This window comes from Salarias fasciatus, chromosome 14 (assembly GCF_902148845.1).
Source record: "Salarias fasciatus chromosome 14, fSalaFa1.1, whole genome shotgun sequence".
Lineage (NCBI taxonomy): Eukaryota > Metazoa > Chordata > Actinopteri > Blenniiformes > Blenniidae > Salarias > Salarias fasciatus.
Window position 1 is genome coordinate 6,883,217 of NC_043758.1, and position 244,592 is coordinate 7,127,808.

General features: G+C 42.3%; 13 protein-coding genes, 1 long non-coding RNA gene and 2 other non-coding genes across 26 annotated transcripts; 5 read left to right on the forward strand and 11 right to left on the reverse strand.

Annotated features, from left to right (window-relative positions):
• Nucleotides 1–13,556: 13,556 nt before the first annotated feature.
• On the forward strand, nt 13,557–18,010 carry LOC115401000 (mRNA decay activator protein ZFP36L1). Its single transcript, XM_030109123.1, has 2 exons — nt 13,557–13,704; nt 15,485–18,010. Exons 1-2 carry the CDS (start codon nt 13,651–13,653, stop codon nt 16,718–16,720), a joined length of 1,290 nt encoding a protein of 429 aa, XP_029964983.1. The 5' UTR covers nt 13,557–13,650; the 3' UTR covers nt 16,721–18,010.
• A 4,894-nt stretch (nt 18,011–22,904) lies between these two features.
• On the reverse strand, nt 22,905–27,395 carry trappc6bl (trafficking protein particle complex subunit 6B, like). Of its 3 annotated transcripts, none has more exons than XM_030109129.1 (7): nt 27,185–27,395; nt 26,788–26,885; nt 26,527–26,594; nt 26,334–26,451; nt 25,868–25,951; nt 25,643–25,736; nt 22,905–25,091 (listed from the first exon to the last, which is right to left on the reverse strand). In XM_030109129.1, exons 2-7 carry the CDS (start codon nt 26,881–26,883, stop codon nt 25,060–25,062), a joined length of 492 nt encoding a protein of 163 aa, XP_029964989.1. In that variant the 5' UTR covers nt 26,884–26,885; nt 27,185–27,395; the 3' UTR covers nt 22,905–25,059. The 3 variants fall into 3 exon arrangements, with proteins under 3 accessions (XP_029964989.1, XP_029964991.1, XP_029964990.1); XM_030109131.1 differs by lacking the exon at nt 27,185–27,395 and adding an exon at nt 27,135–27,155; XM_030109130.1 differs by lacking the exon at nt 27,185–27,395 and having other exon boundaries at nt 26,788–26,897.
• Nucleotides 27,396–27,555: 160 nt separating this feature from the next.
• bloc1s3 (biogenesis of lysosomal organelles complex-1, subunit 3) lies at nt 27,556–30,485 on the forward strand. Its single transcript, XM_030109127.1, has 5 exons — nt 27,556–27,607; nt 27,698–27,813; nt 28,928–29,111; nt 29,343–29,443; nt 29,944–30,485. Exons 2-5 carry the CDS (start codon nt 27,700–27,702, stop codon nt 30,148–30,150), a joined length of 606 nt encoding a protein of 201 aa, XP_029964987.1. The 5' UTR covers nt 27,556–27,607; nt 27,698–27,699; the 3' UTR covers nt 30,151–30,485.
• A 14,548-nt stretch (nt 30,486–45,033) lies between these two features.
• On the forward strand, nt 45,034–120,250 carry LOC115401007 (uncharacterized). The gene is made up of 3 exons (XR_003932849.1): nt 45,034–45,067; nt 83,516–83,656; nt 120,030–120,250. It is a non-coding gene; the product is annotated as an uncharacterized LOC115401007 (long non-coding RNA).
• On the reverse strand, nt 57,648–60,240 carry LOC115400999 (zinc finger BED domain-containing protein 4-like). The gene is made up of 2 exons (XM_030109122.1): nt 58,917–60,240; nt 57,648–58,602 (listed from the first exon to the last, which is right to left on the reverse strand). Exons 1-2 carry the CDS (start codon nt 60,095–60,097, stop codon nt 58,116–58,118), a joined length of 1,668 nt encoding a protein of 555 aa, XP_029964982.1. The 5' UTR covers nt 60,098–60,240; the 3' UTR covers nt 57,648–58,115.
• On the reverse strand, nt 65,839–84,551 carry LOC115400998 (HHIP-like protein 1). The gene is made up of 15 exons (XM_030109121.1): nt 84,386–84,551; nt 83,408–84,208; nt 75,719–75,983; nt 75,350–75,629; nt 75,120–75,245; nt 74,878–75,021; nt 73,071–73,183; nt 72,689–72,829; nt 72,256–72,330; nt 71,997–72,123; nt 71,624–71,769; nt 70,843–70,924; nt 69,598–69,680; nt 69,017–69,301; nt 65,839–67,463 (listed from the first exon to the last, which is right to left on the reverse strand). The coding sequence occupies exons 2-15, from the start codon at nt 83,702–83,704 to the stop codon at nt 66,727–66,729; spliced, it is 2,901 nt and encodes a 966-aa protein (XP_029964981.1). The 5' UTR covers nt 83,705–84,208; nt 84,386–84,551; the 3' UTR covers nt 65,839–66,726.
• LOC115401006 (uncharacterized protein C14orf132) lies at nt 97,101–114,869 on the reverse strand. Of its 2 annotated transcripts, none has more exons than XM_030109132.1 (2): nt 114,668–114,869; nt 97,101–97,329 (listed from the first exon to the last, which is right to left on the reverse strand). In XM_030109132.1, exons 1-2 carry the CDS (start codon nt 114,692–114,694, stop codon nt 97,111–97,113), a joined length of 246 nt encoding a protein of 81 aa, XP_029964992.1. In that variant the 5' UTR covers nt 114,695–114,869; the 3' UTR covers nt 97,101–97,110. The 2 variants fall into 2 exon arrangements, 1 of the variants encoding a protein (XP_029964992.1); XR_003932848.1 differs by lacking the exon at nt 114,668–114,869 and adding an exon at nt 102,425–102,510 and having other exon boundaries at nt 97,145–97,329.
• On the reverse strand, nt 118,756–131,533 carry LOC115401002 (GTPase IMAP family member 9-like). The gene is made up of 3 exons (XM_030109124.1): nt 131,146–131,533; nt 121,365–121,447; nt 118,756–120,421 (listed from the first exon to the last, which is right to left on the reverse strand). Exons 2-3 carry the CDS (start codon nt 121,420–121,422, stop codon nt 119,463–119,465), a joined length of 1,017 nt encoding a protein of 338 aa, XP_029964984.1. The 5' UTR covers nt 121,423–121,447; nt 131,146–131,533; the 3' UTR covers nt 118,756–119,462.
• Nucleotides 123,297–130,742, forward strand: yif1b (Yip1 interacting factor homolog B (S. cerevisiae)). Of its 2 annotated transcripts, none has more exons than XM_030109125.1 (8): nt 123,297–124,171; nt 126,197–126,299; nt 126,497–126,620; nt 126,726–126,830; nt 127,125–127,261; nt 127,378–127,533; nt 127,622–127,715; nt 129,637–130,742. In XM_030109125.1, the coding sequence occupies exons 1-8, from the start codon at nt 124,126–124,128 to the stop codon at nt 129,790–129,792; spliced, it is 921 nt and encodes a 306-aa protein (XP_029964985.1). In that variant the 5' UTR covers nt 123,297–124,125; the 3' UTR covers nt 129,793–130,742. The 2 variants fall into 2 exon arrangements, with proteins under 2 accessions (XP_029964985.1, XP_029964986.1); XM_030109126.1 differs by having other exon boundaries at nt 123,789–124,162.
• A 143-nt stretch (nt 131,534–131,676) lies between the features above and the next one.
• On the reverse strand, nt 131,677–147,027 carry LOC115400996 (probable E3 ubiquitin-protein ligase HERC4). Of its 2 annotated transcripts, XM_030109116.1 has the most exons (23): nt 146,775–147,027; nt 141,153–141,312; nt 140,728–140,804; nt 140,265–140,492; nt 140,062–140,153; nt 139,831–139,958; nt 137,348–137,502; nt 137,079–137,134; nt 136,888–136,979; nt 136,733–136,792; nt 136,538–136,634; nt 136,256–136,436; nt 135,944–136,095; nt 134,802–134,921; nt 134,576–134,674; nt 134,263–134,442; nt 133,940–134,080; nt 133,676–133,842; nt 133,336–133,402; nt 133,165–133,235; nt 132,697–132,880; nt 132,318–132,420; nt 131,677–132,231 (listed from the first exon to the last, which is right to left on the reverse strand). In XM_030109116.1, the coding sequence occupies exons 1-23, from the start codon at nt 146,989–146,991 to the stop codon at nt 132,014–132,016; spliced, it is 3,045 nt and encodes a 1,014-aa protein (XP_029964976.1). In that variant the 5' UTR covers nt 146,992–147,027; the 3' UTR covers nt 131,677–132,013. The 2 variants fall into 2 exon arrangements, with proteins under 2 accessions (XP_029964976.1, XP_029964977.1); XM_030109117.1 differs by lacking the exon at nt 131,677–132,231 and having other exon boundaries at nt 132,363–132,500.
• A 672-nt stretch (nt 147,028–147,699) lies between these two features.
• LOC115400995 (NACHT and WD repeat domain-containing protein 2) lies at nt 147,700–173,744 on the reverse strand. 2 transcript variants are annotated; one of them, XR_003932847.1, is made up of 11 exons: nt 173,547–173,744; nt 173,330–173,418; nt 172,088–172,195; nt 171,186–171,383; nt 170,801–170,930; nt 170,443–170,579; nt 169,853–170,176; nt 169,641–169,742; nt 168,089–168,878; nt 164,774–167,942; nt 147,700–147,946 (listed from the first exon to the last, which is right to left on the reverse strand). XR_003932847.1 is itself a non-coding variant. In XM_030109114.1 (10 exons), exons 1-10 carry the CDS (start codon nt 173,617–173,619, stop codon nt 164,851–164,853), a joined length of 5,043 nt encoding a protein of 1,680 aa, XP_029964974.1. In that variant the 5' UTR covers nt 173,620–173,744; the 3' UTR covers nt 164,609–164,850. The 2 variants fall into 2 exon arrangements, 1 of the variants encoding a protein (XP_029964974.1); XM_030109114.1 differs by lacking the exon at nt 147,700–147,946 and having other exon boundaries at nt 164,609–167,942.
• Nucleotides 149,796–163,836, reverse strand: LOC115400997 (probable E3 ubiquitin-protein ligase HERC3). 3 transcript variants are annotated; one of them, XM_030109119.1, is made up of 23 exons: nt 163,560–163,836; nt 159,793–159,952; nt 159,369–159,445; nt 158,918–159,145; nt 158,715–158,806; nt 158,484–158,611; nt 155,919–156,073; nt 155,650–155,705; nt 155,462–155,553; nt 155,307–155,366; nt 155,112–155,208; nt 154,830–155,010; nt 154,518–154,669; nt 152,925–153,044; nt 152,699–152,797; nt 152,387–152,542; nt 152,064–152,204; nt 151,801–151,967; nt 151,449–151,515; nt 151,288–151,358; nt 150,820–151,003; nt 150,439–150,541; nt 149,796–150,352 (listed from the first exon to the last, which is right to left on the reverse strand). In XM_030109119.1, exons 1-23 carry the CDS (start codon nt 163,774–163,776, stop codon nt 150,135–150,137), a joined length of 3,021 nt encoding a protein of 1,006 aa, XP_029964979.1. In that variant the 5' UTR covers nt 163,777–163,836; the 3' UTR covers nt 149,796–150,134. The 3 variants fall into 3 exon arrangements, with proteins under 3 accessions (XP_029964979.1, XP_029964978.1, XP_029964980.1); XM_030109118.1 differs by having other exon boundaries at nt 152,387–152,566; XM_030109120.1 differs by lacking the exon at nt 163,560–163,836 and having other exon boundaries at nt 152,387–152,566; nt 159,369–159,441; nt 159,793–159,895.
• Nucleotides 173,745–173,925: 181 nt separating the features above from the next.
• fchsd2 (FCH and double SH3 domains 2) lies at nt 173,926–233,108 on the reverse strand. Of its 2 annotated transcripts, XM_030108555.1 has the most exons (22): nt 232,822–233,108; nt 228,842–228,939; nt 216,960–217,005; nt 205,388–205,467; nt 204,756–204,900; nt 204,475–204,608; nt 202,779–202,833; nt 202,458–202,586; nt 197,888–198,010; nt 196,815–196,910; nt 195,852–195,926; nt 191,845–191,961; nt 191,573–191,677; nt 187,064–187,153; nt 186,802–186,864; nt 181,687–181,821; nt 181,382–181,465; nt 181,100–181,277; nt 180,046–180,266; nt 178,722–178,914; nt 178,549–178,643; nt 173,926–178,418 (listed from the first exon to the last, which is right to left on the reverse strand). In XM_030108555.1, exons 1-22 carry the CDS (start codon nt 232,840–232,842, stop codon nt 178,326–178,328), a joined length of 2,376 nt encoding a protein of 791 aa, XP_029964415.1. In that variant the 5' UTR covers nt 232,843–233,108; the 3' UTR covers nt 173,926–178,325. The 2 variants fall into 2 exon arrangements, with proteins under 2 accessions (XP_029964415.1, XP_029964416.1); XM_030108556.1 differs by lacking the exon at nt 195,852–195,926.
• Nucleotides 216,668–216,741, reverse strand: trnat-agu (transfer RNA threonine (anticodon AGU)). The gene has a single exon. It is a non-coding gene; the product is annotated as a tRNA-Thr (tRNA).
• trnat-agu (transfer RNA threonine (anticodon AGU)) lies at nt 219,880–219,953 on the reverse strand. The gene has a single exon. It is a non-coding gene; the product is annotated as a tRNA-Thr (tRNA).
• Nucleotides 233,109–238,709: 5,601 nt separating the features above from the next.
• Nucleotides 238,710–243,879, forward strand: p2ry2.1 (purinergic receptor P2Y2, tandem duplicate 1). 2 transcript variants are annotated; one of them, XM_030108744.1, is made up of 5 exons: nt 238,710–238,990; nt 239,943–240,296; nt 241,517–241,685; nt 241,778–242,108; nt 242,190–243,879. In XM_030108744.1, exons 2-5 carry the CDS (start codon nt 239,960–239,962, stop codon nt 242,382–242,384), a joined length of 1,032 nt encoding a protein of 343 aa, XP_029964604.1. In that variant the 5' UTR covers nt 238,710–238,990; nt 239,943–239,959; the 3' UTR covers nt 242,385–243,879. The 2 variants fall into 2 exon arrangements, with proteins under 2 accessions (XP_029964604.1, XP_029964605.1); XM_030108745.1 differs by having other exon boundaries at nt 238,710–238,872.
• The last annotated feature ends 713 nt before the right edge of the window (nt 243,880–244,592 follow it).

Genomic DNA, 244,592 nt, shown 5'->3' on the forward strand with positions numbered 1-244,592 from the left:
TTACTATAACCTCTGGAGGCAGGCGTGATAGGAGAGACGATGAGGGACAAAACACTCAACAGCTGCCATAGCTCGCCCCGATGTAGCTTTGTTTACCAGCAGACTGTGAGATGATGCTGGTAGATTTGAGCAAACAAGTCTCCCACTGATGCAAATTTACATTCAGCACAGTCAAAATGTTTATGGTAAGACTTTTTTTAACATTCATATACACAAAATGTTTGTCAGAAACCCATATTCACAACATTTAGCTTTTTCATTTTACATCCAGGGAGTTCAAAGGTACTGTTTGTTACTGGGCTTTTGTATTTTCACATTTTATGAACAGAAATATTAGCCTCATCAACCCCCTTGTTAGTGTGAAGAGGCTCAGCTGCAGCGGGCCCTTGATGTCTCATGCAAGCAAACTTGAGCACATAGAACCTTTTTTTTTTTTTCAAGTTTCCTGGATACTAAAATCTAAATAAAAGAAGGCTTAAAGCATCACTTCACGTAAATTTCGATATGAATCAATATTCCTCTGATCAAACACACTCACCAATATTATGTGCCGTTGCTTGGATACAGTGGATGAGCACAACTTTTGAGAATACACAGACCAGGAATCATCCTTTTGGTGCACAGCCAGAGCTGGATGGAGACACATGCTAGTAGACAATGGCATCATCCACATTACTGCAACTACTTTATCCAGACTTGGAGGGAAAGGAGGCCCGTAATATATTCACATCAAACTCCCACCGCTGACATGAACAGAGATTGGAATGTGATGGGAGTGAAAAAAAAAACAACAACAAAATAACACATGAGGGTGAATTACTTTGCTACGAATGAGTTACAAGCAGACGTTTACACCAAAAACCTCCTTTCTTATGTTTTTATGAATACAGAGAGACTCAGACACTGCAAAGCACACAAACAGCAAACACACACATAAAATACACAAAGCTCTCTCACCTTCATCTTTGTGATGAGCATGCAGGAAAAGCCTGACACAGATACCATATAAACAAAGGTTTCTCAGTTATATATCAAACCTATTGCTTCAAATGGCGGTTTCACGTGCACGAAAACTCATGCAAGTGCTGACATTTCACTGATTCACTTCTTCGATCACATGTCACAGTTGAGGAGATGCAGAGCTGCTGTCTCTCTCCATCATCCTGGTAATGAATAAACCGTCAACTTCCATTCACCCTTGGCACATGACAATGATGATTACTGTTATAGCGTTATCAATGCATTTATAGTTAAGGTGAGCTTGAGAATACTTCCTTTAGTGGTGAACTGTCTGAATGTGTACAGCAATAAAGTATGCTTCTGTTCAAAAACCAGACTCATTTCTTTGTTGTTGTTGTTGTTTTCAAAGTGAGAAACCAAAATTATATATAAAAGATAAAGCAGGCTATTTTTTTTCTTTTTTTGTATGTAACTGCACCTTCCTTGTTTTGTTCAATTAAAGGTTTTCACATGAGGTTTTTTGGAGTAGTTTCTCTGACTCAACCCAACTTCCTGAAATGCAGATTTACCATCTGAGCTCTCCACAGACATCTCTTACTGTAAGCCATTTGACAAACAACATACACACCCATCATTTTATCAGTATCGCACTTTTATCAAATTATCAAAGGCCTGAGATCTGCCTGGCTTATTTTTTTTTTTTCCTTCTCAAGCACTGAAACAACCTGCTCTCTTTTTGCTTGTCACACCAACTAATGGCTTGTTGTTTCCTTCATCTTTACCAGCCTTGACATTAAACCAAAAAGCCTGTGGTGAAACATCTTAGAGAATTTTACACTCGATGAAGGGTTCGAGCGTGATAATGGCATTTTTATCTGAAACAGATTTAATAAATAAATATTGCGACACAGCCGGCGATGACGTTCATGCTGCGTTTGACTGCTTTTGGACATTCAGACGTCTGACATCACTTGCATTCTTGTTATCAATGAGATTGTGAAACTTCTTTTATTCTGTTATGTTTTGTGATGAGTGGAATAACAGTTTTGAAATTTGAGTTCAGACAAGCCTCTTCTGTACAAGGTATTTCTCTCCAACGCTCATGAACATTCCGTCTCTTTCCATATAACGTCGGGTCAAATATTTCACAACACCCAAATCTCCGGAGCGATCAGCTGTCACATATTTCATGAGCTCGTCTTGCTTCCAGTAAAGTTCCTCTCTTTGCTCCACGCTATCTGCCATCCCCATCTCTTCCCTTCTCCCCATCTGGCTCATCACCATCTCGCCCTTGATTTAAAGATGTGTTTTTCACAGTCATCAAAATAAATTGCTCATGAATCATAGCTTCTGCTCAGATGAGATGAAAGAACCCGAGTTTCAGATAAGTGATCTTTTACAGGAACTTTGCAATCATATTTCCTCCTGTGTGTTTTATGTGTTTTCCTGAAGAGCACACACTTTGGACCTGTGCTCTTTCCTCTGGTCTCACACACACACACACACACACACGCACGCGCGCGCGCGAGAGGTGATAAATGATTCCTCTGTTATTGAAACAAAGATTTGGCCGTTCTTTTTGTTTTGGGGTCAGCAGGATCTCCAGGAACTGTTGCTCAACATGTACGCTGTTGTCTGGCTTGCTTCCAGGTTGTGCAAGTTGACCTATCTGCCAGTGCCTCTGCGTTCCCTCTGCAGCTCTGGTTTCCTGCAGGGGCCTCCTCTCCTCCGGTGTCACTGAAATCACACCTTGTTCATGAGAGAAATGGTTTGAACATAAATATGACAGAGTTAATACACATTTACAGCTTTACGGTGCAGCTGGTGGCTTGTAACTGTGCTGATTTAATCAAATTAAACTCTTCTAATCAGCAGCGAGGACCACCAGAACTAACACTCACTAATGTGGTGCAACGCTACCCCCTGCTGTTGAAGCTGACAAATAGCATTTCTGATTTGTCCTGTTCATCAATCCTGCATCAGTCTTTTTCAATACATAACAATAGGAATCAGATGATTGACTCGTATTCTACATGTTATATTTATTAGTGTAGATTGTATTGATTACTTTTTTTTATTGTTTCTTAAATTAGAAACATTCCTCATAATAAAAAAAATATGCAAAGATATCCTGCAAGTTCACTGCCTCCCATAAGAGTACCCTGATGTATGATGATCATTAAATAAACATTGGTGCATTTCTGATGCCATCCTTTACAATGAGGGCTGCAGGTGATGTAGTCAGATTACCCATTAGATTCCAGGTCAAAGGTTTTTTTCTGTATGGTGCTGTGGGGTATGGAGCCCCAGGGTGGCTGCTGGGGGCTACTGGGCCTCTATAGTGTTGGAGCTGAGTGTCTTTACTCAGCCTTGCTCATGGTGAGCATTGGACTCCACCGAGGTGAAGGTGCATCCGAGGTCAGAACAGCATCATGCAGGACGATCAGAATGTGATGCCTGCCGTTTGCAGACGATGTTAACCTTTTGGATCAATCTTTAAAGGGCCTAAAGCATTCACAACAGCAGCTCCCAGATGAGTGAGAGTCTGAGTTCATGGTTCTCTCAGAAAATAGATGGTATACCCTCTTCAGGTAGAGAGACAGATGCGACCCCAGGTGGAAGAGTTCAGGGATCTTGGGGCCTTCTTCACGAGCGTTGGAGGCAGGGATCATGAGATCAGCTGTAGGTTTTTGCGAGCGGCTGCAATAATGCAGCAGACTGTTGAGGTAAATATGGGAGCCGAGCTGTAAAGTAAAGCTCTCTGTTTACGTCCCCACTCACCTCCGGACTTGACTTGGGGAATCAGATTGTAGATACAAACCACTAAAAAAAAGTTTTCTCCTAATGGAGACGGAGGATAGAGATAGAGAAGAGCTAAACCACCAGGGGGAGACAAACAGCAGAGCTACTCCTTCAGACTGAGAAGAAGCATGAGGTTGTTTGGCTATATGATTAGGATCCTATTGGTCTCTTCTCAATGGAGGCGTACCAGACGAAGTCAACTGGAAATCCCAGGATCTGATTAAGAAATGCTTGTATATGTGTGGGAGGGGACTCAGGGTTTCCTCCAGATGAGCTGAAGGGACGTCCAGACATCCAGCTGAGTTCCTTTGCTTTTCGTATTGCCACCAGGGCATTATTGGTAATCAGGCAAGAAGATACACACTCTGTTTTCCTCTCATGGTCCAAACACGTGGCTGAAGTCATCCTGTGACTTTGAACTGTCTGTACACTTGCTTACTGTCTAAATGTGACAGTTTATTTTGTGCGAGTCCGACTCCCTGTGTTGACTGAGGATGACTGACCTGTACAGGATGTACTGTGGATTTTGTCCATCACCAGTCTCTGTGATTCTGGTCCTTTGCTTGATTTTTTTGCTACAAGTGATAGTTCAACTGTTGAGTATAGTTGAAGTTCATACTAAGAGCGTTCAGACAATATGAGCAGTAAATCCCTGCTTTGATTAGCAGGCCATGTTTTTATCACGTTTCACATGATATTACTACTTTATGCTTTAGGAGGAACATTGTGTTTATCTGTTCTGTAGGACTGTGGTAGCTGAGACCTTTGCCCATCTGCAAAGGATTTACTTAAGTCTGTACTTATAAATATGAACAAGGGACCATTCTGTGTGGAGTTTGTATGTTCTCCCCGTGTGTGTCTGGGTTCTCTCTGGGTACTCCGGCTTCCTCCCACAGTCCAAAAACATGCATGTCAGGTTAATTGGTCACCCTAAATTGGCCCTAGGTGTGAATGGGAGCATGGATGGTTGTCTGTCTGTATGTGTCGGCTCTACAACAGACTGGTGAACTTTCCAGGGTGGATAGGCTCAAAGAAGCTGGGATTGGCTCCAGCCCCGTGCAACTCTGAAAAGGACAAGTGACTTGAAAAATGAACGAATGAATGGAACATGTCGAAGGTGCATTAAGGAGTTTTTCAACTTTAAAAATCCTTTTTTTCCACCATAAATATTTTACAAATATTCAATGATGTGTAGAATGTGCCCTGACATATTCATTGTAAGTACTGCTAACAGCACTAAATTGTCACTTAAAAGTTGCAGTGCCGGTCTGGCAATTTGTATTTCTTGGGGAGAATTTGAGAGGATGTGACGTAATGCGCGCTCCTGCTGGCCTGACTCACTTAACTTTTCGTTCTGCCATTACTCCGCCAGATGCTTAGCGAGCAACAACTGAGCAATATTGAGGATGGAGCTTCCAGAAAGTAAGAAAAGACCACAACTCCAGCACAGACCCCACCGGCAAAAGAAACTTAAAGGTTACTCGAGCGCTACTAAAAGAGCGAGGAAGGAGTTCCCCTCTTCTCGTGCATGGATGAAAGCCACAGGCACGAGCATTTCACTAATACCCCTTTCCCTCTGCAACTAGCAGGTCGAACCATGTTTTCGACCCGCTAACAATCAGCTTCTAGACTCCTTTCCCACTGCCTGCAGAAACAACCAATTAGCGCGCTAACGTAGTCACGCTGCGTCGACGTCAACACGTAAGTTCCCGGATGTATCCCCTCTACTCAAAGCGGTTAGAGGGAGGAGACGGTAAAATCGATTGCAGGGTTGAAAGACCCGGGTCTAAATGCCGATTAAACCCTTTCACACTGCCATGAGGAGACGATTATTAGCGGGTTTAAACGGGTTTTTTTTGGCCATTGTGAAACTGGCTTAAGCTGCAGTTACCCCCAAGGCCTGCAGGGGCCGTTGCTTCGCATGAAACGTGCAAACTCCTTAATGCACCTTTAATGAAAACCTGTGATATGTTAAATCAATATACTATTTAATCAACGAAAAACTGTTTCACAGTTCGATTAACTCAAATTTTAAAACATCGAAAAGTCATTCATAATATCCTCAATTCTTAATATTTAATCAGGGAAAAATGATCCTCTTTATCAAAGTGACATCTGCTCTCTTTCAAGAAGCAAGTCTTCAATTAAACACTGATTCATTCAGGGAACAAATCTCATCAGTGAACTGATTTCAGTGATTTCAGTCATTGGAGACAACATGGTGCATATTGAATTAAATCTTGAGTTTGAAAGGACTCGAAATACAAGAAAACTGGACAGGAGTATGCCGGATGTGCTGTTTTGAACAATAACTCAACGGAGTCCGCAGGTATGTTTACAGCAGGATGACTTGTATGGTAAAGTTTATCAGAAAATAAATTTCTCAAATTAACAGAACACAAACAATTTTCAGTACATAGAACCCCCTTCTATTCTATTCTATTCTATTCTGTGCTTTGAAAGGCAACGTTTGTGAAATTTAAGTAATTCTCCTTTTGTCCGCTGGGTGTCAGTAGTGAGTCACAATCTTGCCCAGCTTGACTTCTGTAAGTTTTGGATCGTTTGTTTTTTTAATAGGTACTTTCTAAATCCTGCAACTTCTGTTTAAAGCCTTTAAAATGTGTAATTTTTCAGACTGAACTGAGAACAAACTAGATGCTGAATCAGCAATACATCCTGAGACTGATTAGACAGCAGACGAGCTTCAGTCCGAAGAGTTGGCATCAGTACACTCAGGTGAAAGTGACAGACTTTTTGTGTTGGTGTACATGAAAAACCTGTTTTATCTTTTTTGAAAACTTAAACAGATGAAAAGCTGTGACAGTTCAGTTGCAGTGCAGTTGAAAGTGTGACCCTATCATATAATACTGCAGAAATATTACACACAAATACAAGCATCTCCAAACCAGTGAGCCAAACAACCCGTGTGTGAGCGCGGCGGCGCTCCCTCCACTCCGGACCACTGTCTCTGTTTCTGCGTTGTGCTTTTCGCCGACATTTGTCGCTGTTTTCTTGTTTCTCGAGGTCACTCGTTCTTCTCCTAATGCTTTCTAATTGAATCCACAGAAGTGAATTCCAGCGGGTCGAGAAGGAGGAGAGGAGGAGAAGTCAGAGGTCAAAGGTTGAATTATGACCTTTGCCCTGTCAGTAGAATCCTACTGTTTGGGGCTTTTGTGTGTGTGTTTGTGTGGGCGTGCATGCGTGTGTGCGTGCGTGTGTGTGTGTTTGGGTGGGGATGGGGAATATTATAGAGAATCAGAAGACAATGTTTATTTTTTTCTCCCATAAGTTACACACTGTTTTCATAGTGGATGGAAAATGACTGATTCCCCTCACAGAGCTTGAATTATTTAGTCTTTTAGCAAGTAGTAATATTTTGTTAAATTTTGGACTGCATACATCAGAAGTCATAATTTTTCATTGTTGTTGGGAGTCAAATGAAACAGTGATAGCCTCTCTTGTGGTCGGTGCTCACCCTAATGATAATTCAAAAAAAGTATTTTATTATTTATAGCATTCAATTAATTCAGTTGTTTTGTTACTGATGCTTATTTGTTTTTTTTACTTTCTTTCCATTTGACAAAGTAGAAGGAGAAGAGTCACTTTCACATCTACTGCACAATCTGTTTTTTTTTATTATTATTATTTCAACTATATACTGATCAAAATAAAATCAACTTATCCAACTGTTATATTATTCTGAAAACAGCTAAAGAAAGTTTTTTTGGATTGCTAGACATATGGATCAACAACTCAAATAAAAGTTATGCCTAATAAAATCATACTGGGGAAAAACTCAAAGCTTTGAACACTCTCGTAGTTTAAATCCAGATGGCTGTTCCTTTATGAAAGGAAGAAGTGTATTCGTACCAAAAGTTGAATCCTAATGCTCCGTCACACATGACTCCTCCAACATTGATGCTCTCAGTGGTAATTTTTCATGATGTAACCTTCAGAGTTTGCCACGATAAAGAAATGTTTCTCAAGAGCTCAAACAAATCTTGGGTTTCTCTCCAGGTGCTGCAGCTTCCTCGCCATGACTCTAAACTAGCAGGTCACTGTGAGTGTGTGCGGTTGTATTTATCTCTTTGTTGATGCACAGGTGGTGATAAAGCTGTGTGGAAGATAAATGGATCGATGCAAATGCCATCTTATCCAGGCAGCCGAGGAGAACAAAGTCACTCTGCATTGAATTAGTAGTTTTACAAACACAGAAAGCATGGAGGCAAAAGCAGCAAACTGGTGCTGTGGATGAAAACGACATGTATTTAAGAGTTGGCTGCATGTGAATGGACTGTGCATTCACAGCTCGCAGAGAAACTCCCCATCCAGTTCTGAACTCACTCACAAACCAAAAGGATCTCTGTAATCTCAAATGCACACAAATGCCGACACACACACACACACACACACACACACACACACACGCACACAAACTGTGAGTGGCGCAGGGGGTACATTGTTAAAGGAGGAAGGTGGGGAGGAGGGTGGGGGGCAGGAAAAGAGGAGCAGATGTTCATCAGGTCTACAAACCCCTCCTTCCCTCTCTTTATTATTTCACTGGTAATAGTAGCCTCTTATCTGAAGAAGCCTGTGTGGAGCTGCGGAGGAATGACTTCACTTCATCACAAGAGTCTCAATGGGCTGAGTGAGCATGGGCGTGTGCGTGCGTGCGTGTGTGTGTGTGTGTGTGTGTGTGTCACACAGGCACACATCAAATACAGTAACTGCTTCACTGGACTTTTTTTTTTTTTTTTGCAGATTTTTCAGTCACACACACCGTTATTTGACCTTGTGATGATTTTGGAGCAGTCAGCTGGCCTCGCTGTGCCACCATCCCTCCAGACATCTCTCCCAGTCTTCCCATTAATGGAAACACACCACACTGATTACCAAAACATGCATGAAACATCACTGTCAGCGCGTGCATTACTGTATTCTGTCACACCCCCTCCTCCATCCTTCTAAATCACTGTTTCGGATGAGCTATATAACAATACTTCTCTACAATCTGAAGTCTTGTCTGCAGCCCCACAGTGCAAAGTCACCTCCTATCTACCATCAAACAGATGTTGAGTCAGCTCACGTTTAATGACTCGTCTCATTATGCCGCAGAGCAAAGGAATGCATCCTTTCTGGATGATTGATCCAAAATCTCTGGATAAAAACTATGTTGTGCTTCTGATTCCTCCACTCTGAGTCCATCAGGGCCTCTCTCCTTTTCTTTTTTTTTTTCTTCTTTCTTCTCTCCCTCATTTCCCCTGTCTCCTCTAAATAGCCCCCAATCCTGCTCCTTCATCCTACTCCTCACCCCCATCTCTTTCCTCCTAACAAGCCCTCCTATCCCACACATTCACCGTCCTCTGTTATTTCCACTGTGTGTGTCGGGGGCGGAGGGGGTGTGGAGTCTCGGGGGGGGCGGGCCATTAGTTTGTTAGTTGGTTCTGCAGCTCATTGAGCTCATTGTGCTGCAAAGGCTCTTCAGCCCAGCTGGACTCAACAAGAAGCAAGAACTCTCTTTCAAAACTCTCACCTCCTTTCTCCTCCCATCCCCCCCTCTCCTTCAGCCCCACCCCCTCCATAATCCCCACCTAACCAACAAGATTTTCATTTACAGAGGTAAACTCCACTTTTTTTTTTTGTTTTACAGCTGACATTTGTTGACTTACCCAAATGAACAGGGGCGACTGCTTCAGCTCGAGATGTCCACGTTGTTGACATCTTGCTAATGGCTTGTTGTTTACAGTAATGATGTCGGTGGTAAAGAACAAGAAAGAAGAACAACAAACAGGGAATAAACCTCTCAAGATCATGAACTAATTGGGCCCGTGTCTCATAAGTGAGTTAATTAATAATCAAAGGTAAGTTGTAGCATAATTACCCGTGTTATCAAAGCCCCCTGGTTCGTATCATCACAAAGTAACATTGTTAAATGCTACGGACTCTAATCGCTTATGGAAGTGTACCTGCAGTGTGTAGTTCCTTGTAGCAGACACAGCTGAGTTGCAAACAGATTTTTGCATCGCTAAACAAACAGAGCAGCAAAGAAAGAAGCAGCAATGCTCAGGACGAGGCCTCGGCAGTGACACCAGTTCAGCTCAAAACCAAACAAGTCAAAACACAGGTCAGCAGCTCAGGCCTGCAGCCAGATGGACGGCAGCTCCAGTGTTACATTACATCATACAGGGGGGTAGACACACACACACACACACAGGAACACACCCTTAATGGTGGCCTCTTGGCGGGACCAAAACAAAGGTTTTTGTCAGACTTTGTTATCAGCTGAGCTCATCTTCACAAAGAGGCTTAGAGCTAAAAGTTGCATTCAAGTTGTATTCAAGAAGGGTTTTTTTTCCACAGGGAGGAGTCTGAACCAGGGGCTAAACTTCAGGGGGTTGTGAGGGCCAGCTGTACCCTGGCCCAGGGTCACTGAGGGCCTGGGCCTGACCTTTACCTCGTGACATAAATACAGGCAAAACACCACTGATTACAGTATACAGTATGTCTTGATAATTATTGATGCAGATGTTTTGAAAATCTGCAAAATGTTTTGCAAAAGTTGCTAGTTTATTTTCACATTTCCACTTTTGAGATGATGGTGGAGGCTGACAGACAAACAGAATAACTTCTGTAACATTTACAAATGTTTTTAAATGTTAAATTAAATAGAGATCAGCACACTCACATCATGTCAAGAACATCAGTTTATTTTTCAGCGTGTGGGTCTTTCCTTGTGGGGTCTGCATTGTTCCCACTCTGTTTCGCCTGAGATTATGAGATAGTGGCTGCAGGCCTCCGCGACCTTAAAGGACTTGTTGACACAGCAGCAACAGTGAATGCAGAATTAAATTTAGATAAATTTTAAAAGGCTACCATAGTGATCCTCCCTCTGCCTTGCAAAAAGCGATCACTGACCTCATAAAGTCATGTCTGCATCCTCCAAGAGATTGTGGTTGGACTGTTTTTTCTGTTCATTCCTCCTACCCTCGAAATCAACCCGGATTTTCCAACTTTAGCTAAAACTTGGAAACCAGCCAAAAAGTGATTTCACAATTTATTAATTTTTTTCTTAAGCTATAAAGACATCCTGTAACAGCACTTGTGAGCCAGAGTTTTTAAAAGGGAGAAAATGATGTGAAGTTTGAAAGACACTGCAGGCCATTTATAGTTATCACACCTGCTTAAACATGATCTCAGTTTTAGCAAGATCTTCCCTGGTGAAAAGTAAAACTTTAAGTGGAGGCCTGTGGCTGCAGCCAATTGTTTTCCAGCTCTTCAGCTGACTGGGCATGCTGTCACAGTTCCCTTTACGATCCCGGAGGTGTGGCAACATCGCTCCTGGCAGACCTGAACGGGTGTGCGCGCTCTTTAACAGTCCATCTTTGTGAGAAAGGTTTCTCCAGTTTTAGGAGAATACTCACTTTCAGTCTGCGCTGCAGTTTTTTCCGCAGGTTTAACTTCAGGACTGAGGTTAATCAAAGGCCTCAGACACATGCAAGGTTCCGTCCCCGGGGTATTCGGTTTGCTGTGACATTTGCGACCCTTGCATAGATAGAGGCGCATGTCTGTGTTTGTTTTGTGTGAGCGGAACTATCAGATGGCTCAGATCTGCTCCACGGTGGAGATTTTCACACATCTGCCTTCACCTCTGGAATCAAAGGCTTTGCTCCTCCTTGCCTGTCTCTCATGAGACCGTCTCCTCCTCCTGGCCCGTCTCCTCTCTGCTGCTGTTTCTGTAGTTTGTCCTGACAGTTACACTTTTTGTTTCAAGTGCTTGTCTCCACACTCTCATTTCTCTTGTACTTTCTAATCGTTGTTCTCAGTTTAACCTCTTTCATTCCCTTTGATAACTAACAGAGAGACAGATGCTATAATTGATGCCAACAAGAATTCTCCATCTCTCTTACAGCAATAAAAAAAACATGAAAATAAAATTACATTTACAAATAAAAGACAAATAGAATGAGACAAACAAACCACTGAAATGTGAAATGCACTGACGATACAGAAATTCAGCAAAATTACTCAGAAGATTAGTACAATGGAAAAAAAAAAAAACTTTGCCATGATAAACTTGAATTTGTTGGTGAAAGATATTATTTTGTTATGTAACTGTATTTTCTCTCCAAACAGAGGAGGCTGGAATATGTTTTAAATGATCGTTTCATTTAAGTATCTCAAGGTTGAACCAAGTGTCATCTTGTGTGAGTCGAAATAATGAACTGTTTTTGAAGAAACCTGGGCAGGATAACAGTTCCCAGTGTTTTAGTATGGAGAGGAATAAGTTTACATTTAACTTTTTATCTTTTTTACAAAACTTGTATAAGTTGAAGCTTTTAAATAAACATATATCAATCCAGCGCTGTGTTTTGAAGAATGCATTCAAACTCCGCCCATGATCTGCTGTTGGTATTTTCTCTTATGATTTAGTTGCTTCACACAATGCTGTGAATGTCTGAACTTTGTACTAAATTGATAAATCTATCATAGTCCATGAGCATCTGGCTTTGGGGTAAAAGTGCAAACTACTGCAGACCCAGAACAGTGACCCAGAAAGAGAGCTGTTATGTTTTTGTTTTTTTGTTTTTTTTTCTGATTCTCTATGCAGATCAAGCATTACATTATATTATTACTTCTAGCCAGAGGTATTGATTGTGGAATAAAGATGACCTTTGGCACAATAAAACAGGTTGACAAACATCTGACAAGTCTGAATGATGTAAAGAGACATCAGACAGATGAGAGGCCTGTCCATACAGAGGGGGCATGTTCGATCACTGGTTGCTGGAGAAGATCCAAGGAAACCACGGGTGAGGGCAGGGTAGACGCTGGACAGGACGCCCAAACACACACACTCACATTCACACCTTGAGGCAATTCAGGGTCACCAATTAACCTCGTTTGCCTGTTTTTGGACTGTGGGAGGAAATTGGAGAACCTGGAGGAACACCCCCCCCCCCCCCCCCCCCCCCCCCCACACCACACACACACACACACACACACACACACACAAACCCACACGAGGATAAGATACAAACTCCATTCCAGAAATGATAACAAGTTTTCATTTATGCTTTAAAGTGATCTCTCAAACACCTAATTCTGAATTAATGTGATTTTTCCAAACTAAACTTAATTCAGAATAAAGTGGCTGGTTAATTCTGATTTTTAAGTGGAATGAAATAGTCCTCGATCATGTACACCTTTACTCCTCTGAAAAGATGCAAATATTCTAAGATACCTGCCTGGAGAACCGTTGGACTTCAGATTAATTCATTTAGAATTTAAAAAAGCATTGTGAAATCATGCCCACAAAAGACCTGGCTGCAAAATTCCAGTATTGCGAAACTACGGTATCTCAATCATTTGAGATCTATGACCCTTAGCCATGTGTGAATTGAGAGCATCTGTTCACTAACTTATTGCAAGATATGACTGAATTTATGAGCATATGATGTCACTGTAATTTAGCTGATGTGTGTTTTACATACATGTGTTTAAATAATTTCTCTGTGATTTAGAAAGCCTCTCCCTGCCTCCTGGTCAGAAAAAAAACATCATTAAAGTTCTTGACACCTGATTCAAACTTTTGTGATGCTAGTTTTGGTCCGCAAACCTTATGTTTGACACCTCTGCTTAAGCTAGAGAGATGGGTGTGTGTTTGCGTGCGCGCGCCCATTCAAGAGGGGGCGGGTCTAACTGCACGATGAGAGGAGTGGGCGGGGCTAACCGCGCTGTGAGGTTTTAAATCTGCACGTGGTTCGGCTCGAGCTTGTTTAGCTGAGGCACAACAACCAGAAAGTTCCGAGCGACCCATGCTGCCTGCTGCCCGCGACTGTCTCTGCCGGGGCGGACGGGATCGGACCGAGGTTCTCACCGCTCAGAAGAATGCCGTCTTCCTCCCTCAATCAGTTCGCTGACCTGGAAGAAATGATGTGCAAGGTAAACGGAGAGAAAGTTGGGGAGAAAAGTTGGCTAGCTGGGAGGTGGTGGTGGTGGTGGGGGGGTGTTAGCTCTGTTAGCTGCACCGCGGAGCCGGCGGGGTTCACTCATTTCTGCGCGGACGTAACTTATTTGCTAATTTAAATTGAAGTTTTGAAAACGGTGTGCGGGTCCTAACAGTGAAAATGGGTTTATTGAACCCTAACTAGTCGCATCGTGGCAGCTTGTTGCGTTCCAACGCTGTCCGCCCCCCATTGAAGTATCTCGTAACCTGCTATATGTGGCTGATTTAATGTCTTATTTAGCTTCTCATGTAGCAGGACTCTCTGACACACCTCACGCTAAAGTAAAGAGACAAACTTACACAAGAACAGTTAAAGTCAATAAAGTATGTCCAAGTAACTTGATAGAGATGAGAGCCACGATGTTTAGGCGCTAGCTGGTACCAAGAAGAACCAGGTACTGTAATACTAGAAGGGTTTAATGCACTGCCAGTGTTGAACAAGAATGTACACAAGTGTGGCTTTGTTTATTATCCTGGCTCTTTAAGAATATAATATTTCTTTGTTTGTGTCTCATGGTGTGTGTGTTTTTTCTTGCTTTGGGGTTTAGTGTGACTCAGAAGTATGGTGCAGGTAAAAGTTTATCACAATGGAGCTTTTCCTCCAGTAAGGCACCAAAAGTAACTCATCTGCATCATAAAAAGTTGTATGAATGGTCAGACAATGACTGAGCCAGATTGCATCCAGAGTCCTTTGCTAAAGTTTTAGTCAATGTGGCGTGGGGCTGAAAGAGTGCTTTAAAAAGTGATGTGCTCGAGGTTTATTTTGTGAGTGAATTTGGTGGGGGAAATCAGGATTTGCTGTGATCGCTGTTTGCCTTCACGGCAGCATCAGTTGCACACGTTTCTTAGAAGTTACTTACACAAACATGGTTATGTTAAAATCAAGGGGCTCATTTTGATCCAGTCAAATGCCTTCATGCAGGTATTACATAAAGCACAAGAAGCATGATGTTATAGGAAAAAATTTATTTGAATATATCTCCATTTTTTTGATTGAGTTATAAGCTAAAATGACAAAGACTGCATACTAGAAGGTTGTCAAGGTTCAGCACAGATAAAGATGGGAAAACCCATAGCTGTTGTTTGTTGTGTTGCATCAAAGTAGTGAACGATATTGACCTGACAAAGTCACTGTAAATATTTCCATCTAAATGGATACATGTGGAGGGAATACACCTATATCAAATAAACAATGGTAGTTGTTAAAAATTGCCTGCTGCTTGTTGAGTCAGGGGCTCTACTATCTTTTGCTGTCTTCACCGTGGAAAACAAAGCAATAACATCCTCGTGATCTGTCCCCTCTTCTAAGATAACCTCATCTTCCAATAGCTGCTGGTTCAATAGTGCTGTTTTTTTCATCCACACAGAACTTCAGGTTACAAACCAGTGAATCTTGTTTGTGATTGGACAGTTCAGTGCAGATGTCCTGATGTTCACCATTAGAGCCACACGATATACCACTAATGTACTGTCAGTGTGATATTGACTGACTGAACTTCAGTGAATTGTTTACATGCATTCATATTCTGTGTCATGAACACTCCAGTATTTTAACATCACAGTCGTACCTGTTAGCAATGCAAGAATAGAAGTGTAAAGGTTAATGTTTCATAAATGATGGATGAAGAGCATGTCATTTCTTAAACTGCATTAATTGATCAAAAGGTGTCAATGGTTTTTTTTTTTTCTTCTTCTTCTTGTTCTGTTTCTGTGCAGCATTTTTTCAATCTGGACCTGAGAGAGCCCAACAGACTGCTGCCATCCCTCAGTCTGGCGATGCCGACGTCGGGCTACATCGGCGAGCCGCGCAGAAACACCTCGTCCTCCCTGTCCTCCCTCCCCTCCGACCCGTCAGACAGCATGTTCCTCACCTCCAGCCCGTGGGAGCAGCAGTCCCAGAGTCCGCTCCCCCCTCAGCTTGGGGGTTCTGCTCAGTGGGGAAAGTCCGGCCTCCTGTTCCAGCGCTCGGTCAGCATGGTGGAGACGAGCAGCGCCTCGAGAGCCAGTCTGAGCTGGCCCAGCGGCAACGTCAGGATCTCTCAGAGTGACATCAGTCCCATAGCGCTGAACGCCAGCTCCTCCTCCTCCTCCTCCTCCACCTCCTCCTCCTCATCTCGCTATAAAACTGAACTGTGTCGCTCCTTCACTGAGAGCGGCCTGTGTAAGTACGGAGGGAAGTGCCAGTTTGCACACGGGCCAGAAGAGCTGCGAGATCTGAACAGACATCCAAAGTACAAAACGGAGCTGTGTCGTACTTTTCACACCATCGGCTTCTGCCCCTACGGGATCCGCTGTCACTTTGTCCACAACGGCGAGGAGGAGAGCCGGCACTCCCTCTCCCGCGCCTCCTCCTCCTCGTCCTCCAGCATCCCCCATCAGCCGCTGTCCTCGTCTCGCCCACACCGGCCTCCTCTGGTCAGGCAGAGCTTCAGCTTCTCGGGGTTCCCCTCGGCGCCCCAGCCTGTCCTCGCCGGAAACGCCGCTGCAGCTCATTCGCCCGTCGCTCGCGCCCCTTCGGCCTCTCCTCCCTCGTGCGCCGATATCACCGACCTCCTCTCCCACGCGTTCCTGGAGATGGACTCCGCCTTCGAGGCCTCCCCTTCCTACCAGTACCTGCCTCCGTGTGGCGGCCAGGCCGCCGCCGCCACGGCCGACCCCAGGTCTCCGTTCCTGCCCTCCCCTGACTCTGGCTTCTCTCCCGGGGGTTTGTCTCCCACCAGCTCGCCGTCGCTGAGGCAGAGTCCCAGTGCTGCGGCGCCCCCCGCGGAGCCGCTGGGCCCCCGGTCCCTGTCCTACACGTCCCTGTCGGACCAGGATCAGGATGGAAGCAGCTCCACCAGCTCGCTCAGCGGCTCCGACTCCTGCGGCGGGCCCGGCGACGGCAGCGGCAGGCGTCTGGCGGTCTTCAGCCAGCTGTCGGTTCCCGAGGATGCCTCTGGGTTCTGCCTTTAGCCTGCCGTGGCCTGACACTCACACACACACAGCTCACACACTGACCACCTACACTTCTTGCTGACACTGAAGACCTTCGCTCCTTTGTGGCGCTGAAGCTAACTTAAGACTCGGATCTCTGCGGTTTAATTGTTGCTGTTTCATGTTCAGGCCACAGCCAGGGAGCAGCGCCATCATCAGATCAATACTTATTAAGCTTGATGTTTCAAAGTGCCAGAAATTTGAGTGTTTTCTTTTCTTTTTTTTTGAATAATTGAAATGTTGTAGTCACTGTGTGATCGGCCTGTTGAGTCTGTTCACGCCTTTCGATCACTTACATCGGCGTCGAATGATTGTGACAAAAGCCAAAGACATTGTTTTGTAGTGTAAACCTGATAATGGAACACGGAACACTCTCGCACACACACACACAGTGGCCTACGTTATGGAGCTATTCCACTGACTGTACACAGGACTGTTGATAAGCTTGTGAAATTATCGCTGTACCTGTGCAGTCCGAGGCCGCGGTTCGATTGCAGGCCTCAATCTGAATGTTTTTAAACGGCGTTGCCATGTTGCATTGTTGAGATTAGCTGGTCTATGTGGGGAGGAGTGAGATGTCAGGGATGTGAAGAGTTAAATAACTCCGGGGGGGACCCAGCTCGGTCCTACTCTTCCCATAAGCAGTGGATGTTGAAGTTATGGTTGAAATTTCATCACATTGTTAAATATCGGAGTTTCAGGGTCTTTTGGATCTCATGTAAAGTTTTTTTTTTTTTTTTTTCCTCCTCCCCCCCTCATGTTTTAGTTTCATACGTTGTGCTGATTTTCTATTTCAGAAACATTCCCAGACCTGTTTCTTCACCTTCTTCTTCTTCCCCTCTCATCCCCCAAAGCTGTGTTCCACCTTTGAGTGTGCTCCGGTTGCCTTTCAGTGTTATTACCCAGCATCCTTCCTGTGGAGGCTCAGTGCTGCCGTGAGCGTCCCCGGCCGTGCACGCCGCTCCGGGGCACATCCGGCAGAGTTACTGTAGAGTTTAGGGTCACGCTCGCTTAGCGTTTTTTACAAATGTTACTCGTGTGTTTATGTTGTAGTTGTTTGGAGACACAAAATGTTCTTCGTCTATTTAAAAAGTGGCTTTTTCATCGACGCGTTTGAGGGCTGGTTTAGTGGTTCAAAAAGCGATAAGCTTTAGTAAATTAATTTCTTTAATTTATTTTAACGTATTTATAGAGGACTTTGAGTTCATGCTCGTATCAACTTTAATATATTTTGGGTTTTTTCTGCTTTTTTGTACTGGAAATAAACTTCTTTTTCCCTATTTTTAAATTGCCTGTTTATTCTTTTTACGTGCTCAGTCTTGTCTTTTTTTATTTTGTTCCTCTGATTTCAGTAATTCATAATACAATATAGTTTGAAAATATGAAACTTTTTAGTTTGTCTTTAAATGGCAGATAACTCATGTCTCGGTGATGGTTTTGAGATCTGCCTGTATGTAATTCTGGGTGTTGCTGGCCTGCAGTGAGGTTTTTAATGCAGAGGGCAGGAAGGAAGCAGGAAACCAGCGAACTGTCACTTCTGATTTTAATTTCATCGCCCCCATGCTCTCGTTACTGGCCTCTCTTGAGGTTAACTACACAGCTATATTAAAACCAAAAAACAAAACCTCATTGTGAAAATACGGTGTTTTTACACAATAAAAAATAAAACTACTGGCAGAATATGAACCATACTGACGAGTTCTAATCACTTCCACCGACAAAGTGAATTTCATCAACAGGTTTGACACTTCAGACATTACAGCCCTGCTACTTTCTGAACCCAAACTGTTCAGATTGTGTCAAATCATGTGGATGTATAGTTATTCCACACATTGAGTTTGCATGATCTCTCCACACACGCTTGGTTTTGACTCCAGATCCTCCGACCTCCCGCAGTCCAATCAGAATTGGAGGTAAAGTGGCTCTGAGCTGCCCTCGGGTGTGATGGATCAGAGTAACGAGCCTCCGCCCGGAGCCAGCCGGGAGTCCGCATCTGACAAAGGAGTTTCATATTTCCAGGATTTTATTGCATGGAGGAGGAAACTGGACAAAGAGCATTGAAAGACATTTCTTCCTGTTGCAACTGTGGTGAGTTGATGACTGTCACCAAATACCGGATTAAGGAAGTGTTTGAAATTTGTGAGATTTCTAGAATTTCAGAGGCATCATGGAAAAAAAAACACAAAAATTATGCTTTGTGCTTCTCACAATGCAGCAAATGTTTTATTTCCTTCCATAAAGTGACAGTATGCCAGTTTGTATTCCGTTGTCCAGTTCCTTTAGCTGGTCACGTTGACATGGTACCACATCACGGTAAATGCCAGAGGATCCAGATGTCATGGTTGTTGTTATCAAGAGTGAATGGCATTTCCCAGAGATCTGGTGAGAGATTTAGACTCTGGCCGTGTTTGATTCCGGTCAGTTTAATTTGTTTGAAATACTAATGTTGCTTATGTAACGCAGAATGTCTATTTCTACTGTCTCACAAAAGTTAAATGTATATTTCTGTAAGTTTCAAATAGCTTTTTAATAATAATTTCCAAGTATTTCAATGAGTGCTCCATGAAGACTTGAGCAGATAAAAACTGGAGGCCGTGTGAATAATTCAGTAAATGCATAATCGTCAGATTAAAGAGAGGTCTCGAAGGTTAGAAACAAGAAACACACTCCGCCGAGGTCCTGCATTATTTAAATGTTGAAGTGTGGCGATTTATTTTGTACATTTGCAAATCTAAACTGGTTTGAGTTAACTTTCAGTTGGTGGAGTCTGTTCATGCACGTGTGCGTGCGTGTACATATGTGTGTGTGCAGTACTGCCACCAGCAGTTCATGTAGAGATAAGTCTTTTGTTGGCGTTTGAATCTGAATAATCCTGGATATCCTCTCTTCTTTCCTCGGCCCTCTCTGATTCCACCCTCCTTCCTTCACTTTGTTCTTCTCCACTCCTTTTTTTATGTCCCCCTCACCTCTTCGCCCTAATTCAATCTTCCAACTGAGGTGGCAAACACAAGGCCTCAAGCCCTCTGAGCCAGGTTAAACCACACAACATTTATTAAGTGCAAATCTCAGAAACGAGATGCGGACATCAGACTCGCTCTCTCTTCACAGGGAAACAGCCATACTTAATAAAATTAAAGTGAAATGACAGGCCGGGGTTTGAAATGCACGCTGATGGCGAACCCTGAAGGAATCTCTCTTTCACGCATACACACAAGGGCCATTATCTTGTCACTGTTAACATGAGATGGGCCGGCCGTCTGGGAGTGATTAGTGGTGGTGAAGGGGTTGAAGGCATGTGTGCGCTTGTATGCTCTCTGTGCTGCATTGTGTCCTATAGCCAGGCTCCCACACTCCTGCCCTGTGGGACATAGGAAAGACAGGCAGATGGCTGCATTCAGGTCCACTGCAGGTCAACATATGGCCCCAAGAGACAAAGTTTGAGTGTGTGTGTGTGTGTGTGTGCATGTGTGTGTGTGTGTGAGAGGGAGAGCGAAAATCTCACTTTTACTATGCATGAGTGGAGGAAGCTGAAAGAATTGTTGAGTAGGAGGGAACCGCAGAGGATGAATGTGTCGTTCGTCTTCCAGAAGAAACTTGGACTGACTGTGGTTGTTTGGAGGCTGTGAGGAAACTGAAACCGAAAGAGTCGATACGACACACACATGAAACATTTGAGTTACGAAAATCTAAAAAAAAACTTGTTCCCTCAGATGATCTGAGGGAACAAGTTGATTTGGTTGATTTCAACAATGTTGATTTAGTTCCCTTCTAGTGGGATTATGGAATGAAGTAATTGTTGTATCTTTTCATAGTTCTCTTGACTGCATTTAAATGAAATACGAACACAATACTGACAAGTTTTTGTCTGAAACCGCACACATTTCTGTTGAAAGGTGAGTGTTCTTTACCTCCTACCCCGGTGTTCACCCTGCCTCACAGAGGAACCGAACAGATGGTGGGAAAGTGTTTGTAAGCAGTGATTTAAACTTGTGATTTTGGTTTGTTTGGGTGGATTTCTTCAGTGAGCCGTGGGGAAAACGCTCCGGGGAACCTTCACCCCGATGAATTGTCTCCCTCAGCTTCTCGCGCCACAAAGGGCCGGAGGCGGCCTCTGTGTTCGGACAGTGTTGCTGAAATGTAGCAAGTCATCAATTTGAGAGAGTGAATGCTGGTTTTACTCTCATACCCCCAACACCTCTTTTTCTTGTTTCCTGCGGCCCTTGAACACTCCCCCACCCACTCCCTCCCTCCATTCATCCGCCCTCTTTGTGAGTGTGTTGGTGCAGGAGGATGGGAGCCGAGTCCTGCAACGCACTAAACAGCTGCTGGAGGTCTCTGATTATCATCGCTATCGTCCCTCACTTTCCACATTCCCTCAGTCCCGGATGCAGAAGTCGAGTCCGTCTCTGCTCCTCGCCATCATAACCTCTTCATCTTTCACTTTTCCTCCACTGCTTTCTTTTCACCCCCCGACTCCTCAAGCCTCTAATAAACTTCTCCTTTCTACCTTTCATCTCCGTCCAGCCTCCTGTAGAGGCTCTTCATTCTCTCCATCTCATTTTCCTCCATGCCCACAAAACTTCTCCCCCTCTGCAGACTTTCTCCAGCCCCCTCCACCTCCCCTCCTCTTTCTCTCTAATCCCTCCTGATTTTTACTTTTTTTTTTTTTTCTTTCCCTCCACAGAGGATTTGGGCTAAGTGTTTAATGGGTTGCAACAAATGGGCAGCAGAGTGGACCCTATAGTCAGGTGCAGCGAATTTATGCAGACGCCTCACTCAGTTTCCCTCCTTTGCTTCACAGCATTCCTGTGTTTGTATACAAGCAACCCAAAAAAAAAAAGAAGCAGGTAACCTTGTGCCACCCCTGGTGCGCCATGCAGCCGGTCGCTGCACTCATAACCAAGGATCGTTTTGAAATTTGAAGCTCATTCAAGCACTCTTGTCCTGAGAGCCTCCACACACGGAGCAACTTGCTCCTGAGTACCAGACTTGGCCGAGAGCATTGTTGTTACACTTTCATGATGCTGAAGGACATCCACAGAGTAGATGTGCAAGAGGAAAGACGTAAAACACTCTGAAGTATCCTCAGCCTCTCGGAATACTCTAAATCCCGTCCTTCCCCATTACTTAACCGGCCGTGAGCCTTTTATTAGACCCTCCTGTCAGTTAACCCATGTGCTTACAGAAACATCAGATCCAGGCTGAAATTACCTGGCTGTAGATTGGAGAGTCATGGTTTCTCTCTGCTCACAGACTCGTGTAGATATGAGAGTATTATTTAGGGATCTGTTGTGTGAGCACCATTTGATCCAGTGAATTTCAGTTTCAACAGATTAAAATGGGCCAGACCAGTAAATACACACATATTAACAAACACCTTGGTTTTCCTGCAGAATCCACCCTAAAAACTTTCATAATTGATATTTTTCTTCATAAAACCTCTTCCAAAAAAAAGTGCAAATCTACCCACCTACAGTTTCTCTCAAGTCGGCCTGAAAGATTCCTGCAGTCTTCACCGTTCAGGTTTTTACAAACTGACCCTCACAGAACAGAGTTCATGCTGACAGGAGCAGACTGGAACTGCAGCATCTTGTCCTCATCTGCTGTTCAGTGCTCATTCTCAGCGTCATTGATTCCACTTTCACTGAAACAGGGCGACACCCGGTGGACAAATCAGGAACAGCAGCTTATTTTTCACATGAGTGACAACTGAATTAGAATTGGTGTCTGTGGAATAGTTACAAAGATGTACAGTGAGTGACAGCCGCTGCCTGTTTTTCCAGGATAGTTTTATTTTTTAATAACTGGTAGTTTTTGCATATTAGAGCTTGTTTTTTGATAATACTGACACGCTTGTCTGGGATGTCCTGGGACTCACACTGTTGAGTATTATGTGGATGCAAAGCTCTGTTCATGTCATTCTGTTAGTTTTGGAGATGTTTTTGATTTATATTTGATCTCAGAGGTTTAAGAAGTATGCATGCCAGGGATGTGCTTATTGAGGGTAATAACCATTATGTTAAAAATTCAACTAAATGCAAAGGTGAGTCTCTTCTCACATAGAATATAAAAAACTTCAGCATTACATGAGTGATGAAGACTGTCGCAGCAGATTGTGCAATTATGGAAATGAGCCTCGGCTGAAGGGGTGAGGTTGTGTGGAAATAACTTTATTGTGTAAACGTCTTACAGTGATGGCAGTGAAACACTGGAGCTCAACCAAGAGAGCTGCATCAGCACAGAGACCGAAACTAAACCGGGAGGAACCACATCCACGTGCTGCCACACACACACACACACACACCTCTCTGACTCACAAACACACACACACACACACACACAAACAGACACAAACACAGTGCACTCAGGAACAGTAATGGAGCAGAGATGAGGTGACGTGAGGAAGACAGACACTGTAAGGAGAATATTGACATATTTCTGTTCTTTACAGAACCATAAAAAAACCTTTTCACGTTTCTTGATAAAACTGAATCCCGGTTATTTGAAGTGAATAAGGAAATAGATTTGGTGTCATGGTCAGCTTATCATATTCTGCCCTCAATAGGAATCAGAGGAGCTTTTTAAAGGAAAACGGGTAAAACATCAGTTTTTCAGATTCTGAAAACTCTATTCAAACAGCACCTATTTTATTGCGATGTAAAAAAAAAAGGTTCATGTCTTCTGTGACAGTTGATAACTCGTCATTTCCTTGGAAGAAACGAGAAGGAAAAAAATGAGGAAGTTCCCCGAAATGGGTTGAATGATGACTCCATCATTTCCTGAACCACCATATATCGAAAATTCACTTTTGTTACTGACAACTACCGTAATAGAGGTTGTGTCTGAAGACACAAGAGATTCAGAAACTGCGCTGCTGATTTGAGTCATGAAACAGCCTTAACTTACAGCACTGTGGGACCACAGTTACACAAAAACGTAAAAAGAAAATGTAGATTAGACACAGTTGGCAACAATGTAAAGCTGCTACAAACTATTGAAACAAGACATGAACCCAGTAACAGCTTTATGTCTCCCTCTAGTGGCACAAAGAAGCTGTGGCGTTCATGTCAATCTTTTTTTTCAGTTCAGATGTGAGAAAAGCTAAATAAATAACACAAACTGCACATATTTACAGCCTGGCAGCTCTACGTCTCAGTGGAGAGGAGACTTTTAAACACTGCCGGCTACCCGATAAGTAATGTAAACCAGAAATTCGAGTGAAGATCTCAGTCTTACAACATAAACTGAAGCTAAATATAAATAAATGACGCACGAAAGAGGTCAAATGTACACCATGGTGAGAAAAACCAAGATCTATTTTCAGTGGTTAATTTTAATTTATAATGCTGTAAAGAAATGTTTCTGCTCAGAGCTGGAGTTTGTTCAAAATGCCTTTTCCCAGCATGATTTCATTTTAAATATTGAGAAATAAGTGGAGGAGAAACTTTAAGCACAGGAGAGTAACACTGTCTCCTACATGTGATAAACATCAGGATGTTGTGTGTGTGTGTGTGTGTGTGTGTGTGTGTGTGTGTGTGTGTGTGTGTGTGTGTGTGTGTGTGTGTGTGTGTGTGTGTGTGTCACATCCTCCACACTGTGAAAACACTTCATCTAGGTTTAAAATGTTGTTTCATTACCACCAGAATTTAGGAAACACTGTTAGACTTCAGAACGAAGCACCAACTGCTGGACACAAGGTCTTTGTGTGTTTACAGAAATAGAAAAAGTTAAATAAAGAACCTGACATGTTGATTCCTGAAAGATCTCCCAAAGCTGCGTCTCACATTATCAATGTTAAAAACATTGATCAGAGCAAAAAGTGAAACAATGAGCAGAATCTATTCAGTTCTGGTTCTTGTTTTTGCACTAAGACTCATCGTATTGTGAACTAAACATTGCAACGCATTTAAAAAAAAAAGAAAAAAATAATAATAGACCACATGATTGACTAAACATTCACATTCTCAAGTTGTATCCATGGCCAGCTCAGTGATTTCTATCAGAGCAAAGCCAGGTGAGGTTGATCGCAGTCTGGCTCCACTTATTCAAAATGAAAACAAGAACTTTATACGTTATTCATCACCAAAACTACAATAAAAACATTTTGTTGTATCAGAATACCGAGCAAGAGAGACGGCGTGGCGGCCTGGTTCTGCCGGTCAGGGCTGCTCGCTGGTCAGCAGAGTCTGAGGAATCCCAGTTTAACCACTCGATCTGAATCAGGCTGATGGCTCACTCCCTCTGCGAGGCTCGGCTGGTAAACAGGAACTTCTTTCTCTTGTTTCAGTGCTCATCAGGACCAGAGTCCGAGGGTCACGTCACAACTTCTGGATGACCACCTGAAATTTACCTAGTAAGAACAAAATGAAGGAGATGTCAGCCAGACGGTCTGTCTTTAACCCCTTCATTATGTAGAAATGTTCATTTTAATTATCTTGTTTTAAAATTCTCAAAGAATGGACAATGAGTGCAGCTGACTTTTTTTTTTCATTGAGATAACTTCAACTTTTAATGTCTGACAGCTATTCAATTACTTTTACTGCTTTTGATGGAGCTGAGAAGCTTGTGTGACAAATGCAGGATAGACTTCTGGTCTGTGATTGGACAGTTGTGCTGCACCATAATGACAGACACATGGCCACAGGGCTTTATTAACTCTGCTTTCTGGTATTGTGTTGTTGTTTATTTTTTTAATAGATTCACTATGTTCAGTGGTGTAGGAGTTGTAGTTATGAGGAGCACAGCCAGTGTTTTGTTGTTAAATCATGAGTTTAAAAGACATATCCAGATGTAAAAGTCTAGATTAAAATACTGCATTATTTAAAAAAATGAAGTCTCTGCCATTTTGTGACTCCCCACTCCATCCTGTAGTGAACAGAAATGTGATTCGACAGTACTTACACGAGGGCATGACAGAGACCTCTGCTGTCACCACACTGTCCAGACCGAGGTTCGAGAGAGCTCCTCTCACCACACCACAGGAAAAAGCAAGGTACTGAGACATAAACGAAGAAAATCAATGACAGAGAAACTCTGATTTGTTTTATTGTACATTTGAAAACTTTATAGACTCCTTCCTCTAATCTCCAGCAGGATGAGTCTTAAAATGTGAGACTGAACACTGACCTTTGGAGCCTGATCCAGGTACTGTTTTCCACTGGAAATCTGAGTCAGCAGAGCAAATTTGTTGTCCTGCAGAACATAGGTGCCCTGTAGAGAGAGACAAATACAGTAAAAACCCAGACAACAAATCAAAGTGACAAGTTTTCACCGGTGATTTAGTTTATTTATCATCTGAGTGAAGTTTTTGACCACTCATAAATGCACTTTCTCCTCTTTACTTAATGTTAGTGTCTGACAAATGGCCTCATACACATGAAGATTCCAGCAACAAGGACATCAATAACGGCTCCAGCATTCACACAGTGACACTGGATTTTAATTACTTCTAACAAAGGCAGAGTAATGAAGAAGGACAGGTCAAAGAGGACAGAAACCTTCTGTAAAGCAGAAGGCCAAACGCTTGCATCTTCATCTCCAGCAACTCTGCACATGGTTATGTAGAACAGAGAATGGACAGATGTTTTTGTACCTGATGGTTCGTCCTGAGATTGTCGATCTGCCTCCTGAAGACTTTTGTCCAGAAGTCTTTACAGATAAACTTCATGATGTCCAGCTCGTCCTTAAAGCTGGGTGAGTCCCTGGTTAATCTGGTAAAAAGCAACACTTTCAGTTACTCACGTCTCTCAACCTTTGCATGAGCAGTTTGTTTGTGTTTAGTCTACCTTTCGATGAGTCCTTGACCCACCCTGAAGCCCATGCCCTCCAGGACTGAAACACACACGGCTCGGTCCTGGAGGGAAACAGGAGAACACAGATCAGTTTCAACTGCAGACACAAACTGTTTCTATGCTGTTCTCCTTGATATGACTGTGGTGGTCTTTTTTGCAGCTGTTTACCGGATGATGGTAGTGAATCGACCCAGGTCTCTCTGTGTAAGCTGAGACAGTTTTTGTACAAAACTGAATGGCGGGGTTATCACTCACCTTGTTGTCCAGCTCCGGTTTAGTGGACTGCTGCTCTTTGTAAATATGCGATACGATCTCCATGTGGAGGAATTCAAACAGAGCCTCGTCTGCCATTTCTGAAACACACAGAGAAACACACACATTGAAAACAAAATCTTGAACTGACTCCAGAGAAAACAACCAGCAGTCATTTAAAAATAACCAGCAGTAAATGAAAACACCCTGGGTCTGAATATTAGCAATAGCTAGCTAGCTAGTTAGCATACTGGGATTTGTCCCCAACACTGTGTGATTTTTTTTTTTTTTCACAAATTCAGCATATGGGCGAAACTACCAACAAAGTAAAACATGCATATGCGACCTACAATCAGCCAATCTGAAAATATTTAAGAGAATCGTGTCCAGTCTCATCTACCTGTCAAAGAACCGCAGAAGCCCACTTCCCGTTTGACACTCGATTTTCTCACCAGGACAAGCCTTCATTACTAGCACGGGCGGCGTTAGTCGGAATTAACCACTGAGGAAGAATATGTCGCAGGGGGAAATAGTCATGCTTGCTCTGCAATAGAAAAATAAATGATGTATCCACTTTTATCCTCGAAATCTCCTCACTGTCCAACCCTGTTTATGTGCCCGCTCCTCAGTTTTAATGCCAGGAAACCACATACCGGCATACGCTGGTTAATTTGTCTGAACATTCCCCGATTGATTCGTCCAATCATGATGTGTGACGTTTCTTGTCACGTGACAGGGGCGCTCACACCGGATTGGATGTTATGGAGTGAGCCGCTTCCTGCCTGCTACTCACATGACTTGTGTTTAGACTTCCACAGAGAAGGTCTGACTGTTATCAACAGAAGTAAAGATGTTGTATTCCCCGCGCGGGCGCAGCTAAAGCCGATTATTTTCTCTCGATCTGTCTGTGCAGTCATGTCCAGCAGGTACCCGATCGTGGTGCAGGGCGAGGCTTCTGAGACGGACTCGGACGATGAAGTGTACATCACCTCACTGCCTGCGCCGCAGCCTGCCGCCGGCGGAGTCAAGGTTGTTTCACACTCATCTGTGTGTTTTTATCTAGGATATAATCTGTACTTGTGTACTCGTCTTTGTCCCTAAAGAGAGCGTTGAGGAAGTTACATAGTAATTAGTTACTGGTTACTGTTAGGCACTGGTTACTTATTCAAAAAAAGTAACCGAGTTACAATATTTTAAAAGTAACTAATTACTAAGAAAAGTAACTATTGTGTCACTTAATAAAACGTGTTTAAATCTGTCAAAGAATTGGATCCCATCTGAATTGAACTTTAAGATGCATGTTCAATTATTTATTATAAAACTGAATATATGATTAATTAATGAAATGAATGGACGGACACTTGACAGAATAAATGACAAACAGGAAACCCCACATTAATCTAAATTATTCAAATGTTGCTGTGTGATAATGAGACAAGACACCACTCAAATTTCGTTTGTAGCTGTTGATATTTCTACATTTGTAAAAGAACAAAACAACAGATGGATGTCACTCTGTACTTCCATCTAAAAGCTGCCGTTGAATGATCAGGGCTCTCTATGGCTGGATCTCTGCCATGTGCCAAAACTAATTTTGCATCAATACATTTCATTTGCAAAAGCAATTAGTTTGATTACTCCTTACTAAAAATAGTAAAGCTGTTTATTTTAATGCAGTAACTTCCATCACTGGTAATAATTGACTCAGACTTTAAATTCAAGAACCACATTAAAATCAGCTTACTACCATCTGAAAAATGTTGGATTTTTGACCAGACAGGATTCTCAGAAACATCTTAACCGTTATTTTCAGCATGCTGGATTATTGTAACAGAGTGTCTACAGGTCTCAGTGAAATATCTGTCAGACCGCTGCAGCTCATCCAGTGTCCTCACCAACACAAAGAGAGTGAAGCATATGACACTGGAACTTCAATCTCTACACCTGCTGCCTGCGTGTCAAGGGACTGACTTCAAAATCTGACTTCCCCGCTATAAAGCTTTGAATGGTCTTGAGCCAAAACATATTTCAAATTTTCTAGCAGAATATGAAACACCCAGACCCCTGAGGTGTTTCTTTCATTTCCTGTATTGTCTCGTGTCTCAATGGTGCTCCATAAATAATTGGCCTTCCCTTTGCTCAGGTCCTGGGGGAGGCGTCTGAAACGGACAGTGAGGGAGACCCGGAGGAGGCCGCCAGATCTGCTGCACTGAGTGAAAGTGCTCAGATACTCCGGAGAGACCTGCCTCCTCTTATTGTTGTCAGAGACCATCCTGACATACAGTCTGTAGTGGAGGACAGACCCAGCCCCGTGCACAGGCCCTATGGTAAGGCCCATACAATGATAACTATTCTCGTTTTTTTTCTTTTCAGTTTGTTTGAGTGGTCCTTCAAGGCAGAAGCTCACAACTGTTGCTAACATTCATAAAGAAATGGATGAATACAAATATTCTATCAAGTTTCCTGTTTCAGATGTCTTGCTCAGCAGGTTTCCATGGTTGAGTTGAATTATGGCCGTTCCACTTTGCGGTAATATTAATCTGTTACTTTGTCAACAGGAGACACTCTTTTACAACAGAAGCTGCAAGAGTCAAACCACCGGCTGTATTCTGACGTGGGGCAGACAGTACGACAGATTTATGGCCATGCCAGCAAGGAGGTATGGGAAATTCACCTAGGCACAATTACATTACAGGCAAATATATGAATTAGATATTAAAAAAACCCTCTGTACATCAGTACTGTACCAAACGTTTAAAAAACATTGTGAATAAAAAAAGATTAAAAAAAACGTCTTCACCATATAAAATTGTATAGAGACATAAAGTATTGCAAACTCTTCTGAAGGTATTTTTATCTGCATCTTAAAAAAACAATGAGAACATTATGGAAAATATGTTTTTTCCCCCATAATTGAATTTTGATAATTAAAGTTATATATTTTAGATTTAAATTTGTTACACAGAAGTTGTGAAAACACAAAGTAATAGTCCATTAAAATCAAAATACACTTTCTTGAATATATTACATTTCATAACATCGGGTGTTTTTCCTTTGTTTTTATTTAACAAGAGGCCGTAATTATCACAAAAACATACATTTAAAAAAAGATTCTTAGAATGGTTTCTCAAAATATGTTTTTTTGTAATTTTGTGAAAGGTGCGCAGTGCGACGTCTCAGCTGAACGGATCGCAGAACGCCATCATCAACGCGTCCCACAGCATCCGATTAATCCTGGACGACCTGAAGGCCGTGTCCGAGAAGATCGATATCATCACCAGCTGTCAGATCCTGCCTGACATAAACATAGACACTCCAAACAGTTATCCCGCTGCTCATGTCCCTCAGACAAATGAATCCTCGTAATCAATATATCAAAGAGTAGGACGCCTGGAGAGAGCACTTCTCATTATTCCTGTTCTTAAAAGACATATCTTTGCCTTTAAGGAAGCACATTTATCTCACAGTAACATACAACAGTGCAGTAGTCAGAAAACATAAAACAGTTTGACGCCATTTGTAAAATTTGAAGTATGATGAATATGGAATGTAGTTTAAAAAACAGGGCAACATGATCTGATGAAAATACACCATCCTCTAGTGTTTTTGAAGCTTAAAATGTAAAAAAAAAAAAGAAAAAAAACATGAAACAGGATTAAAAATTTTCAGTTCAGCTCTAATAACTTTAAAATATGTCCCTGTAATTACTTTTTTTTTCCAAATCTTTGTTTATGATATAATTTAAGATTATTTCACAGATGTATGTTGACTAACGTGTCTTAATATTCTTTTGTAAAATATGATGTTCTTGTTTGACTTGGCAGAGTTTATCAGTTGTGTGCCACAGAGTAGTCATCTTATGTTTTTTTTGAGAGTTTCAACATTGTAAAATAAATGTCAATGTATTTATATCGTCCGAAAACATGTCAGTTTCTACCTGCAGAAATGTCGTCGGGGTGTCACCACGATGCTCTGCTCAAATGAATTAAAGAAGTCCTGATTAGGTTATCTCACATTTATTGACTTAATTGTATTGTTAAAAGTCAAACTTTATTGTACAAAAACTCAAACAGTCATCCACAAATTATGAAAATCTTAGTCTGAACAGTTTAAAAAAAAACTTTAAATAAAAATAATAGTGTTATTGTTCTACAAAACAGGAACATACTGAAAGTTGAGAAGTCATTCAAAATGCTAAAACAGTAAATCGACGGTTAATCCCACTTTTTTTTATAATCATATACTGGATAGGATTTCAGATTTCATAACTACAAAGGTTCTTTCAACACCAGTGAAAGATCAAACCAAACACCGGTCGAATCATCGGCTTCAGAGATGTGAACTTTTCCTATCTGGTATGAATCCATCCATGACCGTTAGATGTGTCAGACCGGCGTGTAGATGTACACCAACACCACTACCAGCAGGTTGAGAACCGTGCCCACGATACCCACAATGCCCAGCAAGTGATCCGGGTCAATGTTGCATCTTGCTGATTCAGAAAGTGTCCTGACAGGATCTTCAGCCTGGGAGGGAAGAATGTGCAGTGTGTTTATTATGTAGGGAAGCAGGAGGCCTCACTTTACTGTTACTGACATGTTTCAGCCACCCGATGGCGCTATAGATGCACAGACTGTGGAAAAGAGCCCACTTGCCCTTTCAGTCCCTCCTATTCTGTGAGGTATGAAGTATGTCTGACATAAACATACCCATAAATGAGCTCAGTTGTGGGTTTTTACCTCTTCAGTTTGTTTTTGCCTTTATTCAGTTGTTTCAGTTCAGTTAAATGTTTTTCAGGACACATTTTGCATCATGAATTATGAGGTTTTCTTTCCCTTATGTCCCAAAATAGTAAAAGTTTAACTTCAACTACATCAATTTAAGTAAAAAGATGTGTGTGTTGCGTCCAAAATAAATAATTTAATCTCTTGTGCTGACAATGTAATATTTAGCTCAGCTGTTGTCAATTTGTGTTCTTCTTCCTCCTGTCTCACATTTTTCTGTTTTAATCTGTATTCATCTTTAAGTATATTAAAACTAATTTTAAGTAAAGGAAATGTGCACGTAGAGAACGTCACAACATGCACTACAAAATGTATTCAAATGTAAATGTGTTTAATGGGATTCTGCTCTGATCTATTTAGTTAAAAAAGCACATCTTAAGACTAGAGGAGTTGTGTAATTTTTATGTGTGACTAATGCAAAATATTTATCAAAAAATATTCAATTGTTATTCTATTTTAAATCTTTCACATGCAGAGAAGAAAACGTGTTAAAACCCATCCAGAGCAACATCAGTATAATAATAACATGCATTATGTCTGGTGATGCATGCTGCAATAATAAAGTAACATTTATTTGTTCAGTTCTTTTTATGTTCGATTCTATTATGATCTATTGTAGTCTTTTCTCCTTCTGCATGTATTTTTTGGCCGCTATATATATATATATATATATATATATATATATATATATATATATATATATATATATATATATATATATATATTATCCAGTCAGACTCCCTCTTGCTGTATTTCGCTCTGAAAAGATGTTTCCTCCAAAAAAAGGTTTCAGTTAAATTTTCATACTCCTACCTCTGTGCCATGTTTCTGTCCTCTGGCGTCCCTCAGCTCCACACTGAGCTCCATGCGGCTCCTTCCAGCCTCACCTCCCCTCTCAGAGCAGCAAGCACTGCTTCAGCCGTATTTCAGTCCAGACCCAGATATTCACAGGGAAGTCGGCAGAGCAGTGTGTGGAGCCGGTAGCTCTCAGAGTTAAAGTCTTCAGTGTCCTCTTTTCTCAGGGCACAGAGACCCACAGGTCTGTAATGAATGAGGGAAGGAGATGATGCTGCTGTTTGGTTTTGTTGTGTGTCTCACGGCAAAAAGTGACACAGAAGGCCAAAAAAACTGCTCAGCCGCCCAGCCACTAACTCTGTGTGTGTGTGTATGTGTGTGCATGTGGTGATAGTACTTGTGTTTGGACTGGAGTAACACCATTTTTTATGCTTGAAGCATTTGTGTTTGAACTCAACTCCTCTTGATTCAGTTAAATTCACTTAAATAAAACCAACAACATGTGCAACTGTGAAAAAGGAAAAACTTATGTTAATACAGGAAGAAATCTCTGCAGAACCAGACAAAGGTGGTGGTGTTCTGCTGTTAAATTTGGGGTTTAGGGACAGAAAGAGGAGTTTCAACAACTTTTCCCAGGATTTTATAAATAAAGACATGATGGGATTTTGAGCTGTATCTTGCTAAAGAAGAGGTTTAAAAGCAGCGATCTTAAAAGCGTGTGGTGCACAGCCTGTTCCCAGGGATCAATGAAGCTGCTCCAGTGATGACCTGCTCGTCACGGGGAAAATGTCGTTCAACAGTCTGAGTCACATGTGGCGAATACTTAAACTACTGTCACTCTGTCTAATACAACATGAAAATGTGTCTTGTTTCCTCCAGGCTTGTTTACAACATTGTTCCATTTGAGAAGATCTTGCATTATGTAGCAGAGACACGCAGACATATGCAGCGAAATCCGGATTCATATTCGATCCATTCAATTGTTAATATTTTGATGCTACTTACTTCCTGGTTGTATCTTTGCTTCGTTTCCTGTATATTGAGGTACGTTGAGGTGCACAGTGTTAAAACATCAACAGATTCTGATATTCTTCCCAATGTCTCCAAGCAAGAATGAGCCGGATTGTTCTTGATTTTGTTCGTGGTGCCGTGAAAGAAAAGCTACATGAAATCTAATGAATCCAGTCTGTTGTCGCTTTCAGCCAAATTACGACTCAAGACGACTTTGTCTGAATTTGCATTACTGGGCGAGCCATCTCGTGCTCCAAAACACGGGAGTAAATTAACTGCACAGTGGGTGAGAAGTGTTTCCTGCGTTTTCACAAATCTATTATCTCTGTCTCCATTGTGCGCCTGTGTGTGTATGATGAGCGCGTTGGTGTGTGTGTGTGCATCCATTAGTCCCAGCTGTGCTGACTGAGCTCCAGGCTTCCTGAGCTTCGTCAGTGATAACTAATTTGCAACGAGGGCAAATACTAAAAACTCTACAGAGACTGCAACATCAAAGTAATCACTAGCCAAGAAAACAATGCTATCGAAAATGTGATCCTGACAGTGATGACTGTTATATCTCTCTACTGTCCGCTATTAGGGATGTGATTTAAAAGCATTAAAATAAATGAAGTGCGATCAGTTTAAGTCTTAATTATTAAAGTTATATATTTTCTGATGTAAATGCTGTAAACGTGCTCCTAAGATTTCAGCAGTCATGTTAAAACTGTAAAACACATTTTATTAAGAGAACTAGATATATGATTGAATGGCAACAAGAAGAGGGATTTAAAAATAAGTTTAAGATAATCTATCAACTTGAAAACAGCAGCATGTTGGCATTAATGTTGACTAAAGTAGCAGCTGCCAGGGTGCAGGATACAGAGAGACAGCGGCTCGACAACCATTTTCCTGCAGGCAGAGGAAATGGGTCGCAAGCTCATGGATACTTCAGTAACAGTAAAAGACCTGTTAATTATTTACATTCTAAAACAATGCATTACTTTACAGCAGATTGCACAGGGCTCCTGTGGGAATAGCAATCATTTCAACTGGGCTTTGAAATGTGAAAAAAAATAAAGCATTAAACGTCTGATACGTCATGGTTTGCTGAAAAAAGTCAGGGAGGATAATAAAGACGGGGACGCAGCTACAGGACCAGAAATCAGACCAGTCATCCTCTAAAAAAAGGATGAGCAGCAATTATCATTGTGAAGGTCGCTAAAATGTTGTCCGCACGGCCAGAGGGCTGGATTCTGACAGAGCACATTTCCCACAAGGTTTTAGGAGAAATATGGCCACTGATTTTATGAAGATGACAAATCTCTAATTTTAATCAGTGTGCATGTGTTTTATATGCCTTATCTTGAAATAAACTCAGTAACAGAGTAATATCATCCTGCCATTTCCTGTAAAACAAGATTTAAAGTGCCAATAATGGAACTCTGGTCTTTTTTTATTATTATTTTAAAGGTAATTTTAGGGCATATAGTGGCAAAGATGCAGTTTTACAGTCATGCATCCTAGTTTTATGGGTTCAATATTCAGTCTTGAGAAGAAATTATAATTGAAAGAAATGTATTCATGAAGATACATTATTCCTTTGAAACATTTTATTTTAAGTGTAAAGGAGTCATTAACTATAAAATGAATCTGTTGAGGAAAACTCACTGCATGTTACACAAATAAATAAATAAAAACTATTAACAAGGATTTAAAGACTTGCCTGTGGATGAAAATCCAACTTCTAAGAAAAGAAAATGACACCAGGGCATGAGAGTTGGGTGAGTCTGAAGGATGCAGTATGCCTCAGATTGTTTGAGGGGGGCTTAAATCTCACACTTTGAAAACCACTGTTCAAATAAAAGCATAAATAATAGTCAATGATGTGCAATCAACCTCAGCACAAGTCCTACTAAACATTTTATAGTTTCAGAAATCAGCAAATCAGTCTGCTCAGTTTGCTGCTTGTGCTTTGATTTCTCTCAGCGGGGGACTGGGCTTCAGTTTAAAAGTAAAGTTTAGTGTGAATAACTCAGATGTCTGCAGGCACGTATTGGTTTGCACATTCAAAAAACAAAAAAACAAAGACCGCGGCTCTTCCAAAGTGGTAAAGAAAAAATTAAACATGTGCAAATAAAAAGTGTGTGACTCAGTGGGTATTTTCCTTCAAGGTTGGGTGAACTTCCGAGGGAATCGTTACACTCAACAGGCAAGTAGGACATTAGATTTCTGTTTACATAAAACATCTTTTCCTGTTTCAGTGACAGTGGCTGGAGGCTCGCAGTCAAGGATGGGGTTCATGCTTCAGCTAGCAAACTAACTAAAGACTAAAATAGGAACACGGCAAACAATGAGCTGGGGCGGTGAGGAGAGAGCAGAAATATTTGTGTTTGAGAGGGAACGCCAGACGAGGGAGAGGGAGGAGGTGCTGCTTGATTATACTGTACATTTAAGGGGTAATCGAACCTACAGGAGGCCGTAGGCTGGTGTGCACGCGCCCGTGTGTGTGTGTGTGTGTGTGTGTGTGTGTGTGTGTGTGTGTGTTTGCATGAATATCTTAGTTTTTGTTGGGCTGTAGATGGGTGCGTGTGCACGCAGAGGGCAGCACCCACATTAGCCAGGTCACTGGCCGTCTCATGGGGCGCCTGAGGACACAGCGTTAGTTTATACGGATGGCTGAACATGGCTGCAACACAACAGCACAGGTCTGCCAAAGTCAGTCCTCTCAGAGAGCGCTGCTCTGTGGGTGATAACCCTGTTTCCTGACTGCCGGACCAGGACGCATCGCACAGGCAAACCAGAAGCATTAACAAGAGGAGGGGGAAGAAGAAAAAAAAAGAAAACCCAGAGAAGCCAAAGGGAGCGACGACACCGAGCAATCATGTTGAATCTGCCTGATAAAAAGTGAATCCACAGTGGGAGTGGATTTGACTTTAATTTAGTTATTCCAACTCATTTCAAGCATCTTCCTTCGAAAAGCATAAAGTGGAGGCGCTATAATGGCCTTATCTTATCTTTCTGGCGTACCGACTTGCTCTCAGTCTCGCTGGATTGTTTTAGAGGCTCCATCAGTGCAGGAACTCCACCCGAGTGTGAAAATCCATCCAGCACCAACTTAGGGTCACGGGGGGTCGCAGCCAATCCCAGCTGACATTGGGCAAAGGGCAGAGGACTCCCAGTCCATCGCAGAGAGGCACACAATTACACACACACACACACACACACACACACACACACACACACACACACACACACACACACACACACACCTGAGGGCAGCCTGGTGCAGTGAACCCTAACCTGAGGGTGTTTGAAGTTGGGGAGGATGAACTCCACAGTGAGCTCAGCATTTCTCTCACCAACCACTTTTTGTGTTTGTCTTCCAAATAGTTTTGTGAGCTAAGATGTTAACGTCGGTTGACTGCTGTGATCCATAATTTCAGAATAATTCTTGTGCTGGCTCACGAAATTTAATCTGAATGATTTGATTTCTGTTGACGTGACCAGCTGCTGTCACAGCTCTTACACTTATTCATTAATGTTTATGTTGAATTTCAATTTGTTTCCCCTGCACTCTGGTGCTGGGGTTAACACCACATCATTGTGTCTATAAATATGAAAATATTGAAAATGGGAAGACGTTTTACATATTTATAACTTCTTTGAAAAAGGATGTGGTCGTTTAAATAATTACAATCACAACAAATATACAGTATATCCAGAAGCCATTTCACATGATGTTCTGCCAGTTGCCCTCTGAGCCCACATTATGCCGTTAACCAACATCTGAAATCCCCTTTTCTGCTCTAAAATGAGAGTTGAAGCGTTGAAGCTTCGTGAATGTTGTAATATTATTTACCTCTCATTCAGCTCAGTGTCCAAAGTGTTATACTGAAGCAGAAGTCAGACAATAAATGGACTCTTTCAAAGTAGAATTTAATTAACATCTCAATGACTATGCATGATATAATTTTAATCATAACATTAAATCACATTTCATAAAACATGTTTTAATGAAAACTTTCAAGCATCATATCAAACTTTTTCTTACCGACTCCATCAGCAACTGAAGAGAAAAAAAAAAACACTTATAAAGATCTTTTTTTAATTCCCAACATTTTTTTCTTGGCCAGCAGCAGTCTGTAAATCACAATGTTGAAATATTTGCCAGTTAATATGTTATTTCCGCTGGATTTAAAGGTTTGTCATTCTCCGGTATATTGAAAGAACATCCTGAAATGTCACTGAGGTGTCGCTGTGTATGTATGAGTGTGTGAGTGTGTGTGTGAGTGTGTGTGTACATTGAGGAGGTCACTGGGTGTCCTTTAGCGGAGCAGATGGCTGGATTCAGCCTCTGGGCTCCTTCATCTCCTTGGTCCATTTAGCAAAGACTGACATTGTGAAACTGGTCTCAGCAGAGAGAAGTAACTGCATCAACGAACACAAAAGACTGAACTCGGTCATTTGTGATAGTTTTGGTTTCGTTTCACTCTTTAAGAGACAGCATTAGAGGATATTGAGTGCAGCCACTTCCAGTTTGTGTCTGCTGCTCCTCTTTAGTGCCCGTTTCAAAAGAGGACGTGCTTCATCTCTACATACAGAGTACAGTTTTTTAAGAGGGGACCGAGAAATAGAAAAAAAGAAATAGTGGCTATCTTCAGCTCTATGATATTTATGATTTTTCACCTGATAGTCTCTATTAAGCACAGTTACATGATAAAAATGTTAATTTTAAGATCCACTTATTCAGTTTGAGCATATTTTCTTGTGAAAATGAAAGAAAAATCGACTTTGAAATTGTCACCTTTGCAGAATCAGCAAATTGTATTTATTATATGTAAAGAATTTAGAAAAGCTCTCCTATTACGATGATATTCTACAGGACAAACCCAGTATGATCATCTCTGTTGATTTTAGCCTTTGACTTTGTTTTTTTTTTTCTTGAGTGAACACAGTTATGAAAAAAAAAAAAAAGGAAAAAGAAACCTCCGGTACTTTAAGGCATTTCAGCCTGTATTCAAATGTGTTTTCGCTCTGCCGTGCACTTCGCCTGTCACAGCTTGACAGGAGATGTCTGGCAAACCAAAGGTGGCTCCTTCTGTGCTTCGGTGCGCTCTTTAAAATGGATTTCGCTTCGCAGACTCCGCTGCACACTTATTAAATGTGACCCAAAGTAAATGTGCAAGTCACATCGATCTCAGCGTGCTAACGGTCGGAAAACCTGATGCGCGCTGAAAGATGGTGTAAAATTAAACTCATGAGGAGAGATGCAAGTGTGTGCACGTTTAGCTTCCTACCTTTGTGAGGACCTGTTTGAGAGGAAGCAGGTCTTTTTCCATTTATTTAGATTGATTCTAAGTTGAACCAGGATAGAAAACAATCAGATCAGGATTCAGTATGCTAATGATAATATCGGTAGAAGGCAATGAAGTGTGCATGTTTTTGCAAAGGGAGACAAATCATATACAAATTATACATCAGTTAATAGAAACCTTCAGATCAGTGGTTTTAAAAGTGTGAACAGTTCTCCCCATGCAGGGGCAAACCTGGGGGTCAGGGTGAGAGGGCAGCTCTCTGCATTATTTGGTCCTTTAGTTGTTGAGAATAAATCATGATTGAAATTAAACAAGTGGAGGCTTGGAATACTTCATTGGACCACATATTTCGAGACCAGGATTCATGAGAACATGAGCATAGTTATACTTTTTTGTCACCTGAACCAAATAATCTTATAATTTATAAAGGGGTTCTTATATCTGCTCACACCACTGGATTAGATTCAACACGTTTCAACCAGCAAAGCAACTTTTGGAGGACCATAAAGTTTTTTTTGTTTGTTTTTAAATGAATCCATCATCCCACAGTCAAGAGAATATTTTACCTGAACCCGCAACGTTTTATGAAAACAGGCCGTGGTCACTAAAACCATTCATACTGTGATTGATCCCAAACACTTTGCAGTGTGGTGACTGTGAATCTCAAATATGTTTGCAAATCAAACCAGACAGAACACTCAATAATAGGTTGCTACTTAAACTAAGAGTGTGCGTGCGCACACACATACACACACACACACACACACACACACACACACACACACACACACACACACACACACACACACACACACACACACGCAATGTAACAAGAAACCGTACTTGGTAATTATCAAAATGCCAACAATTTTTCACACAAGCTAACATGAAATTTGCGGTGAGCAGTCAGAGCTGGAGTCATCTGTGTGCTTTGTGAATCGGCAGCAGACGCAGTTTGCGTTCCTATGTCTTCTCCGGCGTGAGCTTGTTTGTGGAGAAAAGGATGACGAGGATCAAGTGCAGATTGGAGCAGGCCCTTCCTGCTCTCTTGTCTGCTCGACGCGCCCAGGGCTTAAACCGGTCACCGTGTCCCTGACGTGCATTCCCCGGGAGCGCGTCGTATCCCAGTCCCAGGGAGGTTTTTGTGCTTTCGATGCAGACGGCGAGGCGGTGGAGAGACGTCTCATGTCCTCTACGCTGGTTCTCCCTGATTTCGTAGTCATTGTCGTTGTCCTTTGTGCTGCGCTGCAAAATCATGCCGCTCAGATTTGTGTGTGGTCGTTTCCGTTTCACGCTCCGTCCTCTCTGAGGCGGCTCCGTGCTTGGTCTGCACATCCAATCAGAGAAACGCCACGGCGGAAAATCCACCATTATTTTGTGGCAGAGACCGTACACGAACAAATGTTTACTGACGCGCAGAGATCCTGCACCAGAGGAGATATCAACACCGTCCAGTTCCATGTTTTGGTGTGTCGATTATCAAGTACGAGCAAACTGAGTTCTGACAAACATGGAACTCTTTACGTTTTGACCATTTGGTTCAAAACTTATTAGAAAGTCCTTCTTCACAGCAATATCAGAGTAAGTAAACATCTCACAATGCACACCAGAGAGAATACCATGTTATAAAAACACACAAATCTTCACATAAAAGGTAAAATCTCTTAAAGTGTATTTTTGTCGAACCAATGTGTGCGTCAGGTCTGTTTCTTAAAGCTTCTGGATGTAGCTGCTCATACTTCTAAAGTCTCCCATTGCCTTTTCTTGACTATGTTTTCACTTTTCCGCGGCAGGAGTCATCCCCCTGTTATGATTCTGAGAGCTACTTCAAGGGCACTGAGTAATACAAAGGGCTTCTTCTTACAAATTTCCTGAATAATAATTAGACTTTCGAATCATGTTTTTCGTACTGACTATTTTTAGAGCACGTTCTGCAGGCTACCGGGTGTCGGCTCCCCCTTCTCCAGCATCACTGTGTTCTGCAGGCACCACAGAACGCCACGTTTTCCTCATGTAAACTCCGACCCAGCGTGCGCTCGGTTACAGTGATACAGGTGTGCTAAGAGAACGTTGTTGGCTTACATGGTTCTGAAGTACTTGGCAGGTTTTCACACATGGAGAACAACTGGCTCAGATGGAGGTGTATATGTATACGAAGGCAAGCAGCAGGAGGTTCAGAACGATGCCGAGGACTCCGAGCACAGCCAGGAAGCGCTCCTCGGGGGTGCTCAGGTACGGACAGGTCAGCTCCATGTAAAGGATTGGGCGTTTTTTTTTGTTTTTAAGCAACTCTTCCAATGAAACAAACTGAGATTGAGATTGTATTTGTTAAAGAACTCTATGGTTCTATGGCTCTATCTCCTGATTACTGTGTAGGTATTTACTTTTCAGTATTGGTCTTCATTACTTGTTTGAAAAGCGTCTTGTTCGTTGAGCAGTTCAGATCGGCTGTGCCGGCAGTGGTGATTTTGTAAAATGTAACACAGAAGGACACGAGTCAAACGCTTTCACAGTGTTATCTGACAACGTAGAAGCTGTTAGCACAGTGAAACATGACAGCCGACGCGCCGATCCAACTGTTACTCCACAGTTCGGTGTGAATGCAGAATGAGTGAATTTCCCCTGACGGGACGCTGCGTCGGCAGTCGTTTAAATATCCAGAGCTGACTTTAAAAATGAGAAAATACAGTTCATTACGGCCGCTGCAGATGGAGTCCAGATCATTCCACTAGCAGAGTGGGGCGTAGATACAGATCCAGCTGGGTGTAGAGCCAGTGATCCCCACATCACAGCGCCTCCTTCGCTAATCAAACCCGCTCTCAGTCCGGGAAGAATCAAGGAGAGGAGGGTGGCAGCTGATAGAAAGTCTCCACATCGAGTCTCGTAGGAATTCTTAGGTGACTGAGGTGTAGATGTAGACAAATATGACCACTAAAAGGTTGAGGATGGTTCCAATGATGCCCAGCACGGCGAGGATTCGCTCCTCGCGGTCGTTGGTGGAGTCTTCTTCTCTGGCGTGAGCGCTGCAAACATATCGGCCGCCGGGGACCATGGTTACCATCACAGACCCCCACCCCCACAGGGCGCGCCGCCTGGACACATCACGGCAGGAAGAGAAAGAAACAGGTGATTATTTCAGACACAGGAGCTGAAAATTGTTTTTCCCTTCGCAGAAGACTTCGGGCCATCAGAGATAAGTGCCTAACAGACACAGACACACACACTCACACAGAGGTGATGCTTTTGGGGCTTTTAATGTTGAATAAAGAAGACTAAAAGTTGAAAATCAGTGAAGTATGAAATGAGTTTTTGACTTTCTTCAATGCTTGACTCCTTTTTGCAATAAAACCTTTAGCTACTTCAAAACATTTCTTGCTCTGTCTGATATTTTTCTTCATTTCATTTGCAACTTTTGTATTATTTTCCCTCTCCTGTCTTTTGAAACAGTCTGCATATGTGTTCTTCTGTTAACCATCCTGGCAACCACCCTTGCGTCAGTATTTTTCAACTGATGCTTGGGTTGATGCATAAAACTATTCAATTGACACAAACTAAACCAATTTTTTTATTATTATTATATGTGTGGCTCTGCTCTATGATTAAATATAGTTTTTCAGGCCTCAGTCATTCCAAACATGATATATTGACCAATACAAACAACTTGGAAAAAAAAATAAATATATAAAATAAAGCCAGGTTTTGAAGGTTTTGATAGCTGGACAACTGGGTGGGAGAATTTGTGGGCTGTACGTTAACTGCATTGATCGGATTCCCCCAAAAAGTGGTCCAAACAAGGAAAGCCAGTGAACAACAAGAGGATGATTTGCACATGATGAATGGAGGCTGGTCTGTGTGCAGAAGTTCCTCTATTTGCTGCCTCACTGTTAGATGTGTTGCTTTTGTGATGCAAAAGGGGAGAAGTGTGCATTAAGCAGTTAGTCTGATCTTTTATCTTTATTTTTGATTTAGGACCTGCTTTTAAACACTTTATTGTCATTTTCCTTTTCTTTTTTTTTACTGACTAACTCACATTACTTTTGACTTTGTTTCAAATTTCAAATGAGAGATTTTGTCATTTTCGGACAACTATTCAAAAAAAAACTTTCAAGTTTTAGATTGAAATTGTAATCTGTAAAATTCATGTTTGTTTTCCTTTTTTCTTTTTCATCCCTGTGTGTTTTTCTTTGTCACTAATCTTTAACCCTAATGCAGGATCAATGGTATCTATTAAAGAATGAGCGAGGCTGGATGCTGATGAGGGAATTATCTTCACTCCTCTGAGAAGGAGAAGCTCGGCTGAGGACAGAGCATGGATGTTTGTGTGTGTGTGTGTGTGTGTGTGTGTGTGTGTGTGTGTGTGTGTGTGTGTGTGTGTGTGTGTGTGTGTGTGTGTGTGTGTGTGTGTGTGTATGTGGGTGGGGGTTAATGCGATTATCATCGTTGACTTTTAGTGAGTGTCCACTGCAATGAACCGCTCATAATTGCGTTCACTGCTCTGTTGCCTCGTCCAGTTTCGTCAATAACTCGCCGCCCTCCAGTGAAAGCGAAGACGAGCACAGAACGCAGGAGAGATCAGTTTCACGATGTGTTGAGATGAAAGATGACAAATTCCCTCTGACCTCCTTGGCATTGGTCACACTGCGGACCGCGAGAAAGCAATTACATATGCAACGTTCAATCGATTCATCCTCAGTCCTTTCCTCGCCCTCCACTTGTTGTTCTTGTCTTTGGTTTTGTTGGTGCGCCGGGTAAACATTTCAGCGTTGAGCAGCTGTTCGGGCGGCCTCGGGGTGTGCGTCTGCATGCATGTGTGTGTGGATGTACACATAGCCAGAGACATAGTGCAATCTTTTGATGCGGCTTAGCCATTCAGCGGTGTAACGAGATTATTTCCAGCCCACTTCGAGGGAATGCATGGCACACCTCAAAAATCAAACCCGTAAAGCAAGAGACAGGGAGAAAGGAGAGGAGTACGGCGGAGAATGCACGTCTGAGATGTGTTGCAGTCATCATCTCACCACCAGGCCTGTTTGTGTTTAGTCTATATGAAACAATCTCGAAAAAAAAAATAATAAAAAAGGTTAAATTTTTTGGCAATATAACTCTGAGTGTGGTTCATGGAAAACAGTCGGCTACTTGTTATTAAATCAGTAATCAGATGGAGGCAGGGTCTGCACGCAGCTGGAGGTGCATACTTTTTCTTTTCAGTATCTTAATACACCAACATTTTCAAAGACTTTTTTGGTTGGAAGTTGTGGAAGAAACAAATTACATTGACTCAAATTTTCAGGCTGAGAATGTGTTTTTCCTCACACTTCAGTTCAATCACCAGTATTCTGCTTTTAAAATCATTAGAAACTGAACCAATTTGTAAAAAATGCAAAAGAATGTCTCAACTTGGCATTTAAACTTTCAGCTTTACATTCTTAGGGGTAAAAGTGATCAAATTCTACTGCAGTTTACTTAAAGGTAATTTCACTCACTTTTATTAATCAATCACCTTTCTCAAGCATCTCTATTGGATAGAGACTTACCAACTTGGTCTAACAGGGGTTGATGCAGCACGGGGAACATTTATATCGATAATACCTTTGCCAGCTTTGAAAACTAACTTTGAAGTTTAGGTATTGATTTATTATGGGATCTAAAAGTTTGAGATTTTGTGCATTAAACCAATTTTAGAGCTTCCTCTTCATTATCTCTCCTGGATTCTTTGCTAGATTTCAATATAACGTACAAAGTCAGGGTCTCATTGATCCATGCTCACATCATGAATACATACAGTACTCCCTCTTTATCTCTTGTTCAGGAATGATGAGAAAGTGGTCTCGGGATCCCTCTGTCAGATAAAGAGTGGGACACGGCCAATTCTATGTGCACAGCATGCATTAATACGATTCAAAGTGCTGAATCTGCTGCACTTCTCAAACGCTGAACTTGTGAGAACATTTCCAAACGTGAGTGATTTGAGTGACAGCTACACACAGAGCCCAGCCACAGTTGATCACATGCTTTATTCTTGCTCAAACCCTCTAGTCTTCCTTTTTGAATACAATTTCTAAAGCAAGCAGATGCAATATTTTGTTCTCTCCTATGATTGGTATTTTTGGTGTTTTCTCAGCTTTCTCAGTAACTGTAGCGAGTCTTTGGTAATCTTATGTCTTAGTGAGTGCTGCAGAGTGAATATTGCAGGTGAATCTGCTGCTTTGACCGTGTTAGTGGTGCTGATTTAATGTATAAATGTGTTTAACAACTATTGTAATCTAATTTATCTTCATAATTCTCTTTCCATCCACCAGAGGGCCTTTCACTCAGTGCCCTCCTCACCTGCCCCAACCTCATGATCCACTTCCTGGTCTTCACCTCCTCCTCCCAGTCAAACATTTCTGCCACCTGGTGAGTTTTCGGTTAAATCTATGTTATAATTTCCTCGCTCGCCTGCTCTTTATTGTTTTAGGTTTTCACTTCTGTTGCAGTTTGATTCTGTATTTCTAGTTTTAGTCCTTGTTTGTTCATCATCTCTGCTGAACTGTTGAGACATTTGGTTTGACAGTTCATCACCAGTAGTTTCCAGTCCTGGCAGGTTTTCTTGCACAGAAGCTTTTCTCATGTAGCCAACTGATGTTCTAATGTTTTTACTCCTAATTAAATATTTGATTAGTTCTACACTCATTGATTAAAGTGGAAGCCACAGAGCAGTTTGTTTGAATACATTTTTAGTCCATAATCCAGTGTGGTACATTAAAAAAAGGGAACTTAAAGTTGGATTTAGAATGAAGTTTCTAAATGAGCCTTTTTTATTTTAATTTCCTAATTGCATTTGGTTCTGTTTTTGATAAACAGATGAAAGAATGAATGCATGCAGAAACTGTATGACGACTTGGAATTACATTGCATACACACTGGGTGTATTGATATCTTTTCTCCTGAGAGAACTGAAACTAGATGATAAGCTCTTTTTTTTTTTTTAGTTAAACTTAAGCATCAGTCTTGTTTATGTATCATATCAGATCAGTGTTTTAATCTTTTGAAAGATTTACATTGATATCAAAGCACCTCTGTTTTGAATAAGAAACACATGTGTTTCTGTAATTCTCTCTGTCTACGTCTGACACACACACACACACACACACACACACACACACACACACACACACACACACACACACACACACACACACACACACACACACACACACACACGCACACACACACACACACACTGGCTATGAAGCACTTTTTCATTCTGACTGTTGTAGCAGGAATATGCAGATTGTGCCTTTTCATTTTTTTCAAAATCTCATTTCATCCTGTTTTAACTGGAGGGGTTAGTTAAAAAGTTTCCCCTGCGCTGAAAGTCAGCATTAAAAAGAAGCTCTGTGTCCTTAATCAGAACTAGTTCGGCTATTTCATGCAATCCAAGCATGAGTTCGGGAAAAAAAAGCCATTTTGAAATGTTTATAATTGAAAACTGCTTCTGGATATTATTAAAAGTAATTTAAAAACAGACGAGTTTAAAGTTGTTTTGAACCAAAACAGGAGGATAGAGTGCAGTGGGCTCTGGGAAATTCAGCCGCTGCTTGAGCAGTCTGCCCCACGAAACTCATGCATAATATTCATCACAATCGGTGCAGATAGCTACTCTGCTTCCTTCGCTGTCAGATTAATTTATATAGGATGTGATATGAATTCCCTACAGATGGTCCATCTGCAGTGCAGTGTGAGTGTGTGTGTGAGCGTGTGTGTGTGTGTTACTGTGGGAGTCTGCATATGAGGTCACATAGCGATTCATTGCCAAGTTAATCTCGTGAAAATATCTCAAACGGAAATGACAGCTGGTGAGATACATATATTAAATTTCTGTATTGTGTTATCAGTTGGGTGAAATGGTCTGCCTTTTAATCATTGATTTTTTTTTTAAAACATAATTATGAGCCCTTGCATTTGCAGCAAGTTTGAATTTTTTTGCGCACCCTTCTAAGGCTGTTCACTGAGCTCAAAAAGCTTCATGAACAGAATTCTTGATGTATTGTGAGTCTTTGAGGCCTCAGTCAGCGGAACACATTTGGTGGGTGACGTGCAGCCTTGAGAATACAGTAAGTGGAGACCGTGAAGCTTCCCTCCAGGGGGAAGAAGTGATCCCGTAGTGCCGCCACTGTTGGGGCCGAGTTTTGACTTCAGCTGACACAGAGCTGTGACGGCGCCTTTGAAGGGATCGCACGCTCGTAAAATGATTGACAGAAGCGTGCTTTGCCTGTAGCCACAGTCAGAACTTCCTGCTTCTGTTGGAAGAAATGTATCTTTTTGAGTTGTGTGTGTCTGTTTCGAGCACTCAGCTGTGTGTGTGTGTGTGTGTGATGCACAAGAACTACAGTAATACAGTTTTCTGGGTTTCTCTGTGTGAACCTGCTTCATGTATTTCGTCTCTAGGTTTTCCAGCGTGTTGGAGGAAGAGCTCCTCTTTACAAAGCATCGACATTTCCTCCAGCCACTCAGCTTTCAGGCTACACTCAGAGGTTTTTCCATATCTAATGAAATAATTCACAAAATAAAGACAAAGAGGACACTTTAGTGTGATTGTTTTGTTATGACTCCAATGGAAGCATCCAGATCTGACTCTGACCTTGGTCTGAAACATTAGCTATGTGTTCCACATTGTGCAGTTACACAGCCTGCATCCCCTCTTCATTTTGCAGCAGAGAGAGGATTATGCACTAAAACGCGGTGCGGTTGATCCTAAATTAATGTGGTGCTCTCGTCAGACTACCCGCTGCATCCAAAACTTTTTACCGGAGCTGACTGACGCTGAGGACAATGCTGCTAATGAGGAACTGACAATGCAAAAAAACTTTTGTCCTCTTCAACATCTTAGCTGGATATGATCATTTCTCTCGACACTAATAAGTTTGCAGTGATTCAGACTGGGGTTTATCATCAGATGCACAGTGTGCTCATGACATTGCTCAGTAGCCGTCACAGGATGGTTCTTAATCTATAAATAGAACACATGAATCTGCATTAATTTAGAAAAATTGAGCATAAATAAAAAGTGACCGACCCCCTTTCCTTTGAAAATAAAAAACCTATGACTTGCACGCTTCCAATAAAACATTTTTAATGCTTGGTAGAGCCCAGTAATGATTCAGAAATACATGTTTTAATGTTAAATTCCTTTGGAAGTCTGACATCAATGGAAATTGCTTCTTGGCGTGAGGCTAAGTTTGTGCTGCATGAGATGTTCGAGGTAATGTTGAGAGTTTCACTCTTGGCAGCCCTGCTGAACTGGGATTTTTTTTTTTTTAAATGTGTTTTCTGGTGAAGCAGCTTTGATCACTGTGACAGGGAGATAGATTTTATCCCCCCTGAGATTTAAAAACAAAATTTAAAAAATCAGCAGAAGAGGGAATGAGGGATTAATCCCTTTCATTCCTAATTCACAGCATAAATATATCACACCGGGATGTGAAGCGACACGATCACACTGGATGAACGCTGGGCTTCATTGAACCGGAGTCGTTGCCAGTGCTTTGGTGACTGAGGTACTTTATTTCTTCAGATTTACTTATTTAGTCTAATTGAATTTAATTTCCCATCCTAACATGAGCAAAGATATTTCATTCTTGATTAGAATTTCAACCTCTTCATTTTGAAAGCGGCCTCCTACTTTTTCTACTTCTCTCTTAATGGCACCTTTTTCGCTCTTCACGGTTCATTGTCCTCTCAAATGATTCTTCAGTCTGTCAATAAAAAGCTGATCATCGCTGTAATGTTGCTGTGATGCTTTGTCTGAGCTGGCGGTGCTGCGTGCATCAGTGTAATGATTCACTCAATGAGTTCGGCTCAAGTTAGACGTCGTTTGTTCGTTTTTATTTATTATTTTTTATTTATTTATTGTCTGGTATTTTCTACTGGACGTAATCCAGTGAAATGGAGTTCAGGAATAACACTTCAACAAGTTCATAAAACTTAAGTATTGAGTTACCTACTGGTGGTAAAGTTCTTTATTCTGACAGCAAATTAGCTTTGTAGATAAGAACGTTTTACATTAGCTTGTAGTTAACCAATCCATTGTCTTTCTACATCATTTAAGAGGAGCTTGAGCCAAGATGCCATTATGGGCGAAAGCAGAGACGTCCTGGACAGATCAGCTTTACAACTAGTAGTTTACTTTTAATTAGATGATCGGATAAACAAACCCGGGTCAGATGAATTGGTGTTTTTTTAAGATCTGCATAAGCCTCACTGAAGGCTTAAAGCTATAGTGCGTAACTTCAGTCGCCCTCTAGCGGAATTCTGCGTTCTTACAACAATAAAGCCGGCGCTTCCACATGACGTACGCCCAGGTGTCCCCCCTCCCCCTCTACCCCCAACCTGCCACGGTGATTCGCGTTTCCACAGCGTGAATAACCGCTGGAAACGGTTTTTATTCTGTGTGAATAAGGACAGCTGGTGATGCCGGTGTTCGACTGTCGGAGAGTTTTTTTTTCTTTTTCTCCTCTCTGTTGTCCAGGCGCTGCACAATTTAGCGTGGGCGGGGCACCCGGACTGAAAAGGTCTGGCGGAAACCCTGAAGTAGCACGTCGCTTCCTCGGTCTGTCTGAGCTCTGCCTGTTGCTATGAGACCCTCTGCTCGTCCTCCCCCTCCCTTCTTGCCGTGACGTAAAATGCGTAATTTCCTGCGCGCCAGCGGCGGAATGTCGCCGGTTGACAAGCAAAGCAAGAATTATATATATGTTGAACAATCCCGCGAGATGTTAGAGGAGCCGATCGGCTTAATCTGCATTTTGTCATCTCCACGAGGAGTGGCTTGGCTAAAACGGACATTCATAGACATTTAAAGTTACGCACTATAGTTTTAAAAGTGATAAAAATCCACCCAAGTGTTTTCACACTTGATTCTTCCCAAGAGAGAACCTGATAAAACTAATATGGCTCAAAACAACTGAATTTTTGCATGTATACAAAAAAATGATAATTTATCAAAAGTGTATTGATGTTTTTGCAGTAAAGGGAAAAAATAGACTGTTGTCCAAGCTCACACAGCAGTAATATTATCTGATGTGGAGAAAAGATTTGTTAGTGATGCATTTATAGGGGAGATATTTATTATTTATCATGCTGCTGTGGGCCTGATGTGTTGACTGTTTCTTGTTATCACAAACCTCTCAAACGCAAAGCTAGATTTTCTTAACTGATGATTAATAAAGAAAGTTAGATTTTGTGTCTAGTAATCCTTCTATAGGTGAAAGCTTTATCCATCTCAATTAGCCTCAAATGCAGTGGGATGAAACCAGAGTATGTGGGGAAAAACCACAGGGAGAACATGCAAGCTCCACACAGAAATGCCTTCAAGCCGTTGGATCAGTGATTTCTCAAGTTCACAATGAAGAATCTGAATGCCTTAAATCAACAGAACGCAAACTGTCCTGCAAGAAGCCAGACTGAATGGAAATAACGTCACACACAACATGACGAACAGATTGAGCTGTTCAGCCGTGACCAGCTGTGCTCTATCTATTAGCTGTCCGTGAAGTAGCGATCTGGGAAAGGTGGAAAAACAAACACTGATCGGTGTCATCGATCGATGGTCTTATTGACTTCACTAAAAGTCTCAAGCATTGATCTTTACAAATGATGTCTGCTACACTGCTCAGACCACTGGGAAACTCAACAAATAAAGCTGGTAGAGGCTAGAAGACATCCATCCAATAGAGAAATGCCCCAGAGAAGCCATATCTGTAGCTAAGCTTACAATACATGTCATATATTCTGTATATATGTCACAATAGTGAAATATTCAATAGAGATCAAGTATTAAAAAAAGACACATTTTGCATCTTTCTTTTCCGGCTGCTTCTCGCTCGCTGAGCTAATTTCCATGGCGATGGTGTGGGAGCCGGATCCTTATGACACTAGAATGTTCCACCGCCTCATTACAAGCTGGGCTGGCCAGCGCTGCGAGAATACAAGGCCAGCGGCCATCGAGCGACTGTCACTTCGCCTCAGCCGCAGCCACGCTCCCCTCCGTGGCGATGCATGTGCGGCTTTAACGGTGTGTGAGAGGAAGGGACTGCTCGGAGTGTGGGAGAGAGCGCAGCATGTATGCATTCTTGATGGCAAGGAGAGTGCAGTCCTGTAAGTGAGAATAAAGGAGAGGTCGGGTTGACCCAAACTTCCTGCTTTCACTGACTTTAATGTGTTTTGATTGTGCAGATTTCTTTTGTCTATTTCTACTGTTTTGTGGTTTCATGGATTTAATTGGCAGATTGTTTTCAGGAAGAGGTGAACTAGATCATTTACAGAGCTTATTCTCTAGCTGTAGGGCAGCTCACCTCTGGGGGAATTTCAGGAGGTTTCAGCAACACTTATCTGGGGGTCAAGGGACTACCTTTTCCCAGCCTGATGTTTTTCTGACTTGAATTTATGGGAATAAGTCACAGCAAAAAGTATTGGGTATGTCATTAATTTTAGCACTCTTGGAAGGGGATTTAATGTAAAATAAATGGAGATGACTCAAAATCATAAACCATGCCTTGGTGTAAAGTCAACAGTCACAGACCATCTATAGAAACCTCCCAGCTGTTCTAAGTCAAAAGCATCCAGTTAACAAGAGTTGAGCTTTTTATTGCTCATCAACATCAACACTTGGTAATGTTGATATCTTAAAATTTGAAAAATATGAGGAATGCTGACATTTAATCGAACATTACTATGATGAAACAAATGCTGCTCAATTTAAAAGCCGGGTTGTCACATTCTGTAATTCACAGCATTTGTATAGTCCAACAAAGTATGGATGCTTCCAGTGAAGCTGTTCATGCCTGAAGGTTAATATAACACAGCATTTTATTCAGAGCCGCAAACTTCATCCACACAGGCAGCTCTGTAGCACAGCTGTATGTACAAATCACTGAGACGGTTGAAAAAACTTGTATGTGTGGCAAAAATCATTAAAACAGCCTTTATGGCAAATTTTGGAAAACTAAACTCGAGGTTCACAAAGCAGGCGAGTCTTTTATTACTTCAACTGTCCAATATGAAAGAAAGTAAGAAAGTTCTCAACTATAAGCTCACTGGGGCGCAGAAAAAACATGTGCAGCATGTCAGAGTCTGCAGAAAAGAACACCCTAGGTTAATCAGATAATGTTTAAATGAAAGAACCACAAACAGTTTCACTTCAGCTGAATTCCCTTCACGCTTTACACCTTCTCAGCAGCACCGGAGTCCTGGTGGCGCCCTGCAGCATGTGACACATTAGTGGACAGTAGTTCACAGAGACCTTCAGTGACGAGGAGTCTTTGTTTGTGGAATAAAAGCACTGATGCAAACCAGAGTTCACATCCTAATTTTGCCTTGAAACATCGATGATGTCTGGCTTTGTAGCTCTCATTCCGATGTGACTAACATGCCACAGGCAACACTGGCTCGACACACCACCCCCTTCACTGGCGACAGGTGACATAATGTGTTGATGTGACGTATTTTTCATTAGTCTGCTGAATGATTGTCTAAAAAGCTTCCATCTCTTCAGCACAGGTAAAGTCATGATGATGCATGTTTGGCTGTGGTGAGATAATAATCAGAGTTTATTTGTAAAGATCTAGGAGACATAATGTGAACCAGTTCACTTACATATTGTCAAAAAATGTGACCTGTGCTAAATATGATCAGATACTTTCTTCTGAACTTCTTTCTCTCACTAATCCTTCACCTTTGACCTTGGCCAACCTCAGCAAGAGACACAAAGCTCATGAGTAGATCCAACACACAAACACAAACACACGCGTTCTGCTGTCAAAGGTAAAGAACGATGGTGTAGAAATGTCTACTTACCACACATTGCACCAGGAGGGCAGCCGAAGACTCTTTTCCTTCTTCTCTTTATTCAAGCATGTTGTCGAGTTTTCCTTCTCCTCGGTCCTGCTGGTTTCTCTCTCCTCTTCCTCCTCTTCCTCCCCCTCCCTGTCCCCCCTCTTACCGCTGCTGTTCAGGTCCAGCTCTGTCGCTGGTGGGGAGAATCCAGGCGGCACACACACACACACACACACGTGCACGCGCGCACACACACACACGCCTTCAGGAGACTCTTTGAAAATACACTCAGACACAGCTGGGCTCAAACCTCAGTGCACACACCGGCGCGCGCACACACAAACACAGCTGAGCTCGTCCTCGACAGTCCCCTCACACCCCCGCGCTGCCCCACATACACACACAGCTGGTCCGTCCGCAGCTGGATGGAGACTGTGTCATTGTGTCTTCCTCCGGTTTTTTGTTTTGAAGAATCGGAGCTTCAGATCTGAGAGAAGGCTGCTCTCTAACTTAGCGTCTGCATTGTGACTTTCCTCCGATCTCCAGGTGAGCGATCCTTATGAGGTGATGCACATCCCCCCCAAAAAATCCCCACACATATCTCCTCACACAGTCCTCCTCAATCTCTGTAATGAGGCCATTTTCTTCGACTTTGAAACGGCTCCAATCAGCACAGGGCAAAGCGGCATCTATGCCCCGGCGCTGTTGCTCTTGTCATCTGGCAGCGATGCAGAGCGGTTAATCAGAGCAGGTGAAGCACATCAATCCCAAACACAGATCTCTGTTGTTCTCACAGGAGAGAGGAGGAGATGATTCCGGTTCGCTCGGATCGGGTCCGGGTTTCCTCCCCGAAGCACCAGTCTCTGCTGTTATTCCGCACTCCTCCAGACAGCTGGTCAAAAAAGCTTCAGGAAGTCGGCGCTCGTTTGTAGGTCTGCGCTCTCTCCGCGCTCATCTCCTCTGACACGCTGAGCAGCTTGTCCGTTCCAGTTGCAAAAAAAAAAATCTCTCGGAATGAATAATCAGCTGTATTTCTCCTGGTTTCTGCTGTGTGCTACAAGGAGCAAGTTCATCCCAGAGTGGCCTTGTCAGCATCAATATTTAACAGGAACTTCTTACCATGTTGCTGTCACAGTTAAACTTTCCATGTCCCCGTCGCTGTGCGTTGGATTTAATGTTGCTCTGCACTGTCCTCTCTCCCCATTGTAGCTCTTGCTCTTTGCTTGAATGGTTATTTTGCTAAATTGTCCCTTACCTCTCTTTAACCTTCCTGCTCTTCAAAGTTTTCCTCCTTTCTCATGGCCAGCTGTCTTGAAGCTTCTCGATATGCAAACCTCAGTCATGCTCTCCGTCCCTGAAGCTAAAGAGTCACCCTGGACTCTTCCTCCTCCCCCCTTGTAGGAGCCCAGGCGGTTTTTCATTAAATCCGTCCGTCTGTCTTTCTTCGTCGTCTGTCCACCCTGCAGCAAACCTTCGTCCAACCTTCCCTCAACTGGCCTCGGTCACACTCCACTCTCCACTTTCTGAACTCGCCCTCCTCTCGCCTTCGTCTCCCTCCAGCCAGCTGATTCACTCGGCCTGTATCACTCACCGCCTGCCAGTGGAGCTGCTTCTGTCCTCGTCCTGTCCTTCCTCTGTCTAATGACAACTCAGTTGCGGTCCGGTCCTCTCTGTTTTCCCTCTGATGTCTCCTTCATTGTTGCTCCATCTCCCTCCACCTCTCCTCTCGCATGCACAATGCACAGCAGACGAGCGCTGTGCTCTGAGTCATACTGCTCTGCTCTCTCCTCCCTTTTCCTTCCAGAAGCTTGCAAATGTTCCTGTGTGCGTGTGTGTGTGCATGTGTGTGTGTGCGCGCGTGTGTTTATTTCTCTCTTCTCTCTCACAGCCCGTCAGGATCCGTTCAACATTTCTTTGTATCTCAGGAACTGAAACGATGCCTTTGCGTCCTGCTGAGATCGACAGAAGGACAGCCTGTGGATAGACAGTCAAGCAAAGAGACGGAATAGGAAAGAAAGAGTCACACTTTCCCCGACAGGCACGAGTCAGCCTTCCAACACTCGCTTTCTTGGCCGTGATTTATTTACAGGTGGCTTCCTCTTTCCTTTTCTTACTGGAGAAATGTCCCGCTTGACCGGCTGTGGTCACCGATGCAAGTTTGCTCCCTTTTCTCCTTAGTTTAACCCCGGCCGCTGCTTCCTCAGGTAAACCTTTGTGACAGTCTGGAAATAAGAGGAACAATAGAAGGACAAAAACCGTGGTAAATGCTCCCTGAAAGCACGTAAGCACAAGAAAGAGAGGGAGATGGAGGAATTGAAGAAGGATGTGGAGGTGAGGAGGAGGAGATGCCCTCGGGGTCTGTGGAAGTGACAGCTGGGGAGATTTTGAGGGAGAGTGAGGAGGAAGTGGAGGAGGAGGAGGATGAAGAACGGAGTGGAGGAGGGAGGTTGTGGAGAGGAACTTGTGTGTGGGCGGACCAGAGAGGAGATTGTGGGATAGATACTGAAGCGAAAGGGGTGTGGCCAGATGGACGGAAACACAGACACAAGCATGGGTTTGTGGCTGGATGCACAGTTCCTGCAGCTTTTCCGTGTCGTCCAGGACGTCTGCGATGCAGAAAAAGGCCCGTCCCAGCCCGTTAATCAAAGCTACGGCAATTTAAATGACCCTCGTTTTATATTCCAGTCATTTAGAGCAGAATCTTTTACCTGCTTGGGAGTCCTGTAGCTGTCCCTGTGACAGTGCACTGCTCCTCTCTTTTCATTTCCACCTCTCTCATTGCTCTCTGCCTGCTGCTGCTGCAGCCTCAGACTCTGCTATCAATAAAATGCAGCATCCCTCTTCCCCCTCCTCCTCCTCCTCCTCCTCCCTCAGACTATCCCACTCTGTCTCCCTCCCTCCTTTCACCCGTGCTCTCATTCTCTCTATATTTGTCCTCCCCTGCCTGTGCCTGTCTCCCACTCTGTTTCCATCTCTTCTCGCTCCTCGTTTTTTTTTTTTTACTTCACGCCTTCACCCTTTGCTTCTTCAGTCTCTACCTCCACTTTGCTCTCTGTTCCTGCTTTCCGCCGCTACTCCTTCCCTCTGTTTCGCCGTTCTTTTCCACCCCTCCCTCATCGAGGAGAAGCTTCGAGAACACAGTGGAAAGACTGGGAAGGGAAAGCTCTCAGGACATGTGTTCACCATTCATAACCCTGCCTCATGAATAAAACACACAACATACATTCATGTTTTCTCATATGCATGCACACACAGACTATCTCTCTCTCTCCTTTTGTCTCCCATCTTAACAAGAACAAAAGCACATCCTGCGGGGATCTTTCATTTTTTTAATGCATGCATACCTGAGCGGCTCAGCCACACATGATGCTCGCCGCACGGCACACCGAAGGCAGCAGGAGGACAAACTTTCCTGTGGTGTGAGACCACAGCTGTAATTCAGTGGGAAACTGAACAGACAAATAGTTATTGTAACCGCAGCAGCACACTTGTACGCAGAAACGCTGTCATTTCAAATCCAGTGGGACGAACACGGACAGCGGACAAACAAATGAAACATTGACTCAAATAAATTTGTGTGAAAATAGTGTTTCTGTGTATAGACACATCTGTCACACTGTGTCTGTGCATACATGTGTAACCTATGACATGTACTTGTGTTGTGTGAGTTTAGTGAGTTTGTGTTACTATAAATGTGTGTGTGTGTGTGTGTGTGTGTGTGTGGCTGGTGAGAGGTGTCCTTTAGGCCTCTGGCGTCACCCAGTGCCACCATCTGTGCTGTCAGCCACATGGAACGAGGACGTTTCTTTCATGCACACGCATTTACAATGTGCGAGTGTGTAAGAGGAGCCATGTATGTGTGTGTGAGGGAGTTGGAATGGTTATTGGTGGTTTTCTCAGAATCTGTTTCCTAATGTTTTATAGGTGAGTTTATGAGACGAAATACATACTCGTGATGAGAATTGAAGCTCTCTTGTGAGACTTTGTCCTCTTGGCGTTTTGCACAGTGGAACAGTGGTCGACACTCTTGCTTTACAACGGGAATGTTATCGGTTCAAGTACAGTGTGGGGTTTCCATGTTCTCCCCAGTCTGGGTACTCTGGTTTCCTCCAGCCTCCCCCTGACCCCACACCCGATTAGGCAGTGTAGAGGATCGATGGATATGTAAAATGAGAGACGAATGGACAAAAATGACGTCAAACAGTGTCTGTTCACTCAACTTTGAATGCTACAAAAGCAAATATTAAAGTTCAATAACAGATACACAACAGTCCAAACTCTGATTGTGTATACTAATATTTATAGACTCTTACAGTAATCAAACCACATAAACAATCAAGATATAAGTTGTTTTACTGGATGACTAAGAAATCAAGTAGATAGTTTTTTGTTTCTTTTCTTTTTTTTTTCTTCCATGTTCTGCTTTGACATTTCACTTTTTTGTTTTCAATGTATTTCTGAATTTTTTTTCTGTATTGGCTTTTTTTTTTGGCTTATTTTTGTTTTATTTTAGTCTATTTGTATTATTTTACCAAGTTTTTCCATTTTCTCTTTTGAATTTCAAAAATTTTCCATTACATTCCAACTTCTAACTTCCTTGGGAACACTTCCTGTTTGGATTCTTGAGCTCCATGTAATATTTTTCTATTATCTTTTACCGTTGTTTTTGAAATTGGACTTCTTTTTGTACACATTTGTTTCCCTCTGGGCTTTGGAAATGTTTCAGTGTGAAGTTTGCATGTTTTCCCTCCGCTCCACTTTCCTGGTCATCTGATTCATGTTTTCTACGTGACGGCCAAACCCAAGGACAGAACATTGCAAATAGGCTTTACACGATCACGATTTTTGGGCCGATCACCGATCAGTGAGTTTAAATAAACCGATAACCGATCACCGATCCGATCATGTGAGGAGCAATAGTTAAACTACTTGTTTATGTACTTACATACTTACCGTATGTGCTGTTTCCTGAGTATCAATCTTGCCATGCCCCAATCTGACTGAGATACAAGGGTTAAACATCAATGACCTCTCGGGGGCATTAAAGGATTGACAAGTTCAGTTAAGTTCAGTCTGAACAATCAATAATATAACCCAAGACAAAATAATCAGCACAACTCATTGTCATTAAATTACTTTATTGTAATGAATTACTTTCCTGTAACAAGTAAATGCTGCAAATTAAGGACAGTAATCCTGCCTCAAACGTACTGCAGCATATTAATGAAATTAACAGTCACAGACTGTAACTCTGGTGCAAATGGAACGAAGGCTGCCTCAAAATATTCACATACATCCACGAAATTAACACTTACACACTTGTGCAAATAAAAGGCAGTAATGATTTCTCAAAACATTAACAGTCACACTTGTGCAAATAAAGGGCACAAGGGCAGTATTAGTAATGCTGCCCCAGAACACTGGCAACTGGCTCCCATTTTAACTAAAAAATAAATAATAAATAATGACACCCAGGTCAACAGAAAATATGGCACCCAGGCCACCTGTATTTCCAATAAATAAAATAAATAGCAGCCAGGTAGTACAAGTAAAATTAAATTCACAGTACAAGTAAAATAAAATTCAAAAGGGGATGGGGGATTGTAAACTTGCCATTACTTAGGCCAAATGCTTATGCCTTTTCAAGCATCAATGGCAGATTCTTCCTAACAAAGAGGAGCATCTCAACTTTCCTGGCCGAAAGCCTGCTTCTTTGAGCATCCAGGATGTTGGATGCAGTGCTGAATAGGCGCTCACTGTCCACACTAGTGCAGGGTGCAGACAGGTAAGCTCTTGCAGCAGTGGTGAGGGCAGAAAAGCGATCCTGATTGGCTCTCCAGTAAGCCAGGGGGTCAGCATCCTGAAGGATGACAGGCTCTGACAGGTAGAGATTCAGCTGTGACATTGCTGTAGTGGCTTTCTGTGGCCGTTCTTCTTGCATGATCTCACCCAACATCGATGACAAGGAACCGAGTCGTGCTTTCTTCTCAGCTGGCTCATCTGCGTTGCTGGCTTCAGGTCTTTGTACTTCATCGGCGACACTCTGTGCATCCAGCAGCTCCAAAAGCTGCTCCCGTGTGTGTGCCTTGAGCTCTGCAGAATAGCATCGATCCTTGTACCTTTGGTAAAACATAACAAAAAGACATTGCATTAATTTAACTTAGCATTTGTTCTTTTAGAGCAACTTTGAATCAGACTGACTGTAACTAAAAGGTCTGTTTGATTTCACTTGTACACTTGAGTTAAGTTGACACTGAGGCATTTGTGTAAAAGCAAATATATAAGCTAGATAAAATAAATTTTATCCAATTAACAGAACGTTTGATATTCTGAATCAGGTTGTAAGGCTATTCTCAATGACAATTTTATTACTGCATATTAATTTTAATTATATTTTGCAGATTATCTTAGTTTTTAATGTTTTTTTCCTCACCTTGGGTCTAACAGAGTTGCCAAACTGTAGAGGGGTTCATCTTCAATCCCATCGAATCTCCTGGTTACAGCTCTCAGTAGCTCAGCTTTCGCAGTCATCACACCACGATCTGAAGGGGCATCTCTGCTCAGGAACCGTTTTAACGCCAACACTGATGGAATCACGTCTGCAGCTGATGCAGTGGATGAGCTTATTGCTCTTGTGAGCTCCTCGAATGGTTCCAGAATTGTTATGATGTGTTCGATCAGACCCCACTGGTTGGCACTGAAGGAAGCAGGAACTTCATGCTCAGCTCCATAAGCAGCCAATGCGCGTTTTTGCTCCAGCAGGCTTTGGAGCATATAAAAGCTGCTGTTCCACCGGGTGGTGACGTCTTGCTGGAACTTTTTAACATTCTGGCCCAGCTGTTGTTGCACATCATGAAATGCACAATATGCTTGAGGAGAGCGTTTAAAGTGCCCGATGATGCGTCTCCCCGTCGCAAGGATGTCCGTTATCATGCGTTGTGCCAATAATCCGTCGTGGATCGCTAGTTGAAGCGTGTGCGCCATGCATGGCAAAGTCGGCAATCCTCCTTCACGCATGGCTTTTGCCATGTTTGCAGCATTATCCCGTAGTACGACGTGGACTCTCTCTCTGGGAATCTGCCATGTCTGGAGCATGTTCTCGTATTTTGTCACCAACGCTGCAGCAGAATGTGACTCGCGAAATTCCTGTGCGTGTAGGACCGCAGCTCGGAGTTTAAAGTTTGGGTCAATCCACTGGGCCGTTAAACTCAGTAGTGACATTGGGCTGACGTCTGAGGACCAAATGTCTGTAGTTAAACTGATAGAAGAACTGCTTTCCATCAGAAGGCTCTCTACACGTGAACGAACATCCCGGTGTAGCTCACTCAGACCTGTCTCACCGCAATATGTGTGCCCTGGGAGGCGGTAGCGTGGATCAAAGTAAGTTAGCAGCCGTTGAAATGCAGGGTTCTCCACAATGTTAAACGGCAGGTCAGACATCACAATAAACTCCAGCACCCTCCTTGTGCCACCCCTTGCCTTCTCACTGTCCCGACTGTACGGACGAGCAGTACTGTCCAAAGTTGTTTGCTTTAGCATCCGCTTCGGAGTTTGCTTTTCTTTTTCTTTCTCCGCGCTGCGTTTCTTGAACTCGACGTGCTCCTCCGGATGCATCTTTTCCAAGTGCCTGATTAAATTTGTCGTGTTGAAATTTTTTGCCGATGTTCCCCCGCGAGGTACTGTAGCGTTGCAAATATTGCAGATAGCTTGTGCTATGTCTGTTTCCCTCACTGTGAAAAACTTCCACACCTCCGACATCTTGATGTTGCTGAAGATTGAAAGAAACTTTATTGTCCGTCACATAGCGACAGTTCTCAAAACAGGAAGAGGCACGAAGACGAAAATGATTTTTTTTAAATCATGAATGATTAGTTCTCGGATACAAGCAAATTAAAAAGTCGATGCTGTGAACTAGTTAGGGGTAAATGAGACAGATTAAAAAAAATTCAACACGACCATGACGTCATTAATCGATCGGTGATTTATGACATGACGCCTGATTCTGATCATTACAAAAAATGCCAAATATCGGCCGATCCGATATAGCCGATATGATCGGTGTAAAGCCTAATTGCAAACACAAGCATTTTGACAATAACTTGAAAATAGTGGTATAAACGGATGGCAAACGGAGTTAACCGTATGAATTCAGTCTCCCTGATTAGATGCCAAAACTGTACATTTGTTTGTGTGATGATTCATGCATGTTCTCTGGGATTCATTCCTCAACATATGCATGAAAGCACATCTTCCGGACGCTAACAAGATGTCTGTCGTCCCAAGGGTCTGTCCATGACCTGCTGGTGACTCTGAAAAGATGGGAGCTGGCAGTGAGCCACATCTCCGCCTCACATCACACTGTAACTCCGTGGCAGCGTTCACTCATAGGTGCAGCGCAGCACAGTCTGCTGTCAGAGGTTACACTGGACCACAGGCGCTTTCACTGAGACCAGTGGATGGCATTTCCCCAACATAGTTTTTTTTTTTTTTCCCTTTTCTTGTGAAGAAGAAATCATAAATAAAATTTGAGTAAGGTAAAGTTATAGTCTTATTAAAAATGTGTACTATAGCAACTATGCTGTAAGTGTAATAGATATAGAAAACAACTATAAACTGAGGTGTAATTCCACTTTACAGTTGCAGATTACATGGAGGGACATACAGATATTTGGAATTGAAAAGCATGAGGGATAAAAAAAAAAGCTTTATTTTTTTAAATGTGGACAACAGACAGTCTGGCTTTTCAACAAATCTACATACTTTTTGTGTGAAACAAAGCATGTGCTGTGTTGAGAGCTGAGTTATGTTCCTCCTCCTCCAGAGAAAGATTAGAGCACAGAACAAGCTGTCTTTTGGAAATTTAGTGTCATGACTTGGAAATATTTAATAATCAGAGCTTTGGCTGATTATGACTGCAGCTGAGTGTGGATGAAAATGTAAATTAGTGTGAATTTTTCCACCCAAAAGAGAAAGTACCTGACCTTTAATTAGTCTCTTCCTCTCCAGGTTTACTGTAACTGCTCACCTCCTCCCATCTGTGAATTCACCTATCGCCACAGATGTTAAAAAAAAGTGAGCCCAAAAAAAAGTAAGTAGGTGGTTCCCATGATGCTCTTCAGGATCCGCCGCCTCATGTACATGTATGCTCTGTACGTATTGGATAAGGCTCCGAGGAGCAGAGCTGGCAGGCTGGTTAATCCTGCTAAATAGTTAAAAGGATGTGGCGGCTCTGGTGCAGCGGTCTGTGTAATGCGAGTTTAGTGTTTTATTTGGGAAAAACGGCAGAAAGGGACCGATGGAAACGGCAGGCGCATAATGAGGCCAAATATGAATAAAAACTCGGAGCCGATTGATGTTTTTCGCTCCACTTTCGTTGCGTCATTTTCCTCATCTGACCTTCACGGCTGTCTTCTGTCTCGTCTCTTCTGTGTTTTATTCACTCTGCTCACTTTACAAACCCAAACCTGCCTTCCGCAGAAGTCCGTCTTTAAAGTGTGGAGCAGTGATCTGAGGAAGAGAGCAATTAGGACCGAAATAAAGAAAAGACTGGCGAGAGAGGAGAGCTAATTTAGGAATGACAAATGGAGATGGGGGGCCTTTTGTGTATGAATGTGCACTCATGCATGGGTGTGCACGTGCATGCGTGCGTGTGTGTATTTTTACAGCCTACTGTGAAATCTGTGATGACTTAATGCAGTTTATTTCCAGCTCAGCCTTTCTATTTTCTTATATTTTCTGTAGATTCAATTCAGGATCAGTCAGATACTGAAATCAACTTGCACCTCAATCAATAATATGATTAACAAAATAAATTATTTCTACACACATAGCATATTAACTTTAGATTTTCAAGCATTTTTTTTTTTCAAATTCAGATTGTGATAAAGAGTTACGGCTTGCTGTTGCAGTTTTAGGGGTTCATCAGCTTCAGCTACCTTCCTCTTCCCACCTCCGCTCTCCCGGCATCGGTGGTTTACTGCAGATCAATAGGACATCCTGTCCACTTTTCTCACTGGAATCCAGTTCAGGGGTATTTATCTTCTTAATCGGGCACACAGTAGATCCATTAGGGGTAATTAATGTCACAGTTAAACTGTGTGCTGGTCAGAATCAGCATCATTTCCTGCGCCCCCTCTGTCCCTCCGTCTCTCCTAGTTTCCCTCTTTGTTTCTATCTGCTCTCCCTTTGCTCCAGTCGGCCAAGTGTGACGTGCACGAGCCACGGCTGAAGTTTTAATTAGATCATTTGCTCGTGCTAACTCAAGAGAAAAACTAACTGACAGGAGGCTACAGATATGTGTGTGTATCCAGGAAATACTGGCAGCTTAGCTGAATTAAGACCTATTATGTAATATTTTTCTAGTTTTTGCTTTTATTTAGGTTTTTTTTTATCTTGTTTAAGAATGTTAATTTTTTTATTTACAGCTTGTATTCTCGCTGTGTTTGGTAAATCACTGCTTCGAATCTTCATTTATTTACCAAATTTTTGGTTATTTCTTGAAGTTTGAGTCATGTGCTCGGATTGCAGTAAAATAACCTCACCCTGTTACTTGGCTGTTTTTGAACAGCTGCGCTAAGTTCATTTAAATAATGTAATCAGACTTTGCTTGAATACAAATTTTCAGGACTCCTTTCGCCTCTGCTTGTTTGGATGAGCTGTGGTTCATCCTGATGCCTTGTGTGAAAAAAAAAAAAATCTCCCACAAAGCAGTTCAGAAGAGAAACAACACACAAATACGAGTGTTGCAGAAGGATGTAACTTGGATAACAGCATGCATAATGCAATTATTTCCTTCACTATGGGTCGAAACAAAATAACCTTGAACTCTTATACTCTGTATGCATCAAATTTATCTAATATTCTTTGACTGGTACTGCTCATCCTTGTACATTCTCTTAGCTTGATTTTTTTTTTTTTATCCATTTAATGCCGGGCAGAGAAAACGCCTGGCCGCTGGGGCCCTCCCCCGTGTTGACGCGTGGGACTGGGGGATGTTTAGTGTTGGGAGCCACGGGGCTGCTTGTAGCTGGTGGATGATGTATGGAATCAATACATTTCAGTGACAGTAAGTCTGGCTGGGATCCTGCGAAGTGTATCTCTGGGATCATGGGAAACACGATCAGATCCTCCGGGCGTGAAGTGGTGCACAGCTTGTTTCTCTACTCCAGTGGAGCTGCTTAGTGGCCACAGTTAAATGGAGCCATTCAGGTGTGGCTAAGCATAAATGTTGACTACACTTCTTGCATCGAAGAGACTTCTTCCCGGGGCGATAGCTGAACCCGTGTTCAGTCACCTTGCCTGAACAAATAAGAGAAAACATTGTGTGTTTAAAGCGTTTCCCCCGAGGCTTCGGCCAGGACGGTATAGAACAAGGCGCACAGCTGTGACCAGCAGCCTAAAGCTTCCTCTCACTGCAAGTGTCGGTCTGCGAGCTGAGAAAAACCCTGCAGACGCTTCCCATCCTCCACATTCTTCAGTCGATTCTTTTATGAGAAGAAACTGTTCACATGATTCTTATGACAGATTTAATTTTTATTCTTTAAACACCACTGGAATGTTACACTATCAAATACTTTTTTTTTACTGATTTTAAAAAGTACTCTGTCCACAGGAAGATTTTATTTCAGTATTTCTATATAGTATAAAAGGACAGATACATAACTGTGTTCACTTGCCTTTACTGCTTTACTGGGTGACACTTCTCTGAGATCTGCAGATGATTTATAGAAAAGAAATTGAAACACCGTAGGAAAGCAAATCCACACTGTACATTGTAAATATATAAATGACATAAATATAATCATGAAACTGCTGGAATTATACGTTGCTTCCTCAAATCTTCCACCTCTGATGGAATAATACATGACTGCCTCCTTGTGGCCCAGGCAGAGAAGTAAAATTCATTTTTATCTGAATTGGAGTGCTTCGGATGTGTCTTCCAAATGTTTATTTAATTGTAAATATAAATAATAAATGTACAAAACCAAGCATGTGTTAACACTTAAGGCAGGGGGTTTTGTATTGTAGAAGGACAAACCACTTTTATAAAGCCTTTTTTTAAAGTTGGAGTTCCTGATATTTTCTTTTTAAATTGTAAGACAGAAACACTTGCTTAAGTAAAACAACTCAGAAAAATCAAATGCTACAAAAAATATTTTATTTCAAGTTTTTGTTTCATAACAGGTGTTGTTAAATCACTTTTAAACGTTCTGAGTGCTCGCTTGATTGTAACTGAATTAAAAGGTTGTTGATGGACGTGTTGATCACAAAACCACAACAGCATCTGTCAAAATCTGTCAAAATTTAGATAAGACTGGTGATGAGGAGCTTATAGTTTTCATGAAAAAAAATCTATATTTCACATATAGACAAACAGCAGACAGCGTTGCTCCAGACAGGGTTAAACACAATATGACTGCACTAATAATAAAGGTTGGACCACATGTCTCATCAAATGGTCAAACAAAGGATTATATGTCATTTCTTTCTGAATCTAAATCGCTGCGGCTTCGATTGTGTACGCGGAGGCTGGATCTGACTGTCGAACATCTGTAATGGTGTCTGATGATCTGTGTAGAATGCGCTCGACCTTTCACCCCGTCTCACAGACCTGTGCAAATTACAAACGAGAGTTTCCCAAATATCGGGAAACTTTAGCAGAATTCTGTGATTTCCTCACATCAGTCACAGGGCCTGGAAAATTTGTCTCTGGAATTTAAAACGTGCTCAGTTTAGTTCAGGTTGATTTGTTTTTTCTCCATCAATGTGTTTCTGAGAAAATATTTACCTTGATATTTTGGTCAGGAATTAACGGATATCTGTGACTTCTCAGAAGACTGTTTGTTATCTGGCAGCCTGATGTTTGGCTCTGCGGTCGGAGCTTCTGAGCGCCTGGCTGGAGTTTAGTAACCACAAAGACAGTTTCCTTACGGCTTAATCACAAACAATCATCCGTAATAACAGGCTACTGCTCTTTAATTCATCACAGTGACTTTAATGTCCTGCTGTAAACATAATGGATGTTTCTTTAGAAAGTAGCGGCACGTTGATCTTAATAATATCGTCCATCCTCATTTGAAAGCTGGCAGGAAAACTTTAGCTGTACGGTATAAGTGTGGAAATCAGCAGAACTGTGAGAGAAAAGGTTCCCAGGAGGAGTCACTCATTAGAAAGCAGTAAGAAACACAGAATCGCAGTGAGGTGATTTTGCAGTAGACTTTATTTGCGTGAAAAGCACCCTGTGCTCTTAAATCCAATCACTCACAAGTGGAAATATTCATTTTCATTACATTCATCACACAGAATGTCCTGCATTTCCTTTAAAAAACACTCTCTTACAGTAAAGTTACATTCAAAAGAAATCAAAATGCAAATGATTTAAAACCCGCGTCAAAAGCATCCTTTTATGGAAATACTGCAATACAAAATCATGTCACAGTTCATGAACAGGATCTCCTTTTACCATTAACCTTCTTATGACTGTAATTATATTCAGGTTGGTTTATTTTGACTTTTATTGAAGTACAGTCGTACTGCCAAAGAACTCAGCTTCTCTGCTTTCTAGTATTCTGAAATTTAGATATAAACTGTCTTGAAATGATGTTTATGAGAAGTAAATATGTCACATCCTGTCAGCAGACACACAGAACAGTGAAGGTTAAACACAGCGTCACCTGGAATCTCTTCAGTCCACTTTGACCCAGTTTCAGTAAATTAGACTTCATGTTTGAATTTAAAAAAAGCAGCTAAATAATCTAAAAAGGGAGCAAAATTAAACACGGCACAGAATTAATCGTTCAATTGTTTGATCAGTTCATGTAAAATCTTTGCAAATTTGATAAGATACAGAGATCAGTTCGTGTTTCTAAAACAGACGTGAAAAACAAGTGGATCATTTGAGCATATTTCCATGAATAGTGGGGAAAAAATGACTGTACGTTTCTGCATTTATTTCCATGTGAGCTGAGCAGTCTTCAACCCTCTTTCATTGAGGAGGACAGATTTTTTTCCAAGAGATTTCAGACTTAAGACAGACAGTTGAACATTTGGCAGTGAGTGGCAGTTAGAAAATGAAACACAAGTTTTGTAAAATACAACTGAGAAAAAAACAAACCCCGAATCATGTTGGCAGTTGTAACCCCTGAAGGGCCAGAGTGACATTTAGGCCTTCATATTGACTCCTCCAAACAATGATCTGAAATCTCCAGCCTTGTGAATCCTCTGTTCGCTTCCTAAAGATCCCGTTAGCCACAGATCACTCCGACATCCTCCCCGTGGGAGCAGTTGTGTTTCCCCACCGGGGAGCGTTTGCACTCCAGCAGCGTGCGCTCGCCGCCCGTGCACTGCACGTCGTCCAGCAGGATGCGGACGCCGCCGTCCGCCTCCCCCAGCGCCGCCCTCTTCATCACGGCCAGCGCCCTGGTGAAGCCGAGCTGCCGGCACACCACGCCGCCCGCCCTGCTGCCGAACAGGTCGTCGCACACCGTGCCCCACTCCCCCCGGATGAAGATCTCCACCCGGCCTCGGTCCGGCAGGCCGTCGGCGCTGACGAGCCGCACCGAGCCGGACCGCAGCCGCCGCCCTCCTCTGCCCCTCTTGTGGCCCCGCCCCCTTCCTCTCGGCCTCTTCTGCACCTGGTTTCCCTCTTGTGCGTTTTCCAGCTTCTCGCCGAGCCACAGTCTCTCCGCCTGCGTTTTGGGCAGCGTGGTGTTGACCGCCGGCCTCTGAGGCCTGAAGGGCGAGGCGGTGAGCTTCAGATGCGGCGACCAGGTGGTGGACAACAATTCAGGGTAGACAGACGCCGTCTGGGAGCGTCTCAGCGACGTGGTGGGTGGAGGGGGGCTTTTCGGCCAGGCTAGAGGCTGGGAGGTGGTGCTAAACGGGTACTGCAGAGGCCTTCCTTGTCTCCTTGTTGACGGTGTGGCGCTGACCGGAGTTTGATTCCTAGAGGAGGCTGCAGTCAAGACGGTTGCACGATAACCTGAGGGAGAGACAGAATCACCCTCTTTATTTGAATAGGTGGAGCTTAACTTTGTGCTAAAACCCGCGTGTCTTTAATTCAACGGTTTGTCTGTTTAGGGAAATGGTCACATTTAATTCCTGGAGAATGAGAAAATAATATCTGTTCTATAAAATGAAACGTAAGCTTCAGCTGCTCGTCAGCCTCATTATATCAGCTAACTTTGTTAATGTCCAGAGGAAAAGAAAATCCATCTGCCAGCCTTTGTGAGAGGTTATCTGGTTCAGGTATTAAAACATTACAACAGAATGGTTCAGCATATCGCTAATCTGCAGCGTTCAGGATAAAAGAATCAATTTCATGTTTGTACAAAGGATCAAAGGAGGTTATTCTGTGTTAGTTTTTAAGCATTAAAGATGTTTATAGCAAGATTGCATTAATTTAATATTTCTGATGGAACATCTCAAGCTTTCTGCCTTTACTTCATTGGACTAACAGCTCAGAAGCGTTTCTGTTCCACAGCACTCAGATTCCACTCATGTTATCCAAGAACTGCAAAGTGAGCACGTAAACACACACAAACACACAAGGATGAATGTCCAAACTGAGGCTGATGCAGAACCATTTATTCAAAATAAATAAAATCAAAGTATCAGATTTAGATTTCATGTAGTGCAAATTCCCAACACGTAAATAAGCACAAGATTTCCAGCTTTAAATGTGATTTAGTTTGGGTTTGAAAGGCTACTCCTTTGTTCTTGAGTTAAAAAAATGCACATTGTGTCATGATTTTGAGTGCAGAGATGTTGAAAAAAGTGCAAAAAAATGCATAAAATAACACTTTAATGGAATCTCGTATTATTTGCAATGCATAATAAGATATGTCATTGCAGTTGACTTGATTCTCTATTTCATGGAGTTTGTGTGCTACCTGACTGTTGAACAGTGTTTTGTTCAGCAGCCTTGAAACGATTAGACAGAATTAACTGAATCAACAAATAAGCCATTGCTTTATTTGATTCTGTAAATTAATTTACTGTTCAGATTGTAGAGAATAATATTTTGGATGAATAACAGTTGTTTTTTGCTCATAGTGAAAATCTTCTAAGCCAAGGTACAGTAATGCTACTTTGCAAAAGACAAGGAAGAGAATCCTAACAGACGTAGCTGCCAAAGTTTTTTTTTTTTTTTATTATTTTTATCTCTTAGTTTTAACATGAAAATTAAAATGTACATGCTGAAGCACCAAAGACGTTTGGTTTGATACAGCAGTGGTACAGCAGTCGCCAGAGCCAGTCTGACAACCAACTGCAAAGAAACTCCAAAATACATATTTTACCGCAGAAGGAAATGTTAATTTAGAGATTAATGTGTTAAAACGAAAAGCCAAAATACAGTGAAGACGAAGAAGAAGCCGCTCGTCGTGCCTCTGGCGGCGCCTCCTCGTGTGGAGGTGCGCGCTGGTCTACTGGTAGCTTCATTATGAGGCTGAAGGATAAACTCGGTGGTGGGGTTAACGGCTGGCGGACCGGTGGAACGAGAGCGATAGACGGGTTCGGCACCGGCGGGCCTACCAGTGGTCGTGGCGGGGGTCGTCTGGGCGGGTGTTGTCGCTGTGGTGGCTTTTACTGTGGCTCTAACGGTTGTTGCTGGTAATGTGGGCTTTGCGGTTGTTTTCCTCGTGGTTGCTGGCGTCGTCAGTGGCGGTTTTCTTCTTGTTTTTCTCGTCGGCATCGGCGGTTTTATAATTACGATGGGTTTTCTCGGTAGTGGTTTCCTTGTCGTCGTTGTCGTTGTGGGTTTTGTGGTGGTCGTGGTCGGCACCGCCGTGGTGGTCGGTTTCTTGTTGATCACATATTCTGCAAGAGGAGAAACGAATCATCTGTGAGGCGCCAAAACCTGTCAGATTTTTATAAATGATGAAAGAAAATGAGTAAATTTTTAACTTTACGTCCTTTATTGATGACAAATGTTCTTACTAAACTCCTGCTGAGCACAGTTTTATTCTAATGATGAATGTCTTCATTAAGGACAGCAAAAGAAAAAGACCATGAAATATTCATCTGATGATTTTTCTCTCCAAACAAAAAAAAAACAAACATTTTGAGTAGATTTTTTATTTTTCACTTTGATTAGTCTTTTTTTTTTTCCTTACCTTCTTTCGGGTAGAAATGTATGAGTTTCCCCTTTATTTTAACAGGCGAAGGTTTAATGCTGCATTTTCCTGGTGGAGCTCGCCTGTATGGTAGAGAGAAACATGATTCACATGGATATTCATCATTCCGCTCAGCTGCTTGTAAGGGTTAGAAGAACCCTAACAGTTTTCCACTTTTAGGATTTGGGTTTTTATTAGTATCACTATCAATTAAAAAATGTTTTTACTGAAAATCAAAAAATTGTAGATGACATTTTCTTCATATCCCGTAGCTTACGTGTGTTTCAACAACATTTCTGAGTTTTTCTTCTTTGGATTTCTCTCAGGAAATGTCAACATTTTGTGTTGATTTGAATTTTTTTTTTTATCACATTTCATCAACAGATTCATGATAAATCACACGGATAATGGATATTATGCTCTGATTTTAACAGGAATAATAATAAACTCGCTCAGTTTTCTAGCTATCAAAGGGAATCTTTAAAAAGCAAAAAAATTGTTGTTTATTTCAAGGCCACTTTGGGCGATATGTTCATCTTTTTGTTCACAGTTAAGTTTAATTTCTCATAAATCTCACAGCTGATCTGTCTTGACAGTGTATTGTTAGAATTGCTCTCCTTTTTGATCAGAAGTATCAAAATATTGATAAAACCAGGATGCGACGTGAGAATTAATGGAATCTAATCTCACTCAGTCCTCGTTTCTGTTGAAGTATTTTAGTCTTCCTCTCATATAGTGGCCACTGCTCTGGTCACTATGCTGTCAGACCACCACTGTGCACACGTGCACAGCCGTCAACCTCAACGTGCCTCAAAGGGCTGCGTGAGCAAAGACACACAGATCATTTGATTTAATTTGGCATCTCTGGAAGGGAGCAGCTCAAAATCCAAGAAAAGCAGATTCTGCATCTCACCCATGAGCGGAAGTCACGGTATTTACTCTTCGATTACAGGCTCAGGCTGAGAAGCATCAACCTCTCAAAGGAATTTTACAATTAAATGTTGTTCACCAGCTATTGGGATCCATAGACAGTTATAAAATGTTTCTTTGTCTTTTAATGCCACTTTGTCTTTTATTTAAAGATGATTTATTGTAGGCTCAAATGAGAGGGAATAAGGTTAGCTGGGAAAATAACATGTCTGAAACATCGGTCCCTCTGGCTTCCTCACAAATCACATCCCGCATACAATCCACAATGAAAGTATATTTATTACTGAGGAGAACCGGCTTAATGGTTTTCTCTACCTGGAAGGGTCGACTATCTTATAGATGACTCCGGCTCTGGATTTGGCACTCGGGACTCCTGTGGCTAAGAAATACAGTTCACCTATAAAGAGGGCAAAAGAAGAAAAACAACAACAACAACACAATCATTATCGTGACAATGAGGAGAGAAAACTATTCTGGCCAGAGTGAGGGGGGAAAAAAGGATTAAAGATGATAAAAGACAGGAAGAGGAAAGGGAAATATTTACAATGTGTACATCTGGGAGACAGAGCAAGAAACTGAGGGAAACAATAAGAAGGGGAACACAATGAAGAGAAGATAAGCTGGTGAGAATCTGGAGAAGCAGAAATAGAGCTGGACTTTCCATGAAGCCATCTTACATATGCTTCCTTTTTGAACAAAAACTTTAGACTCGCAGCATGTGTCCAACACACTCCTCAGTAAATCCGCAGCCTGGAATCTAAACCAGATTTAATGTACGTAAAACTGAGCAGCTCCAAACTTCTCAGAAATCCAGGCAGTTCAGTGGAAATGGAGTATTTCTCAGAAACAAACAAATAAGAACACATTTTTGGGCTAAATAGCTGCACTACGCCTGCCTCAGTACTAAGATAATGATGTCCAGGTTAACTCTGGAAGCGTTTCCCCTGAACCCCCGCAACACACAAACCGTGGCCTCTATCAGCCAGAACGGCAGAAATAGGAGCTTCAGTCGGCTTCAATCAGACCATGTCTTGGTCGTAAGTCTCATTTCTTTGTTTGACAGGTTGTCGCAATGCTATACGTGAAGTAAACACACCCGCTTCATCCTCGGCAAACGAAATGATGTATTTATAGTAGCTGTTGATCAGTTTGGGGAATCTGCAGGTCTGGTCAGTCCCCATGCAGATCTCGTTGTACTGCCATTTGCCTGTGGTCTCGTCCTCCTTCAGAGACATCAGACGGCTAAACAGAAACACAAATACACATAACGGACATATACAAACAGGCATGCACACATCATACACACGTACAAATCAAGTTAAACCTGTACACATTAAAGGTGCAACAAGTGTTTATTTTTAAAGGTGTAAAATGGTCAAATCTCTCAATTGATTGTAGATGATTCAATCTAGTTTTTAGATCTCTGCAGTAAAAGACAGGAGTGTATGAAGAAGAAAAAAAAAACACACCCACTCATGAAGTCCCCAAATATATAGAGGCCATTGAGGTTCGGCATCTGGCAGCCTCGATAGATGTATCCTCCGGTCACCGATTTGCCCAGCTTGTGAGGGTAGGCAAAGATGGGCAAGACATCGTCTGCGGACACACAGTAAGAGTACCGCATCAGCTCATACCGTCAGAGTAGAACTAGATCCCGCACTCTTTTGACAAACTGCCTGCTTTGATTGTAACCAGGGAATAAAAGAGCTCGGTTAAGCTCTCACTCACCCAACGATGCGTTGAGGCAGAGTTTTCGGTCGTAGCAGCTGAAGCCTTCTTTAGCCCTCCATCCATAGTTTCCACCTAAAAATAAAGGTAATAACACCATGAAGCTTCACAAAGCACAAAATAAATTGCAGATATACTTTTGGACGGTAATTGCTTTGTTTGAAGTCGTAATTTGAGGTTTATTTCATGCACAAAACCGACTCTGATTCATCTTAATTAATAGGAAACGTTCAGAGATCCAGCAGTTTAACATTAACCGGGTTTAAGAAGATAATAACAGTCATTTCACTTAAGAGTGAATAATTTCTTTTGAGGCTGTAAATAAAATGGATGCTTTCTGTGTGATAATTATGGCCGACATACTTGCGGTTGAAAAGAAAAGAAAAAAAATCATCTGAGAATGAAATGGAGTTTTGAACTGAAAACAGTCTACCTTTTACAATGAGGTCTACCTCCTCGTATTTGTTTTGGCCCACGTCGCCGCAGAGCATCCTGCCTCTGCCTCGGCCCGTCGCAGGGTCACCGCGGTCGATGGAGCAACGCCACATGTTGCGAACTCCATAAGCATAAATCTCTTAAGGGGACAACAACAAAAAAAAAAAAAAAAAAAGAAGAAGACAGATGATAGAAATAAAGATGCAATTATACGTTTGCAGAAATTCCACCCATCCTTTGGGAGCGTTGAATAAATAATTAAAGCAAACTGAATGCAGAAAACAAAAGCATAGAGCTCTTCTATCTCTTTGCACAGTAACAGAAAGCTGCTCCACTGCAGCGCCTTGTTAAAACACTCTGTGTGTTAAACGTTGATTTACCAGGAAGTGACGTCTTCTCCCACACAAATGGATTATCTGAGGGAATGCTGTACGGGGCGCCGTCGTCATTGTTGTCCACATCGATCCGCAGGACTTTCCCAAGAAGTGTTGACCTGTTAAACACAAACAACAAAACAGAGTGATCAGAGGGAACGACGTGAAGGCCGTGACTGTAACCAGTCGTCTTCTTTTATTACTGTTAAAAACATCCCCACCCCAACGTGTGGTGGTCCATGATGTGTCAGTGTTAGACTTGGCAGGTTTCCTCATTCCCAGGACAGTCCCTATAGCATATCTAGAACCCTCCACACAAACAGGTGAACTACAGACATGTTTAGCTATTTCCGAGGTAATACCTCAGCATGTTGCTGTTCCTGTAAGAACCATTTCCGTGTAGCTTGTGGTTCTACTGGAGCCTTCCTCTCGTTGCATACAGGCAGCATATAAATAATGATAGTTGCACTTTCCCCCTTTTTTCCTTTGGCTGTAATTGACTTTTAACCTTTTGTTTCTTGATCAAATGAAAATGAAAAATGACAGTTGGAGAAGCTTACAGCTGAAAAACAACCCTCGCAGCACCCAGGCATGACCATTTCATGTACGTATACACTTCGCCCTAGGATCCAGCTTAACTATTGAACGTAATTAAATCAGTATACTATAAAGGCCATGTGGTTTGAGAGGTGAGTAATAATGACGACTACAACACAGTAAAAAAATAAATGATGCCCTGCAGGGTGCTTAATAAAGGCTCCCGTGTCTGTGTGTGTGAGTGTGTGTACACTCTTGTTTGTTCTGCTCTTGGCAGCAACATGTCATGCCACCTTTCCTTGGCTTTTTCACTTCCCCCATTGTGGCTTGATGTGGCTGATTTGCTTTCTCTTTTTGCAGGCGGTCCAGATATAAACTGACAAATGGTAAACAAGAGTAGTATTCTCTGTTTGTTTTTTTAAAACGCTGAGATCTTGATAAATTCTCGCTTTGCGTGGCCTGGCATGTAAGAAAATTACAATTTTGTTCTACATGCGTAAGAGATTTTTTTAATTTGGATCCTTGAAGCAATCACTTGGATAATTGTCTTTGGAACGCTGTAATTTAAAGTTGCCAGTGAGCAACATTTTGGCTGTGTATGTTCTTCTTCCTTTTCATTAAACTTAATTTGGCTGCAATTTTAGTCCATCTTGGAAGAAGTTGGCATTTAGACTTGTTTTCATTCATATAGCCAAAATCTCCACGAGGAAGACGCAAAACAAGTAAGAGAATAAACACCTTATAGGATCAAAACAGAATCTGTGGGAATAAAATCTTAAAAAAATACTCTAGTAATGGCTTAAGTAACTGATTACTATTAAGAACAACAGGTCCTTCTTGAAAATGAAGGTTCTTCTGTCCTTCTCCCTGTGTTGGCGTTCACTGCGTCGGACATGCAGCTAAATAAAAACTGGCTTATTTCTCATCGTCTGTCGCTAATTAATCAGTTTTCTTTGAAAAATATGTGCTATGCAGGGCTTCATGTAACTGCAGAAAACATTGCAGAAAGTATTTTTCTCTTCAAGCGGACCGAAGTAACATATGTGCTTGAAACTCAGTAACTCTAACACTATTTAAAGACAGAGCTCTATTCAGTAACTTGTCCACCAGTGTTTGTTAAGAATACTTTGAATTACTGCTAAACCTTACACAGTATTTGTGGCTCATTTACAGATTACATGTCATTGAATTAATCAGCTAGTTTAATTTATTTAGATAAATTACAGTTTTCTGTAATGCTCAGATTGTCTATTGTTTACCCAATAGTTATACTGACTTGTTCTGTGAATTGCCAAACTTTCCAAACGGGTCCCCGGCCCGTCCGCCGTCCCCGATGAAGATGTACAGATAGCCGTCGTGACCGAAGAGAAGCTGCCCTCCGTTATGATTAGATGCGGGCTCCACCACCTCCAGGATGGTCCTACGGCAGGAAACGGACAAGAGGATCGGTATATATGAATCAGCATATATTTAAGATGAACAAAGACAAAGTGGAACAATACATTTTAGTGTAAATACCTCTCAGAAGAATGATCCAGCTGGTTGTCGTCATGTGTTGACAGTGTGAACTCGCTGATTCGAATCCTTTCTTCCTTCCTCACAGACACAGAGTAGTACACATAGGCTTTCCTCACTGTGGTGAACCTATGGACAAAATATCCAAGTCATATTTTACTTGTTGAGAAAAAAAAAAGACACTGTTTAGTTGGTATATGACAAAATATTTGGTTGGGGCTGGCCCGGCAGACCTCGGGTGCAGAGCTATGCAGAGGAATCCCCGCTCGTCGCCGGCCCACGGCGAGGTGAGGACGGCCTCCGTCAGGTTCAGGAAGGGCCGGTCGATCCTGGAGCCGTTGGCTAAATACACCCACACGTAACCCAGCTGCTCCGCCACAAAGAACCGGTGCGTTCCGTCGTCTGCGTGAATCATGGCCACGGGGTTACGCAGCCCGTTGGCCACTTCCTGCAGGCACAGCTCCAGACAGCCCTGAGAGTCCTCCCGTACCGAGCCCAGGTTCTCGTTCAGTTCTGACCATGGAAAAATAAAAGATGAGATTCCAGTCATTTTCCCCACCTATTTTCACAATCAGAGTCTGGATAAAATGCAAAGCCATTACCTGCGTTGGTCAAGACATTAGGATAGCAGTACTGTTTGTCCTTCAGCTCGAGGAAGTCGCAGAAGCCTCTGCGATCTTCCTCCATCATGCTGGTCTGGTTTCCAAACTGCTGTGGGCTCCCTATTTCCTCGAGGAGGAGGCTGAGTGTGTAGCGGCAGTTGTGCCAGTAGTCGGAGCAGTAATCCCCACACAGGCCGGGCAGCATCCTCATGGGCGTGTTGGCATCCTCAGCGTCGTACAGGTGAGCTGCATACGGAGAGCACTCCTGCCACAACATAACAGAGCCATCGAGCACAACTAGTTAGGAGGTTTTTCTTTTTTAATAATGAATCACTTTGATTACATATATCATTGGATTTATATGGGTTTTTAGGAAGGTATGCATGAGTTATAGAAAAGGATCAATCTGTGTCCTGTCTGCCTCGGTTTTTCACTGCATCACGTTGACTGGTCAGACTGGGGTTATATACAGCTCGTCTGAGTCCTGCATCGTATAAATGGATCCCAGGGAAGTCCAGTCAGTTATTAAAGTCCCGACCACATTGTCCACACCCTGAATGGGGAGCTGTAGGCACACAGACGCCTGACACTCAAGCCATTATGTGGTCAAAGTGGTGCTCTTTTCCTCAGCGCCAGATCACCCCAAACAGATCATCACTAAGGAACTGAGTCCAAACAACAAACACTTAACCGGGCACTCACAAAACCTAGGAAAGTAGAAGAAATGTGTAAACAAATAAACTCAAGTTAAACATTCTGATAACTGTGATAAAAACCAACAGTCAGGTGTGTTAAAACTGCATTAATGGAGTAAACATTTAAGTGGACTTCATTCATAGTTCACATTTTACTGTTTCAGTATTGACATAATCATCACGTAATCATTCTCACAGCCGCCATGCAGGGTTCTTTCACACCAGGTGAAGGTTTAATGGACACTTTGAAGCATGGAAAAGTGAAAACAGAGCTGAGGGATTCAGAGATGACTCTACCACCAGGCTCGCAGCCACATTGGAAAGTGGGGCATTAATCTGTTGTGGTCTCTTGAAGACATGAAGTTGATCTGAATTAATTCTTGCTGACAGCACTTTTCAGATCCATGTGTAGCTTCAAAAAAATCATAAAATAACCCAAGGCAAGAAGTTCTGAATATTTCAGCACAAATCAGAACTTTTATTTGTGATCTAAATGTCAGTTACCTCATGACTTTAAAACGAATGAAGTGAGTAAAGAAGATGAATTTCATGCCCTTTTACTAATCGTTTTCATTAATGGATATTCCTGTTGTCTGGGACGACACTAAATGTGGTGTAAAAGCACAGTTCACGGCGAACAAAATGTTTCTTGTATTTTTAATACGCTCACGTCGCTAAAACATAAGTCTACTACACAATAATTACACACAGCAACTTTGAAGTTGTGATTTATAGATGAGCTGAGAGAACACCTGCAAACTCAAACTCTTCGAGGAGAGCAGGCATGTTTGCTTGTACCTGGAATCAGTGCTTTAAATAGTTCCCCACTTTTATTTCTCTGTGCATGTCAAGGCCAAAACGCTTTATTAACTATGATGCGTTGTTAAATATTGATGCAATAGAACATTCAGAAAGTTGTGTGACGGTTAGTCTGTGTTTGTACCCGGATGTTTTGGATTTACTTATTTCATTATTTATTCCACATCCTCGCTGGTTACTTTATATGTGCTGGAACTTTAATTTGCCCACCTGTAGTTTCAGTATTTTTAGAGAGTTTGGTGATTTGGGGGAAATGCAGTTGTTTTTTTTTTATTGCAGGGTCTTATGGTTCTCCCTGTGCCTTTATAGTCCATCTCTCCACCATATATGATGTTAGATATAAGATGCCTTGCGGCTGCTACCTACCAGTGTCGCTACTGCAGATCATGTGATCTGTACGCTGGATTTATGTGAGATTCCCTTCCTGAACCAAACATGCTCACTTATCTGCCTGCAGTAGGATTCAAACTAGTTGGCGCCTGTCTACAACCTCGCTCCGTGAACTATTTGCATCATTCTGCACAGGGAAGACTGAGATTCCACCACAGGTTGTGTTTCACTTAATTCCTGGTTGCAGCCATCAAGAGTCAGTGGCAGGTCAGACGTCATGGAAGATGATATGTCTGTCCTTGGAGTTGAAAAACACTCAATTTTATTTGACCCCAGCAGCTGTTTTTACAAGAGCGCTGCAACAAAACAAGAAGGCCTGGACTTTGATTGCAGGAGTTATTTGGAGTGGGGCGTGAGGTTATAGCCCATTCACCGTCTACTGGAAAACAAAAGGACAAATTAGACACTCTGCTTCTCAAACGCTGCTGGTGGGAATTGCAGATGCACGCATGACGGAACAAAACCGCAGTGCGCACGCCATGACACAGATCTGGCAGCGGTGGAAAAACAAGTCCGGCTGTTCTGGACCGAGCGGCCGCACAGCTGCAGAGTGCTCCTTCATCACAGTGAGACCCCAGGTCGAAACAAAACCAAACACTGATAAATGAAACGTTTTTGACAAGAAGAACTGAGCTCCAACCGAAACAGAGATTTGTGTGTGCGGGGGATTACTTGAAAGCACTTTGTTGGGAGAAGATCAGAGTTTTCCTGGAGATCAGTTTGGGCCAAAAACAAAAGCTGAGTTCAGTCCGAACTGCAGGAAGTGTCGATTAAAGCAGTTTCTGGGAGAAAGTGGGACGAGGACCAGATGGGAGCTTGATTAACTGTATTTATTGTGCTTTATGAGTTGGGATTTATCTTTGTTCTGACGCAGTGGAACACAGACTTTTCAGCAGGAATCTTGCCGACATCTCATTTTGATTCTTCAGAAGGTGGCCGGAGTTGGGAGCAGCTCTGGCACCTATTATCCTAACTCCTTTTTGGCAGCGTAAAGCGAGTAACTGACGTCTCATGTTAGAGTTATACCGTAAGCCTGTGACTCATTACATTTGTTGATGATGAAAACTGCTGCTGATCGCTCTAAAAGGATTATCTGATCCGTCCTTAATCCTGTGCCGTTTGCTGCAGCATTAAGTGTTTGTCTCAATCTTTTCTTTTTTTTCAAACCTTCACAGTTCAGTGGAGGAGCAGTCTCGTTAACCTTGAACTAACTCAGTTCTCCAGGTAGCATCTGGAAAGATGTCTGAGCATTGTCCAACTGATGTAACTGACCCACACAGAAACATGACTGTGTGCTCATTATTAAGCTGTTTTATGCCCTCACCTCTTACTCACCATCAAAGCTGAGAACGCAGCCTTTGCTGGTCGACGGTGTTATTTTGGGTCCTGCTATCATAGGCTAGGATAAATGCATTTAACTGCAAACAGCTGTTTCTTAACAATGGAGCCACTTCAAAACACTATAATTTGGTGTTTACGGGTTAGAATAGACAGAAAACACAGCTTGAATGTAAATTAAAATGCTCTTTCTTCATTCTTTCTCACCGGCTTTTCATTCTGTACCGACTCATGTAAAGGACTCTTTTATTTCAGGTTTCATGGTAAACGGGTGGTTTGTAGTGAACCCTTAGAGCAGAAGGGAAACAATAAACAGAAGTCCAGTTACTTTTTTAAAGGTACTTTTACTGTCCTGTAGCTCATCATTGTCAAATGACAATGGTTGAAATGGCTGTGCTTTATTTTTCAGTAGTTTGTGGATTTGAGTGAGTCATAGAAAACAGAGGAGGAAAAGAGTGTCAACCTGGAACTTCACAGCAGGTCTCCAAAATATTTTTTTTTTTTTTTGTGCAGCACAGTTAATTTATTAATTTCATAATGACACGCTGTATTAAAGTAACATGTTACACTTGCAGCATGTCATTAAAACACTGCTGATGTGTGGTGTTGGGAATTTAAACAACTTCTGCTTCTCGCTGCTGTCAAAGCAGAAGAATGAGGCCGACTTCCGTCTGAAACATGCAGAAACTCCACGGCCGTACTTTAAAGTGCCTTTTAAAAATGCAGGAGGGGAACAACGAATTTAATGTTTACCTTGCTGAGCTCTCACTAAGTGCTTTTGACCTAAAACACCCTGAGGTGGGGCTTGTTGATTTAGACTTTTACTCAATAATTAAATGTCCTTTGTGTTAGTATGAATGCTAAAAACTCATTTTGAAAGCGTTCGGATCGGTCTCTGCCCTCTCTGTATTGAAAGGTGTTTCAATAGTTTTCATCCCTCATCAGCGCCACCGCCTCCTCGTCTTCTCTCTCCTGCTTGCTGGAGCTTCATATATCCTGCACCCCTGGACTGAGGAGGAAATGGTTGTTTGTTTGGTCAGTTAAGCTCAGAAACGATAACAGTCTCCCTCACTCACACACACACTCACACACAACCTCTCGGGACATGGCAGTGACCTCCGCTAATTTCCTGCAGACTCAATTCACCGTAACTAGTACTTACCCAGCTCTGTCATTAATCTAAATTTAAGACTTGTTTTTTCTTCACTTTTTGCCCACAAAGATCCCCGTAATGAGCGCCTGAGGAGATTTCTGCCTCTGCCGAAGTGATAAACACATCTGCATGCCCTCATTCATTCATGCTTCTTTCCCTTTCTGCCCGTATCTCTTTCTTTCTGTGTGATTGGTATCGGTGTCAGGAAGCTCCTGCAGCGGGGCTGGAACAGAGGGCCTCAGTGTGCTGGGTTTACCCAGGATAAGTGCCCTGGCAGCGGGGTAACTTAACCACCTCCATAGCTTCCTTTGACCTCAGACGATCGGCCCGGGAGTTCAAAACCACGGCGTGGGTGTTTGTCACAATAAAGACATTCTTACAAAGTCTAAACAAGGGCTTCATAAAAACTCAAATCCAAACATGAAAGAAAAGCACAGCCACACATCTTGAGACTGGAGACTAGTTTATGTAACTAACCTTCGGTCTGACAAAAAGATAGATGAAAAATGGAGGACTTTTGCAACCCTGAAAAACTTTGTTTATTCCTAAGATACTTGTGATCTTTTACCAAACTGTTTCTGTGAAGGAGATAGCGAACAGAAAAAGAAAAGACTGTGATTAAACCAGTTACCTTGACATGTTCACATTGTTCTGATTTAGGACTATAAGTGAAACCAAAGTAAGAGTTATGGGATGCACATGTGCAGCTTGACTGTATCATTACCCTCAGGACCCGCCTGCACAGCGCAGAAACAACCACAACCGGCTGGAATTTCCACAGAATACAAACCTATATTTTCAGAGTTGTACATTTGTCATGTTGCCTTTACATGGAGGATGACGTGCTGAACTGCCGGGAAGACGTTCGCTTTGTTATGTCACTGCGTTTCTGTCGATACGGAAGAGGAAGGAGTGAAGACTATGTGAAGATTTTATCTGAAGTTAATGTGCCGGGCTAAATCCGCACAGCACCTCTCATTCAATTTGTACGGATGAGCTGCAGCCAGTTAGCATCTGAGCACCACAGGCAGCACCTCATTATGTAACGGCTGAGCGGCCTCAAAGCTCATTCCTGCGATGGTGAGGGCAGATTTCTGGGGCCCGGATCTGTTTAAGATTAGAGAGGTAGAAAAAAAACTTAAAACACTGCAACGCTGAAATAGAAATGCTCATTAAAAGAAATAACATTCTCCACATAAATGAAGACTGAGAGAACTGCAATATGTGTGCTTTTATCTTATTAACGATAAGCTTATCACTATAGCACGCTATTTTAGGAGAATTATTAAGCCTGCAATTTGTGAGTCACTCAAAGAATTACTCGAATGCAAGAACTAAAATAAAGTTTTATTACACCTCTAGGTTATAATATCTTCATTTTAGAAAAAAATGATTTATGCAGACTTCTTGAAAACAAATGCAAGAATATTTTTAACCCCTCGTTGTCAGTGTGGTGGCTGTGAAAGTTCTAGTTATTCAATGTAGTCCAGTCCATAAGTGTAGTCCAGTCAATTTACATTACTATTGCAACAACACATCATCAGTAGGGTAAAACTGACCTGTCTCACGACGGTCTAAACCCAGCTCACGTTCCCTATTAGTGGGTGAACAATCCAACGCTTGGTGAATTCTACTTCACAATGATAGGAAGAGCCGACATCGAAGGATCAAAAAGCGACGTCGCTATGAACGCTTGGCCGCCACAAGCCAGTTATGAGGTGAGATACACTTCCATGCCATTCTCTCATCCGTCCTCTGAACTGCAGGATCCAGTGCAGCATTCAGCCTGATCCCGTCTGACTTTGGGTCAAATCAGGATACACTTGCCTGTTGTTGGAACTGAGTACTTGGAGAAAACCGATACAAACATCTTCATTTTTAACATGCAAACTTCAATGAAGTGAGAGTAACTGACCACTTCGCCACCGTGCAGCTTTGCCCAAAACATTCAGATTAACCAAATCATGTCAGGATGTGAAACTAAATCTGACAAAATCAGAGGCAAAATCATAATAATGAGGGAATAAGTGGAGTTTAACACTGATGTTCTGGTATCTACAGACATATCTGACTTTTCACAGTAAATTCCTTCCGATGTTTTCCTGCATTCCTTTTCATTCCTTCTGCATTACAACAACTACTAAATATGTGTTATTGTGAAAACACTGAAAGTTCAGCATTCTGACAAGAAGTAGAGCTTAATATTGAGCATGGTGCATGGTGAGTTTCACTAGTTGGAAGCCATGCTTTACTAAGAGTTTAGAAGAAACTCATTTTATAGTCTGTGTGCTGGTGAATTTGTATTGATGTATTGTATCGATGTCGTGGAAACAGACAATGAAAACAATGAAATGTTCCCTTTTATAGTTGAAAAAGTGTAAATAGGACCAGAGTTGAGTCACATTTTGAGCATTTCACTTTGAAAAGTCTGGCCTCATTATATTTCTCCACCCTAAGAAGCTCATGTTGTGGTTTAAACATGTATAAATTCTTTCCTCTGGACCTCAGTAACTGTGACAGCCCGGCTCCATCCAGCATATCAGAGGAGACGTGAGGTAAAACTGCGGTTCTGCTCTTCAAGCATGCGTAACAGCTGTCCGATAGTTTTCCATGTGGCCCCCAAGCCACATTTTATTGGTCTCTGTATTTTTTTTATTTTTTTATTTTTTGGTGGGGGGGGGGGGGGGGGGGGGGGGTTAAATTCTTACTCATGTTGAATCACGAAGCTTTTTCTCTTTGTCTGTCTTTTTGAATTGTGTCCAGATGAAGAAGATGATGACGAAGCTGTTGTTTCATCTAGCTGCTTTTTGTAAACACAGAAACAAGAAACTGTTTCATGGTTTACTAAAGTGACCTCAAAAGGAAAAGTCTGACATAATTGGTAATATGTACCAAGCACGTTATGAAATCAGCAGATTCAGGTGACCAGACTACTTTTATCTTTTGCAAACGCAAAGGATGATGAGGGGATTTTGTTAAGTCTCCATGTGAGATAACTTTGCTCTGTGGTCTTTTGAGTGGAATATATTTTACATAAAAAGTAGTGTATAGGATGGAAATGCAATTATTTCATTGTAATGGACACACTTTCATTATTTAGTGGTGCTGAATCTGGGATTTAATACTGAACACAGCACTGAGTGAAATAGATTTACTCCAAATTATAAATGTGTAACACAAAATGATGCAAAAGAACACATTGATCATCCTTCTGTATCCATCACATCTGGCTGCACAGGAAGATGCAAACATAGAGATGATGGCCAATGGGATCTTTGAAAATAAATGTCTTACCTGGCAGAGGATGCTCCGTATGTATTTGCCACAAGTAATGTAGCCGGAGTGGTCGAAGTTCTCCATGATGCGGTAAAACCTGCGCGATATCTCTTCATCTTTCTCCAGATCACAGCAGCCAAACTTGGAAGACTCCTTGCAGAAGATCAGTGGCTGCCTGGGCTCAAATGGAGGCTTGTAATCCAAGCACTGAGGGTGGCAGCTCCCCCGCCAGGCCTGGAGGAGCAGCAGCAGGACGGGGAGAAGCAGGTGAGGGCAGATGGGGGGCCGCAACAAGTTAAAGCTCTGCAGGCTCATGATGCTGAAGTACCGTCTTTCAGTTCAGGGTTTTTTGGTTCTTCATCCAGTAATGCAGAAAATAAAAGCAGCTTGTTTGTGACATGCATCAACAGAGGACTCAGAGTCAAAGGTGCTGTTCGCTTTTGGTCTGTTTGAAGCTTTCATTTGATGTCCAGGTCCCTCCACTTTCATGCGAGCATGTGTGTGTGTTGTGTGTGTAAGTGTGCATCAAACACACTGACCCAGCATCACACCTGCCCGCAACTTGGCCAGAAACCCACAAAGTGCTCAGGATCGCTCTAGTTAAATTAAAAACCCACACATCACACTCAAACGGCAAGCTGACCCCGAGATGTGTGCAAATAAAATAAAACGGGATGAAATTGGTCCCGATCCAGTCAGTTCCTTTGCTCAGGGGGGCGACTTGTAGTTCAGTCCACGTGGTTGTTATGATCAGTGTCCTCGGGGACGTCCTCTGATGGGAAAAGATCCACGTCTTTCACTTAATCCCGACGGACGTACCTGCAAGAAAGACATGTTCAGATTACCGAAGCTTCACAGAGCAGTTTCCTAAACAATCAGCATGCTCAAAACTAAATGACAGAATTCAAAAACCAAACAAGCTTTTGGAAGACCTCGAGTGAACCATCACATGATGAAAAGTTGCACTTTCAGGCAAGGTTTCTGAAAAATATTTACTTCCAGCTTGAAGTCTCTTGGAAAGTCTTGCTTGTGTTTGCTCTGGAAGCAGTCGTTTGCTGCGGCGGACGTAAGCCATATATACAGACAGAAAGCAGAGAGAAAGTGAGAGAGAGCGAGAGAGAGAGGCTCTTTCATTCACACACGGAGCCACGCTGCAGCCCCGGCTCAGATTCCACCCGCCTCGCTTCTCTCCTCCTCCTCTTCTCTTCTCTTCATTTGCTTTTTCACTCTCCTACAAAGACACGTGCATTCCTTCTCATAGCATGCGGTCCATATTGCCCTGAAGTTGCAACTTTTTACCTCTCCTCCCCCCGAGCTGCCCCCACCCTCAGCATTCCCAGACCTCGTCTCTGTCTCTGCCAGGCAGACTCACTCCCCTTGTGTGTGTTTTTGTGTGTGTGTGTGTGTGTGGTGAGAAGAGTCAGGACGTGTGCTGGAAGTAGACACAAATGGATTCCCCGGGCGCACGTCCAACCCTGAGTCTTATGGCAAAAAGCTGCACTGGCCAACATTTGCATCTAATTGCATTACTTCAAATATTTTCGGCTACTTTATGTTCCCCAGAAAGGAAATCAATCCCAAAATATTGCCCTGATGTTCTGTTACACAACACTGCACAGCTACATTAGACCCAGACTAAGCAGTGCTGTCCTCTTCTGACTGACTGAAGCAGCCACAGTCAACACGTCATGACTTTACAGATCCCTCCAGCATGGAGGAAAAATTTTTCTGTTGCTTATTGTTTGAGTTTGAGTGTCAAGACTATGCCGTCCTGATTTACTCTGAGTAATCTCAGAGCGAAGTCTTGCCAGAGCAGACAGCTGTATTCAGTTCAGTTTATATAGCACTAATAAGTGGCTGTTAGGAGGCACTTTTCATTCAAAGAAAATATTTAGAAAAAAATCTATCAATGCCAAATGAGGTGATTGTTAACATGAAAAAAATGTCAAAAGTTGGCCTTTTGAGGTTATGGGAAGGCAAAAGGAAAAAGTATTGAATGAACAAACTGACATGAGTTTTAAAAGTAATTAAATGGCTGCAGACTCGACGGGGATTCAAGTCAGAGATTTTGCAGGAAGCGACAAAGAGCAGAAATGAGAAAGCTCCGACTACAGGAACGAGACGCATGGTTGTCAATGTAAAACCTGAGTGCCTTAAAGAAGGTCACCTGGCAGTCTAAACCTATAGCAGCTGAATTAGAAAATGTTCCAGTGTCACTTTCGCCAACCCGAAATCTAAGCTCGATGGTGAATCACACAAAAACAACTAAACTCTACCACTTAAGATACAAAGGGAAACTTTAGTTATCGTAAAAGGAGTAGGGTTATCCTTACTGTGTACAGTTGTCATTGGAAAACCTGAAATGGTGTGTATTCGGCTGCTCTCATTACTGGATGAGTAATGCTTATATTACTCATACAGAGGTCGGCGCAGCCAGTCAGCGCAACTGGCTCTGAGCTCGGTGAGAACTGTTCGCATTGAGCTTTGTGGATATCCACTGAACTGTGAAAACCAGCCGATTAGAAAGCTAACTGGTACAGCCCTGTTATAGCACTTTTTGCCCAAAGATTGCTACTTTACTGAGTGGAGTTCATTGCATGTTCTTTCTCCAACAAATAAAGAAGGAGTCACAGGTTTCGGTGCTCAACACCAAAAAACCAAAAACAAAACAAAAACAAAAACTGGTTCTTCTACAAACTGTCAACAAACAGTAAGGTGCCAAACTGAGGAACCCAGAGTGAGGACACATGGACGGAGCAGTGATTCAACACAAATACCTAATGCATGTGTCACACATGCATCACTTACAACTTGCATATTTTACCTTAAAAAGCGATTTTTCTTATATTTCCCACGTTGTTGTGCCCTGTCCCAGGGAAAGTTACTTCTGGTCTCATCTTGTCTTGTTTCTGCAGAGTTCGTATATTTCGAACGTTCTTGACTGGTTTTGTGCTTTGTCTTTCCATATTTTCATCATATTTTTGAGAGGAGTACAGTTGATGTAAAAATGATATTTTGTATGAATGTAGTTTAACGAAACCACAGTAGTAACTTATTACTGTTGATCCGCTCGTGCATTTACTGATGAACTATTCACGACAGCCGTGGTGCGCAGGTGCAGTATCAGCATTTCAGAAAAATTGCGTTTTCTCCTGTTCCCAAAAGGACGGAGTTGTACAGTTTTCTAAATGTTCCACCTTTTGAGACCTTTTTCAAAATGTTTTCCGTGACTCTGAGCACCATTGTTGTGTAAATGAACACCCAAAACGCAACAAAGCTTTTCCGTTTTCACTTGAAAAGTGTAAATGTTGCACAAATGAGATGTGAGAAGCAATCGCAGTAGAAGCTTTATTTGATCCATATAGCAATCAGCAACAAGGCAACTAAAAGAAAAACAAAGGTCCTCTCTGTAACTACTTGACACTTTAAAAACATTTTGATCCGTCGAATGTTCTGCTGCCTTGACTTTTTATTTCAGACGCGACCTTATCAGAGCTGTTCAATAATGTGCAAGATCATTTAAAACAGGAAGTGATCACCATTAGTTTTAGTACAAACATCTGGAGCTCCAGCATTTCCTCCAAAGTGCAGTCGAGCCTCACTGCAGCGATTTTCAATAAGTGATCTTTTTCATCCCGATCGCGATACTAGAATCGGTACTCGCCCCGATGCTGGCCTGTTTTGCTTTACTCGTTAAATACTCGCTCCTGACAGCACTCGATACGCAGTGCCAGTGTGAACCTGCTGCCATAGCACGGCGCTTACGTGTGGTGGGGAGTGCAGCAGCAAGAGCTGGAGCAAGTGGTCACAGTGTTTGTTTGGAGGATTAAATAATGTCGGGAGTTTTCCCGACGCGCCGGTCCGTGCTGCGTCAGCCAACTGCATGTTGTTGGGTTTTTTTTTCCGTCTACCTGCTGCCACTCATGTGCCATCTGCCCCTCTGTCGATTAACTGTTCGGTTTGGTCCTCGCTGGCTTTGCTCATTGAGGAGGAATTTATTATTTCTTTAAAGCACATCACTTGTAAACTTTACAGAATCAATATTAAAATATATTTCTGAGTTTCCTGTGAAAAGGTGGCGGTAGGAGCAGTGCTTCAGACATTGAGCCCAACAGCTCAGAGCAGCTGACAGGTAAACATCTGAAAGATCATCTACCATGTGTCAGTATAATCAATAGGCTATTACTAATGATCAGTGTTATTAAAGTACAATTTAATTCACGTAAGTTGAAGCTACTGTTGGCTTTTATATTTGTTATTCCCTATTGCATATGGTATTTTGGCACACTGACTCAATATAAGCAGGTATCTAAATAGTTTTGGTTTTCCACTCGAGCATAACACCATGGCATTATTTCATTATTTCAGTAGTGATGCTGTGTTTTGGAAGTATTTTTATTTATTTTATATTATGAATACATGCATAGATTGATCAAGCTAAACTTGAAATGTTAAGTGAAACCTGTGACAGGGTTGTTATATTTGTTTATTCAATTATCGAACATGTGCTAAAAAACAAGTACTCAAATATCAGTGCTCGTATTTGTACTCGGTCAGCAAAAAAGTGGTATCAGGACATCCTTAAATACAACCAAGACTGATCTGATCAGGTGGTAATGCTCTCATACATTTTGATTTTTCCCGAGGGGAGCCAGTGCAATGGACAAACAGTACTTTCTTGCTTTGTGTGTGTTTGTGTGTGTGTGTGTGTGTGTGTGTGTGTGTGTGTGTGTGTGTGTGTGTGTGTGTGTGTGTGTGTGTGTGTGTGTGTGTGTGTGTGTGTGTGTGTGTGTGTGTGTGTGTGTGTGTGTGTGTGTGTGTGTGTGTGTGTGTTCCCACTACCATATGGGTCTCATTATTGCCGAGCCACCTTTCAGATCAGAGAGGGACTCCCATCTGGCCAGCCGGCTGTCAGACACTTTATCACTCTGCACTCGCATGTAGAAAAATAATCTACGGCCCCACACGTTCTGCATTAAGTAGATCAGTGAGCACTTTATCATGTTATGCAAGTTCAAGATTCATCACAATTCCACTCCCTCAACAGAAGCCAAACAGTGTTGTTGAGATAAAGATCTGTTCACTGTTGTCTTTAAACAGCCGCGGTACTCAGGCCAGCGCTCACTCAGTGATATCAGCCTTTATTCACGTGAGTACTTGTTTATCTTCAGTAGATTTTTACACGTAGAAATTAAGACTATGAACAGCTCCTCCACTGCAAGTCTCATCACATCTGTGGAGACTTGCTGAGGCCTGTGCTGTGAAGCAAAAGCACTTTCAGCAGAGTTTGCTCAACCTGTAAAGGGTGCGCATCTTTAGAATGACTGGGGTGAGTAAGTGAGTGAGTCATGTTTTACTGGAAAATAGTAAAACACACTCTCTCCCTCCCTCCCTCTCTCCATCTTCAAGACCCAGAATCATTGGTTTGAGAACAGATCTAAACTAAACTGCTGTCTCCAGCAGGCAAAGTGTTCAGATGGATTAAATGGAAAATACATTTGTTCGTCAAAAACGTCACCATCAAGTAGAAATTCATTTGTTTGTTGTTTTGATTTTGGCCTAATATCATTTGTACATAATCAGTCAGTATGAGATAATATCCGTGAATGTGTGTACGGGACAGTTTTTCATTCATGTAGATGAAAGAATTCATCTGTGTGTGTTTGAGGAGCTCTTGTCTCTCCGAAGACAACCATGTGTGGCAGGAGTACAGATGGAGCGCCTGGGATAGCCTCAAGCACTAACACACACACACACAGAAAGAAGAAGAGATGTCCCAAACTGAGTAAAAGAAAGATATTCTGGTCCTGTGTGTCGCTAAAAAGCCAGAAAACAAATAATTTATCCCTCAAGTTCTCCTGTAAATGTATCGGAGCACATGATATACTGTATGTGATGGCTGCATTAAATGAATATGTGGAGGTGCTTCAAATACGGCCGGCAGCCCGTTGAGATAAATGAAAGTTTTATGTTCAGCGGGGGGATGGCCATATTATTCCAAATGCAGAGCATCTTTATTTGTATTCTGAGTTATTTCTCATCAGGTTGTCACACTACCGATCCTAAAACAAAATGCAATACAGAAACCTCAAAGGTTTAGAGGGGTAAAAACAAAGCAGTGCTTTATATGAATGCCATATTTGTGCAGGAGGAGGATGAATTCTCATGTCTTTATAATGAAACTCAAGTCATAATAGATGACTGAAAATGAGGCCACATTACCATTAATTCACATTCAGCCATTGCCGGGGTGAAGCCCTGTCGTCCCACATTCACTGGTAGACGCGAAGGCCAACCACTTTCCTTTCATCACTTCATTCATACAAAGCAGAGGAGCAATTAAATGAATGCATCTCATGCGACGGTACAGTTTTTTTCGGAGCAGTAATTCACTATTCTGTCTTCTCCAGTTGAATTCGCTCATGCAAGTTCCCGTTGGCTCCCCTCCAGGAAGCAGTAGTGTAAACATTTACTTTGTAGTGAGAGGCATTGCCTTGTCAAAATTACCACGTGAGTGGTGCATTTAGTTCGCCCGCAGTCCGCGTCTGACTGCAATCAGTTGACTGGGCATCAGTGAAATGCATAAGGTAAGGGGGAGCTTCCCATTTGCAGTAATGCTGTGAATTTTGCATGTCTCGGGCATGTCTCCATGCATAACTATACAAGAGCATAACACCGGAAGAACATTTACTTATTCATATACTTTTATGTTATTTTAAAAACATGACTTTGACATAAGTTGAAACTGGCTTCCATCCATAAACAAATGTGATGCAAGAGACACTTACATTTTTTTCTGATTTAATGAAGTTATTTTACAGAATACGGTGAAAGAATAAAGTTACAGCAGCTGTCAGACAATTCCCAGTGTTATGCAGCATAAACATCTTGAGCCCCGGTCCCCAGACCACGAGTGAACCAAGTTTTCTTGATTAAAGATACATGAAGACAAGAACAATTGGGATGAAAACCCAAAACAGCAAAGTAAGCGTCGTCGTCAGTGCAGTCTAGTTATTTTTGCTGAAACGTTGGACGCTGGGACTTCCAGCCGATGCACACTCGTCTACCTGAAACATCGCACAAAGATCCACACACAGACGAGATCACTCACTACGACGCAGAAAACAAAAACAATACAAGCAGGAAAATACAGGAAAGCTACAGTGTTAAACACAGTAGCCGGGGAGCTCGGTTTGTTTCTGCAAACTAAGCAATATCACAAATGGTTTCACTGTCATTTCATAGTCGTTACCTAACTGAGCATCTGCAATGTTCTTTCACTCTTTTGAGCATGAAAATCTGCATGATGCTCACGTTTTTCACCGATTATGTTGTTCTGTATTTGCATATTTGACAAATTTGAGACAGAGAAGACACATTTTTTTCATTTCTGTCTGCATAATTTGAATCAAGCTGTTTCTCTGTCATCTCTTCAAATTGATCATAACATTTTTTTTTTTTTTACTTTTGTTCATCAAAACCTAAAACGGCAAAGCTTTTCAAGATTCAAGTTTTTATTTCTAGTGTTAATGTATTTAGTTTTTCCATGAGATGATAGACGCCGTTGAAACGTCACATCATGGTGTAATCAAGCGTTGATATGTTTACAGAAATTAGAGAAGAGGAGATACATATGTGTTCAGCGCTGATCCGTTCGGCAGCAGAATGCGTGCGCGTGTGTTTGGTTCTATTTATATATCGACCAAGGCTTTCACAATGTGGACTTCACGGTCTGCTGCCTCACATGCATGAAAGGAGGGAAGTGAGAGATGACAGAGAGCGAGACGATGACTGAAGGGAGACACATTTATCAGGCCTTCTGCTTATAGGGAGTTGTTGATGTTGAATGGAAAGACGTGCATTTTATTCATGAATGGAGGCAATGATAAGTCCTGCAGAGGACAATGGCCACAGTTAACCCAACATGCCGAGCGGCTGAACCAACACGGAGCTGAGGTGTTCAGGCTCAGAGAGGCTCCGCTCTGCGGTCAGCTCGCTTTTCTGGCTCATTTATCTCGCTGTGCTGCCACCTTGGGTTCATATCTAATCTAGATGACTGTTTTGGATTTCCTGAAGACATGTAAATGCTACTGATACTTTTTTAATTCGATCCACGTGTGCTTTTGTCGTTTATGTCACAAAATTTAAGCCTCAACTGTGTTTGATTCAGAGTGACTCACGCGAGAAAATATCTTCCCTCCGAGGGAGAAATGATGATTTGGTGACTAACGTTCGCTGCAGTTCTGGCTCATCTGTTTCACTGAGGGATGTAAACACTAACCGCTCATAGAGGGCATAGAAAAGTCAAAGAAATTTCTTGTTAGGGCAATATATACAGTAAGTCTAGCCTATTACTAGTCTATTCATCTTTCATTTCATTTCTGACTTTGTAAGTAGAACCAGAAAATTGTATCTAAGATGAATTTAGAACTTTTGTGTTAGAAATTTTGTGTTAAATTGTATTGATATGGCCTGAAATAAATAAGAATAAGAACTATTGTGCTTCATATTTACAGTCAAAAGCAAGCAGCTGTATAATAAGTGAGAGGGCGGCACAGAATAAAGAGATTCGCACTGTCACCTCACAGCAAGAGAGTTCAAATACCGGCTGTGGAGTTTCCATGTTCTCCCCATGCATGCGTGGGTTTCTTGTCCAAAAGCTGATATTGAATAAGAGAGGATTTTAAGAAACGTTTTAAAAATGTTATAAAAACTAAAAATATAATTTGTTGTCATACTCCAAACTGCCAATCTTTGCCAGCTGGGCTGTTTTTATGGCTGCTTCATTGTAAAAAGAGGATCAATGGAGAGGTATTGAAGTGATGAAAAAGCTGTGTGATTACATATAATATTTATAATGTGAAGTGTTTATCTCTTTAGTTTTTAACTGTTTAAAGATAGAAATGACTCAAGAAGTGGCGTTCCACATTTCCGCATTTTTTTGCAAAATTCAGTTATTATTAATTGTTTATGGTTTCCTCAAATACTTTATTGGGATTTCTGCCCAGATACAAAGATGAATGAATGAAGGGATGCATGTTGTCTGGTTGCGATCATGAAGTGCAGTCAGCTATTAATATACTGTATATTTTCTGTCCCGGGGCCTTGTGAATGACTCAGTTCATTCATTTTGATAAATTCCGGTGAGAATCACTCATTTTACAACCAAATTCATAAATATTTAAACAGTCATCAGCCTATCCAGCGCCGACACCCGCACTGGTTACATCAGCGTAGTTTGACACAAGGTTCGTAATATCGTTTGGTCTCACACACACTGAAGTCTGAGACGTCTCCACTCAACCTGACGTAAGAAGATAATACTTCCCTTTCCTTTATCTCCATCCTTCCATTCTCTCTCCGTCTCCTCTTACCCATCATCTCCGTTTCCCATTCATTTCCTTGCTCTCGCTTTTCATATCATGTCGCTCTCATTGTCCGGCGTGTTAAGTAACAGAAAAATGATTTCTCTGATTCATTTCTTTTGCACGTTGTTCTCATGTGTCAAAGACGTTTTCCGCTTCAGCTGACTGAGTTATCCTGATATTTCTGGTTTCGGGCCACTTTCCTGTCCTCTCTTTGACAGCTGTTGATAATATTGATGGATCCAACGATCCTGTTTTCTCTAAGATAAATCCTAGAACCAATCCCAGCTGACTTTAGACCCAGGACAGGCCACCAGTCCAGCACACAGGACACACACACACACACACACAAAAACAAAAAAAAAGTCTAATAAAGTTTGCCACAGAGATCCGGTCTGCCTCGGTTGCCTCTGGGGACACACTTCCTTCAGAGCAGAAAAGAGAGGAGAGCGGAGAGGAAAGAGGCACATTACAGCTCATTACTCAGCCGAGGACTGACAGTACGATGACGCAGTTCACTGAGGCTGAATCTCAGCGGAGGGATGGCGAGATGCATGTGAAAACACATACATATGTAAAAAAAAAAGACACACACACACGTGCCGCGGATCACACAAGCTGATAATCCGTTCTGACTGGAGTCGGTCGGGGCGGCGTAACACGGGAAAACATGTTGATGAGTCAACATAGCGGCATGAGGAATGGCCCCAGAGCATCGATGTATGGCTACAGACGGTTTTCACAGAAAAGACTGCGTGTGGGTCGTGTCCCACATCACAGCCCGAGGTTTAACCTCCACCAGGCTGAGCAGAGGCAGGAAGGCTTTTCATCTCAAAACTAAGTATTAATGTTTTACCAGAACGTTAATGACGTTTGACTAAATGGAAGTGGATTAAAGAGATTAAAATCTATCATTGTGTTTTTTATTATTTGTTCCAAGTACTTTTTATTTTACGCCATGTCATCGACTTTGGCTCTTTCAAATCAGAAGTTTCCACAGTAGCTCCACTATTTGAATTTCGATTCAAACATTTTTATCTACCGTTTGTCCACAATATATTCAATTAGTTGAACAATTTCCTGCTTTTATATCTGCATTCATTTACTTTACTGGACATTTTTAGATGTGTTTGTGTTGATCTAAGAAACATTAATGTAACTATTTTATACACTGACTATATGAAACATTTAAATATTAAAAGTAGTGATGCTCTGGTATGTTTGTAATTGCGTGTAAACATGCCTAGGCATTAAAATGATGTTTATCATGTTAAAGAGCAGATGTAAAGAGTATATAACAAACCTGCAGTTATAAAGTAGTTATTTATTACTTTTGCATGTTTTTTTTATGTCCAGCCATATATTGACTCTAACTCTTTGATCTGCACATTAGCAGCCTATAAGTTAATTATTTTAATAGAAAAAAACACCCGCTTCATATCCAAATTTCATCACGTGTTCTTTAATGTATGTTTGTCTGAGAAATTCACCTAATATCTGAGTATTACAAAATGATTTGAGTGAAAAAAAGTGAAGCTCATTGCTGATAAATTATCATTCCGTTCTGCAGTTTCATCGACGGATCGTTTCTTAGTAAGACAAAGTTGTGATTGAAGTTTCATTTCCTTCCCGTTCCTGTTTGACCTCCTGTGACTTGATCTTGCATCATCTTTATCAAATCCCGTCACGTCTCCCGTCTTTGTCCTCCTCGTTTCTTTCTCCCCTCTCGGCGTTACGAACAGCTAATTTCCCCGCCGACAGTCTCTCTGATCTGAAGCGAGCTGAAAGCGAACACCGCTGCTCTTTTTAATGGTGCATTTTTCTGTATATTGTGGGGAAAATATCTCTGACTGAAACAAATGTCCCTGTGTGACTTCTCTTACTTTGAAAATCCACACAAGTCACGGACAGAGTGGTTTTCCTCTGGGCTTTCTGTGGGTGCCACATCTTTATTCATGGCTCACCAGTGTTGTATTAGAGAACAGTTTAGAAAAGTCATATTCAAAAGTTGTCGTTTCCTGAACTTTTTCTCTTAATAGTTGGAACAAATCATGTTTAGATCTAATAACTGGATTATACAACTGTTTTAAGACAGCTTTTTTAAACCTCTCGTATGTCCTAATTTTACTTCAAAGCATGCCCATTAAAGTAGATTTTATACTTCTGCCATCGTAAATAGATAAATACATCAGCTCTTCAGTGAAATACCAGAACAACTCACTGGATTCTCATTAATATGAGTACCTGTCTCCGTTACTGTGATTTCAGATCAAAACACTGACAATCCAGCCTCAATATTCTAACAGAATAGGCTAAATTCTTTATTTTCAGGACTTTAAGAAATCGACAAAGCCATAAGGACATGTGACAATAAAGTTTACTTGTTTTATCAAAGATGCATAAAAAAAACTTTAAATGAATAACAGGTTCAGATCTGCTGATCAACACTTTCTTTTGCCATCAAGCACAAATAAATTTTTTTTAGGAAACTAACAACTGAGGATGTAGGCCACTGTGGCCCATGTCTGTTAATAAGACTAATATTTATTTAGTTTCCCCCCCAAAAAAGTTGAACATCAAGAAACAAGTTAACCAAAGAAAAAAAAAAAAGAAAGAAATCTTGTGTCATTTCACTTCTTAAACAATATTAAAATCAGAACTAGTAATTTTGCCTTTTTTTGTCGTCACTGTACAAGAGATTTGAAACATGAGAACAAAGCGACTGGAGCTGCTCGGAGGAGACGGAGCGGGTCGGAGTTAAGCGCTGGAATCGAGCATCATAAGACCGACTGCCGCGGAGTCCAGACCTCCGCCCTCTGCCGTCAGCTGCCTGAACTCTGGATCTGTTTCTGGCTTCTGATCCTACAACTGGATCACGCTATGATCCGGTGTAATCCTCGCCGGTTCGGACACAGACCTCCACTGATCCTGTGCTGTAAGCAGAACTCGGGGAGTTTATGTAACACCAGCTGCGCTTGCATAATCAGCTGACCAATGGCAAGAGCAGCACCACTACTGGGAGGCTGCATCTTTTTTTTGTTTGTTTTTAGTACTTTTTTTTTTTTTTTTTTTTTTTTAGCCCGGAATCCAAAATGAATAAATTGAGCTATTTGTTAAGGGACGAGTGCCTGTTGGAAAAATACACAAGGAGCTGTTTGGTTTTCCAGACTTGAAGGTCAAACCCAGACGCAGGTTTACCTGAGTGTAATTTTAGTAGGTTTGAATTGAACAGCTTTGTGGAGTTGTTTATAAAGAACAATGAAAGCTTATATCAAGTCATTTACATGTATTTTTAATACATCTTAGACAGAATATACACACACAAACCAATGTCTAAAAGCTGAATCGTGACGCATCTCTACAGGAAGTATTTAGAGGCTTTTTGTGTTTCCCTGTAGCAGGCCTGCCGAGATGCCAGTAGTTTCTCTCTTCTGCTCAGTTTCTGCTTATTCTTGTTGTTATTAGCTCTGCGAATCTGCTGCATGTGCATCGGATCCCCCTCAAAGGAGTGTGTGCAATCGAAAATAACAAACTCTGGACTGGTTAATTCAAGTCGACCACAATAATGTGCGCGCACCACCAAGTCAGTGATGTAAGTTGAACCTTATGAGTAAATGAGCGATCGGACGAACCCAGAGAGGATTTACAGCTCAATATGTGTGCAAAGTTAAAGATGACTCACTGAGAGAGGCTCTTCAAATGAATGCATATTAACTTTTCTGTGTAATTACTTTATTTTCAATATATTCAGTAACTCCACTGCTTTGTGGAGGAGTAACTATAATTAAATGGTAACTTTCGCTAATGGTAAGCTGAGAAAATATTTGTTCATTAATGAACGAGTGAAGAAATTTATTTAAAGCCGAACAGAGCTTTCAGGTAAAACCAGTAAAAGGGTATGTACAGGATATGTTGGAACACGTCGTTGGCTATGTTAGGCAGGTTTCACATGGATAAAGTGCTGGGCAGCAGTTTTTTTGATGATTACACGTGTGCGAAACTATTTACATGCATGGCATCTGTGTGTATTTGTCGTGACATTTTCCAGTGTCAGGGCTTTAATTCACACTCAGTCACCACAACTGAAGTCCTCCTTGACATTTACATCTCAGCACAAAAGTCAGACATGCACGTTTTTGTGTCATGACTGCTCCAGAGAATTTTTTTTTTTTTATATATATATTCTTGATCTTATTTACAGTTTATTGCAGAATCGTCAAAAAGTGTCCAAATGAAGAATCCCATGCAAACTCCGACAATCCCCGAGCCACAGTTTGCTCTTGAAAAGTCCATGTTGCCGATCTGAAAGTACATCACAGCTGGAGGAAAAGGGCAGGACGTCCCGTGTCCGTCCGGTCAGAAGGCGCAGGCGCAGACCACGGCCACCACCACGATGTTGCCGATGGTCGCCAGCACCGCAATCCACAACCAGATGGTGTCGCTGGACACCTTCCCATCATCCTCTGCTTCTGAGGGCCGCGAGTAGCCGGCGTTGAGGTTGGACGTGGACGTCTGCAGGGACGTGTTGCCGTTGTACGGAGAATCCATGAAGGCCCCGCTGACGGCCGGGAAATGCTGCCAGGAGAGGGAACAAGTGGGAAAGGACAGTTTAGATTTACAGAAGATTCACTTCAGGTGGTAAAAACGGATGAAGTTTATGTTGATATTAAAGGAAAATATGACATTTAGAATCAATACTGATTTAATATATACTCATAGTTACATTGTGTAATTTGATTGAGGGTGGCAGTGGTGAGATTTCAGGGTTTTTTTCTGTTCTTAAACTAAAAACACTGGCAGCGACTCACTTTGTCAGCTTTATACAAGTTGCTGTATAGTGGATGTGGTCGAGGCGAGCTGCCTCAGTCGTTAATATTTACCTCTTTTCTGCTTCTTTATTCAAATTAGTTTACATACAAATCACAGCTTACATTGGGCATGAGTGTATTCTAAACCGATCAATAGTCAATCACAGGGAAAACAGACACATTGACACCGACGCATGTTTTTGGACTGTGAGAATAAAGCAGCGCCCCACCATGCTGAGGGACACTATGCAAACTCCACACTCCACTTTCACAGTGAGACAAAGGACCAGTTCTTTTTCAATGTTTTTTTTTTTTCATTAGAATAATTACAGGCTGCACCTTTAAGGAAAAAAACCCAGGGTGGGTGAGAAGTTCGATTCAATTCCTGTTAATAGAAAAACAAGGAAATTTGCTCTGAACACTGGAAGATAAGCATTGATTTTTGTTTTAATGTGAAACTTTTAGTCATTTTATGCACACCGGTTCATTATATGACATTTTCTGATTTATTACACACTATGAAATATCCACCAAACGTTTTTACATGGGCAAATAATGAGCAGAAGCATCTTGATGTGCCTGCAGGACAGCAGACGATAAAACACTGAAACACTGAAAGGTGATCAGCGTGATGAAAATGTTTTCTCGGGTTGTTGTTGGAAGTTCACCACTTGAGTCTTGAAGACATGTGTGGTCTCAAAAGGCCAAAACTGAGATGTGTTCAGCCTTGGCTGAATGAAACAATAAGGAAAGGCTTGGCTGGACAATAACATGTTGTACTCAGGATATTAACCCCCCAGCTGTGCCTGGTCTCAGGACAGCTGTACTGGACGGTGAGGAGAGAGCGACCTCTCAGAGGGATTAATTCTCAGACGGATTAGCAAAATCTGTCACATGCTTCACTTTTTTTTTTTTTTTTTTTTTTTTTAAGAAAGAAAAAAAAATCTACAGAGATTCAGAGACTAAGAGAAGAGAGAAAAACAAATGAGGCAGATAATGAAGCATGATGATAATGAAGCGATGCACTAAAATATCCTCACATGTAAATGAACCCACAGCAACACACAACGCAGCCGTCTTCAGTTCAGCTGCTCTTTGTTCTGGAAGTGTGACGCCTGCACCGCCGGCGCGGAAGCGCAGCTTTCAAACAAAGGTGAGCAAACTTAATCTACTGTAACTTTTCACACTGCCTTACTGACGCACCGCCGCGACAAAAAAAAAAAAAAAAAAAGACACAGACGGCGAGCTGCCAGGCCGTCTTCCACACTCACACACCGCGCAGCACCGTGATACAAACGGACAGCTCAGTGGCCATTAATAATTCCAGCTTTCACCCTGACAGCTGAAAGGTTCAAGTGAGTCTGACCCTTTGACTAGAGGGCGTTTCAGCGCCGCTCTGGGTTTACCCAACTGCATCACTTTTACCCTTGATAGGCAAAAAAAACTCACGTTTGAGAATGCTGGCTTACATCCTCCTCTGCCAGGTGACATTTGTTGCGATCATCTTTTTTGTAAAATATAAAAATGCCTTTTCTTTTATTTGCTTTTACGGCAATGAAATGTGCAGTGAGTGAGTTGATCAGCCCCTTTTTTTCAATAACTTTTCTTTCGTATTATATATGTATTTCTTACAATTATATGATGTTTTTTGCCGAATTTGTTTGTGAATTGAGATATCATAGCCTAGGAGAAAAGTGCATGCCAAATCCTGTAAACAGCAACAGGACAGGAGTATAAAAGTAAATCAAACATTAAAGTTTTACCCAAACTTAAAAAAAAAAAACACTAAATATATGCATTTCCTGTGTTATGTGTATTACCTAACCATACGAATGTCTGTTTCTTTTTCTTACGAAATGCATACAACAGCTGACTGATGTCCCAGAGATGTTTCAAATGTGGAGCGAAATACTGTATTTTGATATTGAAGCACAGGAGGGTGTAAAATTCAATAAATAGTCTTCATTTTGTTAGAGAACAGTATTGATGTTTCTCAGACATCAAGTTGGCTTCAAACCGTCTCTCTCATGCTCTTTCAGTGTCCTCGTCTTCCCCCGTCTCTACAGCCCATCTGCAGATGTGCCTTCAGGACAGATTCTCACTCAGAAACCTCTCGCAGTGAGGAGAGAGTAAAACCCAAAGTGTTTAACTCTGAGTCACTGAGTATTACAGGGGAAAACCATTACAACGTTCCTGGTGCCCAAGCTCAGTTCGCTCGTATTATACCGTCTCTACAGGGAGGGGGCGAGTCCGTTGATCACTTTAGAATAATTTGAAAAAAAAAAAAAAAAAAAAAAAATCCATTGACCTTGTTGAGTGGCCTACTTTGAGGGAAGGTTCAGCGGGAAGTCATATGGAGCATAACATCAGGTCACCTGACACCTCATGGTTGAGTGGAGGTGATGGAAGATTTCTGCATGTAGCAAACATCTGCTTCTTCAGACTGACTTCACACCAGCGCCAGCTCACATGTTTTTCAGAGGTTTTTACAGATATGACGACGAACCGGCATTCCCTGCACGTACAGTTTGCCTCATTGAGCTAAAAAAAAAAAAAAGAATGATGACTTCCTACAGATATAAACAATTGCGAATAAAACATCAGATACATTATTGTAGCAGTGTAACCTGTAAAAGCACAGCAAAATAAAAAAAAAACGAGAAGTGAAGTGACTCCTGCAGCCGCAAGGAATCCAGACCTTGCGTATTATGCAATGCATCTATTACGGCGATGTACAGTATGATGGTGATAATATCCTCATTCGCTCTGAGAAGTGAAAAAAAACATTGTGCTCTCGCTGAGATAAAGCGGCATAATTTATAGGAAAGGTATATGCTCTCACATCAACCACTTAATATGTATATTTAATTAAAACTCCCTCCCAGGCTTTCTCATGAGTAGAGGAGGGGCTGAGCGTAAACACCGCTTCGCTCCGAGTCTGGAGGATCAAGCCCAAACATCCGAGATAATAATGCATGCGAGCAAACCAGAAGACAAAGCACATTCTAATAAGGAGCGCGCCCAGTTTGTTCACTCTCTCATTAGAAAGTCTCTGCCTGCAGGCAGTGTCTCGGTCTGAGAGTGAAACAGCACAAAAAGGTCATCAAACAAAAGCAGCAGTGAGCATGTGCAAGTAGCACATGTCTGGAAGACGGGCTGCACTCAAACATCCAGACTCTGTTTTTAAAGGTTGCACTGAATCCTCAACCAACAGTGTCTGAAATGTTCCTGATAGTTTGGTGTTGACAGATTGTTTTTTTCCTCCTCGGGTTTTCTGACATGCTGCAGAGTGAATGAATTTACTGTAACAGTCACAGGCTCTCTATAAACAACGTTTTCCGTGCCTATTTCTTCTACTGTCGGTTGACCAGCTGAAGACAGAAGCAATATCATTACCGCACACACACACACACGCACACATACACACACACTGGTGTGTTATTTTTACAGTTGCCGCACTCACGCTGGGCTGTGTAAAATAGAAGCAGTTCAGGCTGAAGTTATGTAAGTAACTGTGATCTTTCAGTGATAGGACAGCTTCACACAGAAGGAGAAGCAATAAACTCAACCAAATAGTCTTCAAAGGCTCCTCAACAAAAGGGCAAATTAAAATGTTTGACAAGTTTCCTCCTCTCTCAATCACTAAGATAAAGAAAAATCCAAATCGAAACACAAATATTTTTTTGATCTCCTACAACGAAGTGCTACAGTAAATGTTTTGATTTTTGATCAGCTCGCTAAATCCTCCCATAATGTATTTCATTGTATTCACTGCTATATATTCCAAATTATAAATATTTAATCGACACCATAATAGTGTTGCAAGCAGTCGGTCTATGATTTACCTCTAATGGGTAGCTTTATATAGATCCACACTTTTCCCTGATAGTGCAGACTAAACTATCCCGCATAAACTCGTTGTTTGTGTGTTTTTTTTTTTTCTTTTTTAGCACACTGAACTCTGAGCTGCTCTTAACACACTTCAAGTGAGAAAATGATTCAGTGAGGTGAAGAAAGCAACACCAGCCAACTAACAAAAAACAAACACTGAAGAAGAATTTGTGAAATTTCAGGAGATTCGGTTGAATGTCTGTTGATTTATTTGGCAAAAACTGAAGGTTTCTGCTGAATGTAGCAAAGTAACATGATGTGACAGGCGCTGGCGCTGAAACTAAGTACTGCTCACTGCATTTTATCCTCACAGTGATAATCGACGAACAGTTAATGGAAGTAAAGTCAGAGTCTTCTGACTGTAAAAAAAAAAAAAAAAAAAAACACCAGAAGAGCTTTAATCACTTCCTCTTTTCATTCATTTTGCATCTTAACCAGTGAGCCGGTGAGGGTGAGGTATGCCCTACCCAACATAGAAACTTCATTCATAGAATGAAGTGTTGAATTTTTACTTCAGTTAACAAAACTTAACTGCAATTCTTACAGAAAACAAGTCCAATGTCATTTATTTAAAAGCCTGTTGTACCATTGTGCAGTGTTTTAAATCTTGTCATTTATTTTGTTTATTATTTCTATTTAAGCGGTCTTATTTTACGTTCCTATATAGCGTATGTATCGGATGTAGCACATCAAATAGCCAGTATTTGTCTGAGCATTGACAATAAAGGTTTACTTATTCAGTCTCATCTATCTTATGTTTTCTCTTCTTTCCCATAAAATAGATCAACAAAAGGTCCGCAACTTAACAGATCATCGAGAAATCATGATAGGCTCTCTGATGTTGTAAACAAAATGTAGAGTGGCTTCAAAGTAACTCCAGGTACGAAAGATTAAAAACAGTAAAATTGCTTTTAAAAAGTCGATCGAAGAATTCTGATTACTGATAAAAGGAGAAGTAAAGAGAGTTGTACCTGTACCGGCTGAGTGTGGAGAAAGAGTTGAGCTCTGATGCAGCAGTCTGTCCCGTCCCACTCTGACTGAGACTGAGAGCCGAGAGGAGGAGAGGAGCAGCGCTCCGTGGGAGGGAGGAGGGGAGGGGAGGAAGCGCTGATAGGATGGGAGATCCTTCACTGGGGAAGAGTGATAAGCCTCCCTGCTGGGAGATGGACTCAGCCATCCAGCTGTAAATGTGTGTGTGTGTGTGTGTGTGTGTTTGGTGGATAGGTAGAGACACCTAAGACACCTGGTGAATGAAATTATGAATTTTCTGTGATTTTCGAGAAAATTAAATTAGTCTTACACCAGTGGTTCAAAACGTCCATGATGCTCTGGTTTCCAGTTCTTCGACACTATTAGTGAGAGTGGGATCCTCCGCTTTTCTTAGAGCTAATTTGAGTGACTCCAGGAAAAAAAATGGTAAAAACAAGAGCCAATTAGATAAAAAAACTAAATTAATAAATAAAAATGCTAACACACGTTGCTCAACGGAGCCTGCTGACTCAACAGAACAATCCACATTTCTGCATCTGTGTACAGCACCTTGTTGATATGCACAGAACCGCGAGTGAGCCAGGTTGAAGTACGCCTCGCATTTCTGACTGCATTCCACACGCATGCATCATATGGTTTGCACCTGTGTACGTGTGTGTTGTATGTTATGTCCATGCAAGGGTGCATCTTGGTGTGTTTGTGTGTGTGTGCACCGCTGCCACTATCAGTGTGCATCTGTACATGTGGGTGAACACACATACACGAGTCAGAGATGAGGTGTCCTGGAGCTTGTGTTCATTATGTTGTGATGCAAAAAAAACATCTTAACACATATTTTGCTTCATAATCAGGAATCAAGACTATTTCAACACCCATCTGAGAAAAAAAAAAAAACCTGCTTGTATTTAAATGCATGAAAACACTGTGGCCGTTACAGATGAATGTGTCAGTACAGCGTGGTTTCTGACAGCTTCACTTGCTGTGGTCAGTTTTTCTCTTCTCAGACATTCCTCTTTCCCTCTGTTATTTAGTTATATCTCATTTACGTTAAAACAGTATCTTCTTCAAATTTACTACATGCTTTCCTACACATTAAGTTGGGCTGACTGGGATTTGGTGCTTTAGGATGCAGTCTGTGACTTATGTGAGTTTCTGTCAGGAATCTACATTTTAAACAGTCAAGACATTCAGCAGTCAACTTTCAAGTGTGTCGATATCCTGTGAATCATGAGTTTGTACTGACGATGGCGAGTAAAGACTTCCTCAGCCTTGTATTCCTCTGGAAAGCTTCGGCTTGACGCTCCCCACAGCTGATGCTGAAATTGGTTTATTTAGCAGGGTAATTATCACAAATCAAAGATAAAATGTGGTGTTGTGAATGTTCCTGTGACTTGCTTCATCACTTCAGCAGAATAGCTGCAAGTTTAAAAAGAGTTATAATCTTTTAGATGCTCTCCAGAAAGAAAGCAGTGCATTTAAATACTTCAGTGTATCAACAGTGGTTCTCTGAAATATCACGATACACGAGTTATTCATGTGGCATTAATCACACTGAGGTAAAATGCACATCAGATATGTCACACATCATCTTAAGGTTGAGGTTAATTGCTTGAAATTGCTGAAATTGCAATAAATGAATTAATCAAATATAAGTCACTATGATTTCAGTAGTTTATAAAACTAGAAATTCACAAAGATAATGGTAAATAAAATTAAATTTTTCACATCAGACTGTGACATGACCTCCATGTCATGGTCTGAGCCGCCTGGTATTAAAGCCAGCAGGATTAACATCAATGAATGTCCAGTTCAGCGCAAGTTAACACACCTGCTGCATCCTCCACAGCCAAAAATCCTCCTTTCTAGTTTCCTCAAATGGCTTGCACATGTTTCCCGGCACGACGGCATCAACACGACAGCACGGCCTCCGAATGTCGGTTCCCTCAAAATACCACAACAAACAAACATTTATTTACACCCGATCTCTGTTTCACAGCACTGTCAAGGTAAACCTGCTTTTGGTTTTGAAGCACCTTGTGCAGGTAAAACAGCTTATATACCAGGCATGGTAGCAGGTCAACACACCCGCTGAAGCCACCGCAGCGTCAGATTTCATTGCTATCTTCCCGTCCTTGTATTTCCACAGAGGTCAGGATCCATAGGTCACCTTGTTAATCCTCCACAAAGCCATGATGTGAATCACATCAGATTTAGATGCACAGGGGACTGAAGCTGAATCTCCCAGCATACCCTTCATTCCTGCACCGTCACTATGGCTGGGTGCACCAGGTGATGCAAGTCAGTGGTTCCCAACCCGGGGTCAGAGGCCCCCTCAGGGGACGGACCAGCGGTCACAAGAGGGGGGCTGGATTTGGAGTTTTCATGAATCGTACATGTCGAAGAAAGTGTGATGAGACTCTTTCTGGAAAAAAAAGATTCCTGTGAAGCTGCCGAATGCTTTCACTCTGAAGGTTCCTGCTCTTGTTTCTGTCACAGTCGGTGTTTGGCTTCACTGCGATGTTTGATCCAAGAGGTGCTCCGAAGCCTTTCTTTGAGGCAACCTGATGGATTACAATTAAGAAAGTTTAGGAATTACAAGTGACTGTTTCTGTGTGTGTTATGATGTCGCTTCTTGTTTCGTTGAGCATGACGCTCATTGATGATGACCTGTCAGTGTCTGTGGTGACCTTTGACTTCTTGAAAGCATGATCTAAGATTTTCTATGTGTTTATTATCATTATTTAAAGATGCCTTTTTACCATTTTTCCCGAAATGCTGATTTTAGGGTGTGCTGTCCAGTGCACACCTCTTTCTCCTCAGTGGGGGTTATATCCACACTTAGTTCTTTTATATATCCTCCCTGTTGTAATCTGTATTTACCATCTCTGAAGTCACTGCTCTTACATTTTCTCAGGTCTCTTCACTTCCCTCCACTGTCGTTTCTATCCATCTTGGAATCCTCCCATGCCTGTGTGTTTGTATCATGCATTATTCCATCCCTCCATCCGTAACATCATCCCTCCCCAGTGGCTGGTCTAGCGTGCAGCGGTGCAGCGCCTGTGGAATTAGACACAAACATGCATGGACTCAAATCTCCCAATCTCTACAAATGAGAAATCCTTGCACTGTGACGTATTGAGTGCACAACACAAATTTAGTGTAGAATAAACGTCCACATGAGTGTATTTCCTGTGCCCATCTGCGAGTGTGTGTCCTGTGGGGGCTCAGAGGGAGGCAGCGCGTGTGTGCTCTTTGTGTATCTGTGCGTGCATCTGTGTTGGCATTATTTGTCTATCTTGATTCTATATGCTCAGGTGCATCCATAGCCTGTATGCATACATGCGCTGTATGTGTGTGTGTGTGCGCGCGCATGTGTGAGCGTGCGTGTCCAGGACAGTGATGGCTTTTAAAGTTATATAACGCTCTTCTAAGTTGAAGGGAGACAGAGAAACTGCCTCTGGTAATCCCCCCCTCCGCGCACACACACACACACACACACACACACACACACACACACACACACACACACACACACACACACACACACACACACTAGGCACAAATTATTTTGCACACATATGCTGCAGGAACACACATTCATCAATCACTGGGAGCACAGTCAGACACACAACCGCACACACGAAGCTGCGGGTTATTTAAAATGGGCAAAAATTTGAAGCCAGTGATGGGAAAATAATTACGATTAACAGAGGATGGGAGGGAGGGCAGATAAAATCGGGGGTCACTTATCATTTACGAAGCTTTTGTGTTACAAGCTATTTGTTCCAGGAGCTGTTAGTGAAGCAGCTGATGAGGAGTGCGCTCCCGGGTGGGGACATTTTACCCACGTTTGCACCGAGATGTGTGATTTCGCTGAAAAAAGAGAAGAATTACTGTGCCTTGACGTATATAATGGGGTTGGAAATTCTCCTTCATCTGTCGTCACTTTAACAGAAAACACAGAAGAAAGAAAAAGAGGGGGAGGACAAAGCAGAAAAGAAGAATAAAAAGGGGGGGGGTATAAACAGCCCTGCAGCAGCCAGCTGTTCCTCCTCTTTGTGAAACATCTGTCATTAAGTTTGAAACACAGACAAAGAGGGGAGCAGAATAAGAGATCATATATATGTGATGACGGAAAACGAAAGAGTGAAAACAGGTATTCCTTTAATTTCCTGTGTATCGTACTTTCTGCTGGCGCTAACTGGGTTTGACAAATCCGTTCCTCTGGTCATGTCGGCTAATGAGCTTCCAGAAAGCATCTTTTTTGACCTCCTTTTCATGCAATAGGAGAAGTAATTCCCCGGGATTCAGAAAGATTTGTTCAAAATCTCACTGCAGTCCCTCCAGGGTTTGCTGAGATCTCGGGTTTGTAGCAGAGTCGTCAACCATAAAAATCTGTCCACACTGCCACCCACCAGAATACATTTCAAGCGTGGGCGGAAGCTTCTTTCAAGTTTACATTTAGATCCAGTCAGACAGATTATGCCTTGTGACAAGCATCTAAAAGCAGCTTCAGCTGCACCGGGCCAAAGCCTCCAGCCATCAGCAAAGTTCTTAAAAGTGCCAAAGACTCAGGGAAAAAAAAAAAAAAAGACTTTCAACATGCGGGTAATTTTATTGAGTTAATATAGAAATCCATCAGTTTTCCTCAGTGGAAAAATGACCGGCGAAGTGTGGTAAGCTGGAATTTCAAATGTGAGCTTAATCTCACCATTCAATGTGCATTAATGGTGTTTTGTTTTAAATTATTCATACTTAATATCAAAGGTATGAATCATTTGTGTGTGTGTGCTTTTGTGAAAGAAATTGTGACAAAACAAAAAATGAATAAATTGAGTTCAAAATATTTAGAATTGAGTGTAAATGTAATGAAATGATGAACCTAAAATGATTTAAAAAAAAATGAACTTTTGCACAAAATCTCTCACATTTCATCTTATTTGATATATGTATTCATAGCTGTTCACAGCCACATAACCAACATAACCAAAGATTACTGAACAGAGGACAAAGTGTTAGTTTAAGATTAATTTGGCGAGTTTCATTATTAATGTTGGCAGTCACAGATTTTACTGTGCAGGAAAGTTTTCTATTTGCTATGAATGTGATGAAATTCTTTCCCAGCCTGTGGTGAAATTGATTTAGTTAAAGTGGGGATATAAACACACAGTCTCAACAACAAATTACACTGTGCTTATTTTACATAGAAACATACATCATCATCTCAGTTTCTTTTAAATTTACAAATAAAACCCTTTAAAAAATATTATATAATTAACCAATTATGAATTAAAACAATTAATAGGATATTTTCAAACTATATTTTTGAAGATGTGTGGTTGCAAATGTCTCTCCAGGTGGAATAAAGGCTAATTTGATTTGCTCCTCTGAAATGACTTTGTGGACGATGATTTGACCTGATATAATGGACATCCAGCAACTGCATCAGAAAGCACCAGCAGCTGAAAATAATTCCACAGTTATTGAGCCGTGTGATGAAAAGAAAATACTGCCTCTGGACTGTGTCTGAGGGCGACGAGGAAGAGAAGCTGAGGGAGGAGGAGGAGGAGGAGGACTTTCACTCAAAATCTACCAACGAATGCACATTGAAAGATGTAAATCACAGATGAATGAGTTAATTTGTGCCACACATAAATAAAGTTGATCTCAAACGGGTTCATGCAGTGAATTAAAAGCATAATAGCTAATAAATAGTGATAATGCCTAAATTTTCCTTTTCATTTTTTTTTTTTAGAAAAATGCAAGTACATCTTTAAAATGTTCACATTAAAATAAGATAAGGCAGCAGTGTTGAGTCACCTCTGAGTGGTGTTGTCATCAGATTTTTAATTCTTGGGTTCGTTGTTGCATAGTGCCCTCCACACTGAATGAAACGGCCAGTATCCACTGGAAGTGAACGCTCTTTCACACAAATCAGACTTTCACGTCATTGCTGATATTCTCTACTTTCCAAGCCATAGGATGTTCCTGAGTTTTAGGTTTTAATCTTAGCTGAACCAGTAATTCCAATTTTTCTGGCACAGTAGCAGTATTCTGTAGTCATACAGCGCCTCCTAGTGGTCCAAGATGGTATATAAATGGTTTTTAAACATAAGTCACATGACCATCCAAATGACTAATTAAAGTGTGAAAAATACAGAACAAATTTATGTCATTATCAAACTATGTATTGTTTGGTAACTTGTGAAAACATTGTTCAAAAATGTATTTGTAATTTTGTAGGAAAGTTGTCCACAAGGTGTCACCACTAAGTCTTTGGCCACATGTCTGTTAGGTGCTGAATCAGTTTACTGGTCGCTGCAGTAAAGCACGACACTCAGAGAACAGATACGGCTTTGGATTGACACTGATGTGTTTCTCGTGCCTGTAACACTCAGGACAGCGTGCTGAGCGATGAACCAGTCATCAATCATGAATGATAAATGGGATTGTTAATTCACAAGGCACAATGGAGTGGTGCACGGCAAACACACCCTTTCGGTTTCCATGTGGTCCTGGGTGGTTTCTGGTTTTTGGCTTCACCATTGAGATGTATTTCAAGTTCCTCCCCAAGATGATTCTGGCTTTACGCTCTTCGAGAGAGTTCTCACCAACAATGAAAAACACAAAGCCTAAAAAGCAGCTGCAGACTATTGAAACCTGAATGTAGAAGAGGCGGGGCGGATGGATGGGTCAGTTAAACATTGGGCCCTGAAGACGGACTCTTGCATCCTGTCTCTAAATTACAGCTGAAACTGTGCAAACCTGAACAAATAATGTCATCAACCTGTCTGTGTCGCTCTTTCACGTGCACATTTCAAACAAATGGCATTTTTCTTCATGAATAATGATTCTCCCCCAAACGTAACACAGTAGTTTATAGTGAAATATTAACCGCTGCATTGTTTTGCCACGAACAGACTGAAATTTGGGAACAGGACCAAAGCTGCATGACTTCCATCATCAGAATAATTCTTTTAGCAAGCAGAGCAAAATAGGGAAAACATTTTCATTCTGCATCTTGTTGCTGGCTCTCACGGCCTTTTGGTATTTATAGCTGGCTTATCAATATATAATAAATGTCAAGATTTTGTGAATAAGCAAGAAAACCTGCAGCTGCGGGACACACAGCCAGCTGATGCAACACAAGCTCCCCGTCATACCAACAGTCACACGACAGGCCTGCTCAGATGTAGATGCTCTTTGAGACACGCTGAGCTCCACGGTCGACACTTTTCACACATACTTCACATTGTTCGTGCTCTGTTAAGCTGCATGTGAACAACTGTGCTTATATTATTACAGACTCAAATCCTATTTCTGTTTCATGCTGTGTGATAGGAAACATTTCAGTGCATTGTCATTTCTTACATTTTATCATATCAAGAGTGAAGTGACAGCGATCTAAATCAGTCATTAGTTCATCAGCCACATCTTTTTAAAAGTGTGTTCATCTCCTGAGTTTTCAGAAGCTGAGAGAAGAGTTTCTGTATTGCAGACGGGTTTCGATACTTTCACTTCACACACAAAGCATTATTTCTGCTGTTAATAGTCGGCTCAGCATCTCAGACAGGATTCAGACCCTCGTCTGTGTTCTCGTGCTTGAGAGGAAATGGTCTGATGGTGCCTTTGAATTTAATCTCACAGATATCCAGTTCTGTCCATAACTGCAGTTGTACTTTATCCAGAGGTTTCAGGTGATTTGCATTGGAATGAAAAAATAGCCAAAGAAGTGCTGTGCAGATAATGACAATAAATCATATTTATACTGTAGACAAAAACAGTGGTTCCAAATCTGTGGTCTGGGTCTCCCTTTAGGGTCAGCAGTGATCAAAACAGGGTTTAATGTTTTTCCTGTTGTGGATTTTCTAAAGTAGATTTGTCCATCAACCATAATTATTACATTTTGTATAATGACAACAGACCAAAGCTTTTATTTTGAAGACTTCCGCTGAGGACTCAGGTTTTTATGCCACGTGTTTAGTAAAATAACTGAGGTAGTGCATTGAATTTTCAAAACCGTTTTTATTAGGTTTATGCCTCGTCACAATTCTACTTTTTAATGTTTTGTGGGGGAAAAAAAAAATACTTCCTTCATCTTATATGTTGCATTGAGGCCGGTTTAAATCCATATCAGGAATGTTTCTGGGGTAATGTAATGCAATATTCATAACATGTATTTAATACTGTCAGAAAGAGATTATCCCAATCCTCTAATAAATACACTTTGGATATTGACAACATTTGTAATGTAGTTTTTATTCACAGAACCTACTTTACTGTAATGTGATTACCGTTGGCCTGACTGCTGTTACAGCAGAATATGAAGCTTCAGCCCTGATGTGAAGTGATTTTGTGGTGTTTTTGGTTGAAGATCTGACATTTCTGAACATCATAGCATCGTGAAACAAACCTAATGCTCTAATAAAAACGTAATGAGCTTTCAACTCCGATCACATGAACCAAACGCCAGCATTGGAGGCGGTAAAGAGTTATGTCATCGTAAAGGAAGAGTTTAACCTCTGAGCTGAGATGTAGCTTGTTTGTACATCACAAAAGTGCAGTTGTGTCCGTCCACTCGCATGTCTGACTTGTTTGTTTGCATTTAATCTGTCATGCAATCCTGAATGGATGACTAAAGCACAGCAGAGCTTATGCTATGCGTGCCGACGCTGACTCACTGTCCTCAGTGCTTCATGGATGGCCGTTGTTGTTGTTTTTCTCCGGATAAAAAAACGCTTTTAACATAAATGCACATTCAGCATTGAACATTCAACTCGAACAAGTTGAGTATTTCTGAAACATTTTCTAGTCCCGACAGTTATTTTTGAGAAACGTGCAAAACAAACTCAATCGTATTGATTTGTAGCAGGATTATTTGTGAAGCACACCTAGGTTATTCACAGTACTTTCAATAAAGCAATAAGCCAGGGGTTGTGGGAGGATGACACCCCCCGATCACAGAGATGAAACCACATTGAACCCCCTGAATATTCCAGTTGACATGTCTCACTGATGAAACAGTGAAAAAACATGGTCTAAATGAAATCCGTTCAATCTGTGGTTGAATACCAGGCTTCTGAATGTTTCTATCATAGTTAAATTATTGAAAACAGCTGTTTTAATCCTTTGCAAAGACAAGCCAGTTGTTATTCAGTTGTTATTCTATTAGAAAACTGAATACAAGCTTCTATATATAAACTAAGAGAAAGTGCAGCTGGTGATGGATCAGAATCGCAGTCTGACCCCCTGAAGTACCTGATAAACTCTTTAGCAGATGGTAATCTGACCTAAATCTCCATCACGCACACTTTGATTGACAACAGTTAATTAGGACCGATCTAACATTCACCCTCCGAAAAAAATAAATAAATAAGAAAGAAGACAGTTGGGACAGAAGAAAGTTATCAACACAAGGTCGGTGCTGGAGGCTGTGCAGCTCAAAGTCATCTCATCAGTGGCAGAAAGAGCGCAGCTCATACACGATCACTGGGCGCGCAGTGTTTCCAGTGTGTCAAACGATGTGAGGTGTGTTCAATTCCTGTTTCAGTCTGTTGCGTTTAGCAAAGAGTTGCATGTTTCTGTTTTCCCATTCGCCCTCAGTATTTTTGTGTTTGGCTGCTCAGGTGTGAAGGAGATGCACCGTTTCAGGCTGCATCGCCGTCAAAGCTGCGGAGTTCGCAGACAGTTTGTGTTGGAGTGATTAAGGACCACACATTGAGCACATCTGATTAACCGTCGGAGGACAGATGGCTATCAGACGAGGCTTTCCATCAAACGCCGTCAGTGGGACAGGGTTCAGGTCTGGAGCACGGGGCTCCGGTGACAATCGTCGGAAAACTGAAGGAAAATATTCAATTCAGGACAAAACATGGGACACTTTACCCGTTTAGCAGTGCTTTAAGTTAGAAGTAATTTAAACTGATTTCAAACCATTTCTGTGAAAAACCTTCAAAATGGCCTTTCCTTAATCGCGCCTTTGCCTAGGAGAGTTATTTCAAGAATGATTAGGTGTTTATGGGTGATTTTCCATTAAATCCTCACATCTGGCTTCAGTAATTCAGCAGGTGTAATGACATAAAATATCTCCCCTCCTTCTATTTATGTTCCTCCACATCTTACTGTGTGATGCATCCCAAGCTGTTCCCCAGCGGGGGAAAGATGGCCTCTTTTTTTTCTGGCACAGACCAACAGATGGCGTCATTTTGCATTTAAGACGGCAGCTCATTGGCTAACTGAATGTCAGCAGGTGATCTGAGTCTTATAAATCTGCACTTCAATGACTGAAAGAGCCAAGAGAAGGAATGCAGTGCCTTTGTTTGGAGAAAATAATCCCTTTAAATGCACAAAATATTTCTTGTACTTGGAACTTAGTTAAGTTGACACTGAACGTAGAACTATTACTTCCATCACGTCAAGTCCAAACGCCCCGCTATTTATGTAATGCCGCACAGCCTCCTGTCTGAAATACACAGGATTTTAAGTCTAAAATTGTTGTTTAAGTCAGAAAACATTTGCCAGCAGCTCCAAATCTCATGTATGTCGACATGACAGCGGCTAAATTTACCTTTTGTGTGTCATTCAGTGGGAGCTTAAAGGCCTACTGGGTGTTTAGATTAACAGAACTAACATAAAGCAGAATTAAATGGATCACATTCACTCTCAGCAAATTTACGTTTTCTGTTCAGCCTATGAATAAATATTGTCATCAGCGTTTCACGGTTACACAATAAATATTAATGAAAAATCATATGTTGATAAAAGAAGGCATCCTCAAAAACACATTTTAACCATGGCAAGGGAAAATAATAACTTGAGGGCATTATTGTGAGGCTAAGGAAAAGAGCAACAAAGTCACAAAGACTGCGTGCTGCAAAAGTCAAAGCAGGACTTCTACTGCGCTGCGAAAGCTTAAAAGCTTTCATACAGTAATTATTTTGAAAACATTTCCAAAGACCTACAAGTCACTAAGGGCCTTTTGATGTAACATAAAGCATTGCCCTCGGGTCACAGCTAATGCTCAGCATCATAGGTCAGAGAGAGAGAATAACAGGCATGAAGTGGGGCAGGCTGCGATCCGCTGTGCTGGAAAGAACCAGACAGGGTTTCATGACTCTCTCTCTTTCTTTTCATTTAAGATGTTGAAGCTGTATTTTACTACATTTAATTAACATGAGCTCTACTGTTTCTCACGTCACACAATAGTGAGAAAAGCAAACAACACATTTAGATTAAATCCAACATTAAAAGCTGAATGTGTTCACTCTTTATGGGGGATTGTTTAGATTCGATAGCTTCTGCATTTCTTCCAGTTTCTGTCAGACTGAGGATGAGGTGTTAATGAAAGTCTTAGCGATGTCAACTGGTGTGCGAAACACTGAGAGAAGTCGAACTTGTGTACAACTCCCAGGAAAAAATAGTCACGGTGAATACTTCTGAAAATAACACTGACACTACGGTTATAAAGCTCTTGTTTCTATGATATTAAAGAAGAGGTCAAATGTGACAAAAACAATATTGTTTAACTTTTTACAGACTTTAAAAAATGAAAATGTTCCATTGAGACATTTTTAATCTGTCTAATTTTGATCAGTTTTACTCTTTTGCATATAAACGACTGTGTATTTAGCCCTGACTGTAATCTAAGTGAATAAATCCCGAAACATCCCTCAGCAGCGCACTTGCATTGCAATTTTATATTCCTGAACGGTCTCATGAGGTAACCTCATAAAGGGTTAAGCTTCAGTCATGCAAACAAAGATTGCATTAACATTATTACACTGACATCGAGAAAACACATCGTAATCTGGCTGATGCCATATTGGACTTGATTAAAAACTGACAGCGGGACAGCCGTGACAGGCTTGTAGTGACTCAGCTGTAAAAACTAAGAGTGAGTCCAAGCTCTCGCGTCTTCTTTTGGAAACCCGACTGTGCAGACTGCTCCTGAGTCATCTGTGTGTGTGAGTGTGTGTGTGCACTGTCTGAAAGCGTCCGTCCAACAGACTCGTTAGGACGACACAAGAAACTTTTCTCACTGTGACTCAGTGTTTTGGCACCAAGTTTGCCTTCCTCTACCTAAATACACACAATTGACACAAATTCTCTTTGAAAACTTGCAATCAGTATCCGACCGAACACATGACTTCACCTGAGTGAGAAACTTCACTGATCAGAATCCTCAGATCAAACCGAACGGAGCGAGTCTGTTTCCTCTTCCTTACCTGTGCAGACATCAGCGATAACTCCATAATCCCGGGATCAGTGGATGCCAGCCTGGCTCGGGTTGAAGAGAAGTAGTTTTCACTGCAGGGATGAAGAAAGAGACGAGCACGAGGAAGCTCTCTACGACAGCCCCGCTGTGCAACTGAGAGCCGAGTGGTGGACGTGCTTCATAATGACACAATGAATGCTTTTCATGCTTCATGTAAGAGTTTAGTCACTCAGCACATCTCTCTCTCTCTCTCTCTCTCTCTCTCTCTCTCTCTCTCTCTCTCTCTCTCTCTCTCTCTCTCTCTCTCTCTCTCTCTCTCTCACTCACTGTGAGAAACAGTGGTGAACATGCATGTGAAGCATTCCATGCAAACTGTGCAAAATTATTGATGCCATTGTTGCTTTTTGCATGGAAGTGCTTTTGCCACTCCCTCTGCTTTTTGAGATGAAAGTCATGATACCAAAGACTGACCCTTGAATTATTCAATTTGATAATACACATAAAATCCATGTGTGCATGTTCTGTACACCCACACGAAGTCATAATGGGCTCCTAGATCCTAACTGTGTAATGTTGGATAAAATATTTTCGTATAATTCATTAATGGCTGCAGTTGTTGACTGTCAAGGCCTTTTGAAAAATGTCTTTTATTTATTGACTTGAATTTTTCATCAAACCATTTTTTTAGGAAGAGCTGGTAGACAGTAAAAATACAATGGAGTGGATTGCTGATGAGCTGCTTTATTGTGCACTTACGAGAAAAGAGGAGATGGGAAAAGTCCCTCTTCACAGTCGGAAAAATCCACCGGAACACGGTCAAACTGGGAGATTCCCTAAAATGAAGTGTTGCTGCTGCTAGATTTGAAAATAGCAGGTCGATAACTCTTCTTTGGCTCATTACTTGTTACTAGTCTGAAGTTTTACTTCCGCTTAAAGGTGCATTGAGGAGTTTGCACGTTTTATGCGAAATAGCGCCCCCTGCAGGCTTTGGGCGTAATGCAGCTTAGTGAAAAACTCGTCCCTGTGGCCCGCGTGCACGGAAGAGGAGAAGTCCGTCTTCTCTCGTTTAGTAGCACTCAAGTAAGATTTAAGTTTCTTTTACCTGGTGGAGTCTGTGCTGGAGCTGTGGCAGTGCTAGAAGCCAGTTTTTTCTTACTTTCTGGAAGATCCTGCTCAGTTGTTGCTCACTAAGCATCTGGCGGAGTAATGGTGGACAAAATGAAACTTAACCAGCCGGAGCGTGCATTACGCCATTCCTTTCAAATTCTCCCAAAAAAATTCTGGTGCCGGACCGGCACTGCAACTTTCACGTGACAATTTAGCGCTGTTAGTGGTACTTGTAATGAATATGTCAGGGCACATTGTACACATCATTAAAAATGTGTAACATGTTTATGGTGGAAAATAAGTACTTTTAAGATTGTAAAACTCCTTAATGCACCTTTAAAATATCTTACTTTATTACTGATTATGTGATCATTGAACAGACCAAAGAAAGAGTTGAGCGCCAGCGTCTGACTTCCGCTGACGGATGTGATTTCAGCTGAACGGTGAATGGATTCCACTGATTATTCCTGAAGCGCTTTACATTGTTAGTTCCGTTTATACATTAATGGTAGTGATTGTCTTGCGTTCATTAGCGTTCAGTCTCATCCACATAGGAGATCGAATCAGCAGCCTTTTTTTTTTTTTGATTGAAGACAATCCGCTCTACCAAATGAGCCGCCCTCAGCTGAAGTGGGGAAGTGTGGTCGGTCCTCGGACTTGATCTGCGCAGTGCTGACAGCTCAGCTGCGCTACAGTCATAAAACTATGAGCACATTATAAAGACGCCCCGAGTGAGTCCATTTAAAGTGACGCACGAGGAACTTTGTCAAGTGTCTAATGACTTTCATTTCCTTTCCTGTCGCTGTCTTTGTCTCTGGCCTGTCCACTGCGCACCCTGCACTCAAACTGAACTTCACACGGGATTAAGAAACTGTAATCAAATACTGGTTTTCAGGCCCTAAACATTGGAGTCAACCAAATAAATGGTATGGTTTCTTTGTGGAAATAGCTGCCAAATGCATGACCTATTGTAATGTATTTTTGGAGACCAGTGGAAATGTGTTGTTTCTCTATGTTGTGTTATTTTATTAACATAACACAAACCAGGCTGTGGATTGTCATCTCTCAATTTGAAGGTTTCAGGTTTAATTCCATATCTGTTCTCACGTCGAAGTCTCCTTGACTCTGAACCAAAAACTGATCCAAACGGAGCACCTCTGCCCAGTGTCGTGTGTGAATGGGTGAATATGATTAACAATGGAAAGCGCTTTGGGGACCGCTCAAGCGGCAGAAAAGCACTATATGAGCGAAATCCATTTACCATTTATTTTAATGATTTAGTAACTTTTACTCCAGTTGCAGGCTTGCTGCAGATGAAGCCATGCTTATGCAATGCTCATAGCATATCAATAATAAACAGCTCCACACAGGGAACAATTTTTGATAAAAGCAGAACGGGGGTGTTTAGATAACGGCTTTACGGCTTCATGTTTCATTAAAAATGAATGCAATGAAGTAATCCATCCATTTTCTTTACTGTCCCTCCTGTTCAGGGTTGAGGAGCGCGGGAGTCGATCCCAGCAAACTCAGAGAAGCAAAGAGACAGACAAACACACTCACACACACACTCACTCACAGTCACACCTCAGGACACAGTGCATCTCATAGATTCATCCAAACTTTTCTTTTGAGTGTGAGTTCAGAGTTAATTGTGTCAGAGATGTTTTGCCAACATGCTGTAGCAATTCACTTCTTGAAAAAAGCCATATCATATTCATCTTTTATTGAAGGATTAAAGAAAAAGTTGAAAACACATTTGTAGGCCAAAATGCATTTCATGCATTTCGAGGTTTATTCAGAATCAGGAGTGAACATTGGTGTGTGTGCTTCGCCATGGAGGTACTCAACCTGCATTGTCCCTTCAAAATGTAGTGTGAATTTATTTAACCATAAGTATGCAGATGTGAGTATCTGGAATATATTGAGTTATTTCGGTGAGTTCAAAGTGCATTTTCATGTTAATTCAATGGCCTCAGAAGACATGGAGAGAAGGAATCTCCATCTTAACATGCTACTTGCTTTGTTCCCTTTTTTTCCTGTGCTTGAGCCTGACAAAGCTGTCAAAGTCAGTTTCTGAAGACATATTCTCCCCAAACCTCTTGTGTCTGCGATGTCATGGCAGACCTGGCGGTTCGCTGTGCTCCTCTGTTGTGCTCTGTGTGGCCTTTGGAACAATTACTACTGCATGACAAAATGTCTTAAAATAGTCCCGTCTTGGCCGTGTTTAGGTGTTAAAAATGAAAGTAAAAAAAAAAAAAAAAGCCCTTTCTGTTCAGAGTGTGCAGTGATTCCTTCATTAAGGCTACACACACGCATAGACACACACACACGTGCACATGGACATGTGAGTATAGACGTGTATATGTGGGTCAGGATGGTTTTCGAGCACAGTGAGCAGAGTTGGTCATTTTCCCCTGAGGGCTGCTGAGTACAGCTGTCAGCAGAGCGAGACAAAGACACAAAGTCATTTTAAACAATGGAGGAAGAAGCAGGCGAAACGAGGACTCGGGCACAAATTGCGATTGTTTTTCAACCTTAGAATTTTCTCACTATGGGCCACATTTATCAAAATATTCTAATCAAATGCGGGCAAATCCTATCTGATGACACTAGGGAGCTGTTAAATATTGATAACAGCCTTTAATTGTCCCACAGGCTGCAGTGTGGACTCCTCTGAGACACAAACAAACAAAATGAGAGGAGGTTAGAGCACCCAGAGGCATTGAAACCTTAATTTGTTCATCTAACGAGGAAAGTCCAGCGCTCACGTTGTGTTTAGAATGTCACACTCTGCTGAAGGAATTACTTGTGTGTAGCTACTAAAATGTCCTACTGTGCTGCTCACATTCAGTTTAGTTCTCATTCACTGACTGTTGACAGCTTCCTGAGACCGGAGGTGACCTCAATTTTTATACTCAGGTACAAATAAACAGCTTAATTTTACCCAATAGCAATAAATGCACTGATCTTGAAAATACTTTTTATTTTTAATGAATTATAACATTTTCACAAAAACAAACTGTCCACATATTTCACTATTAACAGTTGGATGTTTTATTACATTTTCCTTCAAAGGCATCAGTTTACTGATATTACATGTCCATTCTAAACTCACACTTCAGAAAAAAGTAAACTTTATGACAAACACATACCTGAATTTGTCAACTAAAATACAGGAATTTCCTTTCTTTAATAAAATGTTATTAGCTACAGAATGCGGATGAAAGTTTTTAATATTACCAGTAGTTTTTTTTCCCTGAGAAATAGTCAGTAATGACCTGTGGTTTGAAAAGTAAGGAAATATCTTACAAATGAAAACATACGAGGTGACTAAATGATGATTACATAATGACCGTCATGTATTTATAATTTGTAGCTCTATTGCTTCAGATGCCAAGAGAGTGAACAATAACCATCAGTGAAGTGCAACATGAAAATGAAACAATAAACATGTGAGAGAAGAAAAAGAGCTCGGAGTGTTGCTTCGGCCTTGCTGCTTTGTTTTCCACCGTCAGGATCATAAACTGTCAGCCACAGAAGATTCCAGCAAGGCCAAGCAGTGCAGGACAGAACAAAAAGAATAATTCACCTCAGACATACTTCAGGTCCAATTAAAACTGGCATGCTGACTATGAAACGGGATTAAGAAGATTTTATGAGGTTTTTCAGGCGTCTTCATTCCTGAGTGAAGCGGCTCTCTACTGTACAGAGCACTTCTTCTTCAGAGCTTCTGCTGCGATCGGCATCGTTGCTCCCGCCACCGCCCCGACCAGTCCTCCCACCACCGCTCCGATCCCGATGCAGACCGGACCCCCGGCGACTGCGGCGGCGGCGCCGATGGCAACACCCACCTCTGCCGTGGTCAATATCATGCCGCCTTTAAGAAATTTGTTTTTCTTTTCTGCCTTCTCTCTTGCGCTCTTCTCGTACTCGGCATCGAGTCTCTTGAGCATCGCCTGCAGTTCTTCCCCTTGAAGCATCTTCCTGAGTTTTTCCTCCTCTCTGTGTTTGTGCTCCGCTGTGGCCTCCTGAATCATCCTCTGTTGCTCTTGGATCGCTCTCTCAGCCTCCTGGAACATTGCGTTGGTGTAAAATTTCCCCTGGTTATCGCTGATGATACTTTTTATCTTTATAAAAAACTCGGTCACCTGACTCCTGGCAGCGGACATGTTGTTGAAAACATGATACCGCCACATACACTTGGAAATCAGATGGCTCAGTTTTCCACATTTACTGAAGTATCCTTCTATTGTTGTGTTTTTCAGCTGATCGCCCTGAGTGAAGAGAACCATGGAGTAATTTGCAGCTTCGGATCCAAACACCTGCTGCAGGAGTTCGACGGTGTTCTGCTCCTCCTCTGTGAACCTCCCCAGCTTCACCACGATCAGGAACACGTGAGGGCCGGGAGCGGAGAGGGAGACGCACTCCTTCACTTTTTGGATGACCTCCGCCTCTTTGTATTTGGTGTCGTAAATTCCTGGTGTGTCGATCACGGCGACCCTGCGGCCGTCCACCACCCCTCTGGCCTTTTTGCACTCCAACGTGACAGAAGTTGGAGAGAGCTGTGAATCGAAAGCCTCCCATCCGAGGATGGTGTTTCCTGACGCACTCTTTCCATTCCCTGTTTTTCCAACCAGCACCAGTCGCATTTCTTCACCTGAAACAACATTTTCAAAAGAAATGTGTTTAGTTCACGTTCGTGTACCAGCTCAATTTCTTTGGGGCTTTGTACAAAATATAAGTGAGTTTCATTAAAGACTTATCAGGAAGTCTTGACATTCAGACACTATAGATGTGATGCCCTCAGTTCCCAATGTGACAAGCTTCAGTATAAATAACTACAGTATTTTGATCCTATAACTGTAACTCTGACTTATCCTCACAGTGATAAAATCAAACAGCCACAGTATAAGGTATATGAAAAAGAATTATGTTTTCTCAAATTTAGAGAGAGACAATTAAAAAATAACCTTTTGATGAGATTTTTTGTAGCTTTTCTACAGTGTTGAAATTAGAACTGTAAGGTTTTCTGACTTTGTCTTCACATTATCTTTCCATGACTTTAATGTAAAATATATTCACACCAAGATACTCTACACTGTGTGTGATAAGTAAAACTGCTGATGTATAACACAGTAACATCCATTTACTGTAGTTGTGCACACTGTATCATACATTAATTTACTGACAGTAACTTCAACAATATTTGGCCAAAAACACAATTATAAATTTTTCAACACATTAGATAAACTGTTGTTTAATATACGTTAAGAGACAAAAATGCTGAAAGTAACAGGTCAGGGCTGAGATTTTTGCATTTTTTTGATTAAATCTGACCAAAATAATTAACAATTCATTCACAAGTATGAGAGATTACTGACTTTGTAAAGTGTTATAAAGGTTACATTTTAGCATCCGCTGTAATTTACATTGGTGCTCCTTCAGTTTTGTAGTTTTGAAATTAAATGGTTCAGACTGTATTCTGCATATTTATTGGCAAATATGTATTCTTAAAAAATGTAAATAGAAATCAGCTTTGACTTGCACATAACTGCACAAAAAGCTTAATGAATGAAATACTGTGATTAATTGCAGATTACCTGGGCTGTGGTTCCTTGAAGAATCTGGCTGATATCGTCTTAAGGAAGAATACGCCATGGCTGCACAGCACGACAGAGCAGATCTGCTGTGCTGAACACATTTATGAATGCACACACTTCATAGTAATCGTGTCCTGAAGTCACCATTCTAGTTTGACGACTCCTTACAGTAAATGTGAAGTGAAAATAAAAGTCGCCAGCTGGGGGAACTTTGATTCAGGAAGTAAATATTGTCTTAAGTAACTGTTATGTACACTTTCAAAGAAACACTTTCAGTCTTTATTAGAGGTATAATTTCTGAATTTTCCCACATGAATATCAGCAATCCAATTAAAAACTGTTTGCTGGGGGGGGGGTCTTTAATATTATTGATTATTGGCAAGATTGATGGTATTATTACAAGGTTGAATTAGAGGCTGGGAACAGGGGATTTCCATTTGGTAGTCTGAAACCTCACTGCTCAAAGGCTGTGTAGTGATGTCATGGTTCACACTCTCACCTCATGGTGGATGGGCCTTTCTGTATGGGGTTTGCATGTTCTCCCTGTGCAAGGGTTTCCTGTGGGTACTCATTTTTCCACCGACAGTTCAAAAACACGATTTCACTTTACTTGATGAAATGAGAAAAGCAGCTAAGGATGTTTGTCAACTCCTATTCGCTTACAGGAAGAAATTCCTTTGATTATCAGTTTCCAGTTATAGCTGATCTCTTTACACCAAGATATTCCACCTGGAATGTGGCTGCTTCTGTTCACAGACATGCAGGCATGTTCCTCAGTCTGAACGTCACAACAAAACACACACATCGAGTTCCGCAAAGGCAAAAGCTTTCAGTCCCAAGTCATTTCACATACATTTCATGATGAGGTGTATCAAGTTGAATAGTTTCAAATTTAAAATAAAAATAATAAGAAAAAGAATCATTTAAAATAAGTCATTTCCGATTTATTATCTCAATGAACTATTCATATCAAGTGCAGACATTTTCCTTCAGAGAAAAAAAGAACTTGTCCTGTTAATATTTAATTTCATCTTGGGAAATATAATCAACAGACAGAAAACTGGAAAAAAAAACAGTGCTGGTTTGAACAAGCTTACAGATTTACTACACAAGTGCCTAACAGATGGATGAAAAATAATGTTACAGCCATGCTAAAATACACACTGCTACTAGTGTACTACTAGTATACAAGTACTGGTATATATATATATACATATATATATACACACACACATACTGGTACTGTGTACTGGTATATATATATATATATATATATATATATACACACACACACACAAATATACCAGTACTTGTATACTAGTAGTACACTAGTAGCAGTGTGTATTTTAGCATGGCTGTAACATTATTTTCCATCCATCTGTTAGGCACTTGTGTAGTAAATCTGTAAGCTTGTTCAAACCAGCACTGTTTTTTTCTTTTTTTAGTTTTCTGTCTGTTGATCATATTTCCCAAGATGAAATTAAATATTAACAGGACAAGTTCTTTTTTTCTCTGAAGGAAAATGTCTGCACTTGATATGAATAGTTCATTGAGATAATAAATCGGAAATGACCTATTTTAAATGATTCTTTTTCTTATTATTTTTATTATATATATATGTATATATATATATATATATATATATATATATATATATATATATATGTATATATATGTATATATATATATATATATATATATATATATATATATATATATATATATATATATATATATATATATATGTATATATATATATATATGTATATATATATATATATATATATATATATACATACACCAGTACTTGGATACTTGTGTGTGTGTGTGTGTGTGTGTGTGTGTGTGTGTGTGTGTGTGTGTGTGTGTCCTGGGATTTATGTGGTGTTACGGATTACACACAAACTACAGATTTAAAAATAATATATATTTTTAAATCACACACACACACACACACACACACACACACACACACACAGTATACATCCATGCACCCTGTCAAGTCAAATTTATTTATATAGCACCATTTAGATGCAAAGACCTTCACAGTGCCTTTCATAGAAATACATTAAAACAGGACAATCTTAATCTAAAGAAGTTAAGATTATGACATCTATTAAAACAAAACGATTAAGAATCGCATAAAATTGAGAATAAATATAGTTAAAATTTTCTAAATTGCAATAATAAAATAAATAAAATGCAATTTTTAATGGAAAAGTGTGTTCATATAACAATATTTTAATTGCTGATTTAAAAAAATGCATATGTCAGCAGTTCTCAAGGTATCGTTTTATTCTGAGTGTAAACATATCCAGACCTGACATTTTGATTTCACTGATCTGAACCCATATTTGTGTGCTTTTAATCTGCCATTGCCATTGTGTTTTTTTTTACAGTGAGAGCACAAACATATTAAATCAACGAGCTGAAGAGGATTTCAAGTACAGGCTGAGTACATTTCCTCGAGGATTTAAACGCATCATATTTGTCCTCTCAGTGTGTGATTTCGCAGCCAGCTGAGTGAATCAAAATCGTAAAAGGATCAGAAAACAGACTGCAAATCAATGTGAAGATTCAACAGCAGATGGCATCAGCACAGGGATGTTTCCTCCTCCAAGCTGCAGCAAAGCGGAAGTAGAATTGTTTCACTTCCGGTTCGATCCAAGAATGACAGCAGCTGCTCGGCACTAGACACACACAGAGACACGAGAGGTGCAGAGTTTAGTTGGTTGTTTGAGAGCTGCTGCTGCTTTTCCAAATGGATTATACTGCAACTCAGAGTGGCTTCAGACAGCGTAAGTTACGTACGTGGTTTCAATGATCCGATCAGTAGTTTTATTCATTCGCGCCGCTTACTGTCTGCAGACTAACGTAAATGGTGTTGCTAACCCTCTGGTGTTTCGGATTAATTGGTTTCTTTGTTAACTGGTGGCCGACAGCCCTTTAGTGTGCTTTGTTGTAGCAGATATGACTGTATTGTGAATGCGGTTAAACGGTATTCGACTGAATAGCTTCGGATTCCTGTTCTTTTGTATAACATCTGCTATTACTAGCAGTAACGAAGGACGCTGGGAGAAATCGGCCATCAGTTACCAGGGAAACCACCTAACCCGCAACATCGGGTCGCTGCTGTCTGCCGGCTGAGGCTAGCCATTGATATGAAACACTTCAGATCACTAAGGTGGACATGTTCACCAATGTAAAAGGTTGGCCGTCACGAGAGATGGCTTTGAAGAAAAAAATAAATTAAAGTTCTGAGCGTGTGCCTTCAGTATATCGTGTTACAAAAGAGCGGAGTGCTGCCAGGCTAATTCTTGACATAAAACGGGGCTTGGCTGGTTAACGATCTTCTGATTTATTACACTTCTTTATTTTTGGCCACTGTTCTTATTGTTAATGTTTACAGCAAACTTTATCGTCATTATGATTCAGGTGACAGTGACCTATTTATGCTTTCTTCATAAAAGAGTGGTTGACGAGTGTTTTGGTGTCTGTGGTGTTTCGGATGAAGTGATTTCCCTGTTTACTGATGGTGTTAGTGATGTTTATTTCGTGTGCTGGGAACTCGTAAAGTTATCGTTTGGGAAAGTCTCTTTCCAAATAACAAACATTGTCATTATTAAACGAGTGAACGAAATTATGCTTGTAGATTCGATATCCATAGCTTCCGCTTACAGTACTGTTGTTTTCACTAGCTAGAGAGTTACATTGTTTAACTTAAAGAAGGTTGGAAGGTATTATAAAGTCCATCAGGAGGAAATCTAATTCCTCATATAGAAATTCTGTTGAGTGATGTTCTTGAGCTTTGGACGTGGCTTCCTATTTGGAAGTTTCTAACTGAAACTTTCCTGTTTGTTAGATTTTATTATACCCAGGTCTAGGTGGGACATTTCAAGACCTTCCAGGCATTGAAACAGAATTATAATAAATGTCAAAATACATGATGTAATCATCCTGGACTGTATTCTCACTTATTGTTCATTAAACGATGGAACAGTGGACAGTTTGGAGAGCAGTAGTTGCTTCCTCCTCCAACTCTTGCAATTTGTTTCATTTTCAAAAGAAGAAGTAACTTTGAAAACTGAGAGATTTCAAGAAAATATTGAATCTATGAGAGGAGACTTGTGGCAAAAATAATAATTTAAAAAGAAACACTCCATGCAGCCAGATCTGCCCCTGCATCAGAAATTGCATCAAACCACAGTGAATGTTTTTGTGTTGGTGGTGAGGAAACAGAGCAGTCTTGTCTTGTGATCAGTGTGTGATGAAGTGATCGCTCCCTCTGGTAATGATGGTTAAAAAGAGCTCTTTCTTTTGCTCAGAGCTTTGAAATCGGGAGTATGAGAACATTTAATGCATGTAAAATTTAACTAATCATCTTTCCAATTCACTTTAACTCATACCAGTGTTTTTAAAAACTTTTTCAGAAACGTACAGTAAACTTTCTGCAGGAGCTTTCACTCTAGTTTTCCAAGATTAGCTTGTATTAGTTGTAATTAGGAAACAAACCTCGAAGCACAAGCATTTCTGTTGTGTTGCATCAGTCTCCGCTTAGTTTAATAAACACTGAAGTACTTTTAAAGGGAAACACTGCTGTGTTGCACATCTACACAACGACTCGAGTGTCTGTGAATTTGAATATTTCTTGCCGTGCAGAAGAAAGCAAACAGCTGCTTTTCTCATTTCTCCTTTTAATTGTGGCTGCATTTGTTGGCTTTCCTTGTCCCGCTTTCCTAATGCATCGCCTAGAAATGCAGTGTCAAACAAATTGGTTAAGATCTAATGCTGAGTTTGACATATCTCCAACTCTGTGTTCATTTTTCCTGCAGAGCCTAATATGCGTCTCAGGAACAGCTCTGCAGACGGCTCAGATGGCAGCCAGCTGTTTGAGGATACCAGTGGAGCTGGAGTCGGATCACAGGCGGGCTTCAGGTGGGCGGTCCACTGTCAGTCAACAATCCAGTCTGAAGCACAGCTCAGACACCCCTCAGCATGGCTTATACTAGTTAAAAATGACACATAATTATATACAACTGTTACAATATGCTCAACATGAGCTTCAGTCTCTTCTTCGCTTCTGTATTGAAGTGTTCATTCAGCTGAGTCACTGTGTGGCATCGCCTGTACAGGAACCAGCAGCCCGGTCCTCAGGGGTTTCCTGGCCAGTCGATCCTCTCAGACCCCATGTCCAACCTGGCCATGGCGTACGGAAGCTCCCTGGCAACCCAGGGAAGGGAGATGGTGGACAAAAATGTAACCTCTTTTTCTTCTTCTTCTTCCTCCCCTTCATATTGTTGAAGTGCTTCAGTCTTCAAATCAAATCATGTGTGTGTGTCTCTGTGTTCCTGCTTGTTTCAGCTGGACCGGTTCATCCCCATTTCGAAGCTGAAGTACTACTTCGCCGTGGACACGGTGTACGTGGGGAAGAAGCTGGGCCTCCTTGTTTTTCCTTACATGCACAAGGTTAGTCTGCTTCCACCTGCTGACTTTAGATCTGCGCGCAGTTCCCTGGGTGAGACAATGAAAGAGTCTCTGTGGACCACTGCAGCTTCTTCTGCTGCTTAAAAAAGAAATCCAGGTCACACACACTTCGAGCTTTTACATGTACACTTCTGTCCGTGTGCATTATTGCATTTTCCAGCCACAGGGTCGAGCCGTTCTGTATTGTGTGTCAAATTACTTGAAACTCTATCAGGACTAAATGTCAAGCAGTGCTAAGTGTGTCACGGTGTGTGTGTGCGCGTGTATGTGCTGCAGAACTGGGAGGTGAGCTACCAGCAGGACACTCCTGTGGCTCCACGCTTTGACGTGAACGCTCCTGATCTCTACATCCCCACCATGGGCTTCATCACGTACATCCTGGTGGCCGGACTGGCCCTCGGCACACAGAACCGGTACACACACACACACACACACACACACACACACACACGCAGTGTGTCCCAAGGTTTTGAAGAATGTCAGACCGCCGACCGTCCCTCGTTATTCATTTGTCTGCTGTGGTGTTGAGGTTCTCGCCGGAGCTGCTGGGAGTCCAGGCCAGCTCGGCGCTGGTGTGGCTGATCATGGAGGTCCTGGCGGTCCTGCTGTCGCTCTACCTTGTCACCGTGAACACGGACCTCACCACCATAGACCTTCTGGCTTTCTCCGGCTACAAATATGTAGGGTATGTAACGACCTGCGTTGTTGTTGTTGTTCAGGTCCGTTCGTACCAGACCTGACTGAGCGTCTCTCTCTTCTCTCCGTCTTGTCAGGATGATCGTAGGAGTGGTGGCAGGACTTTTGTTTGGGAGGCCGGCATATTATCTCTCTCTACTCTGGTGTTGTGCTGCCATCTTTGTCTTTATGGTGAGTGTTTTGGGATTAAGATGTGCATTTTGAGATTAAGCAAAATTTGTGGTCTGAAAATAAAGCTTGATACTAAAATTAAAGCCGCAAGCGGCATTGGTCGGGACCGAGCCTCCGCGCCGGCCAGCGACTGAGACGTCCACCCACTAACATGAAGCTGTCAGAATCTGTCTTCCATTAACACAGAGTTGTTAGCATCTCCCATCCACTAACATGGAGTAGTTAGCATCTCCCATCCACTAACATGGAGTAGTTAGCATGTCCCATCCACTAACATGCAGTTGTTAGCATCTCCCATCCATTAACATGGAGTAGTTAGCATCTCCCATCCACTAACATGGAGTAGTTAGCATGTCCCATCCACTAACATGGAGTAGTTAGCATCTCCCATCCATTAACATGGAGTAGTTAGCATCCCCCATCCACTAACATGGAGTAGTTAGCATCTCCCATCCACTAACATTGAGTAGTTAGCATCTCCCATCCACTAACATGGAGTTGTTAGCATCTCCCATCCACTAACATGGAGTAGTTAGCATCTCCCATCCACTAACAATGAGTAGTTAGCATCTCCCATCCACTAACATGGAGTAGTTAGCGTCTCCCATCCACTAACATTGAGCTGTTTGCATGTTCCATCCACTAACATGGAGTTGTTAGCTTCTCCCAGCTGCTTTTGAGAGTCACTGAATGAAGGCAATCAGTGGCAGAGTTTGATTGACAGCTGCTGTCCGCTGTGTAACTGCAATACATGCCCATATATGGTCATTTCAGTTAGAGTGGAGAGAGGAGAAAATCAAAGCTTCTGTTTGGGAAACAACTGCTCCTTGTTCCTTTGCTGTTTGGCATAACTGAACAAAAAATATCACGTTTGATAGGAAAATTTGTTGTCTTTCAGTTGGTGAGGCTTTCAGAGCAGTCAGACTTTTAGTTTGGACCTCAGAGGCCTCAGCTTGTGAGAAACGCGAGATTTTTCCCCATCCGGCTCCATTATAACTGACAGGGAAAAAAATGCAGAGCGCACACCAACTTATACCTGTGAAAACGTACATAAATCATGACATTTTCCCCACTTATGTTACATCATCTTGTTCGGGAGAATCTGGTGAGACTTTACGTGTGCTCGGTTTGTTGATAGGAGTCACGGTTTAGCCGCAGTCGCCACTTGTTGGAGATGCTGAAAAAAGGCGACTTTTTTCCTTTTCTCCCCATTATAACGGATGAGGGCCGGAGCAAGGCAGGATTTCAGACTTCCAACTTTGTACGCTAATAAAATCCACACCGTTAGACTTTTGACAAAGTTGTTCACAACTTTTGTAGAGAAATTTGCCCTCTTTCACGTCGCGTGACTCTTATGTCTGTACGACAAACGGTCTCGGAGGAGATAATTTTTTCGTGAGGAGTGATTTTGATCATAATTTTACTTTGAAAGGGAAATGGCAGACTTCCTGTTGGATTTAGGTCAGGGGTGTCAGCGCGTGAAATGTAGACCTTGATGAGACGACCGCGTCAACGTTGGTTTGATCTCTCTGCGACATTCCTGCGGACTGTAGCGACAATTTTACTGTTTCTAGGTGGCGCTAGAGAGCAGATGGGGTTAATTTTTCCATTTTATAAAATTTTTCGCCGGTCATGATGTGTGTGCCAAATTTGGTGAGTTTTCGTGCATGTTTAGTGGGTCAAATTTGCGTTTCTTTGGGCGTTAGTATAATAATAATATAGAACGACGACAATAAACGAACGAATAACAATAGAGACCTTGCCCTACGGGCAAGGTGGCCTGCGGCCACCTTGCCCTCCGGGGCTCGGTCCCTAATTATTGGAAAATCAAAGAAATTTGGACAAAAAAGGGATTTTTGTTTTTTCAGTTTTCTGTTTAGCACTGTGATTAAAAACACATCTCCGTGTGTTTTTTGTGCAGATTCGCACAATGCGCCTGAAGCTGCTGTCCGAGGCGGCGGCGGAGGGCCGGCTGATCAGAGGAGCCAGGAACCAGCTGAGGATGTACCTGACCATGACCATAGCGGCGGCGCAGCCCGTCTTCATGTACTGGCTCACATTCCACCTCGTCAGATAAAAGCCTCCACACACGGACGCACTTTGGCTCACGTAGAAGATGAACTCTACCGTCTGAACGCCATCTCACCCCCCCTCCCTTTACACACACACGCAAAAAACAAACAAAAAAAAAGTCAAATAAAAACACCACCCCGCACACATATCAAAGAAGGTGGTCGCGGTGTTAGAGCAGAGTCCAGGACGACTCTCTCCTCGTGCGTGGAGCAGAGCGACACGCCGCCAGCCATCAGGAGAAGTGAGGCGGCGTCTCACAGCACAGCCATGTCAGCAGATTTGCCTTTTTTTCTTTTTTTAAACGTCTTCATAAATTTGTAGCAGAAAGCAAGCAGCTTTAAGTTGTTTTTTTCTATAGTATGTAATTACCTGTTAATTATGTTTTGTAAGACTTATTTAAATACGAATGTCTGTGTGTAGTATTTCTGTGGACGTCACTCCGGTCTGATTATTTTCTGAGCCGACCAAAAAGAAAAGCACACTAACCTCACACGAACCGTCCGTTTGGGCCGAAGAACGAAACTGCAGGGTTTTAAGTGATCATCGGGCTCTTCGTGGATGCGTTGACGAGAAGGACTTTCTTTGTGGTTTTGTAATGTGAATTATGTTTCAGGGGGGGAGGAGTACCGGGACTCACTGGAAATGAGGTTTAGCTGACCGGTCTGTGCTCGTGCAGTCGTGCGTGTTTGAGCTTCGCTGCCTCAACAGAAAGATCGGCTCTAAGGAACAATGTCATTAAGGTGTACACTTCATGATCAAATGTCAAGCTAACGTTGATGTGTTTTTTAAAGGACATAAATTATTAGATGTGTTTAATACTGAAAGACAATGGAATAAAGAAAGGGAAAATGAGATGGTTTGTTTCTGCAAAAAAAAAAAAAAACTCTTCTATGTCTGTTGAAGATACTTGAATTTACTGTCAGAAATGCTTTAATGTGCTGAGGAGTCGTCTAACGTCACTGTCTGTGCTTTTTACGCACAGCTGCATTTCAAAAAATCAAATTAGATCAATAGTTTTGTTTCTTAGATAAGGTTTACATGATTTTTTTCATATAGATTAAATAATTGAAGCCTTTTTTTTGTTTTATTCTTCATCTCGAAGTATTACAATATTTATCTTTTTTTTACAATTTGACTAAATCCCACTAAAATAAATTTTGAAAAATGTTTCACAGTAGTTCATATGTAGACATGACTGACAAAACAACTAACTCATCAATTCTCTCTTCTTTTCTTTCGAGATCTCTGTCAGTGTTTTGCTTCCAGTAGAATTTCTTACATTAAACTCGATGATAAACTCTTACACATTTTTCCAACTTTTTTAGATAAAAACTAACTGAAACAGAATACATCTCACCAAATCCGCGGAGTTCTTTCTACACGTAGCAGTGGATCCTCTTCCTCTCGGCCGAGTCGGACTTGTTCTGAGGTCAAGTGTCAAAATGAACACAGCCAATGAAGTGAACTGACGGTTAAATAAAAAATGATGAAGCTGCTGAGATGAGACTGGTTTTATGTCTGATTGTGTTTCCGAAGACATTTTTCAGCTACTTTTCCCTGAATGCAAGCTTAAGTTTTCACTCCCGATCACAGCAGGGCTTTTTTGTGTGCCTTGCATATTCTCAGAGAGCTTGATAGTTTTTTTTCCAAAATATTGCAGCTAATAAAATGTCCCCCGAAAATCAAATATGCAGATTCAGACAGATTCAACATGCTCTGAAGTTTAAATTATTCAGATTCACACAATCAGTAGCACAAAATGAGTGGGAGATAATGAGAGTATGAACATAAACCGGTTTTTCAACCTCATATTTTAGTTTATGAAACAATAATACGTCTAAAATTGCTCAATTTTCCACCGAATATCAGAAAATACAAGACAAAACTATGGAGATGATGATTTATTTTTTTCTTGGTAAAATGTAAATGAGAAAAGTGACTGTTATCTTGATTAAACTCTTGATGTCAAAAAGGAAATAAGGTTGCAAATCTATAGTATCTAGTTTTTGGAAGTGATTCTATAAGTTTAAGTTAAAAAGCATGCATGATATGAAAATGAATACAAATAGTTGCACAAAGTGTTAGTCTGTAAAACTGTCACAAGACACGGTTTACTTGTGTAGAATGCTTTCAGGTGTTATGACGTTGCGATAGTGTGGCGTACGCATTTTTAAAAAGAAAAAGAACTCTGGACAGGTTGCAGGTTGAAAGCCGGCAGAGTGCCTTCACTTCCAGAAGCCTCTGTTGTGATTAATGGCCTCCAGAAGTCTGCTCCTCATGGTTCTGTCCACCGGGTACCTGCCGTACATGGGCAGCAGCAGCAGGCAGTGGCAGGTGAGCGACTCCGGCAGGTGCAGCTCGGTGGCGTTGGGCAGGACGGCCACTTTCATCTTGATGCACTCCATCCCCAGGAAAGGCACGCGGTCGCAGCCGGTCAGGAACACTGAGGGAGGATGTTACTCGGTGAGGTGAGACGAATCGTGAAGTGTGACAGTGTTGAACTCGTCACGTGCTGATCGAAACACTCACAGAGGAATTTCTTCTTCTCGTCCTCAGTCAGGCCCTCAAACACCTCCCAGAAGATGAGGATGTTGGGATGCGCTGCGTGGTATTCGCCTTCATAAACAGTGTTCTGATCAGGAAGGATGAGAAGAAACGTCACTCAGGTCGACTGTGAGCAGGAAAGCTGCTCTCTGTACGAAGATCATGAGGCTGGACACTCAATACAATAACACAGAAAGTCCTGGTTGAGGTGTTCAAGTTCAGTCAGAACAAAAATAAAGAAAACTTTTATTCATGATTTTTGATGCCTGGCTTCCAACTCTTCAATAAAATAAAGATGTAATCTTGTAAAAGCGGTTTCTGTCTCTGTGTGCATTTCTCAGATGACTGTAATTCTTCTGCACACCTGCTTCAGCACCTCCCAGTCGGCGTCTTTGTAGCCCACCATCACCGACTGCAGCTCCTCCGGCTGGAAGAACTCCACCACTCTGATGTCGCACACTTTAAAAAACCCTCGCTTGAACGCCTCGAACACTCCCTCCACCGACTTGTTGAAGGCATAGTCAACATAGGCGGCAACAAATTCTTTCCTGAGGGGAACAAAAAAACAAAGAAGTTGACAAAAACGTTGTGTGTGAGGCTTGAAGTTTACCACACACTGCTCCAAAGTCATAAATGGCAAAAAGATGTTGCTCATAAATGCATCATTATGATCAGTCTATTGGACGGGTGCAGATGTGATGTTTGTATTCCGAGAACGACGCACATGCAGAACAGCTGTCAGCTCACAGGGAGAGCTGGATCTCATCAGAAACACACTGAAGACTAGAGTGTGATGCAGTGATGGTAGAGTCACTTCTTCTATGAAACCAACCTGTTGGACCCTGTGACCAGTTTCCCTGGTTGTTGGGGGTCCAGCTCTACTTCCTCACCACCCCAGGACACCTGCAATACATACAGCAGATGTAAATATTCCAGACTGGCATCATGCCACTGCATGGATAACATGTTTAAAAAATAAAAAAACTAACAGAGTGAAACATACGGTGAAAGTAGTCTCCAGAGTTTGCACTTCATGAGGAGAGCATTCCTCCAGAATGTTCCTGCAAGACCTGAAGAAACAGAAAACAGCTGAGGATAGTTTCCACAAGCACGCATTGGATGACGTTGCTAACTGTGCTACTGGACCACTACAGCTGCAAAATGACTCAAATGTGCTTTATAATATTTCTTCATAAACAAACACATCTGATCTGACTCTAACTAAAAAAAAGTCTTCATTTCTATAATTACCTATCCAGTATAATTAATCACTGCAGAGTCGACTGAACTTCAATATTTAAAATGGATCATATGAGTTGCACATCTTTAAAAATTCCTCTTACTCTGCCACCACAGGTTGGAACTCCTTCAAGTCGTCCAGCGTCGGCCGCACGCGGAGCAGCTTTTTGAAGAGAGCCCGGGGGAAGGGCAGGTGGATGATGGTTTGGTTATAAAGAGCCAGACCGCACAAGATCCCAAACAGGAAGTAGCGCTTTTCCTCCACTTTCGGCTGGTTTTGGTTTGGAAACAGAAAAACTGTTGTAATTTCACATAACTGACCAGTTCAGAACTTGCTGTATTTTCCTCTAGAGTGAACCTGGACCTACCCTGGGAGGGAACCAAACCAGTCTCGTGCTTTCGTTGTGCATGAACATCTCAGATTCAGGCGCGATCAGCTCATCAAAAATGTGAAGGAAAAGGTCCTTTTTGTTCACGTTCATCAACTTCCTGTCATCTTTAAACTGCACCTGGAATTCGAAAGCAAACAAAAGGATATTTTGTAAGTAAAGTAATCATGACCTATCATGTCTAAAAATTTCAGAAATGGATAGAGAGAAGTGTCAAGATATTATGATAAGAGTCACACATTTTAGCTTAAGACTGTGTCAGCTTTATTTTTTGATTTTACAGACTGAGACGTTGAGAGTACCAGAAGCTCCCTCCGGTAGGCGCAGTGCTCGGCTGCGTCCAGCTGTCGGAAGGTGTCCTCCACCAGGTGAGTTCGTCTCAGAGTCAGCTGGAAGACCGGCGGTGGGGCCGAGTCTGTTGGGCTCGTCAGCGCAATTTCAGGCTGAGCCAAAGCCATCTGATGAGCGAAACGATGCGCGTCCTGACATTTAAAAAAGAAAAAAAGAAGAAGAAGAAGAGGAGGAAAAACAGCTCTAAGACATGAAAAGCATCAATGGGGTCGAACTCCAAAAGAAGCTGGAAGTCAAACATAATGTCACTTTTAAAGAGAATACCTTCGTAACATGCGCACTGATGTTGAACATCGCCACCTTGGCTACCAGAGTGAAGAGGAAGGGGTAGCGACAGAAAATGGCAGGAGTCTGTTCTTGATCCTTCAATAGAACCACCAGTATGTCATCATTTCAGGAGAAGCTCTCAAACTGATGACTCGAGACAGACGGGCAGGTTGCTGATCTGAGACAATGTAACACTGTATAACCTCTAAAGTGAAGTTTTTACCTCCTCTGCAGCATACAGCAGCCACAGATTGAAGTCCTGAAATGGTTCCAGAGTTGTTTCTATTTCCTCCACATAAAAGGTGCTCAGTGGGACTTTGTAGGACCCTCCAACTTTGTTTGCCTGTGAATAAATATTTATCACAACAAAAAGGAATGATAATTAAAAAATAATAATTTGGCATTTTAGAAACAGTACTTATTATCTTTGATAATATAAGGTATGAGAGCAATGATAGTTTTTTGAAAATGGATTAAAAAACAATTAAATAAACCGAGATCTGTTTAAACTTTGCAACCAATGATGCTTGAATAGACCTACTCCAATGAAAATCATGTTCACATGTTCATGTAGCGTTTTTATGATGCTCGAGGACATATCTAGACAAAATGATGCTCAAAACTGCATTTCTGAGTATTTCTGGATACAAATCGCTATGAACCAATAAAATACAGGAGGGCAAAGACTGCTTTTCCCACGTAATAAATCCACTGGGCGGGATACAAGCTCGCGCCTGGCAAGCTGCCGCCCGCTACGACTACGAGGAATATGCTACAAAAAAAGAGTAGCCCAAACACAAGATATAAACCCTAAATTAAAGAAAATTACTCTTAAAACTAGCAAAATTATCTGTCCATAAAGCAACTACATTTTACTTAAAAAGAGATCTTGATAAGAGAATTTTAAATCAAGAAATAAGTCTCTCTATTTAAAATTATCTTAAATCAAGTGAGATGACACATTTTGACAGAAACAAGACTAATGAACTTGGTAAGACGTTGAGTTTTTGCCGTTTTTGCAGTGTAGCAACATGATGGCAGGTCAATACGTATGTGCTGCAGCGGGTTGCAGTGCTAAAAGGAAAGACAGGGTTCTCAGCTCTCACGCATTTCAGCCCATTCACAAGCCACACCTGACGTTTCTCACGCAACTAAATAGTTCCGCCATCGTCAGGATTTTAAAAAGCATCAGTGTCTGCGCTGTTTGGAGATTCACAGGCTGGAGTTGGATTCGGGGCACTAAGGGTCTCATGTCTGTCAGATCTGATGATGAGTCTCAGTCACTGTTACTCAACTTTTACTGGCCTCAGATCAGTGAAGTAATTCTAAACACCAAACCTAATGTGACAAACATTAAATACTGACTTTGTAGAGGAGCTTGAGAGCATTCAGCAGGCATCTGACTGAATCGTTGTGGGTAGCCAGGAGGCCGTTCGCCAGCATGAAGCCCAACGCCTGCTTGAAGACCATGATGTGCCTGATCAGCAGGGAAACAGGCAGCGAAGACCACCAACTTCCTGCAGACACAACAAAACACAGATACAGCATTTTAAAAAGAGAATACATTCCATTAATCAGAATCATTAGATGTTTGTTGTGTAGTAATTGCTGACATGCAAGCTAACAATCCAATCATTAATACAGTACATTCTCATAGTGTATTTCTGAGATATTTACTTAGGCTGGAGACAGTTTTCTCATTGAGATGATCGATAACGACCGCCACAGGTAAAGCCATGTTCATGACGTTGGAGTCCTCCAGCAGGAGGGGGCAGCTCAGCAGGACCAGCAGGATCTCTGGACACTTCAGGAGAGTTCGTGACGCCACCAGCAAGTTAATCAGGACCTTCATGTTCACCTGCATGGACGGAAGTGGGACATTTTAATAATCTAGTTCATCATTGTCTATATATCAGCAGCCAATTTCAGTCGAAATAACTGAGTGTTTATGCTCCTCACTGATTGTTTGATCCACGGGATTTTCAGCATCTGGTCGAAGGTGCGACTGGCAGCCTCAAGGTCCACAGTCAAGGCGTCGGCTTTCAGTGGAAACCCACTGAACGTAAAACATGAACACAGAAAAGTGACAGTTTTTCTTAATGAAACTTGCTTTAATTCAGCTGAAACTGGAGTGACTTGGAAAAAAAAACTCACTCAGCTTTTGTGAAACTTGCAACGAGACTTGAACTTGTCAAGAACATTTTTGCGATTTCTCTATCATAAAAAATACAGAAAAACATTATGAACATTTTAAAGTTGTGGGAATTATTTAATGCATGTCGGGACAATTGCAAAATTGAGTGAATCACTTCTTTGCTTCGGTGCTGCCATGTCTCTGTGACAGCCACTTCTGCAGTTTGGCCTCATCGAATCGACCGATGATCTGTCCATGGTGTCCCCTCTTTTAAGGGGGAAAAAAAACAAGATATTAAAAAAAGATTTTTTAAATCATTATTTTGATGATCATTACTGTAAAATCTATGAACTTTAGTATATTTACCTGTGCAGGTGAAGAGTATGTGAAGTTTGTGTTCCATCCAGCTGATATTTTCAAGTCTGGTAAATATGAAAGAAATCTGTTAGTCTTACACCTCATGACCTTCATCTACATATTAGGAGCCTCAAAATATTAGAAAATAATTTCACTGTGTGTCAAGAGGGCCGATGAAGAATCACAACAACAGTCTATTGGGTCCATTTAGATTCAACAACACGGGCCTCATTAAAATCCAACATCTGTGTTCAGAGCCGGAGCTGGAGCGTACGAACCGCTGGGTACGGCTGCCGAGCTGTCAGTGGTCCAGGGAAGCTGGACCAGAGCCGGACTCTGACTGCGATCCGCCGTTCCACTTCCAGTTTGACCTTTCGACCCATTGCCAAAAGCCCACAGCTGGCCAGAGGAGCCCAAAACCAGAGTGTGATGCCTGGGGGGACAACAAATGAAGTTCATGTGTGAATTCATAAGACAGATCTGTTTACATCCTGTATAAATCAATCTATAGTGAAATACATACATCAATTCATCCATTTTATACCGCTTATCTAGGACCGGGTCGCAGGGGCAGCAGTCTCAGTAGTGATGCCCAGACTTCCCTGTCTCCTGATACTTCCTCCAGCTCTTCCGGGAAGATCCCGAGGTGTTCCTAGGCCAGCCGAAAGACATAGTCTCTTCAGCGTGTCCTGGGTCTTTCCTGGGGTCTCCTCCCGGTGGGACATGTGAGGAACACCTCCCCAGGGAGGGATCCAGGAGGCATGCTAAAGAGGTTTCAGAGCCAACTGAACTGGCTCCTGTCAATGTGGAGGAGTAGCGGCTCTACTTTGAGCTCTTCCCTGGTGACTGAGCTCCTCACCCTATCTCTGGAGCGCCCAGCCATCCTACGGAGGAAGTTCATTTCAGCCGCTTGTATCTGGGATCTTGTCCTTTCAGTCATGACCCAGAGCTCCTCACCATAGATGAGGGTGGGGGCGGAGATTGACCGGTAAATTAAGAGCTTCACCTTTCGGCTCAGCCCCTTCTTCACCTCATTGGACCGATACAACATCACTGCAGCCGCTGAACCAATTCGCCTGTCAATCTCACGCTCCATCCATCCCCCACTTTTGAACAAAACCCCAAGATACTTGATCTCCTCTACTAGGGCCAAGGTCTCTCCGCTGACCTGGAGGGGGCAGACCACCTTCTTCCTGTTGAGGACCATGGCCTCGGATTAGGAGGTGCTGATCCTCATCCCCATCATTTCGCACTCAGCTGCAAACCGCCCCAGTGCATGCTGCAGGTCCGGGTTCGATGAAGTCAACAGGACAACATTGTCTGCAAAAAGCAGAGATGAAATCCTATGGCTACCAAACCTGACCCCCTCCAGCCCCTGGCTGCGCCTACAAATTCTGTCCATAGAAATTATGAACAGAACCGGTGACAAAGGGCAGCCCTGCCGGAGTCCAACAAGTACCAGGAACAGGTCCGACTTACTGCCGGCAATGCGGACCAGACCCCCCACAAGACACCATGAGGGACATGGTCGAACACCTTCTCCAAATCCACAAAACACATGTGGACTGGTTGGGTGAACTCCTACGAGCCCTCGAGCACCCTATGGAGGGTATAGAGCTGGTCCAGTGTTCTACGACCAGGTCGAGAACCGCATTGTTCCTCCTGGATCTGAGGTTCGACTATCAGTCAAATCCTCCTCTCCAGTACCCTGGAATAGACTTTCCCGGGGAGGCTGAGGAGTGTGGTCTCCCTATAGTTGGAGCACACCCTCCAGTCACCTTTTTTAAAAAGAAGAACCACCACCCCGGTCTGCCAATCCAGAGGCACTGTTCCCGATTGCCACATGATGTTATAGAGACGTGTCAACCAAGACAGTCCCTGCACATCCAGAGACTTAAGGTACTCGGGGTGAATCTCATCCACCCTTGCCACCGAGAAGCTTACCAACCACCTCAGTGACTTCAGCTTGGGTGATGGACAAGTCCCCCTTCGAGACCTCAGCGACTGCTTCTTCCACACAAGACGTGGTGATGCAGTTCCTTCCACCATCCAATAATATCCCCAGTTGAGGTCAGTAGCTCACTGCCTGCACTGTAAACAGTGTTGGTGGTGAACTGCTTTCCCCTCTGAGGCGTTGGACAGTTTGCCTGAATTTCTTTGAGGCTGACCGGTAGTTCTTCTCCATGACTTCCCCAAATTCCTCCCAGACACAAGTTTTTGCCTCCATAACTGCTCGAGCTGCAGTTCGCTTGGCCTGCCAGTACCTGTCAGCTGCTTCTGGAGTCCCACGAGCCAGCAAGACTCGATAGGACTCCTTCTTCAGCTTGACAGCAGCCCTTACTTCCGGTGTCCACCACCGGGTTCGGGGGTTCCCACCATGGCAGGCACCGGAGACCTTACAACCACAGCGCCAAGCAGTTGCTTCGACAATGGAGATAGAGAACATGGTCCACTTGGACTCAATGTCCCCAGCCTCCCTCGGAACATGAGAGAAGCTCTCCCGGAGTCGGGAGTTGAAAACCATGCTGAAATACAAATATTTAGACAATTCAGACTTCTAAAATCTGCAATGTGGTTAATGCTGTGTGACGGGGGCTCACTCCCTCACACTTTAAACCCCACTTTAAATTGTACCTACTCATTAGGAAACCACATTAAAATCAACTTAATGGAAGTCTTAAGAATGTCACTCTTGAAGTAATTATGAATATGATTCTGAACCAAAACAAGCAATCCTGTCTGAACTGGAAGCGTCACTTGCCTTCCACATGCAACCTGGCAGGCGGGTCCGTCCAGACCTTCCACCAGTCTGGGACTCACTTCATCTGCAGAGGAGCTGTGACCCAGCTGACCATAGAAACCCTCTCCAAACGTGAAGACTTTGCCATCCTGGAAATCACACAGTCGTGTTAAAACTTCAGACTAACAGAGCATGACTATCTATTATTTTGTAAATGGCAGCCGGGAAGTCGAGAGCCTGTTGGCTTTGTACCTTTGTCAACACGGCAGAGTGCGACTCTCCACAGCTGATGAAGGAGACACCCAGAGGTCTGAGAGCAGGCACCATGCAGACATTGAACCTGCCTGTTAAAGACCATGATCTTGATGATAACAGCATGTACCTCTTAAGATTAAGCAGTTATTAGTGCTAAAGAAAAAGTTGTCCTGCAGATGGTGTAAATGATTGATGTCTACCTTTATCATCCACCCTGTTGAGGCCCAGCTGGCCGGACTTATTGGCGCCGCAGCAGTACACCAGGCCCGGCAGCGTGAGGAACAGGGAGTGGGTCCCTCCGGCCGAAATCTGGGTCACGGCGACGCCGCTCAGAGCTCCCACCAGGTCAGGTACGTACTGCAGCGCCACTTCCTTCCCCTGGCCCAGCTGACCGTGACTGTTCAAACCCCATGAAAAGACGTCTCCTCCTGGACAACAGAGTGGAAAGAAGGAACTTTTGTTTATTGAAGATATTCACCAATATCTGTTTATAATGATAATTATAATGATAAAAATATTTGGGTATTAGGGGAGGATAATTCTATTGTTGACCCTTATTTGTGGAAGTGGTGAGAAAAGGGACCGCGTCCTGATTTCTTTCTCCTTAGGACTGAGATGTCCAACGCAGGCACACAAAGATTTCTCCTGCCATCGTCGTCTTACCGTTGGTCAATGCCAGGGAGTGCGAGTTTCCACAGGCAACCTGAATAATCGGCATGGCGAGCGGTATAGGCACCGGGCTGAATCATGGTGAGATAAAAAAACAAAAAAATTAGAGCTTCGCTTACCAAAGTTAAAGCGTGCATATTAACCACTTCTGTGAATTTGATACATTTCCACAAGTCGATGTTCTCCAAAACAACTGTTCTGCAATGAATTTCAGGACCTTACAGTTAATTGATCACAATTAATACATAAATAAAAGATAAGCCTAGAGCTTGACTGAAGCTTTTATTACACTTTGATTTTTTTTTTTTTTTGCAAATGCAGAAATAAAGTTGAACATGGATCAAGACTATAGAAGCAGATTGGAAAAGTGTACTTAAGTAGAAACCAGTGAGTGTATCTTCCAAAAGGTGAAGTTTTACCTTGGTCTGTTACCGATGGCTGCAAGTTCATTAGGCGGCAGTCCTCGCTGTCCATCCACCCCTGCCCCCCAGGAGAACACGTGTCCAGATCCACCCACAGCCAGACTGTGGTCCTGACCACAGGCGATGGCCACCACATTACCCAGGCCTTCCACGCGACCTTCCAGAAGAAGATGGACAGAGAAGTGAACATCAGAACGTCTCCCGGGACAATAAGAAGCACTGCACATTGGGACTGAGAGTTTACAGTGTGTAGAGATGTAATCCTTTAACAAAATATGTAAGTAAAAAAGTAAACCCTTGTCGCTGAGTGCATTGAAGGACGTCTTGTACTTGTGTTTGACTTGTTTTCAAGTCTGTTTACATTGTCTGATTTATTTATTTATTTATTTATTTATTCATTTATTTTTTATTTTATAGGGACAGTGCACATTAATAAAAATCTGCATTGCCAGACAATAACAGGCGTAAATATGCCGGATTATAGCCACAAGGATAATTTACATCCGTAGTCCCTATAGGCAGATACAAGAAGAAAAGAACACAAATAGTACAAAAGAAACATGTTAAAAATAGAATCAGTGATTACAAGACTGGTTTGCTTTAAGCCACACTTTGAACCAAGCTCTGAACAGAGGAAAAGTGGAGCGTTCTCTGACAGTGAGGGGGAGACTGTTCCAGATCTTACTGGCCTTCACAGACAGAGCATTTTGTCCAAAAGCAGTTCTTCTGAATGGCACCTCACAATCGCCCCTAGAGGTGGAACGTGTCCTTGCACCAGTCTTTATTTTAAAATAGTCCAACAGTGGAGGGGGTTCCAGTCCATGAAACACTTTATACACAAAACATGCAGATTTGAAAAGCTTAAAATTCTCTAGACTCAAGAAGTTGTGCTTTTGTAAAACATCACAAATATGGTGGGATCTCGGCTTTTTGTCAAAAACTTTTAACGAATTTTTGTAAAGAGATTCTATAGATTTTGAAGTACCCACACTCGTCAGCAACCAGCATGTGATACAGTATTCGATGTGTGACAGAATCATTGAATGTAAGAAAAATTTTGCGCCTCCAAGCGTTATATATTGACGAATCTGCCTAAAATTTCTTAGATTAAACTTGACTGTGTTTGATAGGTTCTTGACATGTTTTTTTAAAACTGAGTGTTGAGTCAATAGTCACACCTAAGTACCTAAAATCAGGAACAATTTTTAGTTCTTCAACTCTTAAAAATACACCAGACTGGGCAATGTTTAAAGACTGTTTGGAGAACATCATGCAGACCGTTTCTTTACTATTGAGCAACAGGCAAGATTTGAAAAGTCATTGATTTATCTGTTCCATAGTCGAGGTCAGGATGGAAAAAGCCTCATTAGGAGTTTTTGCATGTGTGAAGACAACTGCATCATCTGCATACATTTGAAAGTCCACTTCAGCTCATGTATTTGACAGATCATTTGTATACAAGGAGAATAACAGTGGACCAAGTATTAACCCTTGCGGCACTCCTACAGGGACATCCAGAGCAGGGCATTTGATACCATTAATCGTAACAAACTGTTTTCTCAAAGGTGCATTAAGGAGTTTTTCAACTTTAAAAAGTACTTATTTTCCACCATAAATATGTTACACATTTTTAATGATGTGTACAATGTGCCCTGACTTATTCATTGCAAAGTAAGAAAAGACTGGCTTCTAGCACTGCCACAACTCCAGCACAGACTCCACCAGTTAAAAGAAACTTAAATTTTACTAAAAGAGCGAGGAAGGAGTTCCCCTCTTCCATGCACGCAAGCTACAGGCACAAGTGTTTCACTAAGCTGCATTATGCCCAAGGCCTGCAGGGGCCGCTGTTTTGCATAAAACGTGCAAACTCCTCAATGCACCTTTAAGGATAAATAAGATTTGAACCATTGAACAGCACTGGGTGAGATACTGAAACGTGCTAATTTTGACAATAAAATTTCATGATTAACGGTGTCAAATGCCTTTTTCAGGTCTAAGAATACCGCCCCAACACATGTGTTGTTATCTAGTTTGCTTTTAATTTTTTCTAGAAACTAATTGCAAACTCTGTAGAGTGATTGGTGCGGAACCCAAATTGCAAAGGGTGTAGGGGACAAAGACCTTTATTTAGATGTTCATTGATCATTTTTGCAACCCATTTTTCAGCCACCTTAGAAACCACCGGAAGAATACTAATGGGCCTGTAGTTAGCTACATTTAGTCTATCCCCAGATTTAAAGATTGGGATGACTGAAGCTCGCCTCGTGAACCAGACCTGCCCACTCCTCATCCACATTTGGATTTGGATCTCCAAAATCCAAACGCGAATGAGGAGTGGGCGGGGCTGGTTTACCAGGCTAGACTGAAGCCATCTTCCAGGTGGATGGGACAACTCCACTCTTGAGTGACAAATTGATCATGTGTGTTATAGGCTCAGCTATGGAGTCTTTGCATAATTTCAGAGTGTAGGTGTCAAACTCATGGGCATCTTTTGCTTTGGAACTCTTAAGTGAGCCAGTGATGTTATTTACCTCAAGCTCTGTTATTTCACTGAGATAAAACACGGGCCTCGAGGGGTCAATAAGTCCAGATGAATCAACATTGTGAAATCTCACCAAGTTACACATCAACAGAGTCTTTCCTTCCTGGCTTTTGCTGCAATAACAGTGTTGCTTTTGGGCTGGTTAATGTGTTTGAATTCTTCAAAATTCTGGAGGATGCTTATCTCCTCTGTTACATAAGCTGCTCTGCAGTCTGTGATTGGTCAGATGATGCAAACTCTTCCCTAAACTGATTGCGACTGGAAAGGCCTGGTTGAATTAACCAGCTTCATAGCATTGCTTATCAAGGATGGCATGTGTCTGGGTTTATCAGTTCAGATAATGGACAGGTGCCACTGCATGACTCAGGTCCATGAAGGGTGAACCTCCCTCTACTCCCTCCGGGGATGCCCGAGAGTTTCAGAGAGGGAAGAAAAAAACTTTTGATAGCTCCAAACTATAAAACTAAAGTTGCTTAAACTTTAATCAAAACCATGAGTGCAACAGTTCAGAAAGAGGTAAAAATACTATATGGGTGATTCTCTGAATTCGGTGCACTTTGGTGTACCACGCTTTTACCTCAAAGATTTTCATATAAAGTGAATCACAAAAGGCATTTTAAAACAAGAAATTGAAGGATCCATGTGTATTTACATTATAGCACATGTGGGAATTTATTTCAGTTTCAATATCCTTATTCTAATACTTGCTTGCTCACATATGATACTCAGGGGAAAATATCACAATATAATATGCATTTAACTTTGTTTTGCAGCTGCTTTTGTATTTCTTAATGATTTGTAACCTTAACCATGAAAAAAGCACATGAGGTCCCGGGAAGTTTTTCTCGTCTGAGTTCTTGCAGATAACGCTTGAGGGAGTGAAAGACGGAGACTGTCGGGGCGAGATAACCCAGGATGCGGAACCTGGGAGATCCACATGCCTGGGAGAGAGGGCGGGGCGGACGATGGAAAACTACCGAGAACCACTGTTTGAGAACCCCGCCTGCGAGCGGGGAATCAGAAATAGACACACAGAGATTAGACATCGCTTTTTGCCTGCTGGACGCTACTTACGGGTAGACCAGGGACTCAAAAGACTACAATTCCTTGTCAGGGAAACAACATCTTCCTGTAATAAATTCACGCACTAAACAGCCAGAAGTTGGCAGGTCCTTATTGTACACCTTGATATTGGGATCCAAAAAGGCTCTGTGGATCGAGGCGTGATTGGAGGGGAAGCCTCGGCTGGAGCGGCCTCATGGAGACGGGCTGAAGATTTTACACCTCGACACACACAAATATATTTTTAAAATTATGTTTAGAAAAATTGTATGACTTGTTGAGGCCGAGAGGCCTGCCAAATGTACATGTCCCCACTTACCAAAGTTACTTTTTCATTGAATATAAACCAAATAAAAATATCCAGTAAATATATATATGTTTGCTAATATAATAATTTTCTTGTCTATGATTACCTAAATTGAAGAAATATAAGAAAAATACATTAAAAATGTATACAATTTATACAATGGCTATATTTAACCATGTCCCTCAGTCAACCCCGTAACACCATATCACCCCCCCCCCCCTTTTCAAAATAATGGTTCAGCCCAAGTTCTTCAGCATCCAGAAAGTGACATCTCTCATCATTTTCCCGCACATTCTGTTAAGAGAGGAAAGTGTTAGCATACTTTCTTTGTGATATTTAATTGTTTTTATCATCAGATTGACATCGTCAAGCTCAACCTTTCAACTCTGTTACATACGTAAATGATACTTACTATTGTTTGAGTAAAAGCAAATAATTGTCTTGGTAAAATACATGAATTTCTTGTTTTCCTCATGGTATATGATGCTCTACACCCTAGCTAATGATGGATGTGTGACTACTTTTAGCTAAAATCTTCAACCCCGTAACATTCAACTCCGTAACAAAAAAGTACTTTTACATGGTTGAAGCGCTGTTACGGGGTTGAATGTTGCACCAGCCAGTCCATTTTAAATCAATAATATTTCACATTCATTTGGATTTCATGCCTAAGGTGGGAATTCCTATTTTCTCTGAGGTTCAAATATGCCTTCATCAGATGCAATTATTAGAAACACAATTTTTTGTGGAATATTTTTCAATACTCAGAAAGCTCAAAGAGCACCGAATTCAGAGAATCACCCATATATGAACACTTTTGGGGTTTTTATTCTTATTCTATTCTTTTTATATATGTCATAAAAATCTGAAACACAACATCGAGAAAATTCATACTTCAGAAGATCAGAAGTTTTGCTGTGTTTTTTCAAATAAGGCTGAAAATTTTGAGGATATGAGTTTAGGAAAAAAGAAAAAAAAGAATTTAAGTTTCAGTGATGTTCTATTGTTTACTGAATAATCTGTACTGTCTGTGTTTACACTAAATGTTTAACTATCTTCTCTTCCTTGCACTCCATGTGTATTATTTATTTATATTCTCTCATTTTTATGCTGTGTGTGTGTGTGTGTGTGTGTGTGTAAGTTTGCTCCACACTGACAAAATGAAAAGCTGAGCAAAGAAAAAAAACATGAAGTTCAAGAATACAATCTGTAATACTGACTGCAAGTGTCAGCTTTCCCCCTGCCTCTACACACACCAGTCTAATGATCATATCATCCAGCTACTCTCCAGGACATTCAAAGACCTTTTCACTTTCACTATATATTTCAGTATTGTGTATTCCTGAGTAATTAAACATGAAGACTAATTCCCTATAACCATGATCAAACTCTAAAGACTTTGCTTTCCTTGCACAGCTGTTTCTGACAGGAGCTCCTCTGATAAGTTTCGTTCCTGGACTGAGGAGAATGAAACGAAACTGAAACTCAGCCGGTCAATAAAAACTGCGTAACTTCAGATGGATGCAATAAACCCGTCAGGTATCAAGTGAAAGAGGCAGTTTTTCAATAAAATCACAAGCCTCACGAGAGGCAATAACACATAAATACCTACAATAGTCAAGGTTTTATATCATTTATATTATTATTATTATTATTATTATTATTATTATTATTATTATTATTATTATTATTATTATTAATTACTCACTCAGTTTCTTTCCATCTGTATTTCTGCTCCTTCCCAGCTGTCCCTGCGAGTTTAGTCCGCATGACAAGACGTCTCCATCTGCGTTGAGGAATATGGTGTGACTGTCTCCGCAGCAGATACTGGTGATGGTCCCGGGGACAGTCCAGGACACCGGTCTGAGGCCCCCCCGGGGACCGAACTGTCCACTGGAGCTGTCTCCCCAACAATACAGCTGCATATTTCACGCTGACGGACTGACTGAGTTGGACTCGGGCTGCGGCAAAGTTTTATCAAACAGTGATGCCTTCACTGACTGTCGGACATTACACTTCCAAGCTTTAGAGAACACATTAAAACTCTGCATTTCGAAATAAAAATATCGGTTTCACAAAAGCTTATTATCCTAACAAGGTATTACACTTGCTCCTCAAAAGTATTTAGACATTTTAATACTCCAAAGTACGCAAAACCTTTATAAAGTTCAAATTTCCGAGCTTAATGATGAAAAACGCATCACGATAATCACAGCCACATAAAAAAATCAACTTCACATTTATTTTTTAAACTGAGTTTTATTACATGATTTTCAAACATTGTGTTCATTTTTCTGACATTTAAAAATTTTTTAAACAATTTTTTTCTTCGCTCAAGAACAGTAGACAAGATGTAACATAATAACATACAAAGCCCTGATTTCCGACAATAACATCAACATTGTATTTAAAACAGAATAGTATCTGTTTTACAATTGTAAAACCTTTTACATTGTAAATAATATCAGGAGCTACCACAAATAAGGCACAGAGCAACCAGGCAGAGGTTTTGTTTTTACAGAAATGAAACCTAGTGAAGACCCAGGAGAGTCATCCAATTCAAATCAAGTTTATTTAAGGCTAAGCTTGTTTACTTACCTTTGCTCTCTCACTTCTTGACTCACTGACTGTGCTTTTATTGTGAAATAAATATTTGACTGAGTGGGATCTGCTGAATATTAATAGTGAATGTGATAATACACTTGTGTTTGTAACCGAAAAACCACCTATAAACAAGAAAAGATGATTTTTTTTTTTTTGGAGATTTATTCATCACAATACTGTTTTAACTGCTCATACAATATTTGCTACAAATTTTGTTGGAAATTTCTTTTCTTTTGTGAAAAAATTTTGACAGTCGTCAAGCTCATCCTGCTACACCTGTATTTTATTGAACCTGATTTCCGTGTCATTTTTAATATTCAGTCCCTCTCCATGAATCTTAAGGCCATGTAACAGAGGCAGTGACTCGAGGAAACCAGCAGGTTACGTCTTTATCAAAAGGACACTGTTTGGCTTGACTGTTTAAATCCCCCCTGCTCCTGAACTGGTTCTCACTGACGGTGACGCTGGAAAGAGAGTAGACAGCGACGGATCCATCCTCCAAACCCACAAACACAAGCTGCCCGCACACGGCCAGAGTGAGAGGGTTCTTCGGCAGACTCACACGGCCCATTGTTTCTCCGTCAGACAGTCGGATGGCGGTCAGGACCGGCCTTGTGTGCAGGAAACAGGTACAGCTCTTCTCCAGGCTGGCTGGTTGTGATACGTACACGGCAAAACTTCCCTTTTTATCCAAACAGGCTTTAATGATGGGACCGTCACTTTTGAAAGTGCACAGTCTGACGTGAGAGAGGTCCAAGAGGTTGATGGTGTCGTGATCAGTGGACAGCAGAGCGTAGCTGCAGTCAGAGGACATCTGGAAGTCTTGCGGTCGACACAGAAATGCCTGCGGCAGCTGGAAGTGCCTGCACGCCGTTTCCTCGGTTACCTTCCAGGTGTACACCGCCCCCGAGGCGGCCATCACCAGCACGTAGTCCGGGTGCTGGGTGAGCGTGTGGAAGGCGATGACGTGCTCCGAACCTTCCACGCAGGAGAAGCGCTTGCTGATGGAGCCCGACCACAGACTGGCGGCCACCAGGTCTCCGCGGCGGCGGCCGATGAGGAAGGCGCCTTCGGGTGATACCTGAGCATCGGACAGGTACAGGTGGATGCTGCACACAACACTCCCCTGCGCCAACCTCCAAACCCGAGAGAGGCCCCGCTCAGAGATGCTCACTCCAAAGTGACTGTTTGGCGTGATGAGGATGTCCGTTGCCCTGCTGCCACGGATACGCACGACGTTGTCGCCGCTGGCTGTCTGCCAAACGTAGATGTCTCCTGCAGAGAGCGACACGAGGTGGACGCCGTTTGGAGAAAGCTGCAGCTTGTCCACAGGGCCACCGTGCAGGAAGCAAGCATGCGGGAGTTTGGAGTCTAAACGCCATCGCCACACCCGCTCTGACCCATCGGCAGTGTAGAACCACTTCCCTTTGGGGTCAACCATCAGTGCTTTGACTCCACACTTCATTTTTGGAGTCGTTTCTGCAGCAGCGATCATCTCTGAATCCCACACCGTCAGGCAGCCGTCCTGAGCTACGCAAATGATATCAGTGTCTGTTTTGAGGAGTGCATGTGGCTGCCTGTTGGTTTCTAAGGAGAGAACACACTCCCCGGAGGTGATCCGCCACACCAAGACCAGCGTGCAGCTTTCCAAAAGAGCCAACAAAAGGTGGCCATCCTGAGAGAGCAGGGCGTGGCTGAAGGCTCTCTGATGTGGAGCCAAGAACTGGTCCCACAGCTCCCAGCTGCACGTATCATACAGACTAACCTGTTCAGCTCCACACAGCAACAGAGAGTCGGTTTCTGCAGAATAATCTGTACTGAGGACTTTGTTGGATTTACCCCGATGGAAGATTTCCTTAACAAGCCTTGCCGGCTGTGTTTTGGCTGCCACATCCCACAGGGCTACATTCCCCGTCCTGTCAACACATGCCATCTTCTGGCTATCCTCACTGAGGATTATTGATGCGACCAGACCGTGGTTTGAGTTTGAACAGGTGCCAAGCAGAGAGCTGCTTTCAGTGTCGAATATGGACACTGAGCCTCCCTCCTGCCCACAGTACAAACTGCAGCCATCAGAGGACACAACCACGCAGGTCACACAACATCAGAAAATACAAGACAAAACTATGGAGATGATGATTTATTTTTTTCTTGGTGAAATGTAAATGAGAAAAGTGACTGTTATCTTGATTACACTCTTGATGTCAAAAAGGAAATAAGGTTGCAAATCTATAGCATCTAGTATTCAGAAGTGATTCTATAAGTTTAAGTTAAAAAGCATGCATGATATGAAAATGAATACAAATAGTTGCACACAGTGTTAGTTTGTAAAACTGTCATAAGACACGGTTTACTTGTGTAGAATGCTTTCAGGTGTTATGACGTTACGATAATGTGGCGTATGCATTTTTAAAAAGAAAAAGAACTCTGGACAGGTTGCAGGTTGAAAACCGGCAGAGTGCCTTCACTTCCAGAAGCCTCTGTTGTGATTAATAGCCTCCAGAAGTCTGCTCCTCATGGTTCTGTCCACCGGGTACCTGCCGTACATGGGCAGCAGCAGCAGGCAGTGGCAGGTGAGCGACTCCGGCAGGTGCAGCTCGGTGGCGTTGGGCAGGACGGCCACTTTCATCTTGATGCACTCCATCCCCAGGAAAGGCACGCGGTCGCAGCCGGTCAGGAACACTGAGGGAGGATGTTACTCGGTGAGGTGAGACGAATCGTGAAGTGTGACAGTGTTGAACTCGTCACGTGCAGATCGAAACACTCACAGAGGAATTTCTTCTTCTCGTCCTCAGTCAGGCCGTCAAACACCTCCCAGAAGATGAGGATGTTGGGATGCGCTGCGTGGTATTCGCCTTCATAAACAGTGTTCTGATCAGGAAGGATGAGAAGAAACGTCACTCAGGTCGACTGTGAGCAGGAAAGCTGCTCTCTGTAAGAAAAGATCATGAGGCTGGACACTCAACACAATAACACAGAAAGTCTTGGTTGAGGTGTTCAAGTTCAGTCAGAACAAAAATAAAGAAAACTTTTATTCATGATTTCTGATGCCTGGTTTCCAACTCTTCAATAAAATAAAGATGTAATCTTGTAAAAGCGGTTTCTGTCTCTGTGTGCATTTCTCAGATGACTGTAATTCTTCTGCACACCTGCTTCAGCACCTCCCAGTCGGCGTCTTTGTAGCCCACCATCACCGACTGCAGCTCCTCCGGCTGGAAGAACTCCACCACTCTGATGTCGCACACTTTAAAAAACCCTCGCTTGAACGCCTCGAACACTCCCTCCACCGACTTGTTGAAGGCATAGTCGACATAGGCGGCAACAAATTCTTTCCTGAGGGGAACAAAAAAACAAAGAAGTTGACAAAAACGATGTGTGTGAGGCTTGAAGTTTACCACACACTGCTCCAAAGTCATAAATGGCAAAAAGATGTTGCTCATAAATGCATCATTATGATCAGTCTATTGGACGGGCGCAGATGTGATGTTTGTATTCCGAGAACGACGCACATGCAGAACAGCTGTCAGCTCACAGGGAGAGCTGGATCTCATCAGAAACACACTGAAGACTAGAGTATGATGCAGTGATGGTAGAGTCACTTCTTCTATGAAACCAACCTGTTGGACCCTGTGACCAGTTTCCTCGGTTGTTGGGGGTCCAGCTCTACTTCCTCACCACCCCAGGACACCTGCAATACATACAGCAGGTGTAAATATAGCAGACTGGCATCATGGTAAAAAAAAAAAAAAAAAAAAAAAACTAACAGAGTGAAACATACGGTGAAAGTAGTCTCCAGAGTTTGCACTTCATGAGGAGAGCATTCCTCCAGAATGTACCTGCAAGACCTGAAGAAACAGAAAACAGCTGAGGATAGTTTCCACAAGCACGCATTGGATGACGTTGCTAACTTTGCTACTGGACCACTACAGCTGCAAAATGACTCAAACGTGCTTTATAATATTTCTTCATAAACAAACACATCTGATCTGACTCTAACTAAAAAAAAGTCTTCATTTCTATAATTACCTATCCAATTACCTATCCAGTATAATTAATCACTGCAGAGTCGATTGAACTTCAATATTTAAAATGGATCATATGAGTTGCACATCTTTAAAAATTCGTCTTACTCTGCCACCACAGGTTGGAACTCCTTCAAGTCGTCCAGCGTCGGCCGCACGCGGAGCAGCTTTTTGAAGAGAGCCCGGGGGAAGGGCAGGTGGATGATGGTGTGGTTATAAAGAGCCAGACCGCACAAGATCCCAAACAGAAAGTAGCGCTTCTCCTCCACTTTCGGCTGGTTTTGGTTTGGAAACAGAAAACTGTTGTAATTTCACATAACTGACCAGTTCAGAACTTGCTGTATTTTCCTCTAGAGTGAACCTGAACCTACCCTGGGAGGGAACCAAACCAGAGTCTTGCTTTCGTTGTGCATGAACATCTCAGACTCAGGCGCTATCAGCTCATCAAAAATGTGAAGGAAAAGGTCCTTTTTGTTCACGTTCATCAACTTCCTGTCATCTTTAAACTGCACCTGGAATTCGAAAGCAAACAAAAGGATATTTTGTAAGTAAAGTAATCATGACCTATCGTGTCTAAAAAATTCAGAAATGGATAGAGAGAAGTGTCAAGATATTATGATAAGAGTCACACATTTTAGCTTAAGACCGTGTCAACTTTATTTTTTGATTTTACAGACTGAGACGTTGAGAGTACCAGAAGCTCCCTCCGGTAGGCGCAGTGCTCGGCTGCGTCCAGCTGTCGGAAGGTGTCCTCCACCAGGTGAGTTCGTCTCAGAGTCAGCTGGAAGACCGGCGGCGGGGCCGAGTCTGTTGGGCTCGTCAGCGCAATTTCAGGCTGATCCAAAGCCATCTGATGAACGAAACGATGCGCGACCTGACATTTAAAAAAGAAAAAAAAAGAAGAAGAAGAAGAGGAAAAACAGCTCTAAGACATGAAAAGCATCAATGGGGTCGAACTCCAAAAGAAGCTGGAAGTCAAACATAATGTCACTTTTAAAAAGAATACCTTCGTAACACGCGCACTGATGTTGAACATCGCCACCTTGGCTACCAGAGTGAAGAGGAAGGGGTAGCGACAGAAGATGGCAGGAGTCTGTTCTTGATCCTTCAATAGAACCACCAGTATGTCATCATTTCAGGAGAAGCTCTCAAACTGATGACTCGAGACAGACGGGCAGGTTGCTGATCTGAGACAATGTAACACTGTATAACCTCTAAAGTGAAGTTTTTACCTCCTCTGCAGCATACAGCAGCCACAGATTGAAGTCCTGAAATGGTTCCAGAGTTGTTTCTATTTCCTCCACATAAAAGGTGCTCAGTGGGACTTTGTAGGACCTTCCAACTTTGTTTGCCTGTGAATAAACATTTATCACAACAAAAAGGAACGACAATGAAAAAAATAAATTAATTTCGCATTTTAGAAACAGTACTTAGCTTTGACAATATGAAGTACGAGAGCAATGATAGTTTTTTGAAAATGGATTAAAAAAACAATGAAATAAACCGAGATCTGTTTAAACTTTTCAACCAATAATGCATGATTATTCTTTTAAAGACCTACTTCAATGAAAATCATGTTCACATGTTCATGTAGCGTTTTTATGCTGATCGAGGACATATCTAGACAAAATTATGCTCAAAATTATGCTTGCATTTCTCAGTATTTCTGGATACAAATCGGTATGAACCAATAAAATGCAGGAGGGCAAAGACTGCTTTTCCCACGTAATAAACCCACTGGGCGGGATACAAGCTCGCGCCTGGAACGCTGCCACCCACTACGACTACGAGGAATATGCTACAAAAAAAGAGTAGCCCAAACACAAGATATAAACCCTAAATTAAAGAAAATTACTCTTAGAACTAGAGAAATGCAGCAAATACAATTTACTTAAAAAGGGATCTTGATAAGAGAATTTTAAATCAAGAAATAAGTCTCTCTATTTAAATTAAATTTTAAATCAAGTGGGATGAGATATTTTGACAGAAAACAATACTAATGAACTTGGTAAGATGTTGGGTTTTTGCAGTTTTTGCAGTGTAGCAACATGATGGCGGGTCAATACGTATGTGCTGCAGCGGGTTGCAGTGCTAAAAGGAAACACAGGGTTCTCAACTCTCACACATTTCAGCCCATTCACACGCCACGCCTGACGTTTCTCACACAACTAAATAGTTCTGCCATCGTCAGGATTTTAAAGCAACACAAAGGAACTTTCAGTTTACGTTGATTTTGGCGGCACCAGTGGACAAAGCGGTAGTGAAGGAATACTACAGTTCCCATGAGGACTAGCGCGTGGCGTGGTAAAACGCTGCTCCCGGCGGCATGCTGTCGGACTGAACTCGCCTACATTTGTTTCCAGTGACTGTGTGAAGGACGGATAGCAACGAGGTAATGAATCTAATGGTGGCTAAACAATGTTATATCATGATGTGACGCATGCCGTAAAGCAGTTCGCACATTTGGAGTTTTTTAGTGTGCAGGGTTCCTACCACCCTCCTCACAGCTGCTTAGTCCAAGTGAAAGCAATACTGACGATCAGGCCGTGACAGAGGGGTCATTCAACTAGTTGTAAGTTGATGTATCATCACAAAACATGTTAAAATGTTTCATTAAGGTTGAAAAGTTCCTTAGTCTTTAAAAAACATCAGTGTCTGCGCTGTTTGGAGATTCACAGGCTGGAGTTAGATTCGGGGCACTAAGGGTCTCATGTCTGTCAGATCTGATGATGAGTCTCAGTCACTGTTACTCAACTTTTACTGGCCTCAGATCAGTGAAGTAATTCTAAACACCAAACCTAATGTGACGAACATTAAATACTGACTTTGTAGAGGAGCTTGAGGGCATTCAGCAGGCATCTGACTAAGCCGTTGTGGGTAGCCAGGAGGCCGTTCGCCAGCATGAAGGCCAGCGCCTGCTTGAAGACCATGATGTGCCTGATCAGCAGGGAAACAGGCAGCGAAGACCACCAACTTCCTGCAGACACAACAAAACACAGATACAGCATTTTACAAAGAGAATACATTCCATTAATCAGAATCATTAGATGTTTGTTGTGTAATAATTGCTGACATGCAAGCTAACAATCCAATCATTAGTACAGTACATTCTCATAGTGTATTTCTGAGGTATTTACTTAGGCTGGAGACAGTTTTCTCATTGAGATGATCGATAACGACCGCCACAGGTAAAGCCATGTTCATGACATTGGAGTCCTCCAGCAGGAGGGGGCAGCTCAGCAGGACCAGCAGGATCTCTGGACACTTCAGGAGAGTTCGTGACGCCACCAGCAAGTTAATCAGGACCTTCATGTTCACCTGCATGGACGGAAGTGGGACATTTTAATAATCTAGTTCATCATTGTCTATATATCAACAGCCAATTTCAGTCGAAATAACTGAGTGTTTATGCTCCTCACTGATTGTTTGATCCACGGTATTTTCAGCATCTGGTCGAAGGTGCGACTGGCAGCCTCAAGGTCCACAGTCAAGGCGTCGGCTTTCAGTAGAAACCCACTGAACGTAAAACATGAACACAGAAAAGTGACAGTTTTTCTTAATGAAACTTGCTTAAATTCAGCTGAAACTTGAGTCACTTGGAAAAAAAAACTCACTCAGCTTTTGTGAAACTTGCAACGAGACTTGAACTTGTCAAGAACATTTTTGCGATTTCTCTGTCATAAAAAATACAGAAAAACATTATGAACATTTTAAAGTTGTGGGAATTATTTAATGCATGTCGGGACAATTGCAAAATTGAGTGAATCACTTCTTTGCTTCAGTGCTGCCATGTCTCTGTGACAGCCACTTCTGCAATTTGGCCTCATCGAGTCGACCAATGATCTGTCCATGGTGTACTCTCTTTGAAGGGAAAAAAACAAGGTATTAAAAAATGATTTTTTAAATCATTATTTTAATGATCATTACTGTAAAATCTATGAACTTCAGTATATTTACCTGTGCAGGTGAAGAGTAGGTGAAGTTTGTGTTCCATCCAGCTGATATTTTCAAGTCTGGTAAATATGAAAGAAATCTGTTAGTCTTACACCTCATGACCTTCATCTACATATTAGGAGCATCAAAATATTAGAAAATAATTTCACTGTGTGTCAAGAGGGCCGATGAAGAATCACAACAACAGTCTATTGGGTCTATTTAGATTCAACAACACGGGCCTCATTAAAATCCAACATCTGTGTTCAGAGCCGGAGCTGGAGCGTACGAACCGCTGGGTACGGCTGCCGAGCTGTCAGTGGTCCAGGGAAGCTGGACCAGAGCCGGACTCAGACTGCAATCCGTCGTTCCACTTCCAGTTTGACCTTTCGACCCATTGCCAAAAGCCCACAGCTGGCCAGAGGAACCCAAAACCAGAGTGTGATGCCTGGGGGGACAACAAATGAAGTTCATTTGTAAATGCATAAGACAGATCTGTTTACGTCCTGTATAAATCAATCTATAGTGAAATACATACATCAATTCATCCATTTTATACCGCTTATCTGGGACCGGGTCGCAGGGGCAGCAGTCTAAGTAGTGATGGCCAGACTTCCCTGTCTCCTGATACTTCCTCCAGCTCTTCCGGGAAGATCCCGAGGTGTTCCTAGGCCAGCTGAAAGACATAGTCTCTTCAGCGTGTCCTGGGTCTTTCCTGGGGTCTCCTCCCAGTGGGACATGTGAGGAACACCTCCCCAGGGAGGGATCCAGGAGGCATGCTAAAGAGGTTTCAGAGCCAACTGAACTGGCTCCTGTCAATGTGGAGGAGTAGCGGCTCTACTTTGAGCTCTTCCCTGGTGACTGAGCTCCTCAAGCTAACTCTGGAGCGCCCAGCCACCCTACAGAGGAAGCTCATTTCAGCCGCTTGCATCTGGGATCTTGTCCTTTCAGTCATGACCCAGAGTTCCTCACCATAGATGAGGGTGGGGGCGGAGATTGACTGGTAAATTGAGAGCTTCACCTTTCGGCTCAGCCCCCTCTTCACCTCAATGGACCGATACAATGACCGCATCACTGCAGCCGCTGAACCAATCCGCCTGTCAATCTCATGCTACATCCATCCCCCACTTCTGAACAAAACCCCAAGACTTGATCTCCTCTACTAGGGCCAAGGTCTCTCTGCTGACCTGGAGGGGGCAGACCACCTTCTTCCTGTTGAGGACCATGGCCTCGGATTAGGAGGTGCTGATCCTCATCCCCATCATTTCGCACTCAGCTACAAACCGCCCCAGTGCATGCTGCAGGTCCGGGTGCAATGAAGTCAACAGGACAACATTGTCTGCAAAAAGCAGAGATGAAATCCTATGGCTACCAAACCGGACCCCCTCCGGCCCCTGGCTGTGCCTACAAATTCTGTCCATAGGAATTATGAACAGAACCGGTGACAAAGGGCAGCCCTGCCGGAGTCCAACATGTACCAGGAACAGGTCCGACTTACTGCCGGCAATGCGGACCAGACTCCTGCTCCGGTCATACAGAGACCAGACGGCCCTTAACAAGGGATCCCAGACTCCGTACTCACAAAGCACCCCCCACAAGATACCATGAGGGACATGGTCGAACACCTTCTCCAAATCCACAAAACACATGTGGACTGGTTGGGTGAACTCCTACGAGCCCTCGAGCACCATATGAAGGGTATAGAGCTGGTCCAGTGTTCTACGACCAGGTCGAGAACCGCATTGTTCCTCCTGGATCTGAGGTTCGACTATCAGTCAAATCCTCCTCTCCAGTACCCTGGAATAGACTTTCCCGGGGAGGCTGAGGAGTGTGGTCTCCCTATAATTGGAGCACACCCCCCAGTCGCCTTTTTTAAAAAGAAGAACCACCACCCCGGTCTGCCAATCCAGAGGCACTGTTCCTGATTGCCACATGATGTTATAGAGACGTGTCAACCAAGACAGTCCCTGCACATCCAGAGACTTAAGGTACTCGGGGTGAATCTCATCCACCCCCGGTGCCTTGCCACCGAGAAGCTTACCAACCACCTCGGTGACTTCAGCTTGGGTGATGGACGAGTCCCCCTCCGAGACTTCAGCATCTACTTCTTCCACACAAGACGTGGTGATGGAATTTCTTCCAACATCCAATAATATCCCCAGTTGAGGTCAGTAACTCACTGCCTCCACTGTAAACAGTGTTGGTGGTGACCTGCTTTCCCCTCTGAGGCGTTGGACAGTTTGCCTGAATTTCTTTGAGGCTGACCGGTAGTTCTTCTCCATGACTTCCCCAAATTCCTCCCAGACCCAAGTTTTTGCCTCCACAACCGCTCGAGCTGCAGTTCGCTTGGCCTGCCAGTACCTGTCAGCTGCTTCTGGAGTCCCACGAGCCAGCAAGACTCGATAGGACTCCTTCTTCAGCTTGACAGCAGCCCTTACTTCCGGTGTCCACCACCGGGTTCGGGGGTTTCCACCATGGCAGGCACCGGAGACCTTACAACCACAGCGCCAAGCAGCTGCTTCGACAATGGAGATAGAGAACATGGTCCACTTGGACTCAATGTCCCCAGCCTCCCTCGGAACATGAGAGAAGCTCTCCCGGAGTCGGGAGTTGAAAACCATGCTGAAATACAAATATTTAGATAATTCAGACTTCTAAAATCTGCAATGTGGTTCATGCTCTGTGACGGGGGCTCACTCCCTCACACTTTAAACCCCACTTTAAATTGTACCTACTTATTAGGAAACCACATTAAAATCAACTTAATGGAAGTCTTAAGAATGTCACTCTTGAAGTAATTATGAATATGATTCTGAACCAAAACAAGCAATCCTGTCTGAACTGGAAGCGTCACTTGCCTTCCACATGCAACCTGGCAGGCAGGTCCATCCAGACCTTCCACCAGTCTGGGACTCACTTCATCTGCAGAGGAGCTGTGACCCAGCTGACCATAGAAACCCTCTCCAAATGTGAAGACTTCGCCGTCCTGGAAATCACACAGTCGTGTTAAAACTTCAGACTAACATAGCATGACTATCTATTATTTTGTAAAGGACAGCCGGGAAGCCGAGAGCCTGTTGGCTTTGTACCTTTGTCAACACGGCAGAGTGCGACTCTCCACAGCTGATGAAGGAGACACCCAGAGGTCTGAGAGCAGGCACCATGCAGACATTGAACCTGCCTGTTAAAGACCGTGATCTTGATGATAACAGCATGTACCTCTTAAGATTAAGCAGTTATTAGTGCTAAAGAAAAAGTTGTCCTGCAGATGGTGTAAATGACTGACGTCTACCTTTATCATCCACCCTGTTGAGGCCCAGCTGGCCGGACTTATTGGCACCGCAGCAGTACACCAGGCCCGGCAGCGTGAGGAACAGGGAGTGGGTCCCTCCGGCCGCAATCTGGGTCACGGCGACGCCGCTCAGAGCTCCCACCAGGTCAGGTACGTACTGCAGCGCCACTTCCTTCCCCTGGCCCAGCTGACCGTGACTGTTCAAACCCCATGAAAAGACGTCTCCTCCTGGACAACAGAGTGGAAAGAAGGAACTTTTGTTTATTGAAGATATTCACTAATATCTGTTTATAGTGATAAAAATATTTGGGTATTAGCGGGGGATAATTCTATTGTTGACCCTTATTTGTGGAAGTGGTGAGAAAAGGGACCGCGTCCTGATTTCTTTCTCCTTAGGACTGAGATGTCCAACGCAGGCACACAAAGATTTCTCCTGCCATCGTCGTCTTACCGTTGGTCAATGCCAGGGAGTGCGAGTTTCCACAGGCAACCTGAATAATCGGCATGGCGAGCGGTATAGGCACCTGGCTGAATCATGGTGAGATAAAAAAACAAAAAATTAGAGCTTTGCTTGCCAAAGTTAAAGCATGCATATTAACCACTTCTGTAAATTTGGTACATTTCCACAAGTCGATGTTCTCCAAAACAATTGTTCTGCAATGAATTTCAGGAACTTACAGTTAATTGATCACAGTTAATAGATAAATAAAAGATAAGCGTAGAGCTTGACTGAAGCTTTTATGACACTTTGAATGTTCTTTTTTTTTGTAAATGCAGAAATAAAGTTGAACATGGATCAAGACTATAGAAGCAGATTGGAAAAGTGTACTTAAGTAGAAACTAGTGAATGTATCTTCCAAAAGGTGACGTTTTACCTTGGTCTGTTACCGATGGCTGCAAGTTCATTAGGCGGCAGTCCTCGCTGTCCATCCACCCCTGCCCCCCAGGAGAACACGTGTCCAGATCCACCCACAGCCAGACTGTGGTTCTGACCACAGGCGATGGCCACCACATTACCCAGGCCTTCCACGCGACCTTCCAGAAGAAGATGGACAGAGAAGTGAACATCAGAACGTCTCCCGGGACAATAAGAAGCACTGCACATTGGGACTGAGAGTTTACAGTGTGTGGAGATGTAATCCTTTAACAAAATATGTAAGTAAAAAAGTAAACCCTTGTCGCTGAGTGCATTGAAGGAGTCTTGTACTTGTGTTTGACTTGTTTTCAAGTCTGTTTACATTGTCTGGTTTATTTATTTATTTATTTATTTATTTATTTATTTTATAGGGACAGTGCACATTAATAAACATCTGCATTGCCAGACAATAACAGGCGTAAATATGCCGGATTATAGCCACGAGGCTAATTTACATCCGTAGTCCCAAGGCAGATACAAGAAGAAAAGAACACAATTAGTACAAAAGAAAACATGTTAAAAATAGAGTCAGTGATTACAAGACTGGTTTGCTTTAAGCCACACTTTGAGCTGAGCTCTGAACAGAGGAAAAGTGGAGCGTTCTCTGACAGTGAGGGGGGGACTGCTCCAGGTCTTACTGGTCTTCACAGACAGGGCCGGCCCGGGCTTCAGAGGCGCCCTAGGCGAGCCCGAGACGAGCGCCCCTTGGGAGCGTGTTTTTCGAGCGGTCCCGACATTTGGGGGGGGGGGGGGGGGGGGGGGGGGGGTGCGCCGAACAATACCGATCAGTGCCGGGCAGCGCCGAGGACGAGGAGCGCGGTGCGTCGGACCGCTACACAGCGGGGCACATGGAACACAGAGCGTCGTGGCGCCCCTTGTACGACCGCGGCGCCCCCCTCGGGACGTGGCGCCCTAGGCGGCCGCCTAGTTCGCCTATGCCTAGAGCCGGCCCTGTTCACAGACAGAGTATTTTGTCCAAAAGCAGTTCTTCTGAAAGGCACCTCACAGTCGCCCCTAGAGGTGGAACGTGTCCTTGCACCAGTCTTTATTTTAAAATAGTCCAACAGTGGAGGGGATGCTAGTCCATGAAACACTTTATACACAAAACATGGAGATTTTAAATGCTTAAAATTCTCTAGACTCAAGAAGTTGTGCTTTTGTAAAACATCACAAATATGGCGGGATCTCGGCTTTTTGTCAAAAACTTTTAACAAATTTTTGTAAAGAGATTCTATAGATTTTGAAGTACCCACACTCGTCAGCGACCGGCATGTGATACAGTATTCGATGTGTGACAGAATCATTGAATATAAGAACATTTTTGCGCCTCCAAGCATTATATATTGACGAATCTGCCTAAAATTTCTTAGATTCAACTTGACTGCGTTTGACAGGTTCTTGACATGTGTAGTGAATGTGCGGATTATAACGTGTCCACCAAAGTGTTTTGGGGTTGTTGGATTGTGTATTTGATGAGTTTGAAGAGGGGAAGCAAAAATACCATCCATTTCCATTGTGTCCGTCCCGAAAACCTTCCCCGACTCACCTCTGAATAAACAACAGCTCGCCCTCCCAAAAAAAGTAAGTATGCTGTTCGAAATGACTAAGGAGTTGCGCTAAATGGGCCAATTTTCCAAAATGTTGAAGTATCACTTTAATGCACCTTTAAGGATAAATAAGATTTGAACCATTGAAAAGCACCGGGTGAGAAATTGAAACTTGCTAATTTTGACAATAAAATTTCATGATTAACGGTGTCAAATGCCTTTTTCAGGTCTAAGAATACCGCACCAACACATGCGTTGTTATCTAGTTTGCTTTTCATTTTTTCTCGAAACTAATTGCAAACTCTGTAGAGTGATTGGTGTGGAACCCAAATTGCAAAGGGTGTAGGGGGCAAAGACCAGATGTTCATTGATCATTTTTGCAACCCATTTTTCAGCCACCTTAGAAACCACCGGAAGAATACTAATGGGCCTGTAGTTAGCTACATTTAGTCTATCCCCTGATTTAAAGATTGGTATGACTGAAGCTAGCCTCGTGAACCAGACCCGCCCAATCCTCATCCACATTTGGATTTGGATCTCCAAAATCCAAACGTGGATGAGGAGTGGGCGGGGCTGGTTTACCAGGCTAGACTGAAGCCATCTTCCAGGTGGATGGGACAACTCCACTCTTGAGTGACAAATTGATCATGTGTGTTATAGGCTCAGCTATGGAGTCTTTGCATAATTTCAGAGTGTAGGCGTCAAACTCATGGGCATCTTTTGCTTTGGAACTCTTAAGTGAGCCAATGATGTTATTTACCTCGAGCTCTGTTATTTCACTGAGACAGAACACGGGCCTCGAGGGGTCAGTAAGTCCAGATGAATCAACATTGTAAAATCTCACAAAGTTACATATCAACAGAGTCTTTCCTTCCTGGCTTTTGCTGCAATAACAGTGTTGCTTTTGGGTTTCTTCATGTGTTTGAATTCTTCAAAATTCTGGAGGATGCTTATCTCCTCTGTTACATAAGCTGCTCTGCAGTCTGTGATTGGTCAGATGATGCAAACTCTTCCCCGAACTTGAACCGATTGCGACTGGAAAGACCTGGTTGAATTAACTAGCTTCATAGCATTGCTTATCAAGGATGGCATGTGTCTGGGTTTATCAGTTCAGATAATGGACAGGTGCCACTGCATGACTCAGGTCCATGAAGGGTGAACCTCCCTCTACTCCCTCCGGGGATGCCCGAGAGTTTCAGAGAGGGAAGAAAAAAACTTTTGATAGCTCCAAACTATAAAACTAAAGTTGCTTAAACTTTAAAACCATGAGTGCAACAGTTCAGAAAGAGGTAAAAATACTATATATGAACACTTTTGGGGGTTTTATTCTTTACGTCAGATTATATATTTCCTAAAAATCGGAAACACAACATGGAGAAAATTCATACTTCAGAAGATCAGAAGTTTTGCTGTGTTTTTTCAAATAAGGCTGAAACTTTTGAGGATATGAGTTTAGGAAAAAAGAAAAAAGAATTCAAGTTTCAGTGATGTTCTATTGTTTACTGAATAATCTGTACTGTCTGTGTTTACATTAAATGTTTAACTATCTTCTCTTCCATACTGACAAAATGAAAAGCTGAGCAAAGGAAAAAACATGAAGTTCAAGAATACAATCTGTAATACTGACTGCAAGTGTCAGCTTTCTCCCTGCCTCTACACACCAGTCTAATGATCATATCATCCAGCTACTCTCCAGGACATACAAAGAGAATGAACCTTTTTCACTTTCACTATATATTTCAGTATTGTGTATTCCTGAGTAATTAAACATGAAGACTAATTCCCTATAACCATGACCAAACTCTAAAGACTTTGCTTTCCTTTCACAGCTGTTTCTGACAGAAGCTCCTCTGATAAGTTTCGTTTCTGGACTGAGGAGGATGAAACGAAACTGAAACTCAGCCGGTCAATAAAAACTGCGTAACGTCAGAGGGATGCAATAAACCCGTCAGGTATCAAATGAAAGAGGCAGTTTTTCAATAAAATCACAAGCCTCACGAGAGGCAATAACACATAAAATACCTACAATAGTCAAGGTTTTATATTATTATTGTTGTTATTATTATTATTATTATTATTATTATCATCATCATCATCATCATTATCATTATTATTATTATTATTATTATTATTATTATTATTATCATTTTTATTATTGTTATTATTATGAATTACTCACTCAGTTTCTTTCCATCTGTATTTCTGCTCCTTCCCAGCTGTCCCTGCGAGTTTAGTCCGCATGACAAGACGTCTCCATCTGCGTTGAGGAATACGGTGTGACTGTCTCCGCAGCAGATACTGGTGATGGTCCCGGGGACAGTCCAGGACACCGGTCTGAGGCCCCCCCGGGGACCGAACTGTCCACTGGAGCTGTCTCCCCAACAATACAGCTGCATATTTCACACTGACTGACTGACTGACTGACTGACTGACTGACTGACTGACTGACTGACTGACTGACTCTGGCTGCGGGAAAGTTTTATCAAACAGTGATGCCTTCACTGACTGTCGGACATTACACTTCCGCGCTTTCGAGAACACATTAAAACTCTGCATTTCGAAATAAAAACATCGGTTTCACAAAAGCTTATTATCCTAACAAGATATTACACTTGCTCCTCAAAAGTATTTAGAAATTTTAACACTCCAAAGTACGCAAAACCTTTATGGAGTTCAAATTTCCGAGCTTAATGTTGAAAACGCATCACGATAATCACAGCCACATACACATTACACATTACATGATTTTCAAACATTGTGTTCATTTTTCTGACATTTAAAAATTTTTAAACAATTTTTTTCTCCGCTCAAGAACAGTAGACAAGATGTAATTAAAATAATAACATACAAAGCCCTGATTTCCGACAATAACATCAACATTGTATTTAAAACAGAATAGTATCTGTTTTACAATTATATACCTGTACATAATACCTATACATTGTAAATAATATCAGGAGCTACCACAAATAAGGCACAGAGCAACCAGGCAGAGGTTTTGTTTTTACAGAAATGAAACTTAGTGAAGACCCAGGAGAGTCCAATTACCGGATTCTCGGAGAGTCATCCAATTCAAATCAAGTTTATTTAAGGCTAAGCTTGTTTACTTGCCTTTGTTCTCTCACTTCCTGACTCACTGACTGTGCTTTTATTGTGAAATAAATATTTGACTGAGTGGGATCTGCTGAATATTAATAGTGAATGTGATAATACACTTGTGTTTGTAACCGAAAAACCACCAGAAAAGATGATTTTTTTTTTTTTTTTTTTTTGGAGATTTATTCATCACATTACTGTTTTAACTGCTCATACAATATTTGATACAAATTTTGTTGGAAATTTCTTTTCTTTTGTGAAAAAATCCTGACAGTTGTCAAGCTCATCCTGCTACACCTGGAAAAGCCTGTAATGTATTTTATTGAACCTGATTTCCGTGTCATTTTTTAAGATTCAGTCCCTCTCCATGAATCTTAAGGCCATGTAACAGAGGCGGTGACTCGAGGGAACCAGCAGGTTACGTCTTTATCAAAAGGACACTGTTTGGCTTGACTGTTTAAATCCCCCCTGCTCCTGAACTGGTTCTCACTGACGGTGACGCTGGAAAGAGAGTAGACAGCGACGGATCCATCCTCCAAACCCACAAACACAAGCTGCCCACACACGGCCAGAGTGAGAGGGTTCTTCGGCAGACTCACACGGCCCATTGTTTCTCCGTCAGACAGTCGGATGGCGGTCAGGACCGGCCTTGTGTGCAGGAAACAGGTACAGCTCTTCTCCAGGCTGGCTGGTTGTGATACATACACGGCAAAACTTCCCTTTTTATCCAAACAGGCTTTAATGATGGGACCGTCACTTTTGAAAGTGCACAGTCTGACCTGAGAGAGGTCCAAGAGGTTGATGGTGCCGTGATCAGTGGACAGCAGAGCGTAGCTGCAGTCAGAGGACATCTGGAAGTCTTGCGGTCGACACAGAAATGCCTGCGGCAGCTGGAAGTGCCTGCACGCCGTTTCCTCGGTTACCTTCCAGGTGTACACCGCCCCCGAGGCGGCCATCACCAGCACGTAGTCCGGGTGCTGGGTGAGCGTGTGGAAGGCCGTGACGTGCTCCGAACCTTCCACGCAGGAGAAGCGCTTGCTGATGGAGCCCGACCACAGACTGGCGGCCACCAGGTCTCCGCGGCGGCGGCCGATGAGGAAGGCTCCTTCGGGTGACACCTGAGCGTCGGACAGGTACAGGTGGATGCTGCACACAACACTCCCCTGCGCCAACCTCCAAACCCGAGAGAGGCCCCGCTCAGAGATGCTCACTCCAAAGTGACTGTTTGGCGTGATGAGGATGTCCGTTGCCCTGCTGCCACGGATACGCACGACGTTGTCGCCGCTGGCTGTCTGCCAAACGTAGATGTCTCCTGCAGAGAGCGACACGAGGTGGACGCCGTTTGGAGAAAGCTGCAGCTTGTCCACAGGGCCACCGTGCAGGAAGCAAGCATGCGGGAGTTTGGAGTCTAAACGCCATCGCCACACCCGCTCTGACCCATCGGCGGAGTAGAACCACTTCCCTTTGGGGTCAACCATCAGTGCTTTGACTCCACACTTCATTTTTGGAGTCGTTTCAGCAGCAGCGATCATCTCTGAATCCCACACCGTCAGGCAGCCGTCCTGAGCTACGCAAATGATATCAGTGTCTGTTTTGAGGAGTGCATGTGGCTGCCTGTTGGTTTCTAAGGAGAGAACACACTCCCCGGAGGTGATCCGCCACACCAGGACCAGCGTGCAGCTTTCCAAAAGAGCCAACAAAAGGTGGCCATCCTGAGAGAGCAGGGCGTGGCTGAAGGCTCTCTGATGTGGAGCCAAGAACTGGTCCCACAGCTCCCAGCTGCACGTATCATACAGACTAACCTGTTCAGCTCCACACAGCAACAGAGAGTCGGTTTCTGCAGAATAATCTGTACTGAGGACTTTGTTGGATTTACCCCGATGGAAGATTTCCTTAACAAGCCTTGCCGGCTGTGTTTTGGCTGCCACATCCCACAGGGCTACATTCCCCGTCCTGTCAACACATGCCATCTTCTGGCTATCCTCACTGAGGATTATTGATGCGACCACACCGTGGTTTGAGTTTGAACAGGTGCCAAGCAGAGAGCTGCTTTCAGTGTCGAATATGGACACTGAGCCTCCCTCCTGCCCACAGTACACACTACAGCCATCAGAGGACACAACCACGCAGGTCACACTGCTCTGACACTGGAAATAAGTCATGATCTCAGTCTCAGTGTCAAACACACTCACAAAATTCTCATCTTTCCACCACATGAGCAACTTTTTCTGAGAAGAGACGAATCCCTCGACTTTATTCAGTGTTTGGCTCGATTCGGACGTTGGTCTCAGCGGGGCTTTAATCTGAAACATCTCTGGACCTGCTGCATGGCACACAAAATGTTTGTGGCATTGAGTTGACAGCAGGATCAGTCCACCGCTGCTCTTCACTCCTGCAAACTTCAGCTCGGTCTCCTCCCACATCAGCGACAGTTTAGTTACTGCACAACCGCAGCCTTTCCAAACCCAAGCTGTGCCATCACTTAAAAGCTCGACCACAACCCCAAACTCTGCAGCAGCAGTTCCCGTAACACAATGGTCTTTGGTTTTATTACTGTGCTTTAAATGCTGGATGGGGAGAACAGAGGAAGGACTGGGAGAAAGTGATATTCCCAACCCGCTTCCTCGCCGTATCCTCTCCAGTCGGATGTCGCTGACGTAGCTCTTGAGTGTGGGAAAGACCTCCAGATAAGGGAGGAGTCCTGACTCCATCACTGCACACAGCTGCAGAGGTGAACTCTGCAGGAAGCAAGCAGAGGACTTCAATATTCCTGCCAGGAGGAGCCTTTCTCTTAAAAACTCAGCCTGAGCTGAGTCCTCACAGGTCTCCAGCACAGACACCAGCTCTGCCAGGAGTCCAGCCTGAACCATCGCCTGGTGAAAGCTGAAGGACACGAACAACCCGCACTGCAAATCCTCCCACCTGCCGCTCTGCTTCAAGTGATGAGGCAGTTCTACAACCCTCCTCAAGCTCACCTGAACAACATCGCTGAACGCAGTGAAGACAAACGGTCTCCCAGATGGATGTTTGTTGATGTGTGAAATGAATCCATCTTTCCCGTTTGATTCGTCGCCTCCGTGAGCGCAGCGACCACTGAAATAATCTGCAATCTCCACGTGAATCTGCCTCCGCACCTCCTCACTGCCAAGAAACCTTTTAGCCACAACCAGTTTGAAGTGGCGGCTCATCCACTGTAGAACCTGAGACCCTGCAGCCGTTCTCCTCACCAGGAAGCCCTTCAGATCCAGAAGGAGCTGCTCCAGGTCAACCTGTGTCACCTTGCTTTCACTGTGTCTGGACAACAAATCTGCCAACTCGGACTCGGTCAGCCCGGCCCGAGACAGGGTGATGATGGAGACGGCCCGCTCCACCAAAGAGGAGCCATGTTTGAGCTGGAGGAGGTCCAAGAAAGCAGAAATGGCTGAATGGACACAGTCAGGGAGAGACGAGTCGGTCACATCTGAATCTGGGGAGAGAGGGAGAAACGATGGAAGGCGGTCAAGTAGGAGGAGTGTTTTCATTTTTATCAAATCAAAATGATCACACCTTGCTGTTCTTTTTGTGCCTAAAAGAACCTTGTTTAAGTTGATTAGGTCTCTGTGTGGGTCATACCAGAGCGCCACAGCGACGTGTGTGTGTGCAGAAGTCGAACATAGAGAGGGAGACCACAGCGACTCAGCGTCTGGTTCAGCAGAGCCTGTTGTCCTGAGGTTACCCTCCTCCCTGAACCTCCCAGCAGCGACGCCAACATCTTCACACCCTGCTTTCTGTCCAGCGGTCCCAGCTGGACATGCTCGCACACGGACTTCCCCTCGCCGCCCGCGCTGTGCTGCAGGTAGTGCAGTGTGATGGCGTGCAGGAGGCGTGTTCGGTAACATGAAGCTGTGAGGATGAGCCTGACATGCGGAGGCAGAGGGGAGGGGAGGCTCTCGATGATCTGAGGACCAAAGCCGTTTTCCAGCTGGTCCAATCCGTCAAGGAGAAGCACAAGAGGCCGATTCTTTGAGGGCAGGAGGCTCAGTAGAGAAGAGAGGAGATCTTTGATATCAGACAGAGTAATGTCTGGTTTCAGAAGAATCCAGTGGAGTTCCTCTGGTTCAAGACACGGTTGGTTCCACTGGTTCAGACCAGGGCCATGAACACAGGGCTCCTGGTGGGAGTGCAGGGCAGATGTGGAGCTGCAGCTGGATCCGAGGTGGCCGGTGTTCGTGGTGCAGCAGCTCGGATCTTCCTGGTTAGCGTGGAGGCAGACGCTGGGATCCTGCCTGGAGGAAGAGCTGAGGTAACTGTCAGCGATCTGACTGCAGAGGCTGGACAGCAGATGTTTTGGGGAGGGGTCGGTTGATAGGCTGCAAAGATAACAGATCACCACAGGATCGCTGTCTGCGGACCACGACTTTATCTGTGGAGAGAAACGCAATACATTGTTGCATATTAGAAATATGTAACATCTCACATGTTACAAACATGCAGAAATGTGCAAAATCAGGCTACAAAGCACTTGTTTTTTTCTTGTTTCAACCCTCTGACTGGTTGGGTGCGTGGCTTAAACATTTTCTCTGGTAATTCCCATCACATAACTGGAAGTTATAGACTGAACCCTTTAATCTTGATTCAGACTATATACACTTCTCCTATAAGGCCTACTGAAGATGAAACATAAAGAGAGAAGCTGCACGTTGTTTTAATATTTCTGTGGCTTGGAACTAAACACAAATATGTACAAAAGAAACCTATTGATCACACAGCTCAAACAAATGACTGTCACCTCTCTTTAAACTTTAAACAGCCTCTTTCGGAGCAGTTCTGTGCTTCAGGACAACAGACGGAGTAAGTTTCGTTCTGTCACAAGCAGCATGAAAGGAACGGACTCTTTTCGTTCCCACTGGACCTCAGGGTCTCTGATCTGTCTCCTTTTTGTTTACACTGATGGATGTTGACATGTAAAAAGATAACGTGTTTGATCGGCATTTCCTCTCTGATTCAGCAGATCTGGGTGTTTTATTTCTCAGATTGGTGACATAACTCTGATTCTCCGTGCAGTTTGACTTCAGGCAGGACCTCTTTTGTTCTTCTGTTACACCTGATGAATCTTCTACACAAGCAGAGGCAGACTTTACCTTCAGTATCAGACATATACCAGGTTTGACTTTAGTCCACCTACTTGCTGAGAGCAATGTGCCAGCAGCACCGTCTTCCCTGTGCAGGGGCCTCCTGTCACCACTAGAGGGCCCTGCTGGTCTCTCTGCTCCACATAAGCTCTGATCTACAAGGAGTCATCAGTCAAGGTTCATCAGAGCAGAAAAATCTGACTGTTCAAATAAAAAAAACTAAAAGAAGCAGAACATGAGCTGTGTTTGTCATCTTGTCCCTCACCTGCTCCTCCTCTGGCTGCTTCACCTCATACAGTCCAGACAGGAGGCCACACAGCTCCTCCTGCTCCGCCTGCTCCCTCCTCAAAGCGTCACCTCTGACCTCTGGGACGTTCAGGCCGTCAGTCAGCCTCAGCAGGTCGCAGTGCGCCTGCTGGCACAGGGACTCGGCGTAGCCCCGCCTCCGCGTCGTCGTGTAACCGTGGCGGGGGTCGCACTCCGTGGTGGTGGTGTAAACCAGAAGCTGGCGGGCGGTGACGGCCTCGGGGAGGAAGGAATCACACAGCTCAGACAAGAGCTGATCGCCATCAGAGTCAAAGGTCAAAGCCTGAAAATGCAGAATAGAGTTTTTAAAAGTCAAGTTTGATTCCAGGTCTTTCTGTATACAGTTCATATGTTCCACCTGGGTATCGAGAGGATTTTCTCCATTAAGTTTGATTTGTAAAAATTTACTGTTGTATTTCAGCTAAAAACTCAGCCCTTAATAGCAATGCATTATTTCATGGTAGTTCCCAATACCGTCACAGAAAAATGCATTTTGAAGGTTCATTGATCTCTGGCTATGAAAACACACTCACAGTGTGTTTTCTTTACCTCTGCATGTGGCTGCAGCTGCTGTTTTGCTCGCCTTCCTCTGGCATTGACCACCTTGTTGACGTAGATCAGGCAGCGTCCAGAGATGTTTTCTTCAGGACAGTCGTCCAGAGCGAATCGCAGGTCTGCGTCAAGCGCTGAAGAGAAATGTTTCAGTTACACGCAAAGAACAACAACACAAACCAAATACATCAGTCAATCATGTTAAACCAATGGAGCTAATGTTAAGGAGGTGACGTGTGGATTAAATGGGAAATAATCAAGTGAAAATCAGCATTCAGTTTAAATATCTGAATAGAAATTCTCACTATGACAGTGGAATAAGATCGTCCATGCAGACACGCAATGTGTGTTTCACCTGATCTGCAGAAGCTCCGCCCCCTCTCTGGACTCATCAGGCCGCCGTGGACACTCAGACTCACAGCATCCTGGAACGTCCTCCTCAGCTGCTTTTCTCTGGCCGCCCCCTCCCCTCCCTCAGCCGCCGCCTGCACAACAACAACAGCAGCGGTTCAAAGAGTGAAGGCGTAAATCAGAAGTTCATTTGATTGGTTACATTAACTGCTATTTCCAAACGCTTGTTAATAGATGCGGTGCGTCATCTGAGGAGGGGAGATTAATATCCCCATTTAATTAGCGCTAACCTTGCCTGAACCCTCCTCTGCTCCCCCAGCAGGAGAGCCCTAATTAGAATTGCTAAATTAAAGCGAAGCAGAGTGAAGAGAGGTTTTCCCGGCGCTCACCGGAGGAGCGCAGGTGTGCCTGGACGAGGGAGTCCTGCGGTAGGAGGCAGGGATGCTGTTCTCGTCCCTCCGGTACTCCCCCTCCAGCTCCTGGGTGCTGACGCCCGCCTGCTGGCTCTGGTGCAGCAGCAGCTGGTACTCCGTCACCTCCACCCGGGCGGGCAGGCCGGCGGCGCCGTACCGGTGACCGATCAGGGCCTGAAACCGGCAGCAGGAGGAGGTGGGAATGGATTTATGAAGCTCATAAAGCAACGTTTTTACAGTTTCACACTAAGTGGCCGTGCCTTTACTTTGCTTGATTAATGCACAACAAGAAGTCTGCGGCCAGGTTCAGTGGCTGTGAACACCATGAGGAACACTGCAGGATACTGATCGCTGTGTTTATACTGACCACTCTCACACCTTGACAGAGCAGTGACTTCTAGGTGTGTTTCTGGGTATTTTAGCTTTTACAGTTGAGAAGAAGGAGAAACTAAAACATCAAAAATGATTATTTTGTTGACTGATTCCCTTTGAACAATGCTGAAGCCGATTTCTTTCTATAAAGCTGATTGTTTCCGGCAGCTACAAATAACCTGATGAGGCTGGTGTCAAATTACAAGCACCTCCACTGTACTGTGCAGCATGTCTGTAGCCTAAGAGACATAAAAAGAGGTCAAAGTTGAACCAATCAGAGGAGACGGGACTTTCAAAAGAGGCGTTAATCACATTCAGCTGAACATTTTTTAATGCCCTGCACAAAAAAACCACAATAACATAAATAATCTTCTGCTTTACCTCAGGATTTTGAAAAGCTACTCTCTCCAAAATGGAAAAATGAAACCTTGAAAATGACCCCAATGGACTTCCTTTAAAGTTTGCTTTACACTTGGGAGCGATTTTCTTTCACTGAGTTAATTTACCAGTAGAAAAGGCCCGGCTGAGCTTTCTCTGCAGTCCCTGATGAGCTGCCGTCTGGTGTTTTCATCCGGCCAACGACCGGGATCCGTGGACTCAAAGGGATCTATCAGCTGCAAGCAAACAAGCAGAGTTAAAAGGTTCTCGGCAAAAACAGGAGGCGAGGCGAGCAAAGACTGGAAACAGAACGGAGCGCCGGCCGGCCGCTTCTCTTCGCTCCGTCTAATTAAACACGCTGCTCAATAGAAGCTGCAAACAATGGTCTGATCGAGGTGACCAGGGGTGATCTGATAAACACACACACACACACACACACACACACACACACACATGCACACACACACACAAACACAGTGCAAACAGTTGTATTACAGCTGCTCGTCCTCTTTGTTGTCAGGTTTAATTAAATAAAGTTGAGTGAATTCAACTGCAGCTTTGAAGGAATAGCCTGGAGGAGGAAACGTGGAACAACACACACGCTACACACACACGCACACACAGTTGTTTTTACGAGGAGCCCTGTGAACGACTTGTTCTGATCCATCTGCATTAATCCCAGGAAATTAGTCGATTGCCATTAAGTGGCCGAACATGCAGCTGCAAATGATTGACTTCCATATTGTATAAGTTGTTTTGTGCTCTTTTATCGTAGCTTTGTCAAAATAACTTTTTAAAAAAAGATCATATGATAATTTAGTAAAAGTCTATTTCTTGGAGACATGACGAGGTTTTTTATGATGAATTATAGAATTTTAAATCAGTTTACAACGATAAGTATCACATGTTAATGCAACAGTAGATACTGTTTTGTGGAAAAGTAGAAGCACCGAGCCAACAAGTACTGACTACAGAATGCATTTGAAGCGAAAACTTAAGTTCTTTCCTTCAAATGTATTTTTATTTAACTATAAATACTGAAATATATGATTTTGTACAGTTTACAGCCAATTTGATGCACATGTTTGATTGTATAAATGTGTCTTAATGTGAGAATATCTGTCAGCAACGCCTCAGGGTTAAACCTTCCTGTTTATTGTGGTTATTTCCAAAATTTGAAGTCATTAATGATGGACATACTCTGATCAGCAGGGTGTGGGTCATAAGCAGTTACTGTAAGAGGGGTTATCGGGACAAGAAGGATGCAGAAATGTCAAAAGTGAATTGTGAAATTGCCCAAACATCTGCTAAACTAGTGTTTTTCTTTTTACAATGAGCAGGGTTTCTATCCAAACCCAGTGTGTACTCACCCTGACCTCCAGCCCCGTTGACAGTCTGCATTGCTCCCTGAGTCTGGGAAACACAGTGTCTCTCAGAGCTCTGCGCTCCACCACGCTGTCTGCACACACACAGGAACATAAACAGGATGTGATCGCACAACAGACGAAGCAGACAGATGGACACTTTTTAAAAGCAGCAGGAGTTAAATAAAATGAATAAAAGAAGCACCGTAGATCATTCACATACCCTCTGGGTTGGAGCACAGGTAGATCTTCACACAGGATGAGCTGGAGCCGGACTGCATTCCCTCTGAGCTCATGGCTGATAAACAGCTGTTAATCAAAATAAGAAAAGTTTTGGCAGGAGCTTATGAAGCATCTTCACTGGTTCAGGGATGCAGGTTCTCCTCTGTTCCCTCTGGCTCCACTCGGGAAACCCTGTCCTCTGGAGGTTTATACACTGTTTAAATCACGCCCACTTCTCACTGTAACACACACACACACACACACACACACACACACACACACACACACACACACTTCCTGCGTATGTTATTGTAGGACAGACCCATTGAAACATGTGAAAACACACATCACTTCCACAAAAACACAGCTTTTCCATGTTTTTTATTAACATTTGTACACAATAAATACAAACTTTATTTTTTTTTTTTGTACAGCCAATAATAATATGCAGAAAGACTTTTGCGCCTGTTCTCATTATTGTCATCATGGCAGCAGTCTGTGAAGAGAGAGAAGGCCAGTTGTTCCACCACATCTGTGCTGCTCCGAATCCACACAAGAAAAATAAAGAATTATATAAAACATTTAAAAAAAAAAAAGAAAATCTAAAAAAAGAGGCTCATACCAAATAATTAAACACCGGGGCTGTTAGAAAAAAGGAAAATACTCATGTTCAAAGTGACAGCAGGCAACAAAAGGTCCTGAATGTGACGTTTGACAGGCTGGATGATGGAGGTTTTCATGGGGGGACGTTGTGTGGACGCTGCTCTGACACCAGAAACTTCAAAACAAGCTTGAAAATAGTCACAAATCAGATCTCAGAGAGATCAAGGAGCGGCCGCTGTTGAAGCGACCACACGGCCACGGGTCGGCGCCGGTTCCCGCAGCAGCAGAAGATGCTACACTAAACGAAAGGTTTTATTTTTCACGTCGTGTTTGGACTCGCTTCGGCTGGATCGAGTTCAGCTTTCAGAAAGGGAAGCCAATGGATTTACTCCCACTATACAAACACTACACAGCAGGTGCTGGATATCAAAGTGTGGGCCGGGTCTCCCCTGTGGGGACTCTAGAGATCAGCGGAAGGGAAAACCTGTAGAAGCAGGATTATAATAAATAAGTGGAGGGCGGGAATTTATTCGAACAAACATGTTACAGAAGAAATTTTATCTGAAGTGTGGCAGAGAAAAAGCTTTTACTGTGCAAAACCATGAATCAAAACCTTCCAGACATTTAAAGTTAAAATGACGCTATGTGATAAAAAGTGATGTTATTGCCAAACAGTCATTTGAAACTGATTTATTGACGTGAAAATAACAGGAAATCTGGAATTTATCCAGAACTGTGTGTGTTATGAGAGTTCTGGAGTTTGTTGAAGCTCTGTGGGCGGAGCTCATCCTCCACATCCTCCAATCTGAACGCACGAAATCAATTCTACATTTCAGTAATTGAAAACAAAGGTGAAGTCCAAGGGGTGACATTAATAGACAGACAGCTATTTATGCTGGATGCCGTCTCAGTCGGAGCAGTTTGGAGTTTTTCGACTGTGCGATGAGACACAATCCGACAACACGACACCGAAACACAAAGTGAATCTGGGGCAGATAAGAGAAACTGCTGACTCCGCCTCCACGTCCCCATTATTTGTGGGTTGGTTGCAATTTCCAAAAATGTAAATCACTGATTACATAGAAAGGTCAATTTAACCAAAACGGGACCAGAAATCAGATCGAATGACTGTACTGATTCTTTATTATGAACCGGTTTACAGCCACACCCCCAAGATCTGCGGTTCGATCCTTGAAAAACTGATCTGAAGACACTGGAACAGCAGCCCAGTCTAAAACACTAATTCTTCTTTTCTGAAAGCATCATTCCACTAGACTTTCTTCTTTTTTTCTAATCAATAAAAATAAATGTACAAAGGAGGAATCAGTATTTTAGAGCGAACGCTTTCAAAACAGCCTTTTTTGATCAAAGTAACCTCAGATCTTTTGTGTATATCTGCTCGTGTGAAGATCTGAGATCTCCATCCCCGGATCATACTGATTGTCCTTAAAGCCGATCAGAGGCCTCGTTCATTGCATTACAAGGTGGAGAACAGAACTTTTTTTATCCGCTTCCAACTATTATTGTCCAGTGGGTTAAACAATTTTCAAAACTGACCATTACTGATCTGGGGTCGATACTGACTGCTGGGAATTCACTTAAATGTCCTGAAAACTTTAAACTAAGTCTAAACAAAGTCGAATAAAACCCCTCCTCTCCCTTTTTTTTTTAAATCACAAACAGCCAGGCCGCTCGCCAAGATAGAAAAAAAAAAATAACACACATTCTCTCTATGTCCTTATTTCAAACATATTTTCTTTTGTTTTCTACATTTCTTTGCTTTTGTAAAATTAAATAACACCAAATGACACTGTCCACAAACACTTCTCCCACCTCTTCAGAAATGCAGAGACATATTTTTAAGAATCAGTCAATAATAATAATAAAAAAAAAAAACAGTGTCCATAAGATCAGGATGAAACAGAACGACTCAGACGTCTGCGTTTGGTGAAAAACGGTGATTTTTCCGGAGTCATTTCTGTCCATGCTGATTGCAGGTGAAGGTACTGCTACTTCCCAGGGAAGGTCGAAATAAATGAAAGTGCTACACTGCCCTCTGGGCACGGGGGGTTAAAGGCTTGAGGGGGAAGTTTTAGTAAAATAACAATAACAAAAAAAAAAAAAAAAAACCCAAAACAACAGATTTGTTCTCAGCTCGGTTTGAATGTCGTTAGCTCGCTCCGTCCATGTGATCGACCTGCTCGACACGCCTCGCTCCGGTGAAACGCGCAACGAAAAGAAGAGAGTTTTAGAAAACCGAGAAAGTGACGAGGCAATCGTAAAAATAACGGGGAACCAAAAAGAACCTCTGAACGTAACAAATATGACGTAAACAAGGAAATATGTGAACGGTGAACGGAACAATGTTATAAATGAACAAAATCGACGTGGGAGGAGATTTGATCAGACGGGATCAACACTGTACATGATCATTCTGTGCTCAGAAAAAGGACTGAATACTTGTCAGGGCCCAAATCCTCCTTGTTTAAACTTCTTTTTCTTCTTTTTTATAAGTCAGCACATAGTGAATACTCGCCAAAGACGGCCTTCTCCTGATCCCGACACACAGAATGAGGAAAGCTACACCCACGTGTTCGAGTAGTATAATAGAACTATGCGTGGACGTCTCCACTGGTTCACACCGACTGCCGATGGACTGAACAGACGTCAGAGACGAGAGGGGGAGATGCCGAGGAGGTGAAGACAGGAGGAGAGCGGAGGATCCAGCCTCCTCGCTCTCTCCCCCGCCCCTCGCTCTCTCCTCTCGTCCCTCCTTCCTAAAGTATTTACAATGCCCTTTCAGGATAAGACGAAGATAGAACTTCCACTACATATCGGACATGGTTCTCCATTCGGCTGAGTTAAGTCTATATGAAACGCTGTGCATAACATTCCTATGACCACAGTAATGTACTGTACTAATACACATTGAATACGTATGATGATAATGACTATATATGGTGGGGGGAGGGTCTGTTCGCTCGGTTCCACCTCCGCTGAAGGCTGAAAGACCGTGAGCCTGGCAAGTTTTCCCCTCGGTATCTTTCATCAAGCTTACTTTAAAAGAAGACAACAGGTTTAGCAAAAAGGTATCGGATTCTAAAATCGGCTTCAAATCAAGTTATTTCTTATAGCTTTAGTAATTCAAAACACGGCTTGTGAACCAGCAGTAATTCGTGCAGCAGTCTGAGCTCCAGCAGCTCGCTGGGTCCAGTCTTCACTCCCCACGTGCATCAGTGAGCCTCTCCCACCCACGATCCTGTCAGCAGTTCACTGCCTTTCGTTCCTTAAACCACCTTTAATAGACTCTGAGCACTGCAGCCCCGGAATGCCAAGCAAGAGATGCAGCTTTGGAGACGCTCTGGTTCAGAAATCTCAATATTATCCCCATCAGAAGTGGCTCAAATCCTGACGTTTGCTCATTTTTCTGCTTCTAACGCCTCAACTTACACGACAAAATGTTTCCTCTTTGCCTAATATCCACCAGCAGCTGCCAGTAATAAAACTGTTAATCACTTTACGCCATAATGTTGTGGTTGATTAGTTAATTTGTATTATTTCTGTTTAAACTTTACATTCTTACTTGGTGTAGAACTTAGGCAGATCTTCAAATACAATTTGAAAGTAATTTCAATAAATTACAGTCACCTCCAGTTCAGGTTTGGCTCTGTGCGTGGGTGGAAACGAGGCTAAATGGAGCACAGGGAGCTGCCGCCTTTGCACGGGAATAAAACCACACCACTCAGGTTCAAGTAAGCTTAATGAGGAAAAAGCAAGAAGAGAAAAAAAAAAAAAAAAAAACACTTGCCAAACCCATCAGCACTTTTCCTCACACGCCCACTCTCCAGACATTCCTCCTCCTCTTCACCGCGCTCTGCTCGGCTGTCCAATGAGATGAGGTTATAAGGCAAGAATGGAGGGACAGCGGGAGGAGGGGGAGGGTTTAAGGATGGGGGGGGGGGGGGGGGGGTGGCTGCTACTGCTGCACTTCATTAGGAAGATTATTTAACTGGGTCCTCTGCCTCCATCCTCCCTCTCTCCGCTCTCTAAACACGAACGCGATGGGAAGGACGGCGGCGGCCAGAGGGGGTCCACGTGGTTCGCTTCAGTTTCAGTCCAGCTTTTAACTTCAGTTCAAAGCAGTTCAGGTCCCCAAATCCCGTTTTCCTCGGGCCCGTCACACCAGCGTGATCTCCACCTCTTCCGTCTTGTCGCTCTTCTCCTGCTGTCGACGGGAGTGCTGTTTGGGCGGAGGAGGAGCAGCTCGCACCTGCGGCACAGTATATGAGGCAAAAATAATCAAATCTGATTCTATTTAACAGCAGTGCTGTTGAATAGAGATTTATTGTGAAACAACTTTGACATAAAATGCACTCCTGGAGTAAAGCCGTGACACCTACGGGTCGCAGCTTGCCGGGGCCTCCGTCTGGAGTGAATCGCTGCGGTTGTGTCTGAACGAATCCGGGAGAGACTGGACTCCGGCCAGAGCTCTGATCTGCAAAGACACGCACAACGTGTTCAGATCAAACTCGGCAGCCAGCTTCCCCCTGCGATGCAGGCGTGCGCGTCTTACTGTGAGCGGACAGCGGCCCTTTGTGTGCCGAGGCGGGCAGCGGAGGCTTGTGCTCCCCGTTGAGTGCAGCGGAGGGCGAGCGCGGCAGGGGCGGAGGGGTGGAGGTCTCGGGGCTGGTGAAGGGGCTGATGGGAGGCTGGTCGTAGAGAGGGAGAGGTGGTAGAGAAGATGGCAACTTCAGAGACGGAGAGATCTGCAAAACATGAAAAAGAATTCAAAATTTTCTACTACTGAATGTTTTCAAGTCTGTGAAAACATCAAACATTATATTAAACCGCTCTCAGGTCACAACACTGATTTAGGTGAAAACTAAATAGTCTGAAGCATGGCTTCTCTCACACATCACTACAGTAAAAATCTTCGATACTGACACTTTTCATGGTGAAGTCAGAGCTTCAAATGTGATAAAACGAACTAACAGGAACTGAAACTGAATCGTTATTTAAAGAAAGCATAATCCTCAGGGACACACAAACATCTGCTGTTAAGTTTTCACTTTCCAAAACTGCAAGATAGACAAAAAAAAATAATAAAAAAAAAATCTATAATTAGGAAAAGCTACATAAACATCATGCGTGTGTGAAAATGATGAATAAAACTGTCAGTATCAACGAATGGGTTGTTATTACCAGAGCATTCCTTCACTTATTTGTTTTTGCTCGAGGGCAGTGAAACAAGGTGAACGCAGAGCACTGCCAGGGTATCAATTAAAACTCAACCAAAATGCGATATTATCAATTATGTATCAGCTTGTTAAAGTCCGCTGGAAAAAAAAAAAAAAACACCGATACCAGAGAAAATATTATTAGTATTAGTTTTAACTGAAAAAAAACCTAACAGAAACACAGCTGGACTGTTTCCGCCGCGTTGCGTGTCACGTCTGTGCGCTCCGGGAAGGGAGCGGCTGTTTCCTTCCTGTTGCTGAGTCTCTAATGGGGCAGCAGCTCTCAGCTCTACAGATAAGATGTTTCTTTTCTTTTTTTTTTTTTCTGATTGGGCTGCTTGCGGAGTTTTTATCAGAGCGCTGCAGGAACATGGCAGCTCTGATCCAGTCTTTGTGAACTTTGCCCTGCCGACAGATTAACCGGACAACGGGCAGGAAGGGGGAGAGGAGGGGCAGAAAGTGGCACCGCAGACCCAGTCCCTGGTATTTCTGCCCTCAGGAAAAACTGATAAGACCGAACGTCGAGCTCAGCTTGAGAACGAGCCACCGAGCGTTTGCCAGTTGCCTAAATAGGAAAAAAGACTCCAACTTTTCCCACCGAGCGTCCAGAGCTGCTTGTGCCGCATCTGCAGCCGACTTTAAACCCGCCTGTTTCCGCACCTGCGTGTCTCCCGCTCCGCCGGCGCTCGTCTCCCCGTTCTCCGTGAGGTCCTCCACCAGCACCGAGGGGAAGACGCCCACCCGGCCGTTGAGCTCGCCCTCCCAGAAGCCGTCGTCCGTCTGGGTGTCGCGGCTCAGCAGGCGGATCACGGCTCCCTCGGCGAAGGAGAGCTCCTCGTCCGCCTGGCCCTCGTAGTCGTAAAGTGCACGGACAAACACCGCTGCGGAGGAGAGAGCAGACCAGTTATTCTCGGGGGGAAATGTTCTTCGTTTGCTTGGTGTATGTCGAAAAAAATGACGCCGATGGCCAGAGTGAGGAAGCACAAAAAAAAAAACAGTGCAAGAGACCAAAGGATGGATCCTCACAACGTGGAAGAAGAGGGATACAGAAAATTAAAGCTAAAGTCTCTCCAGTATTTCCTTTTTTTCCCCTAAATCTGTCCTGAGTTACAGCTCCAAGCTTGCATCCAGCAGTTTAATTTACTTTTAAATTAAGCTGTGGTCCTGAGCGTTTCCTTTCAGGATTAAGATATTCAACATCTGCAGTGTGTTTGGATGCAGTCTGGAGCGGTTGCTCAAATAAAAAGAGGGAGACCAAAAGACAGTTTAAGGTCGTGTTAATGCGCCGCCGTTGCCCATTTCATTAAACTTAGCTGCAGTGCCAGCCTCAGGTGTTTTCTCCTCGTCGACTTTTACAACCATTTTGCTCGAGTTTCTCTTCCGCTCGGGCAGCTCCGGCTCGTCTAATTGCTAAATATATGGATAGGAAGGAAATCATGTGGGACAGAATCTAATAAACCTGCTCAAACATGGGAGTTTTATTATTAAGTGCTGTTTTTACTGAACAGCTGCTCATATCTTGAAACCATTTGTGTATTTATGTTTGATTGATCTCAAAAGCAAGAGCTTTTGCAAAAAACTACTTTGTGAAAAGCAGTGTTTTGTACAGATGAACTGCAGGCTGGAGCTCATCACAGTTGCTCCGACGAGGAAACTTACTCACAAAGTTCAATTTACTACTTTCACAGAAGCTTCTGGCCTGTGCTGGACTTACTATTTGTGTCTCCATTGATGCAGCCGGAGTGCAGCTCTGGTTCCGTCGAGTTGGACGAGGTGTGCGATCGAGCGTCGAGCGTGGCCAGAGACTGGAGCATGCTCAGCAGACTGTTGGAGGTGGGGAACTGCAGGTACTTCTCCGGAACATAGCCGACCTGACCTGTCTTATTGCGAGCCTGCAACACAAGTGGAAGCACAGTGAATCCAAGGCGAGCAGACACACGACACAAAACAGAGAAGCATCAACAGCAGCTTGGCTGATTTGTGGCGTTTGGTTCACCTTGACCCAGTCCTCCATGTCTCCATCTTCGATGACCTCCAGCATCTCTTGCTCGTCAATGGTTAACTCGTCTGGCTGAGAAGCCTGTGAGAAACACACACGGTGTTCGGCACCAGAATGGAACAAACAAACGAGCAGGAAGCCACACTTAGAAACTCCGTTCTGAAACATATTGGCAGTTTGTGTTGATATTCATGCGTCGCTGTCGTACTGTGTGGAAAAACACACAAACAGCCGCAGGTAGAGATGTAACCTTGTAGCAGGAGAGAGTGACTGTGCGAACACGCACACATTTTGCTGTTTACCTTGTATGAGTACAAGACTTTGCAGGTCAGTGGGTAGTTGCGGAGGGTTCCCGAAGGACTGGAGCTGCTGTCGTCAAAAACCTCCATGTTCTCTTCGCACTCTTCGCCCTCCTCACGCTCCAAGTCCACCGTGCCCTTTAAACACGACAGCAAAGTCACAGACAGACCGAGTCAGAAGCTCCGAGGAGCACGAGGGCCGGTACGGAAACAAACATTCAACTCTCCTGAATTAAGACAACCCGTATCAGAATTTCATAAAATGTGCAGGAAGCTTGGTTTCGGTATTTCTTAGATCTTCCTCGACTCTTGAGCCTAACGAGCCCCAAACCTTCACCCCCATGTCCGATTCCTTTCTCCTCACACAAACCTCTGATAACGTCTCACCTCTTTTCTCCCTGTTTGTTTATCCGTCCTGTCCGCGGCTCACCGGGTCGACTGTAGCTTTTAGAAACAGGTGTAGCGGGGCTGAAGTTTCATGTGACGCCGCCCCTCCCTCTTTTGTTCCCTGTGCATTTGACTGGCTTGTACCAAAGTCATGTGACCCAGACAGTGGAAAGATCCATCACCCACAGCGAGCTGACCTCTCCAATAACAATAGAAAGACAGTGTGTGTGTGTGTGTGTGTGTGTGTGTGTGTGTGTGTGTGTGTGTGTGCGCGCGCGTGTGTGTTTGCCTATTGCTAAGTCATTGTGTTTAGTCATCAGATTTCTGTTGACAAAGTAAACTCTCCACCGGCTCAGATGTTTGCTTAGTATATGAATTAATCTCTGCCGTCGTAGTTTTGTACATATGAAGCTATTCTCTTCTGAAATACCAGCCTCAGGCGAGGTCTTAAGGAATTTTCATGATTAAAAAGCCGAGAACAATATATTAGAAATCTAAGTTTGCACTGGAAAGATGGTTATCACGGCTTGATGAAGCTAGCTCCCCTGTTTCACATCATATTTCAGCAAGATTTGCTTTTGAACCACAGCTGAAAACAAACAACCTGACTTAAATCAGCTGTAATGATTTATCTAGAGGGATACAATGATTTATGGAACAATGTTTATGTCAAACATTCAGCAGTTTAACTCATTAAATGAAACTATTTGGTGTATTTGAAAGAAAACATTTTTGTGGACGTTCAGTATTTCTGCTTCTCTGCCTTCTGGAAGTTTAGAATTTTCTCACTATCATGTTGAAGTCATGGCTATGAGAAGAATCCTGTCAAATGTATCGTTTGTATTTGTGTATCAAGTATTGATAACTTGATTCTCTTTTAACATCATTTGAAATGACACACTCATCATTGTTACATCTACTGAACCTTCAAGTGATTTAAAAAAAAATGTTTTCCAAGTTTCCCTGATGAAGACTGAGTAAATCAATGCTGTTGGGGTCACTGACCTGCCGTCCGGAGGTCTGAGGGTCAGCAGACTTTAGTCCCAGACTAAAACAAACAGTGCAAGACGAGCAGCAGCTGCTCCGTCTCTCTACCTCCACTGAGGTTTTTACATGTTTCCTTTTATCGCGGAGTGTTTCAGTCCTGACGTGCTGTAATGATCACGGTATAGACTGTGAGCGAGAAGCCGTTATGGTCTGCTGTAAACCGCGACCGGGCGTTCTGTCAGAGAACTGCCTGTACGGAGGCAGTACTTACATTTTTAAAGGCAGTGATTTCAGACGCACGCGTGGAATAAATGAAAGCAGACAACTTGACGTTACGCACGCCTCCAGATTTTCAGGCGCGTCGGCTGAAGCCGTATTTCTGATGACAGCGTGTTTACTTGTATTGCCTCACTCGGATCCACTTTGCGGCACTGATTTACGAGTACGCCGCGCAGTCTGGCGGCTGACTTCTTCTCCATCCCCAAAGTAAAATGAGCAACGCGTATTTGAGTAATAACGCAATAAAGCATGGCGGCCGCTACGTCTCAGCGTATGTAGCAGTGCGGCTGAAACACAGGCCAGCAGCGGCTTTTATCGGCCCTGCAGGTAATAACCGTAAAAGTGAAATTGTAATGTAGGCAGCGGCTGCCTGGGAGACCTGGAGGTTTGCAGCTTGCAGTATTTCACACTCATATTAGTAAAAATAAGTGGGAAAGTAGAAAAGGGCAGCTCTACGCTCTCATTGTTTTTCTTATTATTCACAAATCAGCCAACCTTTCTTCTTCCTATCGCTGCTGATCGCTTCTTGACCTCGCTCTAATTGTCAAACTACAGTTAATTATTCCTCCGTCATTTATTTTCTCTCCTCTCCAGCCTCTTTTCCCTTGTTTCTTTTCTTTTCTTTTTTCTTTACACCTTGTTAAAAATAATCTCACAGTCTTTGCTGCTTCTCTGTTTCTAGAGGCTCCAGTACGCCTCAAACAAAGTCCAGCGCCGCTGAACTGCTGGTATATAGCTCTTCATTTAATGACAGCAGATGGAGGGGTTTCCACCGCCCGCCCCAAAACTCACTCAACTGAAACAGGGTGAGAAAAATCAAATAAACAAATTAAATCAAATCAATTCCCCGGTCTGGTTATTATTCATACAGCTCTTGATTTTTGCCTAATGATGGTCTAAAGGTAGAATGTGAAACGAACAGAAATCAGATATCACAGAGTTTTGAAGATGCAGCCAAACGTCAGTCTTCTCTTAGGTTCTTGAAATATTTTTATTAATCTGTGAAGTTTTCTGTGTAGTGAAGCTATTTGCTCTGACCTTACAGAGGGAGCTTTGCTGTTTTTCACAATCCTGTCATCTCTCTCACCTTCGCATCCAATTTTACTTCAGCATTATCACTCTCCTCCTTCTGCACACTCCCTCTCTCTGCCTCATCACACCTCCCTTTGCTCCCTCAGTGGATTCTCACCTTCCGCTCTCATTCCTCAATAATTGTCTCCAACTCCCTCTTCATCCCCTTCCTATTTAACTCTTCCTCTCTCTCTCTCTCTCTCTCTCTCTCTCTCTCGCTCTCTGTGTCTCTCTCTCTCTTTCTGTTGTTGTTAGCTGCGAGCTGCAATATTGTGTGAGCGGAATGTAAAGTGCTTCCAATGGGGCGGTGGAATGGATTCAAATAAAGACTATCATGTAACTATTACTAAATATATATATATATATATATATATATATATATATATATATATATATATATATATATATATATATATATATATATATATATATATATATATATATATATCCATTTCATTGCATATAGAGTTCAACAACTGTTCACAGTAATATCTGAGAATGTAAAAAACATTATGAAGTTCAACACACGACTAAAAACTACGACTCAGTGTGTGAAAAAGCACATGTAGAGTGAAAGTTTCAGGTGATCAACGTGGTTAAAGCTCTGTGATGGTGGGGACATCCTCTGACATGCTGGAAACCCCTGATATTAGATTAAATTATTAATATATATACACACATAAAATCTAATTAAAGGAGAAAAACAACTCTCGAAATCAGAGATGTCAGCATTTAAACACAATGCATCTTATTCGTCTTAATTTTAGCAACAGGGCTGTAGTTATCCTTACATTTACTTGTTTTGTAAGGTAAACCTGCAAGAGCGGTGCCTGACCCTCAGCAATGGAGGAACACGATGTAATACCCAACATATCGATCTATTCAATAATGAATGAACATTGTACAGGGCAGGAAAAGGAAGAACTGGCAGTCAATGGTGGAAAGTGAGAGTGCAGCTCTGGCTGGAGTTCACATCGTCAATGCAGTCTGGAGAATTTCTCATGAACAGGAAGAAGTGGTGAAAAGAGCCCGAGATCTGCCGTCGGTGTATTGCTGCATTAACAATAGAGGTCGAGAAACAAAAACTGCGAGTTGAAGTAAGAAGTGCATCAGTATTCCGCTGTGGAAGTGGGCCATTTTTAAGAGGCTGTAAATGATGTGATGGACGATTAGGCAGCAGGACCGAGGTCAATTATCTCTCAATACGACATCGTTCAAAAAGTGATTTGTCAGGAGCGGCTTTCAGGTTGGATGCCTCTCGCTTACAATGGAACCATAACACTGAAAAATCCACCATTATGAGCTTTGGATCATGGGAAAAAAAAAAAAAAAAAACAAAAAAACAAAACTTGTTCTGAATTTGCTGAACAGGCGTGTTTGTGAAGAAGGAAACCTGCTGTGGAGACACACACACACACACACACACACACACACACACACACACACACACACTGAATCCAGTGCGTTCATTTGAAGTGGGTCACACTCCATGCAATGCAGACTCGTATAACTTAAAATGTGTGGCAGTGACTCCTCTAGTTCTCCCCGCAGGTGTACAATTCAAGCTTTCCAGCCAAGTCAGCAACTTAATCAAACTTAATCACTGAACTATTTGGTAGAATTACTGGTCTGTTGCTCTTTGCAGTATTTGCAAAATTCATGTGTTTAACAAGGGTCTGTAACTGAAATGATTCAGGCTCATTTTAAAGATTATAAGTACTGAAAACTGTTTTTTGTTGTTGTTTAAAGAGTCCCACCTGTAGTTTGAAGGAATCAAGTAAAGTAAAAAAAAGCAAAAGGTTTTATTTGTTATAGGCACCGTTGAATGAATTCTGGTGTTTTAAACAGTCTGAAGTTGAATTCTAAAGAGTCTGGACGTTTTCAATTGTCAGATTTGGATTAAAGAACCCAAATCTGGATCCGTCTATAAAGACTCTGGTAATGGTGAAAGAGTCCTGCTCAGGTTTTAAGAGTCCATGTGGAGTTCAAAGTCCAGTTTAAAGCCTGAGTTCGTTCTAAACAGTCCAGATGTGAGATAAAATCCAGGTCCTCTGTCACGGGTCCACGTCTGACGTTCAGAGTCGAGCTTAGAGAGCTGAGGTTGATTTCAAAGTGTTCAGAACTCATTGAAGAAATGAGTTTAATGTTTTCTATTTTCTTCAAGAAGACATTAAAGAATTAAACACCAGGATTCATCATCTGACCCGATGGCAGCTGAAGTAACACTAGACTGTCGATAACGTTCCCAGGTTTATTTATTCCTCCTCTGTTTTCACAGTTTATGAATAGATTTTCTTTTTTTTTTTTTTTTTTTAAATTTGGAAGGACTGGTTTAATTCTGCTCGCTGGGCTGGAAAGCAGAAACACAGGCACAGTGAGGGGGAAGTGTCTCACCGACAGTGAGGGATCGTGGGAAGTGTAGCTGGCCCAGCGTTCATTCTCCAGCTCCTCCATCACCTACAGCATGCACAGAGACAGTGAGGGTGACCAAGACGCTGATACTTGTATGACTCATTCTCAAGAATTGTAAACAAAACAAAAAAAGCTTGAAACATTTTCATTTATATAGAATGAACCTCAGATATACAGTTTGAAATAAAGCACTGATTTTGTTTTGGGAGTTCTTTCCACCCCCCATCTTTCTAACAAGACAAACCTGGTTCATGGCGCTCTTCAGCCAGGTGTCCACGGACACGCCCACCTGCCGCAGAAGGTCCAGCCGAGCCTCAGCTTTCAACTTTATTGTCTTTGGAGAGAGAACCACATTCCAGAGTTAATACACACATGTTTTCCCAGATTAACCTCAGAGATTAGGTTAATATCCCCAAAAAATATAGACAAGACAACAAACATCATGAATCCTTTATGTGATGAAACTGATAAACTAGAGCGATTAACCATCCCATAAGAGATGGTTAATTATTTACAGAAGATGTTTGAACGGATGCAGGAAGACACGGATTAAGTGAACCTGTTTACAAAAGCTATTACAATCGAGGCTTCTGAGCCAGGGTTGTTTTGATCGAGCAGCTCAGGAATGACCTTGACGTGAACTGAATTCAAACCACGCGTCGCGTTTAATGATCGGCTTGAAGTCGCCTCAAAAACAAATCATCCAAAACATGCTGAACTTTCTCCCGGTGAGCTGTGAACACGACATTGTGCTTCCCTAATGAGACCATATGATGAGGCTTTCACCGCCAGAAGGAAACCCCTCCGAGATTTCCCTTCTGTCTCTCCTCCTCGGCGCTCTTTCATCTCTGATCCACTCTTTTTCTCCTTCCTGAACTCTCTCACCATTTTCATCAATTTCCTCTTTCATTACCAGCATCTGTCCTTCCTCAGCGATGCTGACAGGGCAGATTGATAGCTGATCGCTCCATCCCACAGAGGCACGGAGGCCGACAGACACGCTGTCAAAGACAGCCGTCCTCACTTAAATCGATAAGGAGCCCAGCTCCTTAAGAGCGTCCACTCTCCTTCAGTTTCCATGAGCGGCACACAGCAAGCGCAACAAAACTTGCTCCCGAACCATAAACACACCTTGGAAAAAAGATAAAATATTGGCATTTATTCAGCCAACAACTGCGCATATGAAGCATTTCCTGCAGCACATCATTAGCTTCAGTCAATAGAGAAGAGAGGAAGAGGTGTGAGTAGATCGCTGGTAGGTACAGACAGCGAAACCTCGGGCAGACAGTCCGGCGGAGCAACGCCAATCGATACATCTAAGCCTGAGAGAAAGGCAGAAAACAGATAACAGGCAGACAAGCAGAGAGACGCGGCAGAGAGCAGATTTTGCTGTGACTTTTGTTACAACATGTTTCGCAAAAATGTTGAAAAAGTCTCCACACCCCTGTAATAATCCCACAGCTGCTTCTGAGTGAATCTGATTCTAAAGTGTCCAACATGTAAACAGTCTTATAATTATGACCATGTCTTGCTTACAAAGACATAAAGACTGAAATGCAGATTTAAAAATGGGTTCCAGGTTTTTGGGTAGAGCTCTTCCAAATCAGAAGTGTGCTGGTAGTTTGGTTTGCTCTGATGAGAATGTTTCTGAGAGCAACGACCCGCTCGCTGTCTCCACGCCATGAGCGAACTGCCAGACTGTCGAGTGGAGCCAGCTCTGGAAAGCAGCTCTGGACAGCTCAGTATGGAGAGAGGCTTCCTGCCTCGACCGCTCCCGCTCTCAGAAAGCTTGTTAGGAAAGAAGGAAACAGCGAACATGCCCAAAAGTATTAAAAAAAAAAAAAATTATTTCAGAGAAAATGTGAAAAATATACAAGTAAAATGCTGTTAATGCAGTAGAGGGCCAATTCTTCATATTTCACCATTAGGAGACATTCTTTATATGGTTTTACTGAAAGCGTTTTAACGTCAATCTGATTCATTTCAAGTGATTACAGATTACATGTCATTTTAACATCATCTCTTATTATTCACTTGCTCATTTATTTTGGAATAAAACCGTGAAAATCAGCGCTGGATCTCACTGGATTGAACAAGTGTGTTTAATATGTTCACGTTTCCAGGAGAATCTGTCCATTTCTCCTGTTTCTTCTTCTTTTGATTATCATTTGTGATCTTTTCATTATTAAGCTCAAACAGAGCAGTGGAGGTAGAGCGTCATAATTGATAGCTATATAAACAAAACAATTCTCACTTCTCATTTGGCTGCATTGTATCAAAACATAAAATGCTCGCATGTCTTCACCGTGCTGCGAAGCTTAATTATGTTCATCACAATTAGAGGACTGTAATTTCATAGACAGATATACACAGTCTTGTTTCACTCTTCCACTCTTTTAGCGAGCACTCAGGCGGAGGCCATAAAACCAAATTAGCGCGAGTCGAAGCGAGAAGACATACAGCAGCTCTGCCAGTGTTATCGATTCTCCTCAAACACCCAGGAAAAAAAAAAAGAGAATTCTGATAAAGATTAAGGTGTGTACTATTGATCACAGCAAAACAGACTTCACGAAATAAAACATTCAGTTTGACTGTATAGCTTCCTCTGGTTTGCTTCCTGACTTGACAGGAAGGAAATAACAGAAAACTATCTTCATAAAGTAAAAACTGAGGCGTTACAAGAAGGAACAATCCACACCAGGAGCGGGAAACCATAGGTGAGACTACTGTGAAAGCCCAAAGCTTCAAACTGATCACAATTCATGTCAATATCAACATATATTTTGATAAAGAGGAGTGTTTAGTATATTTGATGAGATGCGCACAAATAAATATGTTTTTATGCAAATCAGTCTCAGGCGCTTATTATTATTGAACTGTTGCTTATTTCAGGATGTAGTGCACACTTTTACTTGCACAGGTTCTCTGATCAACATTCTCTTTGTTCTTATTTTTATTCTACTGTGAGAAACACATGTTTCCACCTCAGGAGGGCAAGTGAGACCAACTCTGTATTTCTACTGCGTGTCTTCCAAACGCTGCAGAAGTTGACGATAAATCTCCCTTTGGCTTGATAATTCTCTAAGAGTGTGAGAGCCTGTCTGATGCTTTTTTGTTGTCGAATAATGAAAAATAAGTAGATGTGCAAACCTTTTAGAGTGAAGTTAAGCTGTGATCACTCTTAATACAGCATTCCCATCGGGCTGAATCAATGGGGTGATTTAAACTGAGCCTCAGTAGTACGAAGTTGTTTTTCTCCTGCCGTTTGGCAGGCCGTGAACAACGACCACATTTATAGCACTTTCGCTGCATTAAATACTCACACCAAGTTTATTAAGACGTTTTCAAAACAAATGAAAGCAAATTAAAAAAGGCAACTAGTGAGGCCAACGAGATATCAGTTTTCCTTTCTGGTTCTCGCTGTTTCAGATACGCTGTTTCTGATAGAACTCACAGTTATTATTAGACTGCAGCTCAGCAAACAGTCATTGGTACAAAGGATTCTTTTCTTCATAGAACAAAACATAATAGAGGTATGATAAAATATGCTTTAGTGTGACAAAAAAATACTACTGATACAATAAAATATAATATTTGTACTGAAAAATGTACTAAAAGTGTAACAAGGGGTTGAAAGTGCTTTTGGAAAAGGCTTGATGGAATGAACAGAGATGTGAAGATGGAGCTGTCGTTATCCAGATAATGCTGTAATCAAACCTACGTAATGTCTCTAGTCCTGCCTCCACTCCCTCTGAGTTTCTGTGATGAAGCCATTTGTATCCAATGAGCTTATAAAATATTCATCGTCTCAGTCAAGGTAATGCCGGCCGAGAAGAGTGAGGAGGAGCAGATGGAAAGAGAGAGAGAGAGAGAGAGAGAGGGTGAGAGAGAGTAAGAATGTGTTGACATATCTGCACTTTGCAAGTATTATACTGTATACGCTGTGACCAAATCATCACTTCCTAACCTACACTGGAATAATCTGCTAAACTGAGAATGATTCAACAGGACATGTAATCAGAAATGAGATGTTTTTGACCATAACCAGACAGCAGGGGGTGCCAAACACAGAAAAAGATGATGGGGAAAAGTGGCGTGCAGGCCAAGAGGCAATGTCAGACTGAGAATGAAGGAGGCACCAGAGACTGGAAGACAGAAAGGAGGAGAGAAAAAGAGTGAGTTCTGAACAGAGACTGAAGTGAGCTGAAGGAGTAGATGATGCAGAGGCCTTATTCAGCGGGTGACACATTCAATCTGTGTGAATCGATACATAAATGAGAGATTTATGAGCCGGTGGGACGGCTGGGGATCGGGGAAGAAAGAAAAGGAAAAGGTGCAAAAACAAAAAAATGAGACTGTGATCAAGGACAAAAAATGAAGGTGGAACAGAAAGAAAACCTAAAAGAGCAAGAAGTGGAAGAAAATTAGATCTGGTACTTGAATTAATCGGGGTTTACGTTGAAATACTCGACCCAGCGAGCAGCAGAAAGCTGCTCTGACGCTCCAGCCGACTAACATCAGCAGTGTGTTTATGACAGCAGGAAACATTTAGCAGTCACGCTTCCCCATGTACACATGCTTTCACAGAGGAGAAAACACATGTGTTTAGACTGAGCGGGAGGGAAACGCAGCATCCAGATGATACAAACACGGACGGAACATACAATCTCCTCGTAGAGGGTCTGAGATCAATACACACACAAACACACACACAGCCAGACAACAGCAGGTGTTGACAATGTGACTCACAGACCTCGGATTTGCGCATATTTTCTTTGGTGTCTTCGATCTTCAGCTCCAGATCTAGTCTGCCCTGCTCCGTGGGGGGCAAGCCGTGGCTCTCACACTCCTCCAGCGACTGAAAACAACAACACACGCGAAAAAACAAAGCTTCAGAACAAACATAAAACCAGCGTGTTTCCAAATCTACCTCACTTTTAGTTCTAAAGTTGGTATTTACGGGATGTGTGTGTGTGTGTGTGTGTGTGTGTGTGTGTATGTGTGTGTGTGTGATGTCCTTCTTACTCTCTTGCAGTGAATGATATTCTTGTGCTCTCTCGCCACTCTGGTTGCCCACTTCCTGGCCTCCTTGTTCAGACTGTGCTCCTCTGTCGTCCCCGACTCCGACTCCAGCTGACGACTCTAATGCACACACACACACACAAACACACACGCGCACACAGCAGGAAGACATGCATAAGTGCAGTGCAGGTGACAACATCCCAAGGTGTGTGTGAGATGCTAAAACCGCTAATTAAACATTGAAACGGATATGTGTGACAGTGACTGTTTCACATAACGATTGCAGCGACCGCTGAACTGTTTCACTGTTGGCATTTTAAGAACTGCGTGCAACGACTGTGTGTGAAAACACACACACTCGACGTGCGCAAACATGGACGAGTGTCTTTGGGAATCAAAATATAAAACCTCTCACTAAGTATTTCAGTTTGTAGAAGCAGTTTTTAGGGTTATAGTTAAGTTAATATTAGGGTAAGGCAGAGCCGTGATGAACAGCATAGTGTGACACATTTTAACTATGTGGTAAATTGTCTTCATATATTAAATATCTTCTTTAACCATCACTTACCACAGCCAGATATAGCAAAATTTAGTTCTAAATTAAGTTTCTTTGTGGCTTTCTTTTCAATGTTTCATTTACTATTGAAAAAGTATCCAAAGGAAAAAAAAATAATAAAAAAAAACTGGTTATGGAAACAAGGAGAAAGAATATTTGCTTTGCAGCTTTGAATTCAGTTTTTGTTTTCTTTTTAGTAATCGTGAATATGGACCATACAGGGATAAAGTAACAAATCTCTCTAAAAGAATTACTTCACTACCTCCATTATAATGTCATGAGAGAAACAGAGATTCCCATAGTTTCATAACAAAAGCACAAAGTCAAAACAAAAGACACAATATTTTAATAGCGTCTTTTCGTGCATGGAATATCTATTAATTATATGTGGAATTAGTAACAATAGGGGATGAATCTGGTTAAGTATAGGCGTGAAACAAAGAGTATTACACAGGAGATCAAGAGCTTAATTACATCCAGGAGAAGGAGACTCGCAGGGAGAAAAAAAAAAAAAATATTAAAACACCGGCTTCAACACAGCATATGACGGAAGCAGATCTGCTAATTTATGTCCTGATAAAATATTGAAATAAATTCAAGATAGTGACATGGCATCTTAAATGGGGAAATTTTTAACTTTAGTACATAAATATGCCTTTTTTTTCCTTTACATGTAACATTTAAATGAGCTCCTGTGACGCCGCTGGCTTAGATTTTCATACTGTGATGCAGTTTTATGTTGATTAGGAAATCATGCTGGTAAGTAGCAAAAAAAAAATATGTAGCTTGTCAAATGATGGTCCAATAAAGAACTACCATTTTAAAAGAAATCATGGGAAGTAAAATCTCACTTTTCTGGGTGAATATAGAGTGAATGTTCAGGTCAAAAAGGCACAGTGCATGTTTAGGCTGTTTGCTTAAGACACTAATTAGACTTCTACATGTTTTTTCACATTAAAAGATATTCCTGAGAGGATTTATTAATCAAAAGGAAAAAATGTCATCCTGATTAGATGAAAATCAGAAATATTAGAAATATTATATCTTTAAAGTCTGGAACTTTTACATTTTGCTTATTACAATATTTGAATTTTTCCTAATAAAACAAATCTACATTTCCACCCTCCACTTATTTCTTCTTTCCCATTTAAAATCCACTGGTACAGACTGGCAGCTCTTCGTCGTCTTTGTTTTGTTGGCGCTTCCTTTCATATTACTGTTAAATAAACCTGTCTGCAGTGGTTTGAACTTGTGATGTCTGATGAAGCCGCCGGTGTCTGCTCTGATGCGAGTTTGTTTAATTTCACATGAGGATCTCTCTCTCTCTCTCTCTCTCTCTCTCGCTCTCTTTGCCTCCGCAGCTCGCGGAGACGTACCGCTGCCTTGGCTGAGATCATAAATCACCTTGAACAACACCTGTATCAGACTTTAGTCGAGGCAGCAGTATTTCCATGTAAAGTGTTTAAATTGATTTTTGAAAGCAGCTGGAGCTTTCGACCGGGAGGTGTGAGCACAGCCAGGAGCAGACTGTCTCCTGAATGTGGCAAATACCTGAACATTATCATACATGCCAGCATATGTTTATTACTGGCAGAAAAGGAGGAATACATTAACTTGTATAGCTGAAATTCTGCTTAGGAACCAGATCACTATGCATGTATTTGGTATTAGATTCAGTATTTGCTTGAAATTTAACTTATTCGCATTAATTATGTGGCACAGTCATGCTGTGATGGTTTAGTAAGAAGGAACACAGTAGGAAATAAGAAAAACAAAAAAAAATACGGCAAACAGAAAAACAAGACAACTGCAGAGGAGGTCATTCTCTCTCCAGTGACCTTATAATGGACCTGAAACACAAAATGAATGAGCAAATAAAAATCACACAGACACCACCGAAAAGTGTGGGAGGGCGCCGATAGCCTACGGATTTGTTTTTCAAGGGTTGCAACATCGATGAATCATCTTTTGTTGGGACTGCGATGCTCGCCAACACATGTGCGACGGCGTTACAGTGCAGGGAGGCTGCTGCCGTAACAGCGGCGTTCAGCCATCCAGCAAACGCAGCTATCTTGTTTCATTATGGAGAGGCGACCACACAATACCGAGCGGGAGAGCTTTTAGAGTAATAATGGGGCAACAAACAGAATTAGCTGAGACAGCCGCCGCTATTAACTTTCTAAGAAGGATGGCTCGATCCCGCAGTGCGGCCGATTGCAGCTGCTCAGGTAATGGCAGGTGGGAGAGAAAAGTCGACTTCATGAGGTAGAAAATGAAAGACAGTGAAAGATACGTGTTTTATATTCTCCCTGGTTTGCTGTGTGGTGTTTGTGTCGTCGTCCCTTTTCATGCCTCGCACCGGTAATGATCACGGTGTCGGGTGTAACTGGAGTCACGCCTCTGCTGTTTTGCTGAAGCGTGCAGCAGTCGCGGTCACGTCACTGACCAATAATTACAACGTATCGCAACAGGGTCCACTATAATTAAGCAGAAGTGGAAAAATATCATTAAAGGCGGAATGCTTCCATGTTATCAGGTGCACACTCTTATTTGGCAGGATCAGAATCCTGTAATGCCACGAAACACACAGGAAGGGCGAAAACGTGTGGAGTTGTTGGTGTCAACTGATGATAATAATCGATCACTGAAGGCAGAAAGGTGCCAAATGTGGGCCAAAAGTTAAGGCTTCTTTAATATTTTACCCTCTCCTTCTTAAAGTCCCCTGTGTAAAAAGCTTTTGTGTTGAACCCAGTCAGACACGCTGTAATGTTACTTTTTGTGCCGGGATGAAAAGGTTATTCTAGCTGACTTCAACTCACAGTTTAAGTTACAGAAGTAGACACTTCTTCCCACAGCAGTTTATGTACTCAGTCAGCCGCTTTACAATGAGCGCCATTTAATAAATTTCTACTAAATCCTTCTGATCTCCAGATTTTTTTTTATTCTTACTTATGTACTGATTTTGAGAATTATGACGATGAATATATAATATCTGGGATTTCCTGAGTGCCTCATTGCACTTCCAGGCAGCAGATCCATTTGCAGTGTGTTAAAGCTTATGTGCAATTAAACTCGAGGAAAAAAAAGGCTGCAAACACCAAGAGCAATTAATTATCTTATACGGTAATCTGAATATAAAGTAATGTTGGCATTACAGGCAGGGATGTAGCAGGTTCACTTTGCTCAATGGGTTGAAGACTACAATTTGGAAACTGAATAAAAGTATCAGCTCTGAAACCATTCGACAGCAGGCGTCGAATGGTTTCAGAGCTGATACTTTTATCGATAACGGGAAACGCCATTACAGTATGAAGATCGAACTTGCATGACAGCCTCAGAGTTTTTCAGTTTATGATCAAGCCGCTGTTACCAAGACAGATCAATTCGGAGTGAGTGGAGAGGATGGTCTGTGTTGGGAATGGTGATGGGAATGCTAACAACGGTTCAGAACTACCTGTGCCAGGGTCATTCTCATGGCACTGACGGGCGACGGCTCAATGTCCACCAACTGCTGCACCGAACTCAGAGTCTGGCACACGCACAGACAGGCAGACGGGCGGGCAGCCGCGGACCCACACATCCCAGAGCAGCACACACACACACACACACAGGCAAACACAGGGGCGGGTTAAGTGGGGGGGGGGAGAAAGTGGAGGGAAAAGTGTTAGCAAGGGCCCAACGTACAGCAAGACAAAAGGAAGGAATAGATCATCGTTACACACAAAGTGTTAAAAGTACCAGAGAAGTGGAAAGGCGTTCGAGAGGCAAGAAAAAAAAAAAGGAGAGAGAGAGAACTGGCTGGAACATGGTGAGAAGAATGGCGGAAAGAGAAAGAGAGAGAGAAACAGAAAGAGAATCATAGAAACAAGAGAGCACAATATGACTCACACACAGGAAGAAAGGACTGCTACTCCATAAAGGAATTAGGAACAGTGTCCAGTGAGACTATTTCTTTTTTTTCAAGCCGGCATTAGTTAACAAGCCCCCTGAGGGAGAAGACGGCATGACTCCCACTGCTGCTGCGCCATCCTCGTTTGACAATCGTCTTAAATATTTGTAACGTTCAGCAACAAATTAAACGGAATATCAGATGATTCTTATGTAAAAGATAAAACCACACAAAGACGGGAAGAAAACAAGTTCCCAATGGACACTGATTTGGTGTTGATTAAAATTAGAACACAGAGCTGATTCATGCTTCTGTCACACTGTCAGAAGACACTCATTAGCTGGACAACTCCATCTTGAGATGTTTACATGGAGGAACCTCCAAACGATCCAAAAGTCTCTCAGAAGAATAACAATAATCAAGTTTGGCTGTCTGGTTTTTGATTTGGCAAGTCTCTCAGATCCACACGTGGTCGGACTCGATAAAATTCTGAGACTGCAGATGTCTGCGTGGAGCTGCGAGTCTCACCGTGTCACATTCGCTGGGCTGGAACTGAAAGTCGTGTGCTTTATGAAACACTGGATTCTCCTGCATGAACAACTGCTGGTTGAACTCTTGGATTATCTGAGAAAAAAAAAAAAAAACAGACGGAGAGAGTTAATCCAATGCATTTATTCACAGGAGTATCAAGACAGTGGATTTGGATGGTTATTTAGCTGGATGCTCTTCCTGCCACAACAGGGATTTGAACCTGTGTTCCCCACACTCAGAGCTAACTCTGAACTCCATGCAGCACCGATACAATTTATTTATGCAGTCTTTATCCAAATCAGTGTTACAAACGGTATTAGGACAAGCATAAAACAAAATTTAGTTGTAAAATTTAGTTGTAGTTAGCACAGAAATAACCAAAAACAGCAAAAAATTTAACAAGTGAAACATATAAAATGATAAGAACAGAGCAAGACTGGTAGAATTTATAGTCGGGAAATGAAGAAGGAAATATTAGAGTCTAAACCACAGCAACAAAGAAGAAACCTGCATTTCACGATCAAATAAAAGCAGAGGTTCTCAATGAAAATGAGTTTATAAAAGGGAGGTACTGAATGACGAAGCTATTAGGAGCTCCACTTAAACTGCAAAACGCTCGGTCTGCTCTTTAATGCGTGCAGTGGGGGCTGTCAGCAGGGCACTTATGGAGCGCCTAAGGTTTTGACAGGTCTGTGTGGGTGAACCCGCTCTGGTAAATATTCTCCGTGCCAGCCTCATGCAGAGCTTCAACAGTAAAAACTAAAACCAAAAAAAAGGAGTCCTGAGAACAATTTACAGGTGGTGGAAGGATTGTAAAATCAGCCAAATGAGTTCTATTTTCTCTGTTTATGTTAAATTTCGTGCTTATATAGAGTCTGAACTACTTCATGAGAGTTTACTGCCACAGTAAAACTTAAAAAAATCTAATCATCTCCTAAACTGGTCACTCTATGATGAACATTTGTTTAGTCACTGTGATGCAGGTTGTGACTTTACTCCCTTCAATTATTTCAACAGTGTCTATGATAACATTCATACTTGGACGTTAATCCTCGCCACACGTGACTCACCCTGGTGGACTTGTCCAGAAGAAACTGGAAGGTGTTGTGTGTCGCCTGGGACGCCTCGAGCTCAGTGCGACACAGAGCTACCAGGTAGTCTTTCACGTGCTCGTAGATTCTGCCATCCAAAGCCTGGAGGACACACAGAGAGAAGGAACAAGGGCTACAGTCAAACAAGGATTAAATCAACCTAAGTCCATAATCCTTGATAACAAAGTGGAGAGTACAAGGGAATTAGCAGGAGACACCAAGAATGAGACAGGCAAGACAGGGAACAAGGGTCAAACAGAAGATGAATAAAGCTTCAGAGATATGCTACTTCTTTTTAATTCAGTCAGACATGATGTTTTACTACAAGCACAACAGTCTCCAACATCTTCACAAATTCAGTTGCTAAAACACTAAATCCTGTTCTCTGAAGCACAGCCCCATTGGTCTAAACTCATTTTATGAATAAAACTCTTCTTTCTGGCCAAACTTTAAACACTGTTCAAGAACTCGTCCGCTCTTTCAGTCTGAATGCGTTTAGCTCTCCGTCGCTAAACATATTTCACAGAGTGATACGTCTGTTCAGCTAAACTGGAAACACGGGCAGCGAAGAGTGAAAACTATTTGCAATGCTCTAAAAGAAAAAGATGAACGTCGATAGACTTTTCTTATGATATCATTTTGTTGTGTCGTAAATGTTTCAATGTGGTGTTTAACAACAGCTCTGTGGTCAATATATTTGCATTTGCTGTATGAAATAAAAATATAGTTTCAATGAAGGGTAACTGGTTGTGGGTCGATAGTTTGATTCCAAAAGAAAAAGATGAGTAAACCTGTTGGGTGAACAGGTTAATGGAATCCGTAGCCGCTAATCAACTCAAAAGCTCAATTCACACAGTAGGAGGAAAAGTTGCTGAGAGAAAGAAGAGGCAGGAGAGTCAAGAAAGAAACAAGCAGATGTTTTCATCTGACAGCTTTGATGCACCGATATGAAGATATCTTAATGAAGTACGCCGTCCAAATGAGCAGCCATTCTGTGGGGAGCTGCGAGGACGCTGCCAAGCTGTGGACTCCACTGCCAGAGAGGGAGAGAGAGAGGCTAACGCAGAGGAGAGGAGAGAGAGGAGAGGAGAGGAGGAAGAAGAGCATCTCGAACGGTATGAGACGTATCAGTGGCTATGTGCAAAAATATCGAGAGAAAGACGGGAAAAAAAATGACTGGATTGAAGATGTGTGTGTGTGTGTGTGTGTGTGTGTGTGTGTGTGTGTGTGTGTGTGTGTGTGTGATAAGTGTTCTTTGGATGGTGTTCATACAGCTGTAAGGGAAGGTGACGGGGTTCATATTCCAATTCAACAAAACACAGAGACCGCAGATACACACACACACACACACACACACACACACACACACACACACACACACACACACACACACACACACACACACACACACACACACACACACACACACACACACACACACACACACACACACACACGCACACTCAGACACAAAGCCAAAGCACTTCACAGCAGCTCTCTCTCCCCATCCTGCAGACGGCTCACGAGACACAGGATCCTTTCAGCTCCTCACTAACTGTCTGATAGCTTCACAAACACATGCAAAAAACAGGCTTTTTAAAAAAATAACTCTTTGAATAAACATGCAAATCCAGTAAAAACCCACAAATGTGGCATTTTCAGTCATACGAACACACACACAAACTTAGAAAACAATGGGATATTGACAAGGAAATTATGTCATGAAGGCTGGGTTGCTGGCTGACTTCACCCGAAATGTTCCCTCATCGCTCTGGTCATTTCCTCCTCCCCCTTTCTTCCCTTCCTCCCCTCCTCTTTTCGTCCATTTAGGGTAGTGTTGAGATGAAGTGAGTCAGCTCCCAGAAAAAGCCCCGTCTGCACACCAGGGCCAGTGGGCGTGTGTGTGTTTTTCTAGTGTGTGTTTGGGTTGAATGACTGCATCGGGGCGAACAACAAGTACAGCACCGTCTACCAGACAGGGCAACAGAAGAGTGAGTGTGTGTGTGTGTGTGCGTGTGTGTGTCTGGTCGGGTCTTTTGAAGATGGACCGTGATAACGGCGCTGGGTGCTGACAGCAGAGGGAGACGTGGAGCAGTCTGTTAGGACAGGCAGTCAGTAACGCTCACATACCGGGCAGAAGTTATTACCACGGCGTGTATCACTTCTCAGGCCAGTCAGAATTTATGGAGTCCAGTTTTGATCTCAACAAGGTTCTCAATTCCACGTCTCCTCATCCATCAGCCCCAGAAAAGCGTTCCATCGCTCTTCATCACCTCTTGCACGGATCGTCCTCTCTATGGTTCAACATTACCAAGAGATGGCCTCTCTTGGTCACGGATGGGAGCTTTGCTGCTGTGGAAAATGCTCTGTTCCACTTCTGAAATGTGAATTTAGTGTTCTGTACTCTGACTTGTCCATGATGTCCACGGTAAAGCATGCAGCATTTCAGCTTTTGGTAAAAATGAACGTTGTGCAATGGAAGATTCCGAAAAGCACATAGTGCTTCTTAGTAATATTGCAAAACTCTCTCAAACGGTGAATAGACTGAAGAGGTTTTTTGTAATGCAGATTTTGGCCCCGCTGCTTGGGAGTGCTCTTATCACTGACTTCCAGGTGAAGACCTGCATGCACCACAAAATAAAACTGCAGAGGAGGGAGAGGGGACAAACAGCTTGCCTCCCTCTAGCGATGTCCCTCATTCTCCTCGTGTGCATGTGTATATGTGCACATTTCCCTGCAGTCCTGTCCTCCTGTCACAAGGCGCAAAGGATCTATTATTCAGAGCGGCCTCATACTATAGATGCACCAGCATGCTGAAAGCAGGGATGGCAAAATCACAAAAAGCAACAAAAAAGAAGAAAAGGGCAGAGCAGAAACCAGCTTTTCTGACGGTTAAATAACAGCACAGCAATTAAGAATATATGAGCGTCGCCAATGCGTGACTTTAAGATTTGTTTTCAGCTGAGATGAAGCAAAAGTTGCATAAAAATAATAAAAAGAAAAGCTGAAGAAAAGGAAGGACAGGAAGTTTGTTCACCCCCATCAGCTTATCAAGATGATTGTGCACAAATCTGCCGTCTGAGCAGAAATAAGAGATTTAATGTTGTTTTAACAACTCATACATACAGCTCAGCTTCAGTGTTGACCGTGACATGAAGTTACTCTGGTCTCGTGAATGAAATGCAGCATAATGCTTTAAATATACGTCTAGACCTGAAACGCTACATCCTGTTTTTCTGAGGAAATGACGCCATTGTAAGTAAAGCCATGTTATTTTCATTCCGATCTCAAATTTTTTTCAGGTACAGTGAAGAAATAAACTTGCTGGATTTAAGCAATCTGACACGAAACTCCACTCCAGCTATGGCAGAGCTCGACGACAGCCAGCCAAACGTTCTGATCTGATCAGTACCTGCGAGACGAGCACAGAGCGGTCGGGGCAGTTAATCACTCCCGCCTCGGACACTATGCACTGAATGAAGCTGAATTCGTTCCAATGCCTTAAAATCAGGGTTCTACATCTCAGAAATTAAGCCAGACCTTGGCTCAAAATGTAACCGTGAACACCAGGCTTTACGTCACACTAAACAGACAAAATAAAAAAAAAGTAAGAATAGTGGAAACTTAGCTGTTGTAATGGACAGGATGTGATTTGCCAGGTGAATCATATTTACTGCGGGGTTAAAATTATTTCCATCCTCAGAAAAGCTACTTCACCAGCAGACCAGACAAAACACACAAAATTAGCATATTTCACAATCCATTACCTATTTACAGTTTATGCATTCATGTTCACTAAAATATTTTAAAACAAGACTGAAGTTTGTATTTTGGTGTAATTGACACAATATGACTTATTAGTGCGTTCTTTTATTGCTCTTATGTTTTTACATACACAACCAGAAGATTGTACCAGGCCTAGATAACACAGAGGATATTGTCACTGACAACACTGCAAATGAGACTGTTTAACTGGCTAAATGTGTTTAGTTAATATGAAATTCACAATGGCCCTGGATGTCGCTCACAGTTCAGCAATCAAGACGGGGTAAAAAGCTTTAACTGCTTTTTACCCCTTTTTGTCTTCTGTCCTCCTGCATTTCATTCAACACTTTTCTTTCCCCCAATCTCTTGCTAAGAGTAGACATCGGGACGGCTCATTTTGTAGGATTGTTCTCCGCATAAGCCTGCTTTAACTCACAAATCCCTTGAAGACCCAAAACTGTGAAATCATCACTTTTTAAGTATGTTATTTCCCTTCCAAGGATCCGTCTGAAGCTGAATGGAAGTCTGACTGTGTGCACCCATGAAAGGAAGTCATTTTATCCTAAATTGAGCTTTAATTCAAAGGCACTGAATTTAAATTTTGGAACCAGAAGATGTTTCCTTATTCCTAAAAAGAAAAAGAAAAAAAAAAATCCTCCTGGGTATTACAAGATTGACTCTTTTTTTCCTACTCAAAGAAAATGTTGGCAGAAACTAGTCCTCCGCTTCCATTTCTTACCGACTTACTGTGAGAGGAGATTTGTGGATTCCTTCTGATACATACCTGTATGCAGTGCAGCAGATCTGTGTGGTAGTAGCGGTCATGGTGAGCGTTTGCAGCAGCTAGCGTTAGCAGGTAGTCGTTCCTCGCTTGCGTCGCCTTAGAATTACAGTCGCTTCTTTTTGCTTTTAACTGCAACAAGGAGGAGACAGACCGGCCGTGTTAGTCTAAAGAGACTGGAGTGTTCAGCTTTGCTTCCTGAGCGCACAGGAACAACAAAGTGAAGGAGCTCCTTTAACTCCTGAATCATGTTCAGGACGATCAGAACGCCGTACTTAAAGAGCAAATTGGGCTTTTGTGACTTTGAAGGTGAGGCGGTCTTACCTTGACGCTTGCTTTCTGTAAACTAATTCTTGACTGAAAAAGTCCCAATTTTGACCTGGAAAAAACAGAAAAAATGCATTGATCTTATTTTGCGTAAGTGCATCATTATTTAAAATTAATTAAATGACCAAAACTTTATTTCCACTGTGAACCGAAAATGATGCAAAGAGTGGTCACAGTGAACATCAGTTTCACAGGCGTTAAACCATTTTGCCATGTGTTTTACACACACACAAAAAGAACAATTCCTGGAGAGAACCTTTGCACAGTTATCTAAACAACGATATATGATGAAGAGGACAAATCAGCTTCCATGGAACAGAATCTGTGATCTCTCACCCCTGATTCAGACCAGGCATCATAAACTGGCTCTGCCCTGCACAGAGGTTGCAATAAATCTCAGCCTGATCCCGCCGTGGTGATTTATATCAATTGTGACATTGGAAAGACCCTCTGGATAAAAGTGACTGAGTGGGCCTGCACATGTTTGTGTGTGTTTGAGCCTGTCCTTATTGCTTTACGATGCAGAAAGGCAGGCCCTGCATACTGTCTTTTACCACACACACACACACACACACACACACACACACACACACACACACACAGGGGGAAGTCGCTTAACCACAAGATTGATACACCTCTGATTAAGCAACACTGCTCTACAGACCAAATGCTGTTAAGAATATGAAGCATGTGTTTTGTCTCATACATTCAAGCCCTTTTCCAGCGACGGTGACTAAAGTCTCGCCATTTTTTTCTCTGCAAAATGCGCATGAGGGTGATGCGGTAATTTACATCGCTGTGATTTCCTACTGAGTGATCGGGAACAGAAAAGAGTTGACTGGCCAATCAATGTGAGCGCTAACCAGAGCCGAGTGTGCAACCAAGTGAAAATGTCACCATAGCTACTGCTACCTGGGGATGGAGCGCAAAGCAGCACTCATCAGCGGCGGCTCAAACTCTGGAACTAATTGTGAGACTGCAAAGCTGCAAACGCTGATTTCTCAAAACAGAAACAGCTCACACATTTCATCAGTGTGAACAGCAAAGGTAAAACAAGTGAAGATTTTCCAGATATTTGGAAATTAAAGCATTTAATTTAACACCTAACCTGTGTAGTGTGAGGGAGTGCTCATCCTCCAACACTCTGAAAACCCCCAGTTCGAATAATTACAAGATCTTGGCAAAATTCTTTAGGAGATTGAATCACACATACAGATGTCTGTGGAGTTAGGCTCAACTATTAATACGAACGAGTTAAAAGTGAAGACATAGGTTCCCTAAGGGAAAATGGTGAAGTTTTCTTTCTTTCTGCGATGAAACACGCTTTAATAGCAGAAACGAAACGCCAGATGATTATCATTCGACTGATCCTAATTTATCAATGGATGACATCAACCCTGCAGGGATTTATTCAAATTTTATTTAAACGATTCTGATATTTAAAATGTGATTATCTACATCTAGATTACAAAAATGAACACATCATTTACATAATGTGCTTGACAAAGTCAGTTTTATCTCTCGGCAGTTTTTTTATTAAGTGGAATAGAATGTTTGTTGCTTCAAATGAAAAAAAAAAAAATCAAGAATTGTCTCGTATTGTGTATTCACTTTTGTTTACACCTGTAAATCCCTTCCAGTGCACACACACACACACACACACGCACACGCACAAGTGCCTTGGCAGACTCACTTGGCTTCTATGTCGGCCTTCTCTCGTACAGCGTGGGCGACCTGCTCACAGTCGTAGTATTTTTTCTTGGCTTTGGCCAATTCCTTCACCGACTCCTGCAGCTCTGCCTGAATGCCACTTAGCTGATCGATGGTCTGCGAGGAGAAACGGGAAAGCAGAGAGAAATGGAAGAGCTCACCGACATGAGTCACGCAAACATGGTGCGTGTCTACGGAGAAACGCCGCTGAACGGGAGAGCGAACCGAGACAACCCCGACTCTCCACGCACGTCAGGCTCTCACCTTTTTGAGCTGCTGCTCCTTGTAGAGACGAACGGTCTTGGCAGGCTCTGATACTTGACACTTGTAGTTGTCGCACACGTTGAGCCTGGACTGGCTGACCTGCACCGTACCTTCCAAGTATGACCGCCACACTGCGTATACATTCCTGATTGGAGAGTGAAAACAGAAAATGTGTGAAGGTTTCTGCTTCTCTGCAAGTGAAACTCACAGAAAAACAGAAGGTTTGCTTTAAAGTGGCTCATTTCATAACTCTCATAACGCCCCTGATTCACTCTGTGTTTAGCTGTGTGTGTTCCTGGAAGGGCTAAAGATCAGCGTGGACACACAGGATGTGAAAAAGCACATTTTTGGTTTGTCACAATTCACTGGATCCAGTTCGAAGTTTCAAATATTGCTGCCTTCCTTCCAGTAATTCATGACTCATACCTTTTTTTTTTTTTTTTTTCCTTTCTGAATTTCTTAGGAGTTATTCAACAGCTGAAATATCTTCCTTTTCAAACATGGCTGAGCAAGCAGGTCATTTGCAAATGAAGCCAGAGCGCAGAGGTGATAACCAAAACGAATATTCAGCCTGTAGCCTCATCGGAACAACCAAGATGTCTTTCTCTTTTATTCCACTCAAACAAACTGACCTGTAGTCCGTTCTCTGGTCGTCTGGGTTGATTCCAGGCCAGTCTCTTTTTAGGTACTGACTCGCCAACTTCTGCAAAGCCTGAAAACACAAGAATGGATTTGACAATCATTTTAGATCATATGCTGAGAGCATGAATTAATAATAATAATTTTTAAAAAAAGCACAAAAGCAGTCAGGGTACAATAGGCCTCATTTCACAGATTCCTTTTCTTCAGACATTCGTAGGAGTTCTCTTTCAAGGACTATTAAAAATGCTGAACTCATCCGCTGTGTCGAGAGGCAGAAACCTGAGGGACCGCAAGAGAGAGTAACCTATATCCTTCAGACTGGGTCACTGTGTCAGCAGCGGCGGCTCGCAGACAACTCCGTCCCTCTGTCTTCGCGTGAATGTGCGCAAGAGCAAATCCTCATAAATAAAACAGTCGCTAACAAACTGGAACAACAGCGACTCAATCAGGACAAACAAAGCTTGGGGAGAAAGTCGTCCTCCGTTCCTCCGAGCCACATTCCTCCTCCGTCCATGTCAGCGTGTTTCCGAGATGTGTGTGTGAATCTGGTCTGAGTACGGATCTCTTTCCACAGACAGTCGGCTCTAAACGCTCTCCGTCTGTCACTGACCATTTCTGATATTTAAATTCTGAAAGGTTTGTTTATGAATGTTATATTAGTGTTTTATAGTTTGACGGAATATTAAAACTTTCCATTCCACTTCACTGTTATGTCTTGACTTAGACCTGATTTTATTTAGTTTCTAGTTGGCACACAGGCCGGTGTCCTGAGAGAATCCTAGTGGCCAAATAAACTTTGGCTTCCTCGAGCTCAATCCTCAACAGGAGGAGGAAGAGCCGGTCTTATGTGAGAACACTCTCCCTTACCTCTGAAACGTTCCCTGCAGCAAACCGAACCAAAGTGTTTTCGTGCTGGGTTGTCATTAAGCCCAAGAGGGCTCAGATAGTCCAAGTTTCACATCTTTCTGCTTAAAATTAATTCGTTTTGCCTTTTAGCATTCAAACTGTGTTTCTACATGTGTTCAGCACAGGTGCATGCTCAAACATTACATAACACTAAAACTGCACATTTTTACAATAAAATCAATAAATATACATAAATTATTTGTTTTATTCTAAAAAGTTGCAAATACGAAAAAAAAAAAATCAAATTGCAATATTTCAAATATTCTGATGTTTCCTATTTAGAATTATCACAGTTAAAACCCAAATTTTTTTTAAACTTTTCAGTTCGGAAGATGAGTGGTTAGCTGACTGAAAATCCTCTGTTTGGCTCAACACATTTAGGTTTAATGCTTTATACTGAAGCGTATGTTCATGAACCACACATTAAAAGAAAGAAAATGTGACCCCAGTTGTAAAAAAAAAACAAAACAAAAAAACCCACCAGTTTCAAAATATTAAAAAATAAAAATCTAAGCATAATAGTCCATTCAAATGAAATACGCCTTTATGAAAAATTCACACCAGTTCAATATAAAAAAAAAAAAACTTGTTGATACCTTGGAAAAAAAACACCTATTATTAACCATTCAAACCTTTTCCTCTTGATCTTGTTCGACAGACATGAATAAAAAAATCAACAATGACTGTTTTCAATTGTAGACACAAAAACTTGTCGGAGGATGATTCCAACCATTCTAACTCGATGCAGTGAAGTTATTCAACTCTATTTAATGCGGTCTGCCGTGGGAGAAGAAACGAGATTAACCAGCATTTACACGCACTCCAAACCGAGCCGTCCACCGCACGGCGAAGCCCGTTTGTGTGGACTGCAGAAAGCCTCTTGAGGGAAGGGTGGAGTGGGTGTGGATGGTATTGATGAAAGACTCTGAGCGTGTCTGTTTGAAAGAGTGCAGGGAGAGAAAACAAGTGTGAGGGAGGGCTGCAGGGAGGCGCTGCATTAAATTTGCAGAGAACATGCCTGGGATTTAATTACCTTCCTGCTGTAATGATTTGTATCATTTGTGAGCATGTGCATGGATTGCTGTGTGTACAAAACACTCGTGAACAAACACACTCACACAACAAAAGGACGGGGGGGGGGGGGGGGGGGGGGGGGCAACTCACATGAAAAGCGAGATGGATTGACTTCCATTTATTTACTATTTCCCAAATGTCAAAATAAAAAAAACCCTACACCTGCAGAGGTGAAGATAATAAAAGCTGATAGTTTTATCTTTGTCAGATGGAAGCTGTGAGCCTGGAGCAGCCAAAGTGTCACACAAGGACACCAGATCTTAGATTTGTCTTGGATTTGGTCCAGCCGGACATCTGGGATCAGCGTGTGCCTGTGACTTTTGTCACTCAGAGAAGGAGAGGGTCCCGTTTCTTTTCCAAGTCTATCTTAAAGAAATCTCTCAAATCTCTAAACCTCTCAGACATCAGATTGGATGCTCATCTCTGGAACTTTCCAAATCCGACAATCTACCGTTTGCACCGAGATTGGCCGGCTGTCTTCAGGGTCTCTTCTTTCCTTTATGTTACACTTTCAGATCTTTCCTCTCTGCCAAGACAAACACGGCATCACTCAGTTAGTGAGGTTAATTTATTGCCTTGGGCATGCTGATTGTCAAGAGATCTATTCTAAAACATATTGTAGATAGTGAGGTTTTTTTTTTTTTTATTACGAATAATTTTATTTGTTTTTTATTCGGGACAGAAACCAAGTCTCGATTACTCTATGTTGCATCATGAATTATTGTGCAAAGTGGTATTCGAACTACTTTCAAACTGTATCTTTCTACAGAGTGGCCCTAGTATGTGATCAATATATCTAGATTTTGTAATTTATGTGTGGGTATTACTCATGTAATCTGCACTGCCTCTGGTGCCTTCGCCCTTGTCGTCTTCATCACTCTTTCTGAAATGTGTCATGTAAAATGAATCTTTGGATGCAGTGGCAGTCTCCAGCAGCTGATGCTTCAATGTAAATATGGTCATTTGCCTATACAGACTTGAAAGTGTATGCTTTATTTAGTTCAGTTGTGACAACTGGACTGGGAAATCACTTTGTCGCTTTAAGTTCAGTCCGCAATCATAAATGAAATGCAAATATCTGTTTAGTGGTTTTCAAAGTGCAGAGCACGTGTCTCCTGGGGGTGGCAGGAAAGTGAAAAACTAAGGAATCAGACAGTCAGGGAAGCGTCTTTTCCCTGAGTTATTTATTTTTTCCTTTAACATAAAAATCAATTGTGACAAAAAGTGAATGAGTGGAAGGTTAAAGAGTTGATTTTTACATCCAGAGCATGGAAAACTGAAGATCAATCAGACTTAATACATTAATGAGTGATGATGAAAAGAAAGAGACAATTCAGTCAGATGTTGTTTTTTGTATTATTATTAAAAAGGGAAGTTGCGGAATCTTTGGCAGCTCAATAAGAGAGAGGAGGAAGGATTGGTTCTCGTCAGAGAGACAATATAACATCAGCCACTGAACTCCAACGATATTTTTTTAGCAGCACCTGACAATGTGGCTCAGGAAGCGCAGTGGCAGTTTCACAGACCAAAACAGAAAACGAGAGCGATTCAGCCACCATCAACTTCCTCATCAAATGGCACACACAGTACTCAGCTTTCACACTTTTTTTTGACACCTGCACACAACTTCGACCCTCTTGGACGAGTCTGTCGTGGCAGAGCTGCTGTCTGAGCGACAGCACTGACACAGGAAGTCTGCAGAAAGCGACCGATTCGTGACAGCTTCAGTGACGAGCCGCTGGCCAGTTCACAGGAGCCTCGCTGGTGGTCTCTCTTTCCACTTCCACACCTCTCGACTTCATCCTCCTCTCCCCTCATTCTGATCTGCTTCTTTCCTTTCAAAGTGCTCCTTTCAATTGGCGTCTTCTAATTTTCTACCGCACATTCTAAATCTCCGTCCTCCTTTTCTCTGCCGTCATCACCTGGCAATCACCTGAATGGCACGTTGCTATGGCAACAGCTCTGCCCTTCCTGCACGGCCTGTGTCAGGTTTGTACGGCTCCTTTTAATACAGTCATACAGAAAAAAAAAAAAAACAAGCTCACACACATCCTGTTTTTGTGATCAGAGTGGCAAACAGGGTGCCCAAACAGCAGGATATCCTGAGACCGGCATGCATGCATGCTTGTGTGTGTGTGTGTGTGTGTGTGTGAGAGACTCTGTGATTTCTTTCCTCGGACCTCTTTTCTGGTGGGGACATACTTTTACTTTACTTTATTTCTTTAATTGGGGTGATAGAGAAATGTTAAAAAAGAGAGAATACAAGGTGGAAAAGCTAAAACTTTCAAACAAGAGCAAGCACTGAACAATTCTTTTCAAAACCATACAGGAAGATTAATTCATGTATTTCTTGTCAGTGTTTCATCATCTAAATGACAGCACAGTCTAAGGAAGGCACTACACCTCCAGGTTGAATTAGATTTACATGACAGAGAATCCTCGGCTAAAATAACAAAGTCATGAGTAATCAGAAGCTTTGAATTTAATTAGAGAAACACTGCGGTGAGTCAGTTTCTATGCTTCATTCCTTTCTTCATGCATTTTTTCCCCCCAATTTATTAGCTGCATATGCTGCCAACCAGCTCTGTCGCCAGTCACCTTGATATCTGTGTTGTGTTTACTCCCACTCCTCAGCTCGCTCATTTTCCCCAGTCTGTCGCTCAGTCACTTTCGCTTTACCTTCTGTCTGCTGCTCTCCGTTTTTTTTTTCTTGCCTTTGTGTGGCTGTCTTTTTCAACCTCCTTTACTTTCTCAACTTCCTCCTAAATCAATACACCTGATTCACTTGCTCTCTCTTCCTGTCTGCACTCATCCGCCACTGAAGCGCTCTTCCTTGTTTCTGAGAGTGTTGCGGGTTACATCCACGTCTTCGGTGTTAGTCAGTGAATAGAAGGAAAAGCAAAGAGATATGCATTAGCACTGCCCAGGCATCATCCAGTGAATTCATAAATGGCCACCACTGTCGTAAGTTGAGGATTCAACAACATCAAATTCAGTAAAAATGAGCAAACTCGAGTACAAACTGAAGTGAAAAGGTTCTAGCAGTGTAAGGCTCTCCTCACACTGCAGGCGAATTCTGCTCATAAGCCCACATCCCATCTGTTTTGTGACAGTGCGAACGTTGCAGTTCTGATTTTTCACAACAGACCCAGGCCTCGATCATATGTTGGATAAGTAGCTGACATTTTTCAAGGCGGTCGTGGTCTTACCAGTTAAGCTGCATGAATTCGACATCCACATCACTGACATAAGACTGAGGAAGCGGTATGGAGGAAACGTGATCTTTTCTCTCAGTGTCCTTCTTCTTTCCCTCGTCATTTTCTCTAAATTATTTTGGTTCCTACTGCACAACCACTTGAAAATGGATGCACATGCACTGACCTCTGTAGCGTCTATATTTACTTCCATAAACAGCGTCACTCAGCGTGACGCCACGCTTTCTTCAGCGCATGCTGTTCATTGTCTGGTCGAATCACGTTCACACTGCAGTCCGATGGAGGTCGCATTTATAATGTAGTGTGAATGATCAAGCAAAAGAAATCGGATCTCATCAATGAGCCTGTTGCATTCTGGTCAATCATAGTAAGGAAGACTGTTTGCCTTTTTTTTATGCAAATTTCACTGATGACACATTCATTAAGGAAGGCAGAAAACAGTTTGACCCTCTGTGACAAGAGGTGTTGACCTCTGATTTATAGTCTTCCACACAGGCGGCATTCAAATCCAGGCTTCCTATTTAATCGACAGGCACTTCAGGCACCATTTACGCTCGATTAAAAACAGCATGTGCGGGACCCAGTGGTTCAGAAACGTTGCAGCATTGCAGACACCCAAGTTTGATTGTCGGTTGAGTTTTCGACCCTTGTGTGTGAAGTTTGCATGTTGTCACTTGGTTTTCCCAAAGATCTGTGACTTTCCCCAAAAATTCCAACACATGCTCACAAAGGTGATATAAAAACCCGACGAATGAGAAGCTCAGATGTTAGTATAGCCCACTCAAATTCAGTCATACCATGGCATGCTGCAGACAAACAGCAACAGGCATGTCTTCTTCCCATCATGTCTTTGTGCTTCAGACACTTATCCCATTCACATAACCTTGTAATCAATGTAGATTAAATATCAAAAACATGTGTGTCACATAAAAACATGCACACACAATAGCTATAATTTGAGCTGGTATTACATATGGTATATGAAAGGAGGATGATGAGAATATACATATGAAAAGAGTGGAGAACGACGGATGAATAGGAGAGAAAATTGCAGATTACACACTGAACAGAGATTATTTCAGATGTCACATATACAATGTACCTAAGATGTCACAATCTATCGCAGCGTTACACCGCCCTGAATGCCGAAGCCGATTTACATGTTATAATGCACTGCAGGAGTCCAGGGGGACGCCGACGTGCAGCAGCAGGCCCACCACGCAGGCCTTTTTGGGCAGTACAGTCAAGAATGACCCTAGCTTGAAACTATTCGAATAATGCTGATCGTGGGAGGGGGAATATGGGACAAGTAGCTAACAGTCGCATGCAAACACACGCACTCAGAGGAAAACATGGGGTTTTGTGACTGATGGCTGGTAATTGCAACTGACTCCTCACAGAGGGGACACCTCGTTTGACGGAGTGAAAGGCCAACGGTTCAGAGAAAGCGTCTTCACGTTCCTTCATGTGCTGTCATCCTTCAGCACCCTTTTGGCCTATTCTGTTAGCACTTTCTCTTTTTGAAAAATGCCATTGTCAATTTCTTTTCCATGCCTCTTTGAATGTCCCTTAAACCTTTTTCATCAGTCGCTGTCAGAGCAGCAGTTCGCTCTTAATTTCCCTGAGTGGCCGCCAGTGGTCAGCTACCTGAGACGAGAGCCAAGGGCAAACCCGGCTGTGACAAGAGAAAAAGGGGCCAATAATTAATTTGCTTATTGGCTCTGAGAGCGATATCTATTTCCCATCCATCATGTATTTATAGATTTAAAAACACCGTGCTGAGACGTTCCCACACAAATACACACCTATAATTAGGAGGGAATCCATTGTCCTACTGACTAGGGGGGCTGTTGCTAGGCAACCTCTATTTCTAAGGTGAAGACAGTGCTGAGAGAGAGAGAGAGAGAGAGAGAGAACGAGAGAGACAGAGAGACAGAGAAGGAGAGAGGGAGAGAGGGAGAGAGAGAGATAATGAGTGTCTGATGCCAGGGGGGCATGAGAAAAAAGAAAAAAGGAAACTCTCACTTAATCATTCAAACCGCATGCAAATGAACAAGTGCGCGCATGCGCGCACACACATACACACACACGCACGCACTTTTTTCTTTTTTTTCCTCTTTTCTATTCCAATCCTCTGCACTCATCCTCTCATGCGTATATGTATGATGAAAATATCAAGGCTACAAAACAAGGGTTATTTGTGTGGACAGCTGCATAGAATGAATATCTGTATGTTAATATGTGCTTAAGAGCTGCCTGGGTTATGTATTAGAATGTTTTTCATTAAGCTACAGGAGGATTTTGCAGCTGAGAGCATTTCTCAGAGTGTCTGTCTGGATGTGTGTGTGAATGCGATGGGAGCTTAAGCTGAGCAGCAGCATCAAATACAAGGGAAATCAGACCGGCTCTCACATTGTTGTGTGGCAAGGCACCGCTTGGTTTCTACTTAAGACACCCCTAAAGTCATGCTTAGTAACACGAGGATGCTGACGCAGCTTTCGCCTGGGAAAAGTATTTGGGTTTTTCTAGTCCTCGCAAATCAGCAGCGCCGGATAAAAGCGGGTGTCTACGGATGAAAATAATTTTATGGTAAGGAAGCGCCTGGGCTGCGGTGAGCTCGGAGCACCGACTGAGTGAAAAAGCACAGCTTGCTCATTCATTTGAATTTAACTAGACAATGAGGCACAAGTAATACTAAATACACATGTTTATTTTTCACTTGTATAGCACTTTTGAAGCCCAGTGAATGTTTCAAGGCAAACTTTGCAAATTTAATTTGCGATCTGTCACAACCCATTAAAATAAGTGCTTGACATTCACAGTGCAACAGAAAAAGTCTGCCTCATTGTTGATGAAATAGAAGAAAACAGTCGCTGCCAGTTACTGTGTTAAGGTGGTAAATTCCTGTCTGTGTGTATTATAAACTGCTTTTCAATAATTTCGAATCACGTATCATTCCGGTACCTTAAACCACAAGCAGCCACCAATGCAGCAGCTCCGAGGTGACTGAAGGCTTTAACAGTTTTTAATTTGAATCCCCCCCCCCCGTTTTTTACCCACCACCAGAGAAAGCACCACAGGAAAAACTAACAATTCCAAATACGTTCTTTCCCCCTCAAGTCTGAATACTGTATTCACTTTATGAATCATATTAAAATGTGCTCCTTCACACTACTCTCAAATGCCCCCCAGAGCATTTTCCCTACAACCATTAGGTATTCTAATATTTCATAAAGCAGAGCTTACTAATATGTTTGGAAAGAATTATGCTGTTTTTTTCTTGTTGATTTGAGGTAATGTTGAATGAATACTTAGAATAAAAAAAAGAAAAGTAAAGCTTGTATTTGCCTCTGCTGCATCATGCGCTTTTCTTACCGTCAGACCTATTCAGTTATTTTTTCAGATTTCACTGCAATTAGATGCTTTCATATACGACAATGAAACGATACAAACCTCATGCTGACATGAGGCACACTGTGAGACTTTAAACCTCTTGGGGGTCCACTCTTCCAAACCATAATCCACCCAGAACCCTCCAAGGCTATGGATCATTGTCCTGTAACAGAACGCCTTCATCCAGGCAGAAAGGTGACTCTTTCTTAGAAATGAAACTGTCACGACGTCTGTGGGGCTGAGTGTATGACACCGCTTACATGATATTTCGGGTAAAAATACTTTGTTTTTGCATTTTCATTTCAGAGAGGTTTTGCATTTACGCAACATAGTCCATTTACATGGAAATGGCAGAAACTCAATGTGCTTTCCACACTGGACCACTAGTGGGTGCTGTTTTAGTAATGAAACCACACACTTGCACAGAAAACAATACTATTTGTATTAACAATGTTGAGTGCACGGACATTCGTATGGACGACTATTGCTGTTACAAGTGATTGTCAACTCTAAAACTACCAACTTCCACTCGAATAAGGAAAGGGAGTCATGACACTCTAGAAGCAAAGTATTGTTGTTATTGTCCATATACTTGTGCATGTGGAGAACAACTATTTAGCCTGGTCTTGGTCCACATGTGCAGTAGCAGTGACTCAGAAAAGTTGCCTTTTCCTCCGTTTACATGGAGACAGAGTTGCAGCATTTTCAAAACATTGCATTTTCAGAGGATCTGTTGTTGTGTACGCAGAGCCTCCAATAATATTTTGACCTTGCTTTGGACAGATGTCACGGGGAAATAAGCAGCACATTAACACTTGACCAGGCCCGCGTGCGGCCGACAGAGTGATGCGCTGTTAAACTCCTCCAAAAATTCTTTGTTTATTCACCTTCTCAAATGAAATGGGTCTTCCGCCCTTGCAGACAGATTGCATGTGTATTCCGTGTTACCCAACACAATGAGAAGACCGCCGGAGATTAAACCCCACCAGTTAGAGGTCTACTGAGACTATTGAAAAAATGTGGAGCTGTTTGTTCAGGAGAACCGCTCGTGGCAAGACTTGAAAACTGTGAATACTAAAAATGGCTACATAATCTGTTGAGCAGATACAGGGGTTTATTTACATGCCAAAATCCTTCCAAGAGGCAAGGAGAAAGCACTCAAAAGGAAGAGAGAAGAAAGCAACACTGAAACATCTGTGGATCACTCTGGAGAAATAGGGAAGTGAAACCAAATGTAGCCTGCGGCACACGTGTGAGTTTCTATTCATCTGAAGAATGAATCAAAGATGAATCAGAAAGTCTCATTTTAGAAAGCGCTTGACCTCAGGTGGCTGGTAATCTACTATTCACTTCCTTATATCACTTCCCCACATATTATATGTATAAGTTGGTATACGTTTCCCAAGATGGAGCCTCCTAAGAGGGTTCCGATGATGCTGGGGTGAGGAAGGGATGCTTTGACGTTATGATAATGTCAAAAATCACTGGCATAAAACCTCCTGCTGCTCGTCAGTTTCAAGAGTTGGTATGTTCACCAATGTTTGGCTTCACTGTACTGATGAAATAAGAGATCACAGTGGGGTTCTGCAGCCTTTCTTAAAGGTCATCTGCAGGCTTTAGGTGATAACTCAGTTCAGATATCCATTTTCACAAGTTGGATATAGGCTGCAGACAGCAATGCAATCAATATATCTTCCAAAATCTCCACACATAACAAACAAACAAAATGACATTGGTTTTTAGCATTTTGCTAGTTACTGCTTCAGTCTGTGATGTTTCAGGAGAGTAATGTACTCATTGCAGTTTGAACATGAGCTGGAGGTAAAATGAATAAATACTTCTTCATGAATATAGAATTAAACCGACGGTTTCATTGTTGACTTTTTGTCTCAGGACAGAGAAATACGATTATTTTAGCTTGCAGCATCAGACTGTTAATGTGCTTTCCCCAGTGACAGGGTAGGAATACCAACAGAGTAAGATCCCCCAAAGTTCTTGGAGCTTTAGAAAACTTACTCTGGTGCAAACATGTTTGATCTTAAAAAAGGTCTGTTAGAGGTAAGCTTTCAAGTAACTGATTAGATGACAGAGGTTGGTATTTCTGTTCCCAGTGGGCCGCGGTCCTGCGTGGCTTCAATTTGTCCCAGCTTTAACACATCTGATATGATCGTGACCTCATAATTTATCTTTCCAGTTGCTCTGAACATTGGAAACTGGAGCAACTGGAGCATTTGTAGAGTGGAAAGAAGTAATAGAAAACCCCATTTTGGTTTGGGATCCTGAAGGTAACTTCAGCCAGCTATAAACTTTGATTTGTAACATTGAAATAGTGTTTCAGTGTTGTTTTTTAAAGCGTGTAGACTGTTTCAGTGATTAATGAACACATACTGTGCTACAACGTTGTCTTTGTGAATGAAATAGAGAGAGGACCTTGCTTCATTGCTCGTGTTCAGAGTGCTTTCTTTGCCGTAACACTGTCATGATGTCAAACACTACAGAACACGCTTTCATATTGAGAGGCATCCTTCAAATGCAGGAGAACTGAGCTCTGAAAGAGGATTCCTAGAGATTCGCGATGACGAATTCATTTAGCTGAGATGGGGTGGGAACAGGTCATCTGGCTAGTAAACAAGCAGAAATGTGGGGCTACATTACAAGCGGTGCTAATTCATTCAGCTGAAAAGGCACTGCTGGGATTCGAACCCAGGATCTCCTGTTTACTAGACAGGCGCTTTAACCAACTAAGCCACAGCGCCACATAATGACCCCTCCCTTGGGAGGACTTCTCTCGTATGTGGATTGAATTACAAGTCTCACAAACAGCACTTCATATTTATCAGTCAAACTCACAAACTAAGGTCGACCAACCTGGTCAACCAGACAACCATGGTTGAATTGTAACTAAAATGAGAGCTATCAAAACATTAACTCTGAGTGTGGGTGCTGGAAGCCATGAAGCAGGCGTCATTCTTACCTGTGCATAGTCCCGCTCCAGCTGACCCTTCTTCAGACTGTAGCTCCTGCAGAGAAAAAGAAGCGGTGAGGATCATTTATAGAGTCAGGATTCACACATTCATAACATGTGCATCTTGTGGATGAATGTAATATTTGCATAGTTTCGGAAGATGATAAGGAAGAAATGTAAAATCACAAAAATCTCTTCAGACATCCCAAGAGAGAACATAGAGACCACAACATTATGCAAGAGAGGAATTATGGCTCCGTCTTCATTGCTCAACAGTTCTTTCTAAAAATAATTGCTCTATTTCTGACCAGTGAAAAACACAAACCCCTATAAACTTTCCCCTCGCCGGCTCCACCTCACAGAACATCCTGGCAGCGGAGACAGTGGGAGCTCTTATCGCAGCCCAGGAATGTGCAGAATGAAAAACACAGCATGGAGTATGTGATTACACAGACAGATAGATCTACTGGCCATGCAGCTGAATGAACAGCGAGAACACGACCGCCAGGTGAATGAAGACACTCCCTGGAAAGGCTCGAGTCAATCTGATAAAGCATCTGATTACTTTTAATATCACACAGTGAGATTCCAGCTTTGGAAAGTTCATCAATAATTACAAGGGTATGAAGTATCATTGTAATATTTTTTTTTATGGCAATCCTTCCACTTGTGACATTTGTAGGGAGATGAATTGATTCTAATGTTCATAACAATGTTTAGGACAACAAACCATTAATGGCAGGATTAATGGCTCCGCTGGAACAAAACAGCGCCTTCACAACAGCATTCTCAGAGAAAATGTTTAGCTAAACTACTGGCTCCACTGGCTTGCCGAACTCAACGCACGACTGCAAGGCACGATTTTTGTTGTGTGCCAAAAAAAAAAAAAAAAAAAAAAAAAAAAAAAAGGGGCAACAACATCTGAACATTTTGTTATAGTTCTGGATGCTCAGTGTGAATGGAGGCCTTCAAGAAAACAGAGGTCCACGTGGGTGGGAGTTGCTTTGACATGCAAATGAAAACATAGGGCTGAGAAGGGCTTCAGAAACAGCCCCGTTGTTAGCATTAGCATTCCCTTTGTGTTCTTTCAAGTGTAAATATATAGAAATCAATGGCTCCGCCGGGAAAGTGTCAAAAAAAATTCCCAGCAATGTTTTCTCCATCAGACATGAAATCAATGGAATCAACAAGTAGGCATTCTTCAATTTCTGGTGATTGTAGCACGATGCAACTGCTATCTGAAACCACATCTGTGTAAAAGAAAAAAACCTGAACTGCAAGTTGGGCTGAACGATATTGGAAAAAACTGATATAGCGATTTTTTTTTATTATTTTTTTACAACCATGCCATATGTATTACGACATTAAAAGAAAACAAGAATTTTTCAACAGATTACCTGAATTTAAGTTACGCCACACTCCAGCCATCTTGATGACAATTAACCTGTTCGTTGCTAATTTTTCAATGCTGTTACCAGCAACTCGCTCCATGTGCAGGGGTGCGGTCTGCGTTGAGTTCATTTCCTCCAACATTGCAGGGACCAGCGATGTGACTATAGCACACATATACATGGCGATGGAGATGCTCCAATGACATATTGTGCAGGTCTGACTAGAAGCAACACATTACTATATAAATTATATAGCAGTTCATCTGGAGTTTGATAGTGGCATGAGTATATGAGTGTATATCTGAATGTTAGGAAACATTTCATGAAATTCAATCCTGATTGTAAAATAACTGCAAACTTGAAGACACCATCATTGGCAGCAACCATGATAAATGATTCGGTGAATTTGTAGGTTAAAACATGACAGACGTGGATTGTCAATTTTAAAAATAATAAACCTATTATAAAAATTATTCAGAACAGGATTTTTTTTAGCTGTTTGACTGAAGTCTTTATCATCAGGCTGTTGAAAATTCTGCCAAAATTATGAAATTATGAAGCCATGTGATTGAAAAAGTCTTGCTTCTTGCTTTGAAATTCCATTTTATTGTGATTTCCAGTCAACATACCAATGTTGTGACCAACAAAATCTATAGAACAAAGCGAGAACTGCTGCAATCAAGCAAAAACGGGAACGGGAAACAGTCGAGGAAGACGCAGAAAGGAAGACACTGCTTACTGTAAGTGTAGACGGCATAATTACTGCCACTTCTCTCTATGCTAATTACAGCCCAAACAAACAGGGCAGTGCCTCCTGTCAAACCTTTCCTAAGGCATCATTTGGCGTTCAGTTTGCTTTCCAAACAGACACTGCTTCAGATATCAGAGTTATATCTGGAAAGAGGGGTTACAATTTCATAATAGATGTAAAAGTCATTTAGGAATTCTACAGAGACGACTACAAAACATAAGTCATGCCAACTTTTAAGGATGTAATGCAGGAGGGTGGATCATGTGTTTGGTGTTTCACTCAACATGCTAAGCAGTTGAAACGTGACACACGGCCTCTCCTTGCCATGCAGACGACTTAAACCACCCACTGGACTCTGGTCTCCTCACTGCATTCCCTGTTACAGGCATACAGAAAGTGTTGGTACAGTGGGCAGTAAGTCAGCCTTATTTTCTGAAGGTTATTGGTTCAACTCTCAGCCAGTGCTGTTCTTCTGATGAAGCAAACATCTACTGGAGTCGGTGCTCAATTAAGTTACTTCTAAGAAACTGCAAGCTTTCTGATTTTTACAGTAAACAGAATGTAACTGAAACATTTTATAAACAACTAGACTTCATTGTTGAACTAAGCTCATGAAGTATAAAGAAATATAAATGAAGCTTCTATTCTATCTGAAGGTGTAATTATGTTTTTGTTTTACTGATGCACTTTTTACACGCTGTTTTACACAAAGAAAAAAACGTGCTTGATCCGATGTTAATAAAATTGAATAATCTAAGTGAATCCGATAAGGATTGAAGAAATTAAAAGGCACTGCTGGGATTCGAACCCAGGATCTCCTGTTTACTAGACAGGCGCTTTAACCAACTAAGCCACAGCGCCCATGTGAACCCTCCAACGGAGCGATGAAAACGAGGGGCAAAATAACAACTTTTGATAAAACGTGCAGTCACTGCAGTTGGCTGTGTGCGATTACAGTTTATCTAGACTCGTCTAACAAGCACAGCTGTTCAGCTTCACACCAACCTCCACAATCAACTGCATCTTTCCCACAACTGAAGGACAAAGAGTATCACAGGTCAAAGGGCAGCGCTGTATCTGGTGCTCACCAACAGGACCACAAAGGCTAATTACGAACACTTCATCCCCTGTGTCGTATATGAAGACATTTTAGCAGCGTCAGCAAAACCTTCAAGATTCCTTTGGTTGACATGTTGCTTTGATAGTGTCCTGCCGGGGGGGTCGGTGGTTAGCTTTAACAGTGATGGAAAACATTTGCATTTGCAATAATAGACTGAATGTGCTGGAGCAACATCTTTGGTTTTCGTTCACTACTGCAAAACACTGAAAGTTGCTGCAAAACGCTGCGCTGTGCGAGGTTCCACATTATGTGGCTGACTTACTGAAGCAAAGTCAGGAATTCAAGAGCACCTCGCACTTCGATTGAAAGCAAGCTTTAGAGCAGCGCACTGTTAGAAAACATTTGTAACAACATGACACACGGCATGGCAGCATTATTGGCACAAGTGGAGCTAAAACCAAAACACTTATATTTCTGACACAAGTTGCATCCGATACTTTGATTCAAATTGTGCATAATAATAATAGGTATATTTAAGTTAATGTGTAGATCGGCATCCTGTTCTGAACCTGTTCTAAGCCAAAGAGCTTATGTGTCAATGAGAAATTACAGTATTCAATACAACTGCTGTACAAGACTCCATGGGATTCAGATTTATTTTTCCCAAAATAAATTATTCATGTTTGTTGAATCATCTTTACAGTGTTGGCTTGAACAGATAACGACCGCCAACCCATAAACAGCTTCAGTTGTCGTAAAAAACATATGAGTGCGGAGTTTTTAACAATATGTGGACATTCCAATAACACTTCAGTTAAAGTCAAATGGAAATGGGAGTCACACTGTGTATCACCACTGAGCTGAACCTGACCTGGCTTGGCCCTCCAAAGCAGTGTTAGTTTTTCATATGACCCTGTTGGGAAAAAATTGCTTCTCGGCCCTGAATTATACTGTAGGTGATAACAGCTTGAACATTAAACGTTTTTATCAAGCCCTGGTCAATCCTGTGATCCATTACTAAAATGACACAAATCAATTGAATGTGAGAAACTATCATGTCCAGCTGTAGAGATTAGAACTTTCATTATTTCTAGATATTAGCTGTCCTTCAGGTCACAGAAACCTTTTTCTACCGTGAGGATTTTTGCTAGTTTTTCTGCGGTTTGGTGTAGAATGAAAAAATGTATTTCAAAAAGATATGCCTGGAAGCATTAAAGCTTTTCCGGTGAAGCTCTGTTCTTAAATAGATACATATGCAAGAGTGTATGACTGGTAAATAGCGGCTGCAACTATTTAAAACCAGCATCTTGTATTTACTCTAACTAAAATCTAAATGTGGCTCGCTCCCTGCTGACGACACCTTCATGGCTTCACAGTGAAGATGGATCACATGAAAGACGCTATAGTACAGAAGGTAAAACTAAATATATGACTCTCTTTCTAGTTTTGAGATATATTCAAACATTTAGCAATACACCACATGCAAATAGAGAAATCCCGTTTAAACTGTTTCTGCATAATAATGAAGTATTTTCGTGCTTTCTTCGACTGCAGTTTTTCTTCTTGTATGATAAAGAGCCCCGGGAACATGCAAGTATACGCCAGCACTCAGACACACTCCAGCAAACACGCTCGCTGGGATCTCTGGACATGTCTAGGCTTTTCATGCTACCATGGTTACACTGCGACGGAGACTGCATATGTAAACAGGGACCTCCAATTATAAGCCAGAAATATCCCACGACCATTTTGCATGTTGGCATGATGTGCGTCTTAAGGCAAAATGGAAATTGAATAAGGGCGAAAATGAAATGCTCATTAGCTGTGGGATTCACGTTATCAGTAGTTTTACTGTCGTCAGAAGATTAGACTGTACTCCACCTAATCCCTGCACCGAAGGGACTCTTTACATTTGCTGTCTAAACAGACTATATTTGTTCAACCAACAGGCTATTTCTATTCCTTAAAAACCTGTTCAGACCTCTTCTTATCCCCTCGGCTCGAGCTTTTGCTCACACTGCCACTCTGTGTGTCCATGATGGGTGTGGGTGTGTGTGTGTGTGTGTGTGAGACTGTGTGGTGCATGAGTCAAAAACCTGTGTCAGCATCAGCTGCGCATGAAGAAGAGACTTCTGAAGAAAGGCAGACGTGAAGATGAGTGTGTGTCTGACGGGAAACGCTTAAGTGCTTGAGAGTGGACATTAAGTGAAGGTACTGCGTGTGTGCGTGTGTGTGTCTGTGTGTGTGTGTGTGTGTCTGACAGGCAGGGAGGACAAGAAATGATCAAACATGGGAAAACAGCTGAGATCAATGGTTAACAGGACACAGACTGAGATCAGTGACAAGAGGATGAGCAACATGAGTCACAGCCTGAGACCGAGGCACAGGAGGGGGGTCATGTTTTCACACTGCATGATCACCACAAGGCATAACAGCACTGATTCTCTGCAGCCCCTCCAACCCAAGCTGAAGGACGCGTTTGCAGAAAAGAATGTGATTTTTTTTCCTTAAAATTAATTTAGGAGAATTCCCATTTTAACAAGCTATTGTGCCAAGCAATGCACGTATAGACTACAAAGCCTTCACCATCTACCTTGCAAAAGAAAAACTACACTTTACTTATCATGTTAACCACTTCTCGGTTGTTTGGCTGGTCATGGGACTCATTAACAAGCTGCTTGTATGTCAAAATACACTGGTACATAGCATGTGGGACATTTAGGACACACATAGAATGGTTCTATGCTCCCACCAAAAGGCCTTCCTCAAATCACATGTAAACTTCTGATTGCAATAGAGGAGAACAAAGCAAGCAACAGGAAATGTCAGAAACCGTTATTTCCAAGTCTACCTACAAGGCTGCAATCACAATATTACAGCACACCACTTCTCTGATCCGTCCCAAGCTGCTGAAAGACATCTTTGAGGAGGCATGAGGAGCGTCCTCAGACAAAAAAAATGGGCGAAAGTTAGCAGATCTCATCTTGTCACAGTGCGAGATGATACAACGCTTGAATGTGTCAGAGAAAAAAGCTCGAGTGCCGTGTGACTGCTGAGCACGCTGCCATAGTTAATTAATCAGTAGGATTTCTACGGGCTTTCTTTTCGCTCTGACGGAGATTGAAGTGTCTACTCTGACACAAATCCTCAAAACGCTGCTGCACTACATGAGAGAAAACAAACAAAAATGATGTATGCAATACATCATGCACTACTTTTTGGGTTTTGGGTTTGTTGCAACATATCGGTATTGGTGTTAAATGTGATATTAAAAAAAAACTACATTTCATAAATTGTGTTATATTACTGTGTAAATAATCCAATACCACTTGAACACAATGTTTGAAAAGTCTTTCATGAGCTCGAATCTCTCGTTCTCATACACACTTGTCCCTAAATGCATTTTCAAGCTAAAAGTGCAAAACAGTGATCCAATGCTGTGACCAAAAAGAATCTGATCGATCCGTAAGGTAAATGTATGCTTGCTCTTACACATGAATACTGAACACATGACATCTTCCTCCCATATTTCTGTTGTTCTCCTGAGGATGTGGACCAGTGGAGCAGTATTATTTGGTCGCCTTAGGGCAGCATTGAGGTTTAAGGAAAATAACAAATGGGGAAGCTGTTCAAGGTGCGTGACACCTTGAGGAGTTTAGCGGCCTCACAGACCACCCGACGCTCGCTTTCTCAATGTCGATATAGGTGCAACCTCCTGCTGTCACTGTGGTAGTTACCACTGATTTCCTTCATCTCTTGAAAAAAGAACTCTACTGTTCTTCATGGCACTATAATAATATGCTGAATTATTGGACATTTGCCACAGCACAGAGTGACTTGCATAAATATGGAGAGTTAGCATTATAAAGCGAGAAGGTCAAAAATATGCCCAAATATTCCAAAACACACGATGAATAAAGTTAGAGACAAAACTGATAGGGTAAGTTTTAAGCAAAATTATGGTAATATCTTCATGGCAATATTTTTCTGTCAATGATCATGACGTTGTGCCAGTACACTTACACATTTTGTCACATTTGGAAAATGTTTAAGCACAGTTTGAAAGTAATGTAATTGCTGGATCTGTTCCTTTGTATTTGCCGCAGAACCAAACTGTCTGTTCTCATACTGACAACATAAAAGCTCTTTCCCATTTTATTGCACCTTATCTAAAATCCATGTCATAAAAGCAGCACAAGCGATGGTACCTGGACAACCTGCGTAACATGTTTACATTATTTCCCTTTCTAAGCAAAAAAAGAAGGAAAATACATAAAAGGTTTGGAGATGATTTCTAAAAACTTAATGAGCATGTCACCTTTTTGTGCCCCTCTTCCCAGCATTCCCAGCATTCTTGGGGCCTGAATCAACTTTGGATGAATTGAGTCTTTTTTTCCCCCCCAACGAGTCCTTGATTTTCAATTTTCATGTGTTGCGGAAGTATGGTGGCTGCTGAGAGACGCATTAATGAGAACTCCAAAACCATTCTGGCTCTCAAATAGAGGACTTTCATCTAGCTACTCAGCATGCAGAGCCATTACGTTTTAATGACATCTGCAGATAATTCCCAGGATCTGCTCAATAAATTTGTGGAAAACACAAATCTCATTTGTCCTGTGTGCAAATGTTGCACTCAAAAGACAAATATAGGGGGTAAATTACAATCAAGTCCAGATAAAGGAGACGAATTAGACGAGTGGTTTTCAAAAGATGTGGTCGGTCACCTTTAGGCGAACCAGGAAAAATGTGGAAACTGGGCAATTTTAGTGCATGATATTCTCTTTTTAATTTGAGAAGAAACAATTATTTAAAAGCATAAATGAGTGGAGAATCAAACTATTATTATAATTATTATTTTATTAAGACGGACTTTACAAATTAATTTAATTTAACTAATGAAGACAATTTGAATGATAAATTAAGCTTTAGTGAAAAAACCAGAAATGTGACAGTTATAATAGTGCAAATGATGTATAAAGTTCAGTGAATGACAAGATTCATTTTGGAAAGCAAACCTCTTCCAGACCAAACATAAGCTAATCAACTGCTCTTAAAGCATTTGGTCATTCAATATTATGAGCTCTGAAATTAATACTTAACACCTTGTAGTGAAAATTCTGTGGGTTTCATTAACTAAGCTAAATATAAAATCCATATTCAACAGATGCAAACCCAATAATAATGTCAAATTTCCCGGCAAGAATTGAGACGCTGCAATAGATCACCATCAGGCAAAAGTGAGATGAGTTGGTAAATAAAAGCTAAATCAAATGTGTATGAGCTGAGTACGAGTGTATACGTGACTATTATTATGGCTCAGCACTGGGTTGAGTGTGTGTTTGTGGACAGACATAAGGGTATGTGGGATTTAGCTGGATTGAGGGCACCAAGTTGACTCCCTGAGTCCCCCCCCCCCCCCCCCCCCCCCCCCCCCCCGCCATCCTCCCTCCAAAGACTAGTCCAGCTAAAATGCACTCTCAGAGGATTAAATCGACTGCCCTCTCCCTTTCTTCTTTCCCTGTCTTTTCTTCCAACCCTTTCCCTCTTAAATTCCCCCTCTTTACCTCTTGCAAAAAGAATTGCATATAATGGGGGATATAACGTAACGTGCAGCTTGTGGACATGCATCGGCATTTCTGAGTGAGAGTGCTTTGATTAAAACCAGCCTGTGGATTAATTAGGGTAAATAACCTCAGAGCAGCTTTTAGGATTTAAGAGTTAAAATCTACTGCGTGCTTCGTGCAGGAGAGTGTGCCTGTACACTGTGAATGTGTTTTATCAAGTGGGAACGTTTCTGCTCGTCCTTTAAGGTCCAGCTATTTTGAACATTGCATTCAGATAATATGACTTTCACACTTCAGCAAAGGTCTCGGCGAAGTGGAAGCTACATTTTAAAATAGAAATCTGTGATATGTTTTCAGCTCGCATCTAATAATCAAATAATGGTGTGTTCTTACGAGTACAATGCTCCATTAACTGACCATTTCCTGTGAAAGTCCCTGTGTAAGTCAGCGTACTTGCGTTTTGCTGCGATCTATTCACTGTGCACGCTCATCAACAGCAGATATCAGCTCTGTATTCTGACCCTGGATGGGGTCAAGTCAATAATTCCTGTGGAATCACTAGTGCATTAACATATCTGTCTGTTACAGATGCATTACAGCTCAAAGGGTTTAATGTCCAAAGGTGTCATGTTGGTTTGCTATTCATGATACTGATGAGTACTTTTAGATTCATAAGATGGTACAAAAAAAAAAAAAAAAAAAAAAAAGTTTTAGCTTTTGATCAGTGTTTAGAGATTAGAACCATTAATTTTTGCTAAATTCTTGCTTACCTGAGATGATATTGACTAAAGGTTAAAGACCATCCAGACTGCACAGACCACAAAACAGGGTACAGCCTGGTCTGATCACTAGTGGTGTATGACTTTTAGTTCTAAAATAAACGCCTCACTTCTGTTTGAATAAACTTCTCCAAAGAGTCGATGTTGAACACCGAGCACTTGTAATTTAACATTGTGTTGACATGATATATGATCCACACCTTGACCTTGACTAGTGTTTATCACTTTTTGTCAAATGACATTCTTAAACCATTAAATGATTAAACGCATTGACATTTGGGGAAAAAGACGGCTCACCATCTCTATATAGATAAAGAAACGACCCTATGTGGCTGAGTTCAAGTATCTAGAGGTCTTATTGACAAAGAACTGTTACACCAGCTGTAGGTTCAGACATTCGCTGAACTGCAGTGTAGCAGCAAATCGCTGCTTGTCAATCAACCGCACTATACAATATATCGCTGCTTTTGCAAGCAATACTGAGTCCTGCTGTGAGCGCGTGCAGAATGTGACCGCTGCTGCCACTGATCGACTCGTCATGAAACTTTCACAAACGGCACTAATAACAAATAGTACTCACGAGCAGGTGACAGTTGTGCAAACAGAAAGCAGCGTCAGCAGTTTTGTGCTCATGTGCAGGGAGGACTTTTTTTTTTCTTGTAAGACACGATACTGCATGCATGAGCCCTGTGAAAACCGTCATTAAAAATAAGTATAAATATGCAGCTGTGCGAGCAGCTTCTTCACATCCATAGGGATGAATCAAGTCTAAGTTCAGAAATTTTGGCCAAGATTTAAAAATACATACTTCTGTGGTAATGAGAGAGTCAAACAAAGCTCTCGGTTGACGTTCGATTCCTCGCCTATGGCCGTAAACTTTGAGTCATGAGCAAAAGATTGAGTCTGTGGATAAAACGAGCAGCTGAAATAATAATACATTTCTCATATTCAGAACAGGGTATTTCTCATGTAACCAATCAGTGTTTATAATGTAAACCAAGAATCCAAGAAACAATGTACCTTTTAAAGCATCGGAGGGACTGTAATAGTGAACAGAAGGCTGACTCTGACGTGGATGACATTAGTTGAAGCTCGTGTTGGTTGACCAGATGGACATGCTTCTCACCCCTCACTGTTGGTGTGGATTACAGATATCCATGAATCTTCAAATCCTTTATAATTTTTTTTAAACTATAAAAGTCAGACGGGTGTCACATCGGGGGGCGACTAGTCACGTCTTGGTGTCTTGCTCAAGGACACAGCGAGTAAGCAGCAGATGCATGTTGCTGCGGGGACTTGAGCCGAGGCGTCCCAGCTGAAAGGCGATCTCCCTAATCGCTGCAACACCCTGCTGCTCCTGATTTTACCACCACGAGAATGTGTCATCAGAAATAATTAGAAAACATTAAAGGCTAAAGTAACATACTGAGAGAGCCCTGCAGGCTGCATCTTTCTGCAAAGATAACAAAGCCAATTCAGACACCTTTACCCAGTGGCATGACGCCTGCTCCCTAACTGCCGGAAAGAGCGAACACATTGTGTCTGCATATGCTTAACGCGCTCTCCCCTTTCTTCCACGAGTGAGACCAGAGCTGTGTTCACCCTCCAAGCCCCAGCAGCAGCAGCAGCAGCAGACAGGTCTGTCCTCAAACAGCTGGAGCTGCCCCCAAGAATGAAGCTGGGGAAAGGAGTGAGGAAAAGACAGAAGTCTCTCAGACACAGAGCACGAGAAAATGAGACGGCGTGTAAAAGACGGGGCCAGAAGAAGAGAGCCAGACAGCATTAGAGACTATGCTGTCATAAATAATCAATACTTAGTCAACAAACAAAATGAGAGCGTGTGAAGGAACCAGGGCTTCCTCTCACTGCCGAATTCAGAAGGGAAAAGTGCCAAATCACGTACGTCACGGGCAAACTCAACTGAGCCAAACTGAAAATGAGTTATGGAGACAGACGAAATGATATTCAGGATGAAAGCCTGAAAGAAACAACAAAACAAAAACTGAAGGGGAAGCATGAGATGACCGGGTGAAATTACATTTTGTCAAGACAGAGCCACAGTCAGAAAGAAACAATCAGCAGACAGGAATAAGGAAGCAGAAATTCCATCATCATTCTCATGACCTTATGTGCTTCTTCAGCTAATAAATAAATAAATAAACCCTCATTTTCAAGCTCCTCCTTTGCTCCCTACTTGTTTGTGTTTTTGGTACACGTCCATGTGTACGTGATGTGCACATCACAGCCTCCAATGAGTGGATCTGAACCCGTCTGGCAGCTGGTGAGAGCGTTCCACCAGATGTGAAGGGAACGATGCTACGGCGGCCCATATGACACAGTTCTTACCTCATGTCTTCCAGCAGGTCACATTCAGTCTGGTGCTTAAAGTGCAGTCTTGTCATCTGCTCTGTGTGAGTGTTTTTCAGCTCCTGTGTCACTTTGACCTGCAGGAAACAAGAAGACACATTCATTAAAAGATTTGTCACTTGCAGTCATTCTCCTGCTCGGTGGACGTGCTATTTATCTTCAGCGTAACATCTGCCTGCAGAGAACTCACCCGAACACTTAGTCTGGCTTAAAATGCTAAGAATACCAATTACTAGCATGCAGGGCGTTGAGCTCCTGCAGCCGGAGGTGGCTGCTAGAGCTGCCTGGCTCAGAGCTGCTGATCGGCCCTGGTGACAGTTTCCCAATGCATAGCTAATGAATTCTCTCATGCATGCTTCACCTGACTCCTATCAGGACACACAAGAGATGGAGCATCAGAGAGGGAACTGACAATTAACTAACTGGCACTGCTGATGTGTGTACAAGTTAGTCTTTTTTTTTTTTTACTTTTTATACAATCTGCACAGTTTTTCCTCCCTTTCATTTCCACATTATTTATCATCTTTGCATTGTACAAAACCTACGCTAATAATGATCACTTCACGAGAAGTGAATATATAGTTGTGACACTAGATAGGACATAATTTTCACTCTGTGGTTTCACTAAGCTGAACTCACATATGCACTTTTTTAGTTAATTAATATCCAACTGCAATCCATAAACTCGCTATATTAGCCGCCCCTGGTTCAAATAAATGTTGCATGAAATGAACTAAAACTGCAATGTAATCATTTTCCGCAACCAATAATCTGGTGATTGACTTGACCTTGGACTCACAACTGCTGGGAAGCTCAAGGCAGCGTCTTAAGCGCCCTTTATTTCATTCAATAACCAGTCCAGAACAGTTCTGCATGATCAACTTAAAATGATAATTCTCCTATATCAGAAACAACAAACAGGCAGTCACACATCAGATGATTTAATCTACAGCAAATTATCAGCAATTCAGCTGTCAGCCATGTGAGAACGCAGGTACGGGGGTCACCTGAAAGCAGCACGCACACACACAGTACACACACACTTCCACCAGTCATCCATCAACCCAACAATCACTGTCAGGGTTTTGTCAGACTTTTGGAGAGGCTGGCAGAGCTTTACTGACTTCAGCTGCATTAAGGGACAGATGAGCATCCAGAAAACACGGTGAGTTTATCACCTCGTTTCAATTTTCTGATCAGAGCGGACTCACTTACAGCATCTTGAGTGAAAGCATAACGGATCCTTAATATGCATACACACACAAACACACAGACGAGCGTACGCACAAACATGCGCACCTCTTGCCAACACAGAGAGTCACAGTGAAGGTCATTGTGCATTGTCGAGTGAATTCCATCATCTATTCACCGGAGTAACAGTGGGCAAATTCATGACTGTTCTAGACAAAACAATCGACAAGATGATACGCACCACACTGACACTAACACGGGGGAAAAAACAACAACAACGACAACAAACACTGCAGAGATCCTTCCCTTCATGTGTGGAGTCTTTGAAGATAAAGAGGGAGCGGTTCATAATAGTACCAGGGCAAAATGCCTTCACTTGATTTCACCTTTTATCACTCATTGGCAACCACAGAGAGAGGAAGGGTGGGCAAAGGATGGTGGAGAAATGGATAGACAGTGAGGAGGAGGAAGCGAGGACGTGAAAAGAGAGGAAATGATAGAAGAGGAGAGAGAAGTGAGATGAACAGTGACTTGGAGCAACAACAGAAAACAGAGATGTGATTGAAGTTAAAGAAAAGCAAACGTGAAGCACCCATCAAAGGTCATGTTACTGGAAAAAAAATGATGATGCAGCAGATCGGGCTGCAACCTGAACACTATATATAAGCATAATATACAACCAACGCATAAACAACTCCGAGTGTAAGTTTTATCAAAGAATCAAAAATTGGGTTCATCTAAATAATGACATTACATCAGTGCCAATAATTCCTGTGCGTCATTGACATGCATCATGTCTAATTACAGTGTGAATAGATCAAAACACAACTCCAGCAGCTGATTGCCTACTGATTAGAAGCCCTAATCACTGTGGTTAATGTCAATTTATCGACCAACAGCGAGGTTGTCTATAAATTAAAGGAGGTGTTGATGTAGTTCAGTAATGGAATCGCAATTGTGCCTCTCTGCTCTGTGAAAGATGCATAAAATAGACACAGCTTCTAAATTACAGTCCTTACAACAGTCTAACACAGGGATGGACTACTTGATCACTATGATGGCCACTAAAATGTAATGTTCTCTACTTAAAGGCCATATTGTGATAGAGTCCTTCTCCATGTGTGCATGAGGGCTAAAGCCACTAATTTAACATGGACAGCCAGCTCAGTGTCTGTAAATTAAGTTTCTTTAATCAAAACGCATGCATGTGACAGGCTTCCCCTCGTACGTGACATTTGGATTCACATTTTCTACGAAATAACTACACCACGTGGTCTAATGTGATTAACTGAGCTTCCTCTTTGCATCATCATTTTTGGAAATCACCTCAAGTGCCACATAGAAGAGGGACGGGTGCCATTTATAGCCAGCCAGCAGCGAACTGTCCTTATCTGATGTAACTAGAAAACTGCTGGGATTTGATTATTAAGAGCTAAATTTGCAGTATTGTTTTGCTACTGCCCACACCTACTTTTGAATGTGTCGATAGATAGATAGATAGATAGATAGATAGATAGATAGATAGATAGATAGCATTCCCATAGAGGGATCTTTAATTTAAGCCACATAAAAGCTGATATATGACAGTGAGATCAGCTCAGTTAGCAAGCAGATGTGCTGAAACACAGACAAAACACTTAAGGGGCTGAATTTGTCGCACTGGGAGAGAAATTATTAGCATCCGACAGCCACATAGCGATACACTCTGGATGTGGCTGCTGTGGGCTGAGCTCACATTGTGCCAGCCACATTGGCAAGAGTGGAGCACAGCAGTATTTCTAGCTCTCTCTCTTTTTTTTCAAATTAATTTTTACCCTTGGAAGTATTTTAAGAGAAATGTGAATGAGAGACTGCTGCAGTAATGATGTATTTGATCACACATGGGGGAAAAAGGGTGGTCTCTGCAGCTTCAATTATGAAGGGATCCGTTCCAAGTGTGTGTGTGTGTGTGTGTGTTTGGCTTTTAAAAAGACATGACATGACACGTTCAAGGCCAGTCTGGAAACGAGGGGCCATAAATGGCACAGGGGGAATGTGTGGTAATTAAGAGAAAAAACTGTACAGAGGTTCACAGCAGGGGGAAATTGGCTCTCGTGCATCTATTTCAGGGCAACACACTCAGAAGGCAGTGGGGCAGAAACTCCAACACACACATATCGACACACACACACTGTAGGATGCTGTATTATCAGAAGCCGTACACAACCAATAAGGCAGCGGCTCCGGCTGCGTGTTTGTGGGCTTTGATGTTGACCCTGGACGGAGCTGAAGGTCTCTGGAGAAAAAAGATGCATCACAAACAGCCGCAGCTTTTGTTATTGTGTGAACGGGGGGGGGTAGGGGGGGGCTGCTGTCACAGCTCCGCCAACACGTTCATTAACAAAAACAACACTTAGCCCCACGTTACACGCCGCTTTAAGTAGATTCGGATATAAAGTTGTTCTCCATTTAAGAGGGCAGCCAGAAACAGGCTTTTGTTTGGTACCGAGAGGTCCTCCAGTAGCCCACCGAGCGCTACCGTGGTTTGACGTCTGACGGCCACAGCCGCTGGACAGATGCACGTTAATGTCACTAAAACAAGCTAGCTGCTAATGTCGGCTAGCGAGGGTCTTTTTCTTCTTAATTCCCCCCTCGAGCCCGCAGCATCAGCCGGGCTTGCGTGGCCGCTGCAGCCCTCCATCCACAGCGTGAGGTTACAGCGGGGTTATCCGCCTGTCATTGTCTGTTACCGCCCGGAGAAACATAACGGACTCCCGGAGATCACTCACCTTCCTCGGCGGCGGCTGCATTTTGGAGTATTGACATGAATGGTATTTCCCTGGTGAGATGTATTGTAATTCCGAGAGGAGATCCAAATCAGCGTGCCTCTAATGTTTTTCTGCTTCCTCCAACCCAAAAACAAAAAAAAAAGCCTCCCTTCCAGACGACAGGGAGGAAGACGAGAGTTAGATTTGTACTCCGGCGGCCATGATTGATGATAAATGGCTGATTTATACGGAGCAGGAGCTGAAGCTGGACACACTTGTGCTGGCTGCTGCCACTACGAGAGGGCTGGCGTGTACTGTACTGTTGTGAGGCGGAGAAGAAAAAGCAGAGGGAAAAGGGAAAGGAGGGGGGACATTTTAACGGGAGAGAACCCGTCTGCGAGCTCAGCTCGACGGCTCCACGGTGCGGCGAGGCGCGGGACGGCAACACGTGTTACGGAGAGTTCTGCATCACTGCTGAGAAATGACCTCCACCAGCTCATCTGAATCGGAATTTGTTGTCAACGTTCCCGAGCAAGCTGCGAGAGAAGATAGTAATGCCAAAGGATTCGCTTATTTCGGTGGCTCAAGAGGGCCAGCAGTAGCAGTAAATGCCACAATAGATGTATGTCAATCGATGTCTGTACTTCTATTCAAAAGTTGGCTGTATCTCTTTCTGTATGATGACGTCATTTAGAACTTTACTAACTGAGGAGTTATCAACAATATATCGTTGTGAGTGACGTCATCGTCGAATTGGGTCCAGATATGCAAATTATCAGCTATGCAAATTGGACAGTGATGTCATTTAGAACGTTCCTGTCTAAGAAGTTGGCAACAATGTATCTGTTTTAAAGAAGCATTGTCCCTTTTTTAAACAGTTACTCACATCACTGAACACAACAGCAAAAAGCCACAAAGGAAGCGCACAGCTGCTGAAGAACAGGCTTTGTTGCCAGAGGACAATATTTTATGACGGTACCAACGACCGACAGCAGAGCACATCCATAACATGACAATTTCTACTTGGTGACCGATATTGCTGATTTCTGAAACCACATTAATCACGATCATCGAGCAGCAATGTTTTACTTTTGTTTCATTAAACTCTCCCTTATTTAAAATAGTCTGTCAGAAAATATTGTCCCCTGGAACAAAGATGGACTTAAGAAAGAGTTAAATGAAATGAAAGTAAAGCTTTGCTGCTCAGTGATTGTGATAAATCAGCAATGTTGGTCATTGTGTGGAAATTGCCATAACGTTAATTATGGGCCACCATAGCTGATTTATAATATTTACAATAGCTTATTTATAATAATAATGAGAAGAAGAAGAAGAAGAAGAAGAAGAAATTACTGACGTGCTATACAAGAATTTGAATATCACTTATAAAACACATTTATTTGCACATTATGCATTGCTGTCAGCCAGAATACCAAAAATCTATACTTAAATACAACTACTTATTGAGTGAATTGCTGCCAATAACAAATGTACTTTGCCCGAAAATTAACAAAATAAATTGACACCATCTTTTCAATCACAACTGAAAACTTGTGAAAAATCACAACTAAGTGAACTTCCCACTGATAAAGTGGAAGTTTCAGAGAACTCATAGAAACTGAGTTGATATCATAAATGATTCACTCTGTGATAATAATCTCTATATGTTTTGAAATATTACTGCATTAAAAAATCCATACTTCAACAACTTCAACAGAAAACAGGTGGTTTGCCACACATGTAGAACTGACATTTATCCACAAGACTGACTTATATTGGCAACAAAACACAGTTTTACATGCACCTACATGTTTTTCTTTTGACTTGTTGGCTGTTTATGTTTCTGTCAAATATGCTAAAGTGGCGAATGAGACTTCACCAGCTAGGAGCTTTCAAAATTCCAAGCTGATGAATGTGCCACAGTTCATTTTACCTCCGCACTGGTGTTGTACTTCACAATGGGTGAGTGGTGAACTTCAGAGAAGCAGCTGTGATATGGTACATGCATTGAAGCCACTTTAACAGTATGACAAAGCAACTTTCTCAAATAATACAGTCTTTGAAAATTACACTTCTTAGATAAATATGTGTAATATGATTCTAGGAGTGTCTTCTCCTTGAGCACCTGCCTAAAAGTGACTCTCCCTCTGTTATGAAACCACACCCCAGAAATATACTTCGTTTAGGTGCGTTTGATAATTAAATGAAAATTGATTAGTGTAATACTATTTAGTGGATTCAGTCATCAATTTCTATTAGAGGCCAGTATTTTGTTTGCCACCACCAGGGGGAAGCACTTCTCAGCAGCTAAGCAGAACTCACCATAACATCCGTGGCAGATCAAATAAACACTGAGCGTCCTCCGTCCTTTTTGTTTGGATTTCTTGGCTCGATGTTGATAGTAACGAGGATTAACTTATATGGGAATGTGCTACCAGTGAAACGGGGAAAAATTAAGGGTGGTGGACATATATAACGAAAGTATGCTTTTATTTTGACGGAGCATCAGCTGAGGAGACTGCAGACCTGCATAGCAACAAGAAACCGCAGTAGATCCAAGAAAAATCGATCAGAGACAGCTGAGAAAAAAACACAAAACATAATGAAGGCATGAAAAAAAAATTACAACACACACACACACAAAATTCTGATCAGACTGAAAAAGCATTATTCAATGTCAACTTGTCCATTGAAACCAGAATTATAAATATCAGCAGTAATAGGCTGGTGCTAGATAAGATTTTATATATATATATATATATATATATATATATATATATATATATATATATATATATATATATATATATATATATATATATATATATACATTGGAGAGAGAGATGAGAAAGTTAGTTCCTGGTGTGTTTGATTCTGTGGTGCAGTCAGGAAAGAGACACGTGAAGCTGCAAGGTGTGAGTTGAGGTTTTTAAAATGCATGAATGTCAGAATGCAGATCAAAGGCTGATGGTGATTTGCTGTTTATTTCCTCTGAGGTTCCCTGCACTTGACTTTAGTTTATTCCAACAGCGAAAAATCATGCAATATCATGAAACAATGTAAGAGTGTAAAATTAGAGAATTACAATCAGAGGCCACTGAGGTAAAATTGCCCACAGTAAATATTTCATATAATATGCTTCGGCTCTTTATTGCCTCTGTTACATTATCACCACTGCAAAGTGTAAAAGTTGTGGGAATAAATATTACAATACAATTAAGTGCTTGAGAGAATGCATATCGACTGTTTTATCCTGACTGGCCCTTTATCAAATGTTATTACTAGTTAAACAGAAGAACATTTTTCTCTTCGATGTCTGGTTCTTTATTGCAGTTATTAACAGGATCTCTAGAGGCGTCAGTGGTGTGAAAAAGCAACACTTGATACTGTCAGTTATTGCATGATGTGTATCATTTAGTTCCTTTTTCTTATTTATTTATTCATTTATTTATAGAAATATATCCAAGGAATATCACAGACATAAAAAGTCTAATACTATTGATTGTGAACACTTTACTTTCATTCTAAATTATAAATTACCTCTTTATAATGTGTGATGGCAACTTCTCTCAGGGATTGATTTAACTGTCTATGATCATTATTATTACTGCTGTTCTGGTCACACTAATCTAAGTAACTGGTGTCAGATCTGGGATGGCTTGTAAAATGAGACAAGGCTGATTGAGACAAAATCCCAGTTTTAGTGTTGAGTAGTCTCCAGATTTGACACAATAAGTGAAAGGGCCAGTATTTGATTCCTTTGCCCCCACGTTGCCGTGCTCAAGGTTAAGGGCCAGCTAATCATTGATATACAGTTTGTGGAGCAGGTAAGATATTAAACAGTCTTTCTCACCTCTCTCTCCAATAGCCAGTAACAATTTGACCTAACATGCATATTCAACACACACACACACACACACACACACACACGCACACACACACACACACACACACACACACACACACACACACTTGCTGGAGCCACAAGAGGAGCATGGCGGACTCTCAAACTAAGATCATAGTGGTGTTGTTGGATTTTTTATAGAATTATGTGGATTCCTGTTGTCTTTAATAATCTGACCAATGAACGTCTTTTCCTTCAGCCCCAACAAGGTAAGAAATTATTTTCAGAAAGTACCAACTCTGACAAATCTGTGTAATTTACATGGTCTCGACCAAGAGACGTTTCCTTTTGGTAATTTTTAACACACATTCAGTGTCAGTCTGTCTATATTTTGCTGAAAACACAATAATAAATGTGATAACACAACGTGATTTATGGTTTTAAGAAAAGAAAATACACATTACACCACAACCAGCACGCATTGTTCTTAGTAATGCAAAATGAATGTTGTACCATGGTTTACAAATGCTTTTTTTTTTAAATGGTGTAAGCAACAGTAACACAACTGAGGGTGGCTCAGTTACACTTTGTGCAGAAATTTATTCTGATGATTATACTTGACCCAAAAAAGGTGCACAGGAACAAAAAGGTTTGGTTCTCAAGCCAGACGATTCCTTCATGCGATTCCCTTTGCAACAACAAAGTGTGCCTCGTGAGGCAGGTTTGCCTTTCTGTGGATAACCATTAAAATCCAGACTCTCTGTTCGGCAATTTTATTGGCTGAACAGGAACTGAACATTTGCTTGTGAACACTTTTCAAAACGTTTCCGGTTTGACTCAGACTACTATTCCTACTAGTCACTTCAACAAAGGAAATGAATATGAAATATTGAAAAAGAATGCACAAGTCAACACCTGAATGCATTCAGTAGTAGTTTTATTTTTGTAGCACAGTGAAGAGTTCACCTGAAAAGTGCTTAATTCACACTTTAAATTGAGGAGAAAATAATTCAACTTTCTTTTTTACCCTCAGTGATGTGCACTGAGAACCTAAGGGCATTTTTTTTTGTGTACTTAGGCCTAATCAAAGTTCTGTACTGGGTTAACATTGTATATCATACCTTGTTGCCTATATCACAAGTGCCTTACTGCATCGCATCGTACTGCATCACACATCATATTGTACCTCATCGTATCGTAGCGCACCCTACTGCTTCACACTCCACCGTATCGCATCAGATTGCATATTGCATCACAAGGTATTGTATTATATAGTATCATATGGTATTGTATTGTATTGCGGTGTATCACATTGTTTCATGTCATTTCATTTTGCATCACAAATAGAACTGCATCACATGTCACATTGTATTGTATCATTGATCACATTATAACATATGACATTGTGTCACTTATTGTATTTCATCACACATTGTGTCATATTGTATCTTATCAGATCATGCCGTATCATATTCTATTGTTTTGCATTGTACTTGTTATTGGTAGTGCATTGCATGTCTTTTTGGATATATTTTATTCCATATCATGTAACAAATTTTGTTGTATCACATATTGTTTCAAATTGCGTACTGTGTCATATCACGTATCATATTGCTCATCATATCTTGGCTTATGGTATTAGAACATATTGTAACTATTCAGACCATGATACAAGATATATTGTTCATCACTGATGATGCATCCAAGCTGCATCCTTTAGGTGTTTCTCACAACTATCACAAGACAAACAAGGCCCCTCAATCTAAGTGTTGAAAATCTTGTTGAGCTCCAGACAGGATTCTTAGCCTTCAAAAGCTACAAAACCAGAATTATTTGAGCGATTTCCAGTGTTTAAATTGGAAGCAGTTGAGGTGGCAGCTTATGTCTGTCTGTTTTCCTGACAGAAAGTTAACATCTGAGCGTCTAGCTGTCTGCTGAGTGAGTGTACAGGCTGCAGCTTGTCAGATAAGCACACACCTTGTCCAACCTTGTCCTACGCTTTCACCAATCCAAGTGTTGTGGGAGGGCGTTGAACTTTAAATAAAGCAGTGAGGGTACATTGCAAAGGCGAGCCTGCAGCGTGAGAAACCTCAAGCATTTAAGGGACTTTGTGGATATTTTGGTGCGGCCATATTGCAGAGCAGTAAATTGTGCTCGGTTTGGGGATGGCACGCAGGCAGCAGGTCAGAAGAATTTGAGGCGTGACTGGAGGGGCTGCCCCAACTCAGGTCTGTTCCTTGTTAAACTGTTCAACTGGGAGCCGTTTTCAAGAGGAAGGGGAACGAACAAATGGTTCAGCCTGAAAACTATGTTAGAAAGAAAGTTCATCAGTCGACAGAGAAACTAGTAAGTCTCCCATCTTCAGCTGGGTTTGCATGCTGAGTTTTTTTTTTATGAATGATGAGTTGAAACTTGAGCTTGTCAGATGAAGATAAACAGACTAATGCAGACGAGGAGAGCACTAATGTTCCATGCATGCCCCCGAGTGAACGGGAACATTTGAAAATGGCTTTACACACAGACTATTCAGAGCTAAAACCTTTTTCCTTCCACTCCCACAAGTGTTTTTGCAAACCTGCCAGACTGATAGTTGTGCCTTAGCAGTCGTCACACAACTTTTTCTCATCTGTGTACAACAAACTGTATTTACACCCTGGCTTACCAGGATGCACTTGAAAGGTGTAAAACATGTTTTGGTGGACTGTCAGCTCAACCTGTTTGGCTTGTGGAAACATGTCTCACTTACAGTATGCATTAGAGACAGAGAAACTGCCTCTTGTTTGAGTCTGCATGCTGATGTTGATCCAGAAAAAAGGCCTAGCATAGCATTTAATTCTGACATTAAGAGAACCAGTCATATCCCTTGATCTCAGTCTGTCATTATTCATCATCACTGACTCACCCACCCACACAGAAAGAAAAGATTAAATATTTAATGGCTCATATGATCTATGGATTGAAAGGGGCTGACTCAAACTGGAGAGAGTAAAACCGAGTGCAGTGTTTCAGTGATTGGTCCAGTGGTGGTCCGGGGTCCAATAAGAAAGGTGAACTGTAAAACTATGAACTGTTATTAAAATCCACATTTCTCAAACTGAATTGGAGATCACTTTAAATGAACTGATGATGAAATAAACTTTAGTGCAGCATTATAGACATAGGTCAAAGTCACTGCATTTTTGACTGTATTTGAACATGAAACAGACTCAGGACATCCTTTACTACAGTTTCTGCTGTGTTGCTCTTTCAAAATGCTGCTTATTTACACTATTCTCCTTCACGCCAATTGCTTTCTCAGTTGTTCTTGCAAGCAACATGGCCTCCTTCGACAGCAACGAGTCCAGCCAAACCAATTTCAGCGCCTTCTACTGTGAGTTCAGTGAAGAATTCAAATACATCCTCCTTCCCGTCAGCTACGCTCTGGTGTTCGTGATCGGCCTGGCGCTCAACGCCACGGCGCTCTACGTGATGGTGTTCCGCACCAAGCGCTGGAACCCCGCCACCATCTACATGTTCAACCTGACCATGTGTGACACGCTCTACGTCCTCACTCTGCCCTTCCTCATCTACTACTACGCCGACGAGAACGACTGGCCCTTCAGCGAACCCTTCTGCAAGGCCATACGCTTCCTGTTTTATGCCAACCTATATGGTAAAACACCGATACTACTTACACACCTAAACATCACAAGATGGGAAGCGCTGCATACAGGAAGAATTGACTAATAATGCAACGAAAAGAAAAAATGCAGCACGACTATTATTAGTAATATAATAGCATGGTAAACAAAAGGATCCTCTATGTGGTAGAATAAGCAGAAGAGGATATAATTAAGTGAAATCAATTTATTTTATTGCTATTGTTTACTCACTTTTTTCCTTTTTCAATTTGAAGGACCTGAGCCTGAACAATACATAAATCCACACATCTCTCAACCTTTGCGTACTTGATATCTATAGCGTGACAAAAAGTTATGTTAGGGTCATAAATACAACAAACTATCTGGATGTGTTGCCTCAGACATGAGAAAAATAGCAAGACCATTTCTCATCCATGACCATTGAAAAGAGATATGCTAAAGCTGTTTTACTTACTGAGTCTGGATACATTTTTGGGATTGTCCTTTCAGAATTTAACTTCAGCATAAAACTAAATAAATGAAACTATTGACTTGAACTAGGAAGCGCTCTAGTTATTAGACATAAATACAATAGCTGTGTAAAATGTGGTTCGAAATGGCCTAAAGGTGATCAACGTTGACAGAATAATTAAAAAAAAAGGGTAACACTTTACTTGAAGCACCCCTGTATAACATATTATTAGTATATTATAGCATTGTATAACTATAGTTATAAACACTCATAAATGATCACAATGCTTTATAACATCGGGACCTAACCCGAACCCTATGCTGTATAGTGGGTTATAAAGCATTGTGATCATTTATGAGTGTTTTTAACTACTTATAATGTGTTATACCAGGTGCTTCAAGTAAAGTGTTACCAAAAAAAGCTTTAATTATGACATCCAGGACACCATATGATGCCATTTGTGTTGTTCTGTTAGTACTGAAGTTAGCAGCTTCTGAGCTACTGAGCTCGCCCCATCCTGTCCAGTCTCGTAAATGCGTCATCTCGACTGTCCACAGTCCAATAAAAAAATGGCAGATCGATTAGTCTACACAAGACAGTTCTGGGCAATTACTAACTAAAAACACCAAACTGCCAAAACTCTGAAATTCATCCGGCTGGATGTGACAGCTACTCACTACTGCCATCTGATGCACAAACGGGGCGTGGCGTAAAAATGATATCTTGAACGAGACTGTTAAAGTTCCAGCAAGACGTGTTAAATATCTATCACTCTGATAGGTTCCATTCTGTTCCTGTGCTGTATCAGTCTGCTCCGATTCATCGGCATCTGTTACCCCGTGCGCTCCCTCGGCTGGGTCAGCGCTCGCCAGGCCAAGCTGATCTCAGTGGCAGTGTGGGCCTGTGTCTTACTGTGCCAAGCGCCTGTCCTCTACTTCTCACGAATCAGGTGACTTGCTTTAATGCAATTTGCCACTTTGCCCCTCCAGGCAGCCCCGCCTCCCCCCTCACAGCCGTGATGCGCTCTCTCTCCTCTGTCAGGGACACGGAAAGCGAGCGACTGTGCTACGACACCACCAGCCCGGAGCTGTTTGACGACTTCCTGGTGTACAGCTCCGTGGTGTCTGTGATCATGTTCGCCTTGCCCTTCATGGTGGTGATGGTGTGCTACGGACTCATGGTGAGGAAGCTTCTGGAGCCGGGAGCGGGAGGAGGGGAGAGGGGCGGCCGGATCGCCTCCAGATCCAAACAGAAGTCAGTGAAGATGATCATCATCGTGCTGGCTGCGTTCATGCTGTGCTTCCTGCCCTTCCACCTCACCAGGAGTCTGTACTACTCCTTCAGATACCTGAGGCAGGTCAACCCGGCACAGGTCAGGACAAACGCTTTGCTTTGAGAATACATGTTATATGAACAAATTCCTCCACGTAAGACGGTTTAATGTGTTCACCAGGTTAGCTGCAGTTTGGTGGAAGGCTCCAGCGTGGCCTACAAGATCACAAGACCTTTGGCCAGTGCCAACAGCTGTGTGGATCCCATCCTCTACTTCCTGGCCGGGCAGGACGTCCGCAGCAATCTCGCCAGGAAGAACAGACTGTCTTCGCCGAAATCAAAAAACCGGAACCAAAACTTGACGACACAACTCTGAGCAGATGGCTGGAACTATCTGAGAGTCAGACCATCTCCAAGAACTCTGAGTGGCTGTTTGTCAATCCTCTCTCAAGGCTGATACTGTATCTGCACAATTACACTGTTGTCATTTTCACTGAGACTGAAAAGAGATGCTCTGGAGGTAAACCAACAGAGAATGTCAGGATACCGAGGGAGAAGAATTCAGCACAGGATTTATAGCAATCGAGAAGAGTCTGAGTTGCGCAGAGAGCTGCAGGGAAGTATGAAAACAACTGAGTGTGAGAGTGTGTGTGTGTGTGTGTGTGTGTGTGTGTGTGTGTGTGTGTGTGTGTGTGTGTGTGTGTGTGTGTGTGTGTGTGTGTGTGTGTGTGTGTGTGTGTATGTTCCCACAGTCTGCAGGTGCAGGGAGTGATGAGTCCGTCCTTTTTCCCAGCGCATCCCTTCCTTATCAGACACCGTGCGAACAGTGTAAATGTACACGCGTCGTTTGCATAAATGAAATTTAAACGCACGGTTGTTCACACCTATGAGCATTTTAGAGCAACCAGTTGACTTCTTATGCATGTTTCTGGATTATGGAGGGAAACGGAAGTACCCGGTCATGCACAGGGAAAATGTGCAACTCTGCACAAAGGCTGAGAAGCACTACTCCACAGACATTTCCACAGAAAATACACGAGAATCACACGCTGCATCTCTGACTGAAGGCAATTCGCCCTTTTACTGATTTAAGAATATGACAGAGATGGTGCTGTAACATGTGAGATGCAAAACATTTTTAACAAAACATCTTTAGGATTTCGACCGTTGTGCCCTATGTTTGTACATTTGAATATGAAAAAATGCATTTTCTGTGTTTTGAGTCTCCCTGATGCCTTTGTGTATTATTTAATTCAAAGTGAGTGAAGGAAATTTGAAATGTCTGGAAAAAAAATTATGACTCTGTGTTTGTGTTGATATTGTCCTTGTAGGTTTGAAATCATATCGAGTACGGGAATTGTTTTTTTTATGGACAGATGCCTCTAGAATAGATAAAATACCAAACTTTGAAACTTCCATATATCTTAGGATTTAATGCACAGACAATAAATTACTTAAAACCTTTTTCTTTCACTTCATTATTTTATCATAAGGTGTGGAAAATCCAAATGGTCGTGTCTCGGAATATTTCATTTTTGACCAGAGGCTACAGTTTTCACGATTAAAGATGAGAGTCAAAATATGAAGGTGGAAATAATGTCAGCACATCAGCAATAAAACGAGAGAAAGCAGTTGAGCAGGTTTCACTGCGCTGCAGGCTGCAGCTGATGTTTTGAACAGTGAGAGAAGAGTCAGTGTGTCTCAGCTGAAGTCCCGTCTCCCAGACCTGACCACCAGGGGGCGATATTACACAACTGACAGCTCAGTTCTCAAGGTGAAGGCTCATTTTCCAAAACTTTTTAAACCTTCTGTTTCAATTTGGAATATCATTGAAAAGTAAACTAATTGATTTGTACAGATTTAACATATAAATTTAAAAAAATACAGGATTTTTTTTTTTACCATAAAAAAGGGGAGAAATATATGGAAATAAAATACAGTATTAATATATGGAAGTAAAACAATCTAAAAACAAGAAATACAAATAATTCAAAATGTTGATTTGGATCGCGTTGAATGATTGAATAAATAAAAATGTATTTAATCATAAATGTGTGATAAGAGTAAAATTTCACTTCAATTTTGAAGGAAAATCACTATTTCCATATTGTGCGCACACGCGCGCGAGCACACACACACACACACACACACACAGCAAGTCAGACAACATTTAAAATACACCTCTTGCTTTATTTCAAGAGAACAGCATCATACAGAAAGAAAAAAAAACATAATATATAAATGCAAGCTACAAAGCAGGTGAAATGAATGTTTTCTTTAACCTTCCTGCCAGCAACACTTCAGCTCAAAACGTAAAATAAAACTAATAATGGTGCGAAAAGTACTAAAGACAGAGTAAATACAAACACGTGACCGACCTCTGCTAATAAAGATCCTGCTGGCCAGACGTGTTGTCATATTCCTCTGAACAACAATATAAGAAAAGATGAAAATAAGCAGTTAAAAAGCCCCCATGATCATGGTGCACGCTTCAAGAACCCACAAGGATGTAAACTAAAGCCAACATGGCGGTGCGACTTTGAGGCTTTTTCACCACTAATTCCCTGTAGCCACTGGCCGGTTC

Excerpts from the sequence above, each read along its gene's own strand:
- LOC115401000 (XM_030109123.1), top strand. The coding sequence starts at position 13,651 with ATGCCGTCTTCCTCCCTCAATCAGTTCGCTGACCTGGAAGAAATGATG. Across the intron at positions 13,705-15,484 it reads TGGAAGAAATGATGTGCAAG|CATTTTTTCAATCTGGACCT; the intron begins GTAAACGGAGAG and ends GTTTCTGTGCAG.
- trappc6bl (XM_030109129.1), bottom strand. The coding sequence starts at position 26,883 with ATGGCAGACGAGGCTCTGTTTGAATTCCTCCACATGGAGATCGTATCG. Across the intron at positions 26,595-26,787 it reads AACCGGAGCTGGACAACAAG|GACCGAGCCGTGTGTGTTTC; the intron begins GTGAGTGATAAC and ends GTTTCCCTCCAG. Across the intron at positions 25,092-25,642 it reads GGTCTCTGTCATGCCCTCGT|GTAAATTTCAGGTGGTCATC; the intron begins GTAAGTACTGTC and ends TGTTCTTACTAG.
- bloc1s3 (XM_030109127.1), top strand. The coding sequence starts at position 27,700 with ATGTCCAGCAGGTACCCGATCGTGGTGCAGGGCGAGGCTTCTGAGACG. Across the intron at positions 27,814-28,927 it reads CTGCCGCCGGCGGAGTCAAG|GTCCTGGGGGAGGCGTCTGA; the intron begins GTTGTTTCACAC and ends CCCTTTGCTCAG. Across the intron at positions 29,444-29,943 it reads ATGGCCATGCCAGCAAGGAG|GTGCGCAGTGCGACGTCTCA; the intron begins GTATGGGAAATT and ends ATTTTGTGAAAG.
- LOC115400999 (XM_030109122.1), bottom strand. The coding sequence starts at position 60,097 with ATGCATCCGGAGGAGCACGTCGAGTTCAAGAAACGCAGCGCGGAGAAA. Across the intron at positions 58,603-58,916 it reads GCAACTCTGTTAGACCCAAG|GTACAAGGATCGATGCTATT; the intron begins GTGAGGAAAAAA and ends GTTTTACCAAAG.
- LOC115400998 (XM_030109121.1), bottom strand. The coding sequence starts at position 83,704 with ATGAGCCTGCAGAGCTTTAACTTGTTGCGGCCCCCCATCTGCCCTCAC. Across the intron at positions 75,022-75,119 it reads CTGGATCATTCTTCTGAGAG|GACCATCCTGGAGGTGGTGG; the intron begins GTATTTACACTA and ends TTCCTGCCGTAG. Across the intron at positions 69,302-69,597 it reads ACATTTCTACCCGAAAGAAG|AATATGTGATCAACAAGAAA; the intron begins GTAAGGAAAAAA and ends CTCCTCTTGCAG.
- LOC115401006 (XM_030109132.1), bottom strand. The coding sequence starts at position 114,694 with ATGGAGTTATCGCTGATGTCTGCACAG. Across the intron at positions 97,330-114,667 it reads TATCGCTGATGTCTGCACAG|CATTTCCCGGCCGTCAGCGG; the intron begins GTAAGGAAGAGG and ends CTCTCCTGGCAG.
- LOC115401002 (XM_030109124.1), bottom strand. The coding sequence starts at position 121,422 with ATGGCGTATTCTTCCTTAAGACGATATCAGCCAGATTCTTCAAGGAAC. Across the intron at positions 120,422-121,364 it reads TTCAAGGAACCACAGCCCAG|GTGAAGAAATGCGACTGGTG; the intron begins GTAATCTGCAAT and ends ATGTTGTTTCAG.
- yif1b (XM_030109125.1), top strand. The coding sequence starts at position 124,126 with ATGGATTATACTGCAACTCAGAGTGGCTTCAGACAGCGTAAGTTAC. Across the intron at positions 127,262-127,377 it reads GCCCTCGGCACACAGAACCG|GTTCTCGCCGGAGCTGCTGG; the intron begins GTACACACACAC and ends TGTGGTGTTGAG. Across the intron at positions 127,534-127,621 it reads TCCGGCTACAAATATGTAGG|GATGATCGTAGGAGTGGTGG; the intron begins GTATGTAACGAC and ends CCGTCTTGTCAG.
- LOC115400996 (XM_030109116.1), bottom strand. The coding sequence starts at position 146,991 with ATGCAGCTGTATTGTTGGGGAGACAGCTCCAGTGGACAGTTCGGTCCC. Across the intron at positions 140,805-141,152 it reads GCCATCGGTAACAGACCAAG|CCCGGTGCCTATACCGCTCG; the intron begins GTAAAACTTCAC and ends ACCATGATTCAG. Across the intron at positions 137,503-139,830 it reads TGCCAGGTTGCATGTGGAAG|GCATCACACTCTGGTTTTGG; the intron begins GCAAGTGACGCT and ends TTGTCCCCCCAG.
- LOC115400997 (XM_030109118.1), bottom strand. The coding sequence starts at position 163,776 with ATGCAGCTGTATTGTTGGGGAGACAGCTCCAGTGGACAGTTCGGTCCC. Across the intron at positions 155,367-155,461 it reads GGCAGCACTGAAGCAAAGAA|AGAAATCGCAAAAATGTTCT; the intron begins GTGATTCACTCA and ends TTTTTATGACAG. Across the intron at positions 155,011-155,111 it reads TACCGTGGATCAAACAATCA|GTGAACATGAAGGTCCTGAT; the intron begins GTGAGGAGCATA and ends CCGTCCATGCAG.
- LOC115400995 (XM_030109114.1), bottom strand. The coding sequence starts at position 173,619 with ATGAGCTCAGAGGGAATGCAGTCCGGCTCCAGCTCATCCTGTGTGAAG. Across the intron at positions 170,931-171,185 it reads GGCACACCTGCGCTCCTCCG|GCGGCGGCTGAGGGAGGGGA; the intron begins GTGAGCGCCGGG and ends GTTGTTGTGCAG. Across the intron at positions 168,879-169,640 it reads TGGCACATTGCTCTCAGCAA|ATAAAGTCGTGGTCCGCAGA; the intron begins GTAGGTGGACTA and ends TTCTCTCCACAG.
- fchsd2 (XM_030108555.1), bottom strand. The coding sequence starts at position 232,842 with ATGCAGCCGCCGCCGAGGAAG. Across the intron at positions 204,901-205,387 it reads GACCAGAGAACGGACTACAG|GAATGTATACGCAGTGTGGC; the intron begins GTCAGTTTGTTT and ends CTCTCCAATCAG. Across the intron at positions 196,911-197,887 it reads TTCTGGACAAGTCCACCAGG|ATAATCCAAGAGTTCAACCA; the intron begins GTGAGTCACGTG and ends TTTTTTTCTCAG.
- p2ry2.1 (XM_030108744.1), top strand. The coding sequence starts at position 239,960 with ATGGCCTCCTTCGACAGCAACGAGTCCAGCCAAACCAATTTCAGCGCC. Across the intron at positions 240,297-241,516 it reads GTTTTATGCCAACCTATATG|GTTCCATTCTGTTCCTGTGC; the intron begins GTAAAACACCGA and ends TCACTCTGATAG. Across the intron at positions 241,686-241,777 it reads CTCTACTTCTCACGAATCAG|GGACACGGAAAGCGAGCGAC; the intron begins GTGACTTGCTTT and ends CTCCTCTGTCAG.